Below are 288,358 nucleotides of genomic sequence, written 5' to 3' on the forward strand. Positions count from 1 at the left end.
GAGACACCCGCAGTGATGTCTATATGCACTTTTATGTTGTCAAGGAGGAAATGAAATGAATGATTGTTAATTTGATGTAACGAAGGAAGCAATGAGAAGATGGTGAGAAAGGAATTTTGTTTGGCATGGAATATGCATTTTTAATCACTGAAACATGTGTAGTCATTGTGAGTAGTTTGAAAGGGTAGATGACATTTTAGATGCCATGTCGTCAACCATCTGCAGAATTCCAGGGTGTTGGGTGTCCCATGAACTTTACTCTACAATGGAAGTTATGCAACAATTAGTTGCTTTGTATCTACACTTTGATTTCATCAGGCTTGATTAAGAAGGCAAGAATTTTATAAAGAAAAAAAAAAGAGTAAAGACAATATATACTCTAAATGTGAGGGAACAGGAATGATCTAAGCATCTGCCTCAAATCTTCAAGAATTATAAGACTCTGAATCCATTCCTTATAGGAAGCTAAGGTCTCTTCTATTGCATAGACTTTTGAAAAGCCTGCTTCAAACTACAAAGTTAGGGAATCAGCCATTTAAGAGAAGCCCAGAAATAGGTCACACTTTGAAGTCAGTACACAGAACTCTGCCATTTGTTACAGTTATAATGGCTTTTGGCAGTCTTGTGAGAAAGGCTACAGATAATTATATCTTTTATGGCATGATGATTTCACTGGGAGTATTGAGGGAGGACCCATGACTGTTTGTGAACTTTAAGTTCTTGTGTCAGAGTAGAAGAATATGTGACTTCTGGTAGAATTCAAATTCAGTTTCTTGTCAGAAACCATTCTCCAGGGATCTGGGGAGATTATTCTGCAGTTAAAAGTGCTTGCTTGCAAAGGCTGACAAACCAGGTTCAATGCCTCAATCACCCATATAAAGTCAAACAGACACATACTCACCACACACACACACGCACCATGTGTTTGTGCAAATAAATAAGTGAAAATTTAAATAAGAACCACTTTCCTATAAAACATGTAACAGAAGGTATATTATAAGAGGCAGGAGATTTCACATGCTACTATTGCATAACTAAATGTAATTTTTATACTTTTTAGATAGTTTTGATAGTCATCATAATTATTCTTTTTGATTTTCACACTTGATAATTGTCCTAGTGAAATTTATATGTCTTTTACTGGACAGAGTGTTCAAGTCCTGGTTAAAAATGATTTTTGGTATCCTGTGGGCCTGTTTCTAGATAAATCTCATAGAGCGTGTAAAGCCAATCATTCTCCTCAATGTGGGTGTGCCAATCCCAATCTGTTGAATGTTTCAGTAGAAAGCATGGTGAAGCAAAACAAACAAACAACAACAACAACAACAACAACAAAAAACCCAAAAAAATCTCTGTTCCACTGCCTGCCTCTAGCTAAGACTTCAGACTGTTCTTACTATCAAACTGGGCCTCACTTGGGCCACATTCAATTGTCTGTCCTGGTTCTTATATCTTTAGACAAAATTAGAGTTAAACCATTGCTCCTCCTGAGTGTCCAGTTGTTAATTTCAGATCTTAGATTTTTTAGCCCATATATTCCTTTTGCCAAGTACTTACAGTAAAATAATAGATGTATAGATCACAGATGAAGATAAATGATAGATGTGTCTATATGTATATACACATAATAATAGTGAACAGGATATATGGTCAACTTTTCTGAAGAATAGAGAATAATACAATAGTAAGTACATTCTCTATGGATTTACGTTTGTTTTATGGTGTTCAATCTTGAATAATTTTTGTTACAATTCTTTGTTCCTTGTTACTTTTGTTGTACATTTCTAATCCATCCTGTCCCACAAGTCTAAAAGTTAGATATTACAGAACATAATGCTATATTTGAAGCATTTTCTAGGTTTCTGGACAGCTAGTAATTGTAGGAGTCAGAGTTTAAAATCTGGTTTATCAGCTGCTACAGGTCCACCTAAGAGATTGGAGGATGCCCATTTGCTTTTGTCACCAGGATGCATAAACAATGTGACAAGCCTTTTTCTCTACTTTATAATACAAACTAAAATAATGATGGCATTAAATTTACTGTCCTATTTTTGTATCAAAAGATTTCAGTCCTCAACAATAATAAATATAATAGAACAAATATGAACACACATTGTGGACATTTTATATTTACAAATAAAGAGCTATCCATCCATGAATATAGATAAGAAGCTGTATTTACAATTACAGTACAGAGTGGTTTGTTTTTCTACTTCACATATGATACAATTAGCACAAATACCTCGGGGAACTAAATGTCAGAGTCCTTAGTTTCTTCTTTGCATTGAGTAAGGAATTGAATAGATCAGGGTGTTGTGAGTATGGTTAGTGTATGGGCTTCAGAGAATGCCTACACCTCCTGTAAGTAGTGCAAGTCTGTTCAAAGAGCACCAGTGAGGTTCAGATGAAGGACATTATATATTTTCCTCGGGGGATTCACTTATGCTCATAAATGCAAGGCTTATACATTATGCCAGAGCACTGACTCCCGGACTAGATGAAGTCCATGGTCTGTTTTTGTCCTGACAGTGTATCATAGAGAACTACTAACTTCACAATGGACTTGATTCAAAAAACACTATACAAAACGATTTCATGGTATTGACTATTCCTTCTAATGGTTTAAATTGTAGAAACAACAGGAAACATCGAATTTGTAAATGTCTTCCTGTGTATATTATGGGAATATTTTGATGCTGTTTGTCGTGCAGTGCTTCTTTACTTCACCAACTTACATCATCAGCAGGAGTTCTGACTAGACACATGCCCCTTTCATTTGCTGATCATAAATATTAGCAATATTGTTATTTTACTATATTATTGCTTCTGGGTTTCTATGATTTGAACAGGTCACAACTACAACCTAGTGTTTGAAGTTTCCTAATATGGTGGCTAAACTTGAGATAACTTCTATTTTCAGAAGAAAGTACTCATGTAGGTACTTTTGTTTGCATATTGGCATAGCCTGCAACAACTTGGGTGTTCACTTCACCATGTCCACTAGGTGTCCCTGTAGTTCAAAACTTCCTTAAACACTTTTGAACCAGAGAAATCAGAGGATCCTGGGAAGTGAAATAATTCAGCAAGGATTTACAGTAATCTGCTGTAGGCACACACTTTAAAAGCTGCAAGTGAGAAAAGAAGTAGCAGGTAGGAGTTGGCTGTGAACCAAGTGAAGGAATTAAGAAAGTTCGATGCTATTTATCCCTGTGTAAAGGTACTTTCTGCTGGGATTTGGAGAGAACCATGAGCAAATGGGAGATTGTTCAGTGGAGAATCAAAATTGATGCTGAAGCAATTTTCCATCTATTTTATGGTTTCTCTGAGGCTTTCCCCCCAAATTAATGGAGCATAATCTATTAACAAACATAACATCAAAAGTAATAGATGTGTATAATTTCCTTAGCTAATATTTATGATAATAAATCTATTTTTTTTAAACAATCTTCCAAGTCTTGTAATCCAATGAAAATGTGCTGCTACATTTGGAATACACACCTGTTATCACAGAACTTGGATGGTTGAGACAGGATTGTAGCAAGTTCCAGAGCAGCCTTGGCTATAGCATGAAACCCTTGTTCAAAACAAATAAACAAAGAAACAATTGAAGTTGGATATTACTATGCTAAGTAATTTGCTCCAGAATTTAGGAAAGAAACATGCCATAATCAGCTTCATTCTGAAGGTCAACTTGATAGTTCTTTTAAAGAGAGTACTCAGAGAGTTGATGAAATTTCACAAGAGTGATAGTCATTCTTTCTGACATTTCATCTGCTTTTCTGGTGGTTTTCAAACTGACACCTTGTCAAGGATTCTCAGGTCAACCACAGCAGCAGTGCCTGTGGCCCCTCAGATGTACACTGGGCATGGGGCATCACATGTTGTAACAAGTCTGCCAGGTGTTCTGGATGCCTTCTCTTGTTTGAGATGACTGATATGGGTACATAGTACTCATACAAACATCCTCAATGCTTAGGTCCTGAAGATACAAAGCTTTACTGGATTTTGCAATTAATGTCTTTGTTATAATAAATTTCAAATGAAATCTCACCTGGTCAGATAGATTCAGAACTAATTTCATTGATCTGTTCTTCACTGTAGATTTAGCAAAATAACCATAGCTGCATTATATCAGAAACTTTATCAAGGTTTAATTAAAATGTAGTAATATGTGATTATCACTTTGCCTCAGGCAATGACACCTCTGTGGTAGTTACATATTTGAACTGATTTCCATCTTTACAGCAGGCACAGGATAAGGATATGTGTTTAGGCACCTGCCCACAGAGGCAGCATATACCAGGGAGAAAAAAAGCAAGAAGAGATTTATTTTAACTTACCACATCCAAAGTTTCAGTCCACGGTCAGCTGGCTCTAGTGCTTTGGGGCTTGTGGGCAATAAGAGTCATGGCATAGAAAGCATGATAGGGAGAACAGCATAGAGATACATCAATACCATGGTGGTTGAAACAGCATGGGGGTAGATCACAGAATTCCAGAATTAAATAATCAAATTATGAGCTGGATGTGGTGGCACACACCTTTAATCCTAGCACTCAGGAGGCAGAGTTAGGAGGATCGCCATGAGTTAAAGGCCACCCTGAGACTACATAGTGAATTCCAGGTCATCCTCGGCTAGAGTGAGACCCTACCTCAAAAACCCTATCATCATCATCATCATCATCATCATGTAGGAAGAACTATTAATGTATTTCATATTATGAAAATATAATTTTATCATACTTTGCTAAGATTTAGAAAACATCTTTCAAAATTAGAAATGACAAGCACCTTTTACACGTGGATTAAAGAAAATCAGTGATAATTACACTATCAGTTTAGAAATTGAAAGAAGTTTAAATAAACCCTTAGTTCATTTATGCTGATATTTAAAAACTGCCTACAAAGAGGGAGAAAAATAAACCCTATCCTTACTAAAGAATATTTTTAAGTTTGACACACTTTGAAATGTTTCCATCTAGTGGCTAAATTTTTAACTACATCTTTTATTAAAAGTACAATTTTTTTATCACAATACTTTGATACTTTTATTGTTAAATTTATCACAGGCATATATTGCAAATTATAAAATTCAACTTTAAGTAAGTATTAATCTTTTAATAATGTCAACACCTTCCCTAAGTACTCACAATCATGTATAGTGTAATCTACAAAATGCATTCAAATATTTAGTATATAAGTTACTGTGTGTAACTTACCAGGAAAAAAAAAATCATACTAGTTGCTATAACTGCAAATACTATGTTACATGTCAAATAATTGTGTTACAAAGCATTAACAATTTCCTTACCAGTAAAGCAGAATAAGATAGGACATTGCAATAACTTTTTAAAAGATAAACACTAATAACAAAGACCATAATTTTTGAATTGTAATAAGGTGTGCTGGCTGCAAATTTGCATATTTGTAAAGCCATATAGTGTTTTTTAAAATAATTTTTAAAAAATTTTTTATTTATTTATTTGAGAGTGACAGACACAGAGAGAAAGAAAGACAGGAGAGAGAGAGAATGGGCGCGCCAGGGCTTCCAGCCTCTGCAAACGAACTCCAGATGCATGCGCCCCCTTGTGCATCTGGCTAACGTGGGACCTGGGAAACCGAGCCTCGAACTGGGGTCCTTAGGCTTCACAGGCAAGCGCTTAACCGCTAAGCCATCTCTCCAACCCCATATAGTGTTTTTAATTAGAATCATTATAATTCCAAATATATGAAAATACACCTTTATATATATATATATATATATATATATATATATATATATATATATATATATATATCTTGAAATGTTCATTCTAATTTTTCCTCTAGTTCTCTTTAGGATTTCAGGTCTTACAATAAGGTCTTTGATGCAGTTGGAGTTGATTTTGGTTTAAGAGATAATGGTCTAGATTAATTCTAGTACATATAGATAAAGTTTTCCCAGCATCATTATTTGAAAATGATATTTGTTTTTTTGTTTGTTTTCTCATATATGTGTTCTTGGCCTCTCTGTCAAAGATCAGTTGGGTATAATTACATGTTACTTATACCTGAAACTTCTATTCTATTCCCTAATCTGATGTTTGGTATGTGTTAAAATAAGATATGACGATACTCTAGGAATATTCTTTCTGATGAGCATAGTTTTAGCTATCCAGGGTCTTTTGTGCTTTAATATGTATTATAAGATTATTATTTTTTATTTCTTTGTAAAACAGTACTTGAATTTTGATTGCAGTTGCAATAAGTGTTTAGATTGCTTTTTTATTGTGGCCATTGTCACAATATTAATTCTTTCAATCCATGACCATGGGAAGTCTTTCCATCTTCTTGTGCTTCCTCGTTTTTTTTTTTTTTTTTTTCAGTGTTTATAAGTTTTCAAAGCCTTAAAATTTTAACAGAGGTCTTTCACTTCTTCACTTAGGGATGTCCTGAAATATATATATATATTTTTCCTGTCATGAATGGGACCATTTCTTTGATATGTTTCTCTGTCTGTGTTTGTCATTGGTATATAAGAAGGCTACTGACTTTGTTGTTATTGTTGTTGATGTTTTTGAGGTAGGATCTCACTTTAGCCCCAAATTACCTGGAAGTCACTCTGTAGTCCCTGGATGGCATTGAATTTATAGCCTTCCACTTACCTCCACTTCCTGAGTGCTGGGATTAAAGGTGTACGCCACCATGTGTGGCTAGCTATTGACTTTTCTGTGTCCATTTTGTATCCGGCCACTGAAAGTGTTTATCACCTCTGTTGCAGACAGGTTCACATTGCTGGTAGAAATCGCCCAGCTAAGAGCAGCTTATGGAAGAGGTTTATTGAGGCTTAGGACACAAGGGTGAGATCCACAATGGCAGGGAAAAACGATGGCATGGGCAGAGGGTGTACATCCCCCCTGGCCCACGTGAGGTAGGCAATAAGAACAGGAGGGAGCAAGGAAGAGCTGGCTATAACGCCCATAAGCCTTCCTCCAACAATACACTGCCTCCAGGAGGCTTTAATTCCCAAATCTCCATCAGCTGGGAACCTAGCATTCAGAACACTTAAGTTTATGTGGGACACCTGAATCCAACCACCACATTCTGCCCCCGGCCCCCATAAACTGATATCCATACATCATACAAGATACAATGCATTCAATCCATCTTTAAAAGTCCTTTAAAAGTCCTCATCATTTTTATCAATCCTAATTAGGCTCCAACATCCCAATAATCCAAGATCTTTTAACTGAGCCATAATATCAAAAAATCCCACCCCCCCCAAAACCCATGATGGCACAGAATAAGCATTCTCACTGCAAAAGATGGCATTGGGCATAGCAAAAAAAAATAAATAAATAAATAAATAAAATTAAATAAAATTAAATAAATAAATAAATAAAATAACCAATCTAAGACTTAAAACAGGGTAAACACCAAACTCTGTAGCTCCAAGTCCAGTAACTCTAGCCAGTGAGAAGGCTGATAATCCTAACCAGAAACAAGTCTCTGGCATTCCAATTCCACCCCTCCAGTTAGACTACTCAAAGTCCTGGAAGCCTTCATCCAGGGAGTGTAGATTCTTTAGCAGCCATCTCATAGTCCTGGCATCTCCACTGGGTCTCTACTGCAATCCACAGTTCATCCTCATGGCTCTATTGGGTCTACATGCAGGCATACAGAATACCTTCTTCATGCTGCCCATGGCCATTTCCAAAGCACAAGACCATGTTGCAAACTCAATGACCCTCTCTTTCCTTCATTTCTTATACTCCACAATACCAGGTAGGGTGCAAATTTGTTAAACCAGGGCGGAATAAAACAGACTTACAGAACAGGACACGTTTTAAGCACTCAGACTTCTCCAAAAGAATCTTATATCCTTTCCGTTGCCCCAGTGCAGGTCAGCTAGCCCAGTCTTAAAGGTTGTAATCTCTCAATTGCAGCTAAATGGGCAACAGCTCACCCAAATATTTTTCTTTCTGTGCCACATCCCTCTGCTCACACAAATTCATTTCTATGCAAAGCAACCCTGCACAACTTCTCAGGACATGGGCATAAGAGCAAGCTTCTCACACAAACTGCTAGCCCAGTCCAAGCAAAGTTATTTTTCACTCTCATAAGTCAAACCCTACAGTCCATAGCTCTTATTGCATTCAGGCCTTTCAACTCTGACCAGAACAGTCCCTCAAGCTGTACTTAAGGGCTGCAAGGTGTCTCTTAGGCCAAGGTTTCAAATCCTTCCACATTCCTCTTGAAAATTAGCTCCAAAAAGCCAAAGCCACATAGTTAGGTATATAGCAGCAATCCCAGTCCTCAGTACAACTTTACTGTTATGGTCAGGTTCACATTGCTGGCAAAAATCACTCAACCAAGAGCAATTTGTGGGAATAAAAGATTTATTTTGGTTTACAGACTCAAGGGGAAGCTCCAAGATGGCAGGGAAAATGGTGGTATGAGCAGAGAGTGGACATCACCCCCTGGCCCACATAAGATGGACAATAAGAACAGGAGAGTATGCCAAATACTGGCAAGGGGAAACTGGCTAACCACCCATAAACCTGATCCCAACAATATACTCCCTCCAGGAGGTGTTAATTCCCAAATCTCCATCAGCTGGAAACCTACCACTAAGAACACCTAAGGGGACACCTGAATTAAACCACCACACCCTCTAAGAGTTTTCTGATGGAGTGTTCTTTGTGTGTGTGTGTGTGTTCTAAAAGTAAGGATAGTTTAATGTCTTCCTTCCTATTTATAACTTTTTATTCCCCCCCCATCTCTTTTTAGGTAGGGTCTCATTCTAGTCCTGGAATTCACTATACTATGTAATCTCAGGGTGGCCTTGAATTAACGGTGATCCACCTACCTCTGCCTCTCAACCTTTCTCTTTTTTTTTTTTTTTGCTCTAGTTAAGACTGCAAGCACTGTGTTTAAGAGTGGAGACAGTGAGATAGTGGAAATCCTTATTTTCTCCCCTCATTTTAGTGGAAATGCTTTAATTTTCTCCATTTACCATGATGTTGACTATAGTGTTCTTACAAATATGTTCTTCATTATTTTGACATGTGTTCTCTCCATCCCTAGCCTCTAAAAAAATATTTTTTAAACATGTAGCAACATTAGATTTTGTCAAAGGCCATTTTGGCACCTGTTGAGATGATTTTGTGATTTCTGTCCTATTGTTTATACAAGTGATATGTTCCATTTACTGATTTAGGTGTATTGAACCATCTCTGTATCTCTGGTGTAAAGCTGACTTGGTCAAGGTGATTAATGTTTTATTTTAATATTTTTATTTATTTATTTGCAATCAGAGAGAGAGATAGAGAGAAGAGCGACAGAGAAAATAGATGTGCCATGGCCTCCAGCTGCTGCAAATGAACAGCAGATGCATGCACTCTGTGCATTTGGTTTTATGTGGGTACTGAAGAATCAAACTCAGGTCATTAGCCTTTGTAGTGCCTTTAATTGTACCCTAATCACTAAGCCGTCTCTCCAGCCCAATTAATCTTTTTAATATGCTTTCTAATTCAGTTTGAAAATATTTTTTTTCTTTTTATAATTCTAAACCCTGTGTTCATCAGGGTTATTGGCCTATACTTTTTTTGATGTTGTTGTTGTTAATGAAATAGAATCAAAATCCAACCAATAGGTTTCATTAAACAGGTTTTATTTTACTCTCATTGTGATTTATTGTATTTTCTCCGTTTGTGCCACTATTTTAGTCAATAAATATGGCATTTACTATGTGCTGGGACCAATTCTTAACATAAAAGGAATGAAGATAAAGTGATTTTTCTTGGGGAACTTACATTATGCTCGAACAAGTAAAACTCATAAGAACACAAATTAATATAGATAGCAATCATTGCTATAAGAAAATAAAATAACCTCATAAAGTTTGGCTACTTTTAAGTTCACAATTGGAAAATTCTTCTCTGAAGAAGTGATTTCAAAGTATTGATAATTTTTTTATATTTTCATTTATTTGCAAACAAAGAGACCTAGAAGAGAGATAGAATGGGCATTCCAGGGCCTCCAACCATTGCAAATGGACTCTAGACACAAATGCCACTTTGTTCTCCTGGGTTTACATGGGTACTGGGGAATTGAACTTGACTCCATAAGCTCTGAAGGCAAGTGACTTAACTGTTGAGCCCTCTCTCCAGCTCAGATGTGATATAACTTTGTGTTTGGCCAGTTAATTTAGTATTTGGCAGAAAACATTCCCAGAAGCAAGAATAGCAATTATGTGTGTTCTTTGGTAATAATAAACATTGGTAAGCTCTAGAAACAGAGAAATCAGAGATGTCCAAGGTCTTCTTTTTAGGAAAAGTCACAAGGTATGCAGGAGATAGAAGATATAGGAATATGTGAATAGAATTTGGGCAAAATATTTATCTGTAATTATTCATAAACTATTCCTACAGTTAGGTTATACTTTACTGGTGATAGTTTCATACATCAGAGTGGATGATCAGAATAAGTACAAGGTTAGTTACAGAAGAGAGGTAAGCCTTATTGGATATGTAGGGTAGAAGTAACAGTAGTGGAGAAAAGAAAATTGATTTAAAATACGTTTTGGAAAATGTGCCTACTGATGCAATGGTTGTATGGTCTGTTATGGGGGAAACTAGCTGCTTTCTAATGAACCTGAGGCCCACTCTTTGTTATGGAATTCCTGCCTGGTATTGAAAACCTAATCAAAAATCTATGGCTGGGAAGGTCATGATCTCTAATGGACTCCTGTCTGGCTAAATGGATTTGCTATGCACACCAGATTGTGTTCTAAATATTTTTTGTTTGTGCCCATATTCTAATACTGCCATAATTCTTGTCAGAGAAGTGTCTTTTTCAGATACTGGTAACTACTGGAGGGATTCAAAACTTACCAAAGGGCTGAGAAGTGACAATGGTGTGTTTAACACTGAGAGACATTTCTATTACACCATCCAGGGTTTGGGGATCATTGCAAAAGTGGTGGAAAGAATGTAAGAGCTAAAGGAAGGGGAATAATGCTTTGGAATTCTGTCTTCTAGACACAGTGGCTATGGTATTCATGATTTTACAGTGGCTGATGCTATGTACCCAAGACTTGAGAAGTAGGAGGTAAAATGATGACATCAGAATAAACTAGTTGGAAAGAAGTGGTTCATTGGAAAAGAGATAGGGAAGGAGAGGGAAAGAGAGTTGTGGGAGGGAATTGTGACCATCATACGTTGTATCTAGAGATGGAAGTTGTCAATAAAAGGTTGTTAAAAAATCAATAAAATTACTGCAATGAGAATACACTACTTATAAAAATAATAAAATGTTCTTGGATACACCACTCTTCAAGGTGAGTTGAAAATAGGATAGCTGGAAAAAGGGTGGATTCCAGCTATTGGCTAGAGTTACTGGGCAGATGAGGTACTCCATTAATGTTTGAACTCTGGGATAAAAACAGTCAGGGTTATAAGTAGAACTTCTTTTCATGCATGTTGATGGACATTCTGTCAGATGAATTCATATTTATAATAGCTTATCCCATGATTCTCCTTTTATATAGAAATACTGTAAAATGTCCATAAGATACCAAGTTTTGCTCTAGATGGTTTGTGTTTGTGGTTTGAGCTTCTAGACTGTTAGGAAAATAGAATTGGTATTCAGAAATCATGCATGGTTGTCCATACCTTTAACCCCAGCACTTGTGAATGACAGGTAGGAGGATCACTGTGAGTTTGAGGCCAGTTTGGGACTGCAGAGTGAGTTCTAGGTTCGCCTGAGCTATAGTGAGACCCAACCTCAAAAAAAAAAAAAAAAAAAAAAAAAAAAAAAAAGCAGTAAAAATGCAGAGCCAGGTATGGTGGCACAAGCCTTCAATCCCAGCACTCGAGAGGCAGAGGTAGGAGGACTACCATGAGTTTGAGGACACCCTGAAAATACATAGTGAAATTCAGGTCAGCCTGAGCTCGAGAGAGACCCTACCTCAAAAGAAAAATAACAAAAATAATAATAAAATAAGTAAAATGCAGGGTTATTAGTTCTAAAAATAGAGACACATAATAGTATAATATAATAAAATAAGATGGAATGACCTAATTATAAAAATATTAGCAGGTGTCTCTAAAGAGATATTAAACTCGAGCCCAGATCACTAATTCTATGAAAACAAAATGTGAAGTTTAAAAGTCTTGAGGTAGAAAGGCCTTTGGTGAAAACGTGGAACTGATACAAAACAGAGGTTTACCTTGGAATCCTTAACAACATGGCTGAGTGCTATCAGTCCATGGTATAGTACTTTGCTGGAAAGTATAACACTATGCACCAGGCATGAGTGAAAAGGAGAGACAGGAAAGAGCACGTCCAATAGAAGGCCATATTTACATCAGACACATAAATGAAATGTTTTATCTGTTAGAACAATCCTTTACAAGGGAAGAATGGTCACAAAGGATAAAGCACAGTAACAAAAATGTTGAGTTGGAGAGATATCCTACATAGAAAAGAGTAGGGAAGGACTACAGTTAATCTACAAAGTAGCTCTAGGTACCACCATGTTTGGATACCATATTTTTCTTGCAATTTGCAGCATATCAAATATATCAATTTAATTACTTTGAAAAAAATTTCCAAAATACTTTTGATCAATATACTTTCCACAGAATCAATAATTCATGAAGCCTTTGGAAAAAATATATTGATAATCACTATGATCATTTTAGATATTTTTATGTTATTCATAGACCAACCAATGAACATTTCACTCCATATGACAATATAACTTGCATACTTAATTGTAGTGAAATTTATTCCTTTCAGATATATCCTTTGAGCAGTACATTTTTTTTTTACTTTTGTTGTTTAAGTATAGATATGACACAAACCTTATTGTATTAACGTGTGTTCAGTAATGTACTAGAACAAATGTCTTTAAGTAGTTGGAATTTCTCATCTGGTTTACATATGGTTTGTTGGCAAGAAAGGGTCTCCATAGTTGAGATGTCATTAATCTAATGATGTATGGCTTATAATACTGTATTTTGTTTTATGGAGAAGCCAATGAAACCAGCAAAAGAGTCCAGTCATGTATTCTGATCTCTGATAAAAACAGACAAATAACAAACTAAAACACACAAGACAAATATTGCTGCAAACAGTTCTAGTAAAATTTTCTACTCGTTTTCATTTTCTCAAAGAAGTGGCATGTGATGAAATGTTTCACTTTAAAACAATTGATTTTTTCTGAATTACTATTGGTTTATGCTATATACATTCACTTTATACAATAAAGCACTGCTTGTTTTCTTTTATTGCATGTCTTGACAACATATTTTAAAACCAAGAAGTTTATTAATATACTAAGTAACTGTACATTGAGGAAGACATACTTTTTGTTAGCATGTCTAAGAGGATACAGAGGGGGGAAGATGAGAGAATATTGACTGGTGTAATTATTTTAACCCTGAGTTTCCATTTCATTTCATTTTTCATTAACCCCATTTTTCATTTCCTGTCAAACATCACAGTAGTTATATTTACTAAGTTATTTAATTTCCTTGTGTTCTAATCCTACAAACCAAAGGTTGTTTCCAGGTTGAATGTAATAATGTATGCAAATTGCTTAGTATATGTAAAAGATTTTTAAAATTGGAGTATTCAGTACATTGCCCTGTTAAGGCCCATCAGGCATCCTATATTAAAAAAAAAAAACAAAACCTCAAAATTAGGTGATGCTCATTGTAAAAGTGTAACATACTCATACATTTTCTAGAAAAATGACATTGCAACATTTTTTAATTAGATGAAAATATAATAATTTTATCACCATGTTTATTATTGGTTTGTGCTTCATTGTTATGTTTCATAGTTCTTAATGATATCATGTAACCTACTATCATTCCAAAGTTATTAAATAAAATATATTTTATTTATTTATGTCTCATTCAACTCTTCTTATACTCCATTTGTAGATATTCCAGAATCATCAACAACACAGGTTAAGGTTGCCTGATAAGCTCCAATTCCTCCTAAGTGACTAGAAATGAATACAGACAGTTTTAGAGTACATGAAGTCAAACTTTTATTTGGAAAGCTGAATTCCATGTGTAATGAAAATATTTTTGAACCATACATATCAATCATCATAATAAAAATACCACCTACAACACAAACACGTTGTATTAATAAAGGTCTACCATGATTATGGACCTAAACAAACAAAAATTAGATGAACCCTGCTCTAAGAACCTTCATTTCTTTGATGATGCAATCTATTTAAGACACAGAACAAAGAAGCTTTGGCTTAGCCCTACAATCCTACATAGGAACACGAGGCTCTACCTACTACCATAGACTACAAACCAGTCCCATTATGACCAATTTAAAATTGTAACAAGAATTGTATCTCAATGGCATGTAAACATATTTAGGGTTTCAATTGGCAATTATGTTTTAAATACTTAGAAAAACACACCACACAGTTCTCATTATTGTCTTCTCTTTATCTCTCCCATGAGTATAAAATAGGAAAAATATTATTTGAGACTGCCCACATAATTCCATTGTGCACTAAATTTTTATAAACATGGGTACATCTAAAATATCAGATGCCTTTAAACCAATAGAATAAGTCCACTGATTTCACACTTACTTATAAATCCACATGCAAATCAGTGGGAAACACTTTTGTATAGCAAAGACCCTGCTTACTTTTATTCTGATTAGTCATTTTCAATGGCATGTGCAAATCATACTGCATGGCGAGCAGTAGATTTTTTTTTTTGTGGATTTGTTTTTCTATAAAAATATATTTATGGGCTCACAGGAAAAAGTTGAGTTGGTCTATGTGGGGTGACTATTAGATATACACTTTGAATATAGGTTGGATGATGAAGTTAAAAGGCATCTTAGATTTTATCACTTGTAAATTTTTCTTCATAGAAAAGAACACCCTGTGACAACGATCATTAGCACTTTGTAGTGGAGAGAGTTTGAAGCAAATAAGTTTGGCAATTTGCCTCAGGTTTCTGTATACAATCAGAGCTGGAGCCTGGAAAAGAATGCAGACTTCCCTGACCATTGGACAGCTCTGTAGGAACTGATCCCTACCAACAGTCTTTGAGACTATATACAATAAGTTATCAATTACATTAAATTAATGTCAAGAGACTACAGAAAGTTACTGTTAAGCCAATCCAAACACAAGTATGACCAGTAGCTGCTGCCTAATCACTCCAGGCATTTTGCAAATAATTGTTGCCCATTGACAGCCAGCACCACACAGCATAGACTTACTTATGATTTTCTGAGACAGAAAAGAGGAATAAAATTTATTTCACCTAATTGGATTTTATTTCATTTAAAATGTGTGGGTATATAAAACATAATTTCACAATTAAAATATGGGGAAGTTATGGGCTTTTTTTCTTGTTTTGATGGATTTCTAGCAGAAATAAGCCAAGCAGTGTGGAGAAAAGGTAATGGAGGGTAGTTAAAGGTAGCTATAATCCAATCTTATTTTTTGGAACTGTAAGTTTGGTTATTCTGATAATATGATTTAAAATGCCTTTATTTCTCACACAGCTAAAGGGCAAACAATGGAGCCTCATAAAAAGCCAACATGTCATTTCATATGCTCGATTATGACTGAAAGGTCATTAAATATCTAAGGAATCTGTACTTATTCCTTAGATGTAAATACCAGCCTTCATGACCCTCTCCAAAGAAACAGTTTGGTTGAGGACAAAGAAGTAAAAATGAATATTAAGGAGAATTAAGTCCAAGAGTTCCAACCTTCGCTGCTTCTGTAGCTCAGCACCAGAATGAAGTACATGACGAGGATTCTTCCACAACACTTGTGTGAGGGTGATGAGTCCTTACTCTCCCCTGGGCTAGGAGACCAAGATGTCTCCCCCACCTTTCCATCTGTTACCTCTAGAAATGTGGTCAAACCCTGAGCCCATGAGCTATTGTTTTAAAGAAGATATGCTTTGCCTGACTATGTATTTTAGAGGATACATGAAGGTTAAAGGGACCATTAGATGTTTCATGTGTGTTTTTGCACTGGCCATTATAAATATATGCAATTTCAGTCCCCAAGAAGTATGAAGGCCACATAAATTAAAGGTGATGTGGGAACAGGATTTATCAATAATTACAAAAAACTGAAGTAAAAATCCAAGTCACTATCACCCAAACATAGTTAATTTCAGGGTGACTTTGACCCTTTTTATAAAATATCAAACACTATGTTTTACTGATATGTCTGCGCACTTCTTGATACCACTTTTAACACATTGTAATGTACATTTTGAATTGACTAGTAGTCCATATGCCAGGTAATAAAATCCCCAAATTTTATGGACATTTTTAGAGGGAAAATAATGAAAAGAAAATAATAATACCACAACAATACTATTTTAGATACACTTAAAATGTGATAGAGACCAACATATGTATAAAAATTTCTTTTCTTGTTTTTCTTTTTCTGTTTACTTATGTATTTTTTTTTTTTTTGAGATAGGGTCTCACTCTGGCCCAGACTGACTTGGAATTAACTATGTAGTCTCAGAGTGGCCCTGAACTCATGGCGATCCTCCTACTTCTACCTCCCCAGTGCTGGGATTAAAGGTGGACGCTACCACGCCCAGCTGTATAAGAATTTCTGATGTTATACTCCACTTAGGATTGGTTAGGTGTCCACTCAAAAACTTATTTTGAAAAACTTAGCACATTTCCCTCAATATTTCCATGATATTTTATTGTGAGCCCACTGGGGGAAAAGCAATATAAGGACAAAATCAGAGTGTTTTACAGAGAGTCTTCACTTCTGGAGCCTCATGTTATGGGGTCTTGCCCTGGAATGATAAAAATTGCATCTTACTATATATATTCTAGCTGTACAATCATGCCTATTAATGCTCTTTTGTCACTTTAAAATAAAACACTGTATTTTAAATTGTGTAAATATTAACATAATATGTACAATGTATTCATGATGTATTTGCAAGCATAACATTATATCAACATAAAAAGAGAAGAAGCAGTACATATTCAACTGAAGATATTAAATAGAACCCTGGTCATTTGACATGCTTGTTCCTCACATGACAGCCTTCTGATCACCACTCTTTTTGTAGCTCAAATTAGTCCAAGTCAACAACAACAACAAATGAAGATGCTCATAGATATCATAACTGATAGAAATCAAAAACTCATGTTGAAATTGAAAACACTCTAACTATGCATAACAATGATCATCTCTGGGCAAATAGGAGCTCAATAAATACTACTTGTGTATTCACCTAAGACTTTTGCTATTAAAGTTTTAAATAATAAATTTGATTCTATAGATTCAATGAAGTGTTCGAATGCAACATTCATATTCCTTTTTACACTTTAAATATCCAGTCTGTTCGCTCATCACCTTTAAGCTGTAGGGGAGCAAAGTCAGCAAGACAGTTCTCAAAAACCGAATACTGTTTTTTTTTGTGCATACAAAGATAAACCCACAAGATAGCAACATCTATGCAAACACACCGAACAGTCAGACCAGGCAGGTATGGAAGATGTTAAAGAGTGCTTTGGAATCAATCAAGGTGGATCTAAATATAGGATTTGTTTTGTTTTCTGCATTGCGAGCACCTGGAAACAAAAATAAAATAAAACATAGGCCTGAAGTGCTTGTTGTTTTGTTTTGATTTTTTTTTTTTTTTGAAGGCAGTGCTATTTTTCTTAACATCATTGCAGAATGTCTCCTCTGGACACAATCTGTCAGCATGTTTCCATTCCTATGTAAAAGTTCTTGCTCCCTTGAATAGATACACATAGAAGGTGAGGGTTAGACAGCCATGTTGTATACAAGTGCCCTGCTTACGACCTGAGTGGGAATGTTGCTGTAGAGCTTCCATTGCTCTCAACAGATCCCTTCTCCTTGGAGCCAGTATAAGCACCGATAAATGATCCATCTTCATTGAATAGGCCATGGTCACCCTCTCCATACTCCACTAAGCTGTCTGCACTCTCTGTGGCCTGCATTTCCCTATTGAGGGACCGAAGACTTCCTTTGAGAGGTTTTTCATCACTGTCACTAAAAGATAAAAGGAGAGTTGTTCCAAAAGTCAAATATTCACATTCCCATACAGTCAAACTTGTTCACACGTATTAATATATTTGAAAATTTTCAGGACATTCATATTAACAGAGAAAACATTCATTTATTTAAATTTGTTTTTTCAAGGTAAGGTCTCACTCCTGCTCAGGCTGACCTGGAATATACCATGTAGTCTCAGGGTAGCCTCAAACTCACGGCAACCCTCCTACCTCTACCTCCCAAATTCTGGGATTAAAGGCATGCGCCACCACACACGGCTTAGAAAACAGACTCTTAAGGTGCAAATGGCACTTTGACATATAAGTGTTTGAATCACTATAACCAATTTGGATAATTCAGAGTAACTAGGAAATACTTTTCTATTATTCAATCTGCTTCCCCTTTAAATCAAGAGCTTTGTGGAGATTCAACCTGTTGACACACAGAGAGGTGGCTGTGTTCTGAATGTCTGTGTGCCCCTCAATTCATAATCTGTACTACTAACTCACCAGGTTATAATAATAAGAGGTGAAGTCTTTGGGAGATTATTAGGAGTGGGAGGACCATAGTAAATACCATCTTCTAACAACAAGATTGACCCACATTTGAGAGTGAATCTGTCTGTTCTCAAGTTACCAGCCTTGAGAACTGTGAGTAATAAATGTTTGTAATTTAAAATCTGCTTAGTTTAATGACAGTTTGTAACAGGCACCCAAATGGTTAAGGCAGAAGTCAAATGCTGCAAATTATAAAATAAGTAAATAGAAGGAGAAACAGAGATGAGCTAATGAATGGAACAGAGTTCTTGTTTGACATGGCTTTTGGATCATATATGCTAACATCAGTATAAACTTGAGAATTGCAATAACTCTCTTGGCTGCAATACACAGAGGACTCAGCCAACATATCATGACATTTGAAGCAAGAAGAGCTAAGAAATTGAGTGGATGGTAGGTGGTAGGGGAGATAGAGATGACTAACCAGAGAATTAGATGAATAGAAACAATATAGGACACCTTACACCTTTATCCATTTCATCATGGGTTGCCCAGCAACACACGCTTTAAAGACAAGTTTATCTCTTCTGGTGGGTTCTTTTTCCAGGATCATTTCCAAGTCAAAACAATTGTTCCCTTTAGAACTTTTTTATTCTAGTTGATTAATTAAGATCATTTGAATGTGTAAGCTTTTTTTTTTTTTTTCTTACTCTAGATTCATGTGTAGGGCTGCATTTGTAACTTCTTTATTCTTGTAAGTGCACGTGGTAGATTTCTGATCTGTGTCTGTGGATAAAAACTGATAAAAAGCCACACTGGTTTCAGGGTGTTTCCATTGCTGCAAATGGATACTCAATTTAAATAAAAGTAGCAACATGGGTCATCAAGAAAGTCTCCCAATGCACACTGCTACCTGCACTATTGTTACTTACTGCTGCCCCTGCACACAGAAGAAGTAGATGACGGATGACAGTGGAGGGGGAAGAGAGGAAGAAACAAAAGAAAAAGGGAATAGAGAGAAGGAATGGTTAAAGGAGGGTTAGGAAAGGAAGAAAGAAAGAAGGAAATGAAGAAAGGGAAATAAATAGAGAGAAGAGGGGAAGAGGAGGGAGGGAGAAATAGATAGAAAGGAAAAAAAGAAAGAGTGAACAAATATTTGGCAAAGTAATATTTACAAAGACATTTCAATACAGTTCAATACTCTTTTAAGAACTTATGTTAAATGTCCCCTTAACAAACCTGATTAATATTTCAAGACAGTATGAAATATAACGTTACAGTTACCTGTATTCACCAAAAGTTTCATCTTTTGCTGATTGAATATCTGGATCTGGGTGCAAATCCTCCTTTTCTTTAACTACAGAAAATAAAAATAAAATAAAAAGCTAAGTATTGTAAATGTTTTAAAGGCATTTTTGCTCTGCTAATTAAAAGTGAATACTCAAAAAACATTGCTCAAAAAATTATACCAATGCTATTAGTTTTTCTTAGGCTATACCTACAACACATCAGCTGTGGGTTTTTCCCTTAGCTGGGCATGGGCTGGTTCAGTCCAGGCCCAGGCCCATTTCCAGCCAGGAAGCCCCGCTAGCCCTTACTCTGCACATGGGCTTCATTACCCCTCCAGTGCCTCACATGAAAGGAGCTCCTTGAACTTTCTTTTTATCATTCCATGCTTTCTTTCCCAGGCTCTCCATGTTGGATCTCTAATCACATGGGTGCCTTTCCTTGTCTCTGTACTTCCTTCAATAAATATGATAGTTGAACAATTATCCTTCTCAGTCTTCTTTATTATTCAATACTTGATTAAAATTAGAAAGGGTTTGGGGTTCAAGGACTTTCCTGGACCACTAGCACTCCATTACAATAGCACTACTTTAATGCTTTAAATCTAAGTTTATTTGACACTAGGATATAAGATAGGCTCTTGTTTCTCTTTCTTAAAAAACAAAACAAAACAAACAAACAAACAAACAAACAAAAAAAACTCAAGTAAATAATTCCCCTGCTCACTACCACTTAAAGGAGTTTCTCTTAGCTGTCCTACAATATTGAATGTTGGTTGTTTTTCCTTTCCAGGGCATGACTTAGGAAAGTCATTAGAATATGGATGCATCCACACTTCACAAGTGGTAATTTACTGAGAATGATCAAAGAAGAATGTTTTATCTCTTTAAATTTTCTAATTAATGATCTGGAATATTCATTAGTCATTGCCAACATAGCTCATGCGAGTTTAGAACTCAGAGGAAAATTTGAAATGTAGAACTACATAAATTGTTCATGTAACTTTACAAAACCATATAAATCATGCTTTTGAGGGTTATATGTGCATGATAAAATTCCAATAAATATTGGCTGGAGAAGGCACAAGCCAAAAGCTGATCTTACCATCATTAACAATTAGCTATTGGAATTAAATCTCTCTACTTATATAAAAACACAATGAATACTAGGCAAGAATAATAACATGTACCTCTGCAAAAGAAACTTGGAAGTTTAGATAAAAGTTGACATGTAGCATGGTTATATTTACATTTAATGTAAGATTTATTCAAGAGGTAGTGAATTCAAATAATGATTGAAAATATACTGTCACTACTAGTAAACTCTACATAGCAAATTATTAGAGATAGTTCTACTAGAACATTCTGGCCAGAAATAGAAGTCATGCATATATACACAGAGGCATGCTACATATAAAAGAGTCCTATCTAAGAGCCCCATTCAAACATATGTGTTACTGAGTAACATGCCTTCTCAATATTTCTGATGGATGTATGAACAGAAACTAGGAGCTCGTAAGTATTATAAGCCTAGTTAAAGACGTTTTACCTATTAAAAACAAGATCAGAGAACGTATTATTCATGATACACATTCTCTTTGGTTGGTCAATTGAGAAACATTATCATACCAATATGTTGCACTCTAAAGGTGCTGATAGGAATTTGACTTAAATGTGTAATTTAAAAGATCTGTGAAGAATGCCTGCCAGAAAATACTATACAAAGTTGAAGATCAAATTAAGCCACAGTTTTACCTGAATACTTTCCACCTCTGTTCCGCTTCACAAAACAAATTGTCAGCAATACTAGTGTGAGAAGAGCAATTGCACACATCAATCCAATAAACCATCCTTGAGTGGAGATGTCATCATATAAGCCAGCATATTCTGTGGTGTGGAGTTAAGTCACAATATTGAGCAGCAGAAATGGTCTTTTGTATTATACAACTTCAGGGAATAATCACACATTTTAAATAAAGTAAATCCTTTAAAAAATGTTTCCTCTGATACCAGAGAAATAAAGAGAATATAAGGGCATTGCATTAGGTGAACATTAATAAATCATCTCTTCTTTATTAAGTAAGGGTCCTTGCCATACTCATTTGGTTCTGAGGACAATGATTAGAGAAGATAGGAAAGACCAATATCTATACATGCAGAAGCAGGGAGCAAGCAAACACAGGCTGTCTGGGTTATACAAGCTGATCCCCATGAGCCTTTGTGAATTTGAGGCTGTTTCAGTTTTCTTTTCATTTTAGTTTTGGTGATTAATGTGTTAAGTATCAGGATATACTTTTAGGCTACTATTATGGTAAAATTAGTAAGGAAAATGTTGGACCATTGTGACAATTTTCATTTTGATAAATATAAATTGTTCTGCCAATAAAATTGAAATGATGACCTATATATCTAACGCACTCTACACTTTCATCTTTATGATATGATGTATGTAACATTAATCCCTAGTACACAGGTGCACTGTCTACATCTACTCACAACACAAGCTCATTTCTCACCTCTCCCTCTTGTCTCAATAACATCTTGAAAAATGCTATCATTATCACCCCAATTCTTAGTCATAAGGTGAACAATATGTTCTGATCCCGGCACAGATACCTCTACAGGGTGAATCTTTTGAGTAAGATTAATTCCTTCTGACATCTTCCTGATACCTTTACCTAAGAAAGGCACATAGTTAAATCATATGAACTTTAACCATTGAAAGGCAGGACATGATAGGTAAAAATATACATGTATATATAACACTATTTGAGATGGATAAAAACACTTTAGAATTTATTTTTTAAATGGATCTTTAATTATCAGTGGATCCAGTAATGAATATTTCAGGACTGAATGAGTAAGTGAAATGATCTCAACACATGCCAAGTGTGGATGGAATGGTACTATAAATCTGCCTGGTCACATGAATGGCTCAAAACCAAACACAGACCTTAAAAATATATTCAATATATTCAATATATAATTTATATAGCTATTGGAAAGCTGAATATAGCTTCTGCCTCACATATATACAAGATAGTATGACTTTTGCATTATATGGTCAATATGACTGTAAGTTGGTGAAATCATTACATTATATTATCATTGATATACATATTCTTACCTTGATCTTTCTATGTACTGGTTGAATAGCCTCAGAATAAGGGCATATGTTAAAGATTTGAAGTTAGTAGCATCTTAGGCTAAAGCGCAGGTTTATAGGTACATTGGAATGGAATGAGTTCACTGACATTTTGAACATGGTATGAAAACTTAATACTTTTCCAAAAAGAATTAGCAGCAATATAACAATCTGCTAACAGTAGAGACCAGAGTTAGAGAAGAAAGTGACTCAAATTTAATTTAATCTGCATTAATTTTGGATTTTTCAACCAAATATGTAAAACATTGTTTGCATTTAATTCATAGTTTTCCCTCATGTTAAGTGTTCATATATTACACATCAATACTTTGTTATAACTTTAAGTATAGAACAGAATATGGTTATGTAGTTACTGGATAAAAAGAGGAATTCATTAAAAATGGCAGTATGGAGAAATAAGGCCAGTTACAAAGTTGAGCAATGCTTTTGAGATTGAAACCCCATTGCAACAGAATGATTTTTTTTTTTATTTTGAAAAGAAGATAAGTTAGTATATGTTTAAACAATGTAAGTCTGTGTAAAATAGAGGATACCAGTTGTTTTATTAAAATTAATAAAGACTATGGGGACCTTGGAGGTTTGACTGAATGCAATTCACAATTTGATATGGTTAAGAGACTATGGAAGCTATGGGTGGGAGGGGGTAGTTTGAACAAAAAATCCCCCATAGAATCAGGTGTTTTACTAAAGATTTTAACTTGACTCTCAGCTGGAAGAGCTGTCACTGGAAGCAGATACTGGGGTCAAAACCCAAAGATGGGTTTGGGTGTGGATCTGAATTCTAGCCCAAAAGTATGCAGAGGGCTTTGAGCTCTGCAGCTAGGGGAAGGTTTTGGGTATCCTTGTGGCCTGCTGCTTTTTGGTGTTTACTGGCTAGTGATGGTTTCTCTCTGTGTATTTGGATATGTGAATGGGAGCCAGCTTCTTTTACCATTGATGGCACAACCCCTGGATTCTGTAAGCTTAAAATAAATCCCTTCCTCCCATAAAACTCTTTGGTCTGATGTCCATCCTAGCATCATGCAAATGTCTGGTACAAAATAGAAAAGTGTAATTTAATTAGAATTTTCCTACAAGAAAAACCATACATTTATGTTCAATTTTTATTTGGAATCAATTACAAGACATTAAAATGAAATTGACATGTGAATCAGTGTATAATTCATCAAGGCATGGAAGTGGTATATATTGAATTTTTGTGCTGAAAATTACAGAGCAAGGCAAAAACAAATGTTGTTCTTTATTGAAACGTTCTCTAAGAAAAATATCCTTGTACTAACTAACCTTGTTTATAAGTTTTATGAACCCATGTTCCTCTATTTTAATTGCATGGGATTGTGGTTTTAACATTGTGTATACTAAAGTATACTTTAGCTTACAAATGTATAAATTGAATCAATATGAACTTTACAAACAAGATAAGTAAAAAAGAAAAGAAAAGAAAAGAAAAAAGAAAGAAAGAAAGGAAACTGAGTACCAGCATTCATTTTTTTCTACTTCCTGATTGAAGGTGCCACGATTCCAGCTGCCTCATGTTCCCCTGACAGGCCAGAGGCGCTGTCACGGCCACACCTTCCCCACCACCATGAACTGTACCCCAAAGCAATGAGCCAAAAGTAATCCCTTCCTTATGCTATTTGAAAAAAATACTCGTCCAGACAGATTTGTGTCATAATCATTTCTAATTTTTAAAGAGCAGTCTTCTTACCAGATCGGTCGCATGAAACATCACAGCATGCACACATCATATACTTACTCCCTTCTCCCAGCGTAGAGCTCTCTTCACTGACTGGCTTTCCACAGCCTTTTGAGGTGCAAGCCCTCAAATAAAACTTGTACTTGGTTGTCGCACTGAGGTTTGAGAGGCGCCAGCTGGGCTTAGATGGATTGGTAATGTTGATATCATTTAATTCTCCAATCTCATAGGTATCATTTACTAAAGAAATAAACACAAGAATCAATATCTCAGAAGTTAAGGTCCTCACAATTCAGGCTGTAGTGCCGTTTATTTCTGTTTCTATATATGTGGGGGTTATGTAGAAAGTTATAAGTGTTCCTGGTTATCAATTCATTATGGTTATGAATGGTTATGAGGTACTTCCAATTGCTCTGTTACCCATGCAAGACCAGGGCCCAACAAAAGTAAGCATCTTGTGCCAGTGACAGTAGGTAAAATTTAAATCCAATTATTGGTCATTTGACTTTAAAGAATGTGCTTTGAATCACTATGCTATAACAAATATAAGGGAGACAACTAAGTACAGCTCACATTGGTCAGAATGGACACTCCCCCGTGACTATATTTTCAGTGGATCATGGACTTAAGTCTTTATAAATCTAACTTTGTGGGAATACTACAGACAATGACTTCTTTTGCTTTCTATGGTTTCTCACTCAGTGAGGCTTCAAGTAAGCACACATGTTCCTGGACTTATTATGACTTTGTTCCTTACCTTGAATAAGTTCAAATTACCAAAAACCCAGACATGTATTTCATAACCCAATCTAGTGTACATAATTTAGCTTTGATTGCTGACTATCCTCATGATCTTGTGACTGATTAGAAGCTGCAATGTCCATCAGCTGCTAGGCATAAGATATTAATTTGCCTGCATATGGGGAGCCTAGGGGATTAAAATTAAAACTTCAATGTCTATCAACTTAATGTCCTTTAGCACCAGCATAAAGCCAAAAATTGTAGGCCAACCCACTGTAAATCAGGGACTGTCTCTACTCAGTGTATACTGAATCAATGAACTGATGAGTCAATTAAATATTTTGTAAAACATTCCTGTTAAGTGCTGATGGATAAAAGCAAAAAAAAGTTTCTTTTAAAAAAATATGTAATCCAGAAAAGACAGGCCATTTGCATAAGAGTACAAAGTACAATAAGGTGTATTATATACATAACTACACATATACATACATATAAATATAGACATGCATACGTATACACATATGTACACACACAACTCTGTATCTATATATTTACTAGACTATTACTATAAGAAAATCAGTGATGAAATGGTTTGTTAAAAATTACGTATCTGTTAGTAAGAAGAAAAGGACTAGAAAAAATTTTCTCTTGACTCTCGAAGACACAAGGCAGGAAAAAAATTACAATTAATTATTTACTTAAAATACCCTCCTTCTTCTATATAATGCAATTAGATTAAAAAAAAGCAACTAAACTGGAAATAAAACATTGGAATTAAGAGAAAGCATAAAATCAAATCATTGTTTGTTACAGTTAAATAGCACAAAATTTATTTTAGAATTACTTAACTAAATATAATTCATATTTACATATATTATGAATAGTGCATGTATATATACATATATATACACACATATACTTACACATACATTATAGCAATTATATATAGTATGATTATTTAGACCAATAAAAAAGACGGGCTATGTAGTATACCCAAGTATTTCATATTAACATAAATAAAATGTATTATAATTGTATCTTAAGATATTTTAGAGTATAAACTAATAACGATTATAATTCTTAACATTTCAGTGATTTCTATATTCTAAGAAATTGTTGTAATGCAAATTTAAATCATACATACAATTTAAAATAAAACAAGTATTTGATTTTAAGTTTTTTGAAGGTTTTATTTATTTATTTATTTTTTTGTAGTAGGATCTCACTCTAGACCAGGCTGGCCTGGAATTCACTATGTAGCTTCAAGATGGCCTCAAACTCGTGGTGATCCTCCTACCTCTGCCTCTTGAGTGCTGGGATTAAAAATGTGTGCCACAACACCCAGTTGAGTTATTTTATTATAAAAAACATGGTAATTTTTTTTTTTTCTAGACAAACTTGATATCTAAAAACTCTTGTAATAGTTTAGTGTTTTCTTGGTTTTCAAACCTGGTCCCTGAGAGAGTGTGAAATGAGTGCTCAGTATCCAGAAGGAGATTGATTTAGGTTTGCACTCCTAATTAACCCTTGAATGTATGACCTTAAATATAATCTCTAAATTTAGGAATCTGTGTGCTCAATTTCTTCATCCATCAAATAATGCTCATGCATATATCATAGGCTGTTTACTTTCATGAAATAACACAGGAGGAGTATTTAGTGCTGACACAGCTATATAGTCAGTATTCTAAAATTTTGGAAACAATGTATCCTTTTGGGTTTAATAAGTACATGCACAGATGGGTTCTACTAAAGAGACCAACAGAACCTAAAGACATTACCTGACCTTCTTTGATGATATGTCAGAGCAGTACGTCAGGACTATAGTGGTTTGCATGCATGGCCTCACAGACTCAGGCTTGCAAACTGAGTCTCAAACGGAAAGAGCCCTGCTCTGGAGGAGGTATCTCACTGGGTGTGGATTTTAAGTGCAGCTCTAGTGGGTGTGAAAAGAATAGTGCTTGCCTGCAGAGCCTAACAACCTGAGTTTGAGTCCTCAATACCCACATAAAGCCAGGTGTACAAAGTGGTGCATGCAGTTAGAGTTTGTTTGCAGTGATGAGAGGCCTTAGCATTCCCGTTCTCATTCTTTTTTTTCTCTCTCTGTCTTCTTGCAACTTAATAAATAAAAACAATTTTAAAAAGAACAGTTGAGCTCTGGTGTTTTATTTTTTGTTGTTGTTGTTTGTTTGTTTTAGTTTGGTTTTGGTGTTGGCTATTTTGGTAGTAATGTCTCTGCTTGGATCTATGGAAGTAAGCCAGTGTCTTATACCATTACCTCCCATAATCTTTTCTGGTTGAGTCTGTCCTAGCAACAAGGAACTAACTACAACAAGGACTATATTCAGGTTAGCTTTTAAGAGCAATAAGTAGACTCATTCTCTCTAGTCCCAGTGTTTAGGCTACTTAGGACTCATGTCCTCAAAATTATCAAATCTTAGAGTTGGTCTATTACTAAGGTATCCCATGGAATCAGTGACCTATTTTACCTTTTGAGATGATGTGTATATTTGGGTAAATAAATCAATAAATATATTGGTTAATAAATAATGTAAGTTTCACCACTGTTAATCTAACAGCACAAAGAAAGTAGCAGAGATTATTCTGAGTCACAGTCCAAAGACAATGCTTTAGTCCTCTCAAGATACTTTCCTGAACCAGTAAATCACCCATACAGAGCTCACCCCACCACTCACAAATATACTTAGTACTTGAGACAACAGTCATCAACCTACACAGAAGAAACAGTCTACTCTATATTCTGTATAAATATAGGAAGCTACCTTGCTTAGACATCTACTACACTTTTACATTATTAAATATCTATTACATCACTTTCTTAACTCACCCCTTCCTTGGTATGTTTCTTAATTCTCCTGATGACTTTCATGTTATTGTAAACACATACTTTTCTGGTAAACACTGTTTTACAAACAGAATAGATGTCTCAAGACCTTTTGGTCAAGGACTGGACTATAAATATTTGAGACTCTGAGGACCATCTATCCTCTACTGTAATGATTCATCTTTACTGCTTAAGTAAATAAGTGAGGATGACCGTGTTCCAATAAATAAAAGGTTATTCATGTATAAACAAGCAGTGACTATAGTTTTCCTGTAATCCAACTTTAAGATCCTTGTGCTATAAAGAAGTCTGCCATACGACCTACATAATCTGAGGCTAAAAAAAAAAAAATAGTGATATCAAGCTCAGTGTGGTGGCACATGTCTTTAATTCAAGCACTCAGGAGGCAGAGGTAATAGGATCTCCATGAGTTCAAGGCCACCCTGAGACTACATATTGAATTCTACGCCAACCTTGGCTAGAGTAAGACTCTACCTCAAAAAAAAAAAAAAATGGTGATATCAACATAGAAAAGGGGCTAGGAGAAAAGAAAAAGGGGGTTCAGTGAAAAGAAAGTAGGGAAGGGGGGACAAAAGTGGGAGGTAGGTGAGGATTATAATAAGAGTATAACATCATGTATATGAATATATATTGTCAGTAAAGAGTTATTTAAAAGAAGAATGCCAGCCTATAAACCAAGGACTTCAGTGATATTCCATCATTGATGCAGCCAACCAAGTCTTCAGTCAAAACCCAATCATTAGCAGATTAGCCCTAATTTAGATTTGTACTTACTTATTTGATATTGTAACAAATAGCCAGTTAAGTTTCCATTTAGTTTCTTAGGTAGTCCCCAGGATAAAGTGGCAGTGTCCTTATCAACTTTGACGACCTTGAGAAAAGTTGGCTGTTCGGGCACTAGAAAACACAAGATTATTATGACAAAATTCCTCAAGATTACAAGTTTTATAGAAACTGATATATTAAATTTAGGAACCTTGGATTAACTACTTCTAAGGAGGGAAGGATTTATCTCAACCATTAGATAATTTTTATTATTGGCATTATTGTACATTTATTCTCTTACCTCCTTCTGGTGTTTGAAATATATAAGGCTCACTTTCTGGTCCAGATCCTTTGGAATTATAGGCTAAGACTGTTAAGTGAAATTCACTAAAGGCATCTAAGGAAGGAACCATTCCATAATTTCTTTGTCCTGAAAATCTTAGAATGTTTACGTTTTTGGGGTGTGTCCTTCCATCCAACAGACTTTTTGTTTTCCACCAATTTACCTGCAACGAAAATATGTACCCTTCTTTATCACAGCATGGTGGCAAAAAACTACTCGGTCTCTTCTGAAACCACCCCATAATATCCACAATTAACAAGTTTTATAGTATTAGCAAGGAAAAGTAGGAAACTAACCTGATATCCTTTCAAATGCCCATGAACTCTTTCCTTTGGAACTGCTGACCAGGTGACTTTAACTAATGTACTGTTTATAACTTCCACACTGCGGACCATTGGAGCTGTGTCCGGATCTGCCAAGCATTTGAGATTCGTTAACTTCCAGTAAGCTCCAAAAATGACTAATATGTTGCTTTTCCAGAGGTGATATGACATTTAAATTAGGGAAAGCACTTGTCTGAAATGAACTCCAAGTGAAACCAAAAAACAATTTCTAATTGCAGAACACTTGATGAGCCCATGGGTGACTGAAAGAAGAAGAAGCCTGTTCAAGCCCTCAGATGGTCATCATGTGGGTGAGTGTATGTGGAAACCTAAAACTGTTCCTGGAGATGTTTTCTGGACTTCTTGCCTTTGGAAATGAAGGCACATCGCTACAAACAGTAACAACAGTAAATTACTTCCAAATTTGGTTAGGTATTACTGGAAATAAATCAGAAGAACAGATGTTATGTTTTGGGGTTGAAAGAACTTTGCTTGGATTGGTTCATATAACCTTTAACATGTCCTTTTGGAGCGATCATTGTTACCTCATTCTATAGGAGGCTTGCCATAGGGGAATAAACAAAATCATAGCTTTCCATAGAAATTACTCTCAAAGTGATATACTCTCTAACTTTTTAATTAGGACAATTTGAACAGCAGATGAATAAAAATCACTTCACATTCTTGCCTTTTTATTCTTAAACCAAAACATGGCTTCAGATGCTTGAAGTATTAGAATAACTTCTGGAACTAAACATGTGACTTTTCTTTTTCTGGAAATGTAATTTCTGCAGTTATAATGCTTTAGCAATTGTTACGATGGCATCACCAGTACTTCAGACCTGTGTGCATATGTATAAGAGTCTATATTCTAATCTGCATGCATATGTCCCCTGTGCTAGCAAGGCTCCACACATGCAAATGAGGCCCATGCACTGGCAGCAGGTGGCTAGAAAGCCCTTGACAACACAGGGAAATCCAAGTGAAAACCTTGAAAATCCCATGGCAAGGACACTGTTTGTTTGTTTGTTTTTGTTTTTTGAGGCTGGGTCTCACTCTAGCACAGGCTGACCGTAGTCTCAGGGTGGCTTCAAAGTCATGGTAATTCTCCTACCTCTGCCTCCCAAGTGCTGGGATTCAAGGTGTGCACCACTTAGTCCGGCTCCAACTATGCTTCTTAAGTGAGTGGCATGATTGTTTTAGGTCCTTGATTTTCAAAATTGATCTTCATTGGATACTGATACTAGAAACTTTAAAGTGCTTAGAGGGTGTTCTTCATTCATCAACTGTGTGAACCATGTGTACAGTTCTTTTGCTCTCCTACATGTGATACATTCTCTTTGCAAGCAGTAAGTGCTGACTCACACATATTGCTTCAAATGGAGTATGTATGAAAATGCTCTTGTTTTGCTCAAAATTTAGGGGTGCATTACTTACAATCTTCTCCAGAGTAGAGAGTCACGGACTGAGGTTCGGGCCCAGGGCCGATGTGATTAATGGCTTGGACCTGGACATCATAAGGAGCATAGACAGAAGGTGTCATCACTCTCAGTGTGTGGTTTGTAACCGTTTCTTCTTCCCACTCTATGGACGCTCCCTGTGGTTTCCACGCCACTTTATATTCCAGTCCTGGCCCATTTTGCTCCATGGATTTCAAAGGCTAAAACAGAAGTGGAGGCTCATTTGTTGTAGTCATAGATATGTTGTAACTCAGGGACAAACAAGAATCACAATGCAGAAAGTATCTTTTGGGGGACTTTTAACTAACCCTCTTTAGTTCAAAATCATTTGTGAACATTTTTGTCATTTTGTAAGTTTTGAGTTTGCAAATCAGTCTCTCACCATCCCAAATTATGGGAAGGCCACACTTTGGATGGCTACATTATACCTTTATCGTGAAAATAAAGTTTTCATATAAGAAATAATTTACAAATAAATTCCAAAGAGAGTTTTAAGTTTCTAGGCTTTCTACCATATTTCTACCATTACACTCCCAAAGAGAGGAAAAAAAAAAAAAAAAAAGGAATGGGCATGAACTCCTTAATCACGAACGGGACATCTCATGGCTATTCAGAGTTCTTCCTTTCTTCCATGGGGAAAGAGAGAATTGGAATTCAACTTTAATTGTGGACAATATTCACAGTTATACACAGGATCTTCTTTATGGTAAAATAATTCCTAAGCTTCTTTTTTTTTTAAAAATATTTTTTTGTTCATTTTTATTTATTTGAGAGTGACAGAGACAGAAAGAGGCAGATACAGAGAGAGAGAGAGAGAATGAGAATGGGCATGCCAGGGCTTCCAGCCACTGCAAACGAACTCCAGACGCGTGCGCCTCCTTGTGCATCTGGCTAACGTGGGTCCTGGGGGTCGAGCCTCGACCCGGGTCCTTAGGCTTCACAGGCAAGCACTTAACCGCTAAGCCATCTCTCCAGCCCAGCTTCTTTTTTTTTTTTAAATTTATTTATTTGAGAGCGACATACACAGAGAGAAAGACAGATAGAGGGAGAGAAAGAGAATGGGCGTGCCAGGGCTTCCAGCCTCTGCAAACGAACTCCAGACGCGTGCGCCCCCTTGTGCATCTGCCTAACGTGGGACCTGGGGAACCGAGCCTCGAACCGGGGTCCTTAGGCTTCACAGGCAAGTGCTTAACTGCTAAGCCATCTCTCCAGCCCAAATTCCTAAGCTTCTTGACTAATCTTTTCCTACATTCTAAGGGAACATTCCTTTTTCACCTAATTTATTTTCATAAATAGAAATGTTTTACAGAAGAATTTCTAACATAGGGACTTGGTAATTTCCACCCTAATTTTTAATTCAGCAATAATTTAATTTAAAGAAAATTAATGTGATTTAAACATCACATTTAATTTCACAAAAATAAATTTATTTAAATGATTCAGTTATGTAAAAGGCACTTAAAGTATATTTTAAATCCTGGATTAAAAGTGAATTTCTATTAATAATAATTTTGTCTGTGCATGTGGGTGATTGTCATATAAAATGTGCTTGTAGAATTTTCAGTGCTTTTTTACTCAGTATAAATTGCTGAAATGCTCATTGGAAGCATTAAGCCTTGGTTGGACTTAAGATAAAGCATCTTGCTATATCAACCAATAATTTGAAACTTATGCTTATTGAAAGGTGACTATTTAAGCTAACTTGGAGATAAAAAATAAATTCAAAATAAGTCAAAAATGTCCTGAGGATGTTCTCCCAATATACAATAACTATCATTAGAAAATATTTTAGTAAAATATGGATTTCCTAGGCATCTCATCATTATCCCAATAAATTAGGTGACAAGGTTTTAGTTCCATAATAACATGTAAAATTTTAATTTTCTTTAACCACTACTGATAATGAATCAATAAAAATAATACTGTTCAATTTACTCATGTTTTTGGTACAAGTAACAAAGTAATTTTAATAAAGATACATAACAAGATTTAAAAGCAAACTGTACTACTATTAAAAAAAAGTATGTTTGGGTGCTAGAGCGATAGTTCACAGAATAAGACACTTGTCTGCAAATCCTAATGGCTCAAGTCTGAGTCCTTAGAACCCACTTATATCCAGATGCACACTATGGCTGGTTCATGTATGTGGAGTTTGTTTGCAGTGGCTTAGGCCCTGGCATGCACATTCTTTTTCTTGTTTTCTTTCTCTCTCTCTCTCTTTTCTATCTCTATCTTTCCTTGCAAATAAATAAATATATTAAAATTTTGTTTAGTTCTATTTTCAAGTTCTTTGATGTGTGAATACCTGAAGGAATGGCTGGGATACTGTTATCAGCTGTGAGACATGGTCAACAGAACTTTGACAAATCTCCAATAAGCATTCAACAAAGAACAACAGAAGATCAAGCATGAGTCATGCCAAAAGGCCACACACCTTTCCCTCCTCTTACAGTGTTGCTCACAAGGAAGATGTATCAAGAAAAATTCTACCAAACTAAGATCTAAAAAAAATTATGTAGTGTCCAGATGTGCCTTACACAGGAATGGAGAAGTCTATTATTATCACCTTTTATGTGCAGTATTCTAGAAAAAGTATCTATACTTCTAAAATATTTTCAAACAGATTGTGGTAGTTTGAATAGATGGCTCCCAATTTATTCCATGTCTTTATGAGTTTGTAGTCTGTATCTACAGAAACCTAACCAGAGAAAGTGTCACTGAGCAGATCTTAGTGTCCAGCCCTAAGGTGTGGTGGTGGATTTGTAATTCCAGTCTACAGATATGCAAAGTGCTGGCATTCCTGAAGTGTGCTGTTTGTGGTGTGGCTTTTGGATTTTTGGCATATGGCTTCTCTTTCTCTGCAGGGTCCTGCAAAAGAGCATCAGCTTCTTCTGCCAGTATGGAACTTCTCCTGGATTTATAAGCTTCAATAAATATCCTTTCTACATAACTTTGCCTGGTCTGGAAGTTCATGTCAGTGAACTAAAGCTGCCTGCTATGGAAATTGTTACCAGAAGTGAGGTAAGATGAATATGAACATGTGGATTTTGTTGTTTTGGAACTTTTGTCTCAGAGGAACAGGCATGGACTTGGTGCTTGCAATTGAAGATGCCTTCTGGAGTGGTAAACCAAGTATTATGGACTATTCTTGAGACAATTTGAAAATGCTACCTACAGCAAAAATTGAACTTGGAGGCTTGGCTTATGAACTTCCTAAAGTGAAGGCATAAGGGCTGGCTGTGTTCTGCTGCTCATGAACAGAGTTTGCTCATAGTTAAATTTGTAATGGACTGATGTGCTTAGCTAATGACATACGACTGAGAGAGTTAAGATTTTAAATCGTAAAAATTCAAGCAAGTTAAAATTACAGGCACTAAGACAGGTTTGAGGTTACTGAAGCTGCTATTGTCAATACATTAGCAATATTAAGAAAGATTACCCAATTGTTTTACATTAAAAGGATGAAAAGTATGCCTAAGGAAAGACTATGATAAAAATGAAAACTCTATTGGGACACTTGACAGGTGAAGGAAACTGCTTTTAAAGGTCATGATTTATTTCATCCCTGAATCAAAGAATATGGTTGTGTCCTGTGTACCTGGTATTGATTTTGGGAACATGGAAAGTGAATGGAGTGGGTCAAGAAGTTCACATAGTTCCCAAAGCCACTGCTGAGCTTTGCATATCTTTAGACTGGATACAGGGAATGTAAAACATGTCATTTAAGATGATTTCTTCACAAGGCTTGTAAATAGAAGTAAATGTGCAAAATGACTATTGGAGCTAATAGTGACCATATCTTGAGGGTTATCCTTTTGTATAATGTTTATCAGGTTCATGGTAAAAGAATTTCATTACTTTTTGTTTTTATCTAAATATTGATAAAATGCTGAGAATTTAAAACTTTGGATAACAGATTCCAACTGTCAACCTGTATAGCTGTCAGTAAATTGTTTAGCAGGAATAAACTCTGCTTCATAAGTAATTCTTTTAACTATTGTTTTCATTGCTGTTTTACCATACCAGAGATTGAATCTAGGCAAACAGTCTACTATTGAACTACATCTCCAGCTTTGTTTCACAAATTACCCAAATCATTGTGATGAGTCCTGATAATAACTCAACAAATCATTTCACCCACAATTCTATTTTTTTAATTTTAATTTTTTAAATTTATTTATTTGAGAGCAACAGAGAGAGAAAGAGGCAGATAGAGAGAGAAAGAGAGAGAATGGGCATGCCTGGGCATCAAGCCATTGCAAAGGAACGCCAGATGCATGTGCCCCCTTGTGCATCTGGCTGACATGGGTTCTGGGGAATCAAACCTCAAACTGGGGCCCTTAGGCTTCATAGACAAGCGCTTAACCACTAAGCCATCTCTCTAGCCCCACAAATTCTATTTTCAAATATATTTTTTTTAAATATTTCTTTTTGGGAAAGAAAGAGAGGAAAGAGGAAGAGAAAGAGAAAGAATGGGCATATCAGGACCTCCAGCCACTACAACAAACAAGCTCCAGATTCATGCACTACCCTGTGTATCAGGCTTTACATGAGTGCTGGGAAATAGAACCAGAGTTCATAGGCTTTGCAGGCCAGCACCTTAACCACTGAGTAATCTCTCCAGCTCCTGAATTCTATTTTTCAATTTAAAAATCATATTGTTCTGCTGTTATAATTAGCATCCAAAACTAAATAAAAAAAGAAAAGGATAAAGAACACAAAGAAATAAATAATGCTTGAACAAACACACACCTCCCATTTTATAATCATTTCCTTGGGTTGAGATGCTTGAACCCTGATGTTCTGTGGATTCCTGTCAGGAGCTGAAAAGTAACAAGCATGAAATTATTTTTTTTTTCATTTCATAGTAACAAACAGGTAAATTGTTATACTGCCATTCCTCTCAATATAGTTAAATAATTTTTATTATATTTATTAAATTTTCTGTGATATAGTTCTTAAAAAGATTTAAGACAACTTTTCCAAATATACTTTATTAGAAGGATTAAAATGGTGCTCTTGTAATTATATAATTACTATATAAGAAATAGTACAGTGTATGCTACATATATTTTCAATTGTATGTATCCTACTTAAAATTCCAAGCCAACTTTTAAAACATGCATTTTTATTTTGAAACTGTTTTACATTTCTATGAAAATTATTGGTAGAAATGTGTGTAATGAATAATTTTGTCACAGAGACCAGCAATGACCTTCATGTACTAATATCAACAGGTGAGTTTGAAGAGGTGAGTCCGGTCTCAAAATGGAGTACCACATCCAAAAGAACCAGAGCCGTTGAGGAAGCTGTTTATTGGTGGTCTGAGCTTTGAAATTACAGATGACAGTTTGAGAGAACATGTTGAGAAATGGGGCACATTCATAGATTGTGTGGTCATGAGAGACCCACAAACAAAGCGTTCCAGAGGCTTTGGCTTTGTGACTGACTCATGTGTTGAAGAGGTGGATGCGGCAATGTGTGCTCGGCCACATAAGGTTGATGGGCGTGGAGTGGAACCAAAGAGAGCTGTTTCTAGAGAGGATTCTGTAAAACCTGGTGCCCATTTGACAGTGAAGAAAAGTTTTGTTGGTGGTATTAAAGAAGACACAGAAGAGTGTAATCTGAGAGAAAAAGTATAAAAAGTATGGCAAAATTGAAACCATAGAAGTGATGGACGACAGGCAGAGTGGAAAAAAGAGAGGATTTGCTTTTGTAACTTTCGATGATCATAATACAGTTGATAAAATTGTTGTTCAGAAATATCACACTGTTAATGGGCATAATTGTGAAGTGAAAAAGGCCCTTTCTAAGGAAGAGATTCAGTCGGCTAGGTCACAGAGAGGTCGTGGGGGTGGATCTGGCAACTTTATGGTTCGTGGTGGAAACTTTGGAGGTGGTGGAGGTGGCTATGGTGGTGGAGGTGGTAGCAGCAGAGGAGTTATGGTGGAGGTGATGATGGTTATAATGGATTTGGAGGTGATGGTGGCAACTATGGTGGTGGTCCTGGTTATAGAAGTAAAGGAGACTATGGTGGTGGTGGACCAGGATATGGAAATCAAGGTGGTGGATATGGTGGTGGAGGTGGAGGACATGAAGGTTACAATGAAGGAGGAAATTTTGGTGGTGGTAACTATGGTGGAGGTGGGAACTACAGTGATTGCAGAAATTATAGTGGACCACAGCAGTCAAATTATGGACCCATGAAGGGGGCAGTTTTGGTGGAAGAAGCTCTGGCAGTCCCTATGGTGGCAGTTATGGATCTGGTGGTGGAAGTGGTGGATATGGTAGCAGAAGCTTCTAAAATCAGCAGAAAAGGGCTATAGTTCTTAGCAGGAGAGAGAGAGCGAGGAGTTGTCAGGAAAGCTGCAGGTTATTTTGAGACAGTCGCCCCAAAGGCATTAGAGGAACTGTAAAAATCTGCCGCAGAAGGAGCGATGTTCTATAGTCAGAAAAGTTACTGCAGCTTAAACAGGAAACCCTTCTTGTTCAGGACTGTCATGGCCACAGTTTGCAAAAAGTGTCGCTATTGATAAATGCAATAGAGTGTCAATTAGATGTACATTCCTGAGGTCTTTCATCTGTTGTAGCTTTGTCTTTCTTTTTGTTTCATTAAGTCAGGTATATTGCCCTGTACATTGTGGTAGTGGTACCAGGAATAAAAATTAAGGAATGTTTAACTTTTCAATATTTGTGTAGTTCAGTTTCTCTACATTTTAGTACAGAAACTTAACAAAATGCAGTTTTGAAGGTGTTTCCCTGTGAGTTAACAAGTAAAGAAGATCATTGTTAATTTCTATCTTGTATAAATTTTGCTAAAGTTAACTGTAAAGAAACACCTGCTGACTTGCAGTTCAAGGGGAATTTATTCTCTCTACTTCCAAACCATGCTATGAATGTGCACTGACATATGGAGAGAGTAGGTATCTGTATGTTTGCAATGTGTGTTTTAGAATATTTTGGATTGTCTATTTAATAAATTAGCATATGCGTGATCTTAATAGCACTAAGATTACCTTCAAACGAAAAATATCAAAATTTCAAAAAAAAAAAAAAGAAAGAAATTCTGATGGTTCACTAGAAGGAGCTAAGGAAGGAATTTAGCACTGATGAGATACACACTAAAATCATTCAGGTGACAAACTCACGTTTTGTTTCAATTTGCTTTTCCTCAGTCCAAATAGAAAATTATATCTGAGCTTCCTCACCTTACTCATCAAAAGACAAACACTGTTATGACCACCAGGATGCTCTATGCCAATTCAACAGTACAAATTACATCTGTGCTCTAACTGTTGATGATTTTTTAAAAAAATCTATTAAATAAGCCCCTATCCACATATTATCAACCCTAATTTAACTCAGTGAGACACACACACACACACACACACACACACACACACAACATGAAATACAAGGGAATTAGTTGGAAAAAAGGAAGGGGCTAATGGAAGTGATGGGGAATATTTAGGATTTGATAAGGTCAAAATTCAATATATGCATATATAAAATTGTGATAAATAAAATAAACAATAATAAAAAAGTAATCCTAACAATTTAAATGTATGTGAAAATAGATAAATATTAAGTACATGGCAATTACTACTAGACATTTGAATTTGTGTAATAAGGCACTAGATTCAAATATTTTATTTGAGAAAATTGAATACATTTTTTCTCTACATTTTGTATTTAACTAGGACATACATTATATGTTTGTCAATAGAAACTACAGAGAAATACTTTCTCATAAACCACGACCTAATGCCAATCTTCTGCTAGCTATAAATAAATAAAAAAAAAACAACTCCACAATAGTAATGAAACTATTGTTCTTAAAATATTCTTTATATTGTTAATTTACAGAACTGTTTACACCATGTAGAGGAAAGTAAAATTCTACTCAAACAACTTTTTTGTTTGCTAGGTTTTTTTTTTTTTTAACATGTTTAAAGAAGGGGGAAAAGGAAGATTTCTTGTTAGAAATCTGATTTCAGAGCCTGCATACCTGCTGGTGGGGTTTCATGATGGTCCGAGGGCTGGCTGGGCTGACTTCTCCCCACCTCATTCACAGCTATGACCCTGAACTGGTATCTTACATATGGAGCCAAAGATAACAGGACTGTGTCTGCTCCTTGAACTCTAGCTAGCTCCTCCCACTTTCCCGGCTCTTCTCTGTTTCCTTCAAATTCTATAATGTACTCTGGAAGCAAGAACACAAGCAGACCATTAGAATATACTGTGTGTTTAAGTTATAATAATATTTAGGTACAACATAAGTTTAACAGGACATTTTAAGTTGTGTGTAATGGCCACACCTTTCATCCCTGCATTCAGGAGGAGATTTGTAGGATCACCATGAGTTCAATTCCAGCCTGGGCTACAAAGTGAGTTCTAGGTCATCCTGGGCTGGAATGAGACTTCAAAATTTAAAACTAACCAATGTGGCATCTTAAGAAAGATAATTCACCTATTGTAATTAAAAATGACTATGATAGTAATTTGCCTCTGTTAAGCTAAGAAAAGGTCATCTCAAGCCTCCTTACCACTAATATTGCTATTATGGTCATCTCCAGCTTCCCAGGACAGCCGAACGCTCCGGTTTTGTCTTTCTGAAAGGTGAAGGTTTTCTGGAGGATCCGGAACATCTGATCAGTAAGGAAAGAGAACTGTAATGAAGATGCAGACCACTGCCATTGCTTCCCCGATTTCCAGGCTCAGACACATCAGCAGCTTCTGTCTCTTTCATGGCCCATGTCTCTGCTCTGCTCTGCACCATTCACCAGCCCTACAGCGTCTACTTCAAGCACAGACTACTCCATATGTTCTTCTTAGCTCACCAAACCTTTCAATTGTCTCTGATTGCAATTCTTCAAAGGCCACCCTGCCTGACCAAAATGACCATGAGTGTAAAAATTCTTTTAGTAGAATCAGAACTCCAATGCACTATCCAGTGCACTAGAGAACCTAGGAGTATTTTTCAATAATAAGAGTTCCTGTGATTTATCTCTGGTTTACTGAGTAGTGGGGCCCAGGATTCTGGAGAAAGAGTAAGAATGGCCAAACCTGGTGACCAGATGTGCCTCTGTGGGTCACTTATTTCCTCTAATCCTGTCTTTTCTTTCTGCCTGGCTCTTCTATGTGACTAAATAATCTTTAAGAGCAGGGATCACATTTCATTGTTCATGGATCCTTAGACATCAATGTTTTGTGACTAAATGGTAAGTAAAAAATGTATTGCCACTTTATTCATGCATATAATTATCCGATTAAAGTAGTAAGAATTATGTCCTATGGCTATAGATAAGTAAGCTAGGGCACAAAAGCTCTGAATTGCTTTTCTGTAAATTCTTTGTATTTAAACTGTAATATGACAATGACTGCTTCGTATAACAGCTTTTGTATAGTATAGCTCTGGGGTTGGATAAAGAATAGGATGGCAGCTGATACTGGGAGAGGAAGATTGAGCACTGGTGAGCATTATAACACAAACTGGAAAGTTGAGTAGGTGACAATGACACATATTTGTTAATACATACAGAAATTCCTAGTAATTCTTTTTTTGTTGCTTGTTTGTTTGTTTTTCGAGGTAGGGTCTCACCCTAGCCCATGCTGATGTAGAAATTTACTCTTTAGTCTCAGGGTGGCCTTCAACTCACATGGCAATCCTCCTACCTCTGCATTCTGTGCTAAGATTGAAAGTATGTGTATCACCACAAGGATTTGAGAACACATGTGTCATTGCTCAGAGGAGACAATGAAGATGTCACCCAGGGTGGTCTTCATGTCCCTGCTTAGTATTTGCAAATTATTGAAAGTGTACCTAGACAAAAAAACATGGTTTCCAGTTGAGAATAGAGCATGCTTGTTTTTAAAATGTGACACATAACTGTGCTTAAAGTTAGGACCTAAAATAAGAAGGTATTTCTTTAGAGTTGAAACATAGTCAGTGATAAAGTGCTTGCATGACATGCACAATGCCTTAGTCTCAACCTGCAGTATGGAAAAGAAACATGTATTTTTCAGTAGTTTTCTATATTTCCAAGCTCAGAGAATTCACATTTGTTTTAGAAATCACTAAGAATTTGGTAGGTTCTGAAACAACTAAGGTAGCATGTTGTATCTGATTAAAATCTGATTCCTCTGATAACTGTATGGAGTCAACATGAATGAACATGTCACAGAGATTTTACAAACTAATATTATCAAATAATCTCTACATTGAGTCTTCTAAAAATAACTTCTGACCAAAATGGGTTAGGCTTTTAAAAGATGTTTCCTATAATAAGTATTATGAACTATATCTCTGATCATAATCATTTCTAAATTGAGAACAATAGTCATAATCATTTTATTATCACTTGATGAGTTACTTTATTTTAAACCAGAGATCAAAACTAAAAAAAAAAAAAAAAACAAAACTAAAATTTTAGCACAAAAAGGTGGTTTGAAAAATACATTCTATCTCACAGAAACTTATTTAAACATTACATTTATTTTTTATTCTAAAATACTTGGTAGCTTATCTTATACATAAGATTATCTTATGCATATTTATATAAATGATCATTGCCACTATTTAGTTAAAACTACATAATTTAAAGTTTCTAGAAAATAACAGAATATCCATAAGTGTGATTATTAAATTTTGTAAAGAAATAGGAAAGCTAAATACCAAATAGCCAAGAATCAATACTCATTACTGACACTGTATTTTCTTTGGGCCAGGCATAAATACCCATTTACATCTATTCAGCTATGTTATCTGGCAGCTACTCTGCCAGAAGATTGACTTTTGTGCTTTGGGGTCCTAAAGAAGCACAAACACATCGAGCCAGGTTTGTACTTGGCACAACCTGGTGTATATAGGTTAGAACCAAACCTGATGACTATTGGCTTCACTTAGAAACTTCCAAAACCTTTGTGCCCATTTTTCATTATTCTCCCTCAGAAGAGACTGATTCGATTTTCTCTCACTCTGACCACACACACTTGCACACATTTAGTCACCCATCTTTGGACCCTGACAACCAGGGGTACTAGAAATACAGAGGACTGTCCATGAAAATGAGTAATCTAGATACACAAAGAACTAGGTTAGGCAAAATCAAACACTTTAAAGAAATACCAGAACACTGAAAGAAAGACTAACTTGTTTCCTTGAAACAGAATAAATGGAAGCTGTAAAAATATCTGTAGCAGAAAATAATAGATAAACCTTATATGTCAGAATGTTTCAACAGATTCTAATAAGGATTTTTAAAATACATGTGGGAAGGGCTCCCAGGGCTTAGTTGAGTGATTGACTTATAATGCCAGTGGTGCAGGAGCCATTGTCAGAACACCATCAGAAGGTTTGTGTGGGAATAGCCTCTTTGAAGAAGCTGTAGCTTCAGCAGCGAGACAGCCCACCTGCAGAGAGAGTGGAAGGGGCGTCAGCTCCCTGTTCCCCTGTGAAAGCCACACGTTATGTGCTTGAACAATGTCTTCCTTACAGAGCAAGTTTCCAGGTCACAGAACTGGCAGGCAGCAAACCAGGAAAGGAACTGGAAATCACCTAGCAGATGGTCTAAGAGCAAGGAATGCTGGCGCTTTCAGGGGTAATGGCATTGATTGCACCAGTAAAGTATGCACACTGCTTTCCAATCAGCACTTTATAAATCCAAATGTATTGCTTTGTAGTCCTGAGCATCTACCACTGGACACCTCCATCCCCATCCCTCAATAGAGCCCATCTCCACTCTGCCCCCCCTTGCAGAACCAGGAAAGGGCAGCCCCAGAAACCAGGGGACACTAGCACATTTCACCTCTGTTTCTGATGACAGCAACCTTCACTTCCTGCTGCTGCTGGCAAACTTCCCATGGATGGGAAAGTAATTAAGCTTTAATTATTTTTTTTCTATGTGAAAAAAGGAGAGAGCAGTTGAAAATGAGGTTACTTTTTAAACAACAATCCAAGTTATCACTACATATAGCGACTCAAGTAACTATTGGCTTTATCATTCCAGAACAAGGGGACTTAAGCCTTCATGGGAAGACATGAATTGAGGTTTCCCTCAGTGCACTTACCCAGGACAGTTACTTGGGTTATCTCAGAAATGCTATCGAGAGCGGTTTGAGCCAAACAGGAGTAAATGCCTTGGTCTTCTACAGTAACGTTAGATATGGTCAGGTTAGCTCCATCAATAACTATCCTGTCAGGGATGAAGTATATCATGAGGATAAGGACACCAGAAATTATGGAAACAAAATTATTGTTCTTCACCAAAAATGATCCAAGATGAGTGATAAAACCAGATCAAGTAGCGCTAGGTTTGTTAGAGAGCATCACAAGTGTAAACTGGGACACAGCATTGGTACGACATATTCACAGGCCTACCTAGCTACAATATGGGATCTTCTCTGTACACACTATGAAATCCAGTCACCTATCATGCACAGATTTTCATAGGTGCATCACTCACAAGTGCATCATGTCTTCAAAGAGCTATGTTGCATTCAATTATTCTTAATACATGTGTAGGGAGCCTGACATAGGATCAGTGTGGAGGTGTCTTACAAAAACAGATTCTTGAATCCCATATGGTTACATAGAGTCAGAATATTGTGATGATGGCTGAAAATGTCTGACAAGTTTTTTTTTTCTTTTTCCTCTCTATATTTATGCCTCCAAGTAGAATAAATGCACACTAGTATCTTACAATTAAGTCCAATGATTTATTTGAACAGTAGGTGGCAGTCTTGTACTATTTTACAATTTTATTTGATCATTTGTTCTATAAAAAAAATTGTAATAGTTGACCACATGAAAATAACGCTTTCAACTCTTTCATTCTATGTATTATCGAAACAAATATTCCTTATATTTCAAATAGAACCACAGCATTGCTACTCAATCAGAATACTGTAAATAGTGTCATCTCTGCAGGGAAAGAGGAACACTCTTATGTAACTTAAATTTTAATGTCACATTTGTAAACTGTAGGACATGTGAAGATTTAAAATAAATCTGTAATTAAATCAAATATGGATCACTCTTGATTATACCTAATCTATCTCATACCTGCACCAATAGTTGGACACTTAACCTTGTCAGCCAATGTCACCTGAACTTGAAAGGCTCTCACTATTATTTCACATAAAATTAACTGTCATAAATTAATTTTTCAATCCACGTCAGTTTTGTGAACATTTGTATGATATCAGAATGTCACAGACACTGACAGTCATGGAAAACTTCTTCATAGGCAGAGGAATATTATTTGCAAACCTCTTTAAACAATATTGCACAGAACCTGTCATTGAAAGAGTCGTTGGGAACAGAAATCTCCTAACCAAGATTAGTATCCTCTCATGGGGTTATTTTATGCCAGAAAGAAAGGCCACTGCTGTGATAACTTATTACTGCATGATGCCTAGTTTCCAATCTCACATGTGCCTTAGGTGCTCAGTTAATCAAAGTAGAGTGGCCTTGTCATTCATTGGGTAAGGTATTCCTCAGAAGATTATTACAAAGGCCATTCCCTAGCCTCAGTCTAGGTTCTAATCAGAGGATTAAAAATATGTTCTTTTAGTTATTTATTTGCAAGGAGAGGAGGGGATGGGCACACTAGGGCCTCTTTCCACTGCAAACAAATTCCAGATTCATGAGCCACTTTGTACATATGGCTTCACATGGATACTGGGAAATCAAACCTATGCTATCAGGCTTTACAAACACGTGCCTTTACCAACAACGCCATCTTCCCAGCCCCAGCACATTTGAAAGAAGGGCAAGGACCACAGTCTTTGGAAGCCAACTGCAAGCATTTCTGATGCATATCAAACTCTGACAGATTCTTCCATGACAAATGGCACTCTGTGTTCTGCAGTAACAGACAGATCCAGATTCTCAATGTCAGTGACAGCAAACAACAACCTCTTGACATTATGTCCCATCATATGTCTACTAGATGCTGCTATTCTCATTGAAACAGTCCTTTGGTTCCATCTTCACCATCTCTCTTTTGTTTGCCATTACCTGCAGAATCTTTTCACTTGAGTAACCTATCCCTCAAACACTTCTCATCTGCTTCCCCAGCAATCCCTAGGTGCCTGCTCACCAGACTGTGGTAACCTCTGTTGCTGTCTCACTCCATTCCATCTATGCGGTAGCTGTGTTTCACTGGCAGGCTCACCGTGGAGTTTAGATGAATGCTCCTCATTATAGACTCACATGTTTAGCTAACTAATAGCCGAACTGGTAGTGCTCTTTGGAAAGGTTATGGAACCTGTGTGAGAGAGCTTTCCTGCAGTATGTGTCACTGGGGCTGGGCCTTGAGGTGTTAACCACCTAGCTTTGCTTCCCATAACCCCCATCATCACTACTTCTTCCCTGCTGATGGGATGATGGGACACAGGGATTCCTGCCCTGACATGCTTTTTCCACCATGGTTAAGCTAGTCCTAGAAACTGTATGCTGAAGGAAATGCTTTCCTTCCCTAAGCTGCTTCTGGTTGGGTATATTGTCCCAGCAGCAAGAAAGTAACTGATACAATGACAAAATTTTTCTGTTCAGTTACCTGTGGCTGAGGCTCAGTGTCATCAATTATTACTTACTCAGCTTTGAACAGAACATTGAGCCCAATTCACCTATCTAAAAAATAGGAAGCATAATAATATTTTTCTTCTTGGGGGATAACAAATGAAGTTAAGTAAATAAATTCATTAGTATATATAGCCTCACATATGTGTGCTCAAAGAGTTAACTACGACTAACAATCAATTTTATTTTATTCAATTCTCACTCACCATCAATACATTTTTCACAGTACACCTTCCAGTGAACCCAATTACATTTCCTAGGTTTCTCTGCATTCACAGTTTCCCTTACTTCAGGAAGTTTTAGGAAGAGACTTCTTCACTATGACTGCCTCAAAAGCTCTGCATCCTTATTTCCCCATCCCCTCACAAACTCCTGCCATTCAGCAGCAGTTCAGCTGCTCTCATTCCTGGAGAGAAAAAAGAAGTCCTTTCTTTGTGTCAAATATAGACCCTCCAGTTTATACTCTATATCCGTTTTCCTCCAGCACCCTTCTGGTCATTAATATGTCACAAATTCTTCCCCTAAAACCACTACAGTCTCTCTAGCAGGGTTGGACCCTTTACATTGAACCATCTGCTTTGCATGTGTAAGTATAAAGTGAATGCTAAAACTATCTCATATTCATACCCAGATGTAAGTTTCTAAAACTGCATTAAGTGCCAGGGCCAGGATTTAAATACACAGCAACGAGCTCAAGTCCATTCTTTTAAATGTGACTTATAAACTGTGAAGCTGTGGTCTTGTACTGTCTAAAAACTTTCAGTGCTACCATTTCAGAGAAAAGTTTAACAAAAGCCTAATGTCAGGTGAGATTTATTTCCAAAAATGGTAAATTGTCAGCTCTTACTTAGTGACAATGCTGTCGCAAGTAGGCTGACCTGTATGTGATAGACATTATAGACATTTTGATTACTTTGATTCTTTTGTATCCTTTTTTTTCTTAACATCTATTCCTACTTTTCTTCTGTGTTCTCTACTTGGTATTTCCCTGTTTGAAACACTCAGAAGGATATACGTACACTCTGCATGGATAAGTTGTACTTAATATATACATAATTTTCTTGTCCTTATTCCCTAAACAACACCATATATCACTATATGTTTAACAGTTACATTGCATTTGAAATTATAGCTCATACGAAGATGCTTTATGGTTTAAGGGAAGCTGTGTCATTTGAACAGTAAGTGAGGTTATGTCTAAATACTGCATCATTTTGTAGTAGGGGCTTGACCATCCATAGATCTGGGAATCTGGGAGATCCTGGGACCGATCTCCATGAATATCAGGGACAGACTGTTGTGGCCAAGACATTCCAGCAGAAAGGATTCAGGTATAATTAAGGTTCATCCAGTGAGAAGGATTCTTGTAAGGCTGGGAAAGAAGAAAGAATGGTCACTATCCGTGTCTGAAGCCATGTAAGCAGACAGGGGCTCCCTCTGGCAGAAAGGGTATAGTGGTGGCATCTCTCTCCAGAAGCACCCATGGAATGAGGAGGCAGTGGGCACAGCTGTGGTCTCTAGATTCCAGCATCACCACTGTGTGGCTGTATCACTGAGGCCCAAAAGAACAGTAAGCTGTTCTTCTCTGCCTCATTCTTTCAACCTTGCCAGTGGTTTGCACACACATAAGCCTATGTAATAAATCTTTCACCAATTCCTGGAATGGTTTTGCTTCCTGCACTGAGCAGATGGTGCATACTCCATAAAGGTCAGTGGCAAAATCAAGAAGGTAAACATATGATAGGAAAGTGGAACAAGTGTAGTGTGGCCTCCCACATATTGACAGGAGCACTCCACTGTGTGGGTCAGCTCGTATATGTAACGCAGTGTCAGTACTCATAGAACCACTTTTTATTCTAATGCAATGTGGTGGACTTAAGCACAGGTAAGTTCTTTCAACATCGTCATACTCTACCTACCTGCCGTCTTCTGTGCCATTCATCTCAAAAGCCTCTCCATTCTTGCTCCAGGACAACCTCAAACTGTGTTTCAGATGGGAGTCGCATTTGCTTTCACAATGTAATTCAAGCATATGTGATTGAGGGACACGAGGATTCTTAGGAAAAACTGTGAGCTTTGTAGCATCTGTTTATATATTTTTTAAAAAAAGACAGTTAGAATTATATAGTATAGCTCATTTTTTTCTGATAAGTACCTGGAAAATGATTATCAAAACCATCATCCTCATCAAAATCGAAGTCTCATGCAAAGTCTGCCCCACTGAAATTTTCTCATATCATCTGTCATTGCAATTTTCTTTTTTCTATTTGGGCCTAAGTTTCCAACAGAAAATTTGAGTAGCAAGTAGTAGGCCAGTAGTTTTTCTTACTGTTCATCAGCAAAGAGAATAATCAAACTGTGAACAAACTATTTTTTCCAGTAGTTAATAAAAATATACAGTTTATCCTCCTATCACTTCTAGGTACATAATTAATGTACCATGAAGAAAATGGGAAAGTCAACTGATTTTCTATTTGCATGCTCATTACTAATTAAGCTCAGTAACATGAGATTAATTGGTGTACCCCACACGTAGTTGCACTGCCAATATGAAGGTGTAGAGATAGAATATAAGTCCCATGAAAGTAAGGCTGGCATGTTCTGTCTTGCACAGAAGCCTCATCAGTGATTAGAGCAGGACCTTCTCCACAGTAGACACTCAACTCATACTTAATGGAGATCTTATTGCATGTTCAGGGAAGGATAACTTAGAACAAAAATCAATGAATGGTATCAACAATATGAAGCTCACAGATTGAAAAACCTTCAAGTGAAAATTTCAGTGAAGGCTGAAGCTATCAACTACTTCTCAGGACTTTCTTCAAGAGAAGAAGCCCACAGAGATGTTTATGATTAAAAAGGTGTAACAAGAAGACTGTCCTCAGTATGGTATATTCTAAACTTTCGGAAGCTGGACTTCCTTGCAATTTTCTGAAATGTTTATATACAAATTGATTAATAAGTACCATTACCTTAAGTGGACTACTGAAATAAATTTGTTTCAGAAATATATCAAAACAGGGAATTTTTAATTTCCATGCACTAGTCTTTTAGACAACATGCAGTGTAGGGCTTAGAAAAATGTTCAAAAGCATATCAGCAGAAACTCAACCTTAAGCCATATTGTTTCCTGTGGAAGAAGGAAGACAGACCAGCCACACAAGAATTCACACAAAGTAAAAATGAAAGGACCATACTTCTAATATCCAAATTGGCTGTGACGGCAGTTTTCCCTATGGCATTTTCTACCCAACAGGAATATGATCCTGCATCATCCTTGGTGGTTCCGCTGATCTGCAAGGTGCCATTTCTGTGGACGTGGTACCGCCTGCCTTCTAGGGGTTGTGCCTCATCTGCTGTCTCCCTGTGGAAATAGAGAGGCATCAATTTGGGTTGTGATTCAATTATTAATACATATCTTATGTTTTAAATGCGTGTGTATTTGCACATATGTGTGGATGTGGATGTGTGCCATAGCATATGTGTAGAGGTCTAAGAGCAATTTCACAGTCTTTGCCTAAAAAAACTACCATCTGGCTTGGGACGTTGTGGTTATCTTGATTTTGCCATGAGACTTCATGTGTGCTATTCTAGCCTATGAGATTCTGGACTCTGGCTCTACATTCCAGTTGCCATAGAGGCATGTATGAATTATAGATGCATGCACTACTTTGCATCTGGATTTATGTGAGTTCTGGGGAGTTGAACTGGGGCCATGAGGCTTGCGGGCAAGCACCTTTAATGTCAGAAGCATCACCTTTGAAGTATTCAAGTGGGGTCTACTTGCTTTCCAACACTTTGTCATGGATAGATGTCTGATCCAGCTACATGGCCTACAGACAAGGGAAATTCCCATCCCTGTCCTATGCTGTGGCTGTCTCTCCCATGCCCATCAGAACCATTTTGCATCAGTCCTCACAGCTTAATAAATAGTGTCGGGCTTATTGATGGTGAGCTCTTTAGTTAAAGATTGCTCCAGGGTAGTGAATGGGAAAGCTACTAACGGCAATTTATAATAATCCTTCCCAGCCTCCTGCTGTCCTAGCAGAACACTGGTCATCAGGAATATTATAAGCCAGGGAGTCTTGTCTGTTATACTTACCCTAGCAGCCCTAGAGTCACTTTCTCTCACATCCATCCATTTCCCAAGAATTTCCTGCCACTGCTTGATTAATCCTGTACATTTCACAGTAACTAATTCTTTTAGCTTGAGCTAAAAATTACAGAGGACAAACTGAGGCTGCTTGTTATCATGGGACTGGACTGAGGAAAGCAAAGGACTGGCCTCAAGTACTAAGTGAAAAGAAAGTCAGACATTTCAATCAAAAGAATCATAACTTTAATACAATGTATATGCATATGTATATGACGTGTGCATATTCACATGTATGTGGGTACACATGCATGTGCAGGTGCATGTGTGTGCTTGTGGAGGCTGGAGGTGGGAATCAGGTCTCTTTTTCAGTTGTTGTCAACCTTATTTCTTAAGGTAATGTCTCTTGATGAACCCACAGATCACCAATTCAGTTACACTATCTAGTTAGAAAGCCCTAGGAATCCTCTTACCTCCACGTGCCTCGCCCTAGGCTAATAGGCACACACCACCACACTTGGCTTGTACATGTATCCTGGTGACCCACACTCAGGTCCTAATGATTGCATGGCAACTGTTTTATCCAGAGAATCACCTCCCAAGTCCCTAATAAACTATGCTTGAAAACTAAAAATATACAATGGGGGCCGGACAGATGGCTTAGTAGTTAAAGTAGTTGCTTTTAAAGCCTGATGGCTTGGGTTCTATTCCCTAACAACCATATAAATCCAGGTGCACACCATGGCACCCAAGTCTTGAGATCACTTGTAGTGGCAATAGGTCCTAATGCGCCCATTCTCTCTTTCTCTTTCCTTCCCCATCTCTCTTTCTCTAACATACATACATGAATAATGTTGTTGTTTTCTAAAAAGAACAGCATTGTCAAAAAATACAATGAACAAAATATCAAAAACCATATTATAGACCAAGTTTTGCCTCTGGACTTGTGTGTCTTGTTTTTATTGGTCTTACCTTCCTCCAGTCCCCACAGGGAAATGGAAAAATGATATAACAGCACTTAAATTGCACTTATTCATAAAGAAATCAGCATAAGGAAAGCATATGACATGATGTTTAGACTTGCAACACCAATAAAATTATAAAAGTTAAATAATAAATATAGAAAAATGTTTAATCATATGTGCTTATATTCAACAGCCATAGTTATAACAATATAATAAATATGATAATAATATCCATAAAGCAATATATGATTTAGATATCATGTCATGGAAAAATCAAGCCTTAGGGATCAATTCAATCTTTTTTTTTTTCTTTTCTATATGAACACAAACATTTCTCTGTATTCTTTTATATGAGAAAACCTCAGAAACCTGGACAATCTTTTCAGGAGAGAAAATTATGTTTGTTTCTTTATTTCTCAGAGGCATTGGCTTCATCTAACAACATGGACATGATGCAGCCTGCTAAAAGATGGATGACGATTCTTACACATTCTCTTAAGAAAACAATAAACCATCTTACCAGGTTACAATGGCCTCTGGTGAAGCAAAGAACTCACAGTGTAAGAAAGCACTGTATCCAACCACAGTAGCATAATTTTCTTCATCTTTAGTTTGTATTATTGGTAGAGCATCTATTAAAAAACAAAGATTCTTAAATATTATTGCTAACATTATGAATAAAAGTACATTCTATGTAATAATATGAAATGATGTAGATGAGTATTGCAGACATATTCTTGAATTTAAATAATATCCAAATAGAGGAAATTTTGAAAACAATTTTGGAACAAGGTCCAATGCCCACAAGTAAGGTAAAACTTTTGATTTTCTTCCCCATATTTTATGTATCAAGGATTTAATTGGTACTTGAGACCCCTGTCTTAACCACTTTCCTTCACAAACAGCAGGTGAAGTAGCAGTAAGGTATACTCACCTATGACATCTACATTGGCATTTGCAAGGATGGTCCCATGGATGTTGGAGGCTTCACACTGGTACACAGCAGTATGGTTAGGCTGTAGGTTCGTAAAACTGATTTCCCTGGGGAAGATGACATCACCAGCAAAGGGATGATCTGAAAGAGATGAGAAAATATCAGCATGATAAAGAATAGGACATAAAATATTTATATGCCATTTAGTAAATGTGTCACACAGTATTTATATTTTAAGACTAACAGGGCAAAAAAATAGTTCATTGGAATGAAGTATTTACACTATCAAAAAACAACCATAATTCCAGATTAGCCTAAGATAGAGTAAGACCCTACCTCAAAAAACAAAACAAAAAAATAATCAACCATAGATATTTCTAGTCAGACTGTTTTGTACTTTCAATATTCTTTCAGATAAATATCAGTTATGAAAATCTCTTTTGCCTTGTAACTCATTGCTTTATCTGCATTACTACTCACAATAGATCCCAGGAGATCTATTTGGCACCCAAGATCTACTATAAGATAAGCTTCACTTACTATTGAAAAATTAAATTCAGATTGAACTCAAAAAAAAAAAAAAAAAACTCACTTTGTATAGAAGTTTCTTTCTCATTGCTGGCCATAATGCCAGACTGGAATCAGCTTACGGAATGAAAAGGCTTGTGGGGCTTGGATGTGAACATATGTCTTTCATAGACTCAAGGATTTTTAACATTTTATTTACTTATTTGAGAGAAAGAGTGAGGAAGGGAGAGAGAGAGGGAGAGGAAGAGAATGGACATGCTATGGCCTCCAAATGATGCAAATAAACTCCAGACACATGTCCCACCTTGTGCATCTGGCTTACATGGGTCCTGGGGAATTGAAACTGGGTCCTTTGGGTTTGCAGGCAAGTGCCTTAGCCACTAAGCCATCTCTCTAGACCAACTCAGGGAATTTTTTATTAACATGAAGTTCTTACTCAATTTTCCAGTAGCCTTATGGGAGGGGTGTCACCAGAGGCAGATCTTTTAGTTCAGCACTAAGATGTATAAAGAACAAATTTGAGCTCTGGCTGTTTTGTGTTTGCTGACTGTTTGTGATTGCTGCTCTGAGCTTCTCTCTCTCTTTTTCTTTCTCTCTTCTGTGGAGGCTGGAGAGAAGCAGCTTTTTCTGTCACGATGGTGCTTTCCTGGATTCTAGAAGCCTGAATCAAACCTTTTCCTCCAATAAGCTGCTTTTGGTCAGATATTCATTCCAACAATGAGATGGTAACTACAATAGAAGATTAGTACCATGAGTTGGATTGTAGCTATGATGAATCTGACCATGTGGGTTTTGGTCTTTTGAATCTTTTTTGCAGGAGAAATGTGGAAGTATTTTGTACTTTGGACTGGAGAATCATTGTAGTCCTATGAAACAAGTCTTTATGGGCTATTCTAGTGAGCATTTGAAAATTCTAAATGCAAAGAGAATTATGGACTGTGAAGGCATGGCTCATGAACTATTAAAGGGGAAAAGAGAAATTTGTTGAGACTGGGCTGCTGATAGATAGGCTGGCTTTATTATTCTGCCCATTCCCTAAGAAGTTGATTGAGGTTGAATTTAAAAGTAATGGACTAGTGTATCACAGGAGAATTTCAAGCAAGTTTGAAGTTACTGGGATAGAGACTGGTGTTAAGTTACTTAAGCTGCAACTGTTTAGTTGACTACCATTAAGGGTAAGACAAATATTTTGTATTAGTATATTGGAAAAGATGCCTGATGTTTAAATCTACCTATGGGAGGCTCAAATAATTAAGAATATAAATATTATAAACTCATTTGAGGAGAAAAATCTTGAAAAAATTCTGAAATATGTCCTGCTCTTCAAGGTAAAGATTTATTTCTACCTGGATTAACAAATTTGGTAGCCATCCTGGTAATATGGAATATAAGAAATTCTGGAAAGAAAGAGTCATTCTGTGTGCAATAAATGGCCTAGGACAAAGTGAATCAGGATTGAAATTCCTATGTGGAAGTCCAGTAAAGCCATTGTATACAGATGAGCTGGAGCCACTGAGAAGTGGCAGATGAAGCAGGATTGTTGGAATCCCTATATGTAGGCCCAGTAAGGCTATTGTATGAAAATGAACCCAATCCAGCTGCTGCTGAGAGGTGTCATGGAAAACAGGGCTGAATTCCTTGTGTGGAGACCATGTAAGGGCACTATATGGAGTTGTGAGGATGAACCATGGCTTGCAGTGTGCAGCACAGGATGGGTTGGACATGCCAGAACTATGGAATGGCTGCCATGAAGAGTTATTGTCTTTGAATGAAACTTTCCAACAGCAGTGACCAGATGAGATGGAGGAACAGAGTTGGAAATCCAGAGACTTTTGTCACTGGTTATAGATGCTGGAATTGGAACTGCAGATTGTTGATGTTTAACTGCTAGTTATTGCTTACGTTGATGCATTTTTGCAATGGAAATGTTTACCCTGTACCACTATATGTTGGAAGTACATAACTTGTATTTTGATGGATAAAAGGCTCACAGTTAAGAGACAGTCGTAAATCTCAGATGACACAGGATTTCTGAACAAGGTTAAAATTTATAAGATTATGGGGAACTTTGTAGTTGGATTGAATGCAATTTGTACTGTAAGATGTTCATAAGCCTGTGGTAGCCAGGGGTATAATGTTATACTTTGAATGTGAATGTATGTTCCTCTCAGACTGAACTATTTTTATTTTATTTTTTTTTTTAAATTTATTTATTTGAGAGCGACAGACACAGAGAGAAAGACAGATAGAAGGAGAGAGAGAATGGGCGCGCCAGGGCTTCCAGCCTCTGCAAACGAACTCCAGATGCATGTGCCCCCTTGTGCATCTGGCTAATGTGGGACCTGGGGAATCGAGCCTCGAACCGGGGTCCTTAGGCTTCACAGGCAAGCGCTTAACCGCTAAGCCATCTCTCCAGCCCCTGAACTATTTTTGATTAAGCTTACTACTTGTGTCTTTAGTAGCCTGCTGGAGGAGGATTCACTGCAAATGGATCATTTAGTTTAGTCCTAAGGTGTACAATGAAAGAAATTTGAGATCTGGTTGTTTTGCTTACTAGTTGCTGGTAGTGTTTCTCTGCTATGGATCTATAGAAGTGAGCCAGCTTATTCTGCCCTTTTGGAACTTCCCCTGAATCTGAAAGCTTGAAATAAATCTTTTCATCCCATGAGTGGTTCTGGTCAGATGGTTATCCCATCAATGAGAAATTAACTGTGACAGAAAATTGGTACTAGGCTTATGTTGGCTTATATCTTCAAGGGAAAGTAGTTATTATGGGGAGGAAAACATAGCAGGATTAGACCGCCAGAATCATATTGTCACATCAACAGGGAAGAGGTAGAAAAGTGAACTGGCTGAGGGCAACAAGTGGGGTTAGGCTACAACACCCTCACGACCCATCCTCAGTGACATACCTCCTTCATCAAGTCTCCATTTTCAAAGGGCTCAACAATATGTGGATCAGATATGGGGCTCAATCATAGTCCTCATAAGAGGCCCTTTTAAGTAGGCAAAAAACTAGTCTCTGAAAGTTCAAGTTTTAACTCTCAGAATTGTGACTATGTCCCTTACCCAGGAAAATTAACATCATAGATGTGATTATGGTTGAGGACTCTAAAATAAGGAAATGGTGCTGGGGTGTCAGCATGGGCGCCATGTAAGTACAGTACTTCTTAAAGTTCAGAAAATGCTTCCTGGGTATGGTTTCAGGGAGGTGTAATTGTGGAAAATGGTCAGAATGATGCAAAGTGTCTGGCTGTGAAGACAGAGGAAGGTGGCCATGGGCAAGGGATGTAAGCATTTATTTTATTTTATTTTATTTTTTTTAATTTTTATTAACATTTTCCATGATTATAAAATATATCCCATGGTAATTCCCTCCCTCCCCACCCCCACACTTTCCCATTTGAAATTCCATTCTCCATCATATTACCTCCCCATTACAATCATTGTACTTATATATATACAATATCAACCTATTAATTACCCTCCTCCCTTCCTTTTTCTTCCCTTTATGTCTCCTTTTTACTTTACTGGCCTCTGGTAAGCATTTTTTAATGATGGAAAAGATGAAGACACAAAGAAAGAGGGGGAAAGGAAAGAGGGGAGAAAGAGAAAAAAGAAAGACAGACAGTTTTGTTGACACCTTGATTTCAGCCTAATGAGATTTGCAGTAGCTTTCTAATTTGCACAGTTACTTAGCAGGGAATTTTATCAGTCCAAGCCTCCATATTTCTGGTAATTTGTTGCATCAACCTTAGAAAGTCAATCCCATCCTCTGAGAGAAGTTTTGATCTATCTCTTGAGGATTAACAAGATGAATAGCACTTCCAAGTTTTGTGTGGTGGAATTCTCAAATAAATATATAAACAAGAAAGAGAAGAAAAGAAAGGAAAAGAAAAGAAAGCACTGCAATGGCCTGTACCCATTTTTGAATTTTTCAGTCCTATAGCCTTGCAGAGCAAACCTTGTCATCTCCTTTTATCCTACTTATATCTTTAGCCCCATGGGAAGCTTTGAATCAACACAGCATTGCCAAAGAAAACTACAGCCTCATCTTTGAGATGGAAAACAAGGAAACACTGCTCAAACTGCCTTCTGGGAATAAAGGTGGAAATTGCACAATATGCCATACACTAACAAACTTGAACAATGGCTCTGAGGATTTAAGAAAACACAGATTTTAAATATAATATAGTAAGTATAATATCATCTAATAATATTTTAAAATACAGCTATCAAAGAATACTAGTGTTTACATAATCCAGAAATTTCCATTTTTTTTTTATCTTAATCAGGCTGATGAGAAATAAGGCAATAGTTGCAAAAGAATTCCACCTGGGTTCCATGCTAGCTCTGAATTTTTTTTTTTTTAAGAATATAATTTTGCAGTCCTTCATTGCCACATCTGCAAATTGGAGAACAATTAAACCTATTTTGGTTCAAACTTGTCCCCAAAAATACTTAGGCCTATAAACCATCACAATATTCATTTTTGTCTTAATTTTGAAATAAGACACATGAAGTTATTAATTTATAAAAGTGGAAACTCAAAGATATTTCAAATCCTTTAGTAATCCCACTATCATCACACAGTTGTCTTACTGCAGAAATCAAGGACAGCTATGAGGGAGTTGTGGAGCAAACACAGAGTTTGGGATCCAAAGATACCGCTTCCAATTCTGCCATTACTCACTTGTGCTACCTACATGCTGAAGAAAGCCATGCCCTTCTCATCCATCAACAAACCCAACCATCATGATAGCCTGCTTTGCCTGAAGCCTCAACACCTGAAGTCTTAGAGCACGTATCTCCATTCAACCACTTAACCTGTTGTTAAAAAGTAAATTACATCATTGTAACTCTTCTGAATAAACTCCAACCGCACATAAGTTCCACACAACCCTAATGAGCTTTACCCTTTCCCTTCCCCTGGAGTCTGAGCTCACCTAGCCTCAGCTTCACACCCTGTGCTTCAGCCACAGTGCACTTCCCCAACTTCCTCCTCTCACCACACGCATGCCTAGGAGCCTCGATGTTCAATCACTTGTCCCGTGTCACTTTCCCACATATCTTGGGGGGTGGGCTGCAACTCATCTTCTATGGATATCAAAGGTTAATTCTCACAGGTGATTAACTATTATAATGATAAAGCACCACAGCATCCCTGCTTCCCATGCCTTTCACACTCTACCCTCCTTCTGGCTACTTCTGTATGTACATGGAAATACATACCATGTGCTTGTCATGCCTGTCTCTCCACGAGAACATCGCTGCTGTAACCCAAGCCATCTGCCCAGAGCCCAGCAAACATGCAATATTCAATAAATGTTATTAAATGAATGGATGAATCTGTTACATAAGAATAGCAGTACCTGCTTCATAGAGGCTGTTCTGGTAATGAAAGAACACCTTTCATGAGCAGGCAAGTATCTGTCACATGTAAGGTTTCCTGAATGAATGTTTCAGAGAATCTAGTTTCCTTCGTTAGCAACTTTGTTTCAATCAAGCTCATTAGCACTTCCCAAGTTTGTTTGTTTGTTTCTTTCTTACTTATTTATTTTTGGTTCTGTTCTTTAAAAAGACAAGGGGAAAGTCTCAAATTTGAAGGTGTTACTGATTGAGGGTTAAAGGTTTCTTGTGTGTTTCTATGTGAAAGCTAAAGTAAAAAGCCACACATGGGGGTTGCAGCTCTTGTGGTGGACTCTGAGCAAAGTGTCCTTTGACTGGTGTTCTTCTAAATCCACATTACAAGCCCATGAGTCACTGCTATTTTCTTCTCCTTTTACTGAAAGGGGGACAGTTTTGAAGAGGGTCAGTAGTAGTCCCAGTCACACAAGTAAATGTTAGGAGCGCCAAGCAAACACAGGCAGTCTGGCTCCAGGGTTTATAAACAATCACAGAGCTTTACAGATAAATCACTACCCCAGCTGCCTGACCAATTCACCCCATTCAGTCCCAGCCAACTGCTACTGACTCCATTGAAACTTGTGCTTGGGGAGCTTCAATAACACCTCCAGGCCACAGGGCTGGAAAAGGTCACAGTCCAGACAGGGCCCAGGTGGGAGGCCCACCTGATGTGTGGGCCCAGGACAAAGGAATAGATGGGAGCTACATATATGCATGTAATGTTGTACCAGCTTGCAGTCAAGCTAAGGAACCCTCATGAGAAATGCTTAGTCCTCCTGCCTGAACAAGCATCTTCAAAATGGCCATAGTAGGTTCAAATTGAGAGTTGAGGGACTTAGTACTCTTTACTGGCTTCTGGACCAATAACGCAGTGGGAAGATTGTGCCCTCCTGTCCTTCCTCACCTCTCCGTGACAACCCCATCTGGACAGGGCTCATGCCCGAGGTGCCTCTCTCTCCTTTAGTCACTGGGTCATCATAACACTATGGCTCTTCCATGATTGTCTGGTCTTAACAATCAAAGTGGTAGAAGAGAAAACAAAAACCAAAGCAAAAAGCCACCTTTTGAATTCCTGGTTATATCAGGCCCACTGCTCCAGCCACTTTCCAGCTCCTGGCACATAGCCAGTCTGACCATTCACTATCCTATAGCTGTCCGCTTCCATGCCTTGTGACTCTTGCTTTGCAACTCACTGTCAATCGGCAAGCCGTTGACTCTCCACTTGATCGTGGGTTGCGGTTCTCCTTCCGCCTCACATAACAAGATGCCGCTGCTCCCGCTGCTGTACACCCCGCTCTGCGGTTTCTTCTTCCAGCGTGGAGGTTCTGAAGACAAAATGAAGAGTCGATCAGACATTTTATCTATAGGGAAAGCTTCCATTGTAACAGGCCTGCACTCTTGCTACACGCCAGCAGAGGGCAGACACCACAAAGTGTTTCATAGTATCTCTTTTGGGGGAAAAAAAAAAAATTAAAGGCTTGTTATTGTGTGGAGACTGCGAATGCGTACACTTTACTTTGGACTATAAACATGCATAATAAATAAAAGTGCTAAAAATGGGCATATATACAAGCACGTTAGTTACCCAAGTATATATTTTACTAGTGGGAAAACGAGGGGGGAGTAAACAGACGGTAACTCGTGGAGAGCTGGCTAGGGTGTACCCTCGAGCTGCAGCCTGGCTCCCGAAAATGGCTGGTCTCAAGAATACGTTCAGGTGCCTTTTAAAATAACAACAATTAAAATTTTGAGCATTTCGAATATTATTTATTTCTTATTTTGATAGCATTTATATATCCCACCTATACCTATTTACCTAACTGATCAATTGAAACAAAAGATCTTTAGGAGTCTTTCTGTTTTCACAGGGGCAGGGATGGAAGCTGATATGCAGCATTTGACTTTTTGCTTTCAAACAATGGAGGAAGAGATGCCTGTAAATGATGTATCCTTTCATCCTTTAGTACTTCAAAGTATAATTCTATGTAGTGTTTCAGAATAAAATAAGACAATTCTTTTCCTTCAGTTTAAATATAACTGCTATGTTTTGTCACCAAAAGGATATTATGATGTCAACAGTGAATGAAATGTTCAGAATAAAGACTGGATGGTTTTCATTATCTTGATCACAGAGAAAAAAATAAATAAATAAAACCTGCAAACTGCATACTGTTCTTCTTACCTTGGTTATTTTCCCCTAAGACATTGTAGACATAGACCTTCATTTGAATGTGAAACTCTTTAAAATATATATGCATACATAAGGTGAAAATATAGATGTTTTAGTACAGGAAGAAAAAATAAGCATATGTTAAATATATCTATCAATTTTCTAGGAGAAAAATAAATTTACATGAGTAACTCTGGAAAATTCAAGTTTGAGCAGGGGAAATACCTTTGTAGTTATTCCTTGGAGTGTGGAATTCATTGTTGAATGCCAACATAAATGCTTGTGTTCATAATGGATGAATGTGGAACTCTTTAGTCACTTAGTTGAAAATTCAATGATCTAAACAATCAACTGTGTGTCACTTTCTGAAGTAAAGGGTACATTTGTTTTTGGATTTTCGTTTTTATTTTCTTGGACTTTTTACACAATCACAACAAAACTCAACATTTGTTTTTTTAGTGTAGGAAGAAGATCCATGTACATGAAAATCATCATATTTATAGCAGGAAGCTATGACTTTTGCTTATAGGATAAGTAAAAGCAAAGATCATACTATGATGGTATTTCTTTAAATCCTAGGTAATAAAATTAAGATTTATATTTCCATTCTAAGGCTACAAATCTTGTTATCCTTTCTCTGTGTGCAAAGATACATTCTGGTTAACAACAAATAGTGATAAGACATCACCTCCTCTAAATCCTTCACCTCACAGAAATAGTACTGAGCTTTGAAGAAGTCATCTGATTTTCTCAGGATTATTAGTAAAAGAATCATGATCTCAGCACAGAGCTATGGAGAAGAGAAGACATCGAGCCTTTTGTCTACTGCTTTCTTATTAATTTGGACTGGCACTAGGAAAAAAAGGTCAACTCAATCTGTTGCTTTGCACTAGCAAATCCAGCTCCTCTGGATCAACCCACTGGCTCCAGAAGTTCATGTGCCTCATGATGCTTGGATATTCATATTTATGCTTCTCAGCCCTCTTTTTCCTGCAGAATAAGCTGCTCTTGAGCAGAAGTGGACATTGACATTCAACTGGAGAGTGACTTCAGTCTTGCTTGTCAATGCCTCACTTCCAGCCCAGGCTGAGACTCCCACTATAGAGAATACTTATTGAATATTCAGTGTGTCAGTACAGAAGTCAATAGTTAGATCCCTGAGTCCAGAGTCCTCTTGAGAGCCAGGGATGAGTCTGATAATAAACATGTCTCCTCTGTTCAGAACAATATCTTCTATGTAACACATATGTATGGAGTGTTTTTAAATTAAAAAGATCAACTACTGAAGACTCCACTGGAAAAGACATCAGGAAAAACTATGTACCTTAGGTGTGGATGGGAGGGAATCCTTGCCTATAAATCAGTCACTCTTTTCACTGGAAGCATCTATTGACCATGTTAGCTAATTGCTACTTATTTTACAAAAGACACCACAGTGTGCCCGAGGGCATATTAATATTGTGATGACAAACTGTGGGTGGCTGAGGTGCAGACCACACACAGGCAGGGACTGAGAACTAACAGATGTTTTCCAAAACCTAGCTCATGAAACTATATAAAGGGCAAGTCCTAGGTAAGAGGAGGTAAAAAAAGACAGTTAAACCTGAAAATTTTGGGGAATAAAGCATGGAATTAGATTCTTTTATCTTGTTCTCCTAAGATATATGGTAACTTATAAAAGTTACTTATCTTAAATAAATACCTATTTCACCATAGTTGTAAATAGAAACTGAAATGATAAATAGGTCACATGCTGATGCAAATAGAAATGCAAATCTCTGAACTTTAAAAACATAGTTAATGAGATAAGCAAAGTTTATCACTGCAATAACAGCCAGAAGTGGCCTGTGAAGACCACTGAGCAGATGAAAGTGCTGGCTGTGCTCATGTAATAACCAGAATTTGTATCTTCAAAATCGATGTCAAAAGCCAGCCACAGTAAGTGAGTATCTGTAGTCCCAGCCATCCTATGCGGAGATGGGAGGTAGAAAAAGGACAACCCCTAGAAAGTGACAGGCAGGCTAATCCGGCACATGCTGCTGTGAACAGCAAAAATGAGACTCTATTTCAAAGAGAGTGGAAGGCAGGGACCAACACCAGAAGATATTCTCTGACTTTCTCAGTGCTATGCTGTGCATGTGCCTACACTCACACATATATGCCACCCACAAATAGAATGGGGATCTTGATATTATAAAACATATATTGTAGTTGGTAATTTCATAGTAAAATGGATTTATCTCATATCTTATTCCATATTTATATTTTAGTAACTTAAATTGTTGAGTTCACCAAAAGTTGGATTTAATGGTAACTTCTCAAGATAAACTTATTATTTGAAAATGAGGTATTTTTGATGGTATCAACCGTTGAGTTACATTTCAGTTTAGGGCTTTCTTTCAAAGCTCAAGTCATTTTGATTGTATTATGGGCACATAAGTATGAATAGATTATTTTTAGTTTTTTTTTTTTTTACAATAAAACTTCTTAAATGATTGAGAAATGGCCAGCATGAAAATGGTTACAGTTGCAATCTTACTCTGATTTCTGGATTTAAAGTATTTCAGATGCTATTCTAATGTATCTCCTTCTACTGTAATACTGTAATTATTCATATCACAGATGTCCAGAATACATGATCATACCCAGTTAAGACATCATAACAATTGTTATCACACATAATGTAGAACTTGATATGTAGTCTGCTTTTATTTTTAGGATGCTACAGCTTAAATTACAGGCTCACAGAATTTGAGTTTCATAATGGGAAATATCACAGAGAAAATATAATAAAAATGGAGCTTTTGCTTATGCAGAAAAGGTATTTTTAGAAAGGACTATAATTTCAAAGTACAAAAATGCATTGTTCTTTGCTTATCTTGCTAGCCCTAGTAATTTAATTTAAGTTGCTAAACAAGAGACTGGGGCTGAGGAGCTGGTTCAGTGAAGAAAGGCTTTCCTGTGTAAGCATGAAGACCCAAGTTTGGATCCTCCTAACCCATGTAAAAGGTATGTGTCTTGGTGAAAATTTGTTATCCTAGTACTGGAGAGGTGGAGACAGAGGATCCAAGCTGCTTACTATCAAGCTATCCTACCCCAATCAGTGAGCTGTACATTGATCTATAGATACTGTCTCAAAGCAAATGATGACAGCAATTAAAGAAGAAAGCTGACAATGATCAAGGGCCTCCTCACACACAGCCATGTGCATGAACACACATATATACACACAAACATGCACCTACATACACATATACAAACACCACATCAACACACAAAAAGGACAAAAGAAGAGCTGGAGAGTTGGCTTAGCAGCTAAGGCATTTGCCTGCAAAGCCAAAGGACCCAGGTCTGATTCCTCAGGACCCATGTAAGCCAGACATACAGGAGGCACATGTGTCTGGAGTTTGTTTGCATTGGCTACAGGCCCTGGAGTGCCTATTTTCTGTCTGTCTTCTTCTCTTTCGCTCTCTCTGCTTGAAAATAAATAAATAATTTTTTTCAAAGGACAAAAGTTTGCCAAAGGAGGATGCAGAAAAGTAAAGGAAAATTTAACAAAATCAAATTCATCTATTCAGATGAATATTAGAGGTTATAAATTAATGTTTATCCATTTTATGGTAAAAACAAGATTCTTGATCACAAATTACTTTGCATGTTCACAATTGAAGAGAGACTTCTGAACTGTGCAGCTGAGGGTGTATAAGCATTTTATTACTATGGGAAAATTATTTTAATATTCCTCATAATACCTTTATTTACATTTCAGCAGTGTAATGGTTTTTTAATAATAGCCAGAAAAATTTGTTCAGGAAACCTAAATTACTTTGAAATACTATAGTCAACACTTTAAATTGCATGATTGATTTTACATCTGTAGGTATTTTTTTTGCAGCAGTTGCAATTCTTTTGAAAGCTTCAGCTTTGAGAGTCTAGAGAACCACAGCCAGATTGTTAAAATATTCAGCTACTGGACCAATGCTACCACCATCTGAAAAAGATTTCCAATAGTCAGCAATTTGGAGGAGGAGCAGCTAACAATCAGATGTGTCTGGTTTCTGTGTGTGTGCATGTGAGGGGCCTGTAGTTTATGGAAAACTTTCTTCATTACACACTGTAGCCAAATTATATAGAAGCATCAAATGATGTCTAAAGTTAAAATTACATCTTTCAAATGCATCCTCCCTGAACATCTTTATGAAAACTTTATTTTCAGAGAATTATGTCATTATTACCAGATGCTGGTATTAATGAATCATACTGAGTTTTCTCCTATATGTTTTGCTGTTGTTGAATCAAAGAAATGGAAATTCTTATCTGCCATCTTCTATTCTTCTCTCCTTAACTAAGTACACAGGGTGGAGAGGATTTGGAAACATGTTCTTTTTCCTAACAGAGCCATGACTAAGTCAATTACTGTAACCTTTATTGTGAGTAGAATTTGTGTCTGAGTTTCATGTACTTTCCATTAATTAAAACAACAGGTCATTACTTAAGTTCTCCTTGTGTAAACTGAAGCTTTATGAAGTAGACTTCATTGGAATATTAATGGGAGCCTTAGAGCACTAGTTCACTAACAGGTATTCTGGGAGAGACAATTCCTTTCAATACTTAAGCCCACGCAGCACCAAATAAGTACAAATTTAGTAATCATCCCATTAATCTGATCAATACAGCCAAGTAAATCACAGATAGAAAGCTTCAATGTGACCAGACCAGGGAAAATGGTCTGCATCAGTTGGATTCACAGGAGGACCGGAGTCCTTTTGCTTCCGCCGAGCTGGCACAATTCCAAAATTTAAATTCCATGGCAGCTCCTTTTTCAAAGTGATGTTGTCTTTGCCTCTGTATTTTTATAGTGACAACAAAAGATTAAAACAAGCCTCAATTAGCTTAGAGAGCACATGAATGTAATGTGTTTGGGTACTTTGTTGATTAAAATAGCATGAGTCTATTTTTAGTATGTATGTGCAGGTGTGTGTTCATGCAGGCACAAATGGACATGTGTGCATGTGCTTTTGGAAGTCAGAGGAAAACTGTTGCAGTCAGTTTCCCCTCGCTGGCAGAGAACACACAACCAAGAGCAGCTTGTGGGAGGAGAGGGTTTATTTTAGCTTACAGGCTGGAGGGGAAGCTCCAATGTGGCAGGAGAAAACAATGGCATGAGCAGATGGTGGACATCACCTCCTGGCCAACATCAGATGGACAGCAGCAAGAGAGTTGGCCAAATACTGGCAAAGGGGAGCTGGCTATAAAACCCGCACTCTTTACCCTCAACAATATACCACCTCTAGGAGGTTCTAATTCCCAAATGACCAGCATTCAGAACACATAAGATTATAGGGGACACCTGAATCAAACCACCACTATAACCTAAGGTGTCATTCAACCTGGAGCTCACCAATCAGGTTAGAAAGGCTAGCCTGGGAGCCTTTGGGGGTATGCCTGTCTCCATTTCCCCAGTACTGGGATTACATATACATGCCATAATTCCTGATGCTTTTTCATGAATACTAGGGACTGAGCTCAAGTTGTCATGCTGTGAGAGAAGCACATCACTAACTAATCTATCTCGCCAGCCCCCTACAGTCTATACTTATTTCCTTCTAAGTAGAACCGAACATCCAAAATCAAGATACAGGCCAAAAAATGTCAAAGTCAGGATAGAGATTTTAAAATATTTTTTTAATCCCCTCAATTCTTTGGTGAAGAAATGGAGGTAGAGAAAGATGGAACAAACTGAGCAAGGTTATAGCAAGCTAGTGACAAGATTAAGGTTTAATTTTCTTTGAGTCTCAATGTAATAGTTTATTTTTATAATTCTGACCCCATTGATGAGCTAATATCACACAGCACCACATGTACGTTATAATAAAATCAATTCACAAAATAAAACCATACAGGAGGGTAGGTTTAATAACTACTCCAACATACTAGAAGCCTTGTGTGTTTAATTTCCTTCCTGATAATCTTTTCTAAATGTATTTTTTCCATGTAGATTTGGAAGGTAAATTACAAACTCTATTAATTAAAGTATAATAATTCAATGATCACATGGCAAGTAAAAGTCAAAACCAATGACTTATTTCAACATATTGTAGAAGCAAAGACCTGATATTACAATGACTTTTTTGTGGGGGGGGGTGCATACAAATATAAATCATGATGAGCACATACCTTCTACTATTACATGGAAATCATGAGTGGTTGTTCCCAATAAATTGCTGGCTGTGCAACGGTAATTTCCTTTGTCTCGGAAGGAGATATTTTCTATCTTCAAAGTATTGCCATAATTTTCTTTTGTTTCTCTTCCCTTAGGTAAATCACTACCCAGTTTGTTCCATTCAACCTGGGGGGTTGGTCTGCAAAATCATAGTAGATAAACATTAATTACAAATAAACCCCCGGGCATATTCTGTAACAGGTTGTTTTCGTATAGTTGCTTAGTCTTATCAATTCTGCCAATGGACAGGCCATCCATAGTGTGGAACCTGAGAGTTGGAGCAAGCACATTTCACCATAATTGTCTTAAATCTTAGAAATCTTGTCTGCTCTGCTCAGTGAGCTAATTTCCTGTAAGTGCTGAATAGATGGCTTGATGAGGTATGACAATGACAGTCCAAAGAAATAATATCACAAGATATTTGTCAAATGAGAAGCACTTCCCTGTGGCTCAGATAACAGCCTTCTTTCCTGTGTGACATTGAACAGCCTAATAAAGTAGGATTCAACAGCCAGCAGAGGAAAACCATGAATTCTTATTTAATCCTCATCAAGGTGATATTGGAAAATGTGGCTCAGGAGTGGAGCCAAATGAGTGAACTGGGTGAAGGAGCAGCCCATGTATTCCAGGGCAAGTTAATGTGCCTAGCACACACTGCCCATCTAGTTTTGTCACCATTCAGGGAACAGAGGAAAGGAGACAAGAACCAAACCTCCTTAGCATGGATTCCTCAAATAAATGAGCTCACTAAATCAACACAAATGAGAAACAAGCAAAACAAAAAATGAAATGAGAGCTTGTCATATACTGACAAATTTCTCCAACTCATAGTGAAGGAAAATATGTGCAAGAAACAAGCTATCTGGTTATAAGAAAAACCTCTTCTCAGAAAAGCAGAAGGTGGAACTGGGCATGGTAGTACATGCCTTTAATCCCAGCCCTGGAGAGGCAGAGGTAGGAGGATCGCCCTGAGTTCAAGAACACCCTGAGACTACTTAGTGAATTCCAGGTCAGCCTGAGCTGATGAGACACTACCTCAAAAAACAAAACAAACATTCAAAGCAGAAGGTGGAGAAGTGATACTGACACTTAGAGACTCTTGTCATTACGAAACCACATGCTGATCAATGGTGTCTGCTTTTAGTGATGGAGGATATTTTGTTTCAGATACTGATTTTACTAATATCACTTACTATATTCCTTTTCCTAATATTAACCCAAAATATTGAGTATATTTTAAATATAATCTATATTAGGGACATCATTTTACCAGTCAGAATTCAGAAATACCAAGAAACTAATCCATTTTCTTAAGGACATTAGAATAATAATTAACATTTATATGATTTTAATACTATACATTTTATGAGTGTATTCTATTAGGTCTCTGTTTTTTTCAGAATGTGCATCTTTCTTAACTACATATTTTTAGAATATATGCTTCATATAAACTTCTACTTAGTTACTTGTTAATAATTATATTATCTCTAATTGTTATTATCTCAAATTGCTTTTACACATAGTGGCTAAAATAGCTCAATTATTATGTCAAAATGTACTGGAGGTGAAGAAGAAGGTATTTTATTTAACATTTGACTATCCCCTTGATTTTCAAGGCTCAAGGACGTCCCTCTCTTACAGTTCTGAAACAAAGGCCTTCGATGCGATAGGCACATAGCACATGATGTACTGCCTTTGGAAATGTAACTGTGGTCACATAGACCCAGGTAGGGGAACTTTAGCTGTTGACTTCCTGAGAGCTTGCCACCAAACAGGATGCACAACTCCAGTTTCCTACCTGCTTGCTTCTCACACCATCTGTCAAAATGGCAGTTTTCCATGTGACAGAATGCCTGGGCCCTCAGCTCCTCCAAACAGATTTTCATGAGTCTATTCCTTAATGGTGTGAGCTCCACACTTTCTACAGGTCCTGTTATTCCTTTTTTCTTTGGTAACCGTCAAGTCATCTAAATCCTTTCAGTACCAATGATTTTATAACAAGACAGGGATTATACTACTGCAAGATTTTCTGTCTGTACTCTAGCCAATTATCTTTCCTTATTGTATTTACCTTCTCTCTTCCTCTTTCTCTCTTTTTAAAAGAACTTCAGGTATGTTGAGCTTGAGCTCATCATGTAACCAAGAATGACTTTGAACTTTTGGTTCTTCTTTCTCTACTTCCTGAGTATGAGGTTTACTGAGTGTACCTCCACAGCTTGTTTACATGACTCTGAGGATTGCACCGAGGGCTTTGTGCTTGCTGTGCGAGCCTTCTACCCACCGGGTTACATCCTAGCCCTCTTTCTTTCTTTTAATATTTTAATTCAAAGAAGTCTTTACAAACAGAATTTGGACAATAATGTTTTGAGAAAAAAATCCCCTGTTTAATACTTTTTTTGTGTGTATAAACATACATGACCAAATATTCTTAATGTTTTTCAAGTTTTAAACTGACCAACTTTCATTCTTATTAAAATGTAGTATCGTAATGTATATAATGTAGTATTCTAAAATAGAATCTCATATAATTAAATTTATGGTAAGTATATCATTTAACAGGCGTGATTGTGGACAGCAGATGTGAGTATGAACTTTAGTATGAGTGTATAGCGCAGATTTGTGTGTGTGTGTATTGCTGATTTCAGTGTGGACTGCAGATGTGGGTGTGGACTGCAGGTGTGAGTCTGAAGTACAAGTGTGAACTGCAGGTGAGAGAATGGACTACAAGTGTGTATGGATTGATAGGTGGGGTGCTGACTGCAGGTGTGAGTGTGGACTGCAGGTGTGGGTGTGGTCTGCAGGTGTGAGTGTGGACTGCAGGTGTGAGTACAGATTGCAGGTGTGCTTGTGGACTGCAGGTGTGAGTGTGGACTGCAGGTGTGGGTGTAGACTGCTGGTTTGGGTGTGTACTGCAAGTGTTAGTGTGGACTGCAGGTATGAGTGTAGAATACAGGTGTGAGTTGGACTGTAGCTTGAATGTGTACAAATGGTGTGTGTGTATTTTCAATTTGAGTGTGGACTGTGAGTGTGAACTGCCGTAGAAATATGCTCTTCTCGAAGATGGTAGGACTGGAAGTTAGGAAAGTCAGAATATCACTGGAAATCCCAATTCCATCATATTCACAGAATCTGTAAACTCCACATCACTCAACATGAGCAACTGTCTGGAAGCCTTGCTTTCTTAATCAGAGTTATCAATAGTTTTGTTGTTAATATTTATTTCAACACCTATTCTATGCAAAGAGTCCCCCCTTTAAACAGAATGCTCATTTTTTTATATAAACTTCTTTAGTGAATTCAATTTTGAGGAGTTTAGGGTTCTGGATGGAAACATTCTACTTCACATTCTGCTCAGCTTGGTGTACTGAGTTTACAGCAAGAGGGCTTTGTGGCCTTCACTTACCCACTTTGCAAGTGAGAATAACCACAGTCCTAATATTCGGAAATGGAGGGTGAAAAGTGGGATAAATCATGTAAAGGCAAACTGTGATGCTTGCCACAAGGCAAAGTGCCTTGTGTTTAGAAGGTTCGTGATTTTCATCCAGTTATAAGGATGTCACTGTACTTAAAGTGCTCACTTCCCTAAGAAAGCTTCTTCGATCCATTCATAATATTACAAATCAAGAGATGCAATTATAAGTCAATTTTGGTCAGGGTCTTTAGTTCATATGATGAAATAAAAGACATGTTTTCAAAAAGGAGTGAATGTAAGAATATGTATGTGGCAGGTTCTTAACTGATGTCTCATTCTGGAAAGGAAAAGACAGAGCAGGAAGCAGGTTACTCACAGGCCCTCCGCAAAGCACTCAAGCAGCAGGGTGTCCCCTTTCAGGATGGTCATTGAGGACTCACTGCCACTCTCAGCCGCAGGTAACAGAAGCCTGGGTTTCCTTTGCTTGATGGAGTTTGCTAGAAAAAAGTCAAAAGTCTTTTCTAATCAAGGCAGTTAAAATTCCGTGACAGCATATCTTTCTAAAAACACATGCATTCATGTATGTATGAATGAATACATCTTTCAGTGTATTTCCACTTAAATAGAGTTTTCTCTTCACGTGAAGTATAGGGATTTTAACTATGTGTAGTATCAATTTCTATAGACATGATGACTCAAACCACAGCTTCCATGTCAGAAGTTCAAATATTATTCAAGACAGTTTCATGATAAAGCCCCAAAATTAGTTACCCATGGTTTTCTATGGAGTTCATTCATGGCTTGTTGGGTCTGATGAATGTATAATGCTTCCTTAATTTAATGTGGATTTCATGGGGTTCCCATTAAAAACACAGCCTCCTGGCTCTGTATATAGAAGTTCTGACAGAGAAGTGTTATGGTAGACATTAGTAATCTATGAATTTATTGGGTTCTTTGAGCAAATCTTTCTAGCCTTATACTCTCAAACAAAGATTTTAGAAATTATATGTAAGCATCTTTAACTGCAAATAGACATGTTCAATTTCTTCTTAGTAATTTTGAAAGGCAATAGTAAATTTAGAATACTTCCATTTCCACTGCATTCTGATTTCATTTCCAAGTGCTGATGTAAATTGTGTATCCCATCCAGTCACAATGTGATTTTTACCTTATATAGAAACAAAATAAGTAGCTGACCTAATATCAGAAGAGAGAAACATAAAGTGCTAGATGCAAGATATGCTTTGTGGGCTGGAGAGATGGCTTAGTGCTTAAGTCATTTGCCTGTAAAACCAAAGGAGGCAGGTTCAATTCCCATGGAAGCCCGATGCACAAGGTGGCACAAGAGTCTGGAGTTCATTTGCATCTGCTTTGAGGCCCCGGCATGCTGATATTCATATTCTCTCTCTCTCTCTGCCTCTCTCTCAAATAAGTAAACAAAAGTTAAAAATGATACACTTTGCTATGCATTTCCTCCTACATATTTATGTATCTGAAATAATTTGCAAACATGTGAAGATATAGCAGTGCATATATCTGAGTTATGATCTTAAAAAATGATGTTGGGGTGAATCAGTCACCAGTATAATAGAAATTGAGGTTAAGCCAGTAATCCACATGACATAAACTATATATATTATAAATTTTCTGTCTACTCTGGCATCTTATATCAAACATGAGTTCTGGTAGATATAAAAAAGGAATAAAATGTAAAATCTTCCATAGAGAAATAAATTGGGGCATATTTTAAATTGTTATAATGCATAGTGGCTTTAAAACTATTCTAATAGTTGTAGAAAGAAAAAAAAAAACTTTTTTATTGTTTTTGACATGGTTTCAGTCTAGTCAAGGCTGATCTGAATCTTCCTCTGTAACACACTATAAAATTCTCTACCTCAGACTCTCAAGTGCTAGGATTAAAATTGTATGCCATCACCCACAGTTTAACTTAAGTTCTTAAATTCAGTGTTTTCCTGCTTTTGTTTGCACCTAATCATTTATTTTTCCTTTCTCTGTATAAAGCTGTCAGTCTTACATACCACTTAAGATAGAGCCAATGTAAATATTCCATTAAATACCTACAACTATAGGCATCTAAATATTAATTATATTACATTTAAGTATATCACCATTTCTATAGAGTTACCTATCTATAAAAATCATTCTTTTCACATGTGTTTAATAAGGTAGCAAACAATAGCACTCTCTAATCTAAGAGGGTTTTCTTAGCAGGACTAATATCATTTTAATAAACTTTTGAAAATAATAAAGGAAAGAATCAATATTTAAGATGACAATGCCTGACATATGGTGACAATAAAAGCTAAAGCTCTACAAATATTCACTTACCCTTGGAACTAATAGCTGTGGCTGAACTTGACTCATTAGCATGCTTTACTGAAAGAAGAAAAATGGAGACAAAGAACAAATGCAAACATAATGGTAGATGTTGACATCAATAGAGAATGAAAAGCCATTATAGATCTCTTAGAAAAAAAAAAAAAACATAAAATGAGGAAGAGCCAAGCTTCACTAGAACACTGTTATGGGAATATAATTTTAGGTTAAAATATATATATATATATATATATATATATATATATATATATATATATATATACACATACATACATATATACACAGTGCCTAAACTTGAATTCCAACAATTAAGTCCAGGTGGAAATGACTGAAGGAGGAGCTATATGAAAGTACTCTTTTGAAAGAATGTTGTGGTGAAGCCCATAGTGTATATGCACACAATGAAAAACTCATGGGGCAAATTAGACAATGAAATGGTCATGCCAAGTTTCTACCTTACCAGGGCCAATTATTTATGCAGGAAGCTATTGAGCATTGCCTTTTTAGGGGTCCTCCTACACTGATTACTTTTTCCCATTTGGGAATCCAGACAGTCACTTGCAGGATCAAGTAGGAAACCGAAAAGCAATTCAAATAACTTGGCCAATTTGGAAAGGTCAGAGAAAAAGCTTGACGTGATCGCAATGATTAATAGTGATCTTTTCTATTTTGATTCTTTTTATCTCCCTCGTTTTCAGCCTGATGGTTTATTCAAAGTAATCTTGAATCCATGCCTAAGACTTGTTATGAAAGCCTGTGATTTTATTGTGCAATCCCCCCACTAAAATGGTTAGATCCTGCAAAAATCAAATGAGATATATTTATACTGTGAAATGAGACTTGATTTTCTGGCTGGCAGGGACAGAGCTGCTGTGGACCTACAGCTGCCAATGCCTCGTTTATTGGGATGAAGTCTCTAGAGCTAAAGGGAGCCATGACAGAGCAGACCAACTGGCTGTGGCTTCAGCAAGGATGAATTTGTAGACACATTAGCATTCAGCATGAATTACGGAAGGATAAACTATTTGGACTTACAACTGTTAACTGTTAGTTTCATTGGCATTTTTTGAACAATTGTCCTTAATTTTGGAAATGCAGCAAAGCAGCAGTAGTCGTTCCGGCTGTCCTTTTCTTCCACATTGGCAAAGTACAGGTCTCCCTTTTGGCTCATGTACACCCTTTCATCCTGCTCGATGTGTTCCAGTTCTGAAAAGAGAGATCAGACGCTTAAAAGAGGGGACTGCTCCTTACACTATTTCATCAGCCTTTTGTTCACTTATGTGATGTGTCTACATAGTATGCATGTTTGGAACACATAAATGTGAGTGGACTTGTGTGTGTGTGTGTGTGCATGTGTGTGTGTATGTGCAGGCCACAGGTTGACCTTGTGGTATCTTATTCAGTTGTTCTCCATCTAATGCTTTTTGGACAAAGTCTCTCACTGTAACTCTCTGATTCTGTTAGACTAACCTGCCAGCAAACCCCAGGGCTCCTCTGTCTCCACCTTCCCAGCACTGTGATTATAAGCATGTGTTACTATGCCCAGCCTTTTACATGGATGTTGGGAATCCAAACTCAAGTCTTTGTGCTTCACAGAAATGACTTTATCTGCTAAGCATATCCCCAGGTCTTTCAACTTTATATTTTTATGCTATCTCATTTTATTTGATTTTTTTTTTTGTCTGTTCTTCCTATTCTTTTACATTCTGGTCTACTAAAGGAGCAGTGAGACAGTTAAAAAATTAACAGCAATGAAATTCCTAGGAGCATAGCATTATGAGAAACCCAAGGAGTGGATAACCACTCAGGGTCTTCCAACTCCTTTTACTGTCTAGGTCTCTATCTCTGCTGGGAGGGTCAGCTTTGACTTATTTGAAGAATGGTCAGCTCAGATCATGATGTAATTAGTACTTTTATTTTCTTTGATTCATATTTCTTTAAAAGTGTGCTCTCTAAAAATCTTCTGTAAAATTTTAACCACCCTCTCTCCTGGCTGCAGCCTGGGCACTTTTATAGACAGTGAAGTCTAGAAATGGCTGCAGCTGAAATTAGTTTCATTCATTCTTTTCTGAGCACTGCACAAATATCACTTTGTGTGTGTGTGAGAAACAATGCAGAAATGTCTGGGGAGAGGTGAGAAATCCCATGTAAGAATGGGGCTTCACAACCAGCAGGGATTTTATATTAGGGATCAGCAAAGCTTTTTTGGAAAATTAAATACAGTGGTTAATATTAAATGTTTTATGACACATTGTGTTTAACTGGTAGAAATATTCTAAAGTACAGGAGTAAACCAGCAGTACAAATTCAAGATATACTGAAATCTAACATTCCCTATGTTCCAAATGTAATTAGATTGTAACATAGAAAATATGGTTGCACAGACAAACAGTGTATCAATGTTGTTTCTTTTCACATACTATAAAATCGAAGGATGTCTTTCTTGGTCAGCTAATGTTTTCACTTACACTCTTTAGTTTAGGGCTAAGGACCGACTTGCAAGTGTGTGTGTCTAATGTAAAAATCTATTTGATTTCTCAGGATCATCATATATGAATTTTTTAATGGTATTTGCATGGCTCATGGAATGACAATGCCTCATAATTGGTAGAGCATAGCATTACTTACCAATATTCATCCAGTAAATGTGTAATGGTGGGAGGCCTTTAGGTGGATTGCATGGGAGAACAATGGAGTCACCTTCTTCTACTTCCAGGGGTTCAATCTTTTCCTTTGGGAATTTTGGAACACCTGATGAAAAGATCAATGTGAAACATAATTTTAAAATGGGCTTTTAAAGTCATATAATACCTTCTATGCTGTTAATAATTAATTCTTATTTTGTAAAAATGATTGAGAAATTTTAAGCTACTTGTTATCACATCTACCCTGCAGAGGTCAGAAGTCAATACTATCGTAAACCTGGCATGCACCTTTTTCCAACTTTAAAGGTAATTTGGCATTCTGAAATCCTAAACAAGAACATTTTCACTGTGCATAATGTGTAAGCAAACATATGATTATGCACATGGTTCTGAACATAGGAGTAAATCCCAAGGCTTGCTTATTTTAATTTTCATGGACATGAAATCATTTTTCTACAAACACTATGATTTTCTTTAGGCTTTCATATTATGTACCTCATGCTTTAAGACAAAGGCCATGAACATGATGGCCAATTATCTTGCTGAGGCATCGTGGTAGTTTGAATAAATGCCCCACAATAGATTCAGGAGTTTATTAAAACCTTTTTGGATTTCCAGCCACCTGGCTGGAGGAGGTGTCACTAGGTAGATGTTAGGGTCCAGCCCTAAGGTGTGGTGGTGAATTTGAAATTCCAATCTAAAGATATGCAAAGTGCCTGGAGCATCAGAATTGTACTTGTTTGTGGTGTGATTTTTAGGGATTTGGCTTGTGGCTTCTCTCTGTCTGCTTGGCCTTGTGAAAGCAGACCAGCTTTCTTCTGCCATTATGGGGCAGCTTCAATAAATACCCCTTCCTCCATAACTGTGACTGGTTTGGAAGTTCATCTAAGCGACCTAGAGGCTGTCTACAACAGAAATTAACTACACTAAAAAAAAGTTTTAAAACCCCCAATGGAGAAGATATCCAGAGTGCAATGAGGTGTTAAGTATGACCATCTAGCATTACAAAGAGAACTATCCACATTGGGATTACACTAGCTAGTGAAATTTTAAATAAAATCAAAAGGATGTAGGAAAGGAACTTTTTCAATCTTTCAGTTTGGCGCATTCTTCTCAGAGTGGAATGAGTTTTGTAAGAGAGTTGATGGGGTTGCAGTGGAAAGCAAGCCAAAGATGGTCAGTATTAGAAACTGAACTCCGATGATTAATATTCTCATAAAATATTTTACTTATAAGGGAATTCAAAATGTATTCTGACCAAACATTATAAAGTTGTTTTTTAACGTTGTTGGAGGAACACACTCGTAGCAGTACCCAGGTTCTAGTGGGGTCAATAGCTGTACGATGGCATCCGTAACACTAACCATAATTTCTTTTTTTAAAAACATGTTGTGTATTTTTATGTATTTATTTGAGAGTGACAGAGAGAGAAAGAGGCAGTTAGAGAGAGAGAATGGGCATGCCAGGGTCTCCAGCCACTGAAAACGAACTCCAGATGCGTGCACCCCCTTGTGCATCTGGCTAACATGGGTCCTGGGGAACTGAACCTTGAACCAGGGTCCTTAGGCTTCACAGGCAAGCGCTTAACTGCTAAGCCATCTCTCCAGCCCCACTAACTGTAATTTATGATGAGCATTATTAGCAGTCATTCTGCTTCTGTAGTTTATCCTTAATACTGTGATTCACAGTAGATTATCACTTTTCCTGGAAATATATAGATTTGATTTACTTCAAATTTTTTTTTGAGAAGCTCTGTACACTTGTTTTCTGTTTATCTTGTTGTCTCTCAACCCTCCTTTTCTCCCCACTGCTCAGTAGGTGAGGGAATTTGCTGACATTTCTTATATCCATGCACCAGCTGTTTTCAGTGAATTGCTTTTTGTGTAAATTCAAGGACCTTTCAAAGCCTAACACTGCAGGAGGCAGTGTGGTTATTATAGTGACTCTACAACTTGGGAAGGAAAGCTTTAATTCTTTTTGTATATTCAGCTATAGGATGGTCTTTCTGTGAATCCATCTTGGTCAGCTCATGCCTATCAGACTTTCAGGAACTCTGGAAACATCTGAAGTAACAATCACCCTTCAAGCATCTTTTTGGTATGAGCACCATACATTTTCCCTTGAAGGACAGGAAATTATGCTTAGTGTACTCACTACAGTTAGATCTTTCAGGTAAAAAAATCAAAGCTTGGTTTCTGGTATATCAAATGCTACACAATCCTTTTGCAGAAAGCATAACTTATACAAAAAAAAAAATAGTAACTAATGAAACTATCATGTGCCTGACCACTTGAATTTAAATCTCTTATTTAGAGTAATTGTTAATAAAGCCCCATAAACACTGGCATAGGACTGAGAGATGTGTTTGGGTTGTTGTATATATATTTATATTCAGATATATATTGAAGGAAGACATAGTTTAGGAAGAGTTATGTAATTCCTCTCTATAATATTCAAACTTCCCTGTGCTCAATGTGATCACACAGTTCATCGAATGCTATCTATTCTTAAGTAGATAATTAATATGAGATAGAAATGATTAGCTGAAGAACTAGTTCCTCAGAACATGCAGAAAAATCTAATGATTGAGACAGATAACACTACTGGTAAAGTGCTATGAACCTTACATTAATTAATTCTAGATTATGAAAGTCTAGTTCTGAGAAATATAAATATGTACATCACTTGACACTTAAGGTATATATTATTAAAATAAGGAAATTTATAAGTCTACCAATCCCTTGCACACAGTAGAAGTCTTTGGAACTGCTTTTAAATAAACATGAAATTAATATCAGGAAACAAGGAAGATCATTTACACAGCACCAAATTTAAGGGCTGAGAATAAGTATTACAAAGGAAATTAAGTAGTCAGGATTATTTAGGCCTTATGATTTTAGAATATTTATTCTGATGCTGTGCTAGTATATAAAAATTTTAACATTCTCAGAAAATATTAAATTTAATACTAACATACCATAGCAATTTCAATTCAAATAAAGAAGTGACTCCATTCAAAACTAAATATAGTGACTAATAATGTTTCTTAGATGACAACAGTTAATATTATTTATTGAGGACATATACAATGTTTTAAAACATTATCCATAGTCTGTGAGCATGTGAGGTAGCTGTCCTATTTAGGTTTGCCATCCTGTTTCCAATAAGCAATCTCAACACCAACACAATCACTTGTATTTTTATTAAAATTGGGCCTGACCTGAATGGCCTATTTTCAAAAGTATCAGGATCAGCTTACTCATCAATGCCCACAAAGCGGAACTTTAAAAATGTTCACAAATCCCATTATAACCTTAACTGGATGCAATCGATTTTTTTTCATACATAATGACATTACCAATCTATTTGCATCAGCAAATGAAGCACACAGTAGTCCATCTCTTTCCCTTTCTCTTATATGTCTTCATGTTTACTCACCAGTAAGAAAATGTCCAATAACCACTACAACAGTACAAGTGACTCTTTACTATATTCATATCTGACTTTTTGAACACTCCTCCAATTCCAGAGACAATTTAGCTGTATATCAGATCTTCCTAGTTTCTACAAAGATGTGGCAAACCTACAAACAGGAGCTCGACTGGAGCTCTAAAACTTCAGGCGCTGTCAATTTTCTGAAAATTCATCACTTCAATGTTTTTAGCCTAACATGCAGAGACAAAATTAACAGTAACTGTACACTGGAATAGAGATGACTTCTGACAAAAGATGTCTAGAAGATAGCCTCTACTATAAACTGGGTGCTAATAACAACTATCCAAATGAACAGATAACTTTCTATATATGTCTCTTTTTAAATTTTCTTTGACAGTCTAGAATCCTCTAAATTCATCTCTCATGGATTCCCCAAAGCCTCTCAAAGTGAGAAGCTCCCTATAGTTTGGCATATTACAAAGCCCTGCCATGACAACATGCTTAGAGGGAATGGAAAAAAGGAAGCTGTATCAGAATAATTTAAATATAACTTGTGCAAGAGACCTCTTCAATGTAAAGGGCACTGCCAACTTGCTTCATGCTGTGGATGGTCTTTCCATGGTACCTAAAGAATAAAATCAATATTCTCGCATATGCATGATTATAGTACTCTCTTTCCAAGCTATTTTACTAATCTAGAATATATCATTCCCAAGGAATCAAAGCATGGTCATCTTCACAGTATCATGGCTTGAGAATTCTGGGGCCAGCCTCTTGGAGTTGATTGCTGGCATTATCTCTTACCACATACCATCCTGTTATTTCAAAATGTTTCAGTTTCCTTATACATAAAATAGAAGGGCAGTAAAACACAACTCATTTCCTCTCCTTTGTATCAAAGTTTAAGTGTAATATTTCATGCAATCAAAATAGTACTAGTCAATTAAAAAGCATTTACCACATTGGCTACCATGCAAACCCTTCACCTTTGCATAGGACACACTGCCACATGTAAAATGGTGAAATAAGAAAAAAAGACAAAGGATTTCTGCTGCTGCTGCTCCTGCCTTTCCCTGTCCCCTGTATCTTAGCAGTATCTGCATCTATTTCAAATAGCTTTTCAGATGAGGTGGAGGGAGGAAGATGGGACAAAGAGCTTTATGGCTGCTCACAGAGCTATTCCTCCATTTCCTATCATTGGGCTAATATCCCGAAGCCAAAAGGCTTTATCCACTTTGATTTGTTGCTGTATTTACTAATAGCCTGGTGAGCCTTTGAGTGCCCAACTCTTCACTTGAATGTGTTTGGCAAATTGTTTCCATCCTGCTCTCATGCTCATGAATGGCTGCTTACCAAGCTCACATGCTGTATTACCCTTAACTCCAGCTTCTGTCTGTAAAGAGTTTAATTGATTTCTATTTCCTGTAGAGAGCCCCATTAATCCTTTTAGGACTGTAGAAAAATAACACTGTCTATAAGTCCATGAGTGTCTAATGAATTCATGTTAAGAAAGGACATCCAGTTCAGCCCATTTCATCCTTGTCATTCACATAATCTGACCGATGAGTGCAAAATTCTCAGCCTGAATGAAAGGCTTTGAATTCCTTGTTGTTCTTTCAACTAAAGACATTGATTTTTGGTTAGTTCATATGCATTAGGAGGAGAACTTAGTATCTGAAGCCATACTTTGTTTGTTATTCTCTGACACTCTCAAAACAGAGTGGCAAAATGCCAGGGTTTTGCATAAGGGAATTTTTTAGAGGAAGTTCAGAAAAATGAACAAAATGTAGAAAAACCTAGTACATCAGTCTCTTTAATTGGTTATCATTAAAATTCTGTGTAAAAGATTTCATCCATAAGCCTACCATTTTTTAGGTTAGTTTAATACTATGTAAAGTTTTATTCTTTATTTATTTGTCATGAAACAATTCCTCTAAAATATCTTTCAAGTTTGGGAGATCACTCAGCAGTTAAAGACACTTGCTTCCTACACCTGCTGACTAATGTTTATTCCACAGTTTCCACGCAAAGCCAGATGTGCAGTGTAGTATGTGTACCTTGAGCTCATTTGTAGTAGTACACCAAGAAGCCTGTTGCCCCTAGGCTCATTTGTTCTCTCTCTCTCTCTCTCTTTCTCTATCTCTATCTCTCAATTAAAAAATAAAAAATAAAAATTCTTGTTAAAAAAAAAACAACACACACAGAAACTGGAGAAGACAGTATGCCAGTCACAAGTAGTAAGCATTTTTACATCAACAAGACAATGAAGATCAGGAAGAACATGATAGCAGAACAGCTTTCTCATTTTTAAAGATCCTAATTAATACATAAGACCATCCCAAATACTACACAACTAAGTGCTCTGCAAAGTTCCAAGAATTTTCAGTAGTAAACTTACAGTAGAGCTATTTACAGTCACCTTCAGCTGGAGACATTGTCAGTGACAGTCAATTTGTGAATAAACCGGAAGTGGTACATCCTTAAAATGGTACATTATTTAGCAATGAAAATGCACAACACACTGCATCAACGTGGGTGGATCTCAAAAACATGCAAACTGAAAGAACTGATAATAAAAGGAACTTTCAATATGAAATCTTCCAGAAAAGTAAGTACAAAGATTCTGGAAGACTAGTGATGCCCAGAAAGCAGGAAGAAGGACATGTATGATCTGACCCAAGGAATTTGGGAGGATGTATGAATTATTTCAATATTAGATTGTCACAGTGTAAATGATCTTTACAGAAAATCCACTGGTTAGACACTTAAAATACCTAAGAATATAATATGTAAATGATGTTTCAAAAACTTTAAGGAACTAGGGAACATTCAATAGGTTGTGATTGATCAGGACTACACATGGAGGAAGCTGGGCAACACCCTGAAGGATGGTTAGTAGTTTTTATTTTACTTTTCTTTCTTTCTTTCTTTATTTGACAGAGAAAGAAGGACAGAGAGAGAGAGAGAGAGAGAGAGAGAGAGAGAGAGAGAGAGAGACAGAGAGAGAGAGAGAATGGGCAGGCCAGGTTCTCCAGCCACTGAAACCTCCAGACACATGCACATTCTTGTGCATCTGGCTAATGTGGGTCCTGGGGAATTGAACCTGGGTCCTTTGGCTTTGTAGACAAATTCCATCCCTCCAGCCCTGGGGTGGTTAGTATTAAATAGCCAAAGTAAAATTATTTATGTTATCATTTTAACTCTACTCACAGATGAAGAAGGCAAACAAACAGTCCCACTAGTCACCTCCATGGGCTATCTTTGTTTTGTTTTCTAGGCTATCCTAAGGTTCTAATGCTAAGAATTGGACATGTCCTCCATGCAAAGGTTCATGTGATAAAGTTGGTCTCCATGGCAAATGGCAGAACCTTTAATAGGTGAGGCCTAATACTTTTTTTTTTTTTTTTGTTTTTTCAAGATAGGGTCTCACTCTAGCCCAGACTGACCTGGAATTCACTATATAGTCTCAGGGTGGCCTCAAACTCATAGTAATCCTCCTACCTCTGCCTCCCGAGTGCTGGGATTAAAGGCATGCACCACCATGCCCAGCTCTAGGCCTAATTCTTGATCACATGTTGGGTGCATGCTCCTGAAGAGGGTTGTGGATTTGTGTTCCCTTCTCTTTTGCTGTTCTCTCCCTTCCTTCCTTCCTCCCTCGCTTCCTTCCTCCCTTCCTCCCTGGCTGGCTGGCTAGCTGGCTGGCTTTCTTTCCTTCCTTCCTCCCTCCCTCCCTCCCTCTCTCCCTCCCTCCCTCCCTCCCTCCCTCTCTCTCCCTCCCTTCTTTCTTTCTTTCTTTCTTTCTTTCTTTCTTTCTTTCTTTCTTTCTTTCTTTCTTTCTTTCTTTATTTCTTTCTTTCTTTCTTTCTTTCTGAGGTAGGTTCTTCCTTTAGCCTGGGCAGAACTAGAATTCACTATGTAGTCTCAGAGTGGCTCCAAACTCACAGCCATACTCCTACCTCTGCCTCCAGAGTGCTAGGATTAAAGGTGTGCACTACCACGCACAGCTTGTGGTCCCTTCTTTATTGTCTGGTTCATGATGTGGGCAGATTTTGCTCTTCCTCATGCTTTCAACAACATGTTCTTCCTTGCCTTGAGGCCAAAGCAACGAGGCCAGCCCAGCATGTACTGGACACTCCCAAACTGAACCAAAATAAATATCTTTTTTTTATGAGTCGATTAGCTAAGGTATTTTGTTACACAGACAGAAATCTGATGAATGTAATCAGAAAAAAATGTCTAACACATGAATGAGTCTTGTCTTAAATAAAGATGTTTATATAGAGTATTTTTGTAGAATTTACTGACTAAATCCCTATGCAATGCCTTAGAAATCACATGTAGTCAACTGAGTTTTCATGCATGTCTAAATAATTCACTCTATTTGTTGGTTTAAGGAATTAATTAATTTTTTACCCTCTACCAAACTCAAATGTGTTACTGTAGATTATAGAAAATAGAATACTATAAGTGAATGCTTTTTTGTAACAAATAAGTAAAAGGCTGAAGGGGGAGAGATATAAATTCTAAAAGTACAATCACAACCTTTCTATAAATATGAAGCTAAAAGCAATTCTCTATAACTTAAGATAAAAATCAATTTTTAAAGACTGCAAAACATGGTCAGTGGTCTGACTGAGAACTAAGGACTGAAGAGATCCTATTTACCATGTAGACACTTACAAAATGCTGTCACCTGGCAAAGTAAGTTCAGGAAAGGCTAGAAATGCGGTGTAAGAAATCTAATTTATTTTACTCTTTTTTACAATAGCAGAGAAAGAGCAACTACCTACTACAAGCCCTGATCCACTCCCATCTGCTGATATAATCCTGTCATTTTCAAGCCAGAATTAGCTTCACATTCCTCATATCTTCACTTAGTCTGCTTAAATAATGTCAGAAAATATTTCTTAAAAATTCTTTAAAATTTTATATCTTATATGTGTTCCATTTCTTTCTCTCAATAGGTTTTGCTACTGCCTTTGTCTTTGTGTATCCATAGCAACCACTAGAATACAGGGTCGTGATCACTCCAGTGCAAACTATTCTCCTGCACACATTTAATCTCTATTTCATTTTATCTTTAGAACCTTGTTTTAGCTACAATATAAAGTATACACAGCATATGCATGCACCCCCATATATACAATGGTCCTCAGGTTTTAAAATAGTATGTACATGATTTGGACAAATACAATTTTTATTTTCAAATTTTTCTATTTGAGATTGGCTGAATTTAGTGACTCACAAATGCAGAATCCATGATTAGAGAGAGCTGACATGCATTATATAGTTCCATGATCCTCAGCCACATTTTTGTAGCAGAATTTTCTGATCTAGGATTAATGGACATTTCCTACCAAGTGTCATTTCAAATGGAAAGCCCTAAAGCCAATCCCAAGTGCATACACCACTGTTCTGCCCTCTTCTGCTGGTGTACTATCTTAATAACCCACTGCTTCAGATGCATCACAGGATTGCTCGCTGTCTAATTTTCAGTTTATAAAATAGCATTCACAAAATAAATGTAAAAGACACCAAGATGGAAAGAAATACAAATGAAAGTTTTTACAAAATGTTCACTGTTCATCAGCATCACCACCTTCCGGCCTGGTGCTGACCCCTGCTCTCCCACTTTCATTAGAAGTAATTACCACCTTGAACATTGTGTTTGCTTGTTTTGCATTAACATTTTACCACATAAAGAATACTCCTGATCAATATTTCATTTAGATTTATATACTTTTGTCTTACTTAAATAACATCATACTGTATGCATCTATGCAAGATTTTCTTTATAGCTCACAATATTCCTGAGCCTCTCTGCTAAGAAATGTTATTTTCCATATGCATATACCACCTAGTGTAAGTGGATTGCTAGTTTTTCTGTATATATGTTTTTCACATACAGGGTATGTGTATATATATATACACATGTTATATGAAACATGTGTTTATATACATCATGTGCATATATATGCATGTGTTTATAACATATACATAAAGTATATGTTGTTAAAAGTATACATTAAAATAAGTAAATGTCAACATATGCATATATAGTATCTACATATGCTTGTGTCCATATAAATGCAAACATACATAAATGATGTTACCAAGTGTATACACACACACACACACACACACACACACACACACATATATATATATATATAAGTTGGAAAGGGTATAACATGTGAACATGTGGGGTAGTAAAAGTGGATGAGTATATCTTTAGAGAGGTGCAGATAAAATGTGTGTAAAAGCAACAATCTATCCTTACATAGTATCTCTAATCCCGTCCTGATTCTGTGGAAGGAGAGGAGAAATCTTAAAGACTGGCACTTGTATTCATCTCTTTGGCTATCAAACTGTCAACTTTTCCTAACCTGTAAAATTAATGTGTTTAATACAGAAATCTGAGCTGAAGGTGACCTTCAAAGGAATTATGTAAAAGACTTTCACTCTACACCTATTGTGTTTTCAATGTAAAATGTATGCATAAGGGCATGTATTTTACACTTGGTTCCCACCTGGTGGTGGTGTTCAGGAACTTTCGGAAGTGGAGCCTTGTTTAAGGAAGGAGGGGTCAGTGGGAGTGGGCCTTGAAATTTTGTAGTCCACATCCACTTCCTGTCCTCTCTCTGCTTCCTGATTTGGGGTGCAATGTGATGGTCCTGTCTTCCCTGCCATGAAATATCCCCTCTAAACTATAAGCCCAAAACAAATCATTTCCTTTGTTACATTGCTTTTTGTCCCAGTAATGAAAAAGTAATCAATATAATGCTTATCAAAGAAATGAACCTAGGGACAATGAATTACTCCAGGTCCACACCGTGTAGGAATATGTCATTTCATGAACCAGACCCTTGTTTTTTAAAATGGACATCTGTAAGATTTGGTATTATCCTTGAAGACTTGATTCAAAAAATATTTGTAAAGTAGAACAGAGACCCTGGACTCCAGGCAGGTCCTATCCTGTCTGAAAGGGAGCAGTTGATCTGCCTCACATTAAATTTACATCTGTTCTCTAGTAACATTATTACTGGTATGTATATGTTCTGATGATTGTATATTTTCTTCCAAAAGTCCTTGCCCCTCAGATTTTGAGAAATATCTCCCATTTGAGAGACAAAGGTCCTATTTCTGATTGCTAGTTATGTTGAACACAATTTTACATTGTTATTTACTATTCTAGTCTATGGTTCAAGGTTTGTTGTGCCATACTGTTCCTGCAGCATAAAAAGAAAGGGGAGTTTATAAACACATGGACAGAATAGGAACCCTTTCCTCTGGAGTCAAATTGAAGCCTCTTAATACCTGACAAGCAGGAATTCCAGAACAGCTGCTACAATGGTTGCCAACACAGAGATGATATTGCCAGGCATGGTGGCACACGTCTTTAATTCCAGCACTTGGGAAGCAGAGATAGGAGGATTGCTGTGAGTTCAAGGCCACCCTGAGACTATATATTGAATTCCAGGTCATCCTGAGCTAGAGTGAGACCCTACCTCGAAAAGAAAAAGAAAAAGAAAAAAAAAAAAAAAAAAACGATTTTCAAGCAAGAATGTTAAATTTGCCATGAATCCTTCTTTTGCACCAAACATATATGACCTGAGTTTGGTCTTTCTCCTTTCCCAGTATTTTCTCGGGATCCCATAAACAAGACCTTTAACTTATGTTTACACGAAAATAACTAATCTTCTCATGGAACACTTGTGGCCTAGAATTTTTCCATGTCTGTTAGAACTCAATGCAGTGTCTTTCTGGAAGCACTGTGTGATCTAAGTTCTTCAGTACCCCTTGAAGGCATAGCATAGGAATCCACCAGAATCGCTTTATGCATGTATTACATACATGCATACAAAATTATATACATTATACAGAATTATATACATGTATAAAAAAATCCTGGAGTGACTCCCATGTCAAGCCCACACCTGGGTACATCTTCTCCATTCCCTGAGTGTCTTTCCATTAATCTACTATGGTTGTTTGATTCAGGTGCCCCCCCCCCACATAAACTTAGGTGATCTGAATGCTAGGTTCCCAGCTGATGAAGATTTGGGAATTAATGCATCTTGGAAGCAGTGTATTGCTGGGGCAGGGCTTATGGGTATTATAGTCAGTTTCCCCTTGCCAGTGTTTGGCACACTCTCCTGTTGCTACTGTGTATCTGATGTTGGTCAGGAGGTGATGTCCACTCTCTGCCCATGTCATCATTTCCCCCTGCTATCATGAAGCTTCCCACTCAAGTCTGTAAGCCAAAATAAACCCCCTTTTTTCCCACAAGCTATTTTTGGGTGGGTGATTTCGGCCAGCAATGCAAACCTGAGTACAATATCTACCTTGCTTGAAGCCATTGTAAGCTTTTTTCCTAATGAAATCTACTGCTTTTCCTATTAGGTCATTTGAAATTCTTTTCAGCAGTGAAAATCCATCTTTTCACCCCCATAGAGGGCTCTGAGAACTCAGCCAGCTTTAGCCCGCAGTTTGGATTCTTTTCTCTGGCCCTGCTGCTGCTGACAACACTAGCTTCACACTTTTTACTAAAAGATTTCTGAAAATACTTATAAATCATTATTTTAATTATATGCTTTGGCAGTTATATTTTCAGAGATATGAGTGGCTTATATTTCACTCTACTTTTCTGACATCTCTTTAATAAAATAAGAGACTCTAATATTTAATGTGGTCAGACATATCAGTTCCTTAGTGGAAATTTATTTGGACTTGTTTAAGAGAAAATTTCTGAGGTTGTGTATACACTGTCATCTTCTAAGATTTAATTTAAAAAGTTCTTTGTAGTTGAAGGAGGGTAGGAGATAACTCACTTCTTTTAAGTAGTTTCAGTTAGAGATTGAGGCCCAGGGAGAACCAGGAAATGCCACCCCACACACACCTCACCCTGACACAAGAAACAAACTCTTGGCAGAAGTGAAAATTGTGACTGATCAAGACTGGTATACATTGCCACCTGCTGTCCATATCCCAGCCTGCTATCAAGAAGGTGGGCTGGCTCTGGGGTCCACCCTCCAAATCTACAAACTAATCCTGTCTTCCCCTTGCCTATAAAGGCTGCTGTCTTCTTTCTGTCTCTGACTCTTCCCTGCTTTGCTCAGCTCTGTTGCTTTTCTGGCTCTGCTCCGCTCTGCCTCTCTTTGCTAGGGACACACATGAGTCTGGCTTCCCCATCACCCAGCCTGGCTGAGTGGGTAGGGAATAAAACTGATTTTTGATCAGGGAAACTCTTCTGCTTGCCTCCAGTTTATAGTTTGGGGTAACTTCTCACTCTGATTGCATCTCTCATCTCTGAATCTACTACATGCATATTTTCCTTACACTGTAGATCTAACACATGGTTGTCCACACTAACCCTAGAACTGCTACCTGTGTAATTTCTTTAAATTCAAGGTCACCATGATTATAAATCTCAATGATAATTTCTCCTCTGAATTTCTTGGTCTCTGCTTTGATATTTTCCCTCTTATTCTTTCTTGAACCTCACCATTTGCCCTCTTGACTTCCCTCCATAGGAAATCACACAGCAGATGCCCATGTGTTTTACTTCTACATCTCCTTACCCAAGCTCCTAAATTCTTTCCTCCTCCATGCCCTTGCAGCTTTACTTTAGCTGTCTTTAAAAGCTTCAGTTTCTCTTAAGTGAGCTTTCCATGTGATTTCAGCTTTAATCTCTCCTTAAAACCCGCATTTTTTCTTACTTTCCACACATTCACGCCTTCAATCTTTCTTTAAGCTGTTTATTATATTTATATTTTCATTTATTTATACAGAATACATACATACATACATATATATATATATATATATATATATATATATATATATATATATATAGAGAGAGAGAGAGAGAGAGAGAGAGAGAGAGAGAGAGAGAGGGGGGGGGGGGAGAGATATTGTATTGGGAGAGGGAAATAATGGGCACACCAGGACCTCTAGCCACTGCAAACAAACTTAAAAATTCATATGTTTCCCTATTGAGTCTGTGTTTATCAATTCTTTTTTTTAAGGGTAAGACAGATCCAAAACTTGGGTTTCATAAATTTGGCGATGCCTCTTAAACCTCCAAAATCCTGCATCATATTAAACTAAAAATTAGGCTTGTTCTTGTGTCTGACTTTGCAATCTCCACTTTGCCAGAGGTTACAGAAGGATCTCTCCTCTCCTTATCTCTTGACTAAAGGAGTTACCTAGATCTGTTTTACCATAAGCAACCTGAGTCCCTAGGAACGAGTTTTCCTTTCTTAGAATCAAGGTTTAAATCTGATCCTGGCATTGTGGTTGGTTCAGTTCAACCCCTAAACTTGGTGTCATGACCAGTGCCTTCTTGCACCACCCACCTCCCACCACCAAGTACATACCAACAAGCTCTCTCTCACCTCCTACTCAGGTGTGCTGATATCTTCATGAGCCAGCCTCCTGAGTCTAGACCAAAGGACTTTCTGTCAGACTTCCCTGAGCCTGAGGGTAGGTACTTACCAGGTGGGTATGGCCTGTTTTTGTCTGCTCATCTCTATTGAACCTATAGGTCCATGCTGTGGTAAAGCCCCACTCATCTCAGCCTGTCTGGACTGATATATTGAGGAGCCCTACTCCCACGGGGGCTTTCTACCACTCCTGCCTTCCACATGGCAGGGGCTCTTTGTACTTTCTTCTCTTTCCTTCTCTTAATCTAAAAAGTCTTTCTAAGTCTTACCCTCTGTCCTATGGATTTAAATTCATAACTCCACATTACACATATGCAAGGATAGCCTAAACTTATTTGTATATTGGTGTATTGGTGTACTGGCAAGCAACCCCAACACTCCAGTCACAGTTTGGGGTAGAATGACAAATACAATTTTTAATGCCCTTATAAATGGTTTCAAACCAGCTAGTGGGAAGAGCAAAGGAAGGGAAGGAGGAATAAAGAAAGAGTGTGTGTGTGAGAGAGAAAGGGTGAGGCATGGAGAGAGAGAAAACACAGAGGGGGAGGGAGAGAGATGCTATTTCTCATATGGAATTCATCCGTGCAGGTAGGGTTTACATCTGGTTCATCATGCTTTTCTTCTGGCCAGTTTGTCTGACCTGTGCAAAGTCATGTTGGCCTAATTAATGCAGGATTATGTGAGGGGTTGATATCTGACAAGCCAAATCTCAACAACTTCTAATGAATTTTTTCATTTACTCTTCAAATATATTTGTTGGCTATATTGCCACATTCCACAAGCATACAAACTAAAACCAAGCTACAGAAATCCCGATTTCAACTATTCTGTACCAGCTTAGGAAGTATTGACATTTTAATTTGGTTGAGTTTTCAGTGTCATGAGAATCTACTTATCTTAATCTTTTTATTCTTCTTCAGTTATTATAAATACTTATTCTTTTTTAAATTATGTTTATCCATTGGATGTATGTTGTGTTTCTATAGACTTTTATCCTTCGCCATATTCCATTGCATTAAATTAACTCATTTATTTTCTTCTTAAAGTTAGGTGCTTGCAGGAAGCAGTGTGGATTCTGAGTTTCATTAATAACAGAATTTAGAAACAGGCTCATAAAAGGTAGCTCTGGGGAAAATTTCACTGGAGTTTCAGAGGAAAAACGAACAACAGGTCAAGCAGCTACTTGGAGAAGAGAGAGAGCAAAAGAGGGAGAATGATTTTCATTTTGAGTTACGGTCCAAGAAAGCTGGCTGAATCAGCAGTTGAGGTCAAATTCAGCAAGCAGATACATGGGACATTGCAGAAGTGATAAAAGGCAGATCAGAATAAGCATGTTTAGGATTTGGGCCAGTATTCAAAGAAGATATACTATAAGGAGAAAAGAAAAGCTACACATTTTGATTAGAACTCAGACAGGTGAGGAAGCATGGTGAAGATCTATAAGCAAATGTACTAACGGCAAGGCATCTGTGGAGATGAGCACATTATCTGAAGAAGGAGGTAATAACTCCTCCCACATCCTTAGGTGAGCTTCAAAGAATCATCTTTGCCAGGAATTGGACCACTAGCAAGACGATTGATAGGCTATGCTGGATCAACACTTAGGGGAGTATATCTTTGAATAGTTTAAAATATCATGTCTATAATCACAGTTAAATCACAGTCAGAGGTAGAACTTATGTTCTATTCTTTTGACCAAGAAGAAGTACCTTTCCCTTAAGAAAATCTTGATACCTCCCCTCTCTTCGCTTTATCAGGGAAGTAAGAGGTGGGGTCCAAAACTGTTTATGATGGATGGGTCCATCGTTAAGCCTGCTAATGCCTCCTGACTACCTAACACTAGAGCTTAATTGCATCTTAACTATATTTACTTTATATTTCAATATCTCATCAATTACAACTTTCATTCTCATGTGCATGAAAAAGTCATTGTACAGACAGTTTTAGATACAATATTCTACATTAGTAGGAAATCATAATTGTTTCATTTAAATTTTAAATGTGATTTCTAATGGTTTTTCTGTGCTTGAATTATAAAATAACATTATTGTAACAGATTTATCTATTTCTCTTTGTAGGTCTATTATTGCTTCACACATTTAAGTATCATATATATTTATGGAATTAATCTGTAGGAAGGTTTTGTAACATATAGATTGACTGATGTTAACCTACTCTCATGCTAATATCGTTCATCAGTATCATCTCTTTTATTTTACAACTTTGTATCTTTACAATTTAGACAAGTTGCACTTTAGTTTATAACTTTTTAACATTTGAAGCATTCATTAAATTTATCTTTAGTTTTGGATACACTCATTGTTTTATCTTTAGTTTTGGATACACTCATTGTTTTTTGTACTTTCTTCTTTCTGCTTTTATATTTTTTTTTCTGCTTTCTTCACCTTCCATGCTCCACAGAGTATGATATTCATTTACTCTTTCTATATTCCCATATTTTAAGTAGGAAGATGCATAGCTTGTTATAAGAGTACAAATGTAACCTGTCTCCTCCCCTTTCCCCTCCAGGTGCTTGAATTGCACAAGTAGTAAGCCATATTATTTCTGGGAGGCATGTGTATGTGAGGTATACGTGGTATGTAGGTGATGTATAATGTATACACATGTGTGTGCATGTATGGAGGCCAGAGGAAAATGTTGGATGTCCTCTTCTATCTTTTCTTCTGCTTGTTTCTTCTTGAGTTAGACTGACCCTGGAGCTGCCAAATTTGTTCAGACTGGATGATCAATAAGCAAAAACAGTTCTCCCATCTCAGCTCCCCATGCCTGGGTTTAAGGGCATGGATGGCCAAACTTCACTTTTTTCTTTTTTGCATTATGATCTTTGGATGTTTCATGTAGTAGTACCACTATCCCCACCCCCCCCCCCATTTCACTGAAGGCCCTCCTCAGTGGGATTGCTGGTATGTACCATGGGGTTGTGAGTTATGAGATGTGAGAGCATCGGTTATAGTCATGTGGGAGGTGTGCAATGCGTCTGGATATTGCCTCCCACCCTGTGGCTCTTACAGTCTTTCCATCTGCTATTCAGGAAAATTCCCTGAGCCATGGTGGGTGTGTTTTAAGTATACTTTAGTGGTTATAGTGTGTATCCTCAGTGTTTCCATCACCCTGAGGGCTTGCCATGGAAGCAAATTCTTGACTCCTTATATGGATTCTGGATATTGAATTCAGACCATCTTGGGTTCTCATGCTTATCCAAGCCAGCACTTTTACTCACTAAGCTAACTCCCCAGGCCCAAGAGTTGACATAAGTTTAAATTTAGTCCTCTCCCAACCTTCAATGGAAGGATACATTATTATTTATTTTTTCAGTTCTCTATATTATGTATTATTTGTTATTAATTTCTTTATTTGTCTACATTTTGCCACTCCACCACAGGTGTCCATACTCTACCAGGTCTAGAACTTTTTTGTGTTTCTCAACTTCTATGATTTTCTAAAAAAAATGTCAATTCAAAGCTGGCTGAAAGTTTCATATATGAAAATTGCTCTTATAAATCTTTTGACCAGAATTGTGGAACGCTAGATACATAAAATAAAATCAGAGGAAATAAATGACCATATAGGGTCACTGGATGTCTCATACAAATAAGCAAACTGTATTAATGATTAACACAAGCTGAGAATGGTGGTAATTCTTAGAACTTGGCATCATCACTAATAAACTGTTTTAGAGCTTGCATGGTTTTCACTTATACTAGACATTGCAAATGGCCCGTTTTTCATTGAAAACATTTAAAAGTCCATCAGTTTTTAAAAAATTGTTTGCATGTGTGTGCATATGTGATTGTCTGGGTGTGCTGATGTCTTTTGCCACTGTGAATGAATGTCAGATGCTTTACTTGGGTGCCAAGGGAATTGAACACACTCTAGCAAACTTTTCAGTCAAGAACCTTTATTTGACGAGCCATTTCCCCAGCCCTCATCAATGACTCTTTATGCTGACTGTCCTGTGCCAGACTCTTTGATGAGCCTGCCTTGTTTCTTGTCAAGCACCCAAGGCTGAAGGCTGTGCAGGAGTCAACTGATCTCCAAGAAGGCATCTTGAGGAACACTGGCCTTAAACAGCTACCATGCTCAGAGCAAACTGCACTGCAAAAAAACAACTTGTGGATTTGGGGACTGTGGAATGTTCCATTACTGCAAATTCATTTTGTTAATTTAGTTAATTGTACATTTAATCATATGTAGGAAGTAGTATTTTTTTCTGTGATAAATACAAAACTTGAAACACACCAAAATTGTAATACTTTCTGAACTCCACTAACTTGAAGTATCGAGACTTAGGAGAACATTTGCCTTATAAATGAAATCTGATTAAACTAATAATTATCTAATTTAATTAGAGGCCAATATAATACCTACTCCATAGTAAACTTAACACTAAAGCAATTGTAACTGAATCCTCCTTCAGAACACTCACCTGGGACAATGAACTGTATTTCTTCTGACATAGCAACTCCTAGTTCATTAGACGCAAAGCAGTGGTACTTCCCTTGGAATTGAGATATATGCCCCTCATTTGGAATCTTGAATGTTCCAGAATTGTTAAATGCAATTATCCGAGGGTCAGAAAGATTGAAAGGTTTATCATCCTTAGTCCATGAAAATCTATAACAGAGATGTAAAGTTAACTCTAAAAATTTATAATATTTCTATTTAAATTTTTATAACAAATGAATAGCATGGCAAAACCAAGACAATATATGGTAAACATTTATACATATGTGTTTTATATATGTATGATTTATATATGTATATTTAGAGTAGTAGAGGATAGGATATTATTATACAAGTAAGGATCTCAGAAGAATCTGAGAAATTTATCTTTGAGGCAGGGACTAGCTCCAGGATGCCCTTGAACTCAGTGATCTTCCTACTTCAGCCTCCTGGACTGGGATTAAAGGTTTGAGTCACAGAACCTGGCTGAATCTTAGAAATCTTAAATTCTAGAAAAGATCAATAAATATAAAAAAGTAAAATGGATAGCAGGAAGGTTTATTTTGCTTCTTCTAAATTAAAAATTATTAAGAATGCTATAGCATTCAGGGTTATTACCATATTTTACAATATGCAACAAAGGAAAATATATGTGTGTAGCATACTACTGACCCTATTTATGAGTATATACTCACTTTGGTTCTGGGTTTCCTTTAGCTTCACATTCAATTTGGAAGTACTCATCGAACGGAAAGGCAACTTGCACATTTGACTGCTTTATAATTGTTGGAACCTGTTGGACTAAATGTTGAAAAAATGTACTTAAAGAACAAGCTTCTCAAAACTGGTCAAGTTTGATTTAGTTATAACTAAAACAAAAATGTGCTTTCCATATTATTAAATATGATAGGTAATCTTCATTGTCAATTTTTCCAGACTTGGAATCACCTAAGACTTATATCTCTAGTTATGTCTGTTGAGATGGTTTGTAGAGAATTTTACTCCAGAGACATAGACTGAATGAAAAAGGGACAAAGAGAAAATGAACTGAGCACCAACATGTATTTCTCTCCACTTCCTGACTGTGGACACAATGTGATTATCCACTGCATGCTCCTGCTGCCATACCTGTACTGTGTCCTCAAACTGTGAGCCAAAGTAAATATTTCCTTCAATTGTTTTTTTGTCAGTTATTATGATTTAACAATACAGTAAGTAACTAATCCAGTGAGTAAAGGATTAATGCCGCATGACATATCGTAGAGCAAATCTGATTTTCTATTTGCAACATAAACTTACTTTTAAGGAATGTGTGTTCCTTCCATTATTTTACGTTATCCATATATGTTAATGTTAGTTAACCTCAGAAAAATATGACAATTTTAAGCAAAAAAAAAATGGACTTATCACAGCTTTAAAAAATTATTTCTAAAATTATTGTCATTTACTTTAGGCTGACATGCATGCTCCCATTTTTATCTAGCTTCATTATTTTGAAAGTTTTACTTGTGATTTTCTATACTTTCATATAAATATAATTAACATACTACTTTTGCTTTGTTTCATATCACTATGTGGTATGGCTTAGGCTATGCTTCTAATATTTGGCAATGGATTTTCCCCATTTTTTTTTCTTTCAGGTCCACCTACATTTCAACACGTTTAATACCTGAGCACACATATTTTTTTCTGCATTATCAATGGGTGATAAATTTCCAGATATAGAAGTAATGGCATTGATTGTTGGCAAAAGATAAAATAATTTCATATAATTTCACTTGTCACTATTTTCTTGTAACTGTGAAATATAAATGGTAAAATAGAAACTATATATTTTAAAAGAAAATGTAGCCTCCATAATTGTCTTTATTTTAATTTCTATTTATTGTTCTCATTGTTAAAAGTTTTTTAATGACCTGGGTAAATATTTGCCACTCTTACTCTACATTCGTGAATTTGTCTTTTGTCTTTTTCCATAGTTGACTTGTTTACTTAGTTATAAAATGTACCCTAAAATCAATATAAATAATAAATCTAAATCATAAGGCGTTTGTCACAAATAAACATTTTATATTCATATGCATCCTCATCATATAACAAATTATTAGTGTTTGGTAAGCTAAATAACTTTCAACACTTTTTTTTTCCTAAGTTGTGGGTGAATTTGTCTCTCATATAGTCAAGCATCTGGTCTACTTTCTAGTGACTAAAGTGAAGTAAAGTAAAAGTATACAAAAATGTGACAATACTGAAGACATATCCTTGTATTATGCTTTGCAATCACTGCAAAAACATAATACCCATAATGACTGGCTACAAAGAAGCACTCTACAATTTGAAATGTGAGGTGTTCTTTAGAACAATTCTTAGAATTCTAATGCTATAGTGTACAATTTATAAGAAAATGCAAACTTTTCATTACAAGAACTTGCATTTGACATATTTATTTTGCAGACCAGCAAAGACTCTGGTTTAAATCAGTAATATTAAACAATAGAGTAAAAATAAGGTTATAAGTTGTTGGGAGATGGCATAGTGGTTAATGGTACTTGTTTGCAAAGCCTCATGGCCTATATTCAATTCCTCAGTACACATGTAAAGCCAGACACAAAAAGGGGCATAATGTGTCTGGTGTTTGTTTGCAACAAGAGATCCTAGGGCACTTATACTCACTCATTTTTTGTTTCTTTCTCAAAAAATAAAAACAACAACAACAACAAAAAAAAACAAACGCATTTTTTAAAGGACCATAAACATCAGTGATACTAGGCCAGGCCCTAAGTCCTTTCCCTACTAAAAAGCTGTCAGGCAACCCAAAGTGCTTTTGTTCATGTGGCTTATAACTAACAATATTTACTATGATAGAAAACAAAACTGAAAAATCTTTAAAATATTTAATTATAAATTCTTTTAAACAAGGCCTATGGAATGTTACAATAAATAATATGAAAAAAAACATTAAATCCATATGAACAGCATTATTTTATACCAATCAAAGTTGTAATTTCTAAGCAGAAGACAGTTGTATTTTCATGTCTTGTTCTGTAGTGTTTCTAATAGGATACACTGATTTGTTCAAAGACATGAAGAAATTTTAGCATTCCAGAAATATGAAGGGGAGTATGACTCATCTTCCAGTCCTTTCTAGTGACTGTGGACATTCTTTCTAGATCAACAGATTCAGAAAGTGAGTATTTTTAAATGTCTCTTGCAATGTGGAAATTGAAACTGAGCCATAAACTTTATACACTCAGTTACATTATACAATTTTATCTGTTATTTTACCTACTCATGGTGTTGTACCATCCCCAAGTCACCAATGGAAAAAGTACAGGTTCACTGATTTCTGTAGCTTTTTCCAAACATCAAGACATCTCATTATAGAAGGTCAAAGAAATCACTCTCATGAATATCAGCATTGCTTCAATCAGAGAAAGCATTAATGTTTGATAGCTTAGCTTTCACAATAGAGGATGCAAGTCTTCAAATTTGTAATTTGTGCTTGAACACTCAAATTTTATCATGAGCAAAAAACTGTCAGGTGGTTTATCTTGAAGTGATAGGCTCATTAGTTTATGTTGGAAAAAAAAAATCAGTCTTGTATTTATCGGAACAATCACAGTTTTCTCTCAGCCATACCAGTGCATGAAATACAATACAAGAAGATCCTCTTTCTCTAACACAACAGAATTATCCTCCATCCCTTTCCCACTGCATCTCAGTGATGCTAAAATGTGGAGAGGTAACACAGTCAATAATGTTTCAGTGCCTTCAACAGTGGGTATCTCATGCGAAGCTCCTGTTGCAGATTGGGGTTACCTGACTATGAGTGCTTGGCCATGAAGAACGTTTCAAGAACTGGGGCTGCCTGGTGTGGTGGCGCACACCTTTAATCCCAGCGCTTTGGAGGCAGAGGTAGGAGGATGACTCTGAGGTTGAGGCCACCCTGAAACTATATAATGAATTCCAGGTAAGCCTGGCTTAGAGTAAGACCCTACCTAGAAAAATGGAAAAAAAAAATGAATGAATGAAAGTATTGGGGCAGATCAGTGCAAATTCCGTGATCTGGGCCAGGGCAATCAGTACATATGATAGTGAAAAATAATTGACAGTTTAGTTTTATCTGAAAACATTTTGATCTCACAGGCCATCTCAATCTATCTTTCGGACCCTGGCACATGCACATTCTGGTTATTAAGCATCAATAGACAGCCTATAGTAATGACTAAATGTCCTTTTATAATTCTGAAATTTCCTTTGCTTTGCTTTTGCTTAATACATGATTAATATCAGTAGTTTGCAGATATAAATTTAAGTTCACTTTTACTCCAAAAGATATTCATAAACATTTTAGTAAAATGCAAAAATTATCCCTGTCTTCATTGACAATTACCTTGTTCTGATTAATATAATTTCTAAGCACAGCAGCTCTTGAGATTGTTGCAAATTCATATTATTTAAATTCTATTGCTGTTACAAATGGTCAGGGAGAGTGTACAATGGCAATAGTCCCTAAGATAAAAGCTAATAACTTGAGGACAACTTGTTTATTACAACATTAGTCTTTCTTAAATTTGCTAAGGTTGTAAAGGCACTGAGTAAGTAATTATTCAGGGAAAGGAGCTAATAACCTTTGGGTGTTTATATGAATATGTAGTCTACATTAGGAATCTCTTCCTCTATAATTAGGGCAATTACAGAGACAAGAGACTCGTTGATATTCAAGTTGGGTACCTGGCTTGGTTGCATTTACTAGTAAGTGCTCTAGAGTACCAAAATAAATGAGCAATATTCATTTTTCTGAAAACATGCTATTAATATTTTACAATAATTATTGTCTATGGTCATTACAGCATGAAACTGCATAAGATCAACAGCAACAACAATAAAAATAATGGACATGGATTAATACAAAATTTCACCTCTTGGGGCCTAAGTGATGAATTTTGTTCTAAACAGGCTTAAAGACACTAGCTACAAGTAAAGACACTTAACACACACACACACATGGAGGGAGAGAGTGAGTAAAGAATGGGCTGGAGAGAGCCAGGCACAGTGGCGCACTCCTGTAGTCCTAAAACTGGATTCCGGGATAGGAGGCCTGCCGTGAGTTTGAGATCAGCTTGGGATGACAGTGAATTCCAGGCCAGTCTGGCTACAGTCAGATGCTACTTCATAAAAACAGAATAACAATAAACAACCAAACAAACATAATTCTCAAGAGATAGGTGCAGGGAGATTTTTGTGGGGTTGAGGCCAGTCTGAGGCTACATATGGATTCCAGGTCAGTCTGGGCAAGAGTGAGGCCCTACTTCCAAAAAAACAAAAAACAAAGAATGGTGGGCTGGCGAGACGACTCAGTGGTGAAGGTAGGTGTCTGCAAAGCCTAAAAACCCAGGTTTGCTTCCCCAGTTCTAGGTAAAGCCAGATGCACAAAGTGGTGCATACATATGGAGGTTATTTGCAGTGGCTTGAGGCCCTGGCGCTCGTGCTCCCCCTCTATCTCTCTCTCTCTCTTTCTTGTTCTCTCTCTCTCTGTCTGTTTGCAAATAAAAAAAAAATACTTTTAAAAAATGGCCAGGCATGGTGGTGCACATCTTTAATCCCGGCACTTAGGAGGCAGAGGTAGGAGGGTCGCCATGAGTTCGAGGTTACCCTGAGACTACATAGTGAATTCCAGGTCAGCCCGCACTAGAGTGAGACCCTACCTCAATAAAAAATAGTAATAAAATAAAATAAAATAAAAATGGGCTGGGGCTGGAGGGATGACTTAGCAGTTAAGATGCTTGCCTGCAAAGACAAAGGACCCAGGTTTGATTCTCCAGGACCCATGTAAAACACATGCATAAACTGGCACATTTGTCTGGAGTTTGTTAGCAGTGGCTGGGGACCCTGGTACACCCATTCGCTCTCTCTTTTTCTGTGTCTTTCTCTCTCTTTCCCTCTCTGCCTCTCCAAAAAAAAAAAAAAAAAAAAAAAAAAAAAAAAAAAAAAAAAAAAAAAAAAAAAGGCAGGGAAACTATCTCAGAAGTTAAAGGCACTTGTGTGCAAAGGCTGCAGACACAGATTGGATTGCCCAGTACCCCCATAAAGCCAGACACATAAAGTAGTACATGTGTTTGAAGTTTGTTTACAGTGGCAAAAGACTTGGATATATTCTCTCTCTCACACACATAAATAAATATAAAATATTTAAAACACAGTGAAATAAATGCACCACTGTGCCTTTTAAAAACCAACAAAGAATAGCAAAGATAGTAAAGAAGAAATTTTCACCTAGGGGTCGAGGGTGTTGAAATAAAGGTATGCTGTGTGAAGCATACATTTTATTATGTTATTTCACATTATTATGTTTTAGATCACATATTAAGGGTTTTGTTGATGTCTATTCATATTAAGACTGTCTGAAGATATTAAAAGGAAAGGTTTTGTTCAATATGGACACTTCTCTAAGATTTATTACATTTTATGAACTCAATAATATTCTTCCAGAACTAACATGATTGACGATGCTTATTTCCAATGCTGAGATTCTAATAAACAACCAAAACTTTTATATTAGAGCATTTAAATTCTTCATGATATAGGCAACATGGGTTATAGTTGAATGATGTAGGAGAAAAATTCTAAATAGTCCCTGAAAGATCTTTCATAACACACACACACACACACACACACACACGTTTTTCAAGGTAGGGTCTAACTCTAGCCTAGTCTAACATAGAATTCACTCTGTATTCTCAGGGTGGCCTTGCACTCACAGGAATCCTCCTATCTCTGCCTACTGAGTGCCAGGATTAAAGGCATGCACCACCACACCCGGCACCCATATTTTTACAATATAAGAAAAATTCTCAACTGGGCATTGTGGTGCACGCCTTTAATCCTGGCACTTAGGAGGCAGAAGTAGGAGGATAACCTTGAGTCCAAAGCCACTCTGACCCTGCTCGAACAACCAAAAAATAAAATAAAAAGAAAGAAAGAAAGAGAAAAATTCTCCAAGTACCTAAGTTGTACACTGGATAATTTCTACATAAACTATGCTTGCAGATGCATTATTTTCTGAACTATCAATTTTATAATTAGTTCAAGTGGATTTATGATTCTTGTAATTCTACCAACATATGTTAAGACATATATATTCATAGGCCCAGTGAATACGCACTAAAATGAATTTACATCCTAGAACAAATGTGATTTGAGGTAAAATCAATACCACTTTAAGCTACAAAATGAGATTTTCCTCTTTTCATAATTTATTCCTCTCATTTGTTTTTCTTTTTGTTTTTTCTAGGTAAGGTCTTGTTCTAGCTTAGGTTAACCTGGAATTCAGTATTTAGTCTAAGTGTGGTATTGAACTCACAGCAATCCTCCTACCTCTGGCACGCAAGTGCTGGGTCCAAAGACATTTGACACCATTCCTGAGTTCATTTTAATTTATATAATAATTTTTAAAAGAATACAAGTTCTACACAGTTCTCTTTTTAGTTTTTAGTTTTTTTTTTTGTTAAGTTTTATTTATTTATTTGAGAGTGACAGAGAAAGAGGCAGACAGAACGAAAAAGAAAAAGAGAGAGAGAGAATGGGCACACCAGGGCTTCCAGCCACTGCAAATGAACTCCAGATGCATGCACCCCCTTGTGTATCTGGCTAATGTGGGATCTAGGGAATCGAGCCTCGAACCGGGGTCCTTTGGCTTCACACGCAAGCACCTTAACTGCTAAACCATTTCTGCAGCCCTACACAGTTCTCTTTTTATCATGACTTCAAATATTCAATCCACAAGTATTCTACTTAAAATCAAAATGCATGTATAAAATTCCATAATAGAGATTCAAAGCTGACCCTTTACCTGAAGGTGGTATTTCAAGTGCCGTTGACAATTTTAACAGGAAGAAAATGAGACACAGAATGGATTCTATTCCACTTGAAAGCATCTCCATGGTTCTTCAAAATGAAGATAATGTAGAAAGACTGGAATTTAATGTCTATTTTTTTGCTGTTATTCAAATATTAGGAAAATATGGAAAACCTGGAAACCCCAAAAGTAAACAGAATAAAATATTAGTACATATAATCTAAATTGTAAACACAGAAAAATCAGAATCATTTTGTATTTGTTCATAATTTTAAGGAACAAACATTATTTGTTCACAATTTCATAAAAATATTGAATTTTTCTTCCTTTACATTCAAAACAAAAGATAGTTAATATATTATATAAATATGTGTTTTGAATTGAAAACTATTCCAATGAATCATATTTTCTTTTTTTAAAATTTCTATTAACATTTTCCATGATTATAAAAAAAATCCCATGTTAATTCCCCCCTCCCACTTTCCCCTTTGAAATTCCATTCCCCATCATATTACCTTTTCATCATGAATCATATTTTCAAAAGTCTGTGAGTGTCAGTGGTAATGAGAACAATTTCATTTAAATTTATTTAAATAGTTGTTATTTTTCAGGCTATTTTTTACATCAGACCTTGAACCCTTCACATCTTTATTAAGAATCATAGGGATACATCTTGAATTTTTCAGGTGAAATTATTTTCTGGTGATATGACTTACTCTAGTCAACAAAATAAAATGCAGAAAAAAATCACCTTTGTTAGATAAAGGAGACTCTGAATTACAGAATGTGAACTCCACACCTTTGTAGCAAGTAGTAAGACATTAATCTCTAAGATTAAAGTCTAATGAAAATGTTAATGTTTGTCCTTTGAGTGTTCATTTTCTTCAAATAGTTAATAGTAATCATCAGAATTAACTACTTATGGTTACACATCCCTCTTCACCTATATACAATATGGTATTTAGCATTCAAGTCCACTAAATTTCAATAATTTTCACTTGAACTGTATCACATGTATGAATTTAATGAGTTGCCCCTTCTTTGTAAGAAAATCTTTTGAAGCCATGATGCTATTAGGAGGCCACATTTCCAGATTAACATCTCCTATCCTACCCGGAAAGAACAGCCAAGTACGTGAGAACAGTCTCACTTTAATTTGTTCTCCTGAGTTAGCCTAATAAGTTAAATGTTCTCTAATCATTGTTGAGCAACAGTTCATGGCCAACCATCTGATTTTGGAATTTTCCTAGCAGTAAGTATATGGCCTAAACCTAAGAAATCCTCTCCCATAACAGGATAAGGATTGGGGTGATAGAGTTCACGTGTAATTCCAGACAGAGGCAGGAGGATCATTGTCAAGTCCAAAGCTAGCCTGGTCTACACATAGTAAATTTCAGGCCAGCCAGACTCCATATACACTATCTCAAAATCATACAAAGCAAATAAAAAAAGAATGTCACAATAAACTTCTGCCTTTTAAAGAATGCTACAATTCAGAAACCTAACAACACTGATGGTTGCATCAATTTCTAGAATATGGATAACAGTTCAGTTTTCCTCTGGCCTTATTTATGCAATAATTAGCATCAATGTAGCTAAGATTTGTAGGCTCAGGTTTTACCATTGAAATTATTAAAGGTTGAAATGCAAACTCCCTACAAAGAACTTCCTTTGGTAGAGGCAGAAGCTTCAAAATGTCTTTCAGACTGAAATGGAAAAAAGTCAGACTTAATTTCCTTGTCAGATGCACAAAGGGCACATTGTTTAGTAATTCTGTTTTGCAACCAGTAAGACAGCAATAAAATTATAATCCCATTTATCTTACTTGAAAGAATATGAGTTTAATGGTGTATGCCAGAGCTCACAGATAAAAGCAATTATTGAAACTCAGGGTAGAGCTGACACTTAAGAGAAAAGTAGAGTAAAATATTGTGAGACCCTGTGACATGCAGCCAGTGTCTAACAGCTTTTGCTCATGACATTAACTCAGATATGAAACAAGATAATTCACTTTTGTCAGTCTGAAAATTGGGTAAAATTGTCCTAGTTCTTCCAGCCACCTCCTTAGAAATAAAAAAAAAAAAAATACACCCCAAACAAGTCATGGAATAGAAACCTATAGACATACCAGTGTGATAATCCTATCTGTCAATGTGTCCTCAACGTGACTCATTGGATAGTAACTAAGATCAGACTTGTGTGGAGATATAGCAGGCAACCCTTACAATGCTACTTCTAACAGCAGTATAGGGACAGAGTTTTTGGCCTTTTCTGAAGAAACATAGGTACTATATAAGACCATCAATTTTAGAAAGGGATTCCACAGAGACATCAGAGGATTTGTTCTGATTGTTTGCTTGTGCTCATGACCGAATCAGGACCCTATGCATGGTAGACGAATGACCTTCAACGGAGCAATTCTTTCTGCTGTAAGCTTCATGGTGACACATTTGGAAACAATTTACTTCCTCAGCTTAGATTGCTCTTCTGCCATTAGGGAGGGAAAAGAGAGTTGGCTAAATATTGTCAATTACAGCTAGTCTCCAGAGTAAGTGACAGGTTACTGAGGCCCAATGAGCCACCCAGAAAGATGGGTGTGAAACAGCCCATGAGAAATGGAGTCAGACACATCATATGTGACTCAGGAAAGTATACCTAGCCTTTCTCATGCATTCCAATGGATGGACAGTTAGATTCTGCACTATAGAATGTCCATGAGGGTCAGGCAAAGTAATGTATCATTAGCATGGATAACAGATGGAATCTAACAGTCGTAGTGGTGGCCATGGTGTGCCAAGTGGTTGTAGTCTCTATTTTCTATTTTAAGATTATGGTGCAATTAAATAGCTGCTACTAGAGTAACAAAAAAATTACAGGTAAGAAAAAAAAGAATATATATTATCTAAAGTGTTTAGTTGCAAGATGGTGTCAACAGACTTAAAATATTCTGAGGATTTCATAGATTAGTTGCAAAAGCCTTCTCAGTTCTGCCTTCTTGTACTCACACACCTTCAGTATGACTTTAAAACTTCTTCCATGAAGCCTCCCTTTACTTCAGATACCTTTCAGACCTCAGGAAGTCCAATATATTTATTTATTCATTCATCCATTCATCCACACATCTATCTATTCATTCATTCCTAGATTTTCTTTGTCTCCTCTCACTCTCCCCTCTCCCTCTCCTTTCATTCTTTCCTCCCTCTCCTGTGCAGATATTGGGAGAACAACCTTACTGGAAGATACAGAGAAAGCTCATAACTACTATAATCTTAGCACCCTGCCAGCAAGCCAGTGACTGTGAAAGGAAAGCAGCCTGCCTAGGTCAGCTCCAGGCAGCCCAAATCACTAGCCAGCTGAAAGCAGGCAAGAGCCAACTCAGACGTTATCAGTCAAGACTGGCTGAGATCAGCAGATTTCCACAAAGAAAACACTAGTGAGACAAACAGTAATATATTTTTAATTAAATCAATTCATTTTGGGGTGGTTAGCCATGTGTAAAGAGCTATTTGATATAGAAAGGACAAGAGAATTGACATAATGTTGATTCTTGCTGAAGTTGTGTGGACCTTCTTTTCACTACTTTCTCTATTCCTGGGCAAATTTCAACATTTATAAAAGAACTATTTTTTTATATTTCTGGCTACTTCTAATATTTTCTAAATAATATTCCCCAGTATGCATTCATAGATATTCTAAAGTTAGAAAGATAATATTCTTAAAAGTTAGATAAAGTTTTAGGAATTATCAAAGGTCTATGACATTAATTTAAAACAAAACAGAGAAAAAAATAAAATAAAACAGAGACTTGCTGGAGTTATCATGTTATACACAACTCTTATTGGAATTTGGTTCACACATTTTGGGATACCCGTGAACAACAATGCATGTATTCTATATATTGAAAGCAATACATAAATAATTTAGGTCAATATATTTTCTTTATTGCCTTAGGAGGCCAAGAAGTCATAGTCTTACTAAAGGAAATATTACTTCAATTTATAGTATTTAAATCATGGTTGCTGTTTGCACATAGTCATGTTGCATTTTTATATTTCCTTTATAAATTATTTATTTCATTAGTTTTACATTCATTTTTAGGAGGCCATTTTTAATTATATAACAAAATGTAAAGGGGAAAATATGAATAAAATGAGTTAAGAATTCTCATTTTCTCACTTCAGGTAAATATAACAGATTCTCATTCATAATATATGTAATCCATCCTTATATGCCTAATACTAAAAGAAAACATTTTAAAATTAGTTTAAATATGACTGGCTATTGTTAATATGTCCTGAATAATAACCGTCCCTAGCAACCATTATTTTCTTCTCTTAGCAATGACGGTGTCATGTTTCCTGAGAAACTTGGACATTAGCGTTCACAAATGCACCTCATGAATTGCAAATACTTTTATTTTCCTTTGAGAAAATAAAATGATTTAACTTTGTCTACTATAATTTAAAAGAAAGGTGGTTTCTTCCTCATCATAAGGAGGAATTGAATCTAACTAGTGTGAGGGAAGGAAATGAAAAGAACCTTCTTCTAAGGTTTTCTACTACTAGTTTGGGACAGTAATTTTGCATTCATATTTTTGGGATTTTTCTCTTAATAATCATTCACAAACATGTTTAAGCCAAGTTTCTTATATATTTACTTATTTAATTTTGTCTGTGCACATGATCCTGGATCTCTTCAAGTGAATTCCAGGTGTTTATGCCACCTTGTGCATCTGGTTTTACATGGGTGGTTGAGAATTCATCCTGGGCGCTGCTGGTTTTACAATGAAATGCCTTTAACTACTGAGACACGTCCCCAGTCCCTAAGGTCAAATTTCTAAAGAGAAAATATAGCAATCAAAATGCAAATTTTAAAATGGAAACTCTTGTGTTCACTATTTTACAAAGAATGTCACTGTAATTATGGTGGCAGCCTATAGAAAAGGCAGGATGTTAATAATGCTCTCTCTGGGCTTCTTATAGAAGACATGGAATAAACACAATGAATAAAGAAAGAAAAATACCATATGACATTTCATTTCACCAAGAGGCAGAGTTCTATTGTCTTGGCCACTATGAATTCCAGACAGTGAAAACAACTTTATGCACCCTAAGTCATTAAACGTCTTACCACCCAGGATTCCTGAAACTGATCAACACATTTTATTACAGGCAGCAGGAAAAGATATATTATGACACTGGCATCCAAATTCAAGTTAAATAAGGAAAAAATAACTGAATGGATTGTATAATAGTCTGAGCTTGTGTTATAACTTGGAAGTGTTTGCATTTTTTTTCTCTATACATGAAGAGCTTAAGAACATAGCAAGGTATCTTATTTAATAAAATCATTTAACACTTTCATAATAAGGGGGATGCCATCTCCCATTTCCCTGGACCTAAAGTGTTCTTTTATGAAACTCCTTTTCCTGCAATTGTCAGGCTAAGGTCACTATAGCCTTGATTTGGAATTGGGTCAAACAAGGTGAGGGGGGGTCCAGCAATTTCCATAAGCCTGGAAGTGACTGGAATCATTCTAGATACCTTGAAGCCAAGAAAGGAAATTAAAAGGGATGTGTTTAATTCCCTATTTGGCTGATATCATAAATCAATTTGCAAGTGCTATAAACACAGTAATCCTGAAATAACTGATAATGGCTTTTTTTCCCCCCTGAAAACAAAAGCAATACTGTGTGTAATAGCCATCTTCACTTAGACAGCTTTTCATGTCACTAAAGTGACAAGAAAAAAGAGTCCCTTGAAGTGTTAATTTATCCTTCCTACAGAGCTGACATATTTTCATACTGTGGATCAAAGAATTATAGATTCTATTATAAGCCAATTGATTTTATTGGAGAAATGTCATCTTCAGTTAATTGTTATGTAGCATCACTTAATGTCACTAATAATATCATTTGTTTAAAGAGCAAAATACTGTGGTTGAACACTGATGGCATATGACTCAATATAATGCACAGAGATACATATTTGTTTCTCCCTTTGTTTACCTACACATATAATAGGCAGTATACCATACAGGCATCTAATTTTTTTTTTCAGTGAAACATCATAAAGAAAACTACCCCAAATTCAAGTCATGCAGGATAGAGTATGAATTTCCCAACATGTAAGTCAGCTTCCACATCATTTTTCTTTTTTTTTTTCTTTTTTCTTTTCTTTTTTTTTGAGGGAGGGTCTAACTCTATCCCAGCCTGACCTGGAGCTCACTCTGTAGTCTCAGGCTGGCCTCAAATTCACAGCAATCCTCCTACTTTTGCCTCCTAAGTGCTGGGATCAAAGGTAGGCACCATCACACGTGGCTTCCAAATCCTTTTTTTTTTTTTTAAATACAAAACACCTCATATATAATTGGCAGGCATCTAGGGAGTATCTTTTAAATTAAAAAAGAAAAACATAAACAGAACATGTTACCATGATTATAAATCTAGGTAACTACTTAGTTCATCCTTTAGACACTTTAGTCACCTAAAGCATTCCATTTGCTTCATCCCTATTGCATTCCAGGTGGGCTGTTCACAAGATGCTCAATCTATTTGTATTTTTCTATTATACTGTATGCCAAAAAAGTGATCTTTACATTAGTATGGACAGTTTTGGCTGTCACAATGACTAGAGAATCCTACTGTCAGTTCCAGGCCACGGATCTGTAATGGCCTGTAGTTTGCATAGCACTGTGCTATGCAATGTACCCACCAGCTGTGATATTCTATGGTGCCTTTGTGTTCTCCCTGAACAGAGCTAAGCTAATGATTACCAGCTACTGCAACAATGTTGAAAGACAGTTCGATGGTTCTTACAAAGATAAAGCTTTACCATGCAGTACAGAAATTGGACACAATACTTTCCACCAAAGGAGCAAAAGTCATGTCTACACTAAACCCTGCACACGCATGTCTACAAGAGCTGTGTTCATATCTGTCAATGCTAGGAAGCAGCAGTTACATTTATCAGTATGTAATTCTATGAATAAAATGCAGTATATTCCATCAGTGAAATATTAGTGCTAAAAAATGATTCTTAAGCCACAAAAAAAACCATGTAGGAAACGTTAAGTGTCTTAGTAAGAAAAAAAAATCTGAAAAAGAAACATCTATGCTCTGTCCCTTTTCAGTTACAAAATGGCTTGAGTGAAGAAAACCTGGATACAGATCAGATGGCCGAGGATTTTGAGTAAGGTAAGAAAATGGGCAAAGCTTAGAGCATAAGTTGATTCTGATATACATCAGTAAGCATAGGTCATTTTGTATTTGCCTAAACCACCATGAATACATCCCAATGTAGCCTAGGAATGGGGGATGGGGGCAATAATGAAGGCTGATGTGGATTTATCAATTGTAACATGTGTACTGCTCTGGTAGGGAATACTGCTAATGAGGGAGGCTCTGAAAACATGGGAACAGGAGAAACCAGTAAAATCTGTAATTTCTGTTCAATTTTGCTGAGGAATTTAAATGTCTCTGAAAAAAAAAAAGAAAAGCCAATTCAAAAACCCTGTAGCCTATAGGGAAAAGAAACCATAAAATTTATAACAGATTGTTAAACTATAATGACAAATAAGTCAACTTTAGGAAATAACTTTTTAAATTTAAACCCAGGTTCACCTCAGAATAACAAAGGCAACAGAATAATACAAGTTACTTTTAACATCAAAGTTTTAATATCTTCTGGTAGCTAATTAGCCATACTTATTTATTTAGATAATTTAACAACTTACATTTTTAAAGTAACTACTACAGTATGATGGTTAATCTTTGCTTGTTAATTAAAATATTTATGTATTTATTTATATATTTGAAAGTAGAGAGAGATAGAGAAAAGAGTGACACACAGAGTAAGAGAGAGGAGAGAGAGAGAATGGACATGCCATGCCACTACAAACAAACTCCAAATGAATGCACCACTTTGTGCATCTGGCTTTGTGTAGATGTTGGGGAATTGAACCAGTGGTTAGGCTTTTTAGGCAAGCACTTTAACTGTTGAGCCATCTCAATTATAGTTTTTTAAGCCTGCATGCCAGGCTGGCTGCCAGCTCACAATGTGGAAGAGGATGACCTTATACTTCTGATCCTCCTGCCTCTATCTCCCAACTGCTATGATGACAAACATGTGAGACCATGCCTGGCTTATAATTATTCATTTAAAATAATTTTCTCCTCTACTCTTCACCAGCGCCCTGTCTATTTATTTCCTTTTCATCCCTGTCATCTTTCATCTTTGCTCAGTATCATTGGAAGAATTTTGGAAATGAAATAAAATATCCCTAGGTAAGATGAAAGCTATTCTATTACTTATGAATATTAAAACATTTCATTATATCTGGAAAAATGATAATAAAAGCAAACAATGAATAAGAAATTTGGGACAGTCTAAAGGATGATAAATTATATACAATGATTCATCATAACTAAATACTAATATACATATTATAATATGTAATACATATAATATAAACTAAATATTTAAATATAATTTAAAATTAGCAGACAGAAAAATATCTACATTTTGAAATTTGTTTTTCCATTTCCTTATATTAATTAAATATTTGTTAGTAAGCACAAAGTACTTTTAAAAATAGAATTGTGATCTCGTAAGATGGCTCAATGGATAAAGTGTTTGAGGGCAAAATGTGGATCTGAGTTTTTAGACTCAGTACCCATGTAAAAATGACATCTTGGTAGCAAGATTGTAATCCACGCACTGGGAAGGTAGAAACAGGAGGATCCTGTAGTTTGCTGGATAGCTAGACTTGCTGAATTGGAGAGCTTCAGGTTTAGTGTGGGTCTCTGTCTCAAAAGTAACATAGAGAGTGAATGAGGATCCTAATACTGACTTCATGTATCCACACACATGCATTCATACACACACTAGCACTCACACATATGTGCCCATAAGGAACATAGGAACATGAACTTACACACACACATACCACCACCACCAAACATTATAACAACCTAAACATGACAAAAAATAAAAATAAACTAAAATTAGGATGAAAATGTATCTCAATAATAGAGCACCTGCCTAGCATGTGTAAGTTCCTGAAATTTACTCCAAGCACTGCAAATTTATTAAAAATCAATACTATAATATGGTCTATTTGCACCTGCCTCACTCACATATTTGTAGGATGTTACATATTTTCTGATGAAGGTACAAAATTCTATTTATCCTTAATATACTGCTGTAACATAGGTGCCATTCAATAGATCTTTCAGACATAAGGAGACTTTCAAACCCTGGAGAGATGGCTCATTGGCTGAAGGTATTTGCTTGGAAAGTTTGGTGCACTGGGTTCAATTTCCCAGTTCCCACATCAAGGCAATTGCACAAAGTGGCACATATGTCTGGAGTTCATTTAGAGTGGGAGAAGTCCTGGAAGTACCCATTATCTCTCTCTTTCTATCATAAAGAAATAGCATAGGTTTTTGAAAAGATAAGGAATTATTGAATTTTATATACAAAAGAATATATTTTGCATAACTATAGAATGTCAAATAAAATTTATTTATTTTTTAAAAAATAATTTTATTTATTTATGAGAGAGATGAGAGAGCATGGGTACGCCAGAGCCTCTTACCACTGCAAATGAACTCTAGATGTATGTGCATCTGCCTTAATATGTAGTGGAGAATTCAACACAGTCCAGCTGATATTGAAAAGAAGTAGCTTTAATTATTGAGACATCTCCCAAGCCCTCAGTCAAAGTTGAAATAGTTTCCTTATTCACCTGACAATGACTCAAAAATCACATTTTTGTAATGCTAAAGTAAATGTAGATTTGAATGTTTAAAACATGTTTGGCTTGTTAAATAATTCTGTGAAGAATAATAGAAATGGAATTTTCTATGAATCTCATTATTTTATCAATGTCTATGTAAAGCCCACTATATACTTAGTACCACCAAATTCATAGTACTATTTTTTTAACATTTTCTTTCTTTTTTTAAATTTTTTATTAACATTTTCCATGATTATAAAAAAAATTCCTATGGTAATTCCCTCCCTCCCCACCCCCACACTTTCCCCTTTGAAATTACCTCCCCATTACAATCATTGTACTTACATATATACAACATCAACCTATTAAGTATCCTTCTCCCTTCCTTTCTCTTCCCTTTATGTCTCCTTTTTAACTTACTGGCCTCTGCTACCAAGTATTTTTCTTCTCACGCAGAAGCCCAATCATCTGTAGCTAGGATCCACATATGAGAGAGAACATGTGGCACTTGGCTTTCTGGGCCTGCGTTACCTCACTTAGTATAATCCTTTCCAGGTCCATCCATTTTTCTGCAAATTTCATAACTTCATTTTTCTTTACTGCTGAGTAGAACTCCATTGTATAAATGTGCCACATCTTCATTATCCACTCATCAGTTGAGGAACATCTAGGCTGGTTCCATTTCCCAGCTATTATAAATTGAGCAGCAATAAACATGATTGAGCATGTACTTCTAAGGAAATGAGATGAGTCCTTTGGATATATGCCTAGGAGTGCTATAGCTGGGTCATATGGTAGATCAATCTTTAGCTGTTTTAGGAACCTCCACACTATTTTCCACAATGGCTGGACCAGATTGCATTCCCACCAGCAGTGTAGTAGGGTTCCTCTTTTTCCACATCCCCGGCAACATTTATGATCATTTGTTTTCATGATGGTGGCCAATCTGACAGGAGTGAGATGGAATCTCAATGTAGTTTTAATCTGCATTTCCCCGATGACAAGTGATGTAGAACATTTTTTAGATGCTTATATGCCATTTGTATTTCCTCCTTTGAGAATGCTCTATTTAGCTCCATAGCCCATTTTTTGATTGGCTTGTTTGATTCCTTATTATTTAACTTTTTGAGTTCTTTGTGTATCCCAGATATTAATCCTCTATCAGATATATAGCTGGCAAAGATTTTTTCCCATTCTGTAGGTTGCCTCTTTGCTTTTTTCACTGTGTCCTTTGCAGTGCAAAATGTTTGTAATTTCATGAGGTCCCAGTGATTAATCTGTGGTTTTATTGCCTGAGCAATTGGGGTTGTATTCAGAAAGTCTTTGCGAAGACCAATATGTTGAAGGGTTTCCCCTACTTTTTCCTCTAGCAGTTTCATTCACCCTGACCAAGTAGGCTTTATCCCAGAGATGCAGGGATGGTTCAACATATGCAAATCTATAAATGTAATACATTACATAAACTGGTTGAAGGACAAAAATCACATGATCATCTCATTAGACACAGAGAAAGCATTTGACAAAATCCAACATCCCTTCATGATAAAAGTCCTACAGAGACGGAATAGAATGAACATATTTGAATATAATAAAGGCTATTTATGACAAGCCTACAGCCAACATATTACTAAATGGGGAAAAACAGGAAGCTTTTCCACTAAAATCAGGAACAAGACAAGGGTGTCCACTGTCCCCACTTTTATTTAATATAGTACTGAAAGTCTTAGCAATAGCAGTAAGGCAAGAGACACACATAAAAGGGATACAAATGGGAAAGGAAGAGATCAAGTTATCATTATTTGCAGATGACATGATTCTATACATAAAGGACCCTAAAGACTCTACTAGCAAACTGTTAGAGCTGATCAAAACCTATAGCAAGGTAGCAGGATACAAAATAAATACACAGAAATCAGTAGCCTTCATATATGCTAACAACAAACACACAGATGATGAAATCAGAGAATCACTCCCATTTACAATTGCATCAAAAAAAATAATAAAGTACCTTGGAATAAACCTAACCAAGGAAGTAAAGAATCTCTATAATGAGAACTTTAAAACACTCATGCGAGAAATTACAGAAGACACTAGAAAGTGGAGAAACATCCCTTATTCCTGGATTGGAAGAATCAATATTGTGAAAATGGCAATCTTACCTAAAGCAATCTACACATTTAATGCAATCCCTATTAAAATTCCAAAGGATTTCTTCATGGAAATAGAAAAAATCAATCCAAAAATTCATTTGGAATCACAAAAAACCTTGAATATCTAAAATAATACTGAGCAACAAAAATAAGGCTAGTGGTATCACCATACCTGATTTTAACCTACACTACAGAGCCATAGTAACAAAAACAGCATGGTACTGGCACAAAAACAGACATGTAGATCAGTGGAATAGAATAGAGGACCCAGATGTAAGCCCAAGTAGCTATAGACACCTGACATTCGAATAAAATGCCAAAAATACTCATTGGAGAAGAGCCAGCCTCTTCAGCAAATGGTGTTTTGAAAACTGGATATATATCTGCAGAAGGATGAAAGTAGATTCTTCTCTCTCACCATGCACAAGAATTAAGTCCAAATGGATTAAAGACCTTAACATCAGAGTACTAAATTTTCTAAAAGTTACTTTCAAATACTTCAGCACAGACAGGATAATTATGTAGAAAATACTGAATTTCTATCTATTATAAGTATCGATGGATAATACCTGAATGGAGTTAATTAAATTTTTTCCATATCTCTAATCAAAGGTAGAATTTCCCACTACATTTAGTTTAGGTGTCTTGATTTTGGAAAGCATGAAGTGACTTGTTAGTTATCAAAATGTACGCTAGAAGAATGCTTTAAGGTAAAACTGTCACTAAAAATAGTTTCTCTAACTGCATTTGCATGTATAGTATATATACATAAAGAAAGTCCTGCAGACAACAATTTCATTCAGCTCCTTATTCTGCTCCTTCCTACAATAAGTGCTTTACTCTATGACTCTGCTTGGTTGAGTAGCTTAGCCCTTCAGCTTGGGCCATCAACTCTTCCACCTCAAGCAGAGCAAAGCTTTCCTGCAATGTTCCATGGCATCATTCCAAGACTGAACAGCTAAACCTGCACTGAGCTAGTGGCACATGTAGTGCGACTGTGGCATGTATAACTATGCATAAATATAATATGTGCACAGATCCTAGGCACATCTGATGATGAAAACACATTTGTTTCCCTGAAAGAATTAGGTTAATTTTAACAACACACTGTAACTTATCCCACAGTAACACAAATGGCTAGGTTATGAGAAAAACTAAACTAAAACAATCATCTTCTTCTAAGTGTTGGAAATGACTAACATCCACAAAATATGAAAGGAGAACAAGGTGAATTAGGTCCAGATGAAAATGTCAACAAATTGTGATATGCTGTGGGCATCTTGTGTGGAGGCATCAGCCAAGTAAACCTTATAATTCTGAGGAAGCTACATACCATTTGCTTATCTTAAGGCCCTTCACTAAAGTTTTAATGCATAAATTCCAACAATCCATCTTGAATATATATATATAGGCACTTGAGGGGCTGGAGAGGTGGCTTACTGATTAAGGCACTTGCCTGAAAAGCTAAAGGAGCCAGGTTCAATTCCTCAGGACCCATATAAGCCACATGCACAAGGTGACACATGTGACTGGGGTTTATTCTCAGTGGCTGGAGGCCCTGGCATGCTCATTCTCTGTCTGTGTATAGCTATTGTCCTCTTTCTCTCACTCTCTCAAATATATATATTATATATTATATATATATATATATATATATATATATATATATATATATATATATGCACGTAAAGATCTTACTGTGACTAGGAGAGTGAATAATTATCAACTACTAAAGGCTATTATGTACTTCAACATGATACTAATAGATTCTTTTTTTTAAAATTTTATTTATTTATTTATTTGAGAGTGACAGACACAGATAGAAAGACAGATAGAGGGAGAGAGAGAATGGGCACGCCAGGGCTTCCAGCCTCTGCAAACGAACTCCAGACGCGTGCGCCCCCTTGTGCATCTGGCTAACGTGGGACCTGGGGAACCGAGCCTCGAACCGGGGTCCTTAGGCTTCACAGGCAAGCGCTTAACCGCTAAGCCATCTCTCCAGCCCAGCTAATAGATTCTTTCATAGAAAATAGGCTGCATAGTTATAAGATTATTTCATGTTTGGGGGTTTCTCACCACTTATTTTCTGTGTTATGCTGTTTTATACATGGTATTGTTTTCATAACTTCTGTTTTTGGTTCCATTCTCTAAAACAAACATGTCCAGGGCAATTTATTGATTGCAGACTCTTAAAAGTAGTAGTACAAAAACTGTTATATGTATTTTCTCCTATGACTTATGATTTGCAAGCAAAGACAAAAATCTTGATTAAAAGTAGGCAAAACAACTTAAGTGGGCAACAAGTAAAGACCTAAAACAATTTCAACATGAGTCACCATCGAAGAGATGAAATTAAAGCAGCAAAAATGGCTATGATTTATGTTTATTTATTTACTTATCGGAGAGAGAGAGAGAGAAAGAGGGAGGGAGAGAGAGAGAGAGAGAATATGAATGAGAATCGGTACATCAGAGCCTCTAGTTATTGTAAATGAGCTCCAAAAGTATGCACCACCTTGTGGGTCCTGGGGAATCAAACTGTGTCCTTTGGCTTTGCAAGCAAGTTCCTTAACTGCTAAGCCATCTCTCCAGCACAAGAATGACTAGTATTTAAAAGACTCCGCCAAAAATCAGAGCATAAAGCACATGATAGTGTGGATGTAAAGAAATAGAGAAAGGAGAACTCGTCCACATTGTGGCTGGGAATGTAAATTAGTAGTCATTATGAAGACAGCATAGAATGTTGTCAATAAATTAAAAATAAAACTGCCATGCATATTTCAACAATTTCTTTCCTGGGTACACATCCAAAGGCTCTGAAATCAGTTTGTTGAAAAGAAACCTGGACTCTCATAGCCCCTTCAGCACTTTTCACAAGAGGCAAGATGTGGAACTCACTGAAGATCATCAATAAATTAACGCATAATGACAGCAGGCAATTTCTATGCAATGGAACATTATTCAGTAGGAAATAAGAATAAAACACTATTATCTGAAGGAATATGGATGGATTTGAAGAGTATGATGTTATATGAAGCAAATCAGGAAATGAAAAATAAACATCACATGATTTTTCTCTTGTGTGATTTGTTTTTAAGGCTGAGGGAACAGAATGTTAGCTAGCATATACTGGGGATGGTAAGGAGGGACAGTACTGGGAGAGATTTGTTAAAGAGTGCAAAGACCCATCCATTTTCCTGCAAATTTCATAACTTCATTTTTCTTTACTGCTGAGTAGAACTCCATTGTGTAAATGTGCCATATCTCCTTATGGATGGATCTGGAAAGGATTATACTAAGTGAGGTAACCCAGGCCCAGAAAGCCAAGTGTCACATGTTCTCTCTCATATGTGGATCCTAGCTACAGATGATCGGACTTCCATGTGAATAAGAAGAAAACTCAGTAGCAAAGGCCAGTAAACTAGAAAAGAAATATAAAGGTAAGAGAAATGAAGGGAGGGGTACTTAATAGGATGGTATTATATATATATACATACCATATATATATATATATATATATAGTATTTATGTATATATATATATGTAGAAGAATAGATTAATGGGGGTGAAAAGGCCCAAAGTGAGATCAGCAGAAGAGATTGAGTAAAGGAAAGGTGGAGGGAGGGCTAATCAAATCTAATAGGATATAAATAAATCATATGGAATCCTACTTTTTTGGACAATGGAACACTCAGGAACCATAGATTGTTGTTAGAAAATATTCAGTGCCAGGGATGGGATACCTTCCAATGAGTTGTCAGCTAGGGAGGTCCATGATGCCCCCAAAACATTATAGGACATTGCTGAAGCTCTTGGTTTCCCACCAGGAATAGATAGTAATACCCTATTGTGGAATACTCCACATACTTGGGCTGCAAGGCCACTGAGAAATCCTGCTGAACTGAGCTGATAACCTTCTCCATGTAGACAGATGACAGAAAGCTGGAAGAAGCCATTCTGTATGAAGTTCAATGGGAGAAAGAGAAATCACCAGCGAAGATACTCAACAGTGGACACTACAAGCCTTATATTTGGCCATCCAGGCCAAAAGAGCCAAAGGGTGCAATAGTAGCATGTCTGTCATGGTGGAAGCCAAATACCCTGTAATTGGACTGGAGGCCCTCTTCATGGTAGGGAATATATCCCTGATACTGAAAACTTAAACAGGTGTAGTCATGAGGCCTAGGGGTGTAACGTCTGCTGCTTTCTGGCTAAATGTATATACTATACTTATCAAACTGCCTGGTAAGCACTTCTCTTCATGTTCATACCCTTATATTAATGCTACTCTCACTGTTGGTAGAGAATCTTCTCTTTTCAGATGGCAGTGACCTTGGGACCACTCAGAAGGTATCATGGAAGTGACCGGAGTGCTCAGTACTGTAATATCTCTAACACACCTTCCAAGGTTCAGGGTCTAATGCAGAAGAGGAAAGAATGTAAGAGACAAAGGAAGGGTAGGATTCCTTACAACGTGCTCCCCCCAGACACAAAATGGCCTGGATATCCATGACCTCACAGTGCCTGACACTACCTACACAAGACCATAATAAGAGGAGGAAAAGATCATAACATCAAAATAAAAGAGAGACTGATTGAAATGGGGAGGGTATATGATGGAAAATAGAGTTTCAAAGGGGAAAGTGCGGGGATGGGAAGAAATTACCATGGGATTTTTTTTATAATCATGGAAATTGTTAGTAAAAATTTGAAAAAAATGTGTTCAAAGAAACAGCTAGATAGGGAGAATACATTCTAGAATACTCTCATAGAGAAAGATGATCATCATTAACAATATTGTATCATATAAATGAATAGGTGACAACTTATGCTTCTCCTGCCTTTACTTTCCATGTGCTGTGATTGCAGGCATGTGAGACCATGCCTGGTTTATAGCTATTCAACTTGAATAATTTTCTTTTTCTCTTTTCCACTGCCCTCACTATTTATTTCCTTCTTATCTCTTTCACCTTTCATTTTTGTTTTATATCATTGAAGGAATACTCATAAACAATAAACTATCACTAGGTAAGATTAAAGCTATTTTATTATGCACAAATATTAAACTATTTAATTATATCTGGACAGTGAAGGCAAAAACTAACCACAAAGAGGAATTAGAACTTTTTATTTTTTTAAATTTTTTAAAGAATTTATTTATTTGAGAGCGACAGACACAGAGAGAAAGACAGGTAGAGGGAGAGAGAGAGAATGGGCACGCCAGGGCTTCCAGCCTCTGCAAACGAACTCCAGACGTGTGCGCCCCCTTGTGCATCTGGCTAACGTGGGACCTGGGGAACCGAGCCTCAAACCGGGGTCCTTAGGCTTCACAGGCAAGCACTTAACCGCTAAGCCATCTCTCCAGACCAAATTAGAACTTTTTAAAAGGGATGATAACTGGGCATGGGGGCACATGCCTTTAATTTCAGTACCAGCGATGCAGAGATAGGAGAATCACTGTGACTTTAAGGCCAGCCTGAAATTATATGGTAAACATGAGGTCATCCTGGTAGAGTGAGACCCTACCTTGAAATAACAACAACAAAAAAACAAAGCAAACCAAAACAACAACAACAACAAAACAAAGTAAGAATGATAAATTATACATAATGACTAATTTTAACTAAATATTGCTATTAAAATTAAGAAATAGGTTAGAAAAATAGACCTAAATTTTGAACAGCTTGAGTGTTCTATGATTACACTTCATGGTATTATATCATATAAATGAAGTCACTCATAATAAAACATGTTATATGTTTTCATTGCAAAGTAGTAATAAGTGTTTGAGATGATGGCTGACCTTCAGAGGATCATGACACAATATAAATGTCTATATATTTACATTATCACTCTGTACTCCATAAATATGCAAAAATATTACTTATCAATTGAAAAAGGAGTTATTTAATTTTCAGGTATACATATGCATGTGTTCTTCTCATCAATTCAAGTTTCCAAATGAATCATGATGAATGAAAAAAATCAACTGTGAACATAGAGATTTGTGCACACTAAGTGTGTAATATTCATATATAACCACATACCAGAGTTGTCTAAAATTTATTCATTCAGGTTCACACAGAACATATAAGGTTTTGGTTGCATATACTCTAGCAGTGTATGAAAACAAGAATCTCTTTGTATAAATGTTAAGACAGTCACTGTACAAATCCTACAAAGCAATTTGATTTTATTCACATCATGTAATGCAAAGTATGATTTTCAGGTGACATGAGAAATGAATAGAGATCTCATCATTTCCTTGGGCTCATCTTCTGTTCTGAGGATGACATTAGATCTGGAAACATTGATTAATCATCCTTTGCATGTTCATGAGAAGAATTAATGCAGAACTTTATCGCCAGTGACCTGGATCCCTGTACCTCCATATAGCGTGGTCACTGCCCATGAATGAGAAATGCGAAAGAGGAGCCATCTCAGCTTGGATGTCATTTTAAAGTGACCATCTTCTTTATTTTGATGATGCTTGTTAGATACAAGCTTCTGGGATACAGCTGTACAGTTTACTTAAACACCTACATTTGTTCAGCATAAACCTTGGGTTCTATTATTAATTATGTCTTTAGCATTTTATCACTCTACCCTTCAATGTGTTTTTATCTACTTCATAATAAAACAGTTTCTATTGTAAAGGAAAATAATAGGTATATGAAGAAAGTTAAAAGTGACACGTTTGTATTCTCTCTGTTCCTGCCACATCACCTTTTTGGGAATAACAGACATATTAATTTATATTTATGTAATATATATATATATATATGTTTATGTAATATATAGTGTATATAATGTTTTACAATAAGTGATATATATCTGTGTTATTTTACTAAGAGAATTAGCCAATTGTGTGGTGATAATGAATGAGCAGGAAGACAGGGGTCTTTTCCTGCATAAGTCACAGTAATCGACTGTTCTAATTGCAGTTTAGGAAAAGAATGGCTTCAAGAAACAATGTGAATAATTTTAAATGCATGCAGCTATACATTTATAATTAAAAATATAATTGTAATTGCAAATAAATAATCCTGAATTTATGAATATTCTTTTTTTTTATTTATTTGAGAGCGACAGACACACAGAGAAATACAGATAGAGGGAGAGAGAGAGAATGGGCGTGCCAGGGCTTCCAGCCTCTGCAAATGAACTCCAGATGTGTGCGCCCCCTTGTGCATCTGGCTAACGTGGGACCTGGGGAACCGAGCCTCGAACCGGGGTCCTTAGGCTTCACAGGCAAGCGCTTAACCGCTAAGCCATCTCTCCAGCCCAAATTTATGAATATTCTTAAGTTTAGTCATATTTGCCAATATTAATTCATTCACTGGATATGTTTAAGTGCCAAGAACATTCAAGTGATTCTCTGTGTGTCCCCTCCCCTCCTCTCAATCTTTTCCTATGTGCATGTTAGTGTGGAGGACAAACACATACATTTCATGGCATGAGTGTGGAGGTTAGAGGATATCCTCAGGTACCATTCCTCACTATACACATTGTTTGAGGCAGTATGTCTTGGTACTGGCACATTCATATGCCAGCCTAGCTGGCCCATAATCTTTAAGGGGATTCTGTCTCCATGTCCCATTTTACCATAAGAGCAGTGGGGTTCCAGACATGCTACCACTTTGAGCTTTATGTGGATTCTGAAGAGGCATACTGAAGTTGGCATGATTGCAAAGCAAATGCGTTTAGCTGCTGAGCTATTTTCCCACCTCATACTTTATTTCTGAATAGTTTTCTTTTTTATTATATTTTTGTAACAATAGCAGACATTGATATATTCTGACTGATTAGTCTGTGTCAGGGACAAAGTGTTTCAGAAATCTTTGGCAGAATCCTGCCGTGAACTAAAATGACTTTTAGCATGGCAATTTTGATTTGAAATACAGATCTTCCAATTGAATGGGACAATGCAAAGTATCATTCCTTGATGCTAATTTTCAGTTACTGCTAATAAATTATAACTCCAGAGAGTTGATGTTCTCATAAATGCTGTGGTGCGCTGTACCATTTGAATTCAAAAAAAAAAGAACCATCAAGAAGAAAATTATTCATGACCAGATAAGTTTATAGTATAATTTATTAGAAAGTAATTGATACAACAGAAGCTCCCACTTCTTTTGAAAAGAACAGCCATGGCAAAGAGACTGCATCCCTTAACCACTGTGGTGGTGTGTCTCTTCTCAAAAGTAGTGATTTTCACAGCAAGAATTCTGCCTTCCTGTATGCTTTTAAGTAGATGATGTTGAATCCTAGCCAAGATCACAATGCAAAAGAATCTCTTCTCTGCAAAACCTAACATCACCTCAATTAACTGTGACTTCTTCAGTGGGTTGGATGTTCCTCCTGGAGTAGCTGTCAGATATAACAAGTCTCTTTCTCTGGTTTTAGGTTCAGACTTGTGATAATAAGACTGACAGTGAATTATGTTAATTAGGGAAAATGTTATTTTGTTTGTTTGCATTTTCGTGAATTTTTCTGTTAGAGTCATAACTATTTAGCATCTCCAGAGAAGTGTAGCTAACTGATCTGTAGGAGGTGACCCCAAATAATGTGGTATGAAGACTAAGTGCATCATGTTAATGGTTTCTGAAAAAATCCTGTGGTAACAGATTTGTGGGTCTCCCAGAGAGGTGGTGTTTCCTCCTCCCTTAGCAATTCCTACCAGGGCTGTATCATCTGGACAAAGAAAACTTGTGTGGATGATCTTTTAAAAATGCAAACCTCCAATGGTACCTCAGTGCTCACAAGAACATGGACCAAACTTCTTCCCATGCCTAAGGAATCAAGAAGGGTCTTCAACCTGAACCTCCTTATATCTTCTAACAACAGGTATTTTGCCATTCATACACACCAATCAATGCGTTGTCATATGCTTTCCCTTGGTTTGGAGTAATCATCACTTGCCACTTTTTTTTTTTTTCCTACAAAATGTCTTATTCGTCAAGTCTCAATTGAACTCTACCTTCTTACACTGCCTTCCAAAAGCACAGCAGATTTTACATAAATATGCCTCTTACACTGTGAGAATAATTTTCAGGGTTTGGAATTATACACTCATGAAGTAAGACCTTATGTTGTGTCTACTATGCTGCAAACTTGTGAAAACAAAAACCATCCAAACCAGCCAGATGTCAGTCACCATTGGGTGTTCTTAACCAGTGACACTCTTGCATGCATTGCACATAACCAGTAAACTTTGAGTAGTTACTGTTGAATAGAGCTTGAGAATCTTTAATGTGAAAATTAGGAACACTGTCAAATTCAAAGCATTTTGGCATTGAAGATGCCACAGGTTGAGAATTTTGCCTGTAACATCCTTGAAGATTGTGGCCAAATTTTAAGTGAAAGAAGAAAGCAAGCAAGCATTCCATAATGTTATGTTCAGGCTTTATGTAAAAGGTAGATACACAGCAAAAATGAATTTTGTATTTAGACTGGGTCCCATTGTCATGATTTCACACAATGTACATCATATTTCAAAATCTGCCTTAAAATATGAAATTCTCTCAACCTGAGCATTACAGAAAAGAGACATTTTACTGCTTATATCAAATATTTTGTGAAAAGAAAAATGAAGTATAAAAAAATTTAAAAAATATATAGCATTATATCCTCTTTGCTTTTAAGATGTTTGCCATTTAATATGATTTTCTAACTATTCAAAAAATGAAATGAACCTAACTCCCTGAGTGTCTGTGTACATGCTCATGCACAAGCACACATGTGTTTACAGGCAAGGCTTTCTATCAAAACACATCAAATTCCTGTTTACCTCTGTGCTACCCTAATCTGAAACACTCAGGCCCTTTAAATTCAGAAATCCCAAAGCTGAACTGGTTTCCCCCTGTGACATTTTCCATCTCTGTTGTGTCACTATCTATCTCAGTGACCCAAGCTGAATGAATGTTTGAATCACCTCAAAGTCTCAGGAAATCTTATTAGTTTACATTTCTATCTACTTTTCCATGATTGGCTCAACAGATTCTCTTTTATTACTTTATTTCTGGAATATTACAGCAAAGTGAGTTTTGTTTCAAATCCATGGTCAGTTTATGTTTCTGAAACCCTGTAGTGATATGGTCATTCTCCAAGTAAAAATGTCACAGCAGGGACGCATAAAAATGTTCTTTTCAACAGGGACTAGGAGCTGGATGATACTAAGAAGGAATAAGAGAGAATTTGCTTTCATAATGTATTTCCACAGCTAGCTCGCTAATCTCAGGATTACAGGTGTGTGTGTGTGTGTGTGTGTGTGTGTGTGTGTGTGTATGTGTTTGTGTGTGTGTGTGTGTGTGTGTGTGTGTGTGTGTGTGTGTACTTTTAATGGTCACTAATTTTCCTTCTGGTACTAAAGATTATTTCTGATGCCATTTCACAGTTTCTCCCATAGGTGAATACAATGAGTGCATCTTTAAGTCTGTGGAAGCTACGGGTTACAGGATGAGAGAATGAGAATTGTATTGTGGTGATTTGAACATAATGTCCCCCATAGAAACTCATGTGCTAAACACTTGGTCCTCAACAGAATGGAGCTATTTGGCCAGGTTGTGGGACCTTTGGGAGGTGGTATCTTGCTGGAGGAAGTGTATCCCTACAAGGCTATGATATGTTTCAGCCTGGTCCTTCATGCCCTTCTGTCTCTCTACACCGTCCCTACTGAAATGACCACATGATACTAGATGATACTAGCTTCCTGTTCCTGCCATGCTTTCCTGGTCATGATGGACTCTACTATCCAGAACTGTAGACAGAAGCAAATTCCTTCCCTCCTAGCTTCTGTTGAGCTCTGTGTTCACAGAAGTGAGAAAGAAACTGGTATGTGCACTGAATTTTTTCCAGGCCCACTCACACCTCATTCTTGGTAATAGATAAGATCTGTGATTTAGGGGAGATTCCTCTAACAACTTTGACCATTGTATTATCTTATCTCCCAATAAACACTTCTAGACAGAAAAAGAAAAGTATGCCTACGTAATGCAATATCTGGAACTCAAAGAAAGATCTCTGGATGCATGCAACTGCAGCAGTTGTGATGTTGTAAGTCTCCCAGTGGTTCATGGTTGAAAGCTTGACCACCAACTTGTGTGGCTGCTGAAAGATGGTAGACCCTTTCAGAGATGGGACCTAGTGGGATCTCTTGACAACACCTGAAGATTTCCTTCAAAGAGACATGTAGGGCATCAGTATCTTCCTGTTTCTCCTTTTTCCCTGGCTCATGAAATACACCTGTTTTACCACCATGGGTTTCCAGACATTGCCATACAGCAGCCTCACAAAATGTCACTTGTAGATACAGCCATACTCAAACTTGTACTGGAGTTTCCAAAACCTAGCCAAAATTGCCCTTTTATATTTATCAGGACATGATCTCGGGTATTTTTCTAGAGTAATTGAAGTCTGGCAGCACCCTTTCATCCAAGTGCTGATATGTCATCACTGTCCTAAGAATAGTGAAGGCCATTGATTGTACACACTCAGGCAGGAGCAGCAGTTCCACCTGGGGCTATGTTAACATAATCATAGTTGATTATCAGGATGGTTTTCTAATTCAGTCTGGCTCCCAACCTGACAGCTACACTCACTAGACCTGTGAAGTTGGTTTGCAATCTGAAGTCTAATCCAGTTTTATAATCACCAGTCCACTGAGGTGGCCCAGATAACATTCCCTGCATCACAGTAAAGAAATCATAATATTAAAATCAATTTGACTTCCTGTTGTTAACCAAGGGTTTGTTTCTTCAGTCCCACAGAGATAAGGCAGAAAATGGAGCACTCTTTGAAGTTAACAAAAGCTTAAGGTCAGATCATCTCTGTGGGATACAAAGTAAACCCAGGCAAAAGGAGCAGCCACTTAGCATTTGAAGTGCTCTAGCAGAATGAGTAACTCGGCAGTGTACACCGTTCATTCATTATCCCACCCAGCTTTGTTCTCTGTGTTTGAAGTACTGTATGATTTTACAATCTACTATGCTCTCTCTCCCATAGATTAAAATAGCACTATTCTTTGAGTATTGCTATTTATTTGTTGTGAACATACTGAAAGGCATTTAGAAATCGGGAATCCACTTTACCCACAATTCTCATTTTAGATCATGGGTCCTATTCTAATGGGCAAAAAGGAATGAACATAAGAGAATAGCAATAATGGCATTTGTTTTTTATTTCCTTATGTTAAAAATTATTTTTTTTCTGTCCTGTTCTCTTTTCCTAGTATATATTAGCTTGTACTGGAGCTCCAAAAATATGTATGATGTTTCCCTTCTTGCTTCTTATTTCCCCTTTGTGGTGCTAGAATCAAATCCAAGTCTTCACATATGGGACACACAGACACTCTACCACTGAGCTACATACTTAACTCTCTGTCGCTCTCCCTCATGTACAAACCTCCATCCCCTAGCCAGGCGTTTATGCTAGTGCTTACCTATATACTTCTCAAACACTGACTTCAAGATTCCTCCACTTTTATCTCTGCTCTTCACATTTTCTTTGTCTCACTGCTGCTTTGTCTCTCTCCCATCATCTTCATATCACTATGTTCTTTGCTAGCTACATCATATCACAACAAATGATCACATATAATATATATGTATATATATGTATATATAGATAGATATTCACAATAATATTAATCCAAACAATATTAAAACATCTCAGTGTCTAACATATTATAATATTTTTATTGAGTTAATAAAATAGAAGGAATTAGTGCCATATAATTCCATACCAGTTAAGCAAAGGTTTCATGAGTTTTCATTAATAACTGAAGGCTAAATTCTGGTCAACTACACTTCTGAAACACAGAATGTGTTTCTCTATCTTCTCTCTCTCTCTCTCTCTCTCTCTCTCTCTCTCTCTCTCTCTCTCCCTCTCCACAATATTTACTCAATAAACCTAAAATATGGATGCTAATTTAACTGTTCTTTTACATATATATATATATATATATATATATATATATATATATATACGTCATACATACATATTCCTCTTTATACTATTTGGATTTTAAAAGTAAACAGAATGTGATGCAATAGCAAGTTACTTCTGTCTGCATTTTGTCTCTCTGTCTCTGATTCTCTCTCATACATTCCTACTCACTTTCATTTGGGGAGGGCCCTTATGTTACAAATATCTAATCCCTCATGGACAATGTGATACATCTAAAAAATGAATTTGTAACCCAAGTATGCAAGACCAGTAATTCCCTAAGAAGTTTCAAAGCCTCTTTTTTCCTGTGATTATGAAAGTATAAGCCATAAATTCTCAGTGACCATGGTTCTAAGCTCATGAAGTAGTCACTGAAAAGATGAAATAAAAAAGATACAAAGAAAAGTATTGAAGAGTGAGATAAGAGAGATTTCATAGGCAAGGTGAATGTCCTAACATTATACATTTCTAAGGTCTGTTCAGTCCATGGTTTAGCTCAATTTTTACAAATGAAATAATAAATTCTAGTACTAAGTAACAGGACTATAGCTTCCATCACTCACAATAAAAATCATTACTTTGTAAAAGAAATAAAAATCTGTATCTTGAGCTGGGCATGGTGGTGCATGCCTTTAATCCCAGTACTTGGGAGGCAGAGGTAGGAGGATCGCCGTGAGTTTGAGGCCACCCTGAGACTACATAGTGAATTCCAGGTCAGTCTGGGCTAGAGTGAGACCCTACCTCTAAAAACAAACAAACAAACAAAAAAATCTGTATCTTGAGGTGTGAGATTCATCTGACTCAGTGATAAGACAGGAACAACTAACTGAACATAAGTCAATTAATAAACAAAATGGGACAATCAAATAGAAATTTCAGCCTCAGTATCAAAAAGCCCAAGCAGTATATGCCAAGGTATGAACAAGCTATGAAAACCCCATACTCTACCAAGGAGCATAGTGTGCTGAGAACAGTAAAAGTACAAGGAAGAAAGTAGGTAGGGTAGAAATTATGGCAGTGTTTCTTTGAAGAAAGTTAGATGGATGACCCAAATTTCCCCATACTTCTGATTTCTGAACACAAACCAAATGACACAGATTTAGATTTAGCTGGGTACCATACAGACATTCTAACAAGTATCTCTAAAAGCACAAGCTTGGGATGCTTGGCCCTCAGAAACAAAGGGTTAAAACAGTAAAAGAATTGCAAAGAAAAAAAAAAAAAAGAAAGAAAAAGAAAAAAAGAAAAAGCCAGTCTGCTTAGTTTTCTAGGTCTTTTTCTTCTGCTTAGAAAACTGTGTAAATGGCATTTTGATGCTTGCAACTTAAATTATATACCCAATGGTTCAAAGCTGACCTTTCCCTGTTTTAGAGTGGTGTTAATACTTGTCTTTGTGTTTGTGTAGGGAACTATGTTGAAGATGGATGTCTCCATCATTGAATTACTTACAAAGAACAAAGCATTTTACAATTTTTCATCCATGACCTTTTTCTCAACATGACTCCTTGCTACTTTATAATATGCTTTTGCTTCTTTCTCCTCTAATGGTGATTTTGCTTTTTTTAAAGTATTATATGTTAGTCTCCTTTTGTCCATCAATTCTACACTTTTGTCTATTAGTCAAAGGGCAAGTATTGTTTAAGCAGCTGTTCCATCTGTGCCTTTCAGGCCCTATAAACTTCCATAACTAAATACTGTGTGTTCTCCAACTTCATGCTTAGCTTTTTTGTTTGTTTATTGGTATGATGACCATTCATATAAGAAAACAGTTCTTAATAGTCCTTTAGCCCTTTATCACTCCTCTCTCAAGAACTGCAAAGTCAGCTCCCTCTCTAGCCTCTGTTAGACTTGGGAAGTATATAGGAAGACAAATCATGTTATACTTTAAAAAGATATTGGAAGGGGGCTGGAGGAGCTGAGGAAGCAGTAGTAGGATAGAGAGATACAAAAAATGTCAGTTAAATCACAACAATTTATCATTTAAATGTAGGTAACCCCAATAACAGTAATTCAAACAATCTTAGAACATCTGAGTATCTGACATAAGAAGAATTTATTGAATTAATAAAACAGAAGAAATTAATAGCATGTGAGTCTATCCAGTTAAGCAAAGGCTTCACATTTTTTTTTTTCCTAAGTGACAGATAAATTCTTGTCAAGTTTCATTTCTGAAAGTAGGTGTCCATCCTGGGATGAAAATGTGACAAACTCCCTAGCTATGTTTATTCAGTTCCATTGTTGCAATGCATATTCAGTTGCCTACCAATGTCCTATTTAGAAGACCAAGACTTGCTTTTGGCCTTCCATATCCATAGGTGCTGTATCACACCAAGACTTAACCATATTTGAGGAAAAAGAAGATTCTATTTGTACTAAACATATATGAACATTTTTGTCATTATTATTTAAAAATACAGAATAACAATTTCTTGCATAAAACTTAAATACTATTAAATCTAACTAGAGTTGTCAATAAGAGAGGATATATGTGAATTATATGTAAATATTATGTCATTTGATACAACTTGATTATTCAATGATTTATTGGGAATCCTGGAACAAAGTCTCCATAGATATCGAGGGATAAATTTATTTTAACATCATTTAGTTAGGACCTACCTTCTGAAATTTAAGCAATCATGAATACCAAAAAGAAAAGAAAAGAAGGAGAAAAAGAAGGAAGGAATTAAGGAAGAAAGGAAGGAAGGGCAAAAGGAAAGAAGGAAGGGGAGAATAAAGGGAGGAAATAAATGGAGGGGAAGGGAGAGAAAAAGTTCTCTTTGGTAACAAATATTATGAGTATAATATTTAGTATAAGATTAAATTGGTAGAATTAATTGTCACTACTTTTAGGATTCAGTCAAAATGTAATTATAGTGTGTGTGTGTGTGTGTGTGTGTGTGTGTGTGTGACAGGCATTTAAAAAGTCATTTCTCATATAGCCAAAGAGAATTAGTGCCAAGATCCCCTATGGATACTAATATAGTTAGATTGCTCAAATCTCTCAAACAAAATGGCATAATATCTGCATATAAGGTATCTATGTTCCCTGTATGTTTTAAAACTGCTTTATGTTATGTATAATACCTAAAATAATATAAAGGTTATATAGTTAATCATTATGCCCTTTTATCTAAGGAATAACAATAGGAAAATAGTCTTATGTTATATATATTTTTTTCATTGCTATGCTATATATATTAAAACCAACTTAAAGCAGGAAGAAATTGCCTTAAGTTTTCATGGTTTTAGAGCACAATGGCAGGCAAGCAAGGTAGAACAGCAGAACAGCTCACATTATAAAAACTGGGAAGCTTTGTGTGTCTGCACAAATGTGTTTTCTCCCTTTTCATCCTTTGTTCTTTCTAGTTGCCACCCTGTAAACTCCCTAATGGATTCACATATAAGTGTGTTTTATTAATCTAGTCACTTCTCTGTCCAGTGAAATTGACAACCAAAATCACATGTTTGTACATGTTCAGTACAGATACAATGTTCCCATTTAAATGTTTTTAATCTACAGTTATTTGAATTTATGAACAGGAAATCGGTAGATGCATAAGGCCATGTATAACACATGGACAGCCTGGGAAAGACCTGATTATTTTATCCTTCTAGTTAATTCAGTAGATCAAAGGTAGCTTTCTTGGATTCCCACTTGTATTTTTATAAATCTTTTAGAGTCTTAAGGTAGTTTGAATGAATGTCACCCAATAGACTCAGGAATTTATTGAAGCTTGTAACTTAGACATCTATCTTCCTGGCTGAAGGAGGTGTCACTCAGTGGCTCTTGGGTTCCAGCTAAGGTTACTGTGGGCAAATCTGAAGGTATGCAGAGCACTGAAGCTCTGCATGGCATTCCCAGAGTGTGCTTGCTTATCTGTGTTGCTGATGGTTGTTTTTCTTCTTGTGTTGATTTGGTAAAGGGACCAACTTCATTCACCATTATGGAACTTCCCCTGGATCTGTAAGCCTGAAATAAATCCCTTCTTCCTATGAACTATCTTGTTTGGAGGTTTATCCTTTCAACATGAAACTGACTATGACAGAAATTGGTACCAAAGAGTGAGTTGTTAAATCTGATCATATGGATTTTGGTCTTTTAGAAGTTATGTTTTGGTGGAATTGGCATGGACTTGGTACTTGAAAGTGAAGATGCCTCCCAAAGCAGTAAGCCGATTTTATGAACTATTCTGATGAGAGTTTGAAAATGCTATGTGTAGAAAGAATTGTATTTGGAGGGTTTGCTTATGAATTTTCAAAATTCAGAGAGAACTTTGAACTGGGCTACCTGGCATAAGGGCTGGCTGAATTATGCTTCTTTCACCCAGCGTATTTCTTCATGGTATAGAGATATAATATTTAAAATTGGGGAAATTTAAATAAGTTTAAAAAATATTGACACAGAGACTAGTTTTATTTTGCCAAAGGTTCTATTGTCAAATGCATTAGCAATCTTAAGGAAGATGGCCCAACTGCTTTATATTGAAACAGTGGAGAGTATAACTGAGGTGTTTCTACCAGTGAAAACCTATGTAATAGAAATGCAAACTCTTTAGAAAAGAAGGAACCTACTCTCCAATATTAGGATTAAATTCATCCATGAATTAACAATATGGCTGCACCCTCCACACCAGGTATTGGTTTCAGAATCAGGAAAATGTATGGAGTGGGTCCTGAATTGCACAAGGTTCTAAGAGCTGCTGCTGAGATGTAGCATGAGGCAGGGTGTGATGACTCTGATGAAGAGACTGGGAAAGTCATTGGAAGACTAGGGTTTGCACAGAGACATGAAGATGTTTGGGATATACCAGGACTTTGTAAAGGCTACCATGAAGCACTTTTGGCTCACTATAGAAGTATTCCCTGGCTACTTAGCCAAGCTAGAGGGGCAGAATTGCAAAGTTTAATGACTTGTCACTGGTCACTTGTTATGGATAGTGGTTGTGAATTGCCAGTGTCTGCCTAATGTTTGCTGAATTTGCAATGGTCCAGTGTCTCCTTGTTATGTCCTACAGAAATGAAAATGTTTATTCCATGCCATATGTTGGAAGTATGTAACTTGTTTGGTTTTACAGGATTCTTAAATATCAGATGATATTTGTGACCTTGGAACTATCTTAAGTAGGTAAGGCTATCAGATGTTTGAAATTGGACTGAATGCAAGTTACAATGTGGTATGAATCTATTGAACACCAGAGGCAGAATATGGTATCTTGAATATATGTCTCCAATAAATTCTGAAGTCTATTAGTGCTTATAACTTTGATATGCAGATGCCTCACTGGAGAATGTTTCACTATGGGCAGATTCTGGGGTCCAACTGTAAGGTGTTACTGTAGGCAGATCTTAATTCTAGATTAATGTATGCAGAGGGCTTGAGTTCTGCCTATGGGTTCCAGAGTATACTTTCTTCTAGTGCTTGTGCTAGTTTATCTTTCTGTGGGGATTTGTTAAAGGGGCTAGCTTCTTCCACCATTATGGAGTGGATTGGTAAAACTGAAATAATTCCCTTCCTCCTGTAGATTGTATCCTGTTTGGAAGTTCAGCCAAGCAATATGCAGCTGACTATGACAAGTCCTTTTCCAAAATAACATCAGAAATCACAATGAAGTAGATATATATGTATATGTATATGTATAGGTATAGGTATAGATATAGGTATAAGTATATGTATATGTATATATATTTATCTATCTTCAACTCATACTGGTAGAAATGATGACATGAAATCTCTGGATAGGTAAAAAGGAGCTAGGTGGAGGTATCTGATGGTATCCCAATAAAGTAGCACACACTGATTTTTCTTTTTTAATTTCTGAATTAAAATTTTCCCATATGTTGTGTTTTTCGTTTATGTTTGTTTCAGTTTTCAAGAAAAACCCAGATAGCTTTAATTTAAAGTTATTTTTCTGCTGAGTTTTAAAAAAATTTTGTTTATTTTTACTTATTTATTTGGGAGTGACACAGAGAGAGAGGCAGAAAGAGAGAGAGAGAGAGAGAAAGAGAGAGAGAGAGAAAGAGAGAGAGAGTGCGAGCGCCAGGACCTCCAGCCACTGCAAACGAACTCCAGATGTGTACACCCCCTTGTGCACCTGGCTAACATGGGTCCTGGGGAATTGAGCCTTGAACTGGGGTCCTTAGGCTTCACAGGCAATGGCTTAACCACTAAGCCATCTCTCCAGCTCATCTGCTGAGTTTTATTAACTGATAATTTAGTATCTTAAAACTTTATTATGTGTGCATATACATTTCATTTAGACACTTATTATTTATTTTGTTAACTAACCATAAATACTCTGATATATCAGTGTATGTATATGCTAAAACAACCAATCAATTGACCTTTATTGGATCTCACTATAAACCCCTGAGTCATGTTGGTAAAAATCTTTAACAGTTTCTGATACTTGACTTGGGTAGGACATTAATTTTTCCCCAATAAGATTTACCTCCCAGAATATGGTGTATCAAAATTACCAATTATGTTGATTTTATTAATGTACACTACGGCTCTATAGGCATTCTGTCTAATGGAACAATCTGTATTAGATAAGAATTATTTTAAAGGCACTTACCAAGAATAACAACAAACCATTCATTTATACAAATAAAACGACAACAAGTAAATCTATGGAAAAGCCAAGCAGAACTTGGTGATTTAATATTCATAGATACATAAGAAAGTCCCTCAGTACTCAGAAAGATTAATCCTGGTCCAGGGGACAGTTCCTCTGTTTGCAATAACAACCCACGCCCTGTCAATCCTGATGCATCTGCCACTTAGATATTTTTGCTGCATTTAAAATATAGAGTCAGCATTTCTAGACCATCAATTTTTCAGGAATAAATAATTTCAAGAAACATGTGTGTACCAGAATATTCAGCAAAGTATGAGATATAAATATTAAGTTTCTTATACCAGAAAGAGGTCAGTATGAATTATTTCTAGCTTTTATTTCTCCCGGTTAGCACAGAAGCAAAAATGAGCCTTGGGATTCAAGAGTAAACTTAAGTCCTCCTTCAGAAAGGGCCTTTTCCAAACATGCAAAGGTTGTATTTATAAGCTGAGCTGCAAGAGATAATTCTCCTGCTGGGACATTCTCTGGAAGTAGCCAAGTCAGCAGAATGTTAAAAGATCCTCCGGCAGACGAATGGCAGTGAGGCTTGAGGTCAGACCCATGCCTCTCTGATGTCACTGTAGGAAGCTGACGCCCAAACCCTTCTCCACTGGCCACAGCAAACATGTATAAGCCAGTACTTTCAAAAGGAAGAAAAAAAAAGTAACCTTTACAATATTTTATTTGTAAATTCATAGTATGCTTTTAAGTGAAAGCTATAGTGACCAGAAATTTTTCCTTACCACTCTCTTTACAGACAGATTAGTTGTCTTACAAGTTTAAACCAGTGATTCTAAAAATAAAGCCCAGACAAAGCCAAGTATACAGCTGCAATGGCCAGGTTTCTTTCTACTACTAAATATTTAATTTCCTCTGAGGAAATCGTTAATACAAGGAATCCTGTGTAATTTACTTAACCATTTTGTTTTGCATGTGACTACAGCATGGCAAAAATTGGATAAAATATATTTATAATATTAAGGAAGCAGAATAAGTCTGATATGTGTAATATCCTGAGTTTACATTTTGTATTTCCTGAAGATAAATAAATACAAAATTTCTTTCCATGTGCTAACTGCAGAATCAACAGTTTCTTTGGTTAGCCAACCTCTTCTGCCCTTGAGTTTAAGTGCCTTCCAGACTGTTACTTATGTTTAAATACATGTGCACATGTTTACAATAAGTCCTATATTAGTGTGCTATTAAATAATATCACTTATAAACTCCTGTAAGTTAAAATATTAATGATAATTAAAAGCATAATCACATATACATTTATTTCATGCTATGATAGCTATAGTCACTTAATAACATTGATGTTCGTAGGAAGCCCACAAAGTACCAATTGGGAGAAATGAGGGAGACATGTTTATTTGCTCTTTCAAAGTGCATTAACTGAATGCCTATTTTACACCAGGAATAGGACCAGAGGTTGTTACAGAGTGATGAAGACATAACTCTCTTCCAAAATTATATTAGCCAGGCATGGCTAATTAGAATTTGTCACTCAATTAAGCAAATAAGGAACCAAGATATAGAAGGGAATACTAAACCAAAGTCTTCCATTGGCTCACTGAACAGTGAACAGGGAAAAGCATTTCTAATCTAGGATGCATACCGGTTTGATCTGCTTTATTCATGGTTTCTGAATATGTAAATTCATCTTCTTGCTCAAACTTACTTTCAACTCCAAAATCAATGCATGCAGCACATTCACCACCATTTCCAGACATGTGTAGAAGCAAACCATTTGAAATGAACAGCATAGATGTTCCCAGCTGAGGCTGGAGAAGTCACTGCTCTGTCTTCTGAGGCTACCCCCATACTGTAAATAATTATTCTTTTCATAGTTTCTTTTGTTTTTCTCATTTTCATGATTTCCCCCCATTATTGTGATACTTAACATGCTTGCTGTTTAAGTATTATGTTGAATTGCTATCCAGTTCTCTGAAGAATGAGAAGGATGTGATGTGTCTTGTAAGGGGGGAAGGGAAATGTGCTCAAAAGGCTTATTCAGGCAGGAGCTAATAGTGCTGGTATCTATCAGAACCATGTTAATAAATACAAAGTATATCTTAGATAATGTGTCATTAAGTAAAAAATACTTAGAAATGAGGTATGTACTGATCAGATGAGAAAAATGCAGTCAAAATTCAGTAGGAACTAACCTTAGTGATATATAGAATATATATATCATATCTATATCTATATCTATATCTATATCTATATCTCTATCTCTATCTCTATCTCTATCTCTATCTCTATCTCTATCTCTATCTCTATCTCTATCTCTATATCTATATCTATATCTATATCTATATATATAGAATATTGTCACCTAAACTATGGGATTCAACAAAATGCATTTTTACTTTTATTTTCAGGAAAGTACTGTAATTTTTCCCACTTTTATGGATTAGTCTCAGAATAAAATCAGTTATCATAACCTATAATAGAATAAAAGAAAAAAATATCCAGGGGGGCTTAGCAATAAATTGAAAAGCAGTCACAAAATTAAATAGATTAAATGATGTTCTCTCTATAATAAAAAATATATTTAACTTCCATTACAAGCATTTATTTCCTTATGTTAACACTAGTATCAAAATTTTGAGTGCTGGAGATATAATCTAGAGTATTTTGCATGCTAGATCAAATACACCCTCACTAGGCTACACCCTTACTCCTCATAAATTTATCATTCATTTCTAAGGTATTACATAAACATTTGGCTCATGACTGTTTTATATTAGCAAGTGTTTTTTGTTGTTATTGTTTTCAAGGTAGAGTCTTGCTCTAGTTTGGGCTGACCTGGAATTCACTATGTAGTCTCAGACTGGCTTCAAAGTCATGATGATATTCCTACCTCTGCCTCCTAAATGCTGGGATTAAAGGCATGTGCCACCATGCTCAGCTAACTTTAAAACATATATTTAATAAGATTAAATAGATTCAATACAAATTTTCTTTCAAGCAATTTTTGGTTTCACAATTAATTTGTCCCCAAATATGTGTAGTGATTAGTTTTATACATAATTTGTCATAAGTTATGTATAATGATTAGCTTCTTTTCTCTATAAAGATGGTATCTCTGATCCTGTTGCTTTAGATCCTTTACTGTGTATGCCTGAGGACAGAACCTGGCACACACCAGAATGCAAAGATAGGAGGCATTCCACACATGCCATTTGTCAGAAAAATGCTGAGCCTTGACTACTGGGGGTAGGGAGTTGGCAGAGAAACACTTGCATCTTCCTAAGGACCCCCTCCTGTGACAAATAGCATTTGTGCAACAGCAGCCCAGGGGCCCAGGGAAAATCAGTGGCAATGGAACTGGGCCAAGACAGACTCAGAGGAATGGTAAATCTGTAACCTTGACCTCATTAGCGGCAAACTGTAACCAATTGCTAATTACCTTATGGCAATACTATAAATTGTGCAAGTGTATATGTAAATTGTGCATGTGTGTATGTAAATTGTGCATGTGTATATGTAAATTGTGCATGTGTATATGCAAATTTCTTGTGTTTGAGTGTATAAAATTTGCAAGGGCATCATACAATGCTGAGAGTTGTATAAGGAGAGCAGATTATAGAACCAATGCTAAGGTGAAATTGAGATAAAATCCTAAGGCAGTGGGCAAATTTCTAGTGGGAAATAGACTAATTGTCCTAAGTATATTGACTGATATATTGCCTGTTAGTTGGCTTTTATGTCATACATTCTGAGGAGATATATAAATTGCAGTCTATGTAAAATTTAATTTGCTAAAGAAGATCAGTGTAGCACTGGATCTACCTGCTGGAGCAGAAAGAAGATCTTTTCTTTGAAGTACAGAACCTGAAAGAACACATTGCTAAGAAGGACATTATTAGTAGATCAAGAAGATTCTTGGAGCCTGGGAAGATGGCTCAGAGATCAAAGGTGCTTGCTTACAATACGTGCTGACTAGAATACTACTCTCTCCAGCATCCACAGAAAGTGGTCCATGCATCTGTGATCCCAATGTGCCTACGATAATGGGGGGCTGAACATAACCTGAAATGACCCAAAATTCCTTAGATACCCAGCAAGCATCCCATGGACTAGACAATAGGATGGGAGGGGAGGGAAGGGAGAGCAAGGGAGGTTATGGGAAACACAAATGTATATCCAAATGGCAATGGTACCATCTAATTCTACATCCTAAAAGGCAAACCAAATGGCTGAACCTTCACCAGGCCCTTAGAGGGAACACCTGAGCCAAAAGACACTGGAAGGGGTATGATGAAAGATGGACCTCAATCTTCTACAGCTTCTCTTCCTCTCTCTCTCTCATTCTCTCTCTCTTTCTCCCTCTCATTCACTCTTCTCTCTAACTCTTGTATATTAGTTATCTTTTTCTTCCTTTTATTAGTGGGCCTGACCTGTAACTCCCAGTACCAGCATGGGGCTATCATCCATGATGAGCTTTTAAAATATTTTTTTAATTAATTAATTTATTTATTTGAGAGCAACAGACACAGAGAGAAAGACAGATAGAGGGAGAGAGAGAGAATGGGCACGCCAGGGCTTCCAGCCTCTGCAAACGAACTCCAGACGCGTGCGCCCCCTTGTGCATCTGGCTAACGTGGGACCTAGGGAACCGAGCCTCGAACCAGGGTCCTTAGGCTTCACAGGCAAGCACTTAACCGCTAAGCCATCTCTCCAGACCAAATTAGAACTTTTTAAAAGGGATGATAACTGGGCATGGGGGCACATGCCTTTAATTTCAGTACCAGTGATGCAGAGATAGGAGAATCACTGTGACTTTAAGGCCAGCCTGAAATTATATGGTAAACATGACATGAAATCTCTGGATAGGTAAAAAGGAGCTAGGTGGAGGTATCTGATGGTATCCCAATAAACTAGCACACACTGATTTTTCTTTTTTAATTTCTGAATTAAAATTTTCCCATATGTTGTGTTTTTCGTTTGTGTTTGTTTCAGTTTTCAAGAAAAATTCAGATAGCTTTAATTTAAAGTTATTTTTCTGCTGAGTTTTAAAAAAATTTTGTTTATTTTTACTTATTTATTTGGGAGTGACACACAGAGAGAGGCAGAAAGAGAGAGAGAGAGAGAGAGAGAGAGAGAAAGAGAGAGAGAGAGACAAAGAGAGAGAGAGTGCGAGCGCCAGGACCTCCAGCCACTGCAAACGAACTCCAGATGTGTACACCCCCTTGTGCACCTGGCTAACATGGGTCCTGGGGAATTGAGCCTTGAACTGGGGTCCTTAGGCTTCACAGGCAAGTGCTTAATCACTAAGCCATCTCTCCAGCCCCATGATGAGCTTTTAATCAGAGATACCTTCAAGGTTTCCTCAAAGAAAGTCAGATCTCTGTCAGAGTACTTGATGACCCACCAAAGGCTAGTGGTAAGTCCCTACTGCTGAAGACACCTTATGTGGTTGACACAACAAATGGAATGGCATGGCTGGAAGCTGGAAGAAAGTCAGTCCCCAGACAGTCAGTGCATCTAGTGCCAGAAGGTGCTACATGGGTGACTGGGGAAAAATGACCAATATCTCTCCAAGCAACTCATGGTGTCACCTACTCAGCAGCAAATAACCTGTCGTGATGCCCACACAAGTGCAATAGTGGCACACAGCCATGGTGGGAAACCAACTGCTCTTGATTTGGCTAACTGATGCCCTCAGTGATAAGGGACCCATAGCTGGATCTGGGAAACAAGTCAGAACCATATTCAAACATAAGCCAGCTCTCCATTATCAAGCTACCATCAATTGTGGGATACAAGAGGGCCTATACCTATTAAATTCTCTATTAAAAAAAAAAAAAAACAACTAAGGGTTATCTCATTTGTCCTGTTGCTAACTTACTCTCCTGTTGGAGAATCTGCTTCTCTTTTTCAGATAGATGTAGATCCTAAGGAGAGAGCCACCCCACCATACTTCAAAAGGGCCCCGGCTGAAACTAAGAAAAATTGGTGAAACAAGCAAGGGTGCTGTTTTCTTGGTGAACCGGATACCAGCACAAGGGGGAAGGAGACCATCACAGAGAAAAATCAACTCCTACCAGATCAGAGATCCAGAGACCCAGAGGCCCCCAAAACCTCATCACTGAAACACACCAAAAATGAACTCAACATGGCTCATGGATATTTTGCAGAAGAGGGGACGGAAAGAATGTCAGAGCCTCATGTTGGGTAATGATACGCAGAGACATTTATCTTACCCATAACTGTGGGCTAACTCCAGAATGCATGACCCATATACCTCAGCAAGGAGAGGCCAAGGGGAGAGGGTAGGACACGGATGAGCCTAATAAGGGTACCAAATTGACTGTATTCACTGAGTACAAAAACTAATTAATAAATAAATAAAAAATAATAATAATGGGGGGGCTGAGCCAGGAAAATGAAAAGTTCATGATCCAGCCTGATTGGCATCTTCTATTCACTGCAAGAAGCTTTTACTCAGAAAAGATGGAAGACACCTTGAAGCTGTCCTGAGACCTTCACACAAGCACATGACACACACATGTATAAACAAATAGATGACAATAAACATTTAAAAATTCATATTCTATCTACTTTATTGTACTTTAGTATGTAAAATTAAAGATCAGAAGTTATCTATGTAAGAGAAATTTTGGGATCGGTTTTGAAGTTTGTAAAGTGGCATCTTGGGTTCTTGCCCAAGACATATTTCTACTCCAAAAAAATTGACAACAAAATCGTATGTCCTTTATGTCTCAGGAAAACTGCACAAGAGAAGGTGATGAAACTACCTGATCTGTGAACCTACCAGGCAGCATCAAGGCTGAAAGAAGTACAATGGCCTGCTACACAGCAGAGTTGTGAATGTCATTTGCCCTTCTGAAGACATGTTGAAATCTAAAACCCTCAATATGAGAATTAATAGGTAAAATCTAGATATTTTTAAAAATATTAAGAAGAAAGTGGACAGGGCACTATTTAGTAAGCAGAAGGGGTCTCATGAGAAGATAGGTACGGGAGGCTGGGGGGAATTAAATATCAACAAAATATTCTATATCTTGTATAAAATGTCACAATGTAACCTGTTATTTTCTTTAAAAATCAATAAATAAACAGATGAAAACTCAACACAATTATGGTGATCAGAGGTTTCATCTTTGGGATAGGATAAGGACAAGGATTGATGATCAAATACTGGTGGGCATATCACATCAGGGAAAGACAGAGATAGAGACTGAGAAACTCCTTCATAATTTACTGACTTTCTTTTGTGTTTTGTTAGCAGAATCAGGAAATGGACTGTGGCAAACAATGCATATTATTTCTGTGTGTCTGGAGTCATGCTGGTATCTAGAAACAATGTGCTGAACCAGGAAGACATTACCACTGACTCTCTGCAATTTTCAATGCAATGTGAGAAGAAACATTGATGAAACTACTAATGTGTAAATGCCAAGAAGACAAACAGAGTCTCAGCTAGGGGACTTGACTCACACATTAGCAAAAGTGATATCTCAATTAAATCAAGTTTATAAAAATCATGGAATGAGCTTCACAAATTATATTCATAATGATGGTTGTTTATTGTTCATTACTATAATTATGAAAGGGTGAGAGGAAAGAAACTGGCCAGCAAGAAACAGTGCAGAAAAGTGAAAAAAAAACTTGTCATAATATTACAGAAAGATTCATCTCCTTCTATATCCTTCCCTTCCTCTCTCCGTTTCTTTCACCCATATGGAGAACACATCTTTTTCACTATAGGCACCAAATACAGTGTCCCAATTTGTCCAAAGTTAGCAGTGACAATATATACCTATAAAAGTATCCTGTATCCTCATTCAAGGATCAAGAATCTCCATCATTTAGCTAAGGTCACACAGCTGTGGAGCAGTCTGGTGCACCCCACAACAAGGAGCACAGTGATATTTGCAAGCCTGTGATTATTGACTACTACGCTAGCAACTACAGTTGAGGGAGAACAAGAAAATGATGATCCTTTCTATCCCCTCCCATTCATTCCATCTCCACCTGAAGTCACTATGATGGATTTTGTTCTCAGTTACTTAATTTCAGTATAACATATACATTGGCTTCTTCGTGCATTACTTTAAATGCAGAGGAGGAAAAGGTAGGAGGGACTTCATCAGATATAATCTAAATGCCCAAATCACCCATCTGTAACCATGTCTTCATGTTTTTAAAAAGAGCTATGTTAGCTTGGAATTCATTTCCTTCCTTTACATAATTCTATTTTACATCAGGGTACTTAACTTTTAATTCCAGTTTTGACTTGGTCTAGGATCTATAAGATGTGAAGGTATGATCAATAATCCATTATTATTAGTATTTCAATCATGATCACAAACAACATTTTATTTCTGATAGATGAGCCAATTTTTAAAAAGCAAGAATTAACAAATGATAGAAAATAACTAGTATTTATGTCTATACAGGAAACATTTTTAAGCATAAAAAATCCATAATGCATTATTTGATTAATGAAAAAAATGACAGAATAGACTCTAGAAATGTGTACTTAATTTCATTACCTACTTGTAAGGGAACTATAAATGAAAACTACTCTTATTTTTAATTTTATATTTCCATAGCATTTATTTTTTCAATATCATCTATCTACCCATGTTGAATGAGTACTTTAATGTAGTTGAAATTTATTGCAAAATGAAAGAGGCCATATTAATGTCCATGGATCTTCTAATGTTAGATGAAGAAAATAGAAGATACACATTATTTTTCTTTCCAACATATCAAGCTATTATTTTCCTTTGAATAGCTTTCTCTGCTCACTTCCATGAAATGGCATCTACTTCCATAAAAACTGATATGATCATTGTCTTTTGCTCTAGACAATCCCTGGTTCTTATAGAGGATGTTGAAAGTCTACCTTGTTCACATTTCTTTCTAAATGTCTTCAGAAATCCAAGGACTTCTACAATGCTAGGGTTATACAGCCTCACAAAATAATGTCTTTTTGCAGGAACAGTGCCTGTATTTTTCCAGGGAATACTCTGGCACTTTTCATAGACATATGTAAGTAAGCACTTTGATATGCCAGCAGATCCTTTTTCTTTGCACTCTTAGCATGAATTGTGTGTGTTTCATAAGAAATAAGTCAACATTAATGAATAATTCATTCACATCATTGCTTTTTTTTTAGTCAGTTCTCACGTTAATGTCACCAAAGAAAGCCCTTTTTGTCAAATAAGTTAGTGTACCATTCTACTTTCCCTGCAACTCTTTTATTATGAGCAAAACACTCTGAGCCAACACTTACTTAATTATTTAGTAATTTTCTTTATATTTCTATCAAAAGTCTGTAAATTATATGAAAGCAGATATATCCCCTCTGGTACATACCCCTGAGCATATAGTGGGTAGACACTGGTGGTTTGTGAAAGGACATCTTAGTGGACATATCAATGAACATGAGAGTAAAGGTCTGGAAAATATAAGCTCATTCATCTAGTAAGAAACTCTTTCAACAGTCATGGTTAAATATTAATAAAAGTCATACATATTATGGTCAAAAAGGAAAGAATGTTTTTATAGCAGTGGCTTATTCTGGTAGGGAATACTAAGGGAAACTATGATCATTTATTTTGAAGTATAGTAAAAGAAATATAAAGGGAAATAAAATGATACACCAGAGAATAGTTATTTATCTCCCTCAAAAATACTAATGGGCCTATAGGGCAAAAAAGACAAATATTAAATACAACCTAACAGTAGTCACAGGCAACTTTCTAACTATAAGCAGAAATTGGCACAATAATTAATAAAACATGATCAAATTTTGGGTTTTTTTCTAAAAATAATAAAATTTAGACTCAAAAATATTTATAGAGTAGCCTGATATGGTGGTGCACGCCTTTAATCCCAGCAATTGGGAAGCAGAGATAGGGGGATTCCCATGAGTTCAAGGCCACCCTGAGACTACACAGTGAATTCCACATCAGACTGAGCTACAATGAGACCCTACCTCGAAAAATCAAAATAAATATTTATAGATTGAAAATAAAGGAATGAGAAGCAAGCATGCCTTAAAAATGTAAGCATCTAATTGTACAGTAGGTGAAACAGACATTAATTAAAAGTCAAATTACAGTTAGAGTCAAATTAGACCATTTTATAATGATAAAGTTCAATATCAGCAAAAATATAATTATAAACATGTATATATCTAACAACATACTTCAAAAATATATACAGCAAATATATACTGACAAAATTAAAGGGATAAATAGTTCAACATTATTAAATATAGGCTTAGACACTTCCTCATTAACGGGTAAAGCAGCCAATCAGAAGATGAGAAAGAACATGAAAGATATAAAGAGATCCATAACTTTCTGAGGATCCTTGAATGAGGATACAGAAATCATTTTACAGAAAACCACATGGCATTTAGATAAAGATTAAACACATCTGCATTCATTGGAGTTCTACAGAGAAATAAGACCAACAGAACATCTATTTACTTATCTTGCTATCTAGCCAACTTACTTATCTTACGATCTTCCTATCTATCTATCATCAATAAATCTAACATATTTTTTCTTTCTACCATCTACATATCATCTATTTATCTATCTATCATCTACCTACCTAAAGGAGATTTTGAGAACTTGCTTAAACTGATATGGAAGCTAATATTGCAAATCTACAAGTTAGACCAGGTATCTTGGAGTCCCAGAAAGGAGTCACAGTTTGAGCTCAAAAGCAATCTGTTGGTATAATGTCTTCTTGGCTAGAGGAGACCCTCTTCATTCAATGGAGTCTCTCAGTTGAATGTATGCAGCTCATGCACGTTATGAACAGCAGTTTATTTTACTCAAAGTTAATCTCCTAACTATAACAACAATAACAATTCCACAGAAGCAAACAGAACAGTGTTGAACAAGAAAGTGACCTCATAGCCAAGTTAAAATATATGGTTAAATATCTCAGGAACCTAGGCCAAGTTAAATAGATGTGGCTGAGATGTACAGAGTATTATCAGTACTGGAAATATCCAAGAACTACAGCCAGAGAGAAGTTCTGGTCCCTGGTATACCAGGAGAATCAAGCTGTTCACAACTTTGCCTTGTGATCCATAGGAAGCCAGAAAGGTTGTGATGACTGTGTGTCCTTGATAGCAAATGCTAATGGCAGAGCATAATGGAGAAGATAAGCAAGCCAGCAGAAGATAACTCCCAAACACTTGGGCAGACCTCCTTCCACCGTGCTCTTGCAACCATGTAACTTTCCTAGCTCCTAGGCCAGTTGGTGGGGATAGCAGGGAAAGAAGGATCCACTTTGAAAAAAATGAAAATTTTGAAGAAGTCTAACTTACATAAAATTACTGGAGGGTTTCTCAACATAACCACAATTAAAATTCCACATTGGATAATTCATTGTTGTGAGCATATCCCTAGCATTGTAAAAAATATATGAGAATTTCCGCCCATCATTCCTGAAAGGTACAAGTGAGCAGGGCAAGTCATGACAGTCCAAAATGCATCAACACCTTTCTTGACGTCTCACCGGGGACACAATCACTTCAGTTCAGAAATATTGGGTTATAGTTAATGCCATTAATAAGTAATCCTCCATCCAGGAAGGAGTGCAAAAGTAGAGGAGGACAAAAGAAGGTAATGGTAGAGAGAAGAGAAAAATATCATGCTTTTTCTGATCTGCATAATCTAGATTCATACATATATATGTATATATATATATGTATATATATACATACAAATATATTAATATAATATATCTCTTTGTCCATATTTACTTGATAATTTGGGGGAGAAAAAGGTTTCGCAAGATAGTAGTTAGAAGAGATGGGGAGACGGTTGATTTGGGGATGAATATAGGCAAAATATAGATGAATATAGGCAGTGAGATATATGTTTGAAAATATTATAATTAAACCTGTTTTGTACATTGACTAAAATAAGTAATTTTTTTTAGAAAAAGATTTATTGGGGTGAAGATTCCCTGGGCAACACTTTATGTTGCTGTGCCATGGTGCTAATTATTAACTGATAATAATTATAAATAATAGTTATAATTTATTATAATTATAATAAATATAATCCTCATAGGGGAACTTCCATTTCATTCCTCTTAAGTGGGTATTTCTTTAGTTACCCAAATAAGAAAATTGTTCATAGTTCATTTATCTTTTTTTAAACTTTATTTATTTTAAAGGAGAAAGAGAGAGAATGAATGAATGAATGAAGGGCTTTTTAGCTACTGCAAGTGTTTGTTTATTGCTTTATTTTTCATTTATTCTTTCACGTAGTTTTTTTTTTTTCAAAAATGTCTTTTCTTTGTTATTTGTTTTTTATACGGGGCTTTTTCCTCAAGGGATTCTGGCCACCACCTCTTTTATTCAAGTGGCCTATAAACTGAATCAGGTCTGGAAACTGGTTTATGAATCATGATTCTTTGTTGCTAAATTCAGTGTTGGCTTTCCACTGCTTGTTCTGCAAATTTTCAGCTTACAGGCACTGAGTAAAAATTCAATAGGTTTTCTAGCTACTTCACTTCTGGGCCATCTCATACAATGCTTCAGCTGACAATGATAAAATGGGACCACTCACCCTTTTTGATGCTCTAAAAATATCAGAAACAGTTTTGAATAAATCTTTTTAAGTTTATAAAAAAATTTATTAATTTTCATCAAGCTTTTTGTGGGTTCTCAGTTTGTCAGTAATAATAAAATAGTACCACAGATTTTTTTTTCTTTTAAGAAAATTGATTTAGTACAGAAGAAATGGTTCAATGGTTAGGTGCTTGCCTACAAATCATGATGGCCTGGTTTCAATTCCTGAGCAGCCAGGTAAAGTCTGATATACAAAGTAGCACATATATCTAGAGTTCATTTGCAGTACCAAAGTCCCTGCTATACTCATTCCACCATTCTTCTCTTTCCCTCTCTCTCTGTTTGCGCATGCACGCATGCACACACGCACACCCTGTATTTTTTCTTAGAAAAGTGTTTAAGTGTTATATCAGTGAGCTTTTAATCACTATAGTGACATGCCTGACATAGGTCATTCAAGCAAATGTTTATTTAGTAAAGGATTTAGAGGTTCAAGATAAAGATGAGGTGTCTGTGTTACTTTGGACCTCAGACAAGGGCATCAGATACTATGGACTGGGAGGTCTGTATTCAAAAACTGTTCACATCTTGAGGCAGAAAACACAATGGCAAAGAAACAGAGGCCCTATAGTCCACTATAAGAGGATGCCTCAATAGCCCACATTCTTCCCACTAGGTCTCTCCAGGTTCTGTCACCTCTTGCTTATGCCACAGTGGTTTCCAAGCCTTTTACAAATTGACTTGTGAGACATACTCATCCACACAATAGCAGATATGATCTATGTCAATAACAGACTCCTGGAAAATCTTTGAAGCCCTCTCCACCCCATAGTTTTAAATTTAAAAAAACATGCCATTGTTTGCATTCAAGTAAATGTCTATAATTGACTAAGAAAATTTTGAAACATAGTTTATTTTAGCAAAGATATTATAGAAGTTCTTTCTTCTAATATATATACTTACATAGTATTTTCAAAGACCTGATTAATTTGCTTTAATTTCCTTTAAGTTATACTAGTAAAATTCTGACTTTTATCCCAAGCAAAACCATAGTTACCCTTAAAAAACCCATAGACTGCAATTTGGGAAAAAAAAAAAATCTGCAATGATTACATGCCCAGTCTAAAAACAATAGCAAAACAAGACAAACAAAATAAATAAATAAATAAAGGCATTAACACACTTTCATGCAGCTCTTCAAGTGCAATTTTTATGTTACCCTGGATCAGCATATTCTCTTTATAGCTTCTATTTATCAAGGCAGAGCAAGCTTTCAGTCCCCAGTCCCGACTTCAGGCTTCCTCACGACCATTGCCCACTCCTTTCCCTGTCTGTGGGGTTATCTTCCCTGGCCTCCATTGTTGTAACTCAGCTTTTTGCTTTTAGCCCTTCAATCATCTCAGCTCTGCAATCCTTTGAGAACAGCAGCCATCAATTTCTAAAACAAAAGAATAAGCACTAATGTTTAGACTTCCAAAGGGAATTCATTGAATAATAAAGACCATTTAAAAAATGCCAGAAAGAAATTCATGACTCCAGGGTTCAGAACAGCCAGTTAAGATGGGAGAAGAAGAGCATCATCTAGAGCTGTTGGATAGAAAAAGAAAGAAAAACAACTACTTAATCTATGTTCTCTCTTTCATCTAAAAGCCAGAATATACATACCAGGAGGCATTTAAGTTAAAGAGACCTAGTATTTCAATCAAAGTAAATGTTTTAAGATACTATGAATATGCAATATTTTTTGCAAAAATTCTGCTATGATAATGCAGGGAACACTGTAGAGTCTCTATTAATAAATCTTTTTGAACAAAAAGTTGCTGTTATTACACCATAGTAGAAAAGCACAATAAATAGTTGTATTCTCTAATTGTATCTTTCAAAGTAACCTCTAAATTGCTAAGGACTTAACAGTTTTTCACAATCTACTTTTCTACATCTTTTCTGTAATTCTTTGGCATACTTTGATTTAATATATCTCCCCTTTCATCTCCTCATTAGAACACTAACAGAGAAGGCAGAAAATTATCAGTGTTGTCTGAATCACTGAGAGACCAGGACAGATTCATTCGCAAACTTCAAGCTTCCTGAATCTTCCTGCAAAAAAATTTCTCAAAATTTTATGTTTTCTTAACTTGGAAGGGATAGACTTCTAGTAGGTAGAGGCAGGAGAATCATGAATTCAAGACGTGTGTCAGCTATATAGTGTGGGCTGCATGAGACTGTGAAACCAAAATGATTATATGCATATTTTCTTACTCCATTACCATGTTGACAGTATTTATAAAGCAAAGCATCAGTTTCCATGTGAGGTTTGTAGACAGACATTCAAATATTCATAAAACACCATCTTTGTTGAATACCAGTGTTTGCACTGACTCTATGCATTAAGCCCAGAAGACATCATCTATTTACAGCACAGCCACCACATATACAGCGTCTAACATGTGCACCTCCTCCGGCAGGTGTGCCTCATCTAAAATAATACTTCATTGCAGTCTCAGCAAAATTATTATAAATACAATCTCTTAGCAACCATTTTGTGGATAATGCTTTGATATAGCAAATCAAGGAAAAAAACAGGTTAATTTTATGTCAATCGTGAAACCTGGTGACAGGTGTCACCATATGTTACTACAAGATCTCTTGACTATGGGTCATTGCTTTGAACGGAACTAGCGAAGGCTTACAGTAATGCGACACACTGAAAATTCCCCTGGGTTCTCATGCAAGATCTAATGACAGGTACAAAATTAACTCATGGCATCGTGGTATTTTCCAAACATGACAGTTTACAGATTACTTGCTACTTAGCACAGTGGGGTCATGAGGGAAGAACTGGGGTATGCAGTAAGTATTTCAATGGAATCTCACATAGTTCAAAAGGAGAGTCTTCTTAAACACAATATCTGACAAGTTAAAATCTGAGAAAGCAATGGTCAAATACTGAGACAAGAAGAAAAGTAATTCTTTTTTTGGATGATCTTATAATATTAATTTGCTTCCTGGTCTAATTTCCTTAAAGCAGATGAATAAAGTATTCAGTATTATGTTTTGAAGAGCTATTTATTTCTTCCTTGAAATAGAACAAGAGTTTCAGTCATGAGTTGGGGATGTAGTTAAGCAGCCATGCTTCCTCCCAACACACACACACACACACACACACACACACACACACACACACACACACACAAGAATTCTCATAGAGTCCATGTTTCTGCTTAGCAGGATAATATATGCACGCTCATCTCTAAGTTTTATAGTTACATTAGATACACAGATGTAAAACCTGTAAATTGTAACCCCAAAACTGCTCATTATAGAAAAGAAATATGTAAGAAGAGAAGAACATTTGCATCCCATAATGAATGAATATATTACAGGCTTATTTCACAGTGATTTTTGATTTAGTTATCCTGTCTCAACTCTATGTGTCTTCATAAAGATAATAAAAGGGAACCTAACATAAATAAAAAACAAAATCAGCACAGTTAACATGTAGAAAACAGTTAAATAAAGTGCTTATATATTTTTTTGGTTCCCAATAAACAACAAGCACGAGCTCTGAATTCCACTTTTTTGGTGTGTGTGTGTGTGTGTGTGTGTGTGTGTGTGTGTGTGTTCATGTTTATGAATGCAAATGCACACCTGATGGTCAGGCAACAACTTTTGGGTGTCAGCCCTCATCTTTCTACCTCCTCTCAGGTATAGTATAGTCCCAATTTGTAGGAATCACTTTTGCCAGGCTAACTGGCCTCCAAACTTCTGGCAAAGACTCTTGTTTCCACCTTCTCTTTATCCATAGGGTGTCAAGTAATATAAAGCTTGCCACTAGCAGCTGGCTTTTTTCCCATGAGTACTGGGGTTAAGAATTCCAGTCCTCACACTTGTGTAATGTAAACTTTATCAACTGAGTCATTCTCCTAGTACAAATATAATGTGATAACCTAGAATGAAAGCAATGTGTGGCCCTGAAGGTGAAAAAGTAGTGTGAAAGTAAGCATAGTAGATCAGGGATTCCAAAGACACAAAACACCTGATGTTTTTCTGCCAAGAATAAGACTCGATGATCTAAATTCTAAATCTTAAGTGTATGTACTGATATATAGCATTAGACTCCAATTTTATCATGTGAGTTCTAGTTTCTCAGTCCAGATTCTTTATTTTTACTTATTTATTTGCAAGGATGGAGGGAGAAAGAAAGAAAGAAAGAAAGAAAGAAAGAAAGAAAGAAAGAAAGAAAGAAAGAAGGAAGGAAGGAAGGAAGGAAGGAAGGAAGGAAGGAAGGAAGGAAGGAAGGAAGGAAAGAAAGAAAGAAAGAAAGAAAGAAAGAAAGAAAGAAAGAAAGAAAGAAAGAAAGAAAGAAAGAAAAGAAAAAGAAGAAGAAGAAGAAGAAGAAGAAGAAGAAGAAGAAGAAGAAGAAGAAGAAGAAGAAGAAGAAGAAGAAGAAGAAGAAGAAGAGGAAGAAGAAGAAGGAGGAGACAAAGAGAGAGAGAGAGGGAGGGAGGGAGGGAGAGGAGAAAGAGAGAGAGCACGAAAGTACCAGGGCCTTTTGCTTCTACAAAGGAACTCCAGACACATGCACCACCTTCTGCATTGGCTCAATGTGTGTACTGGGAATGGAATCCAAGCCAGAAGGATTTTCAAGCCAGCCCTGTTAACTGCTCAGTCATTTCTTAACCCTTACTTCTGGTCCTTTATTTTATCTTTTAGGATATAAATTGCTTCCAGAATCTTAAAATGTGGATATTATTTAATTACATGACCTTACCATTTTGAAAATTAATATCCTTTTATTCATAAGCAGATATTCAATCATAAACATCCATATGGATTTTGTGCATTTAATAAATGATATCTTTAAATCCATTACAAATATATAATGCATATCATGTTATACTATAATTACTATTATGAAAACTTCATAATTTAATAATAATTATCTAATGCAGTAACTACTACTGTTATCTTCAGCTTTCAAATAAGATCCCGTGGGTGCTGAGAAGTCATTTCAACCAGCTTTTATAAGGAATATAAAAGAAATGAATGCTGACAGTCTGGCCTATATCTTATGCTCTTAACCACCATGTCAAGAGTCCAGAGTTCATCCCCAGGCCAGCACACCTAACCCTTGCAATCATGAGGTTTTACTTGAGACTTCATTTCTTACTATATCACACGGAAAAAGATGTGGAGTCCCTGGGTTCGGATAATCAAAATGATGCTGCCAACATTATCACACACTGACCTTCCAAGCAGGCCCCCAATTTCCAGAGAAAGTCTTCAAAGCCAGATGATTACAATTCAGTACTGATTTACCCCGAGTCAAGAAGAAAAGATAACTCACACAACAAATTTTACTGTCTATCTACCATGCATACATTTTATATATTTTCTCATTTAATATAATTGTAAGTTATAAGAAATATAAGAAATAAGATATCATGACCATGATCACAACATTTTAATGGTAGGACAATTATAAAATTAATAATGCCAATTAATATATATTTATTTTTAAATAATTTTAAAGAATAGTATAAACAGGTGATTTAGAATAATGTCAACCATTCTTTGATTTCAACCTCTCTCTTCAGTTTTAGAAAAAGGGGTTTTGATAACTAAAATAGATAAAACATAAAGTCTTTAGTGAAGTAGTTGGCATATAATACATATGATTAAGTAAATCTATCCTAAAATACTTGCTTTATACAAGCTTCCTTTCCTGTGGGTTTATCTTTAGACAAGTGCTCTTTCAGGCTAAGAAACATTCTTCTGACTCATAGTAATGGACTTTATTCAATCTCTGCAAAGAGAGAACAATAGCAAGTTTATTAAATTCCCCAATCACAATTCTCATGAATATATAATAAAGCAGAATTCCAGAAAAAGTCAAAACACCTGGTCTCTGTGCCTCCTCCCCTCTGCCAGTGATATCTTGCAAACCATCTGCTAGCTTGCTCTGCACCAAAGTAAAAATACTTATATTAAACATGACACACTTGTATCTTTCCAAATAGTAACTGAAACAATGATTTTTTTATAGGGCTTAGGCAAATCTGGACCCATCCTGGACACTAGCATCCATCAACAGAAGAAATAGCATGGCAGTTAAAAGTACTCATGTATAACTGGTAATTGTTTTGTCCTACAAAGAATTTATATGTTGAAACTGACAATAAAAATATGATTAATAAGTAGGAACTTTCCATCAGCAAGACATTTTAATGTATCAAAACACTTGCAAAAGAGTTTGACATCAGGTTAGATAGTGGCACACAGAGTTATTAAGACCTTGACCTTTCCCATGAAGTAGCTATGTAAATTTGAGCAAGTGTCCATCCCTCACTAAAAAGGGGGTAGTTTCATTATTAAAATGTAGGAAAAATAATACAAGCCCAAAGGCTCTTTGAAAAATTGAGCACCACCCTGGACTACTGAAGATAAAGTGATGGGAAAGATCAGATGGGGATCCATGCTGTGAAGGCACTGCCTAAATGGTTTGGTTTAGAAAAGGAAGTATTGCTTCTTGCACCATAAAAAAATGCAGAGGATGTGCTATATAATGTGATGGGATGATTGGTAAAGGGGAACCAAAATCATAGTAGTACATACAGAAATCAAGGGGCTCGGGAATGCGTTGATAATTTTTCTTGGACATTACCAACATGCATAAAAACATAAAAGATTGGAAGAGAAAATTATGTGTTGATTGAGACAGTCATTCTTCATAATTTATAAGGAATAATTTATCAATTGCATATGGCTTTTATGTTTTTATAAATATTTAAAAATATACTATTTAAATTTTAATTAACATAAACTTTCAAAACCAAGTAAGTCAAAGGCAATGAAAATGTAACAGTTAAAAAAAGAAAGGAAAAAAAAACCTGAACTATGGATGAAGGGATTGGTTAGCAGTTAAAATGCTTGCCTGTGAAGCCTAAGGATGAATGTTTGACTCTCCAGATCCCATGTAAATCAGACACACAAAGTGATGTAAGCATGAAAGGTTGCACATGTGCACAATGTGGTACACACATCTGGGGTTCAACTGTAGTTACTCTAGGCCATGGTGCATCACTTCTCTCCCCCCCCCTCATTCTTTTGCATATACAAAGGGCCAATCTTTTGGGGTTGCCTCAAAAAAAACTGAAGATTTTGTTGTTGTTGTCGCTATTTAAAATGAGACAATGGGGCTGGAGAGATGGTTAGTGGTTAAGCACTTGCCTGTGAAGCCTAAGAACCCCGATTCGAGGCTCGGTTCCCCAGGACCCACATTAGCCAGATGCACAAGGGGGCACATGCATCTGGAGTTCGTTTGTAGTGGCTGGAAGCCCTGGCACTCCCATTCTCAATCTCAATCTCTCTCTCTCTCTCTCTCTTTCTCTGTCACTCTCAAATAAATAAGTAAATAAAAATCAAAAATAAAAATAAAATAAAATGAGACAATATTGCTTATTTCCCTGTCTTTATCTTTTGCACATTGAAAGGCTATTGATTTTTTGTGAGTTGATGTTGTATCCTGCTACTTGGCTAAAAAAACAAAATACCTTGGAATAACATTAACCAAGGACATGAAAGACCTATACTATGAAAACATAAAAACTCTCAAGAAAGAAATTGAGGAGGACTTGAGAAAATGGAAAGACCTCCCATGCTCCTCCCAGATAGGCAGAATTAACATTGTGAAAATGGCAATTTTACCAAGGCAATGTAAAGATTGAATGCAATATCAATAAAATCTCAACATTGTTATCCACAGTGATAGAAAAAAAGGATCTCAAAATTCATATGGAATGGCAGAAGGCCTCAGGTATCCAAGCATATCCTCAGCAAAAGAAAGACCTCTGGAGGCATCACTGTACCTGATCTAAAGATATATTACAAAGCCATAGTAATAAAAGCTACATGGTATTGGAATAAAAACAGGACTATAGACCAGTGGAATAGAATAAAGAACCCAGACTTTGGTTCAAGTAACTATAGCTACTTGATATTGACAAAGGCCCTAACAATGTAGGCTGGTTAATAAAAAAATAAAAATAAATAAAACAGCATCTTCAACAAATGGTAAAACCTTCATCAGGTCCATAGAGGGAACACCTGAATCACAGGGCCCTGGAGAGGGTATGATGAAGACTACCCATAATCTTCCTCTGTTTCTATTTCTCTCCCTCACTCTCTTCCTCTTCTCTCCCTTCTCTTTATCTCTTTTATATTACCTATCTTTTTCTTTCTCTTTTTCCTTAGTGAAGGCTTATAACTCAGAGCACCAGCATATGGTTAGTATCCACAATGAGCTGTTAATAAGAGAGACCTACAAGGTTTCCAAAAAGAAGACAGATTTATATCAGAGTACTTGATGACCCACCAAAGGTTAGTGGTAAGACCCTAGTGCAGAAGACACCATATGTTCTTTATATGAAACACAGAAAGACCTGGCTAAGAATCTGGAAGAGAGTCGGTCCCCAGATAGTTAGCTCATATTGTTCCAGAAGGTGCTACATGAATGAGTGGGGAAAAATGACCAACATCTGTCCAAGCAACCCTTGGTCTAAGCTACTCAGCAGCAAACAACTTGACGTGATGCTCACACAAGTGTAATAGTGTCAAACTGCTCAGTGGAACAGAACCCATAGTTGGTTCTGGAAAACAAGTCAGAAACTTGCCCCCCCAAATGAGCCTGCTCTCTGTTATCAAGCTCCCACAAATCATGGGCTAGAAGAGGGTCTACACCGATTAAATTATCACTAAAATAATAATGGTTTCCCATTTATCTGGTGCTGTATTCACTCTCCATTGGTGAATTTTTTTCTCTTTTTCAGATGGATGCAGATGCTGTGGAGAGAATCAGCCCATCACACCTGAACAGAGCCCAAGCAGAAACCAGGAATAATTGGAAAAATGAGCAATAGTGTTGCCTTCTTGGTGAACCAGGTACCAGCAGTAGGGTGAAGGAGATAGACACAGAGAACACTCAACTTCTACAAAACCAGATATCCAGAGACCCAGAGGCTCCCAAGACCTCATCACTGAAGTAGACCTAAAATGAACACAGCATGGCTCAGGGAAATTTGAGGAAGAGGGGGCCAGAGAGATTGTTAGAACCACATTTTGGGACATTATGCACAGAGACATTGCCTCTTACCCATAACTGATGGGTAAACCCACAATGCATGACCCACATTCCCCAATGAAGAGGGTCCCTGATGAGGGAGGAGGACAAGGAGGAGGCTAATGATGGTACTAACATGGTTGTATATATACTGTGTATATAACTAATAAAAAATTGTATCTGAAAAAACTGAAGTAAACAATAAAGAGAGAAGAAAATTACAACATCTGGGCTTGTAATATTATGTGCTAATGACCTTGAATGATAAAATCATTCCTTATTTAATCTGAATACTTTGCTTATATCAAGATAGGTATAGTATAGTCATACAAAGGTATACAAAGCGCTCTATTTAGCTCAATAGATTTTAATGTTCTAATTTCAGTATGAATTCTTTTAAGTAAATACATCAAAATGAACTAGTTGCTAAAATCTGAGCAGAGAAAGCGAGAGAGAGAAGTTTTAGTAACCAAAACTTACACAAATCATGCTTCCTCAATCCACACTTCATAGTCTATCCATAGAAAGGAAGTTATCACTAAGCTGAGATATGAGAATATATAGACATTCTCAGGAAATGATCAATGAAATTGAGATATGGGAAGATACAGAGAATCACAGGAAGTGATCACTGAGCTGAATTGTGGGAAGATGTACAGAGTCTCAGGAAGTGATCACTAAACTGAGACTTGGGAAAATGCAGAAGGTGTGGGGTAGCGATCACTGAACTGAGATGTGTGAAGATGTAGAGTCTCAGGAGGTGATCACTGAGCTTATATAAGGGAATATGTAGAGGTTGTTTAGGCAGAAAACATAATGTAGTGGGTACAATGACAGAACCTCTGTTTTCAAAGAGACAAGAAGACTGTAAATAGAACAATGTTAGGGAAGGAGATTAGTGAAGTGAAGGAGATTTTTGTCATAATTTAGTCAACAAGTTTTGGGGTCCACTTCCCTGAGACTTTCTGCACTGCTTAAGGATCTTTACCAAAAGAAAAATGGGTGGTCATTTCATTTTAATCTAAAGGATGGTATAATCATATATGAACTTCAGAAAGAATTCTCTGGGTAGTGTGTAGGACACTGAGACTGGAAGAGTTAGGGAACACAACAAGTAAAGGAAATAAATTCAATGAACACATACCACTGTTCTATATCCAATAATTAAAGAAAACACAGTGACTTGAAAGTAAGAAGCATTTATATGAAATATTGTTATTGCTTGACTGTATAGTATTGTCCACAGGCTCCTGTGTTTGAATTCCTATTCCTCAGATGTGGTGCTGTCTTATGAGGATGTGGAACATTTGAGACTGTTGCCTGTCCAGCAGAAGAGGGTCACTGGGTAAAGAAAGCCTGGATGCTTATATCCACTTATAGACCAAGTTTAAACTCTCCACTTCCTCATTAGCCAAAACAATGTGACGAGACATTTCATACTTCCAACAGCATGGACTGAGTTTCAACTGTGATCATGTCCTCCCCATCACGATGGACTGATCCCCTGAAACCATGAGACATAATAAGGGCTTCCTCATTTAAGTTGCTTCTGTCATATATGTGACCACAGCAAAATAATAATATCATTATTAACTAATGTAGAGATTGCTTATCTTCTGAGGATGTTATTGTATTAGGAAACATGACTGATATCAGCATTAACATTTTATTTTATACTTCAACAGAGAAAGAGGATTGAAAAAAGAAGGATGTGAATATATTAACTTTTGCTTTGGCAAATACTGATGAACTGCAATGACAAAATTATAGAAACATTTAGGAACATGGTCTTGAATAAAGTTAAAAGAGAAAACACAATGAAGAGAAGTATTAAGCTTGGGAATGATTCTTATGCCCACAGAACAAAAAGCTTAAGCAATTGGAGGAAAAATAAAAATAATAGCTAATCTGAGACATATTGATCCAGGTACCTAGATAAGGAGTTTTCTCTTGGCCCAGGTTGGATAAATTGCTTTCAAAGAATAAAATAATGTGGTCAGAGGAAGGGCTGACTCATTGTGCTTATGAAAATTATACTGATCAATTTCTGGGTATTCCATACTTTATGATGGCAATGAGACTGAGGAATCACACCTAGCTTCACGTAGTACTTAATTTAGTCCTGCTTCTCCTTGTTCTTGAAGCACTGCCATTTTCCTACAATTCCTAGGGTTTCCAGGTGTTCTTTCTTTCACCTGGACAGCACTGTCACAGATATTCTCAGAGCTACATTTAATGCTTATGCATGGTCTAATGACATCACTTCAGAAAGCCTTTTCCTTGGCCACCAATTATTAACTAATCCATACATTCTTTTCTTCTTTATTTACTAAGAAACATTTCTACTTGATGGTTTCTTGTCTCTTCTTTGATTTGGTTATTTATTCAGTTGATTAGTCTGAAAACTCCATGTGATAGTAAAATTCTCTTTTCAACTTTGTCAAAATAGGAATAAAGAGATTTTTCCAAGACTGGAGAGATTGCTTAGTGGTTAAGGCTTTTGCCTGCAAAGCCAATGGATCCTGGTTCAATTCCTCAGGACCCATGTAAGCCAGATGCACAAGTGGGTGCACGCATCTGGAGTTCCTTTGCAGTGGCTGGAGGCCCTGGCATACCTGTTCTCCCCCTGCCCCCTCTCTCCCTCTTTCTTTCTCTCAAAAATATATTAATAAAATATATTATCAAAAGAGATTATTTCCAGGAAGGGGTAATTAAAGGAGGATGTACTTTTTGAGTGATGCATTATATTTTATATAATGAAGTTCTTAGAGAAAATAGCCATTTTTGCCTGGGTGCCCATGCTAGTCACAAGTGCATGCTTTTGATCTGGTTATTCTCACTATTCAGTCATACCTGCATCTACACTGTTTGTACAATTTTTTATGGACACTGGAACCAAGTTTCATCAGTCTTCCAACACAAATGAAAACCAGTAGCTCTCCAAGAATAATCAAGCCCTTCAGTGTCAGATTGGGACTGTTTGGGAAACTAGCCTTGTATATTAAGGAAGGATTCCTCAACACTCAAGCCAGCAGACAGCTATTATTGGACCTCCTGTAAGCTAATCCAATAAATTCTGTGCATACTATGAACTCATTAGATCAATTCTGTTGCTTTAAAGAACCCTGACAAATACATTCCATAAAGGAAATATTGTCCATTTTCACTCCTATATCCTCCAGGCCAGATTCCTAATAATTAAGAGTTTCAAGCATATTGGAGGTCATTGAGATTGAATGAGTGAAAGGATAAATGTAGTTTTGAGTACCTGTCCTCCAGACATCTTTACAATCATCACTAGAATTTATGCTATAATATGTATGGATGATTAGTCTAAACTTAATGAATATAAACTATTCCCTGATGTTAAAACTACTTTTCCACGATGGAAATAGCTTGATAGCATTTCGTTGCCATAGGCTTCTTGCCTTTGAAAATTGTCTCAGATAATGCATCGACTTGCTACATAAATGCCTCAGGCAACATTCTTGGTTGAATTCATTTTTTTTTGTTGTTGTTGTTTTCATAGAACTAAAATATAGTATATTATAAGGGAGTATGCATTCTTGAACAAGTTCTGAGATTGAAAGATGAGAAGTGAAATTTAAAAAGACTTTAAATATACAAATTAGATACCTATCTATTGCCAAATCTAAAACTTGAAAGAATACCAAAATGTATGTGCAAACCCAGCAATGGACAGAACAAAACTAGGGATAAAAATGAAAATAAAATTAAAAAAAAACACTAACTACAAAATTGTCTGTAACTACACTCAAGAGTTCAAATATGACAATAGTCATTGAAACTATGACAAACGAGACAGTGGTAAGATTAGGGCAACTGATCTGACAAAAGAAAACCCTGAGAAGTTTAGAATTAAAAGTATCATAACTGCTCCCATATTTTTGGCATTTCTATATGTGCCCTACAAACGCCATGGTTTCAATGACAGTAACAGCAGTAAAATAAAGCATAAAATAATAAAAATGTAGAATCCAGGGATGGTTTATGCTCACAGTATTATTGATATATTTATGTGTGGGAATGGAATAATTTCAATTGTTGAAATCCTGTTGCATTGCAGAAACTGACTATATGGCTCCAAATAGAAATGTCACAAAACATGATCTCCACTTAACAGGAAAGATGACTTTTCATGAGAGTGCTTCAAACTTGGCTAATACATTACATACAAGATCCGGCCCACAATCTAACCCACGTTTGTCAAACTTTGGTTTTCCTTTTTGCAGCTTCTTTGAATCTATTTGTTAGATAACCACATTACACATTTCCTGATTTCTGAAGCTTAGTATGAAAATTATCAGCATTCCCAGCTGTGCCTCCCTGGCTTCCCATTTATGACAGCTCAAAATTACCAACTGCTGGCAGCTTTCCTCCAACTTCACAAATGAGGACCCAGTACTCAAATCCTCTTCACTTTATCTTGTGAGAATCTTTGTACATATATGTTAACCATCAGAACATTCCTAATAGAATCATTTGGTTGTCAGTTTTCTATTTGAGTTTAGGAATGTGAATCTTTCAAGCTAATAGTAATAGCTATGCATCTTATATTAGTGAGAAAAGATAAGAATTACTATTCATTCACTATTGCTTACCTCATTTAAATCCACAGCATAACAAGTCAGCTACTTATATTGTCATATTTAAAGAGAGAATTAAAGATCAGTGAGGTGAAGTGACTTTTCCAAATTCAAACAGGCAGCAATTTGCAGCCAGAGATATCCCTTTCTTTTCCCCTTACCCAAACCAGTTTTTAGAAAATGCAACTTTGGTAAAAGAAAAAAAAATATATATATTATTATATTTATTTTTATAATATATTATATATATGTATGTTATATTGGTTGGACTGGGGAAATAGTTCTATGACTTTGTAGTGTGGTATTTTAAAACATTTCCATAAAATCACTGACAACTTCCTACTAAGAGAAGGTTTACATTCCTCTTGACAATACAGGGTGGTGTTGCTGATGCACTTGAAATCAATATTTCAGGGTGAAATCAAGTCAATATGCCTCTTTCCCCTTGGTTCCCCTAGAGTGCTGGCTTAAAGTCTTCCCCACATAGTTCTGCATAAAGATTGACTCTGTTGGGACACCACCATAGAGAGATAACAGGTACATGCTATGGAAGACTGATCAGCTTAGATTCCAGCTAAGGGCGAGGACCAACTGCCTCTCAGCCCTGTGAAGCGGCATTGAACTTTCAGCCCAGTTGAACCTTTAAATACTACAGTTTCATCCTTCATGCAGACTGAAAGTGCATTAGAAGCTCTAAGTACAAAGTTGTTCCTGAATTCTTGACTCACAAGCCAGCAGGAGGGTCAGGGTTTTTCCTGTATTTTCCCTTCTACCTTCTCTACCTGTGACTGTCTAGAAATAATTATTGTATACAGGGTTCAAAATTCTTGTAAACAGTAACACGGGAAGCTTCATAAAATTCACTAACACTACAGTAAGGGTTTTAACAAAGATTCTTACCTCACCTCCTCTTTTTCTCAAATGTAACTTCCCATGCTATTCTTCCAAGTTCTCCTTTCTCAACCCTCTACAGTTCTTGTCCCCCATCCCATAAGATTCAAGTCTTCCTCCATCACTAAAGCTCCGTCTGATGTGAAGCCCACCACGCTGCTGATGCTGCATCACTTTTTTTTTTTTCTGTGTGTGTGTGGGGGGGGGTGGCCTGAATCTATGGCTACAAAGAAGTGAAAGTATTTATTTCCTTGAAAAGATCTTGGGATTATCACAACTACTTATACCCCAGTTCGTGTATTGAACTAATTCCAGAAGAGGTCCCAAGTATTTCCACCTGCAGCCCAACTTCCGCACCCAACAGGGTCTTGCTGTGGTGGTCACTGCACTATATCATTACTCCATTAGTTGAAATAAATTCCAGGGAGACACCTCACTCCCTGATACTTAATATGCAGTCTGTGTGATCCACAAAACATTCACACATCCCTGTTGCCCCTCCCTCCCCAAAGAGTGAAGCTTTCCATATCCCACCCTATCCCTCAGCCCTTCAGTTTCTACTGTCTAACAAATGCTAGTGCAGAAACAGAAGCCCATTATTAATTCAGATATCCAAAAGATGCATGTAATCCAAATTTCTCAGTTTATTAGCAATCTTTAAAATAGTTAAGTGCCACCATAACCACTTCCCTTTGAGAAACAAAAAGCATTGAAACAGAGTCCCTCTTACTATAAATGATGTATACTCCATAGCCTTTCAAATTGCCATCCTTCCACTCCCTACCTCTTTGGACTCACGTGTGCAAGATTGGTGGCTAGAACAATGTCTGAGGAAATTGGTATTCTTCTTTCAACTCTTAAAAAAAAACCCAAAGGAAAGATTATGACCTTATTTATTTATTTTTGCCTTCTTTAGTAAGTATCTGAGCCCAGGAAGACTAAATTAAACTCACACTATGACTACCATCTGAATTAGTTCTTTGTCTTTATGTGCTATGTTCTGGAATGTTGGAAGAGGTGAAGAATGATTATTTCCTAAACTTAACTAACTCTCAGCAAGCTACCCAAAGACTTGAAGGAAAATCTGGAAAATTCCAAAGATATATATTTGTTTTCTCTTTGCCAATAAGATCACTAGATATAAAGTTACCTCAAAGTGCTTTAGTATTATATTAAGTTTTACTATGTATATGATTATATATATATGTGTGTGTGATATATATAATAATCTTTAAGTAAAGAGGTAACCTATATTAAAAGTTACATATATGTTTATACATATATATATATAAAGTAGTATATACTGTCAACACAAGTTAGCCATCATATATCTTCATAATCCTCCATCATTTTTTGTCATAATCTATCTTCCCTATATTGCTAATACTTTTAGAAACTTTATAACATTCTTTTTCTTGCAGTTTAATATAAATGAATATAAGTATAATATAAATCTGTAGTCATTTTCATGCAAAAGATTGTATCTACTGAACATGTGTTGATATAAAAAACATGTTTAGAGTAAAAATAAACAAAAATATAATATTGACAACAAATATGAATTGAATAAAACACAAACTGTGACAGAAAACCACAGCTACATTTTTTTTTTTTTATGGGAAAGTCACACTATTTAGAATTGACATCCACAGAAGGGCAGATTAGTTTAAACTGACAATGTTGATGGAAATGCAAATTCAAAATAATTGTTTTGTTTTCTCCTTAAAAAAAAAAATCAGTTTAAAAGCCCGGTGTAGTGGTACATGCCTTTAATCCCAGCACTCGAAAGGCAGAAGTTGGAGTATTGCTGAGAGTTAGAGGCCACCCTGAGACTACATACTGAATTCCAAGTCAGCCTGGACCACAGTGGGACCCTACCTCAAAAATCCAAAATAAATAAATAAATAAAATAAATAAATAATCAGTTTAAGTTTTTTACTATTTATTGGAAATGGTTCAAATTATACACACACACACACACACACACACACACACACACACACACACACACACACATATATATATATATATATATATATATATATATATATATATATATATACACACACACACATATATAACTTTTTTAGGGGGTAAGGTTGCACTCTAGTCCAGGCTGAACTGGAATTCACTATATAGTCTCTGGGTGGCCTTGAAATCATGGCGAGCCTCCTACCTCTGCCTCCCAAGTGCTGGGATTAAAGGCATGGGTCCCCACGCCAGGCTAATGAATCTATTTTCTTAAGTGGAGTCCTCTTATATCTTAGAGAGGGGATTCATTATCAAAGTTTTATAACAGTTACTATTTTTTAAAATGTTATGTAAAATAATGGAGAAAATCAATGAGAAAGTGACTTTGCCTATGAGATACACACTAGGGGTCAATTTTTATTATTGAAGCCAGTGAAGGGCTGGCAAAGGGCTTAGCTGTTAAGGAGCTTGCATGCAAAGCTAAAGGACCCAGTTTCAATTCCCCAGGACCCACGAAAGCCAGATGCACAAAGTGGTGCATGCATCTGGGGCCCTGGCATTCCCATTCTCTCTCTTTCTCCCCATTTGTGCTGCTTTCTGTCTCTTGTTCAAATAAATAAAATAAAATAAAATAAAATTAAAAGTCAGTGAAGAAGAGATAAAACAGATGAGGTGATGTTAGATTTTGAAATAAAGAAGATTTAACAACTCATGTTTTTTACTTTAATTGTCAACTTACACAAATTGATCAAAAGGTGACATACTGTTGAAAGAATAGCAATGAGAAAATTACCAAAGCTACAATTTCTAAGGAAGTGAATGAAATATTAAGAAGGGAAATCTGAACATAAAAGAGAAGAAAGTGTATAATTCCAATTCTCTCCTTAGGCCCACAGCACCTCATGGTGGTTAAATAGGATCTTATGCAAAGGAAGTTGTAATGAAGGCAAGAAACAAATCTATATTGCACAAAGAAGAGAAGCACAAAGAAGGGCAGGTATAATACTCCTTACTCTCCTGCCCCCATCATGGAGTGTGATATCACGAGGAGCAAATTTACAAACCTTTAGATTGCAGAGGGTTATAATTCACTGTGGTTTTTCTTAAGGCTCAGAAAGAAAGGTTTTTTACAGCTGTCATGATTCCTGACCAGGAAGCAATGACTGGAAAGGAATGTTTATGCAGTGCTGTGGATGTCTCCTTCCCTAAGCACTCTAGTCTGTGTCGCAAACTATCCATTGTGACAGGAGTTAGAAGGTCTTTCTTTTTAAGAATGACGTATTTCTCTAGCCACCCCAAGACTATTTTACTAAGTCAGAATGACTTATATTAAAAAGATGAAGGATCATACATTCAGATTTAGATTATGAAAACTGACCTCTAGCTTTTCAAATATCACCAAATTCATAGTATCTCCAAGATAAGAAGGGAGAAGTCATTAAGATTCTCCAATCCCAGTGTTTAAAATACAGTAGGTTCACAGTTTATGAGTGAATTAATGCTTTAGACCAGAGACATATATGTTTAATACTCCTGCTTTTTCTTAAGCAAGACAATCCCCAAAAATTATCATGATTTTTCCCATTAAGTATGACTTCCGAAACTACTTCTAACTGTGCTGTTTATGAGAAAAAAAAATGACACAGCTTTATTACTGCAGAATTCTTTGTTGAACTGAATGTAAAATAGAAGATTTACAATTTCATCTTTAAAATTGTATCATAATCTATGAATGTAGGCTTGTTCGAAAAGAAGAAACTATTTATTTTCCCTATTCATTTCACAATAGATATAGTGTGATTTGAATAGAACATATAAAGAAAACCTCATTCCAGTTATTTAACCACTAATTTGTTATCAGAACAGTAATTTTTGAATGGCCCAGACAGAGCACAGTGTCCAACAGAGGAAAAAAACAGTAGACTAGCAAGCATTCCTGTACCTGCATTGTGATCAAAGGATGGTGCATTCAGTCAGGACTCTCCACCTTAGATAGTGAGAACACTGGAAAAGAAACCCAGGGGAGGTCACTCTTTACAATCAGTACCTACACTTTACTGTCATCGTGCACAGGACGTGGATAGATCTAAAACACAGAGTTCACAGGAGTGCTTGTGGCTAAGAATAGTGCAGAAATTTTGGTACAGCTAAAATCATTATTTTTTTGAGACAGGATCTCATGTATCTCAAGCTAGCTTTGAACTTCCTATGCATTAGTGGGTGACCTTGAACTTCTGATCATCTTGCCTCTTCCTCCTGAGTGAAAGAATTACAGAGATGTACTAACACTTAGTTTTATGTAATTCTGATGATCAAACACAGGACCTCTACGAACTAGTTCTAAAATGGAAAAGCTCTCTTCAGCTCTTCTGTGTGTTAATTAGATTGTTCTTTTCAGATTTGCTGTTTTTAGACAAATAAATTAGGTATTTAGTACTATAACCGAACACCTAATTTAAGAAATGGAAGCACCATTTTCAAACCCTGAGCCACAGGCCCTTCCCCAAATCATTCTTTTATTTATTTATTTTTATTTTTTATTTTGTTCATTATTTATTTATTTATTTGAAAGTGACAGAGAAAGAGGGAGAGAAAGAGACAGATAGAGCGGGAATGGGCGCGCCAGTGCTTCCAGCTACTGCAAACGAACTCCAGACGTGTGCGCCCCCTTGTGCATCTGGCTAACGTGGGTCCTGGGAAAACGAGCCTCGAACCGGGGTCCTTAGGCTTCACAGGCAAGCGCTTAACCTCTAAGCCATCTCTCCAGCCCCCCCAAATCATTCTTATTTTAAAAATTATTTATTTATTTACAAGTAGAGAGAGATAGAAGAGACACAGAGAAAACAGGTGCAGCAGGGCCTCTAGCCACAGCAAATGGACTCCATACGCATGTGTTACTTTGTGCATCTGGCTCCACGTGGGCACTAGAGAATCAAAGTTGGGTCATTAGGCTTTGCAGACAAGCACCAGAAAAGCTGAGTCATTTCTCTAGCCCCCAAATCATTCTTGAACGTGCACTGAGGCAACAAAGTGGAAAATATCCCTTATGTTCCAAAATCTGTAAAGATCTAGCTGTGAAATAATAAAACAAAACAACCAATACCTTTATAAATCAAGATACATCATGACTTTGGTCATTGAGAAGAGGGACTTGATAAGTCAACTATGTGAATAAGTTATAGCTACGCATACAGGGAGCGCATGGATGATGTGATGCAATGAGAGGTGCAGTGATGACAAGAAACCTCATAAGGTGAGCTATGCAGCACATACCATCATTACAAAATTTCCACCAACAAGTGAACTTTTCCTTTTTTTAACATTATGAGACCTTAAGAAAAAGAAACAAAATGACAAGCAGGAAATATGTTATATGAGCACAATGAAATAGAGAATTTAGTCATCATGCTAGCACTGAGAATTTTTCAGGGAAGTCCTAAAAAACAGCACATTGACTTCTTTTGTTTGTTTGTATCCATGAAAAATTTCAAGAGCCATACCTTTTTTATTTTTATTTTTTTTGTTTATTTTTACTTATTTGAGAGCGACAGAGAGAGAGAGAGAGAGAGAGAGAGAGAGAGAGAAAGAGGCAGATAGAGAGAGAGAATGGGCATGCCAGGGCCTCCAGCCACTGCAAACCGAACTCCAGATGCGTGCGCCCCCTTGTGCATCTGGTTAACGTGGGTCCTGGAGAATCGAGCCTCGAACCAGGGTACTCAGTCTTCACAGGCAAGTGCTTAACCACTAAGCCATCTCTCCAGCCCAAGAGCTGTACCTTTCTAAAGCACCAATAACACCCTAGGGACAGGATGGAATTAGCTCTTTTGGGTGGCCACAAGTCCACTTCACAAACACCAACAGTCTTGAAGAGGCTCAATGAGGCTGCTTTTCTAAGTAGGAGTTTAGTGCTAGGGTGCCTGGATTGTAGCTGGATGCAACTTATTTAGAAGAGAGATATTTAAAGGAATCTGATCTCCAAATCACCCTCACTTTGCACAGCGTCTCTACTAATCTTCATATTTCAAATTCACTGAGAATTCTGTAGGGATGGACTATCTTTTAAGAAAAAGAAGGCCAAGAAAGGACCACCGATAGCAGCTTTATATGACATTATTGAGAGAATGAGAACTCCAGAAAATCTGCACTATCATAGACATTCTTGCAGGTGTGTCTTATTTAGCTTGCAGGAACTTCTTTATGGCTTGAATTCGTCTCTGTTTGTTATACATTTGCAGTTAAGTTACAACATTAAAATTTTAATTTTTATGTGTGTGTATGCGTATTTTCTCTCATATCTTCAGGTACACATACGTAGTGGGTGTGTGTGTGTGTGTTGACCAGAAAATCACCTCAAGTGTTGTTTCACAAGTACTGCCCATCTTTTGTGAGACACTGTATTTCATTGGTCTGGAGTTTGGCCACCAGACTACATTGGATGGCAAATGACTGCCAAATACTTTCCTGCACCTGTTTCCTCAGGTGCTTGGATCACAGCTACATACTATCATTCCTGGCTTACTTTCCCAAGTATTCTAGGCACCAAACTCAGGTCCCCATGTTTGCATGGTAATCACTTTTGCTGACTGAGTTATTTATTCAGCCTTAAAACTCTGATTTCTTTACTTGAAAATTCAGCAAGTTAGACAAAAGTAGTCAGATGTAGCAAGCTTTCAGAATTGAGCCCAAACTAAGTTATTAAGCTCAATAAATTATTATACATGTTTCATTTTCTATTAAAATATTGAATGCTGAGGTATAATGCAGCTTTATTTGTAGTTCAATTTTTACCTTTCTAACCATAAATCATTTCTTCTGATACATTCTCAATAGCCCCATTTAGAGCTGTGGAAAATGTTTAAATCCTATGCTAGTCTTTGTGCTTCAAATATGAAAAATAAATTATAAATTAAAAAAAGCTAAACAGGTTTTAAGGCTGGAGTGCTTTTCATAATTATTTAGATCTAGTATATTGTACATTAAAAATTTTATCTAAACATATTTACTAATTTTTGACATAGATAGTGAATATGAGATTAAAAATGAAATTAGATCCTAAACCACAGGCCAGTGCTTAATTTTAGTAGCAACCTGGACTTTTAATTCCACAATATTTCAAGAAGAAAAGTGCCATTTTCTGAGTTTCAGAAAATTTTTGTTCCTTTCTCTTGTCTCTGGTCTCACTTCTCTCTCTCCTTTTTTTTTTTTCCTTTCTTCCTTCTTCTCTTTCCTTCACTCTCCTTCCCTTTCCCTTTCCTTTGGTTTAAAAATTGACATTATAGTTTCTATGGTGATGCAATACTAAATAAATAAACAGCATAATAAACAGACCATGAGCTAGCTGCATTGAGTAATTTTGCTTATGACTCTCTGATGACACTTGCGTTGTGCAATAATGAGTCTTCCTTTCTTGCGAGATTCAAAGCTGAAACCATGGGTGTATCTCTTCTCCATCTTTGCAAACAGGGAGTAACAAAGCATTACAGACTCAAGTATCTTAGCCTCTTGTTCAGATAATTCTCATTTATCTTGAATAAAACAATTGAGTGAAATGAATTTAATAAACAATGAATGTAGCAGACAGAGGGCTCTTAAACTATATATAAAAAAGGCTAATTTATGACAATCTGGTGGTCACAGAGCTGCTGACGCCTTGTGGAAAAGTCTGAGAAAAATAATTACATTTAAAAACTATTCTGGCTTCTCTAATTGTATTTCTTTCTTATTGGTTTTCTCTTTTATTTTATTAGTAATGAAGTTTCTAAGGAAATAAGCTTCTCCTTTTAAGGAAACCCTTCCTTCCACTTTAACTTCAGAGATCTACTGTTAAAATCAGTTATACAAACTATACCCAGCTGCGTCAAAGAAGAAACTTTGTTGAATGGCTTATGTGGGTCTGGTTTGGTAAGTCATAGTAGGTTGCATTCATCTACCATGTATATAAGTGCTCTCTGTTATACAAATCTGGCACTGTGTTTTAGTCCCAAGGAGTGAATGTTCAAACTAAGGCAGCAAAATCATGGTGGTGGTGGTGGTGCTGGTGGTTGTGCTTGTACTGAAATATTAGTAAACAATTAAAGGAAGAGCTCTTATCAATATGTGCAAGTAGACATCAAAAAACAATTGGTATGTTGGTATGGTCAGCCTTCCTTACCTTAAAAATGACACTGAGATAAACAACTTTCAAGTATAAATAGAATATTTGAGCTCACAAGCGTAGAGGTTTCCAGTCCATGGCAGGTTGGCTCCATTGTCTTGTCCTTGCACTGAAATGTAGCGCGGCAGAAAGTGTGGCATAGGAGCTGCTTATCTCATGTTCGGGACGAGAAAGAAAAAAAAAAAAAAAAAAAAAACAAAGAAAGGTGGGGTCCCTTCCCAGCCTTCCAAGACTATAAATTCACTGACCTGTAGACCTCCCCACCCACTTCCTAAAGACTCCATAACTCCCAACACTTTCACTGTGTGGTGCAAGCATTTACACAATGACACGTGAAGTACATTCAATGTTCAAAGTAAAGTGGATGGCAATACAAATGTCTTCAAAGTTCCTACGAATGGTTGCATCGAAGGACCCTTGGTCTCATAGACTAAGAGAACCTATGGCATAGGAGTCACAATTCTGTGGTCCATTGTGGTATCTCATAAACAATGTTCCTTTTTATTCCCACAGGCTCTCAAAACAGAAGTCATGGGGCTGCTGCTAGGCAGACAGCCATACAGAAAGAAGAAAATGTTTCCAGCTCATGAAACTGTATTTTAGAAGGATCCTTCCTGAACCAGGTCTGCTCCTCTCTCTGCCAGACTGGCCCCTCCTAGAACCTCTTGTCATTTCCCATGTAGCCACAGAGATATGTGCACTCAGCTACTAGCATGCTGCCTCTTTCAGAAGAATCCAACCTGGTTCCCTTCAGACTCTGACTTCTTCAAAATGAGAAAATAAAATAATAAACAAATTCAATGTTTCACTACTCATTAAAGCAAAACCTTTATGATTTTTGAGATGTATGTATTACTCAGATTTATTTTAAATTGATTTCCTTTCCTATTTAAGATAAAGTACTTTAAAAAAAATGAATCCTCTCAATACTATAAATGCAAAATCAGCCTGCTTCACATAAAAATACAGACGTCAAACCAAAGCAATTAAGTTCCAATGTAGAATTTGTGGCCGGTTAAATTTCTGATTTAAAGACCTGTTTTCTCTCATTAAAAAGAGATTGTAGCAAGTGTTTGCAAATTCTTGGTAGTTCAAAATCAGCTTTGACATTATCTGAGATACTAAAATAAACTTTAAAAAATGAATTAAAATGAAAATAGTTTGCTTTATTTTCTCTATTATTTAACTCTAGTTAATTTTATTTTATCTATGACTGAGTTTTTTCCTGAATAAAGCTATTTTATTAGTTGAAAATAGGAAAGAACTGGCAATAATTACTAACCTTGAAGATAAATAGGTACTCAAAATTTGGTTTTTTTTTTAGTTTTAAACATGTAAATATATAAATCTGTCTATCTATCTATAGATACATATATATTTACATATATGTGTGTGTTAAAAAACAACTAACTGAAAAATGCCAGACGCCATGGAACATACATGCATAGTGATTATGTGTTCATGCATACAAGTTTGTGTAGGTGTGATGCACATGTGTATTCAGGCTCACATGCACATTTGTGTGCATGACTGCCAGAAGACATCATTAGAGGAAATCACTCAGGCACTGTCTGATATTCAGAGACAGAGCTTCTCATTGGCCTGGAATGTTCCATGTTCGCTAGACTGCCTGGCCTCTGCTGCTCCACTAAAGGGACTGCACATGCATGTTGCCATGCCCAGCCTTTCCACAGGGGTTCTTGAGTCAGACTCAGGTCCTCTTGTTTACAAGACAAAATAAGATGGTGTAGTTCAAATCATTTGGTTCCTCAGTCATGAAAAAAATTATGTTGAGCAACTTGTCCCTACAAAACACTGTTCTTGGTTCTAGTGATCCAACATTGGAAAGACAGGTAAGTTCCTCCCCTCATTCCCATAATGAAGAATGTAATGGAAGCATTACAGACCAGCATTACTCAGTGCATTTCCCCAAGACAAATGAATTGTCAACATGACTGGCATTTTGAGCAGGATGATTAGTTTCCATCGTGAACTGCCTGATGGACTGTATGATGCTTAGCATCATGTCTAACCTTGATTGATTTTGTATGTTCAAATCTCCATCATTATTTGTGACCACCAGAAATGTTGCCAAATATTATCAAAATGGTCCTTGACCAAAACTCATTTCTGGTTGTAAACCCACACTATCAGACATTTTTGTCTGAGCTGAAGTCAGGTCCTGGAGGGCACGAATCTAGGGGTGCGGCAGTCAGGTTCGCATTGCGGGCAGAGATCACCTGAACAAGAGCAGCTTTGGGGGGAAAAAAGAGTTTATTTTGGTTTACAGACTCGAGGGTAAGCTCCATTATGGCAGGGGAAAATGATGGCATGAGCAGAGGGTGGCCAGCACTCCCTGGACAACATAAGGTGGACAAAAGGAACAGGAGAGTGTCAAACAGTGGTATAATACCCATAAGCCCAACCCTCAACAATGCATTGCCTCCAGGAGGCCTTAATTCCCAAATCTCCATCAGTTGGGAACCTAGCATTCCAAACACCTAAGTTTATGTGGGACACCTCAATCAAACCACCACATTCCGCCCCTGACCCCCATAAACTAATAACTGTACATGATGCAAAATGCAGTTCATTCATCCAACTTTAGAAGTCTTCATCATTTTTATCACTCCTGATGATGTTCAAACATCTCCTTAATCCAAAGTCTTTTAATTGAGCCATAATACCAAAAAAAAAAAAAAAAAACCACCCAAAAAACAAAAAACATAATGGCACAAAATCAACATTCACACTGAAACAGATGACACAGGGCATAGCAAAGAAACATTCAGCCAATACAAGATTTAAAACAACCAAGGCAAATAGCTAAACTCTGTAGCTCCAAGTCCAACAACTCCAGTCAGTGACAAATCTCCAAGTCCAATAATTCTAACCAGCAATAAGTCTCTGGAGTTCCAATTCCACCCTTCCAGCTAGTCTACTCGCAGTCCTGGAAAACTTCATCTGAGGCTGGCAGATTTCCTTAGCAGCCATCTTGTGGGTCTCCACTGCAATCCACATTTCATCCTCACAGTTCCATCAGGTTTCCATGCAGCCATCCAGCAAACCTGCCTCACAAAGCCTATGGCCATTTCCAAAACACAAGACCACATTGCAAATTCAATGAGCCTCTCTTTCCTCTATTTCTTATACTCCACAATACCAGGTAGGGTGCCAATTTGTTAATCTAGGGGGGAATAAAGCCAACTTTTAAGAATAGGACACTCCTCGAGCACTCAGGCCCCTTAAAAACCTGCATTTTTTTTTGTTGTTGTTGTCTCAGTGCACATCAGCTGGCCCAGTCTCAATGGCTGTAATCTCTCATACAATTGCAGATAAACAGGCAGCAGTTTCTGCCTAAAGATTTCTTTCTGTGCCATATCCCTCTGTCACACCAGTCCAATTCTACATAAAGCAAGCCTGCACAGATTATCAGGACACAGGCATAACAACAAGCTTCTCACACAGACTGCTTCAGGCTCAGTCCAGACAAAGTTCTTTCTCACCCACATAAGCCAAACCCCACAGTCCTTAGTTCTTATTGTTTTTAATTATTTTTTGTTATTTTTATTAATTTCTTTGACAGTGACACAGAGAGAAAGAGGGAGAGAGAGAGAGAAAGAATGGGCATGCCAGGTCCTCCAGCCACTGCAAACAAATTCCAGATACATGTGCCCCCTTGTACATCTGGCTAACATGGGTCCTGGGGAATCAATCCTCGAACTGGGGTCCTTAGGCTTCACAGGCAAGCACTTAACCGCTAAGCTGTCTCTCCAGCCACAATCCTTACTGCATTCATATCTTTCAACTCTGACCAGAATAGTACATCAAGCTGTACTCATAGTACTGCAATGTGTCTCTTAGGCCAAGGTTTCAAATCCTTTCACATTACTCTTGAAAATAAGCTCTAAAAGGCCAAAGCCACAGCCAGGTGTCTAGCAGCAAATGATACCACTCTTTGGTACCAACATTACTATTGCAGTCAGGTTCACATTGCTGGCAGAAATCACCAACCAAGATCAGCTTTTTGGAAAAAAAAAAAAAAAAGGTGTATTTTGGCTTACTGACTTGAGGAGAAGCTCCATAACTACAGAAGAAAATGATGGCATGAGAAGAGGGTGAACATCACCCCTGGCCAACATAAGGTGGACAATAGGAAGAGGAGAATGTGCCAAAAACTGGCAACGGGACACTAGGTATAATACCCATAAGCCTGTCCCCAACAATACACTGCCTCCAGAAGGAATTAATTCCCAAATCTCCATTAGTTGGGAGCCTAGCATCAAGAACACCTAAGCTTATGGGGGAAACCTGAATCAAACCACCAGACGGGGGTACTGCTCATTTATAATCTGTGAAGCTGTCACTTGGTGACAACTTTCCAATACTCATAGGGCAAGCCCTGACTGATGTTTGTAGTAAAAATTGCATGCTGTTGTGATGTACATTATCTTGGAGGTTTATGTTATTTCTACTTTATTTTTGTGTATGTGTTATATATGTGTGTACAGGTGTGCACACTCCACCTTCACCTGTGTGCTTGTGGAGCTTAGCGTTAACATCAGATGTCTTCAATTACTCTGCACCTTATTTTGGTGATAGGACCTCTCATTGAACTTAACGCTCACTGGTTCATTTAGATGAGCTAGCCAGCAAGCCCCTGGTATCCTCCCATCTCTGTGTTCTCAGCACTGGGATTACAAGTGTATGTCTCTTCTGTACAGGGTGCTGTGGATCCAAACTCAGGTCCTCATGACTACACAACAAGTACTTAAGTGATTTGTTTATCTCCCCTGCCCATATTTTGGAGATTTAATAAAGGTAGAAGGTAAACAATACTTGCCAAGATGCTATAGTGTTTTAAGTTATATTCATCAGCACATCAGCATTATCTCCCCCTCTCTCTCTCTATTTCATTTTCTTGAGTTTCTTTGTCATGCCTACACACATCCACACAGAGGCATGGCACACCCTTTACTTTGCTTGTCATGTCCATTTCTAATAGAAGTTCAAAATAGGTAATGGTGTAAAATCACCACAGATGACCTCAGAGATAATGCTAGGTAATTCACTCTTCCTCTGGAAATGGAGCATGAATACAAGGAATTTTTGACATGTAAAATGTAAGGCATGAGGTAACCCTACCTTATAGACACCTGTCTTATAGACACTTTAGCGGACCAGTGGTCCTCAACTGTACTTATTGTACAAGATGATGGGTAGCATATAAAAAAGAATAACCATTACTAACACAGACAAAACAGATCCCAGGCTCTACCTACTGAGCCAGAATGTCTGTGCACAATCTTTCAGATTTAAAAATGCCACAAATATGATCAGAGGAAGTCAAAGGTGAGAAATGCCATTCTATCTTGCCAGTTAATACTAGGAATTAAATCATGCAGGAAATTAAGCCTGCTATATACTTACTTGGTCTTCACATGAACATAATTTTCAGATTTCAGAGGTCTGACTACTTTGGGTTTAATTCCTAGCACCTCATGAAACTGAACATGGACAATGCATGATCCAGTCCTATAATCTTAATACATGGGAGGTGGAGACAAGGCTATCAAAATCGTTCAGGGTGAAGCCAGTTTAGGCTACATGAGGCCCTGTTTTTTTTTTTTTTTTTTTAAACAAAGCTAACCAACAACAATAAACAACCCCTAATAAAACTTTTATGGACTAAGGAGATGACACAGCAGTAAAAGGTACTTTCTTGTGGGCTGTTCAACTCCTTGACTCTCCAGGTCCCATGTAAGCCAGACACACAAAGTGATGCAAGCATGCAAGGTCGCACATGCACACAAGGGGAAGCACAGATCTGGAGTTCAATTGCAGTGGTTAGAAGCCCGGGCACACCAATTCTCTCTGTGTCTCTTGCTCACTCTTGCTGACTTATATAAAAAAGGTGCTTTCTTGCAAAGCTTACTGATCTGGATTTAATTCCTTAGTACTCACATAAAGACAGATGTACAAAGTGGCACATTCATCTAGAGTCCGTTTATATTGGTATGAACTCATGCACATTCTCTCTATCTCTCTCTCTTTCTCTGTTTCTCAAACACAAATAAACAAAATATGCTGTACAAAATAAAAACCTGGCTGGAGAGGTGGTCCAGTGGTTAAGAGAATAGCCTGTGAAGTCTAAGGACCCTGGTTCAATTACCCATTACCCATGTAAGCCAGATCCACAAAGAGGAGCATGAGTCTGGAGTTTGTTTGCAGTGGCTAGAGGCCCTGTCATGCCCATACTTTCTCATCTGCCTAGCTCTCTCTTTCATAAATAAATAAATAAATGGAACATTAAAAAAAAAAAAACACTCTAGAGGTTAATGGAATTGTAAGACCACAAATAATTCCTGGTTATAAGACAATATAAATGGCATATAAATCAGAAGTGATTAAAATATCGGAAAAGAATTGTATAGCCACATGAAATTCTAGGAAATCTCTCTTATTACTTTTTAATCCTAGAAGCTGGATCTCTTTTCAATTCAGTGGATAACTAAGAGATTTTTTTTTTAACTACATTCAATTGACTGACTCCAAAACAACTCATTGATCAATATAATCTTTGTCTACAAAATAATTGCTTTTTTGAGACAACAATCAAAGCACAAGTCAGAGAGAACGACAAAAATGAAAGCAGCTATTAATAGCATTGCGAGAAATAAATTAATCTTTCAAGGCCTGAATTCAAGTATGATTTCATAGGGCAGAAATGGTCCCCAAAGGCCTGGGCTAATGTCCCTAACAACAGAGGTGGACAAACCTCTTGACATGAACAGGATGAAGGGAAAACAATAGAAATTTTAATTCTGATTTCTTTGCATGTTTCTAGGATTTCATAGGTTCATCTCTAAAATTCAGATGCTTAAACCCCATGAACAATGTTATAGTATTAACTACTGTAGAGGGGTCATCTTGAAATGGTAATTAGGTAATGGGGGATGGTTTCTTATGAGTGGATTTAAGGACTTTATTCAAGAGGCTACTTTCAAGGTGTTAGCCTAACTTGCTCTTTCAACTTCTACCATATGAGGCTAACTGCCACCCCATCCCTCATGGGAGGATGTCCTAAGAAGACCCTTATGAGATGCTAGTGTTTTGACTGCAGACTCCCAAATGTCCAGACTTTGAAATGAAAATTTTCTTCTTTATAAATTATTCCATTTTGGTATTATAATACAGCTGCATCATTGAACCAGGTTGCAGAGCTTACAAGGGCCTGCCCAGTGTGGGGCCAGGTGGGCTTTGAGTGCCCTCTCCACCCCTCTCCCTGTGCTCCCAGGCACTTCTCATCTTTCTGACCAAACAGCCGCCCAGTCCTGCTCTGCTCACATTTGGTGGCATAATTCTCCCAGGGCCAGTGGGTCTCAGCTACATTATTTTTTTTTTTCTCTACAGAAAGACCTTGTTATTAGGAGAGTTAATGATCTGGGGAACTATCAATCAGACTGGAGTCCACCGTAGTTCATTAGCATGGCATGTAAGGTTAACACGTGGGCTAAGGGCAAGAAAGAAGCTGAACAGGACTAAGGGAGGAACTGGGCTTTGATGTGGTGGGAAGCATCCTCCGCCTACATTGTAGAGAAGGCTGAAACTGGACTGAGCCCTAAAGTCGTCCTGAATTCGGCTGGGGGTATTTGGTCTTTAAGCCCACACATTAAGCAGGAACTGTGCAATGGCCTCAACTCTGAGCAAAGCAGTGCTGTCTTCAGCTGTGACAATCTCTGAAGGGGCTGACATCTGGCTGAGGCCTGGGTCATGGCAGCATTATGGGGAGGAAGCTGGTTGGTCCCTAATGGAAGATCGTGACAGAATGTTAGAGAGGCCATCACTTTTCCTCATTGCTCTTCTATTTTCGTATTTGTTAAATGCTGATAATACTACTGGCCTCAAAAGATACTCAGAATCAACTTTGGAAGCTGGCTTCATACAGTCCCCTGTAATGTGCAACTTCTGTCTTCCTTTAATCTCCTAAGGAAAAGATATGGATGTAATTTTGATGAAGGAGCATGGTTTTTAACAATCATGGCTCGGGAGATAGCTTAGAGAGTGAAGTGTTTGTGGCCCAGCATGAGTCCTGATGTCCTGATAATCAGAGCAATGGGAGGAGAAGACAGTGAATCCACAGTTGATCACCAGCTTGATAAAGTAGCTGAGCTGTAAGTCTTAAGTTCAGTGATAGATCTTGTGTCAAAAAGAAACTGGAGCCGAGCATGGAGGCACACGCCTCTACTCCCAGCTCTCAGGAGGCTGACTGTGAGCTCAACGACAGCCTGAATCCCAGGTCAGCCTGTGCTCCAGTGAGACCCTGCCTTAAAAGTGACTAAGAAGGGCAAAGGGCATCTAGCATAAACTCTGGCTTTCTTCTTCTTTTGTCTGGCTTATTTGCTTTAGTCATTCTTGGAAACTAGCTGTGCTATCTCAACTTAAGTTCAAGAAAGATTTGCAACAGTCCAATTTTCACAACTTGTTCACATGAGATCTGTGCACATCGCTGTGGCCTAATGGGACAATAGAAGCAATGGCAATGGTACAGAGCATTTGCCATGTATAGAATAGAAAAAAAGTTATATGAATATATCTATTTTTTAATATATTTTGATTATTTATTTGAGAGAGAGAGGGAGAAAGAGGCAGAGAGAGAGAGAATGGGCACACCAGGGCCTCCAGTCACTACAAACGAACTCCAGATGCATGTACCCCCTTGTGCATCTTGCTTACGTGCATCCTGGAGAGTTGAACTGAGATCCTTTGGCTTTGTAGCAAATGCTTTAATCACTAAGCCACCGCTTCAGCCCAATATTTTGTTTCCTCTTGTTGTTTATGTGTTTTGTTTTGGTTTTTCGAGGTAGAGTTTTACTCTAGTCCAGGCTGACCTGAAATTCACTATGGAGTCTCAGGGTGGCCTCGAACTCACAGTGATCCTCCTACCTCTGCCTCCTGTGTGCTGGGATTAAAGGCTTGTACCACCATGCCTGCCCAAATATATTTGTTTTTAAAACTTTGTAAGTACTGCTGTCTCCTTGTCACTGATGATGAAAGTAAAGATCAGAGAGTAAGTCCCCAGTGAAAGCACATGCCATAAGTGAATTCTGAAGGTCCAATTCAAGTCACTTCACATGCCCTTAGCCACTAGACAATTGGGCCTTGTGAATATTGGTATTATGTGTGTGCGTGTATATATATATATATATATATGCATACACATATATATATATATGCAGTAATGAAATAATTATAGTGGCCTATATATATCTAATAATCATAGTGACCTATATATGTATATATATATATATATACATATATAGGTCACTATGATTATTCCATTACCTTAATCAATCCATACTAATTAGTCTTCCACTCAACAGGAAGGCAAGATAACTAGTCACTTGCAAATGAAAAGCACACCTAGACATAGGCCAAAATAACTGACAGTTTTATAAGAAAAAAAAACAGCAAGCTGGGCATGGTGGCCCATGCCTTTCATCCCAGCACTTAGGAGGCTAAGATAGGAAGATTTCTGTGAATTCAAGGCCAGCCTAAAACTACATAGTGAATTCCAGGTCAGCCTAGGCAAAAGTGAGAACCTACCTTGAACAATAAAAACAAAAACAAAACAGAAAAAGAAAAGAGAACAAATAAACACGAGTTACCGCTTACTGCAGTAATGAGTGAGGCCTGTCAGACAATGATTAACCTGTCTAACCAGGTCTCGTTCGTTGCAGGGTCTGCATGCTGCAGTTATGTGTGTGCTCCATGCTATGCTGGGAGTTAAGATCTAATTCTCATTCAACAGGCAAAGTTGATCTTGAATAATTCAGTCCTTCATTTTTCTAACATGTAATTTAGGGACCACAGCACAAGGGAATCCCTCTTAATATGCTTAATACGTATTCACTGAGTATAGAAGTTAATATGAAAGCATTTAGTGCTATATCATGCAAATCTTGAAAATGAGGTTTGAAAATTACAAAGAAAAAACATGTATCTGAGCCCTTTTTTAATATTTACAGTAGTAAAAGGACACATTTAATATAATCTAAAGTCAATGTTACAAAGCTAAAACCATAGCTATGTAAATGGTGTAGAAATATTACTAAGAGGCTCCAAACACAGTAAATATTTATGAATTTAAATAAAAAGTAACACAAAGTAAGTGAATTTTTTTTTTCCTTTTCTACTTCCTGAGTATAACACAATATACTTTGGACACACAAAAACATCTTAAGAATAGTTTTCTATTTTATAAAAAATATTTTCAGCTGGATTTTACAGATTGAGGTGGTTAAAAACTTTGTCTCCAAGGTTATTTTCTTATCATTTGATTTTACAGTTCTTGACTTTCAATTTCCAACTCAGCTTTTTTTTTTTTTTTTTTTTTTTTTTAAGATGAAAAACTGAGTTCATTTTAAGCAGGTCTGTAAAAGAGTGACAATTATAAAGAGAATGACTAGAGAAACGAACCATGATGGGAAATTAAATGTCCCACTGCAGCACTTGAAAAGAGTTTTACTAGAAGCATGTGTCCTAATATTTAATCTAAGATAACAGAAACTGTTAAAACAAGGTTTAAAGAAATGTAAGTAATGTCTCTGAAAGGTAGAATTGCATTAATTCATGGAAGTCTATTTTCTAAAAGCAGTACTTTTCTTTTCCTTAACGGTAACAGGCTTTCCACACTACCTGCTCTAAAATTGCCAGCTTTATACATGCTTGGAAAACAGTGGGGGATTGGAACATTAAGGACCCTTTAAATGATTTAACCTAACAGCTCAGATTCAAAGGGGTAAAGTGACTTACAACCACACTGCAAATTAATGTGAAGTTGAGAAGGAGGAGGGAAATAATGAGGGCAAAACTAATGATAATCATAAGAACAGTTATTTAGTCAGTTCTATGATAATCAGATTACTACTCCCTTCCTATAGATTAGGAGTCTGCATGTCAAAAAGGTTTAACAGTTTGCTCAAAATGAAGGAAGGAGTAGCCATATTAGAGCTATAACTCAGATTTTCAGGTTATTAAGATATCTGTACCATAAGTAAACTGATTTCCATAGACGCTCACCCAAGGACTATGCCATGAAAAATGAAAGCTTGCTAATAAATTTCCCTAATAAGTCCTGCTATACCTCCTGGTCTACTTTTCTTCCTATTTCTAATAAAGTTTCAGCTCCACAGAGAAGCTTTGTCTGAGGATTACAGGTCCAACTCCAATTGTATCACTTAACAAAGGAGCAACTTAGTACATGTTTGCATGCATGATAGCATAAATAATCCATCTGCCCAAAATATTCTAACCCTCGTAAAGATAAGAAGCATGTCTATTTTTGTTTGGGTCTGTGTCCTCTATTCAAAGGCTCCTGACAGCCAAACAAACATAATCATTAGATAAACGCATGAATATTTATAAAATATTTTAATCCTACCAACTAATCAAATATCCTATCATTGTCATTTTAAACCCAACACAAGTTCAAACTTATTTAAAATATATAAAGTAGCCTGAGGCTATATCTTGGTCAGTAGAGTGCTTGCTACACAGCATGAAAACCTGAGTTTAGATCACCAGAAGTAATGTAAAACAGGAAGTATGGTGGTATGGATTTGGAATCCCAACACTGTGAAAATGAAGACAGGGAATCCCTGGCACTCACTGGCTATCTAGATTACTTCAATTGGTGAGCTCTATATTCAATATTGTACCATGTCTCAACAAATAATGTGGAGAGCAACTGTGGAAGACATTTCACTCTCCATTCAGACCTCTGATCTCCACACGCATCACTTGTGTGCTCACACATGTATAAAGATACATGTACAAATATATACCAAAAGTGTATGTATGTATGTGTGTGTGTATATATATATATACACACACACATACATACATATATATATATATAAATAATTACATATAATATATATATATAATATTACATATAATTATAGATAGATAGATATACAGGTGATAGTATAATATTATGATAGTATGTATAGGAACTGAAGACCAGAATGTTTCCACAAAATGTGTGTGCCACTTTGTGTAAGAATTATTTTGAACAGAGAACAGTTGAAAAGCAGCAAATGCAGAAAGTGCTGCTTGACGTCCATCTGTGTATCTAACAGCTGTGTGTAAAGTTCCCTGTCTGAATGCTCACATCCTTTCCTCTCCTGCATCAGTAAACCCATCATCCTGAAAAACAAAAACCTGGCATTCAAGTGGTTATTCAGACACAGACTGAAAAAAATATCCCTTCCTCCCATTAGAATCTCACAGGTTTACCTGCCCATAATGTACTCTACATAGAAGTTCAAGACCACGGCCTTTGGTTTTAGTACTTCTATTCAGTTTGTCATTGTTTGGTAATATCACTTATGTCCTTGTAATTAACTAGTTTTTGTTCTTTGACTTTTTTGGGTTTTGTTTTTGGCTTTTTCACTCTTTCAAGGATATTCTCTGTGCATATAACATTTAAATTATTGACATGAAGTAACATGTGTGTGCCTTTTTTCCAGACAGTTGTAGTTTGATTGCCAAGTTTAGGCACAGTATATAGTAGAGAAATGGCTCCCTGCCACCCTCCTTTTGAAAAAAACCACACACAGTTAATGAGTTAGATAAGCTAATGGTGGTATTGGAAACAACAAAGCTTGAGATAGATAGAGAGAAGTAAACAATTACATGATTTGAGAGATATCCCAGTGGTTAGGGGAATTGCTTTTAAAGCCTGATGGCCCAGGTTTGATGTCATAGTACCCATGTAAAGCCAGATGCACAGGTGCTGCTGCATGTGTCTGAAATTGGTTTGCAGTGGCAGGAGGCTCTGGTGTGTCCAAACCCATGCTCATTCTCACACATACTCTCTAATAAATAAATAAGTAAATTTATACCTACATACACACATACTAAAAATAAGTGAACAATTGTGTTAGATGCAGTGAATTTAGCCCAAATTAAATTCAATCAACAAGAGTCACCTAATAGAAAATGATGAACCTGGGCTGGAGAGATGGCTTAGCAGTTAAGGCACTTGCTGGAAAAGCCAAAGGACCCAGGTTCAATTCCCCAGTACCCATGTAAAATCAGATGCACTAGATGGCACATGCACCTGAGTTCATTTGCAATTGCTAGAAGCGCTGGAGAGACTAGTACCTTCCTCCCTTTCTGTTTCTGTCAAATTAATAAATTTAGAAAAAGAATAAAAGAAAGCGAGCCTACTGTTTTCAGTTGCAAAGAGAATCTTAATATATGCATCAAAGGATTGCAAATAAAGCAAAGAGACTGAGGTAAATTACAATGCCTAGTGTCTGTCTGCAAGCAAGTCACAAGCAAGAGTGCCAGATTCTGTTGGTTTCAAAGTCAGAGTGCATGCACACTATGAAAGGTCGTTTTCATTTCTGAATAGTGGATGTTTTCCTAAAGAAAAGAAGATTATTTCATACAGTGTTTTTAGCTAGCTTTGATGTACGTCTTCTTTTTCCCCTCTCTTCTCTCTCTTTTTTTTTTTTCCTCCTATAGGGCAGGGGTGCTGGGACTGTGTGGAAGAACTAACCTTTGATCTCTGTGCAGAAGACTTCTCTCCTCTGAAGGATCATTTATGAAAGGCTAAATTAGCCTTTGATCAGAAGCTCCGATTTACTTCGTATTTCCCTACTTCATCACGGGTCCTAAAATGTGTCTCCTCCCATCCTGCTCAGATTCATGGTGATAGTATTGATGCATTTCTTCATTTTGCTTCCTTCTCAGGGCCTTAAAAATTGCACATGTGTGCAGTCCAATAAACCCCCAGTTAAGGGGAGACATCTATGATTAGTGTCAATGTTATAAGTAGTGTTTTCCCCAATATGATTGTGCTAGGGTAAAAATGGTGTTGTGTTGAGGAAACATAATTTTCTTCTTTCATTTGATTTTGCTCAAAGTCATTGTTTGCAGTATTAAATATTTTCATGGGTCCTTTCTCAGTACGGAACATCTTATTGCTCTTTAAACAGTCCTTTTAAAGATCAGTGTAAGACCAGGGGAGTTGTTTATTAAAGAGATCACTCAAGATTTGCTTCATTCCAGTGATTTTTCATCCTTAATGTGCTAAAGGTCATATTTGGTTTTATTCTTAGCAATGTGATTGCAGTTATTTTCCTTTGACTAAAAGGAGGCTGCCTTCTCAAATTGCAAAGCATAAGAAGTCAGTAAAAATAACACAATACCTGCACAGGCTGAACCTAAACCTATGAAAATCTTAACAAAAATAAAGGGACCAAAAGGAAACTTTTGGAGGTTATCAGTACGTTTATTAACCTCCTAATATATAGTCTTGCAGATATTTGCTTAAGTTCAAATGCATTAAATTGCATATGTTAAATGGTTACAGATTTTTGCATAAACAATTATATTTCAGTAAATAGATTAAGAAAAGCCCCCAAACTGATAGTAACAAAAGAAATCCTTTATAATGTGATCATAGATTCAAAACTAAAAATATAGTTCTTCACACAGTGCTCATTCTATACTCTTTAGATTTTGATATATTATTTCCCATTGATGTAAAAATCTACCTGTATTATTTTGACTACATGTTAGTATATCTCAGCTTTCCTTTTGAGCCCACACTAAAATTTCATGCCTTGGAAATCACATTTATTTGTGTATGTGATTTGGGTAAAAGCAACTTCAATATAACTACAGTTCAAGCAAGTGTAATTTTGGCACCTCAAGACCAGAATTATGTATGAAAATTGGAGACGATCCAAGGAACAGCAAGGAGAATAAGAAGGGAATGAAATGGTGGGCCAAGAAGGAAATGCAAGGCTTGTGCAAGCCCATTGAGTGGGTAAATAACAATAAAGGAACACAACAGTCCATAAATATTTAAAACGTGTAAACATCAAGTACAGATAGGAATGATTAATTCTGCCACAAGAGCATGGAGCTATTCTGATGCATTCAAATCATGGAAAAGGAAAGTAACACTGTTGACAATCACTTTGAAATATGAAACATTAATTATGCAGGATATTCTGGCATTTGCAGATATTCTATCACCTCTGCCTGCCCCATGTCAAGCAATGCTGTAAAGACACACTCAGTGATTCCTCAGAGGGGATTTCAGAAGAAGTCTGTTTTACTTGACCTCCCATCAGTATTTCTTGGAAAGGGAATTTCACTTTTCACACTATGCATGAGCAGCTCTGCACACTTTTATTTCCTAACGGTTCTGATGAGAAAGAGTCACAGTCAATGCCAGACCAGCAGCCACTTGGCCAGCTTGGGTATATAAAAGAGCTGATAGAAAAGACAATATTAAACTCATCACAATCGATGTTTGCATTTAACTGGAAACTCCTAACATGACTGCCAAGACAATTACAGGATCCATTGAAGCAATCCTGGAACTTATCAGCACAGGTGTCCAAAGGATATGAAAAACTTCAAAAAAAAAATACAATTCTCCATTCCCCCATTCCTCATGTTCCTTCTTCCTCTGTCCAATCCCCCCTTACATAGCATCTGCCACGTCCCAGTTTCGAGCCTAAATGATAATGATGCTAGTATAAATTTGACTAAGAGTCCACCTTGAAAGACATGAGAAAATGTCTAAACAATTGACTGCACATAAATGTAATGCCAGAATTCAGACCTTGAACAAGGCAGAAGCTGCATGTGTGTAGTATGTGCAGCTCACTGTCCTGAAAAGCTTTCAGAATGGAGAGGTGCTTTCATTTTTCCTGCCTCAGAAGATAGGGGCCAAGCTCACCCCCAAAGAACTAAGCATGTAAATTGCCTCCATGTAAGTATTTTCTGCCATCTATCTATCTATCTATCTATCTATCTATCTATCTATCTATCTATCTATCTATCGATTTTTTTACAGACCAGCCAAGAAAGGCAGCTCGAATCTTTTCACATGATAGCACTTCTCTGAGAGTAAATGAAATATTTTTCACTTCAGAAAAGTCAGGACATGTGGCCTCACCATTCATATAAAAGAAATCATCTAAATCTATAAATCAGTAGGAGTAGTGGATAGAAATAAGCTCTACCAAGCAGTCTTCCTGTATGCCCCAAGGTGACCTTGTATACCACAGATAATCATGAATTCCTGCTACCATATCCTCCTCTGTCATTCACCTAGCTAAGTTATCTGCTAAAATAAATGGATAGTAATGCTTTAACTTAATTATACATAAGCATGACAATGAATAGCCAGTATGAATAAACATATATTCATCTGACAGGCACAAATTCAACCTCATAAAATATCTAATGTTTAAATTGTTAAGTTAAGCTGAAAAAGCTTGGATAAATTTGAATGTGGAAAATTTAAGAGCAAAATTAGGGTTTGTACGTTATACTCCAATCCGAATTTAGAAGACATTTTCCTCCACTTAAAAAAAAAAAATTCCAAGAGGTTGTATATCAAGAAAAGAATATCTAAATAACAGAATCCCCCTGACAAAAATCAATGCATGGTTGTGCATGTGTGTGTGTTTTTTTAGGGGTGTAATTTCTTACAAACAGAAAATACTTCTTGAAAGCCACACACATCCACTCTCACCTCTGTTCTCCAATATATTACTGGAAATCCTAGCTCAAGCAATAAGACAAAAGAAAGAAAAAAAAAAAAAGGATACAAATTGGAAAGAAAGAAGTTCAGTTACCTCTACTCATAGACTACATGACTCTGCATAAGAGACCTGAGAGCCCCATCTCAAAACTCTTCATGGTGATAAATAGCTTTAGCAAAGTGGCAGTATACAAAATCAATGCACAAAAATCAGCAGCCTTCCTATATGCAAAAGACAAAGTTACACAGAAAGAAATAAGTGGCATTATCCCATTTTCAATAGCAACAACAACAAAAATAGCTTGGAATAACATTAACCAAGGATGTGAAAGACCTATACCATGAAAACGTAAAAACACTCAAGAAGGTAATTGAGGAGGACTTGAGAAAATGGAAAGACCTTCCATGTTCCTGGATAGGCAGAAATAACATTGTGAAAATGGCAAACTTACCAAAGGCAGTACACAGATTTAATGCAATACCAGTAAAAATCCTACCATTGTTCTGCACAGAGATAGAAAAAATTATCTTTAAATTCATATGGAAAGGCAGAAGGCCTCAGTTATCCAAGCACATCCTCAGCAAAAGAACCACCTCTGGAGTCATCACCAAACGTGATCTAAAGGTATATTACAAAGTCATATTAATCAAAATAGCATGGTACTGGTATATGAACAAAAGTATAGACCAATGGAACAGAATCGAGGACCCAATTTTGGCTCAAGTAACTACATCGACTTGATGTTTGGCAAAGGCCCTACAAATGTAGGCTGGAAAAAAGACAGCATCTTCAACAAATGGTGCTGGACAAACTATGACCACATGCAGGAAATTGAAACTTGTACCACACATCTTGGCATGCACAACAATCAAGTTCAAATGGACCAAAGACCTGAATATGAGACTGGAAACTGTGTTACTACTGGAAAAAAAAAAAAAAAAAAAAAGCAGGAGGAACTTTCCATGACATAGGAATGGGAAAAGACTTCCTAAGCAACACTTCACCTGAGTAGCTCAGCATCTTAAAAAATCACTCACCCATTGGGATCACAGGAAGCTGAAAAGATTCTTCACAGACAAACATACAATAAGCAAAGCCAATAGATTACCCACAGAATGGGAAAAAATATTTGCTGGCTATACAACTGACAAAGCCTAATTTCTAGAATCTGCAATGAACTCAAAAACCTAAACAATAAAAAGTCAAACAACCCACTCACAAAATGGGGCAAAGACCTGGACAGGCAGTTCTCAGAGGAAGAAATACAAATGGCAAACACACACTTAAAGAAAATCTTTATCATCCCTAATCATCAGGGAAATGCAAATTAAAACAACTGTGAGATTCCACCTTGCCCCAGTCAGGATAGAAAACATTTAAAAAATCAAATGAAAACAAATGCTGGTGAGGATGTGAAGAAATAGGAACCCTCATTCACTGTTGGTGTGAATGTAAGCTGGTACAACCTCTTTGGAAAGCCATATGGAGACTGCTAAGTAGTTACCAACAGACCCAGTTATTCCCTTACTGGACATCTACCCTAAAAGCTCCAAGCATCAGTTGAGAGAGATTTGCTCAACCATGCTTATAGCTTCTCAATTCATAATAGATAAGAGTTGGAATCAACACAGATGCCCATCATTAGACGAATGGATAACAAAGATGTGGTATATCTACATGATGGAACTTTACACAGCAGTAAGGAAAAATGATACAATGAAATTTGAATAAAAATGGTCAAACCTGGAACAGATCATTCTCAGTGAAGTCACCCAATCACAGAAATATAATTGTCACATAGTCTTAATCATCTATGGCTCCTAACCTAAATCCACCTGAGATGATGGCATACCTAATAAGCATCTCAGGTACTGGAACATAGGGTGGGTGATACAGGAGGGGAAAGTAAGGGTGGGGACGGAGCACAAAAAATTGGACCCAAATGGCAGTGGTACCATACAATTATACATCCTAACAGACAGACTAAATGGTTGAACCTTTATCAGGTCCTTAGACAGAACATCTAAATCACAAGGCCCTGGAAAGGAGATGATGAAAACTGACCTTAAACTTCTTTTGTTTCTTTTACTCTTCTCATTCTTCTATCTTTTCTATATTACCTGTGGTGGTTTTATTTTGGAATTAATGCTGCCTGGAGACAGTATATTGCTTGAGGCAGGCTTATGGGTGTTATAGCCAGTTTCCCTATGCCAGTGTTTGGCACACTCTCCTATTGCTATGGTCCACCTTATGTTGGCTAGGGGGTGATGTCCACACTCTGCTCATGCCATTGTTTCCCCCTGCCCTCATGGAGCTTCCCCTTGAGGCTGTAAGCCAAAATAAACCTCTTTTTCACAGAAGCTGCTCTTGGTTGAATGATTTCTACTAGCAATGAGAACTGAACTGCAACATTACCTATTTTTTCTTCCTCCTTTTCTTTGACACTGACCTATAATTCCAAGTTCCAGCATGTGGCTAACATCCACAATAAGCTGTTGATCAGAGAGACCTACAAGTATTCCTAAAAGAAGACAGATTTCTGTCAGAGTACTTGATGAAATATCAAAAGCTAATGGTCAGGCCCTAAAGCTGATGATACCATATGGTATTGCATAGAGTGACCTAGCTGGAATCTGGAAGAGAGTCAGTCCCCAGATAGTTAGCTCATCTAGTTCCAGAAGGTGCTACATGAGAGAGAGGGGGAAAATGACCAACATCTGTCCAAGAAACTCTTGGTCTAAACTACTCAGCAGCAAACAACCTGATATGATGCTCACACAAGTGTAATAGTGTCATACTGCTTAGTGGAACAGAACCTATTCCTAGATGGTGGTGCTGTCTTAGGATGTGGAACATTTGAGACTGTTGCCTGCAAAATAGAAGAGGGTCACTGGGGGAAGAAAGCCTGGCTGCTTATGTCCACTTACAGATCTGGTTTGAACTCTCTACTTCATCATTAGCCACAACAATGTGACCAGACACTTCATACTCCCAACAGCATGGACTGAGTTTCAATTGTGATCATGTCCTCCCCATCACTATGGACTGAAATTCCCTGAAACTATGAGACAAAATAAGGGCTTCCTCATTTAAGTTGCTTCTGTCATATATGTGACCACAGCAAAATAATAATATCATCATTGTTAACTAATGTAGAGATTGCTTATCTTCTGAGAAAGTTATTGTATTAGAAAACATGACTGACAATAGTATTCACATTTTATTTAATACTTGTACAGAGAAAGAGGATTGAACAAAGAAGGATATGAATATAGTAACTTTTGCTTTGGGCTAAGTCTGATGAGCTGCAATGACAAAATTATAAAAGCCTTTAGGAACATGGTCTTGAATAAAGTTAAAAGATATAACACAATTAAGAGAATTATTAAGCTTGGGAATGATTCTTATGCCCACAGAACAAAAAGCTTAAGCAATTGGAGGAAAAATAAAAATAATAGCTAATCTGAGACATATTGATCCAGGTACCTAGATAAGGAGTTTTCTCTTGGCCCAGGTTGGATAAATTGCTTTCAGAGAATAAAATAATGTGGTCAGAGGAAGGGCCAACTCATTGTGCTTATGAAATTTATACTGATCAATTTCTGGGTATTACATACTTTATGATGGCAATGAGACTGAGGAATCACACCTAGCTTCATGTAGTACTTAATTTAGTCCTGCTTCTCCTTGTTCTTGAAACACTGACATTTTCCTACAATTCCTAGGGTTTCCAGGTGTTCTTTCTTTCACCTGGACAGCACTGCCACAGATTCTCCCAGAGCTGTACTTAATGCTCATGCATGGCTTAAAGGCATCACTTCAGAAAACCTTTCCTCTGCCACTAATTATTAACTAATCCATACATTTTTCTTCTTTATTTACCTAGAAACATTGCTAGTTGATGCTTTCTCATCTCTTCTTTGATTTGGTTATTTGTTCAGTTGATTAGACTGAAACCTCCATGTGATGATTAAGTTCGCCTGTCAACTTCGTCAAAATAGGAATCAAGAGATTATTTCCAGGACTGGAGAGATGGCTTAGTGGTTAAGGCATTTGCCTGAAAAGCCAAAGGATCCTTGTTCAATTCCCCAGGACCCACGTAAGCCAGATGCACAAGGGGGTGCATGCATGTGGAGTTCCTTTGAAGGTTCCATTTACAACATGAACAAAAGTACTACATATAAGAAATAATATCTTAATTCTTCAGGATTCTAGATTCTGTTGGTGAAAAAAATGTGCTTTTGCAAAGGTCTGATGAAAATCATCTCACAAAACCATTTTGTACTTAAAAGCTAAGGAGAATAGTAATTATTGCCATGTACTGAGTGGCACATAATAATATGCACCAACACTGCACTGGTAAGTATCAAAATAATCCAATTTGAGCAGTACCCACACGCAGATACCACAGATCTATGAGGCATTAATCATAGGTATAGAGGGGTCATGCCACCTCCTCAGAACCAATCACTGTGTGTCTATTCTCCAAAGCAGTTTTGCTGACTGTTTCAAAATTTTTGAAATTAATTTTGATCCAACCTAGAATGGCAACAAAGGATTTGATTGATTCCTACAGAAGACACAGACCAGATTTTACATTATTTCAGGGACAGTCACTGAGGTTGGAATTCCCTTTAGACCATGAAGGGGCAAACTCCCTTTGACCTCTGAAAATACAGGATTTTCACATTATTATATTAAGTCTCCTAAGAAGCCAACCTTTTTAAAACTCAGTGGCTAAATTTATTTTTCTATTAAATATGACCTTTAGATAAATATGGTCAAGATGCCACTTTCAAATATGTCAGGAGGTCATCCACCAAGAAAAATAACTTTAAGGTGTGAGCTTTTCTCTTTCACAAGTAAGCCAGAATTTTAATGGAACACACACACACACACACAACACACACATAATTCCTGTATCATATATCCATCTGCTCCATATCTATGCCAAGACTGGAGTGAACATTCAATTTCTGCTGCATTTTCTTAGCCTGTGCCACTCCATCCAGCTGACCTTTTGTACAGTTTATGTTATTCATTAAATAAAATCAAAAGGCACAAAGCAATTAATTAACAAAAATAATCTTACCAGTAAATTATGTTCCCCTTAGTTCCACTATCATCCACTTGTAGTTTTAAGTTGGGGTCATTTCTATTTGTGAATTATAGCACCTAGGAACAGATTGGAAAGTTTAAAGATCATTTTCATCTGTGGATAAACTCTTAGTTTTTACCTTTTATTTGTCAAACACTTGCATACTTAATTTCTTCCCTACCTGAAGAAAAGAGACTTTCAATACCTATGTAATAGAATTGCTTTGTGCTTACTTTTAAAATGCTACTTCAGATGATACGTGAGAGAACAGGCATGCAGGAAATAGCCACAGAACTACACTTCATGCCGACAGCCCTACGGATGGAACTGCTCTCAAAGGATCAGGTAATTTTCAGTTGGCCACCGTTCATCAGACTTCCTCCTTGACAGTCTGTCCTCAATGAACTGCTTTACATGATAGCATCCAGTTTTTGTTTGATAGTGTACCAGTGTGTCAAAAGGAAGTAATCCTAAAATAAGAAGTGTTCTACCAAGATGTACATCATGGTCAGATATCTGTCAGCAACACTGTGAACATAAGCTTTCAATTCAAGAGGCCATTCTTCACCTTTGTTCATGCAAAACAAAATATGAAGTGGAGAAAATATTTGAAACAATACATGTGATCCTTTCATTGCTAATTCTCAGATGATTTGAGGATGGGCTTTCAGTCTTTAGAAGAGCCCTTAAGCTTGTTTTGTCATGCTTACCCATGAACACATCTTTGGAAAGCTAAGCTTGTCTTTCAGGCATCTAGACAGTCAATATATGCCAAAGAGTTTTCATATATCAACTGCAATTAATGAAGTATCATTCAGAGGAGCTATATCCCATCTAATAATTGAATGTATTTCGGTGGAAATTGCTAATAAAAGATATTTTAAAATTATATGTTTGAGCACCAACCCCCCCCCAGAAAAAAATAAGAATGCCTAAAAAAATGCAAGCAACCCATTTCTGTTCTCCACATTAACTGACAATCACTTTGGCTTTATTCCAAAGGCTATTGCCAAGAAGTTATAAACAGATTGCAGGGCCTCCATAGAGAATCTCACATGAGTACACTGAGAAGAAAAAGCCCACCCTGGCAAATGTAAGACAAGCCCCCACTGCTGTCCAATGGACCAAATGAAGCAATGCACAGGCTCTGTCCTTTACACTTTTAATTACTGACCTCCTTTTATTCCCATTAGGCCTGCTTTAAGCATTGTGGTTATTTGTTTGAATGTAACAAACAGAATTGTTTATGGAAAACTAACAATGCACAAAACAGCACTTCATGAGGCTCCAACCTGAGGATGTGTGGTGAGTGTTGGTAAACTACAACCATTTTTATTGCTTTTGCCAGGCAAGCAGACGACATTTACTTCACGAAAGAAATGCAAACACAGCCATCATTCTGTAGTATCCAGAATCCTATGCAACCACAGTAGAGGACAAAGAAGAAAAGCACTATTTGCAAATGTTGACTTTAAGTGAGATCTGCTGATCCTCCTGGTCCACTTACTAAGGTTGATGTTAAATAATGTATGATAGAACATGCTTTATTTATCTCAGTAATAAGAATGTCATACAGTCAGTGTATGTACAGCTGGGGTCTGACTTTTATTCTTTCAGTATTAAATCTCTGTGAGGTATCCCTTCCAAACCCATTCGAATCATGCAGCTGGCATAATATGGGTTCCAACAGGTCCCAAATCATCAACATTGTCAAGGATACCCATGACAATAGAGATCAGTTCCTGCTCGCATCCAACACACTCTCACATAGGATATTTCAGACAGGTTTGGCACTGTACAGGGAGGCAGAAGCCAGTGATCGGACATATTTGTATGCTCACAGTGGCTGCCTGAGCCTGCTGAGCTCTCATCTGCTTCATTCGATGCTGGTTGAGAAAATACCTACATTAATCATGGATATCAGTTCTTCGCTGCTAATCTAATCACTAGCTCTGTGTGTCTGGGTTTGGTTGTGAGACATATGAAGAATTGTCATGTGTCCTTTTGTTTGGTTTCCTTTCATTCCTCCATAATGTGGGTTCATGACCTCTTAAAAGGGGTGGATGCAGAAATGCTTAAGAATATAAGCAGTTTGAAATACACACACACACACACACACACACACACACACACACACACATATATATATATATATATATATATATGGGTTGAAAATAGTTATATATATATACATGTACATATATATATATATGCATATATATATATGGGTTGAAAATATACATATATATATATATATTACATATTGTAGAACTCTCTCTCTGCCATTTTAACACACTATTTTTCATAGAACATGACTTCATCATGTGCTCAGCAAGAGAAAAATGATCTCTTGCAATACTAGACAAAGTAGAGGAAGAAATATTTAGAGATGTTCTGTCACTTTTCATGATGATACTTTTCTAAAATTTTTGTAATATGAGTGTCCATGTGTGTGCACACATGTGTAGTGTGTGCACATGCATGGAGGTGCATACGTATGTTGAAGCTAAAGGAATAATGTGTTGTTCTTCAGTCATATTCAATATTGTTTAGAATAGCTTTTAAAATTTATTTGTATGCAGAAATAGAGAGATAGACAGACAATGGGTGCTCCAGGACTCCGAACCACTACAAACTCACTCCAGATGCATGTGCAACTTTGTGCATCTGGCTTTATGTGGGTACTGGGGAATCAATCCCCAGGTTGTTAAGCCTTGTAGGCAAGTACCTTCACCACTGAGCCATCTTTCTAGCCTGCACTCAATATTTTTAATGACACAGGGTCTCTCATTGGTCTGGTTCTTGCCAAATAGGCTAGACTGTCTGTCCAGTCAGTCCCAGGGATCGACTTCTAACTCACCAGAACTAAGATTACCTATGTGTGCTACCATGTCTTTTTTCACATATTTTTCACATGGGCTTGCATGGCACACACATTATTGAATGTGGTATTCAGAGTTTCCCGTTCCAAAATATTTTTGAGATGAATTTATACTTACTCATTGAAGTTACAGCAAATTTCATGTAAATTGAAATTACATCTTTGACAAAGCTGACTAAAGTCCCAGTAGCTCTCCTAAATGTTCCTGTTAGGTTTTACTTGGCAACATAATGCATCCTGAGTTCCAGAATGACATGTTTGATTGTTGTTGCAATTTCATTGCTACTGCCTGACTAAACACAGGTGACTGAGTGCACAAAAGCCACACAATTAACAGTGAGTGACACTTCATACTTCCTTAAGTTGACAATCCCAGGTGTAAATGTCATACTCTTACAGAGCAGGAGGGAGCACAGAACCACTAAAGAACTATCAAAAGAGACAGAGAAGTAAAGGAAAAAAAAATAATGAAAGAAAGAAAAAATGAATGAGGGAATTAAGGAGGAAAGAAGGAAGGAAGGAAGGAAGGAAGGAAGGAAGGAAGGGGAAGGAAAAGAAAGGAAAGGAAATGGAAGGGAAAGGGAAGGGAAGGAAAGGAAAGGAAAGGAAAGGAAAGGAAAGGAAAGGAAAGGAAAGGAAAGGAAAGGAAAGGAAAGGAAAGGAAAGGAAAGGAAAGGAAAGGAAAGGAAAGGAAAGGAAAGGAAAGGAAAGGAAAGGAAAGGAAAGGAAAAAGATAGGAGTAGGCTGAAGTACAAGCAATCTCTACTCCTTGACGTTTGAAACTTTGGCCAATGATACACACTTTTAGATGACCAATGTGTCACTGACGGATAAGGAATAGAATGATCCCTGAAGCATGGGTCTGAAGAGTTAATCTTCCATTTAAAAAGGATTAGCACTGGGTGGGGACTTTGAAGCTGCTGAGTTGCAAAGGGCAGCAGTATTGTTGTCTCTGCCAACTTCAAGGTCAGGCAGTCATGTCAGGAGGGATATTTGAGCATCACCTTCCTCCTTGGTTATTCCTTCTCTGGGTTGGTCAGCAGGAGGAAACCACATGGATGCCAGCATGTGAATTTTGGCCATTACTATGTAAGTCACATGTCTAGATGGTCACTGTTTATTCTCACATGAGATAAAAGGGCTTCTTTACAGTGTTTTAGGCATACTATGAGCTCCATAAAACCAGGAGAAAAGAACTGCCTCAATATTTACTTTCTTGGTACTCAAGTACAGTGGCTATTAAGCTGTCAAATATTCATTGCTGAGTACCTATACATTAAATGATAAAACCTCATGTAGATGTGTGTGTTTGTAATGAAGAGTAATTAGTTATCCATTTTTATTATATTTTCCTATAAAAATGTACCTAATCTCAATTGGTCAGTAAACACTAGAGATTTTCTAGTGATTAAAAAAATAATAAATCACTACAAAAAGCAGACACTCCTCACTTTAATCAATATTGCGTCAATAATCTTATGACGCTAGGAGTGAAAACACCTGTTCTTCTATCATCAGTTTGCGTTTACTTAGCAGGAATGAGCTCAAAATGCGTGCCATATGTTCAAAACAAATTTGTTAACTGAATATATATTTTACAAATAGAAATGGTATATTATGTACATAATAGTCCCTCGAACACTGCATAGTAGAATAAAAACAGCACACAGGCAGAAATTCTTTGCTAAACCTATTATAAAATGATGTACAATAAAACAAGAACTAGAAACATGAGGTAGAAAACGTTTGCTTTTCAAAACTACTTAGAAACAATATATAGATGATAATTCCTAAGAAGATCCCTGAAGGACGATTCTGAAAGAAGACATTTCTTATTTCTAACCACTTTTTGATAGTTTGTTCACTATCATGCCAATTTTGATAACTTTCTTTGGGTCATTTGTTAATGATTTCTAGTATCAATTGAAGATATAGTATGTGCTGAATACTGTGCTAAGCATTTTACATATTATCTCACATGATGAAGCAATTCTCTAAACTGGATAATACTGCCCATTGTTCTATATAGGACTAGATAAAATTAAACAGGTTAGGGAGTATGCACAAAGTTACAACGAGGGTGAGTAAAACAAATCCATTACTAGAACCCTGTCCAGGAAACATTAACGTCTTAACATATACCTATAGTAGACATCCTCTCTATCACATCATTTATGGAGAATACCTTGGGCTCATTTGAGAACAGAACTGTCATAATTATCCTTGTATTCTTTATTATGCTTTAAGACATACATTAAGCTGTTTGACAGCTGTCAATAATATAATGTATAGAAATTACCATTCAGGCACAAATCAGAAGTTCTAAAAGTTTTGTTTTATTTCTGGCTCTTTTACTAACACTGTCTATTAGTTACCTATTAGTTACTTTCAGAACTAACACAGGCTTCAGAACCTTACCCCCTGAGAATGTTGACTAAATTATTTCAATTATTTTAATGTTTTCTTTTCTCTTTGAAAGCTGTGTCTATATGACAAAGTTCTGGCAGTAGGACTAAAATAAACACAGAATAAAGACTTCTAATGTTTTTACTCTCCTCTTGTTAAGACATTTATAGACCAAGCATGGTGGTGCAGGCCTTTAATCCCAGCACTTGGGAGACAGAGATAGGAGGATCTCTGTGAGTTTGGGGCCACTCTGAGAGAACATAGTGAATTCCAGGTCATCCTGGGCTAGAGTAAAACCCTACCTCAAAATAATAATAATAGTAATAATAATAATAATAATAATAATAATAATAATGAGATTCTTATAGGTCTAACTTCTTGAGAAATCTTTACTATACAAAGATGAATCTATAGAACAGTACAGTAAGATGAAAACTATCTCAAATGATATAGGATAGGTCAGTAGAACTATGCTTCTAGAATTTGTGGTTGAACATGGAAGGTCTTTCCATCTTCTTAAGTCCTCCTCTATATCTTTCTTGAGTGCTTTTATGATTTCATTATATAGTTCCTTCACATTCTTTGATAGTGTTATTCCAAGGTATTTAACTTTTTTGTTGTTATTGAAAATAGGATGGTCTCACTGATTTCTTTTTCTGTATATTTGTCCTTTGCATAAAGAAAAGCTACTGTTTTTTTGTGTATTTATTTTTGTGTCCTTCCTCTTTGACGCAAGATTACCTTTAGAAGTTTTGGGATGGAGTCTTTTTATATATAGGAGCATGTCATTGCATATAGGGTTAACTTGATTTCTTCCTTTCCAATTTGAATCTTTTTTGTTTCTTTCTCCCGTCTTATTGCTTGGGCTGGTACTTCTAGTACTATGTTGAAGAGCAGTGGTGAAAGTGGGCACTCCTGTCTTGTTCCCAATCTCAGTGGGAACTGCTTGACTCTTTCCCCAGTTAGTATTATTTGAGCTTCATGTGCTTTATATATAGCCTTTATTGTGCTGAGATATAAACCCTCCATGCCTATTCTTTCCAGTATTTTGATCACGAAGTGGTGTTGTATTTTGTCAAAGCCTTCTCTGCATCAATTGAGATGATAATGTGATCCTTATAGTTAAGTTTATTTATGTGGTGTATTATGTTGACTGATTTCCATATGATAAACCATCCCTGAATCCCTGGGGTGAATACTATTGTTCAAGGTGAATGATGCTTATGCTGTGTTGTTGAATTCATTTGACAAGGATTTTGTTCAGGATCTTTGCATCTAAGTTCATTAGGCATATAGGCTATGATTTTCTTTCCTTGTTGCATCTTAGGTTTTGGTATTAAGGTGATGCTAGCTTCATAAAAGAAGTCAGGGTGGATTCCCTGGTCTCTGATTACGTGGAATAGTTTGAGAAAAATAGGTTTCAGTTCTACTATGAAGGTTTGATAGGATTTGGTTGAGAAATTATGGGCACAAGACTGGGTTGGAGAGATAGCACAGCAGTCAATGCACTTGTCTGCAAAGCCTCACATCCTGGGTTGGATTCTCCAGTACTCCACCTAAAGCCAGATGCAAAGTAGCACATGCATCTGGAAATTGCTTGCAGCAGCTGGAGGCCCTAGCACCCCATCTCCCACACTCCGTGTGTGTGTGTGTGTGTGTGTGTGTGTGTGTGTGTGTGTGTGTTTCTCTCTATTCCTCTTTGCATGCAAATAAATAAATACAAATATTTTAAGAAAGAAGACCAACCCAAATACCAAATGCCCCTAGATGGCATCATCTTGGCAGTCACCTTAGATCTGGCTGATACAGTAATTATTTTCTTTTTCCTTGCATTTATATGTCTGTGTTTGTGTGGGTGCACATATTATGTTTATGGGTGTGTGAGCATGTTTTCATGTGTGCATTGGAGACCAATATGTGGCATATTCCTTAGTTCCTCTACATCTCGTTTATTGAGACAGGTTCTCTTACTAGGGTTCACCAAATTGCCTTGATTAGTTAGTCAGCAAGCTTCAAAAATCTTTTCTCTGCCTCATCAGTGCTGGTATTATAAGTGTGCATCACAACACTGACTTTTAAGTGGGTGCTAGGATCTCAGCCTCAGTTCTTCATGCCTGAATGGCAAAAACTGCACCCTCCTGAGCCATTGTCCCATGCCACTAACTTTTTAATTCTTCCTCCTCATCATTTTCTTTAGTCTACATAAATACCAACTCTCTGAGTTTTCGACTTGTGTGTGGCTTTCGCAGAACATTCATTAATAAATCAGCATTTTTCTCTTACTCTGCCTATTTTCTGTTTATTTGCAAATAAATAATAATACAATGGAAAGGAAAGAGTAAATAAAAAATAGGTAAATTTAAAGTTCTCTTATATTGCCGTTAACTGATCATGGAAGGGGCATTACCTGTTTTCTCATTATCATTGAAAAGTAACATGTGTATCAAAAGGAATGACATTTTGGGCTGGAGAGGTGGCTTATCAGTTAAGGCACATGCCTGCAAAGCCTAAGGACCCAGGTTCGATTCTCCTTGTCCCACATAAGCCAGATATACATAATGGAGCATGTGTCTGGAGTTTGTTTGCAGTGGCTAGAAGTCCTGGTATGCCCATTCTCTCTCTCTCTCTCTCTCTATCTATCTATCTATCTCCCTCTCTCTTTCTCTGACGGTAATAAATAAATTTTTAAAAAATCTTTAAAAAAGGAATAACATTTTAAATGGTTTAGAAATTTATAAGTCAGGTGTCAATATTTTATGATAAAATTAAATCAGAGACAAACTTGCAGGTCTCTTACAAAAACCCATTTCTGGTTTTATGTGATTTTAAAATCCAGCTGAAAACTGTCATGCCAGAAGTCAAATAATCACTAAAAATATGCAATAGCAATTCTGAAAACAACTCCTAGAGAATTACTGCTTTCATAAATGTTCCTAATGCATGTGACATTAGCCTTGACTAGTAACAGTGAAGTAAGACTCCTGTGACTAATCCTCGTCAAGCCAGTTGTTTTGAAGCAAGTTAACTGTAACTTCAGCCTCTTTGTGTATTAAGATACATTTATGCAGGGCTAATTCAGGGCCAGGAACCCTCTTGCTAAATAATTTTGTCCCTACAACTCTATGAAGTAAGGCCTTTTTTTTTTTTTTTTTTTAATAATGCCCTCACTTAAAGATGGGGAAATGAAAAACAACAAAGAAGAGACAAGTTGCCTAAGGTTACATAATCACTTTCCCTGTATGGATTTATATAATGTCAAGTGCCTTTAAATATTGTGAAAGCTAATTACATTAGAATATCCATGAACTTTAAAGTTGGACTGTTGTTTTTGCTAACTGCAAGTTTAGTGATACTTTCTTCTAAAGATAGTTTTATTTATTTATTTGCAAAGTCAGAGAGAGTGCCAGAGTTTCTTGCCACTGTAAATGAATTCCAGATTGCATGTGCTACTTTGTGCATCTGGCTTTTTGTGGGTGTTGGGGCACAGAACCTGAGACTGGATGGCAGGCTTTGCAAGCAGGTACCCTTGTCTACTAAGTCATCTTCCCAGCCCTTTGTGGCATTTTCAAACATTAATAAAGAACAGAATTACACTGCATTAATATCACACATATGAGGGCTGGGTGTGGTGGCTCCTGCCTATAATACTAGCATTCAGGAGGATGACGTAGAAAGATTAACCACAGAAAGTTCAAAATAGGAACTTGTCTAAACAAATCCTGATCCTATGCTATTCTTCCCAATTTCCTGCTTGAGTCACTGCACCTGCTGCTTTGGCCTGAGTATTTGCTCAAATGGTTTTTAGCCCCTGATCACTCTCCCAGATCCTTCTGCCATTGACCTATGGGCCTCAGAGTGTTTGGTTTTGCCTCAGCAACTCAAAATAAACCAAAACCAAAGGCTGAATTTGCAAGCTTTCTCTTGAATTATTACTAAGTTTCACAACTCTGTAAACACCCCACAGACCTTTTCAACTCTTGCTTTGTGTTTTGGTCTTGATGGTAAAGATCTTTCCTCACTCACTGTGAACGTCAGGAAACAGTGAGAAAGTGTCATGGGTTTTCACCATTTTACCCATAAAGTGATTTAGAAAAGAAGGCAATAATGGGCTCAAGTAGATAAATGTGGGAGACTGATTCGTTAAGAACTAAGGAATACTCTACAGAAAATTGGTAATATATAAATGTCATATATATATATATATATATATATATATATATATATATATATATATATATACTCACAAGTGGCATATGTGTGTATATGCTGGCAAGAGCCTTAACCACTAAGCCATCTCTCCAGCCCACATTAGTTATTAGTGGTTTTTTAACGAAATTCCTTTCCAGCAAATGAGACCATAGACTATTTTCTGAGGTACAATGAATAGGATTGCAGGTTGATCAGACAAAACATAATAAGTGAAAGGAATCCTTACTATAAGCAGGTCACAAAGAAGTCAATCATGTATTTTCACTATAAACAAGTTTCCCCGTCGTGTTTGTGGGGGTGTCAGAAAATTACAGGTTTACAGATGGGAGAGAAAGTTAAACAAAAGGATTGCACATTCTTCATACATATATATATGTATTAGAAAGGCTTATGGTTTTAAGATGCATTTTCAAAGAAAATCAAATACTAAGAGAAACATTATAACAATGATATTGTATGTAGATTAATTTGAGCCCTACGCATTTTAGTTAAACTATGAGCTAAACTTTTGCAGAAAAGAATTATATATACATGAATCTGTATAGAAAATCACACTGAAAGAAAAATAAATCAAATTGCAAGTACTCCTACTTATGAAAGGCAGAACTTAAGGATAAATTGAAGATTAGTGAATGTAATAGATAAACATGTACAGGATGAAAACTTTTATCTTTTCCTCCAGAACTTCACAATCCTTTTTAGTGAGAAAGAAACTAGCCAAGTTTATCAAGCTAAAAAGACAGGCATGTCTTTGAGTCTGAAAACAGAGGCTGGGTCAGGGTGTCAGGAAACACTGAATCTTACAAGAGCAGAAAGCAGTCAAGAAGATATATGGAGATGAGGTGTCTGAGGGCAGGGAAGAGATCATAAAGAGAGATGAGGCTGAGAAGGTGAACTGTAATGACAGTGGCAAGAGCCTTGGGTGTCATGGTTAGGTAATTAACCATTGTAGGTTCTAGGGGAAATGACAAGTCAGATTTATATGTCAGGAAGATAACTCTAGTTTGACAGTTTTATAGTCTTAGATGCATTTAATGTTTTAAGAAAATTGGATATCTTGATTTATTAAGAATGGGAGAAAATTCAGGCATGGTAATACAGTCCTTTAATCTAAGCTCTCATGAGGCTGAGGTTGGAGGATTCTCAAGAGCTTGAGGCCAGCCTGTGGATACGGATTGAATTTCAGGTCAACCAGGGCTAGAGTGAAACCGTACCTTGAAATGGCCTCTCACAGAATAAAATAAGTGGATGATAAAATGGAAGACAAAAGGCAACAAAATGATTTGGAGATGGCTTAAATTCAGCTCCTACCATGTGGGAAGAATGTACTTCTTGGTTTCTTTCAGAAAGGATTTTTAAGTCGAAAAGAGAGAAAACAACAACAACAACAAAAAAAAAAAAAACAAGAAAATAATCTAGACACCCATCAGAACCTTGGTGATCTGAGTAGTTCCAGCTCTGGCTCTTACTAGCTACTTCACTGGGAGTTGGCCAAAACCTCCAAGAACTGTTATCTTTCAGTCTTTACTGGAACTTAACAACCATCTCTCTATTTACTTCACAATGAGAATTTAAGAAAGACAAACCATGTAGCACAGTAAAAATCTTACTTAATGATACTTAATGATAATTATACAATTTTGCCCAACCACTTATATGCAAACACCTCAATTATAAAGCTATGAAAATCTGTAGCTAATTAGTAGCACATAAGGAACACTAACACTCTTAAAGATATATCTAAAATGGAAGGGAGGAGGGTATTTAATAGGTTGGTATTGTATATATGTAAGTACAATGATTGAGATGGAGAGGGGATATGATGGAGAATGGAATTTCAAAGGGGAAAGTGGGGGGAGGGTATTACCATGGGATATTTTTTATAATCATGGAAAATGTTAATAAAAATTGAGAAAGAAAAGAAAACAACAATAAGATGTATCTAAAATGGCTACAAAGGGATCTAGTAAGGTACACAAACAGTAAAGTAGGTCATAAATATTGGTAGGATCTAAATATTACAAGTTATTTAATTAATATCTAACTTATAATAAGATGTTAATTATTGTATGTAACATATATAAATTGAATGACAATTCTCAAAATACCCTTAACAGAGACAAAACAATGAAAATAATTTAGTGCAAAGCTCTCCAGGAGAAGGGTGGGATATAGCTCAATTATATAGTAAAGAAGCATCATTATAGCATCTGTGAGGCCCTGGGTTTGACTCCAGAACTGTGGAAAAATAAACAGAATCTAAGAAATGGGCTGAAGAGATGACTTAGCAGTTATAGCAATTGCCTGTGAAGCCTAAGGACATAGGTTTGATTCCCCAGAACCCACATGAGCCAGATGCACATGGTGGCACATGCATCTGGAGTTCATTTGAAATGACTGGAGGCCCTGGCATACACATTCTCTCCCCTCCCAAATAAATAAATAAAAATTTTAAAGTATTTATTGAAAAAGAATCTAAATGCCAAAAATCCCCAGAGGAAAGTATATAAGGATAATGTGCAATCATAACAGTGTTACTCAGAGTATCAAACTATTAATTTAAAAATGTACACTGAGACTGCAATTTCCTAATACCTCCTCAAAGTACACTCTATGCAAAGTAAAGATACAAGCATTTTAGGCTAAAGACATGAAATCTGATGTCTAACCTTTCCTTGATTGACATTATTTGTTGCTATGACTTCTACCTTTCTAATACTGAACCATCTGTCAATCAAAAACTTAAAAAACTAAAAACTTTTATAAGAGTAAATAGTAGGATGGAAAACTGTCTTAGAGATTTAATTTGCTTTCTTGAAAAGCCTGTTTATCTAGGTTTGATTCATCAGTCCCCACATAAAGCCAGGTGCACAAAGTGGCATATGTATCTACAATTTATTTGTGGTGGCAAGAGTGTCCATATTCTTTCTCTTTATCTGTCCCCTGTTTCTCTCTCTTATTCTCTTTAATAAATAAGTAAAGCTTAAAAAGGGTAAATAGTGATGTTATGAAAATTGTACATTAAAATTTTTGCTAGGATAAGTAAATTAGGGTGTAGCTGAGGCTCACAATATATTTAGGTAAGAGTCATTTAAAATGATAGAGAATAAAGACTAAGCATGTTCCCAATTTAATATCTTAGTTAGAAATTCAGACAATCAAGTCAAATTTAATATAAATTACCTCTAATACAACCCTACTTTGCACAATTGAAGCTTAATTCACCTGTGTCCTCATCTACTTCAGCATTGTATACATTTGTGCATATATATGTGTGTGTGTGTGTGTGTGTGTGTAATTTTGTATATACATATATGTATATGTAAACTTGTCTATATAATAAAAGCAAAAGAAGCACAAGGGGGAATATTCTTTTATAAGATTTATTTTTATTTGATTATTTATTAGAGATAGACAGTGGGTAGGGGGAAGAGAGAGAGAAAGAGAGGGTGCTCCGGGCCTCTAGCCACTGCAAACGAAGTCCAGACTCATGCACCAGCATGTGCACAAAGAGAAACGTGTCCATCCTCCAGGCAAAGAAATAACTCCGCTTCCACTGCTGATCTAGATTTATTGTAGTCCACTGATAGTAACAAATAATTTTACATCTGAAAACATATGAGCAAAATCTTGCTTATAACTTGTAAGAACTTTATATATTTTATCAGTCTCATTTTAAAATATAAATAAATTTCAATACATAATAAAATATAGGGGCTAGAGAGATGTTTTAGCAGTTAAGGTGCTACCCTACAAACTTAAAGGACCCAGGTTCAATTCCCTAGCCCTAGGACCCATATAATCCAGATGCACAAGGTGGCACATGCATCTGGACTTCATTTGCAATGGCTGAAGGACCTCTCTCTTTCTCTTTCAAATATAAGTAAAAATAAAATATAAAAATATAAATTTCAGTGAACCAAGTTAACTTTATTGTCACATATAAGATGTAACTATAATAGTGAAATACCGAATCATTAATAAGATGTAGCAGACTGTGATCATCAACAGCGAAATACAAGCACTGTGATTTTAGTTCACAAGCACATTTTAACTTCAATCTCTACATTCAAAAAAAAAAAAACTGCTCTGTATTTTGTAAAGCTGGACAATTTTAAATGGCAGAAAGAAAGGGGGAAAAAAAAAAACCCTTAGTCTTTTACTATGAAAGAAAGCCTTTTAAAAATCAGCTGGTGATTTATTATGAAGAAGAAAGCATGCTGTGGTGAGGATTGTGTCAGTTTTAAGCCTTTACTTTCATCTATTTCTGTCTAAAGTAAACTACACAAAAGCCAGAATGTGTCACCATGTCCTTAGACCCTCCACGTAATCCAGGCATCAGATATGAGCTTAAAAAAACAAGTTATTTTCTCTTCATTATGTCTTGAATACTCATTTATTATGGAAGGAGCTCTTCAATCATTTTGTAACAAACCCCTTTTGAAATTCTAGCAAGAGTGTTTCTTTCAGTAATGGACAGTGGATCACTCTGCATACATGTTAAGTACCTGCTTACACAGTTTCTTACTGTGCCTTGATAGCATTTACCAACTCACACGGAGGGCTGGAGAAGGAAAGAGAGAGAGAGACAGAGAGACAGAGAGAGAGGGAGAGAGAGACAGAAGAGGATTCTCCCCAAACAAAGCAAAACAGTAGCCATAGGAACAAAATGTGACTTCTTTCTGTCATGAGTGTTCACTGTAACGGTGAGAAAAATATGGAAGGAGGTGTGACACCTGCAAGCATAATTTTTAAGTTGAAGACAAAAGGATTAAATTCAAACTTTCATGCAACAACTAACCTCATTTTCTCTTTCCTTTATTTATTTATTTTTTTTCAAAGTAACAGATGTCAACCAAGAATCCAACTATCATGATTTCATTAAAATCCCAGTGAGCATCTACTTCCCACCTAGAGTGGATGAACAATAGTAGCTGAGTATGAAAAAAGGGAGAAAAAAATAAATAAACAACAAATTTCACCCAATCCTTCCAAATCTATAAAATTTTCCCCTGCCTTTCAAAGGCTAAATTTAGAAATTGTTTTTGATGGAGTGCTCTGAAGTATAAGATGTTATTAGGCACTGTACAGGAAATGGATGTTGCAGCTCTCCTTCCAACATTTACACTTTCACGGTTGGAGAAAGGTAATTTTCTCTGTGCCTTTCTTGCACTTGAGATTCTCTTAATATACCTGGAGTGGCTACAACTAAATTTGTTCCGTACCTTAGCAAAAGCTGTGTGGTAACTTGGAAATGTCGGGAGAAAATGTCTGGCCAAAGGACAATCTCGGAATACCATTTTCTCTGATCAATTTTTAACACATCAATGCTCAGAATTAATGATGCTTCGAAAGGACTTAACAATTAAAAAAAAAAGAGATTATGCAAGACATAATACATTGTATCATTCATAAGACATGTTGGAAAAATTATAGTTAATAAGGAAGGAAATGCAACACTACCTTAAAATAGAAAGTAGAATCCCCTTGGAGCCAACACATGGGGCTAATGCAAAAATCAATGTTCACTGTGCTGGTTGCTTGCAAAATTACACAATTAATCCTGTGTAACCTAACCTAGTCACAATGCACACTGCATGGTCGCTGATGACTATTGGACTGAACAACATATTAAAGACAGAGATCTTAAATGAGATCCCATGAGAAACCACAGATTTAATCATTTTCCCTCCCTAATATTATTTTATCTCATATAATAGACATTACTTTCCATATCTGATACAATAAGATCAAATCCACTATTGAAGATATTACTAGGAACTAGAAAACTGTCTATCCTGAATCTATTGAGATGATTTCAAGCTAATGGAGGGTTCAGAAATCTGCATAAAAAGCTCTCTTCCCTTAATCATGGAATGGGTAACCATCTCTTGCTATTCTATATGACTGGGCTTTCATAGATGCTAATGAGCCATTAGAAAATTGCTGCCTTAGTGCACTACAAACCACATGAACATACATAATCTTATGTGCACTCAATTTATGTTTGCTATATTCTGACTTATTCCAGAATAAAATACTAACTACAAATTAACCTCTTAAGGATGGTCATTTTTAAAACCATTTCCCCTGCTACATATACATATTTATTTGCACAAGTACAAGTGTGTCATTGATTACTAAGCATCTTACCAGACTATTGTGCACATATTAAGCAGAAAAAATAGTTAAATATTTTCCAGGTGATTGGTGTTGTCTTTCAGACATTTTTTTCAAATTCTTAGACTGGCTATGATTCCATTCAAAAGTATACTACCTGAATAGAGGTGAAATGATTCCTCAAATACCCCCCTATGTTTTCTTTATATACTTAAATGAAATAAGATTATACTGTTAAAACTATTCATTCCAATAGCATCATTTCATTTGGTCTTAACTTCCTCTGTATCCTGATTCTTTCATTGTGACTACCATTTATGCAGATATTTTTCACTTCTCTTAAAAAGCTGTATGCTACAATAAAGTGAAGAATAGCTGAGTGGATGGATAGATGGATGAATGGATGGATTGGTGGGTAGTGGTTAGATGGATGGGTGGGTAGGTGGATGGATGAATGAATGAATGGTTGAATAGTTGTGGGAATCAGCTAAAAGAGTAAAAACAAAAAATCATGCTGTCATCATTTTATCACAATCTCCCTGCCAGCCATTGGCTGTTTTCTTCTCTCTGGCTTCCCCTGCTGGAAGCTTACCCCCAACACCCCACCCACAGAATACAAGCAAGATAACAACACCATTAATGGTGCAGGGCCTGGAAGCAGAGAGTGCAGATACTTAAAGGAGAGTGGATGCAAAATATGTAGGGAGAGGTGAGAAGAGGAAGATTCAAGAAGAAAAAAAAAAGTAGATACGGATACACAAAGGGGAACAATGGGCCTATAAAGCTAGAAAGTTGCTGAGCAGTGAAGGGAGCCTAGCTTCTGTAATGTGGAAGCATTAAAGCTAGGAATGCCCATATATACACTATTGTCTTCACAATGAATACTTTTTTCTGTTACATTTGATTTCTGTTCCATTCCCCCTTGAAGCTCCTCTCCAAATGGATAAAAACTACTCTCTTCCAGACAGTCCTCATTTTCATGCAACAATAGCAAAGGATGGCAGAGAATAAATGAGGTATGTTTTACTTGTGTGCTTGTGTGTTTATCCCTTCCAGCCCGTTCCCCCCCACACACACTTTTAGCCCCCTGAGAGGACATGCCCCTGATATTCCAGAGCATCATGGAAACTAATCCATGGGTATAATGTTAGTCTAGAATTTACATTTGAGTACACCTTTAACGTTTCTCCTAATATCGATTTTCTATTGAAAGAGAAGGAAAGGATAAAAAATGCCTTACAAAATTACTTTGTTTAAATGCTTCCATGTTCACAGTTGGTGTTTGGAGAGAAGGAAGATAAAATGTATGTTTCTTTAAACTTTGGAACTAATTAATAATAAAAATATGGTAGTAACTGCACCTGCTATTTTCTTACATAGTATAAACATTCATTTTACCTGTAAAGATCCCTGGTGAAATTATTTACTTGAAATTATAGGTATGAACTAACCCACCATGCATTTCAGCGTGTATTAGAAAGTTCTTTCTGGTATCAATAAGAAAACATTGTGATAAACACCAAGATCTCCTTCTTGTGCTGTTTTTAAAATCCTGCCATGTGACATCTACTCAGCAATTGTCAAGCACTGAAGAATGAGGACACATCTAGAATAATAGGTAAGATGAAACTTGTAAGCATTTCAGGGAAAATTGTTTTCTCTAAGAAGTCATGGGAATATATTCACATGTAAAAGAACAGGCAGAGAAACACTAACCATACCTTTATTTATCTATTCTGAGCTTTCTCTTTCTTGACTTTAAGTATCAGGAGAGGCAGGAGTCGTGTTTAGTTCCCACATAGTGGTGAGGAGTGCCTGTGTGTGTGTGCACGTGTGTGTGTATGTAATTATTTTTTTTAATATTTAAGTCAGCTTTCATATTTCTTTATTTCATAAAAATAGTTAAGAATTAGTTAAGACTTATTAGCTAGCTCTCTAATTGATACTTTAAAATTTCAAAGATATAAAATTTGTTACAATACTGTTGGAACTAAACACATGTGTCTGGAAAATTTCCCACAAGAGCACTTTTTGTCACTTATTAATCAGCAACCTATTTGAATAGACTGTATGTTCCCTGGAGGTGGATATTGTAAGTTGTTGACTATACTTCCTGAACTTAGCAGAAAACTTTGTATGTACACACAATGGTCCATGGTTATAGACCAAATGAACCAAAGGCTTGTAGAAGCAGAGTAGATGGATGGCTCATTATACAAAGTGTTTGCAAGCACGAGTTTGGATATGGATATCCAGGTCCCACATAAAAGCAAAGGATATAAGGGGCATCTATAATTCCCACATGCCTAAGGAGAAAAGAGAGCCAAAGTGAGAAGAATATGCCACAAACTCCAAGGCAAGATAGCCTAGTGAACAAAGTGGTAAACAAGGAGAGATCTTGCTTTGTATGAGGTAGAAAGCAAGGATGGACAATCAAAAGTTGTCCTTTGACCTGCAAAGTGCAAATGTCTTTACTCACACATACAAACACACATGATGCACACTCACACACCAAAAAAAAAAAAAAAAAAAATCATTGGGCTGGAGAGATGACCTAGCCATTAAGGCATTTGCATGTGAAGCCTTGGGAGCCAGGTTTGATTCCCCTGAACCCATGTAAGCCAGATGCACATGGTATTGCATGTGTCTGAAATTTGTTTGCAGTAGCTAGAGGCCCTGTTGTATCCATTCTCTCCACCTACCTCTCTCTCCTAAATAAATAAATAAAAATAAAATATTAAAAAATCATAAGCACATCTATATCTTACAATGTCCTCTTGAGTTGTTGGGATTGATTGTTCTCACTTTTCCCTCCCATTGAATTCTGCAAGCTCAAAAGGTTTGGAAACCTCACATGACTCTAATGATAATGATAATTTCAGCAAATGTATCAAATGCTTTGTGTAAGACATTCGTATGTCAGTTTAACAATGCTAATACATGAAAATAATTTGCAACAATTTTGTTAGGTCCTATGCTTTGTACCTGGTGTGGTAACAGTATTTATTTTGCAAAACTTGACCACATTTTGAATAGCAAATTGCTGTCAAAAGTAAAAATGGATACCACCTAAGAAGATATTTTGGTTCTGTACATCAACGCTTAGAACACATCTCCTTTATAATCCACCATGCCAGGCTGTAATATTAACTTTACAGTGTATATCTGTGTTCCAGTAACAATTCACTTATAATCCCACTGTTTAAGACCAAACATTGAAGATGTGGACAACCAGCCTATCACCCATGCTACATGGCTATGGCTGTTGTAATCAGAAAACAGATTAAAGAGTGAAATTATAATCCTCAAAATATCCACATTCAAGTTCCTGGAACTCATGAATATGTCACCTTGCATGATATGGAGGACTATGAAGATAAGATTAACTGATTAAAAATCCTAAAATCCTTGTATTATCCTAGTTTACATGCATAGTTTGAATGTGATTGCAAGTGTGTACAGGAAGGCAGGAGTGAGAAGATAACAGGAAGACAGAGCACAAAGAGAGAAATTGAAAGATGCTGTATACATCTGGCATTGAAAATGAAGGAAATGCTAAGGAATTTCGGTAGACTAAAAGATAGATGAAGCAGAGAAACAAGTTCTCCCACAGAGTGTTATAGTGACCCAGCCCTACAGACACCTTGACTAAGACTTCTGATCTCTGGAATTGGTAGGAGAATGGGTATATGTGGTCTCAAGACACCAAGTTTGTGATAAACAGTCGCTGTAATAGCAATGACAAATGCAAATCGTGGAACTTATGCCAATAGGAACATACATTTTACTTTCACAGAAAAAAATATATTTCTTTTGTGTTCATATCAAATATATACTATCTTTATTCTAATTGTTTTGCAAGTAGATTAAGTATTATATTCATTAAAATTGTTGCCTGTTGTTGAAAATTAGGTCCTAAAAATCAGATTTATGTCACACATGCAGTTCTTGTATCTGGCTACATAAAATACTTTCACAAATGGACAAAATAGTCAATAAATACTAAAGCATAAAAGATTCATGCCTTGTACAAGTTAGGTGTCATAGTTACACTCTTATTTAATATAATATTTTTATTTTTTAAATTTTATTTGGAAGACAGAAGGGGGAATGGTACATAGAGAGAGAAAGTGAGAATGGGCACACAAGGATCTTCAACCACTGCAAATGAACTTCAGACACATGTGTCACCTTGTAGATCTGGCTTACATGGGTCCTGGGGAATCAAATCTAGGTCCTTTGGCTTCATAGGCAAGCACGTTAATTGCTAAGCCATCTCTCCAGCATGTCTGATATTCTTAATACCTTAATATTTAACAAATAATTTAAGCCCTCTCTTCTATAGTGTGTTTATATTTTCATGATAAGAGTACTTACCTAGCTTTCAAGAACACTGGTAGGATTACCTGATGCCAAGTGACATACATTTATAAGTCCTCATTTGCATGTTAAGCTCTGGAGTGTTGCTGTTACAGAGTCTAACTCCCCTTGTGAAAAAGAAGCTGAAATTAAGTTGATGTTTTGCCATCCCCCCAATGTCCATAGTAAAATAAAATGTAAAAAAGGAGGGAGAGCTCTTATGTACAAGCAGGTAAATCATTGAATTGCATGTAGAACATATATGTTACATATATGCTCTGACATGGTGTGACCTATAATCTGAAGTTGACCCAGAGTCATAGCTTAACTCTTGGGATTAATGCTTCCAGAGTTGAGGAGTTGGAATATGCTAAGTTCTATACATACAATTTTACATTCTTTTAAGCCACTTGTTAGGAATAAATTCATGTACTAGAAATATCATATAATATTACCATCTAGAATTAATATTTGTGATTTGATATTGATATTTTTCCATAGTTGCCATATATGAATTCACGTTTTATTTTTATTTATTTATTTGAGAGAGAAAGAAACAGAGAGTGAGAGAGAGGCAGATAGAGAGAGAATGGATTTGTCAGTGCCTCCAGCCACTGCAAACAAATTCCAGATGCATATGCCACCTTGTGCATCTGTCTTACATGGGTCCTGGGCAACTAAACCTGAGTCCTTTGGCTTTGCAGACAAGCACCTTAACTGCTAAGCCATCTCACGAGCCCCAGGAATTCACTTTTTTTTTAATTTTTTTATTTATTTATTTGAGAGCGACAGAGACAGAGAGAAAGACAGATAGAGGGAGAGAGAGAGAATGGGCACGCCAGGGCTTCCAGCCTCTGCAAACGAACTCCAGACACATGCGCCCCCTTGTGCATCTGGCTAACGTGGGACCTGGGGAACCGAGCCTCGAACCGGGGTCCTTAGGCTTCACAGGCAAGCGCTTAACCGCTAAGCCATCTCTCCAGCCCGGAATTCACTTTTTTTGTGTGTGCATGTGCACATCTGTGCACAGGCATGTGGAGGCCAGACAATGTCCACATTCTATCTCTTTTGAGGCAGAGACTGTCTTGGCCTATAACTGACTAATTAGGCTAGGCAAGCCAGCCAGTAAGCCCTGGAGATCCTTCCATTTCTGCCTCTCTAGAGCTGAGATTCTAATTACTTGTGTAACTAGATAAAATGTGGCATTTTATGTAGCTACTAAGGCTCAAACTTAAGTCTTCATGCATATGAGGCTAATATTTTACCAAATGAGTTTTCTTCTAACCCTATGTGGTGGCTTGAGTGTAAAATATCCCTGTTATGCTCATGGTTTTTGGCACTTAAATCCCTGTTGGTGGTGTTATTCAGGATGGTTGTGGAACTTTTAGAAATCTTTAAGAGATACAGCCTTGCTGGAGAAAATGTTGGAAGTATATAACTTGTGTTTCTACTTTACAGGAATCACAGTCAAGAAACTACCTTGAGTCTCAGATGAGATTTTGGAATTTAGAACAATTTGGGGACTGGCGAAAACAATGAAGACTTTTAGAGTTAGACCAAGTGCATTTTGCATCGAGAAATGGCCATAAGTCCTTGAGGTCCAGGGCTAGCTGGCCTTTCAGCTTCAGGATTCACCTGTCTCTGGTTTTCTCCTTGCTGCACTTACACTGGGAGTATACATGTTCTCACTACATATCTGAATTGACATGGGTCTTAGGGATCTGAACTTGGGTCATGAGGTTGGCACAGCAAGTATTTTATCCATTGAGCCACCTCCCCAGCCTGGAACTATTTTATTTTAATTTATTTAAATGAAAGAAAAGAAAAAAAAAGTTGAATCTCTCAATTTTTTTTTAAATCATGTTTTCCCTTTACTGTCCAAAAATCAATTTATTTTTTTAAATATTTTACAACAAAGATAATATGTCCTACAACTTTTTAAACATTAATATAATTGGTGCCATCCACAAAGCATCTATCTTAAACTTTATTTTTACATAACTTTAAAAACATATTTTATCCATTTATTCATGTATTTACAATCAGAGAGAGAGACAAAAAGACACACACACATGCACAGAGGGGAGGGGCATTTCAGGGCCTACAGTCACCCTGCCACTGCAAAAAAAAAAAAAAAAACACCTCCAGCTGCATGCACCATTTTGTGTATTTGGCTTTACATGGATACTTGGGTCATTAGGTTTTGTAGGCATGTGCCTTAACTGCTGAACCATCTCTCTAAACCTCATGCATTTTTGTTTTAGGGCTGGAGAACTGGCTTAATGGTTAAGGCACTTTCCTGTGAAGCCTAAGGACCCTGGTTTGATTCCCCAAGACCCATGTAAGCCAGATGCACAAGGTGTGGGGGGGGGGTCATGCATCTGGAGTTTGTTTGCAGTGGCTGGAGGGCCCCTGATGTGCCCTTTTTCTCTATCTGCCTCTTTCCTCTCTCTCTCAAAATAAATAAATAAATAAATTAAAAAAAAATGTTTTAAAACTCTACATTTAGACTAACTTCATTTATTTGAACTACTCTATATATTTCACATATTTACATATAATATATTTTAAGTTATAATGAATATGAGTGTTATATATTTCAAACCTTTAAACCATTTTTGATAGGTATTCTCATTTCCACTTTTCATTTTAAAAAGTAACATGGGAAATATTTGCATATTTCTCCTTAAGTAAATGTGGGACCATTTCTCTTGGGTGATCATGCAAGGCAGAATGGCTGGGACATAAAGGGTCCAAATATTTACAGTTTTACTAGCTCTTGTGAAATCACTCCTTCCAAAGGGATTGTGCCAGTTTTTACTCATACCAGAAGAGCACAAATGTTGATATTTCCTTATGTATTCCTAACACTCTGTAGTAGATGCTGTCTTTGTAACTGCCTGATGAATGGTAAGGAGTTCCTTACTGTGCTTTTTAGAATCAGACTAGACTAATGGGATATAATTTACATAGCATGCAATTAGTACTAAAAAAGCACAAATTAATACACATTCACAAATGCATACTGCTTTATAAACACGTCAGCAATATAACATACCGACAGTCAAGACCATCGATTTTATTTTGGTTACTTCAAAATTGTCTTTTCCAGAATATGGTGTAAGTGAAATTACACAGTATGTCACCTTTGTTCATTAAGCACACACTTATTTACATGGTTGTGTGTAGTAGCTTAACAACATTCCACAGTGTAGGTGAGTCACCATTTGTTTTATTGCATCTTTAATCTGTATTGCCTTGTTGACTTCTGTGATTGAATCTGCTAACATATGTGGTTGGCAATTAGAATTTATTCATTTTATTTTGTTGTTGTTAGTTTTTATGTGTTAATATATTTTTAATTTAAGGACAGAGAAATATTAACTACTCTGACATGATCCTTTATAATGTATATATGTACAAAACATTTTACTGTAGCTCATAAATTTCTACAATTATAATAACAAGTACAAAATTTAAAATGTGAATTATTTTATGTACTTGTTAAATTTTGGTGACTCCTTAACATCAGGAATACCTCAGTAAGCTTCTTTTTCCTTTTGCCAGTGTTTCCACATATGGTTTCACCTCAGTCATCTTTAAACTAGTTTCTCTGAGAAGGGTTTGTTCCATTTGTGCAAATCAAGAACACACGGATATTGGTTGAGAGCTGAAGGGGTTTGCCATAATGAGACAAATGAAACTGTGACATTTACTTCAAGATCTTCTTCTGTGAAAGCAGAGGGTAGAACCCACATCTCAGAGTTTTACCAATCCTGTGAAACTAGATAATTTACACTGTTCCAGAAAAGTCTAGCATTCAGTATCCACTGGGATGGCTTTCTATATTTACAGAGGTTTTAGTTCAGTTAAATGACACTTGGATAGTTAAAACACTAAGATTAGATTTTCCTCCATTATTTATATTTGACCAGAATGACACTTTAGTACTGCCCATGTTTTACTTGGAATTTTTTCCCTCATTAATAATGAGGGAGTTGGGCATGGTAACCCACACCTGTAATCTCAGCACCCCAGAGGCTAAAACAGGAAGATTTTGAGTTCAAGAACAGCCAGGGCTACATAGGAAGTACCAGCTAATTACAATTACATAACAAGATGTTGCCCCCCCCCCCCCCAAAATCAAACCCAGGGCTGAGTAGAAGGCCCATTGGTTAAAGGTATTGCTTGCTAGCAAAGCTTGTTAGCTCGAGTCTAATTGCCAACCACTAATGCCAAGTTGGATTCAAATTTGTTTCAGGTGTCTGGTGTTTGGTTTCAGCATCAAGAAACCCTGGTCCATGTGGGTGTGTGAAATCACCCTAGTCCAAAAATAACCGACATAATTAATACACCAACCCCTGGAATTAGTATAAAGCCTAGCAGACAGAGACTCCCGAGAAGCCCATTTTCCTTTATTACTATTATAAAATTTGGTCTGAGTTTTACGACATCATCTTGTTATACACCCATGTTGGCCACAGACTCTAAGAAATCCTCCTGCCTCAGTCTCCTGAGTGCTGGGTGCACTGAGTTAGGCGTCCTCCTAAACTCACACATTCTGAACACTACTTCCTGGAGGAGGTGTGCTTTGGAGGGCACCTTTATGAGGGTTAAAGCCTGCTTCCCTAGTCAGTGTGCAGCCTTCTCTCCTGTGATTCTTTTCTGCCTGCTGTAAAAGAGGTGATGTTTAGCTCTGATCATGCCACACCTCTCCCCTGCCATCATGGAGCTTCAGCCTCCAGACTGTAAGCCATAACACAAAACTTTCCTCCCCTCAGCTGCTTTTGGTTGGGTGCTTTGTGCCAGCAATGAGAAGGTAACTGCAGCACTCAGTTTCCTGGGTCCTAGGACTAAAACCTAGGCATAATTTATTGTATCAGAAACACTACATCTTGAGCCTTTCATCCACTGTTTTGTATTTTACCAGTTTGAAAAAAAAAAAATAGTCCTTCCAATAACTATGTTGTACTTTATGACATTTGGCATAACTATTTTTATGTCCTTGTGCACAATCTACACTTTCATTTCACATAAGTCTGAAAGTGAATATTGAGAGGCTAAATTTTAATTTTCCAAAAGACATATATTCTATAGCATTTGCTATCAATAATTTGTGATGTCAAAGTGTAGCATAGTAATTTGAGCTAGGTACCACATAATTTATTTTGTATTTAGTAAAACTGTATATCACATAACAGATGGGGAAGTTGATGATGTCTTTTCTACTAGTGTGAGCAAGTTAAACATGATACATGAATATAGGGCAAAAAAAAAACAGGTGTGTAAAATATATTTGGTACCATTATCATGCCATTTTACCAACGCACATCATGCCTGTGATCAATAGAATGGAAATGCTTTCCATCTTCTTCATCTAATACATGACTTCTGTAAGAATTAATGAGCACATTAAAAATGATGCAGGGACTCTTCCTGCTAAATATACTGCCACTGTGAGCAGCTACTGTTTGAATGTTGTCCAGCCCTCAGTCCACTGGCCATGCTACTGAGCAATCTGGAACAGTGATCATAAGCTTTTCATTAAGCAAATCTTCAAGTGTGTATAGTCAGTTTCTTATGGAAGTTTCCTCTTCCATTGTAAGAAAGAAATTATAAGAGTTATAATTTATAATCACCCCTGAGGCAGCTGTATTATTATCTTAATAGAAGAATACCAAATGAAATAATAATAGTCTTGTTTCTAAATTCTTCTTTATGGCACTGTAGTTCAACTCTAAGCCATTCTCCTCTTTCCTGAGGAATAGCAGTTATATTCCTTCCTTAAAATAGCAATCTGCATTTAAGAAAACATTCAGGGTAAGTTTGATGGTTAAACATAAATCACATTGACTTGTTTACCAGCTTGGATTCCTTTGAAGATCCTTTTTTACTTTCGCCTTTTTTTTCATGTATATGTGGTGTGTATATGTACATGCATATTCACATGTGTGTGATCACACATATGTAAGAGTGACTATGTGGTGTGAAGACCAGAAGTTAACATCAAGTGTCCATCAATCACCCTTCATCTTATTTATTGAAACAGGGTCATTCACTTTAACCCAGAGCTCATGGATTCTTGTGGAAGCCAGTTTCCTGGGGAGTAAACCTATCTCCTCACATTAGGATTACAGCCTGGCCACCATATCCATCCAGATATGTGAGTCCTGAGGATCCAAGCTTAGGACCCTACAATTATTTTAGAACTAAGTTATCAGCCCAGCCCTGAAGTTTCTAACAGTACTTATTCATATTGTCACCCATGGCAGATGAGGCCTTCTGTAATAGTCCCTCAACTTATCTATGTCAGCTAGTGTCTCCCATGCTTATTGTACTTCTGAGTGGAGATTGTATCTTTCTATGCACTCTAGACCAGAGCAAACCCCTCCCCAGTCCACACAGTCAATCTCTTCTCCCCCCCCCCATTTTCCCTTTTATTCTCTTTCTTCCCTTTGTCCTTCTCTCCCTCACTCTCGGGTCTTTGCCAGCTGCCTTTTTTCCATTCTGGCTCAACTTGTGCAGCACCTTTTCAGAGAACCCCATCCATTTTATCCTCCCATTTTTCCTCTATCATAAACTTTTGTTTCTTTCCTAGAATGAGTTCATGTGCTTACTTATTTATTGGCCAACATTCTTAATAATGACAATCCTGAAAAGACAAGGGATTTGGTCTCATCCCAATGATAAACACAGAATTAGTTCCATAAATATTTGATGAATGAATGAAACCACACACACACACACACACACACACACACACACACACACACACTTCACTTGTAGGCACTGATTTCTCCAAATCCCATCAGACAGCATGATTATAAACTCATAAACATTTTGTACTAATATTTCCTAGCAGAAACCTTCTCAAACTAAATCAGTCAGGAGTGTTTACAGAAGGCAGTGCCATTCCTGATGCACATAGGGCTCAAAAGAAAAAAAAAATCAAGCTACTCAAATTTCCTTCGTGTGAAGACTTTTAAACTGCTAATCAGCAATAGCAACTTGTACCATGTTTAGCATAAAAGATGGCTGAGATGGCATGTGCACTAATTCCAGGTGATTTAGTATCCTCAGTTGCCTGAGTGAAAATATTGACAAAGATGAATATAATATGCACCCATTCTGCATTGTTGAATTGCTTGTTAGGTTTTGAGCATAACTTCTCTTTCTTTGCATGTGTATGTCTGTATTGTGTGCATCTATGCAAATCTATGCATATATCTATGCATATAAGCATGTTTGTATGTTTGGGCACATGCGTATGTGCAAGTGCATGCACATGTTTGTGCAATTCATTGTGGAAGAAAAAGGGCCATCTTGGTGTGCCAGCCATCTCTTTTTGAGACAGGAACTCTAAATGTCCTGGAGCTCACCAAATAGACTAGAACTATCTACCCAGAAAACTCCATGGATCCAACATTCTCCACTTCCCCAGGACCAGGATTACAAGAATGCCACCACACCTGGCATTTATTTGGGTACTGAGGATGAACTCAGATCCTCATAATTGTGCTCCACTCATTGAGCCATTTCCTCAGCCCCCCAACTTCTGAGCATCTATCAAGACCATCCTTTAAATTAACATTAAGAAAGAAAATTGGGTGTTGAACCCAGAAACACTTGCGAGGTTTTAGAAATGTTCTCTGGGAATGACTGGTCATATTTAAGCTGCCTTAAAAAAAAATGATGATATGTTTTTGTCAGTGGCATTCAATCCTTGTGGAAAAAAATAAGCCTATCAAATACAGTGGGGCACCATGGATCCTTGGCAGGCAAAGACAATTATGAAGTTGAGATCTTTCTGGTAAGACCACAACGTCCTTAAGATATATTGATGTGAAAAGCCTCCTAGCTTTTGTAGAGAATGGTTTGATCTACAACACCTTACCTGTGGTTCAGGCTATGCTTTCTAGTAAAACATTTCAGAATTTACTTTCCTAAACTTTATAAAATATAATGTTAACATTGCTTCTCCTGACTACATTAAAAAGAATAGAAATGAAGTGCCTTTGTGTCTTTTTTTTTTTTTCAATTGTCCTATAGGATGTTAAAATTTGTAGCCACAGGACATCAATAAGAAAAAAAAAATAAAGTATTTATATTTGGGTCAAATTTTCCAAGATACCGTTGCACTTTTTTGAATACTAGGAATCAAACACAGAGCCTTCTCCATGTTAGACAATTGTTCTACCCTTGAGCTACACCCCAGGCTTTGACCTGTGGAGAGAGGGTCTAACTAAGTCATCTAGGATGGAGTTGAACTCAGTATGTTCTGCAGAGTGGGAGAGTGGGATCCAACTCAGTCCTCTTGTTTTATCCTTCCAAGAGCTGTGAATATAAGCATGTACTTCTATGCCCACATACAATTTCATTCTTAGTAAACAGAATTCTTCTCATAACTTGTACATTTATAATTGTATCATTGAGATATCAGGGATTTCTGCTTATATTATTTTTATTATTTTATTTATTCATTCATGTATTCATTTATTAACAGAGGGAGAGAGAGAGAGAGAGCTAGAAGGAAAGAAAGAATGGGTACACCAGGGCCTTTAGCCACTGCAAATAAACTCAAGTGTGCCACCCTGTGCATCTGGTTTACAAAGGAATTAGGAAATCAAGTCAGGGTCCTTAGGCTTCATAGGCAAGTGCCTTAACTGCTAAGCCATCCCCCCAGCCCTTTATTATTTTTTAATAAAAGTATTATTATATAGCTCTTACAAGATTCAACCTTATTCTTCTGCCTTACCCTCCTCAAATCTATGGTTACAGGTATATGGCATCATGCCTAGCAAAATATTGTCTGATTGATTTCATCTGTAAAGTATTGTAATACTTTTGCTTAGATTTTCTGTTATATAGTGATAAAAGGTCTCTGATACCATGCTTTATATTTAGGATATATTAAATGTTTGTAATATCACTCAGAGCATTAATCATATCAATGTCTAATGCATTAGGCTTGTATTTGAAAAGTCTGATAAAATTGACTAAGTAATGGAACCAGTAAATAAATTATTAGTAGGTGTGCTGAAAATGAAAAAGGAAATTCAGAAATTATAATGTGGCCAATAAATTAGTCACTTAGTAGATGAAAAGCATCTTTTTCAAAAGTTAGGCTGTAACACTTTTGAGAGACATGCTTCAATGAACAGAGCCATGCCATAATTAGTAACCTAACCTAGCATGTGGCCAAGAAAAATTATCTTTTTTTTTTTTTCTTCTAGTAAGCATACAGCAAGTCCCTGACAATTTAAAGTCTTTATTATTTGCTGATAAGGGCTTTGATAAAAAGCATAGTCTAAGAGAGTAAATACAGCACAAGTGACGTTCTGGTGGTGTGGACTTGTGAAACATCAGTGTGTGTGTGTGTGTGTGTGTGTGTGTGTGTGTGTGTGTGTGTGTGTTGCATGGTCTTTAAGTGATGCCCTGCTATAATTACCCTAGTAGCTTCACATAATTCATCTTTGCAAGGAGTCACTCTAGAATATTCCACATCAGTGCAATTATTTCTTTAAAAATGTTAATGGCACACTATCTTATTTTATTTAATTAGTTATTTTCCAAGGTAGGGACTTGCACTAGCCCAGACTAATCTGGAATCCACTATGTAGTCTCAGGGTGGCCTTGAACTCATGGTGATCCTCCTACTTCTGCCTCTGGAGTGCTGGGATTAAAGATGTGTGCCACCACACCCAGGTAAATATTTTTTCCCCCTTTTTTTCTTTTTTAATTTTGTTCTTGGTTTTTTCAATGTAGGGTCTCACTCTATCCCAGGCTGACCTGGAATTCACTATGTATTCTCAGGCTAGCCTCAAACTCATGGTGATCCTCCCACCTCTGCTTCCTGAGTGCAGGGATTAAAGTCATGCAGCCCCATGCCTGCCACAATACCCTCTTTCTTCTGGGTATCAAATGAGTTATATCTTCTGTCATTACAAGTATAAATGAAAAAAAAAAAAAAACTACTCACACTGAGTGATGCATTACTGAAAATACTGCCCCAAAGGATGTACATTACTAATAAAATAGACAGTTGTTTCCGCATCTCTTTTTTTTTTTTCTAGTGAAGGATCTCAAAGTTGTACATTTTATTAAAATTCAAGTCTATTATTTCTTTTTTAGGGCCTATAATAAATACCATCAGTAATGTAGTACATAGCTTAAGGGGCTCTTTAAAATGTCCAAAAATATGTGTACCTCAAAGAGGTAGAAAGATTATACACATAAAACAGGAGCTAAGAGAGTTGTTGCTCTATACTCAGACTGTAATATTAGGGTCCTTATTGTTATTTTTTTTTTCATTTTATAAGCACAATATGACTAGAGAATAACAGCAAAATCGATTTATCCAGCCTTGTTTTAGCTTCTAGCATGAGAACTGGGCCCAAGAAGGGGCCATAGAATATAGTTACCAGTACTAATAAATGCAGAAGTGAAGTTAACACGGCTTAAAAATGAGGCAGGTGCTGAGTTTTTCTGTCATGAACAGCATTTCTCGGTCATCTCAGAATTGAAAACCACCTTAATTAGGTACTTGTGACCAAACACTCATAGAATGAATGCAGATATTCACATCCCATCTTCTAGCAGCCAACTCCCAAATGCAGATGCAGTGATAGGCCTACTTCCCAGCTCCTCCCACTGAAGTTTGGTTTTGTCAGCCTTGACACCAAGTCTTGTTTTATTTAAGTGGAAAGGCCTTTCAGAAGAGGAGAACAGTATGAACAAAGTATCCAAGTGACATTTTATTATATCAGAGTTTTTCAAATTGTAACAACTGGCACTGTGATGTTTAGTGCTAAAAATTAAATGTTCATTAAGCAAGGGTTACACATTTATGTTGCTAAAGAGAGATAATCATTACAAGGGAATTGTTTCCTTGCTTTGTAAATTCCACACCTCTCCAGTCCCTTTAAGGGTGCATTGTTCCCCAGCTCAGCTACCCATACGATTTTATCCATATATTGCTACTACATTTTCATCTCCTACAATACATTAGGCTATGTCTTAGCTCTTTAGCTGTTTAAAGTAGATGGTAATTATATTGGGAGGCAGGAGTGTTAGATCCAGAAAAGGCAAAAATACTCATACTGATATTTTCCAGGGAAATATTCAGGGGTGATTATAAGCATCTTCAAGACAGCATGTGTTTAGTTACACCATAATTCACCTAGAAGCATGCTGGTTTTACTCTACCAGGAATGTCACAGATTTTCATTTACTAATTAAATGTGGTAACAAAATAGAAGACAGAGAAATGTGCAGTTAGTTTTACAAAAGTGCTTTGTTCCTTCTTCAGGCAGAATGCATTTCTGCCTATAGCATCACTGATCCTGGGGTGACCTTAGCGTGTGTCCTGAGCAGGACATCAGTGAGTGCATCACAAGAATGGCATTTCCTGCAAATGATCTTGTCACCCTCTGGCTACAAAGTGCTACAGATAGGTGCTAATTTAATATCACTATAACATAAATTTCCTTGTTTCATAAAGATAAAGCAGGGAACAAGCCAGAGCTTTTTTTTTCAGAGAATTGTATCACCTGGTTAGAGTTCATTGAGCATCATCCATTGCTTTCATTTTCTCTATATTTATAGTTCCATTTCATGGTCTTCCTCTGATGCTAGTATATTATTTCTAACTACTGAAACAAAACATCCATTTTGAGTCACTTGTTGTTAACAACCCCATTAAAATCTTAATGATGAATAAAATGAAAGAGGCAATGAAGATGGTGAGTTTCAGGGCGTATGTCTTAGAGAATCAAAGGTTCTTGAATGACCAGCTACTTAAAGTGTGTGTGAGAAACAGAAGCTGAGAAGACAGGAGCAGGCTGCCGTGTGAGAGAGATGGTCTCTAAGGACACAGCTCTGGAGAAAAGAATAATGAAGCCCAAGTCCCAGTGAATGCGGAAGCCATGTGACAGTTACTTGGCCTGCAAAGCCAGGGGAGGTTTTCAGGAAGTAAGTGACATCACAGTCAAAGTGACAAGCAAGAAAGGGGATCTGAACAGTGACATTTACACCTTAGTGGAGAAGCAAGACTATAGAAGGCAGAAATCTGGTGAGGGTTTCAGTGGTCTGGTTATTAAAAGCAGAACAAAGATTTCTCCAGAACGGCTGTGGAGGAAATAAATCTCAGAGTGTGAAGAAGAACGTTGATGCAGGTTTTGTGATAGTTTAAAGATATAGAAAAGACACAAATGACATAAAAGGGCAAGTGATAAAGCCAGACCCCCCCCAAAAAAAAACTGTTTTATGCAATGGAGAAAAGTAATAAACTTTATTAAAGAAACTGAGGAAAAAACAAGGGATTGTATGTGTTCCCACAGCCAGAAAAAATATTCTAACTGAAAACTCACTAACACTCTCAAAACTTAGGCAGTTCTCATGAATTATCTTGTCCTCTCTTTTTCTGTGCATGTGTGCATGGAGGGGTGTGTTGGCAAATGCAGGTAAGGGGGATAAGTGTGTGTGTGTGTGTGTGTGTGTGTGTGTGTGTGTGTGTGTGTGTGTGTGGTGTGTGTACTTGGAGAAGAAAGAGCAACAACCAATCTCATTTTCGGATGCTGTCTACTGTATTTTGAGGCAGGCTCTCATTGGTCTGTAATCCAACAGATAGGCTATAATGGCTGGCCAGTGAGCTCCAGACCTGCCTCTATTTCCCTAGTGCTAGAATCAGAAGTACACATACATCATCCTGAACAAAAATTTTACAGGGGTTATAGGAATTGAACACTGGTCCACATGGTGGTAAGGCAAGCATTTTATCAAATGAGCTATCTATCCAGTTCCTCTGTCATACCTTACTTTTAAAAACATCCTTAAACTCTAAGGAAGCAGGCTTTAACATTTATAGTGTTTTATGTTATACCATCTAACATTTATAGGGTTTTATGTTATACCATCTAAAAATAAAACTTGCTCAAGAAATTTGCATAGTTTTGTGAACTGAAATACACTAAAAAGCCACATCTATGTTGAAGATTATGCAAAGCTAATTGTTGATTAAAAAATGTATGGGAGTTGGAGAAATGGTCCAGCACTTAAGGCACTTGCCTATAAATCCTAAAGTCCCCAGTTCGAATACCCAGTAACCAAATACATTCAGATGCACAATATGGTACATGCATCTGGAGTTTGTTTGCAGTGCCTAGAGGATCTGCTGCCCACATTCTTTCAGTGTCTCATCTCTCTATTTGTCTCTTCTTGGAAATAAAAAAAAAATAAATTTGGGAGGCTGGAGAGTTTGCTTGGTTCCTCTTGGACAGTACACTCAAAGATATAACCTTCCTTAGGTCCTCAAAACAAGACAGGCTTCTGTCAAACCACTTGGTTACTCATCTGAGGTAAAAGATAAGCTCCTATTGCTGAAGACACCACGTGCTGCCGCTAATACAGAGCACTGAGAGATCAAGCTGAAATTTGGAAGGAAGCCAGTTCCCTAATGGTTAGCCCATATAATGGTGGAAAGTACTACAATGGCCCACAACATTATAAGCAAGCAGGGGACACTGCTATAGGAAATGAACTAGCCTGACAAGATGTACCCACCTATGGAACAGTGGGACCCAGTATATTTGGGTAAACAATGGCTCTCTGATTGGCTAAGAGATCCACTCATTGGAAAGGAACCCATAGCTATAACTGGGAACCAAGTCAGAATCCTAGGGAGACCAAGATTATGGATTTCATTGAGAAGATTCCACTAGTCTTTGGCCAAAAGAGAGACTATACCCATGAGAATTTCTGTAAATTAGCAAAGCATTTTCCCTTTAACCTACACTGACCTCACTGACCATTGGAGAATCTGTTTTTCCTGTTTTAGAAGACAGTGAGAACCAAGAACAACCATACTCTATCAAGACAAGAAAAGATGACTGACTCCCTGTCAGAAGATGAATTACGCCTTGTACATCAGCTAGAGCTCAGGTGATACCCCAGGGGAATTGGTGATATGAGCAAAAGTTCTTCTTCCACAGTAAGTCTGACAATCAGCTCCTGGGTGATAGAGTAGACACTGAGGATACTCAAAATGTGCCAAGTCAGAATCCATAATCTGCAGAGAGTTCGACACTAAAGTAGACTTCAAAGACACCAATCAATGCCAAGGGAGTTTGCATAAGGGGGGCGGGCAGAATGATTTTAAGAGCCACGGGGTGGCAGGGAATATCCAGCAGCATTGCCAGCCCCACAGTGACTGGCTGCTGCTCTCACAACCCAATCCTCAACTCCATGGTGAGTGAGGAGGGCCATCAGTAGAGGGGGGGCGCGGGGGAAAGGACGTGATGGAACCAACACATAGCATGCCAATACAATTTTTTTTCTACAAAAAGATCTACTTCATAAAATGTATTTTGAAAAAGAATGCTTCCTACACAAGTACATGGACCAAAAGAGGGGCCTGAAACCACTATTTTCAATGACCAGAAACTGTGTAAACAGCTAGGGATGGCTACACACTGCTGAAACCCCAGTCCTGTTTGGAGCACAGACCTGAGAATCGCTGGGGCTCACAGTACCCTAAAGCTCTAGAGTCAGTGAAGAGACTCTGTCTGAAGGACACAAGCAGAGGAGTAGTGGAGAGAAATATCTGACATTCCCCTGTAGCTTCCATGTGTGTGCATGGTACACACACACACACACACACATTTATACACCACATACAAACACATCACACACATGCCACATCATGTCTATGATACAAGCATACACACATACAAAAAATGGATTATAGTGGGTTGGAATGTTATGGAACCAGATCCAAAATTATCTTTGACTAACTTTCATCTCCATAATAGCTATTTATTACCCACATAGATGTGTCTGACCAGACATCCTCTTTATTATAAGATAAAACCTGGAATGTATTAATTTGGCAGACAACTGGCTTATACAAACCTCAAAGCTAAGCATGCTATCAGGCTGTGATGTCTGTAGTACAGATTTCTCAGTGTAGGCATAAGCTGTCTCTCTGTATTTAATAAATACATTGGTTTATGGCTACCTTTTCTTCTGTGACTACAAACATTCACATAACCTCTTCCACAGTAGGGCATGGAAGCATTCATAACAACCTTTATCTGTTTTCCTGGACTTCATCACCCATGTTTGGCTTATATTAAACTATTTCTTATTCCCTGTGGAGTAGAGCTGTATTTTACCAAGTTAACCTTTTACTATTGGCTAAATGATTTTCATTAAAACAAGAAAGTATCTGGCAATCTGAGATCCAGATTGAGTCTCATACCTACTAGTTTAATTAAGTGTAGTTAGGTGGGCTTCAATCAAAGAGAATTTACATGATTACTAGTAGAGACCTAAATTTGCCAAATAATAACATTTAATGGTTATATGTCCTGCCTTTGTCTGTTAAAGTGTTGATTTATGATTAAAACAAAAATAAATATGCTGTGCAGCATTCTCTTGTGTTTACATGAACATAGGATAAAGCTGGAGGGCCAAGGCTGCGCTAGTTTGCAAGCACTGTGAAAACAAATGTAGCCTGGCACTGAAAAACAGATCGGAGGAAGAATGGTTAGTCTGAGGCTGAGAACACAAGTGAACCCATATCAGGATGGAGTGGTTCTGCGTCTGTTATCAAATTGCATTGGGAGAGAAAGCATGAGCTGGAGGACAGTCCTTAGCTACATGGTCTTGACCTGCTTCTTTTTCTGTGCTCTCCCTATATCCAGGAAGGCCAGAGAATGATGGTGCTTACCACACATTAGCCCACTTTCCATCACACCTGTCCTTCTACAGGTAAAGGAGTGTGACAGTCAAATGTATGTTCATCATTTTGGAGCAAAAATCCTGCCTCCCTTTTCATTTGTGGTAATAACAGATATACAGGAGGAAAGAGAAAGTCTCTGCTCTCTTTCCCTGAACTTTGTTCTTTGAGGACTCTACACACCTCCTAAAAGCATGTAGCTTCACCTTGAGCAGCTCTTTTGAGTCTGAGTGAGCCCTGGTTCACATTCTCACAACACTTTCAAGACACATGGAAAACACAAAGGAGAAATTTCAGTGCATCAGGGTAAAAGCATCAGAGCAGCTCAACCAACTGAGGAATCTTAGTCTCTAGCATTCCCGAAGTACTGCTGCCTTCCTCTACCTTCTTTTTTCTTCTGAACAAGACCACAGGCTCTTCATAAGAGCTGGAGGTAGCATAGTGCAAGGCTTGTCCTTAGGATGAATGAAGCCCTGGGTCCATTCTTTAACACCAAAACAATCAAATCAAACAAAGCAACAAAAATAACACATACATACACACAACACACACACACACACACACACACACACACACACACGGGAACACTTCAGTTTGGCCAAAGCTCAAAACTGTCATTTTGCTCTTTTTTTTTTTTTTATGGGCTTAAGATATTTAGGAAATAGGGATTGAAATACAGGCTTCTCAATCAGGATACTTAACTTTTAGTCAATCATGTGGTGCATAAATACAATATCACAGGTGTTGTGTTTGTCAGCTTCCTGACAGCATAAAAAAATGCCCAAGACAATTAACTAAGACATAAGGTTCATTTTAGCTCACAATTTTGCAGTTTCCACACCATGATTTACTGATCTTGTCACTTTTAGCCTTAGGGGTGGGAGTACATCATGACAGATACATGTGATGTAGTAGAACTGTTCTTTTCATGTCCAGGAAGCAAAATCATCATCATCATCATCATCATCATCATCCTCACATAAAAAGAAGGAATCAGGGACTTAGGATCCTTTAAAAGAGCCTAGCTTCAAAGATTCAAGTTCTTCCAGTTAGGATCTACTTCCTAAAGGTTCCACCTTTTCCCATAGGGCCACTCTGGAGACAATAATATCAAAACATGGACCTTTAGGGGACACTTACCCAAACAACATTAACAGATTCAACCCGTGTGTTGATGAACATGTCTGTCTTTCCATTTCTTCCTGTCTTCTCTACTAGCATCTGCCAGTCAGGTACCTAGATGGGCATTTCAACCTTATCTTGAGAGGATAATTAAGATTTCAAAGTGTATTCCTAAAGTCATGAACTACCAAAAATGCCAAATGAACTTGCTGCAAGCCCAGTAGATAGGCCCTAAAATGACATGAAAAGCAACAAGGGCCATGAGGGCTCAGCCTTTCTTACCACAGCATCACACCGAGACTAAAGCCATCTTGGGCCATCAAACATCTCAGCCAACCCTAAGTTGTACCATAAGACCCCAATTATTGCCAAGTGGGATAGAAGTCACCGTGATGATCCCTGAATCAATAAGTATAAGATTTCATAAAATAATATTAAATTTTTGGGGGTATGCAGATTAGACAGCTATGTATCCATAGATGAATGGGAAAATGGCATGTCACATTTGGCATAACTTGGTACATGGTCATATTTCAGAATCATTTTGCATGATTTCTAACTTTATCTATTGTAGCAGTTGCCTTTTCATTGTTGGAACAAAACAGTCAGAAACAACTTAGGGGAGAAAAAACATTTATTTCAGCTATCAGTTTTGAAGGGAAGACTCATCATGACAGGGAAGGCCCAACATGAGTAGGAAGCTCATGTAAATGCCCAATGACTTTGATAGAAAGTCTAGTGAACAGACTCTAAAGCTATATGAAATCATGTATCAGCAGCAGAGAGGAAGCAGCAAGAGTGAACTAGCCATGAATAACCAGTGGGATGGTCCACTCCCAGTGATATGCTGCCTCCAGCAAGGCTTCTCCTCCCAATGGGTCTATCAGTTGAGGATTAAGTATGATGCTTAATCATAAACACATGAGGCTATGGAGCACACTCCACATTCAAACCACCACAACACTTTTCATTTCAATAACATGCTGCTTGTTCATTTCCCTACTGGTACCATAAGAATTATATATGCACACAGCAAATATCTACTGAGTTCTGAATCTCTGTTAAGTCAAACAAGGGTTTCCTTATACATAAGTCAGCAAAGCAAAAGAAAATATAGAATAAGTTTAACTTCAGGTATCAATGGAATGGAGGCAATGCTTACAAAGTATGGTTGGCATGAATGAGAGTAATGAAAAATAAAATTGCACTGTGGACACCTGCAATGGATAGCACCAAGTCCTACCTGTGAACAATGACACTTATTTTGGGTAGTTGTTAATGGGTTGACTCTAAAATGAAATCTTTACAAAGGCTTTATTTTGTTGGGGTTTTGTATATAGCCATATTGAATAGCTGGATTATCAGAACACAGGGATTCAACCTGAACTTTATGTAAATGAGCTGTAATCTTAGAGGTAATATTATACAAATTACTTCTTTTAAAAAATATTTATTTATTTGCAAGCACAGAGAAACAGGGAGAGAGAGAGGTACACACACACACACACACACACACACACACACACAGAATGGGTGTGTCAGGACTTCTAGTCACTGAGAACAAACTCCACATGAATGCACCACTCTTTGCATGTGGCTTTATGTGGGTACTGTGGTATCAAACTCAGGTGGTTAGGTATTGCAAGCAAGCACCTTAATCACACAGCCATCTCTTCAGCCCAACTTCTTGTATATTAAATTATATCATAGTTTCTTAATGATTCATTACCATCACCCATTATGATTTCTGGGTTGTCTTTTTCTACACTTTTATCACTCTTTCTTAATGAAAACAAATTGGTTGTAACTTTTTTGTCTATGAACAAATCTGAAAATGTATCTTCATCTGCTATAACTTTTGGTTTGTACAATCAGATAAAATAAAACAAAGGTGCATACTATTTGAAATGGTCTAAGTGAAAAATGAACCCTCACTGACACGAATTAGGGTCATTGGGCATGCCTCTTATCCTAGCAATGGGAGGAGGATCACGGGAGGACGGGAGTTCAACATCAGCCGGCTATGTATGACCCTGCCTGAAACATCAACAAGCAAACAAAAACAAAATACTGACTGAGCAAGTCTTTCTATAACTAAAATATTGGGGCTTTATTGAAATTTTACAGAAGGAAAGATTTGAAAGATAGGTCTCTTCTGTTCAAACTTCAGATATTGGCAGATGATTGAAATTCTAATGGGAATTAATTAGGTGTGTGGGCAGATATCATTATGGTCATAATTAGGTATCATCATTAATTCATTTAACTTTTTTATTTTTATGAGCTATTATAAATGGCTTTTTTAAATGAACATATTTTGGGTAATGTGTGGAAATTAGATTGATTATCTTACATTATTCCCTATTTTAGGACATCTACATGGATAGAAATAAATTCAATTTAAGAGATTTAATACCATATATTAATTACTATAACCTATTAAAAATTATATAATTTAAGACTTTCAATTTTAATCTAATATTTGTGAATTAGATATGAGTTTATAATTATTTTTGTTTTCTAGTTCAATTTTAATGGAGTTGTGTCCAGGTATGGCCGAGCACACCTTTAATCCCAACACTCTAGAGATGGAGGTGGGAGGATGGCCATGAGTTCAAGGCCAGCCTGAGACTACATAGTGAATTCCAGGTCAGCGTGGGCTAGAGTGAGGCTCTGCCTTGAAGAGAGAGGAAAAAAAATTGTGAATATTGCATACTTATTCTCTCTTTATGAACAAATATATATGTAACCACCCAGATAAATCCATTTCATTCATGATATCAGTACATAGGAAACAATGAAAAAGATTCTGGAAAGCAACATTCACACATAATCAACTGGAGTAGAAATGCAGATGAAGAAAAGACTAGAGCTAACAATCCATTCCTTTCATGATCCACAGAAACAAAATGAAAGTGCAGCTTGTTTTCATGCAGAGTAGTGTCTAGCTTGCTGCAGAAACAATTCAATTCATTTAGCTGGATATGGGAGAGGATGACATACCTTCCTGGCTATCCTCTCCAGCTCTGAATTTGAAGGGACAAAGAAAGTAGAACTCATGCTTAATTGAGGCAGTAAATACTAGGAGGTAGCAGATTGTCTTACTGTTAAATACAGTAATGGGTTTTTAATGGCTGCTGTCCAAAATTACATGGGAGAAAAATGGTTTATTAGTAATAATAATAGCTGGCACCTTTATCTTCAAAGCACTTTACAAATATTACCTCATTAATCCTCCAACTACCCCTAGAAAGCAACAAAAAAATCTTTAGTTTAGAGCGATACAGTGGGAAAATAGCAGGCAGTCTTCATAAGGGTTTGCATAAGGAGGTAAATTTCCAATTTAAGCAATTCATACTAAATTTTAAAATGAATTGAATGCATTCACTCTGATGATGGGCAGCCCCTATTTTGAAGGGATAGTGATTAAGGTCAAATCCATTTTACTTGAACTTGACTCATGGAAGAACACATGAGTTCCACCTTAATTGCTTAGTGAAGGTTCTGTAATATTACTTCCAGCAAATCAACTGTGTTCAAAATCTATTCAGCCCAGATCAATTATAGGCAGAAACTTGTCTGCATAGAAAAAGTCAGCTGCTGAAACTCTGAAATCTAGCTCTTCTGAGAATTCCAAGAGGTGAGAAAACAAAATGGAATCAAGGTTAAAATTAATCATTTTTATTTTGACTTTCTATTTTTATCGACTCCCGTAACGTCTCTACAAAGGAGTGTATGTCTCATATCTAACAAGGAGAAAGTACTCCAATTAACCAGTTGCTCGTGCAAGCATATGCTGTAGATGCTAAAATTATTATTTTGATATATTTGCTAATTACTATGGACACTGTTCTCATTTTCTAGCCATTGTATAATTCATTGAATATTCTTTCCACCAGCACATTTTAAGCTAGTAAGTAAATCCTGTACTCGGCTATCATGTCCGCTTTATAAAACAACTTAAAAGAATCATTAAGGGGGCTGAGGAGATGATTCAGTGGGTAAAGTGCATACCATAAATCATGAGGGCCAGGCGTGATTGTGCACGCCTTTAATCCCAGCACTTGGGAGACTGAGGTAGGAGGATCACTATGAGTTTGAGGCTACCCTAAGACTGCAAAGTGAATTCCATGTTAGCCTGGGCTAGAGTGAGACGCTACCTCAAAAGAAAAAAAAATAAAAATAAAAATAAATAAATAAAGAGGGCTGGAGAGATGGCTTAGAGGTTAAGCGCTTGCTTGTGAAGCCCAAGGACCCCGGTTCGAGGCTCCATTCCCCAGGACCCATGTTAGCCAGATGCACAAGGGGGCGCATCCGTCTGGAGTTTGTTTGCAGTGGCTGGAGGCCCTGGCGCGCCCATTCTCCCTCTCTCTCTCTATCTGCCTCTTTCTCTCTCTGTTGTTCTCAAATAAATAAAAATTTGAAAATAAATAAATAAATAAATAAAGAGAGAGAAAGAAAAAGGAAAAGAAAAAGAAAAATGAGGACTTGGATTTTAAACCCCAGCACCCTGGGTATGCCTGCCTGTAATTTCTGTGCTAGGAAGATGGAGACACAAGCCTCCCCAAGGTGTGCTGTTTAGCTGGAAAGGCTGACTTGGTGAGCTCTGGGTTCAGTTTGACTCTATTTCAAAGCATCAGGTGGATTACAGTTCTCACCCTCTCCACATTTTGACACAGGAGATAGAGATGGACAAAAATCATGAGACATCATAACATAAGAAGTACTTCTTGGGAAGTGGGTGCTAAGTGGGATAGGGTGGGGGGAAGAGGACAAAAGAGGGCCAAAGCATGGGAATACAATCAAATCACAGTTTGCACATGTATTAAAATTCTCAATAAGGACTGGAGAGATGGCTTAGCTGTTAAGCGCTTGCCTGTGAAGCCTAAGGACCCCAGTTCGAGGCTCCATTCCCCAGAACCCACGTTAGCCAGAAGCATAAGGGGGCGCATGCGTCTGGAGTTCATTTGCAGTGGCTGGAGTCCCTGGCGTGCCTATTCTCTGTCCCTCTCTCTATCTGCCTCTTTCTGTCCCTCTCTGTCTCTCTCAAATAAATAAATAAAATAACAAAAAAAAAACTTAAAAAAATTCTCAATAATAATATTTAAAAATAAGGTGGAAAACAATTGAGGAAGATACTTGGTATCAATCTCTGGCCTACACACACAGCACACATATGCACATTCACCTGCATACACACATACATGTACACACACACAGACACACACAATCTTCTGAACACTTTCAACTATTGCCCCCAGACCTGGAAAAGAACTTCATTTCTTTCTCCTAATCCTTATCTTAACTGACAGGTGTTAATAAAGAGTGTGCCAGCACTATGATTGGTGTCAATGTTCAAGAACAGCCGGGATGGAATATGGCAATTTCTATCAATATTTCTATGTTAATCAAGAAGGGTAATCAAACACTCATGTCTTTATTAAAGTGTCAACCATTAGTGAAATTGGATACGCACAATACTGAGATGTGAGGGAAATCCAGGCACTTTGACGTTAGAGATCATCAGAAACACTTTTTCAAGGGGGCTGAAATGACAATGATGGGAAGCAAAGCTTTGGGGTCATCATAGGAACCATCACAGCAACAAATGCTTATAGGATACAATGCAGAGACTATTCAAACATCTCCCTCTGTGTATTGATTTCTCAAGGGAAACCTTCGCTATTATACACTGCATGACAAATTCTACAACGTCTTTTTAAATGGCACAGTTCTTATAATATGCATTTATTATCATGCCGTGCCTTAGAAAGATGCTTTGTCTACTTTCTGCTCTGGGTACAGAGCAGATAAGTTTTTGTGGATAGTAAAGAAGAGCACTAGTCCACGGTGAGAAACTACATGGAGGGCCTGAGTATTTAAGAGGTACTGATAGACACTGGACATTTTAGAAATAAAAGTAATGGAAAGTAAAGAATGTTGAAAGAACATGTTTAGCTCAAAGGTACCACCAAGCAGCAACTTACAGTTTCGGGAATGGAATCAGATATTTTGCTGTTTGAGTTAGGTCCTAGCCACTCTCTTGAAAGCCACACTGTGTGATTTCAAAGACCCATCAATGTGTGTACAACTGAGCTTAAAATGCATATGGTGATGATAGTGCTTTCCGCAAATAACTCATGCAGAAACTGGAAAGCACATAATATAGAATTCAGTAATGATAAATAGAAGATATTTAAGTATGTGCCTGCCTAATCCTTAGCTTTGTCTCTATCACCCAGGAGTGAGGGAGAAGCTGCCTATGAAGCTCTGCCTGACCTGGAATTTCTGCTCCTCCCACCCTAGCCTCTAAGGAATGCGGAGACTGGAGGTGTGTGGTGCTTACTCAGCTTGATAGAAGTTTTTCTTAATGAGTAAGTCACTCTCAATGTCACATAGGACTAGCACGCACACATACCACACTATACAACTATGGAAATATGTATCATAAGGTTGAGGAAATTTAATTTTAAAAAAAAGTCCAATGCACGACCCATTTTCATTAACAAGGAGGGTCTAATGGGAGGGGGTAGATCACAGATGAGCCTAAATAATGGTACCAAACTGCCTGTATTCACTGAAATGAAAACTAATAAATTAAATTAAAAAAAAAAGGAATACTTACTTCCCCAACAGTTATCTACCTCATCAACAAAAAGATGATCATTCAAGGTATCTCTCATGTATTACCTGCTCTTTAGCACATAAATCCCAACATTTATAACAGACTTAAAAATTAGACAAGTATTTTTCTATTTGCAGGGCCTGGATTTTGAAAAAAATAGAATACCAGATATTTGTTTGAACAAATAAAGTGATATTACATTTTAGTTGTAAAAAAAAAAAAGTCTACTTATATGTCTTTAGACAAAGCTATATTCAACCTTGCAAATAAATACAACTAGTGACATTTTTGGTATTTTTCTGGGTTTATTACGGAGCTCAGTTTACACAATATCATTGGATATGCATTGTGTCAGTAAGTAAAATAAATAAAGTAGCAGCATTGCTTATAGAGTATGTTTTCTTATCTTTCAGATATGGAGTCAATTGAGGAAATCTTCAAGTTTAACACTTGTGAGCAAATCAGAAAACTGAGCTTTAATTATTATCTTCACTACCTCCTGGCTAAACACTTGACCTTGAGTTAGTGTTGTCAGCTATACAGTGAATTGCCATGATTCTCTTTTTATATCCACAGTGTTGTTTTAAAAGTCAAGTGGGATGATATTGAAAAATTACCTAGATGGAATATAGCACTTGAGTAATGTAAGATCATATTTTTAAATGGCCATCATAAGCAATCATGTGAATGAATGGAAAAATGCAGTCCCAAGTGGTAAAGTGAAAAGGTTAATATTTTCCTAAAACCCCTCTGCAATGAAATTATTGATTTCTTTTAAATGCTTCAGTATATTAGGTGTCCCATAATCAAAGGATGTTCCATCATTTTTAGACTCTTATAAAATTCTCCCATGAAATAAGACATTGTATTCACAAATTAAGACAAGAACTTGTGTTCTATTACAGTGGGGAAAACATTCTCTTGGCCTCAGAAATGCAAATTCTCCAATACATCCCTGATGTATTTCCTCATCTTTTTTACACACCAAACACACACACACACACACACACACACACACACACACACACACACACAGTATGCCACAAAAAGTGGCACTGATTCCGAAGAGGACAGAGTCTGGGGTATAGTTATTGCTACATTGTTATTTGACCTTCTACCCTCAGGTGTACATGGTGAGTACATTCCCTTAAGTTGGAATCATCACTCACAGTAAAAGCATTAGTTATGGAAAAAACTCTTTAAGAATTGCAAACCTGTTATCACAGAAGCTGTTCATTCTTCCCTCTCTCTCTCTCTCTCCATATATATATATATATATATATAAAAGCAGAGATACTTTAAGTGAATAGTCAATGTGAGGCTACATCTGAATACCAACTCTGCAAGAACTATATTCCTGGGGCGATGAAAGGAAGGAGAAAGGCATGATTAGGGAAAAGGGCATATCATGGCCCTGAATGAAAATGTAATGAATCAGATAGACAGACAGATAGATAGATAGATAGATAGATAGATAGATAGATAGATAGATAGATATACATATAAGCAGATTATGATATTTTATTCTCTCACCCCTGCTTTTGTTTCCCTGGGACTTGCTTCAGTGGAATTATGGCATTCTCTGTTGGGTCAAGATGGCCTCAGCCAGTCCAATGAAGTATTAGGGGAACCATGCCTCAGAGCATACCAACTCAGTCTTTCCCTGTCTTTACTTATCCTCTATAAATTTGAAGTATACCATCAAATTCACATGTGTTGTGAACCTTTCTGCATTTTGCTTTGTTCTGGAAGAAATGATTTCCACAGACCAGGAGGAGCAGCAGTTGTCAGGGTAGGCAGATGCCACTAACTGGTGACTAGACAATGTGTCTCTCAAAATCCACAGACTGTGCCTAACAGCTTTTGCCAGAACTCTTTGTAACTCTGTCCCCTTCATCATCCATTTAGAGTATAATCTACATATCATAAAACACCAGAGTAAAGGCAAAAGGAACCTGATTTTACTCAGAAATGGCACAAAAGAATGAATTCTTCAGGGCCACCAAGGGGACAGGACACTCAGTTCAGTCCAATGGCATTCCTGTCATCTGAACATTCAGGTCTAGCAACTTAAATACTTTTTTAAAGAATCTAATGACATATTGATAACCTCACAGGGGTTACTGATAGCCCCACAAGCCCTGCACTGTTTTGAGCCAATGACAATTTTAACATGGAGGGTAGAAAAGAACAAAAGAAGTAAAACAACAAAACAGAAGAAGGGCTACCCCAAAATGAGGTAGGTACTCAGTAGATGGGGAGAAAGGAGGATAATGAAAATGAAATATAATAACAATGCAGTGTGGGGGTTTGAATAGATGGCCCCCAATATATTCAGTTTTTTATTGTTTGTAGTTTGCATCTGCAGCCACCTGGCCAGAGGCAGTGTCACTGGGTGGATCTTAAGGTGTGGTGATTGGTTTCAGATTTTAATGTAAAGATATGCTGTGTGCCTAGTTGGAGTTCCTGCAGTAGTGTGCTGTGGCTTTTGGCTTATGCTTCTCTCTCTCTCTCTCTGTCTCTCTCTCTCCTTGGTCCTGTGAAGACAGGCCAGCTTCTTCTGCCATTTATGGAACTTCCCCGGATCTGTAAGCCTCAATAAATATCACTTCCTCCATAACTGTGCCTGGTCTAGAAGTTCATCTCAGCAAACCTGAAGCTGTCTGCTAAATGCAGTATGTTCATGTATTAGTTTTTTTTTTGGTAAAAATACATTGCTTTCCATGATAATCCAACAATAGAAATTTCAGCATCTTCTCTTTTTACATAGGTGAAATTTTTAAGAGACATTCATTGAGCCAGACAAAATACGTATTCAGGGGCTGGAGAAATAGATGGCTTAGTGGTTAACTGCTTGCTTGTGAAGCCTAAGGACCCTGGTTCGAGGCTCAATTCCCCAGGACCCACGTAAGCCAGGTGGGGCATGCATCTGGAGTTCATTTGCAGTGGCTGGAGGCCCTGGCCATTCTCCCTCTCTCCCTCTCTCTCCCAGCACATTTCTTGACAGCAAAGTGAGTCAATACCTATGTTCCAAAGAATCTTAGAAAAGACCTATGCAAATCAAAGTCAACTTTGGAGGGCTTTGGACTCTCACTGAAACCCCAGTAGTTCTGATTGAATTGATGCAGGGTTGAAGTTTGTAAAGCTCTTTAGATTAATTCTCATTTTAGCCAAGCTTAAGAGTCACTACTACTTTGAGACATCTGACACCATCACTAGTCACGTATTTGCATATAGTTAATGTAGATAGCAATAGTTTGTTGTTGATAGCACCACGGGTCACAGCTCACACTTACATGTGCAGGGATATGTGTATACGTATCCATCTACTTTTATTCACTGACCAAGGTATAGAAGGATAACAGTAAATACAATAAATCTAGAATTTGATAAGCCACTAACAATTGCTATTAAGCTGTGTGTAAACAATGTCTTATGTCTCATTATGTTAGCAAATATGAACTATGAGTGGACCTCATTTCTAGAGAAGAAAGCCATCTTAGATCAAAATACTTACCCACAGCCACTCACCTATAAGTTGGCAACTTTGATTTTGAACCCTGGTATACTGAGTACACAGCCAATGAATTTAACCACTGCAACAATGTGTTTTCTACTGTTCCATACTCTGTAAGGGTTTATGAGGTGCATAAAATGAAACATGTGCCATCAAAGAGTTTACGATTTGAGAATGGAATTGTGATGCACACTAAAATTTATAGGATGTAGAGGAAAATGGTGATTGTAATTCTTGGATTTATTATGATTAGGAAAAGGTGGATGATGAAGCTAGGGAGATGGCTCAGTGGGTAAAAGTGCTTTCTGCACAGGAATGTTTCCTAATTTCAGTTGTAAGCACCTATATATAAAGCTGCATGTGGCTGTACATGCCTGTATTCCAGTGCTGGAGAGGGGGCGCAGAGACAGTAGACTCACTAGTCAGTGAGTCTAACCAAAAAAAAAAAGAAAGAAAGAAAGAAAGGGAGAGGGTCAAAGAAAGAGAGAGAGAACTATGATCTCTATGATTAGTGACAAATATGTATTTCAAGGAAATAAAATGGAAAAGTAAAAGAGGAACATGCACATGCTCCTCTGACCTGCACACATTTGTACATGGTGTGTGCCCTTCTACGTACATGCACATGCCACACACAGAGAGAAAGAGGGAGAGATTGAGTGAGGGTGGGAAGAATGGTGAGAGGGGAGGGGAAGGCAAAGAAAGAAAATGGATCTGAAGAAGGGAGCGTAGCTGCTTTGCCAGAGCGGTTTCTGCAAATATGGGTGAATAAGAGGCATACAAACATCAGAAGAAAGAAGGAGATAAAGCCACAAGGAGCAAAAGCACAGGACATTATTTATCTACTTTCAAATTCAATGCACTTGTCATTATCATCATCACAAGTACCAGTTGAACTGGATATTTATATCTGCCTTAAATTTACTTTTGCTACTTTAACTGGCATACCACCTCACTTGAAGAATTGATTTTACCTCACACACTGTTTGATTCCTATTGAAATTATTTTTTTACAAACACACTCCTAGTAATTTAAATTTCAAAAGAGATATTGATGTTGGTATTCTTTTGGTGGGAACAAATTTATGTGGAAATAAAATGCACATAATTTAGAGAAAATTCTAAAAATTGGAACCAGAACATGCATCTATATTTTTACTAAACACAATAAAAAGGTAAGCAATATCATTTTTAGTCACAATACATAAAACTCAATTAGTTATGGTCTATTTGTGCACTGACTAATAATGTTCGTTAACAAAAGAGAATTTTCTAGTTTACTGGATAAATATACTAGAAGAAATTGCAGAATAATGCTGGTTGCCAAGCAACTACAGCTCAACACACTCTCTCTCTTCTCTCTCTCTCTCTTCTCTCACTCTCTCTCTCTCTTCCTCCCCCCCCCCCTCATTTATGATCAGGCCAACTCATTCATCAAGCTTCCCTATCTCAGAGCTAGAGAATCCCAACCAATTTGTTTCTTGGGAAAATTATAGTGACTTCGGGTAACACAATAACACTTTTATTCTCAAAAGATAAACTTAGATGTTCTTTTGATCAAAGGGATGTGTTAATTCATTATTCTCTACATGGTGCTAATAAGAAAGCTATAATTAACTAACTATACTACTGAAACACACATAAACTGTAGTAATTAGTAATGTTTAAGGTGTTAACCGACCCTCAAAATTAGAAAATGCAGACTCTTTCGTCCAATAAAGACACACAGAAAGGAGAAAGCAACACATCTAATTAAATTGAGAATTGTTTTGAGTCCCTCCCAAGAGGGAAAAGGAAAGGCATGTGATCTCCAAAATGTGAAAGATTTCACTTTAATACCAGAGAAAAATGGCTCAATGCCAAGTTGACTTGTAGGTAGGCATAAAGTGCTGGCGAATAATGCAATCATTCCTTTTTTGTAAGAGAATGCTTAACACAATGTTTTCCAGGAATGAATAGAAAGAATATTGTGCTTTCACTCATTAGCTGTGTTAACTTAGCATATTGTATGTAAATCACCATAATAATTGCAATCTCTTCAGAATGAATTAGTTTGAATGAAGCTGTAATCAACATGTTCATAATTGAAAATACAGTATTCTCAGCCTTGGTTGGAAAAAGTACATGAAGCACTGATTGAATCAGGTAACACAGTTCATCTCGGCAAACAGCCTGGGTACAGAGACAACTTCATCCTCTTGATTACACCTCTCCATGCTAATGAGCTTCCCAAATTCAGCATGCAACACCGCCCAATCTGTCATGCTTTCCCACTGTTGCCCTTTCTCCTTCACCTTCAACTGCAATACTGCTTATATTTATGAAGAAAGTACAAAATAATAAAAAGCAAAATTTATGTTTCTAAAATAGATGATGCTCTATTACACTGCTGGCTGTCATAAATCACAGAGCAAAATAATTTCCAATGAATAGAACAGTTAGTACCAGAGCTCCTGGGAAACAATATGTAAATGATCACATGAATTTCAGACAAGCTGTCTCACTAATTCCTCAAGGTACCTTTTAAACATGTCATATACCCTGGGAAGATGAGCGTTATAGGAGCTTCACACGAAACACTACTCCACTACCTTGTACCGTATTTTGTGATGATCATTAGTTCCCTTCCATTACTTACTGTTCCTTTATCTGTTAAAACTAAAGATTCTTGATCATTTTCCTTATTTAATCCTCAACAAAAGTGAATTAGGAAAACGTATTTCAACACAACAATTTTAGGTCAAACAATTTCCTATCTTCAAAAATTTGGGTACTGTAAAAACAGGCTGCTAACCAGATAATATTTTTCTAAGAGAGACTAATTTCATAAATGTCACTAAATATATTTGAGATGGTGGTACCTGCCTGGCTTGTCTCTGATCTACTAAGATATGGCTACATTTCAGTAAGCAAAAGGTCTTAAAAATTGATTTCAACAAGTTCATCATGAGTTCTATTAACTTAAAAGTAATAAGCACATTTAGTACAATATGAGCTGTTAGACATGCAAGTCATTCCACAACGTGAACAGTTCTCACATTATCAGACAGTGTTCAGTGATACCAGGAGGTATCGATAAACACCAGTAACCTTTACTTTCAAAGAAGGGAACTTTCTATACACCTAGACACAATAAAATCCACCTGCACAATACACGAATCTTGGTAGTTGGGCCCATCTACAGTGAAATGGGTACAAACATCCCTGAAAGAGAATTCAATGCTCATCATGCCAGTATGTACCCAGTAATAACCACTTGTCTCCATGTATTCCATATCAATATCCGGAGCTTGCAAGGAATGATGACAAGTGACCTACCACCTTCCATTACTAGGGGTAAAACTCCTGGAGTGCTTAAAGCCATCTCACATGGAAAGCAGACATAAAGCCTAGATCCTAGTCAGGTTAAATTAAAAAAAAAAAAAAAAAAGAACATAGGTTGGCGCATCACAAAGAGACTGCATTTAAGATAAACCCAATGACAACATCTGCAGGTGGAAAAGGAAAAACAAAACCTCACAAGGCAAAATAGATGAGGAAACTATTTTCTTGTCACCAAAAGTTTCCCCGGATAGCTTTCTGATATCTGCCCAACAAGAGACCTAAAAGCCAGTTTGACTAGCAAATGTTCAGTTTGTCTTTTCCAATCTGCTGCAATCCAGAGTGGAGCTGGGCCCTAACAATTTGCCTGGGATTATCCTCTTCAATTAAAATGCACTTAATTTTGGGGCACGGCCCCGCCCACACACACAAAGTTCAGCGGAATGAGAATCCACCATACCTCATTAACTTCAGAATTGCTATTCACAGAGATATTAGAAGTGACCACTCGTTTAGTCTCCCTCGGGGCGGTGGGGACTCACCTGTACGTCTCTCTTAACAGTCTGCTACTCGGCATTGACCCCTATTATTTAGACTGGGGAAACTGAGGCATGGAAGGGTTAAATTAGCCCTTCACAGAGATGAAGGACTGGAGTTTCAACCCAGAGGAGGACCCCAAGAGACTACCTTGCAGAACCCTGAGTTGCTTGTCTCCGCGCGCCCCCGCCCCTGTTCCCCCAGCGTTCCTCGGAGCGCGCCTTCGCGCACGCGCCTGCCCAGGCGGCGGCGGCTCACCTCCCCGCCCGCGGCGCTGCGGAGGGGCCACACACCTGTTCTCCTGCTTCTACCTTCCCGCCCACCCACCTCCTCCGCGGGTTCGGGACCACCCAGCCGGCTCTCCCGCAGAGCACCTCTCCTGGGAGCCAGTACCTGAACCACGCAGTCACTGCTCCCCGCGGTGGCTCCTAGCTTCTTGCAGAAATTCCCCAACCCCGCCGCTGGCTGTGAAAGTGGAGCTCTAGCAAGCCAAAGGAGAGAGGGATGGAGAGATCGGCTGCGTTCCTCAGCCTATCAGCTCCAATCCCTGTGCTCCAAATTAATCACTTTCGCCCACCCCACTCACACCCTCACTCAAAGAGAAAAAAAAAAAAATTGAGAGAGAAAGGCACAAAGAGGAAAAAGGGGACCATCCGTGACTGGCATCGCTAGCTCCCCGGGCTCTGCTACCAGGGAACCATGGCAACGAGCCCCCCCCCCCCCCGTCAGCCTTCTCTCCCCGATGGTGGTCTGTAGAGGCTCTGTGCCCCCCAGTTTAATCACCCACTCCTTGGCCCAGCGGTCCCTAGATTCACGATTCTAGGCTTGGGGGCAGTCAGGGACCTCAGTGGAATAATCCTCTTCTGAGAATAGGAGCTACACGGGGTATGGAGAGGTGTGTGAGCCCAGACAGCTAAAACACTGGGCAGGAGTGAAGAGGCCATGACCGATTCCAAACCCAGAGGAGTCGGATCCCCACTTGAAGGGCCGATGTGCAGGCGGCAAGGCATCCTCTCGGGAGGGCATGCAGGGAGGGAGCGGTGAGCAGGTTGGAGGACAGAGGGACCGACCTACCGATGACTTGTGACAGTAAGTAGGAGCTGGGGGACGCACGGGTCCTCGAATCCTATTTACCCCACGCGACCGACCGGGAGCTGTCAAAATCCAGCCTCACCTACCTGAAGAGAGGCAAGGAAAGGAGGTGTCTCTTCCCAGGTTACGGAAGAGACTTCGGGCCACTCCCATTTTGGGCAAGGGTGGAACACTTCACTGCGCACCATTTCCTTTTTCATAAAAGGTGGCGGGCTCTTCCTGCGAGTAAACCCTGAATTCTCTCTGCATCTCAGAGACTGCTAAAGGGGGAATGGGGAGATCCCCTGGAGCTAGCGAGATATGCAAATAAGACTCACCTGAGAGATTTCTGGCATCCGATCTCTCACGCACCTTCCCAGGAGAAAACTTCTCCCTAAGCTGGCTTTGAGTGGGAAGAGCCACCCGCAGCGTCTAGCGACTCTGGGCGGATCCGGGGGTAGTTTCTTGCTGGGTGCTCCCTGCTAATCCGCACCCACGTCTGCCCACAGAGGTCCCTGCTGTCCCTTCTCGCTGTTGGCACAGGTCGCCAGAAGGCTGGACTTGTTCGAGCTTGCACGGGTATCCACACCCTGCCTCCAGAGCCAGGGTCGCGCCTGGACTCCACTCTCCTGGGGATTCACTCTGCCACCCCTCACCCACGCCGTCTATTTCTCCTTCCTTTTCGCATTCCCTTGGGGCAAGAGAGTTACAGCCTTTAGACTTTGATCTTATGAAATGCAAACGACGAAACCAAAACTTTGCTAAGCATTTTCAACATATCTAAGCCCAAAGAGGTCGGATTCCTGCTCCTCTCTGCAAGACAGAAACCTGAAGGAAGCCCCTCCTTCCCGCTCTGCTTCAGAGGGTTTCACTCAGCTCATATTCCACACATCGCCTGCAGGTCTGGTCTGGGTCCCTCTACCCTACCGCTGCACGGTGAAGGGGTGAGGTGCCAAGTGCCCATTACAAACTGTCTCCCCGATTTCCTTCCTCACTTGGAGGTATGGTGGAACTTGTGATTTACAAAAGAGCTGTCAAATCAGTGCTGACATAAATTTAGAGACCTTCCACTGGTACCACATAAAATCTGTTCCAATACGTAAAACCTATATTTCACCCTATTGTTCCATGATTTTTTTTCCTATTTATTCTCTCTTCATGACGTAGTACAAATAAAGCTGTTGTGCTTATTTCCAGTGCAAAAAAGAAAAAAAAAATAGTCTTTCCCCCTATTTTATGTATTCTAACAATTAGACAATTGTATTTTTGGATTACAACATGGGGCATATACAGACTTTTGCATTAGACGATCTATATACTCCTTATTTTGGTTGCACACCAAGGATGATATTTTCCAAAATGTTTACACAATGCTGCTTAAAAAAAATCCTTTTTGATATTAGCTGCCTTTTATGGTAAGAGAATTATAGACTTCTAAGTTTTTCTTCACTTAGACTGTGAGACTGACCTTACAGTACGGTTCTGTTCTCATCTAGTGTGTGAGACAATGAGGACATTTAGAGATGTGAACTGCTCCCAGAACTGGACGTCCCTACAGGGTCCAGCAAGAGGGAAGAACAGTCAAGATTCTGCCCAAGAAGCAATCAAATCAAATATTTAGAAGAAAAAAAAAAAAAGAACTTTTCTGTTTCTAATCACTAACCTTAAGGCCTTGATTCTGTTGGTTCGTGTGTGGGCATAGTTCCTAATGACTGCACTGGCAAATGACAAATACAAGTGAGGGCAGGATGTGTCTTATGTCTAAATTGTACAACTGGAGAGATTCCTCTGCCAGAGGCATGATTAGTCATGTGGCATGTTTTCTAAAGTAGAAACAAAGAATATTGAATAAAAGTCCAACAAGGAAAATGCAGTGCCTGAAGGAAACCATTTCCAAGGTCAAGGAGTCAAAGGAGAGACACAAAGCCAAGTTGGTCTCTGGAGTTTATCACCTTCCAAGCAAGCATCCACTGGAAAAGACTGAAAACTCCACTTGGGCCAGAATAACAGAGAACTTTAAAACAAACAGATCTTTTTTTTTTTCTTTGTTTTTTTTTTTTCCCTGTGATTTGTTTGGTGGAAATTGGGCAGAATGATAATTATCTAGATAGATAGGTTGATAGATGATAGATAGATAGATAGATAGATAGATAGATAGATAGATAATAGACAAATAGAGGATACATTATAGCTTCATGAAAGATAGACAGATATAGATAGATAACAGGTGCAAAGATATGAAGAAATATCAGGATGGGAAGGAGAGAAGAATGGATGGAAGAAGGAGTTAAGAGAAAAGGAGGGAAAGATTTTCAGAGTCCATGTTAATAAATACAGAAGAACTAAACAACCAAGACCAAATCCTTTGAAAATATCAACAAATATTATATAACTCCAAGGCATTATACCCCAAGTAAGAAGATAAAGTGTTTTTTATTTTTTTTAACATGCAAACTTCCAAGCCCCCAAGTGTGAGTATAAATGAGGAAATAATAGCTGCTTGGGGCTTATTAAGATCGATAATGAAGCCAGCATATAGAAACTTTATTTTAGGCAAGCACACTTTCTGAAAGAAAAGAGAAAAGAAAATATTTCAATAAGGAAAGGAGAAGGGAGGAAAGGAAAATGATTTAAAAAAAAAAGAGAGAGAGAGAGAGAGAAAGATTCTGTTTTCTTCAGAGGATGCACAAGTACAGGAAGATGTGTTTGGATGATTGTCACATCCAAGAAACAGCTCAGAGGTCTGATCTCCATTGGATGAGTTCATATTTTTATACATGATCAAATGTGGACAGCACAGCTAGTCCAAAGAGACTCACAATTCTCCTGCCTCAACTCCCAAGAAGGCTGGAACCAGAAGGCAGAAAGACACCTTCTGCTGCTGCTTTGGGCATCTCTCCTGGCTCTCTCTACACTGTCTGGCACTTTGTTCAGATGTACTTTCCACTGAGCCACACTCCTGATCTATGAGACATCAAATAGTTGCACAGAGGTGCTGGAGAAAGACTACATTCTCACAAATCACATGGAAATCTGATCACATTAGCTTCAAAAGGCATGATTTTGTTCCCCCTCTCTTACATGGATGATGGACTTGGTAAGAGAAAATACTAAGGGAACACAAAGGAAAGGGGAAAGGGATGTGCTCTCATGAATAGAAGCAGAAGGTGAGAGAGATAGGCCAGTCAACTGGAAAAAGATAAAAGGTGTCAAATACTGGTGTAATTTTCAGCTTTTCCTACTGATTTACTGCACAGCCTCTGCCTGAACCATCATTTGGTAACATTCCCAGAGCTAGGGCCATTGCAGGAGTATTGCCTTTCCACAAAGCCAAGTAGCTAGTGATAATGGCATCATTCCTAGAAAAACTGTTCAGCAGAAGAGCTGAAGAGTTGGGAATAGTATTTCAGTCTAGCAGTTCTGAACAGTCACAGATTGACAGGGATTGCTGGCCAAGTGCCATCGTAAGAAAAAAGCAGGGTGTTCCACTGAGGAATAGATCCTTCAAAGACAACCTTGGAAGTACAAAGCAGCCTCCTTCAGATCACAAAGGAGTAAAATAAAGTGGACCACATGAACTCTGCAGAGCAACACTGAGAGGCAATTCTCTTTTAACTTGTCTTTTCACAAAAGGACATATATTAAAAATCAAAAGGTAATAATTCTGGGACAAGTGAAAAGATAAAATCTTTTATTCCTTGCTATGGATCAATTAGTATGCATGATTTGGACCTAGGAAGTAAGAAATCTGATGCTTTCCTGGGTTTTGTTTATTTTTTTAATTTTAGTTATTAATTTTTATTTATTTATTTGAGAGTGACAGGCAGAGAGAGAAAGAGGCAGAGAGAGAGAATGAGTGCACCAGGGCCTCCAGCCACTGCAAATGAACTCCAGATGTGTGCTCCCCCTTGTGCATCTGGCAAACGTGGGTCCTGAGGAATGGAGCCTTGAACCGGGGTCCTTAGGCTTCATAGGCAAGCACTTAACTGCTAAGCCATCTCTCCAGCACCTTTCCTGGGTTTAAAAAGTCTTTTCAATCTTGTGGTCAGTGATAAGATTGGTGTGTGTATCTATGATAATACTAGACACCACAAATACACCAGGCCTTAGGTATCATTGACTACTTCCAAAATTCGCAAAGATGTCCCACCCTCCAGCCAGAAATATCTGCATGGATAGCTCCTTTCCTGTTGGTAATTTGCACTGAAGTCCAATTCAGACCAGTTTTATGTCAAAGCCCTATGAAATGGGTTATAGGACAAATTCCTAGTTGTTTAGGGAAGTTCAAATTTTCTTTTTAAGGATTGGAGATTCATCTACATAATATGAAATCATTTGAATCTGGAAGTGGGCTAAAGTAACACCTTCTCCCTTAGTTTCCTTTCACATTTACAGAGATAAGGTTCAGAAATTTTCTCAAAGTTGAACAACTGGTTAGTGGCTGACATTTCCCCTGTGTCAGTGGTTGACCAAGGCTGATGCTGGTGTTCCCTCTCTGCTCATCCAGGCCAATGATACACAACTGACTGCTCAACATTTTCCATCCCTCTGTGCAGGTGGACTAGGAAAATGAAAGACAATGGCTCCCAGAAGACGCAAATGAAAGATTGCCGCATTCCCCCAGTGCCCATGTGTCTTAGCATCAAGAATGATACTATGGGAGGTGGTGGGACCTTTGAGAGGTGGAGCCTAGTGGGAGAAGTTTAGATCATTTAGGGAATGGACTTAAAGAAATTGTCCCTTCCTCATTTTATTTGCTTGCTGGCTTGTGATAAGTGCAAGTTTGTTGCAAATGCATGCTATCCATAGTGCACTATGCCAACACAGCCCAGCAAGAGGTTCAACAAATCATTGATGAAGATTACTAAACTATAAAACAAATTCAACCCTGAATTTTGTGATAGTGAAAGAAATCTGACCAACAAGATTTTGGATTAGATTAAACTTGAGCTATTAGGAAAAAAAAAAAAAACTGAAGATTTCACAGCACATTGAAGTCAGCTAAGATAAACTGGCTTTCTCTTATCATCAGTTAGATTCAACCTGAAAAGAATCAAATCAGCTTAGGGAGGAAAGACAGATATCTGGCAATCTGATTTAAAGATCCCAATCTTCACCTAAGCTGACAGTTGAGTGTTTACTTATAGCTAAAACTGGAATAAAATTTTACTTTGTAGAAAATTGAATTTAACAACACATCAGAAATATAACATGCTATGATTAAGTTGGATTCATCCCATAGATGAAAGGATGGTTTAACATATTAAAAGCAATTAAAGCAATATATCAACATAGTAAATGATAAAAAAAAATAGATGGTCACAATTATAGTGGCAGAAAAATAAAGATTTCAATAATACTCAAGAATTTTTAATGACTAAAAGGTATCAAGAAAGTATTAATGGCCTTAGAAAAGCATACATCCTAGACAGGGAAATGCTGTTTGTTCCATTCAGAACAAAACAAGACAAATCCTCTTACACTATTTTTACTTAATGTGTGACTGAAATCTTGACCAAAGCAAGAAATAAGGAATATCCAAAAGGGAAATGAAAAAGTTAAATTAACCAGTTTTGGATGGCATGGTTTTACACATAGAAAATCCTAAGCGCTCCATCAGGAAGCTGGGGATTTGATGTTATGAAAGTGTCAGGATTCAAAATCAGCATATTGAAAAAAAAAGTGGGGGCTGAAGATGTAGCTCAATGTTAAATGTGCTTGCTGCACAGGTCTCATGATCAGAGTTCAGATCCCCAGAACATACATAAAGCTGAACATCAATGGGGGGTGGAGTCTAAAGAATCCTGAAGCTTGCAAGCCACCTACTATTGTTTCTATAGCAGGAAAATAAGAGAGATGCTGCCTGAAATAAGGCAGAAAGCAAGGTCAACTGCCAAAGCTTGCCCTCTGACCTCTACATGCATGCTATGACATGTGTGCACCCACTCACCCACACAACACACCAAAAAAGAATCTATTTTACAGAAATAACAAAACTTAAAAACATATTAAGAAAAATTAAGAATATTGATATTAAGAAATATTAAGAAAATCATACTAAAAATGTGCTGTTAAAAGAAATGACAGTGAACACAACAAAATGGAAAGCTAACCTGAGTTCTTGGGTCAGAAAGATCCATACTGCTAAGTTGATCACACTGATTGTTTTTCTCATGGCTGTGACCACACACCTGACAGAAGTCAATTTAAAAAGGGAAGTTTTTATTTTGGCTCATGGTTTAAGAAAGATAAAAATCATCATGATATGGTGACATAAGCATGAGGCAACAGGCCACATCATGTCTGTGGTCAAGAAGGAAAGAGATATGAATGTTGGTACAGTGGAATTTCACTCATGCATTACAAATAAATGGAACCCTGTCACTTACAGCAAAATCTGTGAGCATTAAAGTCATCATATTAAACAAATCACATACAGAAGGACACATATCCTTGATCATTTACAGAAAATACCAAGTCAATCTATTAAAAGAAGGGAATGGAATAGTCCCTAGATTCTTCCTACTACATAGAGGAGGAAAGACCTAAAGAAGTTCAATATTTGTCAAAAAATATATATATATATGTAGGAAAAAGTTGTCAGGTAACTAACTATTGATTAAATTTTCAAAATGACTAAAAGAGTACAAAATTCCAAATACAAATTTTAAAGATGTAGAAATGCTCATTACCTGGATTTGACTACTATGAATTGTACACATGTACACATGTAACTTATTACCAGCTATACAAAGACTATGTCACAATTTAAAAGGAGGGGTGTGCAGGAGGGATGGCTTAGACAGTAAGTAAGGCAATAGTCTTCAAAGCTAAAGGACCTAGGTTCAATTCCCTAGGACCCATATAAGCCAGATGCACAAAGTGGTGCATGCTTGTGGAGTTTGTTTGCAGTGGCTAAATGTCCTGGCATGCCCATTCTCTCTCTGTCTATGTATCTCTGTCTTTATCTCTTTCTCTCTCTGCTTCTTCTCTCTCAATTACAAGTAAAATTAATTTTGTTTTTAAAGTTAGCATCAGCCTATACATTCATGGGGATTTTTTAAGTAGTCGTATTTTGTACATTCTTTTCTTGGCATATTTTTTTTTTTTTTTTTACCACTATGGCCAATAGTGTATAAAGCACTTGCTATGCAAGTAGGAAGACTTGAGTTCAGTCCTTTAAGAACCAACGTAAAGTTGGGAACAGTAGCATGGTTGCCAGGGTCTGTAATCTCATTGTTCCTACCACAAGATGCAGCAGAGATAGGAGAAGGCCCTGACATGATAAAAAACAAAAGCTCTGCTAAAAAGTAAAATAGAAGGTAAGAACCAAAACCAAAAAGTTGTTCTCTTAATCTCCCCACACACAGCATGCCACATGTGCACCAGCAATCACATTCATGAACACCCACACATACATGCACACATGTCTCTCTTTAGCATATACACATTAAAGGGAAAGGGAAAGGAAAACATGCAGAAACTGATTTTGGAAATCAAAAGGCCTAGCTCTTACTTTCAATAAAACTGAGATAGTTTCCCAAGAACATGGACTTGATTACACATGCACATAATTTCATACTTACAGATATGTTATAATGACCCTTATTTCCTAAATATGAAAGTATGATCGATCACAGTGCTAATTTTATCTCGTGTTCCATGACCAGCACAACTAAAGAAGTCTGTGAAGCTTTTACAGAAAGATCAGCCCAATTAAGTAAAAATGGAATTTTTCTTTTTCAGATCTACATTTTGCATCATCTCTCTAAGAAGAAAGAGATCATTAAATTATGATTTAGTCACTAGGCTCTTTGCTGATTAGAATGCAAAACACTTCAACATTTGCATTTGAAAGCAAAATGGGATAAATATAGTCAGTCCACTTTCAAATAAAAGGACTTAAAATCTATCAAAATTGGAATGAATTCCTTAAAAGAATTGGAGAACAAGTCTCTGTCCAGCAAAATAGTTTTTCTTATTATTCATGGAAAATTCTTTATGATAGAAACTGCTAGAACTGATAAATATCTTACAAGGTAATTAGCCATAATGTTGTATATTAAGCATGCTTTGTTTTCTCTAATGTAAGATACTTTTTTGAGATAATTCATTTTTTATTCTCAAATTGACACTTAAAAATGAAGTTACTATTGTTCAGCTTATTATTATTATTATTATTATTATTATTATTATTACTTGGTGACCAGATATAATTTTTGTCAATAAAACAAAACAAAAAAGAGGTTTTCATTACTGCATTTTATCCACTATCATCATAGCATACCTTTCATGCAAAAGCCATCAGATATAATGGACAGGAAAAATGGCATTGTTATAGTGGTCTAAGCAATAACCAATGAATTATACAAGAACAACAATGCTTTTTTGTGAGTCTTCAAGGCATGGCTAAGTGTTCCTCCCTTTTCATGAGAAGACATAAAGAAAAGGTAAGTTTTCTAGGCAGAACTTTGTTCTTCATGAAGGAAGTTCTTGGTGTGGGAGGTGTATGCTTTTTGGTACACAATGAATATCATAAAGCTAGACTAGGTATGATGGCTGCCTCTGATGTCATTCAGGTGAGTCAGGCATTCAGATCATGAACTTTAGGCCAGCGTGGACTACATCATGAGACCCTGTATCCAAAAAGAATATATTAAACATCTATGAGGCAGGAATAAGCAGAAGTAATAAAAAGAAATAGCATCATGTTTATTTAGAATAATTCATGTATAAACAAATTTCTTACTATCAATATGCAAGTATTCAGAAATAAAACATAAAGAAAACACTTTTTTATTAAATGCTACTCAAATAAAAGAGAAATTAAACTTTTGCACTCTGATGTTGTCTAACTTTTGCAACTGGTTTATGTGAGCTTTTTTATTTATGTATTTTTATGTATTTTCACGTGTGTGTGTGTGTGTGTGTGTGTGTGTATGTGTGTGCATGTGTGAACTTGCACCAGGGGCCTCATGCCCTTGCAGACAAACACCAGGCACTTGTGCCATTCTTTGGGTCTGGTTAACATAGGTGGCTATGGAACTGAACCATGGGTCTGCAAGAAAGTGACTTTAACCACTAAGCAATGTTCCCAGCCCTAAACTATACTATGTAGTGATCTAGTTATGTTTTATTTTGCACAGGCAGAATAAGATTCAAGTATAGTAAAAACCTATAATTCTACCCAAGATAAAAATATACATAAGAATGTTTAGAAAAAAAAATCTTTTGAGATAACTTTAATTTTGCTAATAAGATATTTGCAAAGCCTCACTGACTTTTTCTTCCTTAAATGAGTTAAATAACAAATTCTGATGCTAGATGTTTAAAGTAATAGTTAGCAATTAATTTCCCTAAAAGTTTGTGAGGAAAGCATGGCATATGCCCCACACTTGACAAATTACACACATTCATTATAAGATCTCCAATAGAAAGGCGTTCCCATGCCAACCTACAAGCCCTCAACAAGAATTTATTCCAGCCATAACTCTACACTGATGACAGAGCAAACCAACATAAACTGGGAACTTCACCAAAGGAATTGGTTATATTTGGGCCAGCGAGGTTTCCCGTAAAATGCTGTAGAAGCCCAAATGTTTTGTTCTATTTTACAATTACCATAATAAACTCCTATCCTTTAAGTTATAGGATTTTCTCACCATCAAGCGATTGAAGATGTAAGATGAAACAGCCCCAGTTAGGATTATTTCAAAGAGAGAAAATTCAATATGTTCTGTGAAATAATGACTTGTTTTGTTCACATCCCTTAGCAAATGAAACTGCCTTCTCGGGAATTGGTGGTTAAATGAAATTCCAGTCATGGAGAACATCACCAATTGTGTACTTACTGTTGTCAGTAGGTATGATCGTAGATGTTCACTGAAGATGGATGGCTTTGTTTTGTTTTTGAGTGTCAAGAGAATAAACTTTAGCACAAGGATACAGAGAGTATTGTTCAATAGGGCAACTATGGCATGAATTCAGTTCAGGAAAGAAAAACCTGAAACATGAGCCAAACATGTTTTCCTACATTAAAAATAGAAAGCACAAATAGCATGGTATATAGTAAGAAAGGTTTCATCTGGAAGACAAAATTTTATGCCTTTATTTCACATACATCAAGAAATAACCATGCCAGACTTCCAGTTAATATGGTAGCGTAGATACCATGCCAAAGCAGCCTAGGGGGAAAAAGACCAAAATACCTCAGCAAAATACACACTTTTACTAAAAAGAGAGGTGTATAGGAAATTGAAGCGGCAGCGGAGAAGAAGAGATCCAGAGCATCCAGACTCTGCACAGGCCGGCAAGAGTGGCCGACTGAGGCAGCGGCGGAGGTGCACCAGAAAGCTGACAGGCTTGGCTAGAGCCACAGGAAAATCCAGGTGAGGGGAGCTTCCACTCACACCAGAGCTCTCAGCAAACTCTAGAAACTTGAAGGGAGAACAGCAGTGAACAACAGAGGAGCAGATTGCAAGTTAGAAGAACACGTGGAACAGCGAGAGAACTAGAGCTGCTGCTCACTCCCCTCCCCCAATACCTGTGCCCAGCTCCAGCGAACAGAGCAGTGGTCCCAGGACTGGCCAAGCCAACTTGAGCTGACAGCAGGACCCAAGCAGGAGCAGGGTCTGGCAGCAACATCAGCGGCTCAGGTGCTCCAGCAGTGGTGGATCCAATAGCATACCAAGCAATAGCCGCTTCAGAGGCAGCAGAGGTGGCTCCAGCAGTGATGGCTACAGTAGCAGCAGCAGCAGCAGCAACAGTGGCAGACCCAGCAGTGGCAGCGTTAGCAGCAGCTGCGACAGATCCAGCAGTGGCAGTGGCAGCAGCAGCAGTAGCAGTTCCAGTAGCATGGGGGCTGATTTGCAGGGCCACAGTTACAAGGCTCAGTTTGTCCCACAGGAAAAGCCAGTGTCCAGCTCCAGAAACAGGAACAGCAGACCAACGACCCAGCCAGCAAATTGACTGAGACCAAAATAATCCAAGGTAACTGGGATTGCACCAGGGAAGGGTCTCACTTGGTCAAAAGCTGACTTGGATCCCTTAACAGACCAGAAATCTTAACCTCTTTGTTGATAGAGGATGTGGTTGCTATAATAACTACTCTTGCATAAATACTCAGGGCTGTTTTTGATTGAATGTGTACAATGGTTAGTTAAATTTTAGAATCTACCTGTATTTTATTCCACTCAGCCTCCTTGAATACTACCATAGCAGGGAAACTCAACTCCTGGGAACACCTCTGTAGATACTCTGAGAGTCTTAGGAGCCATACCTAACACCTTAAGCTCCTACCCTGAGATACATAACATAAAAGCAATTGACACAGCTAAGAATACCCAGCTAGCTAGAAAATCCAAGCATTAACTTAATCCAAGATGCAAAAATATATATATTATAACACAAGAAACACTAAAAAGCAAGACAATATAAATCCACCTACAAGTATTAATGCATCAGAAATTACCTCCAGTGAGAACGAGTTAGAGGAAATGCCTGAGAAAGATTTCAAAAGAATGATTGTAAATATGTTCAAAGAGGTCAAACAACAAATCAAAGGAATCAAAAAAGAAATCAATGAGGAAATCAAAGGAATCAAAGGGGAAATCGAAGAAGATGCAGGACACCAATTTAATGAAATAAAGAAGGCAATACAAGACAAAAATAAGGAAATAGAAATAATAAAGAAAAAATAGTCAGAATTACTAGCAATGAAGAACACAGTTAATAAAATAAAAAAAATCTGTAGAAAATCTCACCAGTAAAATCAATGAAGGAGAAGACAGAATATCTAAACTAGTAGACCAGGTGGCAGATCTAATACAGTCCAACAAAGAGAAAGACAAACTTATAGAAAAGTATGAGTGGGAATTTCAAGAAAAACTATGAAAAGATCAAATATAAGAATTCAGGGCATAGTAGAAGGAGAAGAATTCCACTCCAAAGACATAGTATGCATCCTCAACAAAATCATAGAGGAAAATTTCCCCCAAATTGGGAAAGAGGTGCCAATGCAGATACAGGAAGCCTTTAGAACACCAGCCAGACAAAGCCTGGAAAGAACCTCTCCTAGCCATATTATAATCAAACTTCCAAACACACAAACCAAAGAAAAAATATTGAAAGCAGTTAGAGAGAAAAATCAAGTTACCTACAAAGGCAAGACCATCTGGATTACAGTAGATTATTCAACACAAACTTTGAAAGCAAGAATGGCTTGGAGTGATATATTTCAAGTTCTGAAAGATAACAACTGTCAACCAAGGTTAATTATTCCTGCAAAACTAACCATTCAAATAGACGGAGGAATAAGGACATTCCATGACAAAAGCAGGTTAAAAGATTATTTAAAGACAAAACCGGCTCTACAGAAAATACCTGATAAAATCCTCCATGCTAAAGAAAAGGAAAAGCACACATACAAGGATCCTGGAAAAAACAAGCAATACTCAAATATTAGTTAATACAAAAGAGCAAAGGTGGAACCGTAACCACAAAAAAAAAAAAAATCCAAAAATTCATTTGGAATCACAAAAAACCTCGAATATATAAAATAATACTGAGCAAGAAAAATAAGGTTGGTGGTATCACCATCCCTAATTTTAACCTATACTACAGAGCCATAATAACAAAAATAGCATGGTACTGGCACAAAAACACACATGTAGATCAGTGGAACAGAATAGAGGACCTAGATGTAAGCCCAAGTAGCTATAGCCACCTGATTTTCAATAAAAATGCCAAAAATACTCATTGGAGAAAAGACAGTCTCTTCAGCAAATGGTGTTGGGAAAACTGGATATGTATCTGTAGAAGGATGAAAATAGATTCTTCTCTCTCGCCATGCACAAGAATTAAGTCCAAATGGTTTAAAGAGCTTAACATCAGACCTGAAACTCTGTAACTGCTAGAGGAAAAAGTAGGGGAAACCCTTCAACATATTGGTATTGCCAAAGACTTTCTGAATACAACCCCAATTGCTCAAGCAATAAAACCACAGATTAGTCACTGGAACTTCATGAAATTACAAATATTTTGCACTGCAAAGGACACAGTGAAAAAAGCAAAGAGGCAACCTACAGAATGGGAAAAAATCTTTGCCAGCTATATATCTCATAGAGGATTAATATCTAGGATATACAAGGAACTCAAAAAGTTAAAAAATAAGGAATCAAGCAAGCCAATCAAAATATGGGCTACGGAGCTAAATAGAGCATTCTCAAAGGAAGAAATACAAATGGCATACAAGCATCTAAAAAATATTCTATGCCACTAGTCATCAGGGAAATGCAGATTAAAACTACATTGAGATCCCATCTCAATCCTGTCATATTGGCTACAATCATGAAAACTAATGATCATAAATGTTGGTGGGGATGTGGAAAAAAGCAACCCTTCTACACTGCTGGTGGGAATGCAATTTGGTCCAGCCATTGTGGAAATCAGTGTGGAGGTTCCTAAAACAGCTAAATATTGATCTACCATATGACCCAGCTATAGCACTCCTAGGCATATATCCGAAGGAATCATCCCATTTCCTTAGAAGTACGTGCTCAACCATGTTTATTGCTGCTCAATTTATAATAGCTGGAAAATGGAACCAGTCTAGATGTCTCTCAACTGATCAGTGGATAATGAAGATGTGGCACATTTATACAATGGAATTCTACTCAGCGGTAAAGAAAAATGAAGTTATGAAATTTGCAGAAAAATGGATGGACCTGGAAAGGATTATACTAAGTGAGGTAGTCCAGGCCCAGAAAGCCAAGCACCACATGTTCTCTTTCATATGTGGATCCTAGCTACAGATGATTGAGCTTCTGCATGAGAAGGAAAATACTTAGTAGCAGAGGCCAGTAAGTTAAAAAGGAGATATAAAGGGGAGAAAAAGCAAGAGAGGAGGGTATTTAATAGGTTGATACTGTATATATGTAAGTACTTTGATTAATATTGGGAGGTAATATGATGGAGAATGGAATTTCAAAGGGGAAAGTGTGGGGGGGGGGAGGGAGGGAACTACCATTGGATATTTTTTTTATAATCATGGAAAATGTTAATAAAAAATTTTTAAAAATCTGAATAAAAGAGAAAAAAATGGCAAACAAAAATACACACCTTTCAATAATCTCTCTTAATATCAACAGCCTCAATGCCCCCCCAAAAAGACATAGGTTTGCAGACTGGGTTAAAAAGTAGGATCCTACAACTTGTTGTCTCCAAGAAACTCACCTTTCTACAAAGGATAGACACTATCTTAGGGTGAAAGGTTGGAAAACGGTGTTTCAAGCAAATGGGCCTAGAAAACAAGCAGGGGTTGCTTTCCTAATTTCTGACAAGTTAGACTTCAGTCCAACATTAGTCAAGAAAGATAAGGAAGGTCACTTAATATTGATTAAGGGCAGAATCCAACAAGGGGACATTACAATCCTAAACATATATGCACCTAACATGGGGGCTCTCAAATTCATCAAACAAACACAATTAGAACTAAGGTCACAGATAACACCAAATACAGTGGTGGTGGGAGACTTTAACACCCCACTCTCATCAATTGACAGGTCATCCCAGGAAAAAATAAACACACAGGCATCTGGACCAAATGAGGTCATAGAAGGTATGGACCTAACAGATATATACAGGACATTCCATCCATATGCTGCAGAATATATATTCTTTTCAGCAGCACATGGAACATTCTCTAAAATGGACCATATATTAGGACACAAAGCAAATCTTAACATATTCAGGAAAATTGAAATAATTCCTTGCATTCTATCTGACCACAATGGAATTAACCTACAAATCAGTAGCAAGAAAGGCTATAGAGCATACACAAAATCATGGAAACTAAACAATACACTACTAAATGATGAATGGGACAATGAATAAATACAGAAGGAAATCAAAAAAAAATTATAGAGTCAAATGATAATGAGAACACAACATACCAAAATCTCTCGACACAATAAAGGCAGTTCTAAGAGGTAAATTTATAGCCTTAAGTGCCTATAGTAAGAAATTAGAAAGGACACAAGTAAACGACCTAATGTTTCACCTTAAAACCTTGGAAAAAGAAGAACAAGGCAAACCAAAAATCAGTAGATGGGAAGAAATAATAAAGATTAGGGCAGAAATTAATGAAATAGAAACAACAACAACAAAAAAATCCAAAGAATTAATGAAACAAAGAGTTGGTTCTTTGAAAGGATAAACAAGATTGATAAACCCTTAGCAAATCTGACCAAAAGAAAGAGAGAAGAGACACAAATTAATTAAATCAGAGATGAAAAAGGTAACATCACAACAGATTCCAGAGATATTCAAAAAATTATGGGGACATACTATAGAAGCATATACTCCACAAAGTTTGTAAATCCGAAAGAAATGGATGATTTCCTTGATTTATATGATATACTTAAATTAAATCAAGATGAGGTTAATCACTTAAATAGATCCGAACAGTTATCAATAATCTCCCAACTAAAAAGGCCCAGGCCCAGATGGATTCACTGGTGAATTTTACCAGACCTTCAAAGAAGAGCTAACACCTTTGCTTCTTATGTTTTTCCAGGAAATAGAAAAAGGAAGGAATTCTACCAAACTCCTTCTATGAGGCCAGCATCACCCTGATACCAAAACCAGGCAAAGATAGAAGCAAAAAAGAAAATTACAGATCAATCTCCCTCATGAACATAGATGCAAAAATTCTCAACAAAATATTGGAAAACAATATAAGAATATATCAAAAAGATCATTCACCCTGACCAAGAAGGCTTTATCCCAGAGATGCAGGGGTGGTTCAATGTATGCAAATCTATAAATGTAATACATTAAATAAATAGGTTGAAGGACAAATATCACATGATCATCTCATTAGATGCAGAGAAAGTGTTTGACAAAATCTAACATCCCTTTATGATAAAAGTCTTGCAGAGACTGGGAATAGAAGGAACATATATCAATATAATAAAAGCTATTTATGACAAGCCTACAGCCAACATATTACTAAATGGGGAAAAACTGGAAGCTTTTCCACTAAAATCAGGAAGAAGACAAGGGTGTCCACTGTCTGTACTCTTATTTAATATAGTTTTGGAAGTCTTATCCATAGCAATAAGGCAAAAGAAACACCTAAAAGGGATACAAATGGGAAAGGAAGAGATCAAGTTATCATTATTTGCAGATGACATGATTCTATACATAAAGGACCCTAAAGACTCTACTAGCAAACTGTTAGAGCTGATCAAAACCTACAGCCATGTAGCAGGATACAAAATAAATACACAGAAATCAGTAGCCTTCCTATATGCTAACAACAAACACACAGAGGATGAAATCAGAGAATCATTCCCATTCACAACTGTATCAAATAAATAAATAAATAAAGTACCTTGGTATAAACCTAACCAAGGAAGCAAAGTATCTCTACAATGAGAACTTTAAAACACTCAAGCAAGAAATTGCAGAAGACACTAGAAAATGGAGAGACATCCCTTGTTCCTGGATTGGAAGAATCAATATTGTGAAAATGGCAATCTTACCAAAAGCAATCTGCACAATTAATGCAATCCCTATCAAAATTCTTAAGGCATTCTTCATGAAAATAGAAAAATAAAATCCAAAAATTCATTTGGAATCACAAAAAAACCTAGAATATCTAAAATAATACTGAGCAACAAAAGTAAGGCTGTTGGTATCACCATACCTGATTTTAACCTATACTACAGAGCCATAGTAACAAAAACAGCATGGTAGTGCCACAGAAACAGACAGTATATCAGTGGAACAGAATAGAGGACCCAGATGTAAGTCCAGTTAGCTATAGCCACCTGATATTCGACAAAAGTGCCAAAAATACTCATTGGAGAAAAGACAGCCTCTTAAGCAAATGGTGTTGGGAAAACTGGATATACATCTGTAAAGGATGAAAATAGATTCTTCTCTCTCATCATGCACAAGAATTAAGTCCAAATGGACTAAAGACCTTAACATTGGACCTAAAACTCTGAAACTGCTACAGGAAAAAGTAGGGAAAACTGTTCAACCTATTGGTCTTGGCAAAGACTTTCTGAATATAACCCCAATTGCTCAGGCAATAAAACCACTGATTAGTCACTGGGACCTCATGAAATTACAAACATTTTGCACTGCAAAGGACACAGTGAAAAAAATAAAGAGGCAACCTACGAAATGGGGAAAAAAATCTTCCCCAGCTATATATCTGATAGAGGATTAATATCTAGGATATACAAAGAACTCAAAAAGTTAAATAATAAGGAAGCAAACAAGCCAATCAAAAAATAGGCTTTAGAACTAAATAGAGCATTCTCAAAGGAAGAAATAGGAATGGCATATAAGCATATAAAAAAGTGTTCTACGTCACTAGTCATCAGGGAAATACAGATTAAAACTACTTTGAGATTCCATCTCACTCCTGTCAGATTAACCACCATCATGAAAACAAATGATCATAAATGTTGGTGGGGATGTGGAAAAAGAGGAACCCTTTTACACTGCTGGTGGAAATGTAATCCGGTTCAGCCATTGTGGAAATCAGTGTGGAGGTTCCTAAAACAGATTGATCTACCATATTACCTGGCTACAGCACTCCTAGGCATATATCCTAAGGACTCATCTCATTTCCTTAGAAGTATGTGCTCAACCATGTTTATTGCTGCTCAATTTATAATAGCTGGGAAACGAAACCAGCCTAGATGTCTCTCAACTTATCAGTAAATAATAAAGATGTGGCACATTTGTACAATGGAGTTCTACTCAGTGGTAAAGAAAAATGAAGTTATACAATTTTCAGAGATATGGATGGATCTGGAAAGGATTATACTTAGGTAACCCAGGCCCAGAAAGCCAAGCATCACATGTTCTCCCTCTTATATGGATCCTAGCTACAGATGATTGAGCTTCTGTGTGAGAAGGAAAATACTTAGTAGCAGAGGCCAGTAAGTTAAAAAGGAGATATAAAGGGAAGAGAAAGGAAAGGAGGAGGGTACTTAATAGGTTGGTATTGTATATATGTAAGTACATGATTGAGATTGGGAGGTAATATGATGGAGAATGGAATTGCAAAGGGGAAAGTGTGGGGGGGGGGAGCGAGGGTATTACCATGGGATACTTTTTATAATCATGGAAAATGTTAGTAAATATTGTGAAAAGAAAAAAAAATAAATATAAAACAAAGTAAAACTGAAACAAAAAGAAATAACCATGTCAATTAAATATATCTTCTACTATAAAAGTAACAAATTTATAAAATAATCTCTTCATGTATGTAAACAGGAAGCTAGGGATATGTTTCCGTGGTTAAAAGTGCTTGCTTGACAATTCTGAAGGCTTGGGTTTGATTCCCCATATTACACATGGAAAATCAGGTGCACAAAGTGGTAATGTGCCTGGAGTTTTCTTGCTATAGCAGAAATTCTTGGCACACCCATTCTCTCTATCTTTCTCTGTTTCTCTCTCTCTCTCTCTCTCTCTTTCTCTCTTTTCTCCCTTTTTCAAATAAATAAATATTTTAGAAAGAGTGTACAAGGGAACACAAAAATGGGCAAGCAATTGACAATTAGATACATAGTGACAAGTTTAGACTTTGCAAGTACTTACTAACCATCTAGTGAAGACCAAGTGACAGCACATTAATTATCCCATGTTCTTATAGCTATATGAAAGAAATGGCCCAAACCACTATTTGAACCATCAATGCAATTCCAATATACGTACGTAACATACGTACATTCATAGGAACATTTTATATATATATATATATATATATATATATATATATATATATATACACATATATATATACACACACATATATAAACATAATGTGCATTAGCTAAACACATGTTCTCTCCTTGAAGGAGTATAAATTACTTTATAGATGTATGGGATAAATATATCATTAATAGATCTCCTCTTATTAAAGCAGTTAGGGCAAAAATGGTTAAAAGAAACTACCTTGAATACCTTCAGGAATGATAGTTTCTTCCTGTATGTAAAGTTGCAAAGTTTCATTGTCACTGTACAGCCTAATCCTTACCAAGTAGTATCTATGGAGATTTTTATTTGGGCCATAATTGGTGTCCCTTTCACTTCAAATGCAGCTCTATCAACTGTACATCTTGGCGTCTCTCTGGAAGTAAGTGAAAGTGAAGTATCTTGCCGTGAGCTAGTCAGAACACAGAGGATGTCCTACTGGCCCGCATGCCAGACCTAGTGCTGAAAAGGCAAAAGAATCCTTCCTATTACAGATACACTCAACTTTCTCCAGATAGAATGCTGATTTTTCTTCATCAACCTATCAAAGTAGCAGACTGACTCTTTCAAACAGGCATCTCATTAAGAACTTTAGTTAATGTGGGCTTAATGTAGTGGTTGACCAAGTTATGAATAAAATTAATTTACTCTGAATAGTAAATAACTCCTTAACCTTCATAGTTATAGCATATAATCAGAAGTGAAAGAAAAGATGATTCCATTAAAATTGTTCTCCTCACAATGGAGAAAACAGTGCTGGTATTCAGACTTTTAGCAGAAGTCAGGAGAGTAATCAAATTTCTTTTTTTTTTTTTCAAGGTGGGGTTTCACTCTAGCCCAGACTGACAAGGAACTCACTTTGTAGTCCAAGACTGGCCTTGAACACATAGTGATCCTCCTACCTCTGCCTCAAGAGTGCTGGGATTACAGAAAATTGCCACCATTCCTGTGTGAGATTAATGAAATTTGTAATTTCCATGAAAATTGCATCTCAGAATAATGACTAGTGAAAATTTTACTTTATTTTTGCAGTGTTTGAGATGACTGCTCTCAAAGTCTTTCTGTCTTATAACAATGCATTACACACATTTTAATCAATAAACAATTATTTTATATCTAATGACAGAACTAACATAGAAATAAAATAAAATGGGTTGATCATCTCCAAAATGACATGATGTGTAAATTAATAAATTATTTGTTCTAATGAAGAATGTTGTGTTTAAATAAATGCCTATTTTCAGAGCAAGTCCCATGAACCAAACATTGCTGTAAAATTAGACACAGTGCATCCTTATTCCACAGGGAACAAGATCAATATATTCATGGGAAGTTTTGTAGGTGATCTTAATAAAGTTCAAACAGGGCATGCATAGAAGAATAAGTGGATCATTATAACATTTTTAAGTTGTTTAAAAATTAATTCCATCATAGTATTTCCCTACTCAAAAGCTGAAATACCACTGCATTGTAAGCAGGAAGAAATCTTGGCTTGATATTAGAGGACATTAACTGCCACCTTTTCTCTTCCTACTTAGTAATATAAAACCTGTCTTTGGGTGAAAATGTCTGGCAACTTTCTATGGAAGAGCCACAGGTAAACCTACTTTCTGAATCATTATCAAGACAGATGACATATTATAGCTTTTAATTATATAAAATCTTGCTACAGCAATATTCTTTTCAGTGGTTATAAGTAGTACTTATGGTTTAGTATATATTTGTTGCAGTTCTAAGTCTTAAAGGAACCAGCACTTCATTCATACTACCAGAACATCTGTTAAGTATATATAACTATCATGCATAATTTATATTTGAGAAAATAAGGACTATGCTAAGAAAATTGTCTAATGCTACAATAGTTGAGGAATACAAAATTTTGCTACATAATACTTGGACTCAGTCATACATGATTAGTTTCTATTGTTCTTTGAGAAAATTTATAATATGAAAATGTAGAAGCAGATTAATATTTTATGCTTTTTTCAAAGTGAAAATCACAGACTACTTGTTCCATAGCTGGGCATTAAAACTTCTTAATGAATGAATGGATAAGTGGATGGATGGATGGATAGATTGGTGGATAAATGTATGCGTAGATGGATGAATGAATGGATGTATGGATAATGATATGAATGGATAGGCAGAGGGAAAGACAGATGGGGTGGTACTGATGGCATGGGATCTTGGATTCTTCTAAAGAAGATGATGAAATAGGACATTTGCAGAAGATCAAAGTTGGAGAACTGAAGGAAGAAGAGGGAAGAAGAATGAGAAGGTCATGTGACTTGAAAAATGTGAGTCTGGATTAAATGAGTAATGGTGTTCACTTTGAAAAATGAGTCAACTTTCAGAAAGCAGGGTAAAGTTTTGTTCTTGGTATGCTATGACATGGGTAATATAGACTTGAGGATATCTGACATATTAATAAGTTGCAAGGAACATGTAATTCTGAACCCAAGAATGGTGTTTTCTTCATTTGCAGAAATTGAGAGGCAAGGAAAAGTCCATGTGAGAAGAAAATGGATACAAGAATAAGGTAGTAGGTGTGAAAAAATGAACTAAAAAAGACAGAAATACACTAAGAGGCATTTTCATCATAAATCCTATCCATTATAGACTGGTGGTATAGAACAGAGTGGAGATAATAGGTGAAAGTAAAGTTGGTTAACTGATTCCCAGGGTTTAAGTAGCAAAATCAAATAAAATTAAGCATTTTTGTGAGATAAATCCAAGTAAGAGAAATCAATAACATCTTCTAGCCATATCCCATCATTCATAATCAACATACACATTTACATTTTATTTTAAGACCAGTTGTTACAAGATACCTTTCCTTTGATTACTCTACAAGTGATGCTTCATGTGCTTGGCTAGGGAAGTTTAAAGCACAGCAAAGCCCAATTTTGACAACAGTTTTTAGCAATAAGTGAGGTTCACTGCCCAGTTACAATTAGCTGAATATAAGACTGACAGCTTGTGTAATGAAACAGGGAAAACCATGACCTATACAATACATTTCATCCAACATTAACTTTTGTAAATAAAGTTTCATTGGAACATAACCATTTTTATTCATTATGTATGTCTTTGGATGTTTTTATATAATAATGGCAATTAGTTTCTATAGATACTATATAATACCAAAGGCCTAACATAATTACTATATGTCCCTTTACTAGAAAAGTTTCTCAACTCAAAATGTGTAGTAGTTTGAATATGATCGTTTAAATGTATGGTCCCACAAACTCGGGTATTTTACTGAAGCTTGCAACTTGGGTCTCTAGCCACTGGATGGAGGAGGTATTACTAGGAACAGATCCTGGAGTCCAGCCCTAAGGTATGCTTGGAGGTGGATATGAATTCCATCCCAAAGATGTGGGGAGAGAAATTTGAAGTCTGGCTGTTATTGGTGGTAATGGTTATGCTCTGATGGTGGTGTTTTCTTATTGCCATGGTTTCTCACTGTTTGGATCTCTGAAAGGGGGCCAGCTTCTTCTGTGCTTAGTACAACTTTCCCTGGGTTGGTAAGTCTGATATAACTCCTTCCTCCCATAAGTTGTGTCTGGTTGGATGTTTGTTCCAGCAACAAGGATTTGACTGGAACAGAGTGCCACAATAATCTATATGGCTAAGAGTAAACCTTCAAATCCAAACGGTTTTAATTAGCATGACAGTAATATACCTTAAATCAAATTAGCTGTTTCTTTCTTCTTCTTCTTCTTTATGCATCATGTTGCACACCTCAGTTTGGTAGAACATGCAGGGAGACAGGCATAATCCACATTCCCTACTCTTCTTGTTCCTGGGCACATAACTAATCCACATATCCTATAGTGCCTTGTATCTGGACATATTCATGTGCCTGACCGCTGTCCAGTAGAATATGGAATGTTGAAGTATGTTTTACTTCCAAGATTAACCATAGAAAAATCCTTCAAGTTCTGCTTTTCTCCATCCATCTGATAGAAGCCACTGAGAGAATAGCCACACACCAAGGGGGAAAGAGGGCGGGGTGCCTAGGTTAATTCTTGAAGAAGAGATGCCCATCGTTGTATGATTATAATAAGAAATAGAAATTTATTCCATAAATCAACTGAGTTTGGTTTGCTGTAAAATATTTTATAGCAAATATCATTAGTTACTCTGACTAACATAATATATAAGGTAGATATATTTCCCAAATGAAATAATAACATTATAGTTTAACTTTTTCTACTGCTAGATCATTAAGATATAATTATCATTTTACTTTACAAACTATAATTCATGTCTACATGCTTCTTTTTATACTAATTCTGTATTTATTGAAATTTTCTCTATTTCTACATTTGCCATCATTGTTGGATAGTGCTGTATTGCTTTGTTGGCATCATGAGAAAACATCACTGACTGGACAGTTTAAACAAAAGAAATTTATGGTCGCATAGTTCTGAAGGCTCACATATAAAATCAAGTTGTCTACAAAGAGCATTTCTTCTATGCCCCCTCTTCTTGGCTTGCAGATATCTTCTGTGTATCTTTTACGTCAGAATTTCCCTTTATCGGGACATCTGATTATGCCTCACCCTAATTGCCGCATATTAACTTAATATCCTCTTTGAAGATATCCTGTCTCCAAAAATGGGAATGTGCTATGATGCTGCAGTTTAGGGCTTAAAATATAAGAATTTGACATGGAAGTTGGCAAAGTTCAGCCATAACAGGGATGAACAAACATTGAGTGCTTTTGTCCATTGTGTTTTCCTTTACATTTTCTCTTATGTTCATTTGAAAAATCTGATAAAGTTTATTCCAAAATGACCTCTTCATTTCTGTCCCTTCATCCATCCCATCTTTAGTGCCATTCAGTCTATGGTCCTTTTTTTTGTTGTGTACATTACCGTCTTCTGCATTTTCCTCCTATGTCTGCTTCAGTCAACCTCCCAATCATTCTACTCACTACTCAAAAATCAACATAAATTTTCTGAACCGCTTGGTCGAATAAAGACCTTCATTCAATGCCAATATGCAAAAGAATTACAGATCACAATTCAAATTGTCTTTCTAGTGCTTGGTTCTTTTGTTTTTGAGATGTGGTCTCCTACATCATCTTCCTAAGTGCTCGGACTACAGGTAGGCACCACCATAGCTGGCTAATGTTTCTAATTTTAGATCTTACTTTTCATTTGCATTTAAATGAGACTACAAAGCTGGATATGGCTATAGACACTTGTAATCCCTCAACATGAGAGGCTGAAGCAGGAGGACTGATTAAAGTTCACACACAATCAGAGATATATAATGAGTTCAAGGCCAGCCTAAGGTACATAGGGGAACCTTGTCTCCAAACAAAAAGCAAAACATGTCTGAATGTCTGTTTCTAAAACCACAGCTGTTTTCTGCACACCCAAGCATTCAGTTTCTGTGCTTCTTGCTGCTGGACACTGGAGCTGCCATTTTGAATCTTTAAACCAAAATACCCATTAACTCTTTAATCCCTAAAGGGTATTCCCTCAACTTTACCCTTAGATAATCTGTTTAGCTTCACTTAAACTAATTACACTTATCATCATTTTATTATTTCTTTAGTAAACATGACAAGCAAGTATCATTTTATTTTATCTTAACATCCATCCTTAATATTTGCAAATACTTTCCACATTTGATATGTAAACATAAAGGGTCTTACAGAGTTGGAGCATCATATTCAAGGCCATACACCTAAAAAGTTACAGAGCACACTAGAATTTGAGTCTGACTCAAGTATTTTAAAATAAGTAGCTCATTACCTGTGCACATACATACACAACTTTTCTACCTGCGAAGATCCCACACAGGAGCTTGGATGGATGAGATCAAAGCTATGATGCAGAGCAGGAGCACTTCAACTCTATCAGCTACAACACAGGGCAGGGGATGCAAGAATATTCTAACTCAATCAGATGAAATACAGGGCAAGAGATGAAGGGGCAGTTTAGCCTGTACCATCATTGAGGGAGGGGCAGCTACTCATATTCCATTAGATAGTTGTGTACTGTGCTCCACACATGAGATCTACTGTTTGCTGTGTGTGTATCTGCTACACAATGCATGCTCCAACAAGACTATCATTTATTAGCTGAGCATACCACCATGTTTTTGATTATTATGATAAATTACTATTTATTTTGAAATAAAGGAAAGAAAGTATACAGAAAATTGTTTTTTATAGTATTGTTACTCACCACTTCTCTCCTCTGATTTAGGACATCTAAATTGCATGGCCTTTAAACATGCTTATTCTTTTAATTTTCTTTTTTGTGTTTTCTTTATATTTACATGTACATATGGTGAAAATCAGAAATTGGATGCTATAAAAAAAGAAATTGGAGTTTATCTAAAAATCTATATCTGAACTATTGAGTGTATCTTACTTTAAAAGTTATAACCATACATATAATTACCAAGACTATAAGTTATCAAATAGATAATCATTGCTACAAAATTTCCAAGCAATCTTCTTTTCATGTAATCTAGTTAAATGAAGTACATGAACTTCACTTGTATCATGAACTTCACTTTTTGCACTATGGGCTGTGTCGAAAGAGAATTGTTTCTCAGTCAATATTATTATAAAAAGGAATAATTAATTAGTAATATATTTGCACACTTCACAAGGCAATTTACACATCAGTTTGTACTCATGTATGTAAGGGGTTTCCTTTGTTAAAGGCCTTTTAATGATCAAGGTAAAAAAATAGCAACAACAAGATCACAATGAATGTTCAGGCTAATTGCTGAAAACACAACTATATTTGCATACATCCAGTTTAAATCTCTCTCTCTCTCTCCCTCTTTCGCTCTCTCTCTCTTTCTGTGCTATTAGTAGTATTCTGGAAGGAGCTGAAGGCTCAATTCATGGAACTTCTTTCCCCTAGGTGTATTCTGGGAAGTCTATAAAAGGAAAATTGGTCTCTCGACCCAAAGTGAGAATCTTTCCATTTCCAATGAACTGTCTTGGTTTGACAAAAATGCCTATGGGCAGAGATGTATGTGCATTAGTTCTTCGAAATGAAGGAATGCTTACACTGCATTTAAAAGGCATGTTGGTGACAGGCAAATGAGATCTAAATGCAGCTTGAACTGTGGGTGAAGTGGATAAAGAGTGATTACAGCTGCTGCTTTTGATGAGGTTAGGATCTCAGAGCATGACCTCTTGAGAAAAATAAGATGGAATGCTCTAATGGATTTTTCTTAATCTAATGTAGAAATGACATTGAATGATGGTTCTTAATTATCAGCCTCCTCTTCACTCACACTTGGTGTGACACCCCCACATGTGCTATGGCACCCCACGTATGCCTCTATCTCATATGAAGTACAAAGCTAAGCCTCAAAAGGCATGCAACTTGCCTTTGTAATAGGGAGCATGGGTGACACAATTACATTCATTATATGCAAATCAAGGCAGATAAGGATTCCCTTTTTCCACATGTAGCACAAATTTGTATGACAAGGTCCACAGAATGATGAAAAATGGACCCAAAAAGTACATCTAATGCCTTTTTAACATTAAACTGGTCTTAAATGTTATTCTTCAGTTATGTGACAACAATGCAAAAGAAGCACCAGAGAGAAAGATGCACAGCGCCAAATACCGACCATTATCAAAGGCTTTGTATAGAAACTGCACTTGAGAGCCTATGCATATTAGTTCATCCAATGTTTAATGATGCAAGCAATGACTGCCAGATTTGTTTTCTTCTTAATACTTCATGAAATAGCTTATTAACCAACATTCCACTTTGTGAAAGAAGAAAGATAAAAGAATGTAAGATACTGAAAGTCCTTCTTTGATTAACATAGTGACTGGTTCTTGAACTCTGGCTAACATAATATTGAATTCTGAAGTATTTTAAGTTTTTTTGAATATTTCCTTTGGCTAAAAGCTGCTAAAGACCCGAGATACATAGATTGTTTGGTGGTGGTGGATGGGAAGGGATGGAGAGGAGAGGGGTCTGGCTGTACTGACTTGTGTTCTAAGATAATCCCATATCAGGAATTGAATTCAACACTCAGAATCCATTCTAGTTTCTTATCTTTAAAACCACCTAGACCTGGTAATTCGGAAAAGCCGGATGGATAAATGGAAAACTAGATTCTGGTTTCCTCAGGAGACTCGGGTTAGTAAATCCCTGCTGGATCATGGAAATTAAACATTTCCCCAAACCAAACTTTCCTTTTTGCCCAAGGATAACCTGATCAAATTTCTTGGTTTCATTTTCTCTATTGGACTGGCAGTAATGTGAAACTGCAGAAGCCCTGTCAGATCTAAAGCCAATTTCAAAGGCAAGCCAGTTCCTCAGGGAAAAGCAGCCATGTGAAGGCAAGATTGTGTTAATAGTTAAATCCCATCTTCAAATGCCACCAACTGTCTTAAGAGAAAACAATATAAGGAGTGAGAACCAACCTGAGGGGGGGGGATATAAATGAGAAAACTGAAAGAAAAAAACACATAAGATGGATATGAAAGAATCTGTAGGAAAAACTGTAAATCAACTGCTGTGAAGTGTTTAGATGCTTTGACCTGGAATTTGAATGCTGAGTATACAGGACTTTTGCACAATTCATTTTAAATATTCCTTATATTAATTTCTATGTGGAAATCATATTTCAAAGATATGTTGCATATTTCTTAAGCTATTCTAATCTGACATATAATTTCACATTTATTATTGTAGATAGATAGGCATTAATTAATAAAATAAAGCTTACTTGGAAGATAGCTAGTTCCTTCATAATAAATCAGCTGACTTATTTGACTTTTAAATGGTCTTAAACAGTAAAATTTAGCTAACTGATACATTCTAAGAACTATTAGGTGTTCATTTAGTATTGGTTATTAGAGATTGTTAGTATTGGTAATCATGTATTGACTGACTATTACAGATTATATACCTAAGTATTATAGACATATTTGGAGTAGAGATATTATTATATGAATATATGTATTGGGCACAATGTACTTATTGAAGGAAGGTACAGAATGAATAGATAATATCACTATTTCAATATTTCTCAGTTATTTATCTGATAAAGTTAAAGTTGAATTCAAACACTATAATGTGAGTGCATGCTAACCAAAGTAGTTTATTGTGAATGTGTAAATTGTTAAATAACAATACTTTTTATATCTTTAGTGGAAAAATATCCAATATAAAATCAAACTACACTGTAACAAAATTCATGTATTATACACTTAGAAAATTTATAGAAAAAGCTTATTTGAGCTTCATTTATTCTCAAATAATAAAAGGAGAGAGGAAAGTTGATTTTCAGTTGCTTAATGACTCCAGGTATGTAGCAGATGACATAGGTCATGGTTTTATATCAAAAGAACTCTGATATTCTCTTAAGGCTTATAATTGTTTATCTTTCCTGTGTGTGAGTGTGTGTGTGTGTGAGTGTGTGTGTGTGTGTGTGTGTGTGTCTATGTCTATGTCTGTGTAGCTTGCTTCTTTTGTTTAAACTGAGTGTGAATATCTAAAATATCAAGTCATTATAATGAGAGTAACTGAAAATCATTCATTGGTTATTTTGAGTCTCCTAATTAGGTGGAATAATAATAATGATTCCAAATTTTCTCCTATATCAGCAGTATTTCCATTCTTAATTCATCAAGGCTATGCAGGCACAGTCAAGTATTTAATTAAGAAATTATATGGCTAATTCACAAAGATGAAATTATATGTGTATGTGAGAGAGACAGACAAGCAGGCAGACAGATGGATGGAGAGACACACAGAAAGAAACCTAGCCTTGAATATAAAATTTGTCTTACTAGTTAATTGTGCCAAGGAACAGTTCATTTGATGACTACATGGTGTAGTAAAAAGATTATTTAGTAATAACCCTGTGATTGCAAATGTGAAAAATGTTTCTGTTTCTAGGGATTGAAGCAAGGACTTTGCATATATTCAGTACATCAACTCAGTAACTCAGTAGTAACTGAGCCACAATACCTAGCCCTTACACTGAATTTTACGAAAATTATTTGGCTCTTATATTAGGGGAATTTCAATAGTGAATCTTGGCTTAAAAGCATTGTCTGTCTCTATCCAGGCAGTATCCTGTGAGTGCCATTTCTTTCTTCTTTTCTAAGAATTTATTTAGTTGGCTTCACTTGTGGTTCACACTTTCCCACACAATAGCCAATATTGTCTCACATTCTCCAATCCTATCAATCCTGGAGAAAGGATGATTTGGTTAGTAAGGGCCACCCTGAATAATGAATGTTATACAGCTACAATATTAACCATTCACTTATTTCATACATGGATATTTCTAATTTTTAACCCTTATTTAGTAATTAAAACAATTTTATGAAATGAGCATATTACTATTCCATTTTCTTAATGAGTTTGAGGCCATAAGACATTTTACTAAGTTTTTTGTAAGGTATAAACCTGGGAAGTTATTGGTTGATCTGCTTTGGCTCAAAAGCATGTTTGGACACAATCTACAGCTCATGCAGATTTTATTTACCAAGTAAAGCAGACCAGTAAAATCCCCATGGCCAAGAAAACTGTACCGTGATCTCCAAAGAAGAGAGGAAAATATTCTAAACCCATGAGCCCTTTACTGACCAACCTAGTGACAATCTATGTATCTATTACAATAACTAAATTTGCATTTACTGAAAAATCATTGGCTGTCATAATAGCCATGTTAAGGAAGGTATTAGCAATAATTAATTTAAATATAATAATTAAATATTAGTAATACTTTAAGTTACTTTGTGCTAATTAGAAACTGGAACATAAATTGTACTCTAACCTGAAGGAGTCAAGTAAGTCCTTAGAAAGCAAAAGTACAAACTGAGGAATTGGAGGAAAGTAGGTACATAAGAACGAATGAGTCTGACATCCAGCAGAATTGTATGAGGTGGGAAAGAGTCACACTTGCAGCACCTAACATTGTGAGACTCTTTTATGTGCACTAATGTGAGACATGTTTAGAGCTCTAATCCTTTCAAGATGAAGAAGCCAAGTCTGAGAGAAAAGAAGCCCAAGCAAGGACACCTAAGCACGAGATGACACACACTGGATGAAGTCCAAATCATCACCCTCCACAGTGCTGTCTGAGGATGCTGCTACTTGTTGAGTAATAAAGGCTTTGTTCATAAGTCACTTTAATTGAGGAAAAATTGCACAGAAATTGTTGGAAAATTTTTGTGTCTTACACACTTAAAGAGGTTTTTGTGCATGTATATGTGGTATGTGTGGCGGTGGCAGTGGTGTGTGTCTGAGGTGTATATAGTATATGCACAAGTGTATGCAGATGCATATGCCAAGTGCTCATCCACAAATTGTCCAGAGGGGGAAAGTTCTACTCTGCTATAATCACTTCACTGTTGTTTTCTGGGTGAAGAGTCTCTTACTGATCCCAGAGTTGCCACTTTCTGTTAGACTGGCAGACCAGTAAGTCCCAGTGATTTTCTAGTGTCGGCCCTATACAACACTTGGTTTCCATGCACAGCTTTATACGTAGGTTTTGGGGTCTGAACTCAGGCCCTCTCAGGCTTGCATGTTTACATGGTAAGCACACTTACCCACTTCCAGCCACTTAAGCAATTCTTGCCTAAAGTTGTGCACAACTGGGATTTGAAATGTGTGGTGGTTTAAATGTGAAATATCCCTCTTAGCCTCATGTTTTAGAAATAAGTCTCTCACTTAATTCCCATCTTATGGAGCCTTCTGGAGTTGGAGCCTTGCTGCAGGTATATATCACTAGGGCTGGGCCTAAGGGTGTTCTAGCCCAGCCTGACATGCTCCACTCAGCTTACTCTCTCTACTTCCTCCCTGCTGCTATACAGGTATAATGCCCAGCTCCTGCCATGCTTTTCCCATCAGGGCAAACTTTCCCTCAAAACTGTAAGCAGAAATAATAAACCCTTTCCTTCCATAAGCTGTTTCGGGTCAGGTGTTTTGTCCCCGTAAAAAGAATGCAACTGCTACTAAAAGTCATTACAATATGTTCAAGTAAAGTTACACATTAATATTATTCATGTGATTTTTTAAAATTTTTTTGGTTTATCTTTATTTATTTATTTGAAAGTGACAGAGAAAGAAAGAGGCAGAGAGAGAGAGAGAGAGAGAGAGAGAGAGAGAGAGAGAATGAATGGGCGTGCCAACCACTGCAAACGAACTCCAGATGCGTGCGCCCTCTTGTGCATCTGGCTAACGTGGGTCCTGGGGAATTTAGCCACAAACCGGGATCCTTAGGCTTCACAGGCAAGTGCTTAACTACTAAGCCATCTCTCCAGCCCTCATGTGATCTTTTTATACCCCAGTATGAAATAACAATCCTAAAAAGGGTTGTCATATTTCAAAATAAAGATACATTTTACTAAGTGGATAAGAATGGTTGTTCCATCTTATTTCATGACTACTATATTAAAAATATCAACTATCTGATTGAGCAACACTACCCCTAATGTCAGATAAAAATGTAAAGACCCATCTTTTGCATTTTCAAAGAGATGTCTCAGAGTTTATCATCACAGTGTTCATTTGATCAGCTATCTTCCTTTAAAAGCTTTGCTCTGCAAGTCTGAGCTGGGAATTATTCAAGGTCATTCATTGGACCTATAAGAACTTGGAGAAAAGACAGAATCAAATGCAATGAATGCCAGGAATAATTTCTGATTCACATTAAAAGACTGAATAAATTGCAATCTTATTACACTATATTAGAGTATATATTAAAACATTGAGGATTGTATATGCTCATAAAGTTAAATTTCTAAGATTTGTTCCCAGAGAAAAATTATTTGTCTTGTATAAGAAGTTCTAAAGACGTTTTAATTTGGCTACATATTTTGGAATACTGATCTGAAGTGTATATTCTACTATTTTGTAGAGCACTGTGATATTTTGCAAAATATCTGACAACCATAAACTTATTCTAAAGATTCTAGGGAAAGGGGAAAGCTCATATCCTGAAACATGCCACAAGAAGAAATGTATATTGTGACCAATACCTGACAAGAAGCCACTTAAGGAAGGAAGGGTTTATTGAGGCTTACAGTCCTAGGGGATACAGTTCACCATGGTAGGGAAGGTAAGGCAATAGGAACAATTAGGCTGACAAGTCACATTGCGTGGATAGTCAGGAAGCAGGGGACAAACAGGAAGTGAGATCAGACAAAAATCCTCAAAGCCCCCCCTTCACCCCCATGATCCACTTCCTACAACAAAGCTCTACCTCCTAAAAGTTTCACAACCTTCCCGTCCAGCACCACCAGCAGGGGACCAATTGTTCAAACAACTGAGTGGAGGAATTCCACATTGGAACCACAACATTTAATTTCCAATAAACAACCAATCATTAGTATGGTAGCTGAATCTTTTACTTTAAGCCCTGTATGCTAGGGTTTAACACATCGCTATCAACTCAGGTATAAAAAGGTAAAAAGGGTAAAATTACCAGAATGACTTAGAGAGGCTTCCTATTGATTCATTAAAAAATCAATTTGCAAATAGAGAATATAAAACGTTCAGTGACAGCCAACTCTAACTTATCAAAAATAAATCAAACTAAGTAAATTCAATTTCCTTTTAATATCAAAAGAACTAACCCTATAAGTAGGGTAAATTCAGCAATAAAATTTTTATTTTCTTTTGAAGCTTCCATTGAAGGTTTTGTTTACAAAATGAAAAAGGAGATTTATTTTGGAGTAAAACACATTCAGGGTGTGGTGGTTGTGTTCATACACACACACATATTCTGAATATATATAGATGAGCTTTTTATATAGATGAGCTTTCATACAGAAGTTTCATATGAGTGGATGCATACCACACACTGGGGTTTTCTTAAAGTTTATTTAGCCTTTGAACTCTAAATTGCTTAATTGAGGATGAGTAGGATTTATGTAGGAAAGGAATGTACCTTTACATTGCTGGAATAGAACACCTGACCTAAAACAGCTGATGGGAGGAAGGGATTTATTTGGCTTTCAGTCTCCAGGGGAAGTTTCATAGCTTCATGGTGGCAGGAATGGATGATAGAGCAGATGGTGGGCATCACTCTTTGCCACAGCATAGGAGGAAAAAAAACAACAACAACAACAACAAGAGAGAGATTGAGAGAGCTGAGTTATGGCAAGGGGAAAGCTAGGCTTTAAGCCCCCAAGACCCATGCCCACTAACATTAAGTCTTTTGTTAAGTTTCCACCTCCAAAATTGCCACCAGCTGAGGACCAAGTATTCAAACTACATGAGTTCATGGGTAGCATCTGATTCAAACCACACAGTACCCCAGTTGGGAAAATATTTAAGCAAAAGTGTACAGATGGGCACAATCATATCTGATCTGCTATGCATGGAAGACATTGGGCCAGTTGCACATGAAGGATGGATGTATTGGGGAAGAATGGCAGTTGGGGTTATTGAAGAAAATAGTTATATTAAAGGAAACTTGCACTGGGTTGCAAAAGCTCCCCAATAGCCCAAGATGGCTCACAGGGAGAGACCAGGGAAAAGAGATGTACTCATGTCTGTAAGATACTGATAAACTTGAGCTTACTAGAACAAGAGTTAGAAAATATTATGACCCTTTATGGTAAAACTGTGTGGCTGCTTGCCTAATGCCCCATATGCTTCTGTCGTTCTTGCTTTCTTCCACTATAGATATAAAGTATAAAAGACTGTATGCATAAGCCTGGTGCTGGCACTATTACAAAGGAACCTGGGTTTCAGCCTGCTAGCAAGAATAAAGCTTTCTGTCCTCTGTCTGAACATCTCTGAGTCTCACTCTGCCCAGGAATTCCCACATTGTTGGAAGCCCCAATGTGTTTAGGCCACTGGACCCCTTGTTGGTACTGCTGCCTCTGGGGTACACATCCCACTGTGGCCAGTGGAAACATGAACTTATCACTCTTGCTGTGATTTTGAGGTCTTCTTCTAGGAAGCTAGAGGATATACTGTAGAGCCCTGGACCTCAGTGCCCTAATGACAGAGTGAAACAAATATTGGAGCAGCCAGTGTGCTCAGGTAGGAAAACCACAAGGTAGTCAGTACAGTAAGGAGCAGGTCCAAATTGATTCTAAGCAGGAGTTCTGAACTTCAAGGTGGTTCCGAGGTACTCCTTCCATCAGGACCGAAGTTGTTCCAGTCTAAGCAAACTAGCTAGATCAGGGTTATCAGTGAGACTAAATAGGGAAACTATTTAAACAGTTAAACAGAATGTGAGAATGCAAGTATTGGTTTTGGCTTCATAGCTCTGAGGCTACAGAGTCCAGTTGGGCCCTAACCTGCAGTTCTGCTGGGGTCATTTCACCTATATGGATACTCCTCTCCTCATAACAGGGAGCTCTAACAAGGCACAGCCTTAATACTCTTGGTCCTAATATAAGAAACTTTAGACTTCCATGAAGTAACTGGTCAGGTGGGCATCTCAGTGAGGGAAAGCCTCCAGACTCATCAGGCCTCCTTGTGCATACAAAACACACACCCTAGGTATGTATAGATTAAGTTGGGTTCTGGAGATGTTGTCCCAGACTATGTTAGAAAAATTTGAGGCAGGGTATTCTGGAGATTATAGTGTCAAACTGAAACCATCAAAACTGACAGCATTATGTGAAGTCATCTGACCATCTTGTGATGTGGAGTGTCACCTTAGGATACCCTAGATCCGGCAGCCATCTTTAGAGTGACAGAAGTTAGCAGGTGAAAACCTGGCCAACCTTATTAGTTCCTTTATATTGATTCCTGGTATGCACTATTTATGTGTCCAACTGACTAGCTCTGCTTCCATGCACCAAGGAAATCAGGCACCATGCAGGCCACATGAACAATCAAACCAAAAGAGAATCCCCAATGCATCAGGCCCCTGAGAAGGATGTTGAGCCCCTCCCCATATCTCTCACCCATGAACCTACTGCTGCTTGTGCCAACCAGAAACTAGGGGCACCACTTCCCAACATTTATCCCGCTTTCCAGAGAAGGAGAACCAAGGCCTTCCACTGTACCCCCTCCAGGTGAGAAATGGGGAAGATTCTCAAACTTAGGCTTTCTGACAACTAGGGAAGAATTTGTATTCCTCTATCTGTTATGAAAAATTTAAGGCCTGAACTTTCCCAGGGCAGATGGAATTTATGGGACAGGTCCAATTCAGCATACCTACCAGCCTTTCACCACCACTGACCTGAACTGACATTACAATACTCTGCCATACTCAAAGCAACCTTAAGTCATGATAGACCTCCTGACCACTATCATGCATAGCCACCTGCCAACTTTGGATGACTGCCATCAGTTGCTGTTCACCCTGTTTATCTCTGATGACAGGCAACATATTTACTAAGCCACCTAAGCCTAGGTGATGACCCAAGCTCCTTCAGATGCCATGAATCCTGAGTGATTTGCAGACACTACCCTTCCAGATGAGTGCCCAAAATGGATCCACAATATCCAACAAGGGATGGAGTCCCTCATCTGGATGAAGAAAAAAGTCTAAGAAGGAGCCTAATTCAGTGCTTGGGGAGCCATCAATCTGACCAAAATGAACAATGTAACTCAGAAGACAAATGAGTCTCCAGCCAACTCTATGAGACTCTGTGATGCATACCAATGCTTCACTACATTTGACCCTGAGCTCTGGGAGCACAGATCCATGGTGAAAACAGCCTCTGTCTAGCAGTCAGCTTTGGATGTGTGCCAAAAATTACAAAAGCTACAAGGTCTCCCTGGAATGAAAATCGATCAACTTATTGATACTGTGGCCAAGCTGGTGGCTAACCAAGAGGAAACAGCACACAGGAAAAAAGGAAAAAAATACCTGGAGAAAAAGTCCAAAATCATGGCAGCAGCCTTCAGAGATGAAAGGACCATTCAGAAATTGAGGCCGTCTCCTGCCATTAAAGAAAGCCTTTGCATCCTATTCAAAAAGGACCCATGTGCCTATTGTAAGGATCAAGGTCATTGGAAGAGTGAACGTCCCAAGAAAATAGAAGATTAAAAAAAAAACAAAAAACAAACTTAGGTTGAAAATGAATGAGAACTGCCATAATTGCAGTCTCCAAGCAGTCCTGCCAAACCAATGTCAAAGACCTAGGATAGGAGGAGCATGAATCTGATTGAGGGCTACCGGGCTCAAACACAATTGGCCCCCAAGAGCCTATGGTCAAAATAAACCTGGGAAGCCAAACTGTGAACTTTATTTTAGATACTGGCATGGCCATTAGCATGGTGACATTCCTCACCAGCCGACTCACCAAGGACTCTATCACAATTATTAGGGCCACAGGAACCACCAAAACGTACCGATATTGTAATCCAAGAGATTGCTCAGTTGGTGGCCACAAATTCCGCTACAGATTCCTGTTTGTTCTTGAAGCTCATGGCCCCTTCAGGAAGAGTTTTGTTATCTAAAGTAGGCATCACAGTAACAATGGACTTGAGGCCCACTGCCAAATCTGGCACCTGACACCCTGTATCTGCAGTCTAGGTCTCTGGAAGTCCACCCTGAAGAAGAATGTGTCTGCACTCTAAGGCCATCTGTATGCATTCAAGACTCACAACAACTTAGTTGGTATTTGGCGTGCTACCCCAAGGCGTGGTTGCTAAAGGCACTACCTGTGGTGGTGACCCTCAAATCTGGTGTGATTCCCATAAGATTGAGGACATACCCAATATCCCTGGAAGGCATGCTCAGATATCCCCCCACATCAATAGACTCAAAGAAGGAGGACTTTGGCAAGAGATTCAATCTCCATGAAACACGCCCCTTCTCCCAATAAAGAAGCTGGGGTCCAAAGATTGTTATCGGCCTGTGCAGGATCTTTGCCCAGTCAATAGCACCAATGAGACTACACCCTATGATTCCCACTCCACACACCCAACTGAGATTGATATCCTTAACGACAGCAGTTTTTACTTGTCTGGATCTGAGGATGCTTTCTTCGAAGTACTTGTGGTTAGCAGAGGTCAGCCAACCCTTGTTTGCCTTTGGGTGGGCAGATCTGGAGATAGGGCCTAAAGACATGCTCACATGTGCTGTGACACACACGCACATATATATACAGAGATACACAAATATATGAGTAATTAATGATAATGATGATGATGATATTGAAGAAAGGGCAGAAAAAATAAGATAAAAATATTAGATAAATATACAAGGGAGGCAGAAAGTTATCCTATTGAAAAAGACTGGCTGTATCAACAGGATAGGCATCTAAGGGCTCCCGAAAATGTACAAGACTACATTTAGTCTGGCTACAGCGGCCTGAGCTTCATGCCTCCATGGTCTCGTTTTAAAGCCCCATGGCTTACATTAAGAGAGAGAGCCGCCACATCCACCTCCCTCTGCAGCTTCTACCCTGGCTGCAAACACTCCTTTCTTCCAACTTGCTAACCTAACGGCGCCAAGTCCTGCAGCTGCCTCTTCACTACACACTGTCAGATCTAAATGCATTCTTTTTCACCTCTCTTGATCTGAAGCAAAATGGAGAACAATTCTTTAGGTGACATTAAAACTTGAGCTGAGATTTATGACACCAAATATGATTTATATTGTCTCCCCAGCCATGCAATCTAGCATTTTCTATGCCCTTTCTCTGAAGTTGCACATTAAGCTGCATGGTTTAGAGGATTTCTGCAACTCCCAGACCACTTCCCTAATCAGCATTCGGCAGTTCCTTCCTTTCAGCAGATGCACATTATTGTTTTTCTCCCTTTGTTCTTTCACTTATTGTTCTCAGGTTTATCGGCACCAACTGCCTTTGCACTTTATTAGACTGGTTTCATTAATGGCCCTAAGTCCTGTAAAAACATATAATTAAATTTCTTGCTCACACAATGCACTCAGCTTGTTTGTAGAGAATTAAGACATAAAATTTATGAAGAATGTCTAAAAATAATACCTTATTCTACAATTGGGTCATCAAATATTGACAGATATTTTTAAGTTGTGAAATGTATTGTGGGATCTTGCTTGACAATTTCAGATAATAGGTTGGATTTTGGTGCATGAAAAGTTATTTTAATAAAAATATGCAAAATGCCTTGTATGTGGATTTGGAAGAAAAATAAATATAATACTACATTCTGACTTTATGAAATTCTCATAAGACTTCACTTTAATTGAAGCTCTGACATATAGTGATTTTTAAAGATAATCACTTATGAAAAACATGCTATTGAGTCCATCATCAATGTCAATTATTTCACTTTCTCAATATGAAAATGGGCACAATCTTGAAGATAATCAAGAAACATGAGATTCTGGTTGGAGATAAAACTCTTAATTCTGGGCTCATATATTGTGCCAACGAGGACACTCCAGCAAACAAAAGCATTAGTCTCCAGGCTTCAAAATGAGGGATAGACATAATTACAATGCGTCATTTAGTCAAGTAGTGGTCAACATGATTCACCAGCTGAATTCTTGCTCTAATTGCCATGACTCAAACTGAGCCTGTTTCTCCCTGAAAAAAACAAAATGGAAAGCAGGACAATCAACACTTGCCACTGTTTTCTGTTTTCTCTGCATACTTCCCAGAATACAGATTATTCTAAACAGTGGAAAAACTACCAAGATAAGCAAGGTGTGAATTCCTTGTCCATTAAGTAATGCATCTACCCCACCCATCTATTCAACACTGATATACTAGATATGTTTCTTAGGAAACATAGTTCCTATTTCCAAGGAATTTATAGTCTACTTCAGGAGCATATAAGAGTAGGAGGTGGCATGAACTAAATCGTCACACAAATGCACAAAACAAAAATTGCTACCATGCTCTATGCAGTAAGAAAGGGGCAGGTGCCACCAGAGCACACAGCATGATGCTATTCCACAGAGAGAAAAGTCTCAGAGAAAGGCTCCCTTACCCTATGTGAAAAACTGAGAAAATGTTTACTAGACAAAGAAGGAAGGAAAGAGGTGAGGAAGATTGCTCAGTGGATCAGGTGTTTAAGGTGCAAGTGTGAGGACCAGAGTTCAGATTTCCAGCTCCCATGTGAAGGTCAGGGGTAGGGCATGGAGGCCTGTGTTTAATTCTATGCTCTGGGAATAGAAACGATGGATCTCCCTGGCAAGGTGAGTGGCTAGACTAACTGAATCCATGAGCACTATGTTCAAGTGAGAAATCTGCCTCAGTAAATAAAAACAGTGAAGAAAATTGAGGGAGAAGCTAGGGGTTAACCTTTGTCCCTCCTCCACATGTGTATCGCATATGTGTGAACATACACAAGCACACATGCACAGCACGCATATACCTATGTTACAAAGGGAAGAGAGGAAAAGAAATGAGTAAAAGCAAACCCAGGCACAATATATAAGCTACATTCACTAAACCTCCAGGATGAGTGGAGCTTGTTGCATAACAAGATCAGATGTGTAGCTCCAACATCACAGTGAGGATGCAGACCAAGAGGTGTCCTGTGGGCAAGGATGGGGGCTTCTGTTTCGTTCTTTATGAAGTGAGAGCACAGCATACTGTTATAAAGAGAATGAGGAGGTACAAACATGCCTGCATTATGAAAAGGTCACTGAAACTTCAAAGGAGAGAATAGATTTATCAGAGAAAACTAAAAAAGTGTCCAGTGGTCTTCAGGGTCTGCAACAAAAACAGCTAGTAAGGCAGTGCCGACAATGCTGAAATCATAAGAATCACAAAGAAAGTGTACTTAGACTATGTCCAGAGGTCGGATTGTCATCTTGCTCTACAGGAACTATTACTGTAACTTACTTTAGGAACTGAAACAGTTGGAATCCTAACTCCTTATCACTGGCTCACATCAGCAGCCATGACCCTGACCCATGAAATCGGCAAGTGTGTTTGCATTACTTCTACCACTGTCTAAAGGCTCATTTTGTCTGTTCTTACTCCATTCTGCCTAGTCTCAATGTACCATTTTGGGGTCCCTAGAAAGGGCCCATTGACATGGCAGATCATACTGTACTTCTGCTATTCCTGTGGCTTCCACTTAATGTGTATAGAAAGTTACTCATCAGTAAATAGTCTATAAGTCATCTATACATTTTCTCCCTCTTATGCTGACACCAGGTCTTTAATATTTTATCCCCCCTCTCTCTTGCACTCTTCTGACTAGACACTCAGTTATCCTTTCTGTTCATGTATGCATATCCTCAGGCCTCGGGATTTGGACTTTGCATTCCATCTTTCAGGAGCATCCTTTTATTTCCAGGTATCTACTTGGCTAGCTCTCTAGTTCATTCAGTATTTACTCAAAACTTTCCTAGTGAGAGAACCACAACTAGCTAATTTAATTGTAAAGATAATTTATCAATGAGTGCATATAAGGTATTCTCAGCCCCTGGCTCCATTACTGTTTATCTACTGAGGTTGGAGGTCAATACCTCCATCATAATCACGTGACACCAGTATAGTCTATTTGATACAAACAGAAGTCTTCCAGCTAAACTTAGGAGAAAAAAAATATTTGAACTCTTAATAAGGAAAGGACAACTGGTATAGATCTCCTCCTTCCCCTTTTCCCTTTCTCTCATCAAATTCTATGTCTGACTGGCATTCTGCTTCCATCTTGACGCTCCTGAATATCACCAGCTACCACACCCTACCTACTTTGACTGCTTGTTAGCAAAGAGAAAAAAAAAAAATCTTCCTCTTAGCCAATTGCCATTTCATACCATTTAAGCAACTTCTAAGATGTCCTTCAGTGATCCCTATTTTCTTATATTCAAATCCATCCATTGGGGATTAGGTCAACCTAGAGACTTGCCGCTATCAAGTAGAATATAATGTGGACCACAATGGGATTCCACATTCAAGATTCACTTACAAACAAGGGTGGATTATATTTTCATGCGATTCATGGCCTCTTTGCTTGCATACACCGAGGAGGACTAGGTGGTATATTGTATGACAAAAAAAAAAAAAAATAGTGTCACCAGCCAGCTTTCAAAAGGATTGGTGGAGCCCAACAATTATATGTGTGGGTTTATAAACGTAATCCAGCTTTGAGATAGTCTCACCCAAAGCTGACATCTTGAGAATAGCCTGTGAATGATACTAAGTCACCAGCAGCTAGGCTACACCTGGATCCCTGGCCAAAGAATGTAGGAGATTTCAAAGATTTATTTTTATTTTCCTTTTGGTTTGGGTGTATATGTGTGATTTGGTGTCATGTGGTGTGGTGTGGTGGGATTACAGTGAAGGTGGTGTGTGTGTATGGTATGTGCACATGTACATACCCTTGGGGAGCTCAATGAGCTTGGCTATGGTAGCCAGAGCAGAATGCCAGGTGTCCTTCTCCATTGCTCATTCTTATTTGAGTTGGAATCCCTTACTGACACAAGAGCTCGCTGTTTTACAAGAGCCCAAGAGATTCCTTGGTCTCTGCTGCCCTTTGCAGAACTAGGGTTATCGGCAGTTTCATGTCCCCCAGACTGCCATGCTTGCTCAGGGCATGCCCTTAACTGGTGAGTCATCTCTGGAAAGTTTTGCTGTTGCCAAATTTAGTCATGTGTTATGTATAGATAGGTAATACACTGACTATGATCAAAATGACTAGGAGAGACATTTTTAGTTACCTGTGTGGGGCTGGGGAGAAGGCTCAGTGGTTACTAGGATTTCATTCAACAGTACCCACACAAAGCCAGACATAAAAGGTGGCAAGAAGCTCTGGGTAGCCCATACATACACACTCTCTTTTTTCTCTCTCTTTGGCACCTCTCCCTATTTCTCTCTCTCTCAATTAAAAGAACAAAACAACGTGTGTGTGTGTGTGTGTGTGTGTGTGTGTGTGTGTATGTGTAGACTCCCTGAAAGAGATCAATCTCACCAGAAATGAAGAGGACAGGTCAGTTAAAATCACTCTGTTTTGGTTTCCATGTTTTTATTTCATTTTGTTTTCCAGGCAGAGTCACACTCTAACCCAGGCTGATCTGAGCTTCCCTCTGTATCACTAAGATGGCCCTAAAATCACAGGGATCCTCCTACCTCAGCCTCCAGAGTGCTGGGATTATAGACAAAGGAACCATGCTAATTCTAATTCTAGTGTTAGCTGTACTTTTTAGAATGTCTTCTTATGTTCTTTGTTCTGGTTTTACCTCATAACCTTTGACTAATTTTTTTTTAATTTAATTTATTAGTTTTCTTTTCAGTAAATACAGGCAATTTGGTACCATTGTTTAGGCTCATCTGTGATCTACCCCCTCCCTTTGGACCTTCCTTGTTGATGAACATGGGTCGTGCATTGTGGAGTTAGCCCCCAGTTATTGGTATGATAAATGTCTCTGCAAATCATGACCCAACATGTGACTCTGACATTCTTTCCGCCCCCTCTTCCACAAAATTTCCCTGAGCCATGTTGGGTTCATTTTTGGTCTGCTTCAGTGCTGAGGTGTTGGGGGCCTCTGAGGCTCTGGCTCTCTGATTTGGTAGGAGTTGATTTTTCTCTGCGTTGGTCTCCTTCCCCTTTGTGCTGGTATCCAGTTCACAGGAAAACATCACCCTTGCTTGTTTCGCCAGTTGTCCTTAGTTTCAGTTAGGCCCCTTTTGAGGTATGTTGGGGCAGCTCTCTTCTTAGGATCTGCATCTATCTGGAAAAGAGAAGCAGATTCTTGAACGGAGAGTAAGTTAGCACCCAGAAAATTGAGATGACACTTACTTTTTTGATAGACAGTGTGATAGGTGTAGGCCCTCTTATACCCCATGATTGATGGTAGCTTGATATTGTAGAGTGGGCTTGTGTCTGGGTATGGGTCTGACTTGTTTCTCAGCTCCAGCTATGGGACTAGTACCACTGAGTGGATCAGTTAGCCAAATCAAGAGCAATTGGTTCCTCACCATGGCTGTGTACCACTATTGCACTTGTGTGGGCTTCACATCAGGTTATTTGTTGCTAATTAGGTTAAACAATGCATTGCTTGGACAGATCTTGCTCGTTTCCCCCAGTTGCCTATGTAGCGCCTTCTGGCACTAGACATGCTGACTGTCTGGGGACTGACTCTCTCCTGGCTTCCAGCCATGTCATTCCATTTTACGCATCAGCTGCGTATGGAGTCTTCAGCAATAGGGTCTTACCACTGGCCTTTGGTGGGTCATCAAGTACTCTGACAGAAGTCTGTCATTGTTTTGGGAAACCTTGTAGGTTTCTCTGATCAAAAGCTCATTGTGGATGGTAGGCCCAAGCTGGAAGTGGGGGTTGCAGGTCAGTGTCCACTAAGAAATTGAGGAAAAACATAACTAATATACAAGAGTTAGAGAGGAGAAAGATAGAGGGAGGAGGGGGAGAGGGAGGAAGGGAAGATGTAGGAGATTTAGGTCAGTCTTGATCCTACCCTCTCCAGTGTCTTGTGGTTCAGGTGTTTCCTGTAAGGGTCTAGTGAAGGTTCAGCCATTTGGTCTGTCTTTTAGGAAGTAGAATTTTATGGTACCATTGCCCTTTGGGTCCGGATTACTGTTTTCCACCCTTTGATGCCCCCCCTGCCCTCCCATCCATACTATTGTCGAGTCCATGAGGTGCTTGCTGTGTATGTAAGGTATCTTGGGGAGATTCAGGTTATGTGTTGTATATAAAAACTCTCAAAAGAGAAATTGAGGAGGACTTGAAAAGATGGAAAGACCTCCCATGCTCCTGGATAGGCAGAATTAACATTGTGAAGATGACAATCCTACCAAAGGCAATATATAGATTTAATGCAATTCCAATTAAAATCCCTATAGTGTTCTTCACTGAGATAGAAAAAATGATCTCAAATTTCATATGGAAAGGCAGAAGGCCTCGCATATCCAAACATATCCTCAGCAAAAGAAATACCTCTGGTGGCATCACCATACCTGATATAAAGCTATATTACAAAGCCATAGTAATAAAAACAGCATGGTACTGGCATAAAAACAGGAGTATAGACCAATGGAATAGACTTGAGGACCCAGATTTTGGGCCAAGCAACTATAGCTACTTGATATTCGACAAAGGCCCTAACAATATAGACTGGAAAAAAGATAGCATCTTCAACAAATGGTGCTGGACAAACTGGATAACCACATGCAGGAAACTAAAACTTGATCCACACATTTCACCATGCACAACACTCAAATCCAAATGGATCAAAGACCTCAACATAAGACCAGAAACTCGAAAACTACTGGAAGAAAATTTAGGAAGTACTTTCCATGATATAGGAATGGAAAAAGACTTCCTGAATAAAACCCCAGTGGCTCAAGTTCTTAAACAGTCACTCAACCACTGGGATCATATGAAGCTGAAGAGTTTCTTTACAGACAAGCATATAATAAGCAAAGCCAATAGAATACCCACAGAATGGGAGAAAATATTTGCAGGTTATCCAACTGATAGAGGCCTTATCTCTAGAATTTACAAAGAACTCAAAAGTCTAAACAATAAGAAGACAAATACCCCACTCACAAAATGGGGCACAGAGTTAAACAGGCAATTCACAGAGGAAGAGATGCAAATGGCAAACACACCCTTAAGAAAATGTTCATCATCCCTAATCATCAGAGAAATGCAAACTATGAGATTCCACCTTACCCCAATAAGGATAGCCAACATCAAAAGGTCAAATGAAAATAAATGCTGGCGAGGATGTGGAGAAGCAGGGACATTCATTCACTGTTGGTGGGAATGCAGGATGGTACAACCACTTTGGAAAGCAATATGGAGACTCCTGAAAAAGCTGACTATAGAAATACTAACAGACCCAGTTATACCATTACTGGGCATCTACCCTAAAACCTTCAAACCAAAAGCTAGAGAGATTTGCTCAACCATGTTTGTAGCGGCTCAATTCATAATAGCTAAAAGCTGAAATCAACCCAGATGTCCATCATTAGAAGAATGGATAAAAAAGATGTGGTATATCTACACAATGGAATTCTATACAGCAGTAAGAAAAAGTGACATAAAGAAATTTGAGGAAAAATGGTTGAACCTGGAACAGATCATTCTCAGCGAACTTACCCAATCACAGAAAAAAAGCCTTTGACTAATTTTAACAGGCAAATTTTAAAGTACAGAGGAAAGAAAGAACAAGATTCTCTTCATACAACAGCTATGCTGGTTTATAATCTTGTCCTTCTAAATTTAGCATAGGAGAGCCAGATGTGGTGAAATACACATGACATGCCAACTCTGGGGAGGTAAAGGCAGGAGTGTATAGAGTTCCAAATCATCTTCAGCAGTATAGTGAATTTAAGGCCAGCTTGGCTTACCTAAGACACTGTCTCCAAATCAAACAAACTAGTAGAACAGGAACTGAACAGAAATGATGTGTGATAGTAAAATATAACCATGAAGACATGTAAAGCCTGCAATTGCATCTCCATGTGGCTAAAGGATATCTTTGTAAGGAGGACAAATTCCCTACTAAAGAAGGTCTATCCTTAACTCAGATAAGAACCAGTCACTATGTTTTTGATTTTGTTTTACTTGTGAAATTTTACAAAGGACTCAAGCAATAGATTTGTTATAGATTACAACATTAGGTAACTTTTTTAGAGTTGAGGTAATATGTACTTTAAGTACACATGTTCTGGGCCCCAAAACAATTGACGCTTAATTCCTATGTATTCATTTGCCAATTAGTTATGTTGTATAAATTCTATTTGTATGAAGCTCAACTGTCTCATTTACAAGTAATATATTACATATCAAACTCATGTGAGATTTATACATTAATAATGGAAAGCTCAAATCATCCTAGACACTCAGCTAGTAATTAGTAAATATTAATTACTATTATTATTGTTGTCATTGTTTTTTATTTTCAAGAAACCAAAGAGGACAAGAACATAAATTATGACATGGTTGACTCATTAAGCATAGCAATAACAATCTTCTGCTTATTCTTATTTTCTCTATAAAGTTATTAAGACTATTCATAAAATGTTTTAAAATCACATATTGTAAAAGTTATATTATTGCATAAAAATGTTCTGTTTAATTGACTAGCCAGGCAAGATGTGCCCACTGATGTAATAGAGGCATGACTTATATGGATAACCAACTCTTCTTTAGTTGGATTTAAGGCCCAATGCACATGAGAAAATTCATGCTTGGTATTGAAAATCTAACCAAAACAGGTGCTTAGCAAGGTCACAAGCCCTAAAGGGGAAGCTCTTCCTATTATTTGTCAAAATGAATATGTTGCCTCATGAACTTGACCTCTAAATATTTATATTTATGCCCAGGGACTGGTGGTATCCTCACTTTTGCTTGGAGAAGCTCCTTTTTACCTTTGGCATTGACTAGTGACTGAGTAGGCTGAAAACTTTATCAGTGTGCTGATAATAAATGACTGTGGGATGCTCAGTACAAAATAATGCATCTCTATCACCCCCTCCAAGGCATAGAGAACACAGAGAAAGAGTGGGTAGAAGGAATATAGAAGCCAGAGCATGGGAAGAAGTACTATGGAACATTGTCTTCCAGACATGGCATGTCTATTACATTCATGGCCTAGCAACAACTGTTGTTGCCTACACAAGACGTAAAAAATACTGTATTTGGTAACATCCTATCTTCAATAATGGAGGAGGGTGGAAGAATCCCATGTCAACTTGAGGCATTATTAGCATTATTAGTCATTTTCTTCAGTCGTATAGCTACTGGTAAATTTCATGTTCTCCAGTAAATAATTCCCCACCCATGCCCATGCAGGAGCTCTAATTAAATTCAGACACACACACACACACACACACACACACACACACACACACACACAATCAAAGTAGGAGAGGAACCACTTGGAGAGAACAAGTGGGTAAGTTGAAAGAGAATGGGGAGAATGGACAAGAAAAGGTGATGAGAGGAAATTATGATCGAATGTATTACATACATGTCTAAAATTGTCAATAAAAATCACAGTAGGGGCTGGAAAGATGACTCAGTGGCTAAGGCATTTGCCTGCAAAGCCAAAGGACCTCGGTTCAATTCCCCAGGACCCACGAAAGCCAGATGCACAAGGGAGCTCATGGGCCTGGAGTTTGCAGTGGCTAGAGGTGGTGGCACACCCATTCTGTCTCTCCCTCTCTCTGTTGCTTTCTGTCTCTCTCTCTCTCTGAAATAAATAAAAATAAAGTTTGAAAAAAATCACAGTAAAGAAGTTGACTTAATATGCAGCCAACATGGCTCAGGGAATTTTGCCAAAGAGGGAGTGGAAAGATTGTTAGAGCCACAAGTGGGACCATTATGCACAAAGACATTTCCTCTCCCCCATAACTGATGGCTGCCCCCACAAAGCATGACCCACAATCCCCATGGGGTTGATCTGCATTCCCATCAAGGATGGCCTCTTTTGAAAAGGGGCAGGGATAAGGGAAAGGATGGTAACAATATGTGTTGCTTACATACTAAGTATGTCCATATATAATAAAAATAAAATGAATAAAATCACAATAAAAAGTGTTCTGCTTAAATCCATAGCAGAAACCTTGATGAATTTGGTGGGTGGTATGTTACAAAAGTACATAGTTTAAGATAAGGTTATACCGATGCTTTACAACTGTGAAAGAAGCTGGAAG

At 37.1% G+C, this 288,358-nt stretch overlaps 1 protein-coding gene and 1 pseudogene across 12 annotated transcripts; one reads left to right on the plus strand and one right to left on the minus strand.

The window, feature by feature from the left end:
• Positions 1 to 17,646: 17,646 nt before the first annotated feature.
• Positions 17,647 to 242,004, minus strand: Chl1 (cell adhesion molecule L1 like). Of its 12 annotated transcripts, none has more exons than XM_045133852.1 (28): positions 241,416 to 242,004; positions 189,168 to 189,250; positions 163,284 to 163,345; positions 100,713 to 100,892; positions 93,556 to 93,661; positions 92,844 to 93,031; positions 74,500 to 74,622; positions 72,907 to 73,077; positions 69,890 to 70,010; positions 66,056 to 66,240; positions 58,902 to 59,033; positions 51,775 to 51,915; positions 51,361 to 51,472; positions 48,980 to 49,146; positions 47,702 to 47,867; positions 43,268 to 43,392; positions 39,745 to 39,846; positions 39,207 to 39,401; positions 35,951 to 36,021; positions 31,176 to 31,398; positions 29,712 to 29,827; positions 29,374 to 29,578; positions 29,082 to 29,204; positions 24,761 to 24,940; positions 22,355 to 22,516; positions 21,594 to 21,725; positions 19,837 to 19,909; positions 17,647 to 18,052 (listed from the first exon to the last, which is right to left on the minus strand). In XM_045133852.1, exons 4-28 carry the CDS (start codon positions 100,801 to 100,803, stop codon positions 17,836 to 17,838), a joined length of 3,627 nt encoding a protein of 1,208 aa, XP_044989787.1. In that variant the 5' UTR covers positions 100,804 to 100,892; positions 163,284 to 163,345; positions 189,168 to 189,250; positions 241,416 to 242,004; the 3' UTR covers positions 17,647 to 17,835. The 12 variants fall into 12 exon arrangements, with proteins under 12 accessions (XP_044989787.1, XP_044989794.1, XP_044989792.1 ...); XM_045133859.1 differs by lacking the exon at positions 241,416 to 242,004 and adding an exon at positions 241,185 to 241,313; XM_045133857.1 differs by lacking the exon at positions 241,416 to 242,004 and adding an exon at positions 241,081 to 241,193.
• On the plus strand, positions 36,372 to 37,502 carry LOC105944968 (annotated as a pseudogene).
• Positions 242,005 to 288,358: the final 46,354 nt, after the last annotated feature.

The sequence above is a fragment of the Jaculus jaculus genome, chromosome 14, assembly GCF_020740685.1.
Source record: "Jaculus jaculus isolate mJacJac1 chromosome 14, mJacJac1.mat.Y.cur, whole genome shotgun sequence".
Lineage (NCBI taxonomy): Eukaryota > Metazoa > Chordata > Mammalia > Rodentia > Dipodidae > Jaculus > Jaculus jaculus.

Excerpts from the sequence above, each read along its gene's own strand:
- Chl1 (XM_045133860.1), bottom strand. The coding sequence starts at position 100,803 with ATGGAGATGCTTTCAAGTGGAATAGAATCCATTCTGTGTCTCATTTTC. Across the intron at positions 43,393-47,701 it reads AATGGCACAGAAGACGGCAG|GATAGTTATTGATGGAGCTA; the intron begins GTAGGTAGAGTA and ends CATCCCTGACAG. Across the intron at positions 29,205-29,373 it reads ATTTCAAACACCAGAAGGAG|TGCCCGAACAGCCAACTTTT; the intron begins GTAAGAGAATAA and ends TGTGTTTTCTAG.